The sequence below is a fragment of the Schistocerca serialis genome, chromosome 5 (assembly GCF_023864345.2).
Source record: "Schistocerca serialis cubense isolate TAMUIC-IGC-003099 chromosome 5, iqSchSeri2.2, whole genome shotgun sequence".
Classification (NCBI taxonomy): domain Eukaryota; kingdom Metazoa; phylum Arthropoda; class Insecta; order Orthoptera; family Acrididae; genus Schistocerca; species Schistocerca serialis.
Window position 1 is genome coordinate 716,161,027 of NC_064642.1, and position 288,358 is coordinate 716,449,384.

The window sequence follows — 288,358 nt, forward strand, 5'->3', positions numbered from 1 at the left end:
CGGCGTTCCAAAACATCCCAAAGGTGTTCTATAGGACTCAAGTTAAGACTTTGTGGTAGACAGTCCATTATATGACGTTATTGTCGTGTAACCATTCAGCCACTGGCCACGCATTATGAACAGGTGCTTGATCGTGTTGAAAGATGCAATCGCCATCCCCGAATTGCTATTCAACAGTGGGAAACATGAGGGTGCTTAAAACATCAATTTTGGCCTATGATGTGATAGTCTCACGCAAAACAACAAGGGATACAAGCACCCTTCATGTCCTTGAGTTCCACGGAGCGCCCCATTCTGCTCTCTCACGATGTCTAATGACTACTGAGGTCGCTGATATGGAGTACCTGGCAGTAGCTGGCAGCACAATGCACCTAATATGTAAAACGTATGTTCTTTGGGGTGTCCGAATACTATTGATCACATACTGTAATTGTACTGTATATCATAAATAAAGTTTGTATGAAGAAGGAAGACTACACATTGATCTCGTCAAAAGCTGAGAAGCGATTTTTTGGTGTTGTAGCTCCCTGGGGCACTCTGGGATGCTCTCAGTGTGGTACATACACTCGATAAAGAGGCATGAGGCGTGTATCTATTTCTAACGAGCGACCTTATCAATAGAAAGAGTTGGAAGCTCTTCAAGACTGTTTCCAGATGATGTGGTTCTCTGTAAAAAGGTATAAACGCCAGAAGACAGTATCGATTTGCAAAATAACAAACATAGGATTGGTGAATGGTGCAAGTACTGGCAGGTGATGCTGAACATTAATAACTGCAACATACTGCGCATAAGAAATGAAATTTGCTATAGTATAACTGCACTGTTGACATCAAATAGCTGGAAACAGCCTTTGGGGTAAAATATCTATATCCACAGGGACATTAAGTGGAATGACCACATAAAACAAATAGCAGGAAAAAACAGACGCCGGAATGAGATTCATAGGGAGAATCTTAAAGCAATGTATCTCATCCACAAACGAAGTGGCTTGCAAGGTACCTGTTCCATCGATTCTTGAGTATTTTTCATCAATCTGGGACTCTTACCAGGTAGGACCGATATAGGAGAGAGAGAGAGAAGATCCAGAATGGACCATTTAGTCACGGGATCGTTTATTTGTCTCGAGAGCATTACAAAGATTCTCAACAAGCTCCAGTGGCCGACATTACAGGAGAGGCGTTGTGCAACATGGAGAGGTTTACTACTGAAATTTCTAGAGAGCACTTTCCTCCTACATACATCTCGACAAAGACCACGACGAGAAAACTCGAGAAATTAGAGCTAATACAGAGGCTTACCGACAATCGTTATTCCCATACACAATTCCGAGTGGAACGGGGAGGAAGGGATCAACAAGATTACCTTCTTGCCACACACTGTTAGTTGACTTTAGAAGTATGATGTAGATGTAGATAGAACGTAAGTTCATACCCACTTCATCTAAGATCATTTCATCTGTCTGCACAAAAATGTGCACCTTTCATATTTGCGTAGAATGCTCATAGCTTGTAGGCAGGAGTTCTGCACAGATATGAGATACATCAAACAAGAATGTTGGAGCTTTGAGCAAAACTGGCACAAATGACATATATGTCATGAAATCATAGAGAGCGAGAAGGAGATCGCCGCAAATCTGACGTGTCTGAGTCAGCTGTTTGTTCAGTCTAGTGTATGTCGCCAGTGTAGGCAGTGAATCCTAAAATGACAAAGGCAGATCATTACTCTGTAGAGTTTATTGCTGAATTTATTGAAATATATTGAAGTCACTCACGTTTGTGAACAATGAAGAGCAAGGAAAACAGTAATCGAAATAAGAAGACCTTATAGACCTAATTCTTTAATAGGTAAAATACGAGCAGTTAACCACACAGAAAACAAGGAAATGGTAATAAAAAATCTTGTCGACTGGTTACCACAAAAGTACCACTAGTGAGATCTGTTCGATGTGGCACTGAGGACGAATATACTATACAGGATGATCATTTCAACTCAAGACATTGAAATATCTCGAAAACTAAACATCAAACAAAGGAAAAATTGTTTGTCTGAGAGTGGGACATCCAATGACACCACACTAGATCTGCCATCCCACCCATGGAACGACGGTTCAATCCCGCGTCCGGCCATCCTGATTTAGGTTTTCCCTGATTTCCCTAAATCACTCCAGGCAAATGCCGGGATGGTTCCTCTGAAAGGGAACGGCCGACTTCCTTCCCCATCCTTCCCTATTCCGATGAGACCGATGACCATGCTGTCTGTTCTCTTCCCCAAACCAACCAACCAACCAACCACCCATGGAGAGGGGAGGGGGGCAACTTTGAAGTCTTCAATGGGAACTCCTATTTTTCATTGCAGTTTACGATTGTAGGGCAATATTTACATACGTTTTGTCTGAAGCATTTTCTTTGTTTCTTCGCAGATGACGCTGTAATCAGAGGTACAGAAATGGGTACACTATCGTAATTTACGACTAGCTACTCATAGCCCTTGAATATTCAATGGAGCATGGTACCACACCTCCATCCTGCGAGGGTAGGACAGGCTAGAATTTCATAACTTCCAATTTGAAACCCCATTCGCAATGTTGTACACTCCTGGAAATGGAAAAAAGAACACATTGACACCGGTGTGTCAGACCCACCATACTTGCTCCGGACACTGCGAGAGGGCTGTACAAGCAATGATCACACGCACGGCACAGCGGACACACCAGGAACCGCGGTGTTGGCTGTCGAATGGCGCTAGCTGCGCAGCATTTGTGCACCGCCGCCGTCAGTGTCAGCCAGTTCGCCGTGGCATACGGAGCTCCATCGCAGTCTTTAACACTGGTAGCATGCCATGACAGCGTGGACGTGAACCATATGTGCAGTTGACGGACTTTGAGCGAGGGCGTATAGTGGTCATGCGGGAGGCCGGGTGGACGTACCGCCGAATTGCTCAACGCGTAGGGCGTGAGGTCTCCACAGTACATCGATGTTGTCGCCAGTGGTTGGCGGAAGGTGCACGTGCCCGTCAACCTGGGACCGGACCGCAGCGACGCACGGATGCACGCCAAGACCGTAGGATCCTACGCAGTGCCGTATGGGACCGCACCGCCATTTCCCAGCAAATTAGGGACACTGTTGCTCCTAGGGTATCGGCGAGGCCCATTCGCAACCGTCTCCATGAAGCTGGGCTACGGTCCCGCACACCGTTAGGCCGTCTTCCGCTCACGCCCCAACATCGTGCAGCCCGCCTCCAGTGGTGTCGCGACAGGCGTGTATGGAGGGACGAATGGAGACGTGTCGTCTTCAGCGATGAGAGTCGCTTCTGCCTTGGTGCCAATGATGGTCGTATGCATGTTTGGCGCCGTGCAGGTGAGCGCTACAATCAGGACTGCATACGACCGAGGCACACAGGGCCAACACCCGGCATCATGGTGTGGGGAGCGATCTCCTACACTGGCCGTACACCACTGGTGATCGTCGAGGGGACACTGAATAGTGCACGGTACATCCAAACCGTCATCGAACCCATCGTTCTACCATTCCTAGACCGGCAAGGGAACTTGCTGTTCCAACAGGACAATGCACGTCCGCATGTATCCCGTGCCACCCAACGTGCTCTAGAAGGTGTAAGTCAACTACCCTGGCCAGCAAGATCTCCGGATCTGTCCCCCATTGAGCATGTTTGGGACTGGATGAAGCGTCGTCTCACGCTGTCTGCACGTCCAGCACGAACGCTGGTCCAACTGAGGTGCCAGGTGGAAATGGCATGGCAAGCCGTTCCACAGGACTACATCCAGCATCTCTACGATCGTCTCCATGGGAGAATAGCAGCCTGCATTGCTGCGAAAGGTGGATATACACTGTACTAGTGCCGACATTGTGCATGCTCTGTTGCCTGTGTCTATGTGCCTGTGGTTCTGTCAGTGTGATCATGTGATGTATCTGACCCCAGGAATGTGTCAATAAAGTTTCCCCTTCCTGAGACAATGAATTCACGGTGTTCTTATTTCAATTTCCAGGAGTGTATTCCTCTGGCATATCGACCAGGGGACTACTCGACATGACACTATGGCCCTGTAGGAAACTATGACGTATCATAACAGGTAGTACACTGTGATCAGAGCTCAATTGTCATACAGGCGTAGAACAGATAATAGCTCTAAATATTACAATACTTGTACCGGGTTTTTTGTGTGCACACTAGCAGATCATTTGGAGAACAGATGTGCAAGTAGACGATGAATGTTACAACCACAAAAATAAATTGAAATGTTCCTGATTTACAGAGAATGTAGGAGAAAATTTCAGGCTACTGTTGCCTTGTATGCCTCTCTATAGAAATCACGCTCTCGTTCATACTTTTCCAAGATTGTGAACGGTTTTCATTCTGATGGCAGCATACAGACTGGCATCAGGAAATGAAACAAACGTGTTCTGATATGTCCATAGATAATATTGTCACAATGCTGCATTATCGTATCATCCATAACACGTGTCACTGCACCAAGAACTTCAAGGCCACAATTTTCATAACTGGGTATGTTTTGTGAATGGGCACATCAACAAATGAAAATGCCCCCCCCCCCCCCTTACACGCTATTTGCCAATGTACTTTTTTCTGATGTGCCAACAATCATAAACTGTGGTAACATTAACCAGCATAACATGTATTACCGGAGTTTAGACAATCGCCACTGGTTATGGCAAGTTGACCATCAAAGTCCTTGGTCAGTTAACATATGATGTGGCATCATGGGGAATAAACTCATTGGCACGTTGAATGGACGCAAATGGTGAAAATTTTTGAAACAGGAATTACTGGTACTACTGCAGGATGTTGCCCTGGACGTTTGACAACGTATGTGGTTTCAACATGATGGTTCCCCAGTGCGTAACACAAATGAAGCATGGGAGGTATCATATCATGCTTACGCTGGTCAGTGGATTGGCAGAGGTGGTCCTGTTAACTGGCCTACTAGGTCGCTGGATTTGACGTCCCTGATTTCTTTCTGTGGCGATATTTAGAAGATTAGGCATATCCGCAAGTGCCAACAGGCAATGAAGACAAGGTCGACTGTACCGGAAACCTGACATTCGCACAAATATGCTTCTGTCCAGTGTACGGTCATTTGAAAAATAGATCACTAAGGGTACTGATGTAGTGGAAATTAGTGAAGTTCAGTGGCAGGATGAAAAAGACTTCTGGTCAGGTGACTACAGGGTTATAAATACAAATTAAATAGAGTTAATGCAGGAGTTGGTCTAATAATGAATAAAAAAATAGCAATGCACATAAGCTTCTATGAACAGCATAGTGAACACATTATTGTAGCCAAGATAGACACGAATCCCACGCCCACCACAGTAGTACAAGTTTATATGCCAACTGGCTTCACAGATGATAAAAGGATGATGCAATAAAAGAAATTATTCAGATTATTAAGGTGCCTGTAATTCGATAGTAGGAAAAGGAAGAGAAGGGAAAGTAATAGGTAAAATACGGACTGGGAGTAAGGAATAAAAGAGGAAGCCGACTGGTAGAATTTTACACAGAGCGTAACCTAGTCATCGCTAACACTCGGTTCTAGAATCATGGAAGAAGGTTGTATACATGGAACAGGCCTGGAGACACTGGAAGGTTTCATATAGATTATATAATGGTAAGACAGACATTTAGGAACCAGGTTTTAAATTGTAAGACATTTCCAGGGTCAGATGTATGCTCTGACTGTGGTGTCACCGCCAGACACCACACTTGCTAGGTGGTAGCTTAAATCGGCCGCGGTCCATTTAGTACATGTCGCACCCACGTGTCGCCACTGTGTGATCGCAGACCAAGCGCCACCACAAGGCAGGTCTCGAGATACGGAATAGCACTCGCCCCAGTTGTACGACGACTTTGCTAGCGACTACACTGACGAAGCCTTTGTCTCATTTGCCGGGAGACAGTTGGAGTAGCCTTCAGCTGAGTCCATGGCTACGACCTAGCAAGCGCCATTAGCCTTACATAGTTTGATACTTACCGTATAAAGCATGTCTCTATAAGAACGTTGTAAACCAATGAAGATATAAAAGTTGAGTATAGCAGCTACGTACTTTTCTTATTAGAATTCACTACTTATCCTGTTCCAGAATTCACGCCCGTCTGCGTTAGATAGCGTGCATTTCGGCCGCCTCTATCTACAAGGTGTTGGCACATTTACTAACACATCACTGACCACAATTTATTGGTTACAAACTGTAGATTAAAACTAAAGAAACTACAAAAAGGCGGGAATTTAAGGAGATGGTACCCAGATAAATTGGAAGAACCAGAGGTTCTAGAGAGTTTCGGAGAAAGCATTAGGGAACGATTGACAAGAACAGGGGAACGAAATACAGTAGAAGAAGAATGGGTGCTTTGAGAGATGAAATAGTGAAGGCAGCAGAGGATCAAGTCTGTAACAGGCGAGAGCTAGTAGAAATCCTTGGGCAACACAATAGATAATGAATTTAATTGATAAAGGGAGACACCATAAAAATGCAATAAATGAAGCAGGCAGAAAGGAATACAAACTTCTCAAAAATGGGGTCGACAGGAAGTGCAAAATGGCTAAGCAGGGATGGCAAGAGGACAAATGTAAGGATGTAGAGGCTTGTCGCACTAGGGGTAAGATAGATACTGCCTACATGAAAATTAAAGAGACCTTTGGAGATATGAGAACCACTTGTACGGACATCAAGAGCTCAGATGGAAACCCAGTTCTAGGCAAAGAAGTGAAAGCAGAAAGGTGGAAGGAGTATATAGAGGGTCTATACAAGGGCGATGTAAGACAGAAATTTAGGAACCAGGTTTTAAATTGTAAGACATTTCCAGGGTCAGATGTATGCTCTGACCACAATTTATTGGTTACAAACTGTAGATTAAAACTAAAGAAACTACAAAAAGGCGGGAATTTAAGGAAATGGTACCCAGATAAATTGGAAGAACCAGAGGTTCTAGAGAGTTTCGGAGAAAGCATTAGGGAACGATTGAGAAGAACAGGGGAACGAAATACAGTAGAAGAAGAATGGGTGCTTTGAGAGATGAAATAGTGAAGACAGCAGAGGATCAAGTTTGTAACAGGCGAGAGCTAGTAGAAATCCTTGGGCAACACAATAGATAATGAATTTAATTGATAAAAGGAGACACCATAAAAATGCAATAAATGAAGCAGGCAGAAAGGAATACAAACTTCTCAAAAATGAGGTCGACAGGAAGTGCAAAATGGCTAAGCAGGGATGGCAAGAGGACAAATGTAAGGATGTAGAGGCTTGTCTCACTAGGGGTAAGATAGATACTGCCTACATGAAAATTAAAGAGACCTTTGGAGATAAGAGAACCACTTGTATGGACATCAAGAGCTCAGATGGAAACCCAGTTCTAAGCAAAGAAGTGAAAGCAGAAAGGTGGAAGGAGTATATAGAGGGTCTATACAAAGGCGATGTACTAGAGGACAATATTATGGAAATGGAAGAGGATGTAGATGAAGATGAAATGGGAGATACGATACTGCGTGAAGAGTTTGACAGAGCACTGAAAGACCTGAGTCGAAACAAGGCCCCGGGAGTAGACAACATTCCATTGGAACTACTGACAACCTTGGGAAAGCCAGTCCTGACAAAACTCTACCATCTGGGGAGCAAGATGTATGAAACAGGCGAAATACCCTCAGACTTTAAGAATGTAGAGGCATATTTCATTAAGGGTAAGATAGATACTGCCTACAGGGAAATTAAAGAGACCTTTGAAGAAAAGATAACCACCTGTGTGAATATCAAGATGTTATAAGGGAAACCAGTCATAAGCAAAGAATGAAAAGCAGGAAGGTGGAAGGAGTATATAGAGGGTCTGTACAAGGGTGATGTACTTGATGACAATATTATGGAAACTGAAGAGGACGTAGATGCAGATGAAATGGGAGATACAGGGAGCGAAAGGCTATTTACAATTTGTACAGAAACCAGATGGCAGTTATAAGAGTCGAGGGCCATCAAAGGGAAGCAGTGGTTGAGAAGGGAGTGAGACAGGGTTGTAGCCTATCCCCAATGTTATTCAATGTGTATATTGAGCAAGTAGTAATGGAAACAAAAGAAAGATTTGGGGTAAGAATTAAAATCCATGGAGAAGAAATTAAAACTTTGAGTTTTGCCGATGACATTGTAATTCTGTCAGAGACAGCATAGGACCTGGAATAGCAGTTGAATGGAATTTACAGTGTCTTGAAAGGAGGATAAAAGATGAACATCAACAGAAGCAAAACGAGGATAATGGAATGTTGTCAAGTTAAATCAGGGGATGCTGAGCAATTAGATTAGGAAATGAGACACTTAAAGTAGTAGATGAGTTTTGCTATTTGGGAAGCAAAACAACTGATGATGGTCGAAGTAGAGAGGATATAAAATGTAGACTGGCAATGGCATAGAAAGCGTTTCTGAAGAAGAGAAATTTGTTAACATTGAGTATAGATTTAATTGTCAGGAAGTCGTTTCTGAAAGTATTTGTATGGAGTGTAGCCATGTATGGAAGTGAAACATTGACGATAAACAGTTTGGACAAGAAGAGAATAGAAGCTTTTGAAATGTGGTGCTACAGAATAATGCTGAAGATTAGATGGGTAGATCATGTGACTTATGAGGAGGTCCTGAATAGAATTGGGGAGAAGAGGAATTTGTGGCACAACTTGACTAGAAGAAGGGATCGGTGGTAGGACACGTTCTGAGGCATCAAGGGGTCACAAATTTAGTACCAGAGGAAAGTGTGGAAGGTAAAAATCGTAGAGGGAGACCAAGAGATGAGTTCAATAAGCAGATTCAGAAGGATTTGGGTTGCAGTAGTTACTCTGAGATGAAGAAGCTTACCCAGGGTAGAGTAGCATGGAGAGCTGCATCCAACCAGTCTCTGGACTGAAGACACAACAAGTGTATTGAAGTTTGTGGTACTACACTTACTCTAATTGGAAAAGTAGAGTAGTATACGCCTTGAGCCATGGCCACAGTGGTGCATCGAATCGCCCCATGTATGTTATGTTAGAGGAATACAACGTTGCAAAAGGGGTTTCCATTTAGAAGTTATGAAATACTGGCCTGTCCTATTCTCGCAGCGTGGAGGTGGGGCTTCATGTGCAATTGGATATCCAAAGTAGAACGTCGTAAGTTACGATTATGTACTCATTTCTATTCCTCTGATTACAGCGTCATCTGTGGCGAAGCGAAGAAAATGCTTCAGACAAAACGTATGTAGGTATCGTAGTATGCAATAAAAAAACGGGTGTCCCCATTGAAGAATTCAAAGTTGCTCCCCACCCCCGGGTGGGTGGTGGTTCTATCGCGGTATCACTGGATGTTCCCCTCCGAGACAAACAAATTGGAAATATAGCTTTTTGATCTGATGTGTAGTTTTCGAGATATTTCATTGTCTTCAGCTAAAATGAACACCATTTAATAACAAAGTTTGTGGTATTTTTGTATTTTCTGCTCTCTGACTGATAAAGAAATACAGAGATCTGGAAGCAACATGACTGAAAAATATTTCAGAGTGGAAAGGTCAGAGGAAAAATTCTGTAACTGTGTGGGGACTTGTCTAATTTATTTCCCCTATATAAAATAATTGACCAGATTTCTAACAAATAACATTTATTGTACTCACATAAGACAAAACAGAAAACGAATAAACAGCTGTAACTATGCTGACTGTGGCAAAGATATTTCTGTATAGTCAGTGATGAGTTCACTCACTTGCTGTAGCAGAGTGGATTAGTGATGTCACCACATCAGCCAGCCCTCTTTCTTTTAAATGGGAACTCCAGTCCATGGGGAACTTGCTCTTGATTTGTCTGCTAGGTCTCGTCAAAACGGTTGTTGCAGGGAAGGATTGCTTCTGTGCTGTGGCTGTCACTCTGGTGTCTACTTCTGGTGCCAAGGGGCTGCAGAAATGTGATCTCAAGGGTTGAGTAAGGGTTGCATCCTCATCGGTGTACGACGGTTTAAGCCCTACAGTCCAGACTGTCTCGCGTTTACAGTCCTTTTCCTCTAGCATTTATCCTGTAGGGTCCAGAGCACAGCGAAATGGGTGGATACGTCATCCCTGAGCCACATGCAACACTTTTTTCAGGTCTCTGTGAACGAACACCTTCTAGTCTCCATGTCTGACAGGACTGATAGGCTGTATGTTCCTTGTCCTAATGCTGAGTTGTTGTGCAGACTGTGTACGTAGCTCAGGGACAACTGGCTGTACAGATGTTGGCATTATTAATTCTCCTATAAACTTCAGCTGTTCACCATAGACCAGCTGTGCAGAAGAACATTGTATGTCCTCTTTCACCATCGTTCTTAATCCATGAAAGACCAGGGGCAGTGCTTAGGACCACGTGGTGAGGTACACACTAGGGCAGATTTGAGCATGCAATGAAAAACCATTCCACTATTCTACTGATGGTTCGATGGTAACTTATAGTGCGAAATTGGTCTCAGCCATACAGAAGCAGAAGGTCATTGAAAAGATAGCTTTCAAATTGCCTGCCTTGATCTGTAGTAATGTCTTGCGGAACACCAAACCTGAAGAACTGAGTGTGTCTTAGCGCCCTCGGGACCGACAGATACGATTTGTCTTATGATGACTTCTGGCCACCTGGTAACACAGTGATCGTGAGCAAATAACGTTGCACCTCAGAGAATGTCAGCAAAACTACAGTTTCGACATGTATACGCGAAAATCTTGCCGACAGCGTGGGAAAGTGAACAGGGGTAGAAAGACATACCTGCTGATCTTATTACATTTGCACATCAGGCATACAAATTCCCAAGTGCGACGATCTTTTGGCACTTTGGGCCACACGACTTTGGCAGAGACTAACTTGGCTGTGGCTTGGACTCCTGAATGTTTTAGGTCAATCTGTGCATCGGAAACCTCAAGACGATATTGCTCTGGTATGTAGAGTCATTGCTTCCCTTTTGCTATGTCACACTAAATTCTGACCAGCATATTCGGGGTAGACACACATCTGAGCTGCAACGTTGTTCACTGATCCTCTGTTAGACAGTGCTACAAAGGATCCCCTTGTTGTTTCGAGGCTAACTCTGCCAAATGAACGGAGTTTAAACACTCACAGTTCCAACATAAGCAATCTGTGCTATGTTGTCAGTTGTCAACAGTGCGATGTACTCTACCTGCTTGCACTGACATGGTGAACTGAGATCTGTATCTTACTGAAAAATGGCTACTAATGGTTTGCGGCCTGTAAGAATTGGAAAGTGTTTTCCTTCAGTAGCCCACCATTTTTGCTGTTGTTGAGACTGGCTCTTAGAGAAAAGGGCGAGGGTCTGCCGCTTGCCATCATCTGTTTGCTGCAGTGCTGCTCCCACTGCTGCTTGGCTCACATCCACAATAAGTGCCAAGAGGGGTTCAATCTTGGATTTCCCAGCAGCCTTGCCTGTGATAGATGTTTCTTCAGGTCATGGAAAACTGATTCGGCATCTGAAGTCCATGGTATTTTACGATGTTCTGTAGTATTTCTGCCGGTGAGTAATGCTGTGGTTGGATCTTGGACAGCTGCTGGTTTAGGCAAGTGACACCAGTAATAGCTCAGAACGCCTAGCAATCTGCAAAGCCCCTTGTAAGTTGTGGGAAGGGGCATCTGTTGTACCGCTCAGGCAATGGTGACAGGCCTGCTGTGCAGACCAAGTATCCCAGGAATTTAAGCTTATGTTTTCCGAATACACTCTTTTCTTCGTTAATAATCACGCCGTAGTCTTCTAGGCGGCGGAGAAACTGCCACAGGTGACATTCTGTTCTAATGAAGCATGAAATACCAGAGTATTGTCCATACAGCAAAATACAGATGGTAACTCTAGAAGCACGTCGTGCAGACCCTCTGCTGAGGCCAAATGGCATAAAATTATTTTCACAGGAACCGAATGATGTGATAACTGCTGTTTTTATGTCAGATGGAGCCTTGGGAATTTGAGAAACGCCTTGGCACAGTCTGTCACAATGAATATTTTGACGATGGTGATGGCACTGTTAATATCTCGTATGTTGGGTGCAGGGCAATAGTCCCAAATCGTGTGGGCATTGATTGCTTTATATTCTGGACATAGTCTACAGGAATTATTTTTCTTCTGAACCATGTGAGTTGGGGAGGCCCACGGACTATCGGGGCCTGATCACAATAACAGGTTTCAGAAGTTAGTCAGACTCTGTTTGTGCTGTGAGTAGCCTCTCTGGAGCCAGTCACAATTTGCAGAATTCAACAGGTTGACCTTGTGTCACGTGGATGTGATGTTGAGAATTGTGAAAGCGTTTCCTGGTGGTACAGATAGGTTTGCTGAGTTATGGAAAGTCATTAAGAAGATTAAGAAAAACTGGCTCTTCAGATAACGCCATACTGACCACAGTAGACGAATTATTGTAACTCACAGGGCTCTTCTTGTGTGGTGACACCGTAAAGGCCATAGGCACATTGCACTGAGTTTGACTCAACTAGGAGATGCAGTTGGCAGTATCATTTCTGTAGGTACTGGCACCAATCGGCAGTTAATCAGATCAGACATAACTCGAGAGTTACATATAAAGGTCCACTCCAGTTGTGTGACTAGGGACAGCTACCACGACTATGCACATTCTGGAATCTCTGTCGTGGTTGTCGTTGATGCTTATACAAGCGGAAACTTCACAGAACCTGTTTGCAATGGGACCTGCCTTTTCATAAGATTTACAATGTCAAGTCTATTTGTGCCACAATGATGGCATGGAACTTTACAAAGTCATAATACGTATAAAGATTGTTCAAGGAAAAGTCCAGGGCCTGCTGATGTGTGTGGAACTATGAGTACACGTGAAGTCTTGTCACCCATATTTTCACCTGTGAAAATTTTTTGAAATCGCAGCTCCAATGACAGTGTGTAATACCCTGTGAGAGCTTCCTTTAGCACAGTGTAACTTTGTTGTGGCAAAGTTTCTTCTGTTTCTTCCATCACTTCTAAATCAAGACGTTAGAGCACAATATTAAATCTAACAGCGTTATTGAACACCCAACACTGTTGATAGATACATTCATCCTGCATGTGATGGAGCTGAGGTCACTTCGGGCAGAACTTGGGGAGCTTAGCATTTCCATGTAGCACTAATGTATTCCAACCTTGTGTTTTCATCCACCATTCCGTTTTACAGCGAGTTCATGGTTGTGGATAGTGATCCTAGGTCAAGTGATAAGTATTGTTCTCTCTTGATTCAATTTCCTAGTGCTTGTGCGAACAAATCTGTTATTCCTGATGATATGTTTACAGTATTATTCTTTGTTTTATTTTCTTGGGGCCACCTCTATGGCGACTTGTCTACTATACTTCATCCACATAAAGTAAATGCTGAGTTATAAAACAAATAACATTGATTGTACTCACATAACATAAAAGAGAAAACAAAAAACTATTAACAACCATAATCACGCCAATGACAGCAAAGATATTTTTGTACAGTCAGCAATGGTTTCACTCACTTATTGTGTGAAGTGGATTACTCACGTCGCCAAAGCTGGTTGATGGCAGACTTCAGAAATATAATTAAAAATCCCACAATATCCAGAAATAAACTAAACAATTAGCTCATTGAGTACCTACAATTTATTAGAACATATAGAAGTCCAAACATATCTAAGAATGTAAAAATGTTATTTGTAGTTTGTCACAAATGATATATTACAGATTTGATGAACTTTACTTCCCTTCATCAATTTCTCCACCAGGACAGCGAAAATAGCTTCATATGTGTTGGGTAAGATTTCAGCTAAAGCTTGTTTTGAAAATGCTGTTGTCAGGAAGCTTAACGCTGACATCAGCTCCTTATGTGGAGAGACTGCTGTTCTCATACATATATTTTGCCACATTATACAAGGACCTAAAAGTGTCAAATAATAATTACTTTCTGTTTTGTCAAAAACGGACATTACTATTCTGTCGAAAACCGATATTTTGAGACTGTAGCTATATACAAAACTCAGGTATATTCTCGCAGAGCCACTTTTAATGACGCTATTTATTCACGTAAATTATCTGTGTTCAAAACTATCTGCAAATAATTACGCCAGTTGTTTAGTTTGTTCTGCAACTCGGGAATTTAATTTATGTACGAGGGCGGTTCAGAAAGTAACCTCCGATTGGTCACAGTGCGGGTTGTGGGGGGAGTAGCGACGCCATCTGTGTGTTCACGCACTCAACAGGTCAGTCGGCATCAAGCCGTGGTCGAGTGAACGTCGTACCTGCGCTAGTTTAGTTTTTGTGGCAGTTTGAAATGTGTGCTGCAATAGAAAACCCCACCAAATGTGAAGTGCGTGCTGTCATAAGGTTTTTTACAGCCAAAGGATATTCTGCAGCAGCTATTCATCGTGAGCTTTGTGCCGTGTACGGACCAAGAGTTATGAGTGAAGGAGTTGTCCGTGAATGGGTACGTTTATTTAAAAGTGGACGAGAAAACGTTCATGATGAAGAGAGGAGTGGTAGACCATCATTGGTGACTGACGAACTCGTTCAGACAGTTGATGCAAAAGTTCGTGAAAATCGACGTTTCTCAATGTCGGAGTTGTCTACTGGTTTTCCACAGATTTCTAAGACTCTCTTGTACGAGATAGTGACAGCAAGATTGGGTTACCGTTAGTTCTGTGCACGATGGGTGCCCAAAATTCTTACCGACCACCACAAAACTCAAAGAATGGCCTCTGCATTAGACTTTCTGTCACGTTATGAGGACGAAGGAGAACCATTGTTAAACAGAATCGTGACCGGTGACGAAACCTGGATTGAGTACGTGAACCCTGAGACAAAAGAACAATCAAAGATGTGGGCACATACAAATTCGCCTACCAAACCAAGAAAAGCCTCGCAAGATTTTTCTGCCAGAAAACTGATGGCAACGGTGTTTTGGGATGCCAAAGGGGTGTTGTTGGTTGAATTTATGGAACGTGGTACGACCATTAATCAAGACGTGTACTGTGAAACAATAAAAAAGTTACGACGGGCTATACAGAACAAACGCCGTGGTATGCTGACTTCCGGTATCGTTTTTTTGCACGATAACGCCCGTCCTCACTCTGCTCGCAGAACAACGGCCCTTCTTGAGTCCTTCAAGCGGGACGTTATCAACCATCCACCTTACAGCCCAGACCTGGCGCCAAGTGATTATCACCTCTTCATGCATTTGAAGAAATGGCTCGGGTCACAGCGGTTTGATGACGACGAAGAGCTCAAAGATGCGGTCACAGGCTGGCTCCAGGCACAAGCGAGTGATTTTTATGCAGAAGGAATTTCAAAGCTTGTGAAGATATACGATAAGTGCCTCAATCGCTATGGAGACTATGTAGAAAAATAGTGCAAAGATGTAGTTGTAAGATGTATATATTAAAATATTTTTATTGAACTTGGTGTATTTTTTTAAATCAACCGGAGGTTACTTTCTGAACAGCCCTCGTATAAAAACTGCCTCCATTTAAGTAGCTAGCCTCATATCATTTGTATTGTTCTTGCTGTTTCTTACAACTTGTTCACATTTTTTTATTTTGCAATACAAGCTGTGAACATGTATCATAATTGTATTTCTTCCATTATGAGTTTGTGTACAAATTGAATAAGCTTTGAATTTTTAATATCACAGTTGCTTACTTGTCAAATTTATTTTCTACATTTGGAGATGGTGGCGACCAGTAGACTGAAATTGTATTGAGCGAACAGACCATATGCGAGGGGACTAACAGCGTACACACTTATTTACGTTGATATCTCCGCAGACTGATTGTTGTGTGTGGACCAGTCATTAGTCCAGTACCAAATAGTGAAAATTAGACTATGAGATATCCTCCATGGTTCAAAAAGTCTGAATATAATTTTAGGAACAAGTAATGACGAAGTTCATTAATAGTCAAAGCAAACTTCATAAAGGGAGTTTTTGATAAATTTTATTTGGTAAACTGCTGAGAAGCGGAACAACAGGAAAAGTATTGTCCAAATATTTCAAAATCACTACATTTATTTGTTAGCGAAACTGTATAAATATGAATGAATCAAATAATGCTTCCAAGGCGACAAATAGAACCAGTCTAACGTTTCCTTCGTGTTTTTTTCCTTTCTAAGTATCAAATAATATGAAGATAACTGTATTTTTTTCACCTTCAATAAAATGTGCTTCTGTCTGTTAGTAAAATAAAAACTGTCCACTGTTTATTAACAATGAAAACTTCTATATATTGGTAATTGGTTCTTTGTTGGGGTGCACTTTTGCGACACAACATGGACTTTTTTGCAGCTGCAAGCTTCCAATTGAACAAAACAGTACTTATTATTGTTTCACTTCCACTGAATGCCAAGGAAGTTCCAGAAATATGAATTGAATTTAGCCCTATGTTTTATCACAAAGAAACCGTACAATGGAAATCTAACCATTGAACTTCAGATCGAACAATTATGGATCGAACTTTTCTGAATTCTTCCTACCATCTTTCTCTTACTAGTACATGAGGTTAGTGACCACAGAGGTGGGATAGCGTGCTGGTATGCACACTGGGAAAAAGTTTAACACACTAAGTTGATTCATAATTTACAATTAATCACATAATGCAGCATACTCGTGAATCAGTAAACATTTATCACATATACCTTCATGGTTCTGTAAGCGTAAACTGTTTCTCATTATATTAATCATCATTTTTCAGCGAGGCTTAGATTGTCTAAGGAATACCACATGGATGCTCATGTGCTAATACACAAAGATTTAAACATTTACAGAGTAACAGAAAGTGAAACTCACCATTCTGTAGGAAAGCAGAACCGTTAAAACCGTCTTATGACTCACAGCAGAAAATCAAAACTTGGTCGAGATCACGATGCATGAACTGAATCATAGCCAGATAAAGAATAACTCCAGCCTCACCTGAGTGTAATTAAACGAAAGTGAAATCATTACTTGTGAGAACCCCATAACGTTACTAACAAGTGGGATTAGAAATTAAAGACCGTTCCTAACAAGACAATCTGAACTAACTCCTATCAAAAAATCGCTGTGTAACGGAAGTGGCATGCTGTACTCACCTGACCACAGAACTGTGACTGATTAGCGCAGTAAAAATTCCCCGATCTGCGTCGCCTCAGAGCACAGAGGCTGAAGAAAACTTGGAGGGGACGAACTGTCGAATCGACAAGACGAATTTTTCAGTTTTCTTCCAAACTGAAGACGGTAGGGACAACGCCTATTTCCCTCCCTCAAACTTTTCCGTCATGTCAACATCTAAAATTTGAACTAACATGTGCCTTGTGTGCGTGGCTGAAGGAACCAGTCGTGAAGCTGCATATTAGGAAAGCCCAGGGAGATAAGTCCTTCCAGACCAGAGCCTCAAGCCAGCTTCGAAAATTAAACTCACCGTCCATTTCCAGGCTTCTACTGCAACGCTGAACCAAGAGAGTCCACCTGACTTCACTAAAGTTTGTGCTTTTGCAATTGCACTCACATTCGTACATTGTAGCAATCATCCATGTTTAGGAAAGATGGTTACAGTTACATGGTGTGCTGAATAACAAACATAACAAAAATGAAAATGAAACACACTCAATTCGGTTTTGATCATTGTCTTTCCACTTAGTTCACAAGCCCACTAATCTGTGCTGTTGTTGCCATATAGCCTGCCACTGCTGCATTCACAGCACCACGACAGTGGTGGGTGTCTACGTGTGTGACCACGTTCACATGACCTCTGATATCAGCATCACTGGACAACTGACGCAGCACATCCAGCTTGTGTGGCAATTCTCCGAAAGGACCATCTCGCCACTCTGTTTTCGTTACATCAGTAAATATTTATTTACGACCTTTGAGAAAATGTTGGTAGCACTCAGCAGCCAAAAAATTGAAGTCTCTTTTTTGGGAGTGTGCACCGCATCACACTTAATGTATCGACGAAGTTGATTTGTATTTAAACTGAATGGATAGTCGTGACGACGAAGATCCGCTTGAGGGGTGGAAGAATAACCTACACTCATGCTCATAAATTAAGGATAATGCTGATACATTGTGAAACAACGCTCTGGTGGGCGGTTTGCGGGTTTACATCACCTCGGGGTATGACCATGCGGTGCATCTGACCTGCGGTCTTCGCACAGTGGCGCTGGCAGCAGTCCACATATGCAGAGGTGAGTTGGTGCATGTCAGAGTACGGTGCAGCGAATAAATGTGCAACGTTCTCAGACATGCTAATGGTGACTGTGTTGAAAATGGCTCAAAGAACACATATTGATGAGTTGTGAGGGGTAGAATACTAGGGCGACTGGAGGCTGGTCAAACACAGCAGGTCGTAGCAATGGCCCTCCGAGTGCCACAAAGTGTGATCTCAAGACCAAGATTATGGCAACGATTCCAGCAGACAGGAAACGTGTCCAGGCGCTACAGTATGGGACGTCCACAGTGTACAACACCACAAGAAGACCGACATCTCACCATCAGTGCCTGCAGATGGCGACGGAGTACTGCAGGTAGCCTTGCTCGGGACCTTACCGCAGCCACTGGAACAGTTGTCTCCAGACACACAGTCTACAGACGACTGAACAGACATGGTTTATTCGCCCGGAGACCTGCAAGGTGCATTCCACTGACCCCTGGTCGCAGGAGAACCCGTAAAGCCAGGTGTCAATTACAGAGTACATGGTCATTGGAAGAGTGGTCCCAGGTCATGTTCACAGACGAGTCCAGTTATAGTCTGAACAGTGATTCTAGCTGGGTTTATATCTGACGTGAACCAGGAACCACATACTAACCCCTTAATGTTGTGGAAAGAGACCTGTTTGGAGGTCGTGGTTTGATGGTGTAGGATGGGATTATGATTGGTGCATATACACCCCTACATGTCTAACACCCCTGCATGTCTTTGACAGAGGAACTGTAACAGGTCAGGTTTATCGGGACGTCATTTTACACCAGTATGTCCACCTTTTCAGGGGTGTAGTGGGTCCCACCTTCCTCTTGATGGATGATAATGCACGGCCCCACAAAGCTGCTTTCGTGAAGGAGTACCTAGAAACAGAACAAATCAGGCTAATGGAGTGGCCTGCCTGTCCTCCAGACCTAAACCACATCGAGCACGTTTGGGATGCTCTCAGTCGACGTATCGCTGCACATCTTCAAACCCCTACGACACTCAGGAGCTCCGACAGGCAATGGTGCAAGAATGGGAGGCTATACCCCAGCAGCTGCTCGACCACCTGATCCAGAGTATGCCAAACTGTTGTGCGACCTGTGTAAGTGTGCATGGTGATCATATCCCATATTGATGTTGGGGTACATGTGCAGGAAACAGTGGCGTTTTGTAGCACATGTGTTTCTGAACGGTTTTTTCAACTTATCACCAATACCGTGGACTTACAGATGTGTGTCATGTGCGTTCTGTGGCACCACATTCTGCAATTATCCTTAATTTTTGAGCATGAGTGTAGTCTCTGTCCCAAACTATCAAATTTAGCGAGAAGAATGTTTTGTGTTCCATCCTGAAACGTGAATGGCGGAAGAAATTCCTTTGCAGTTACGAACTTTATCTCGCACGGAGGAAGCGAACTTGATACGAAACGAACTGAATAATTTGGAGACAGTTTTGTTCTTGTTCGATTTCGTATTTGTTACGTGGTCAATTGAATTAATAAAGCAGGTGATGTTATAAAAGACAACAGTGTGATTTTTCATTGTGAGACAGACAAAAGTTAGTAATTACATTGTTTACCCGTGTAACTCCAAATCGTTTCCAAATTTTCGTTATTGTATAAAGCACTTTATTTTCTCCTGTGCAGCATGACAATGTCGCTGTTAGACACTCCCACACAGGAATATACGTCTACAGCATAACAGAGTAATGTGTGTGTAATTCCATCAGCTGGTGATAGTATGTTCGGGGAGACATCAGCCTGCACACACACGGACCTGCCAATCAAACACTCGCGACCGCAGCACGGCGAGTGCATCAGACTGGGCTGCCTCTGCCCTCCCCTCGCCACGGCGCCTGTTTCGACTACAGCGTGCCCGCTTCGAACGTTCGTACTTGGGAAAGCCGTGACCGAGCGCGGTGGGCTCGACCGAGTATGACCGCACAAAAAGCCCTATTTGCAGACCTCTAGCGATGCTAGGATAGAGAAAACATTCGGTGTCAGTGGTGAAAAACAATACATGTTGGGCACACAGCCTATAAGTTTAAATGAAAGAAAAATACAGATAGGTGACAGGGAATTTCAAAGTACACCAGGTCTACTGAAACTAATCTCCTACAAATCCCAAAAACAGTAAAATTTTCAGCCAAAGGTCTGGAGATGTGTTGTGAAATAATACAATTTTGCAGTGTACACAGGAGAGCAGGAAACTAACACAGTGCGAGATATAGAGACGTTATAAAATCATTTATTATTAGGGAGTCGTTATAGCAGTGGTGAAGGTATTGACATTCAGCATAAAAGAGTCAGTAATCAGCACCCTCAGTATACGGGGTAAGTCAGGCGGAAAGGTACATGCTTTGAGGGGTGATACTAGTGGTGAATCTGAACCAAAAACTCCTAATAAACATATACCCTTTTCTTAACCGTTTCCGGGTAAACCAGTGAAAACAACTAGGAACAGGAAACTTGTAGCGTCGTCCTTGCTAACCGTGTCAGTACGCAGTTCACTTGTGCATGGTTCAGTTGTTTACCTTAAGTCTCATTCTGACAGTGCTTATCGTAGTGCACGGTACTACAGCGTTGCTATGTGAACAACAAATACAGTTTTGTGCAGTAACAATGCCACGGATTTTCACACATGCAGAGTATGCTGACATGGTGTTTGTCTATGGTTTGTCGAATGGGAATTCCAGAGCTGCTGAGAGAGAATACCAACAACGATTTCCGAATCGCAGAGTGCCAGATAGCAGGGTGTTTAGCAGTGTGTTTCACGGATTGCGTGAGCGTGGCACGCTTCTCAGCGTAAATGTTGTCTTTGAACGTCCCATACAACAAACTCTTAATAGAGTCGAGAACATTCTTCAAGAAGTGGAACGCAACCCTACCACTAGCTCTATAACAATTACTGCCCAACTTGGTATTCCACAAACACGATTGATACACACAGTACACGAGCACAGTCTGTATCCCTTTCATTGGCAGAGTGTGCAACATCTACATGAAGGACATGCTGCCTCCCGGCAAGAATTCTTTCAATGGATAATTGCCAATGACCGATTAATTCCACGTATTCTGTTCACTGATGAGTCAACATTTACCCGCAACGGAATAAACAAAACGCGCAACTCTCATGTATGGGCAAATGAAAATGTGCACCCTACTGTGGAAACGAATTTTCAACGACGTTTACAGTCAGCGTGTGGTGCGGTAGTATTGGTGACCAACTCATCGCTCAAGTTGTTTTAGATAACCGTTTTACTTGGATATGGTATCTTGAGTTTCTTCAAAATGTGTTACCAGAATACGTGGATGATATCCCTCTGGCAAAATGAGCTCTTATATACTTTCAGCATGACGCCGCTCCTACACATTCTGTCCAGCCAGTGACACAGTATCTCACACAACGTATCCTGGTCGTTGGATCGGTCGCCTTGGAGTCATTGCTTGGCCACCGAGGTCACCCGATCTTACCCCATTGGATTACTGTTTGTAGGGGTGGCTGAAGAGCGACGTTTACAAGCGCAGAGTGGACATAAGAGAGGAACTTCTCGCTCGTATTTTATATGCTTGTGCCCAGGTAAAGGAATGTAAAACTGAGCTCCGATCGGCGACACAACACCTGTCTACAAGAGCAGCAACATGCATTGAAGTTGACAGTGGACTGTTTGAACATCTTCTGTGAGGAAACTTACACAATTAAACAAACTATAACATAACAGTATCTTAATTTACCATCACCTGCACCGTTCCCGTTCCTAGCTGTTTTCATTGGTTTACCCGGAGATGGTTAAGAAAAGGGCACATGTTTATTAGAAGGTTTTTGTTCAGAAGCACCAGTAGTATCACCTGTCAAAGCATGTACCTTTCCTCCTGACTCACCCTGTATATACTACAATGACACCAGTCAGATAAACGATCAGTTACGACTGCTCATGACATCAGTTGCTGCAGTCAATACCACTCATTCGAATGAGGTTGTCTCAGTAATTTCAGGGCTTAGAGAGAGAGGTATTGGGAGGTTACCTTCATCTGTGGCATCTAATAGTCAGGCCTACTAGATGAGTGGCCTGCCAAGCGAGTGCTTTTATTATTCATACATTAGAAATATTTTCATGATTTATCATAGCCACTGCAACTGTGCTTGAAATTAGAGCCCTAGCACCTAACAGTTAAGCTGTAATTTATTCACATCTTTACTTCTTAATGCAATGGAATGGATAATGCATCTGACCAATAGCTTGTGCACATTTCTGATAAACTCACTAAACCCTGGCAAGACCACATTTCCTTTCTGTAGCATGTATTTTAATCAAAGCTTGGGCATACTAGCAAAAAATGGAGCTTATGGTATAATACCTCAACAAAATGGCTACCTACAACTCGATAATCAAGACCACCATTTGTTTCATATATCTCCCCTTTCATTATAACAAATTCTTTCATGCTAATGTTGCAAAATTTCTTGCATTACACTTAAACACAATAGTTAAACAAGGGATTCTCCACCAAATGGGCATGACATTACATAAGCATTTTATTATTCTATCGTCTCATAATGTTTCTGTCTGTTGCTACTGTGCACTTTCTGGATTGGTAAGGAATCTTTCTCTAAGTTATCCTCTCCCACACTCTCATAAGCTCATTCATTAGCAACATAACGAATTTACTGACTATTGGGCTGTACTAAGGAAAATCATGTTTGACCCTCCATATCTGAAACTAATTCGCTACTGTCCCATGCAAATCACACAGATTAAATATACAAAATAAATCACACTGGCAGTATAAAACACATCACAAAAACAAAATGTTTGGTTATCTACTTGTTCTGCTTTTCCACATCAATCAATAGTCATCGCATATTCACACGTCACTGACCCACATAATAAATTTCCCTACCACAAACTCTGGAGGATTTATGCGCATCTCCCTGTACAATGTAGACCACATGGTGTTGCTGGGTAGATGGCTGACTCACCTTAATTCTCTCTCAGAGTATCAGAATATCAAGCTAACGCCACACAAATGTATCTCATAATGGAAATTTTGGTATCTTAATTATCTCACACACAGAACCTCAACTGAAAGCTTGGGCAAGCACTTCTGTTTTTTTGTTGTCTCATAGTTAGGTTGAGACCCACACTGTACTCACCACACAGAAGTGCTTGTCTTTAATTCAAGCTCTGCACACATAGTGCTGCAACTTAGATTTACACATGCAAGTATTTCATCTTATAATTACAACACGTGGTTCTGAAGAATCCTATGTTCCCCATGAATTTTACCTTCCTATCTTTTCCTGAACAATTCACATGAGCCTCCCATCAAAAGTTTCTGAAAAGAGAAATGCTTATTTTTATCTGCTCTTAAATATTCCACATGCATATCATTTTCATTTAAAATTGTTTTTATGGAGCACACAAAACGCATGTCTTCACACCTCAGGAACCAGTGACAAAGTGCTGAAACATGGCCGTTCATCAGGTCATCATGCGCTCCCACTGAAGTGGGGGAGGACCTTGCCACAGTATTGGTCCGCCACATCCCAGGCCCTATAGTGCTCCGGTATACTTCCTCTCTTTGGCTCGGCCAGAGGTGACCAGAGGACTGTCTCAAACATGATTATAGAATCTACCTTCACTATCTGTGGTCAGCAGACATCCAGCCATTCATTCAATTCACAAACATCACCAAACTGGATATAGGGATCTATTTTAAGAAAGTGCACATCTGAATAAATAAATAACTTGTCCTTCTTTCCTACATTGGTATCCAGCTTTGGTGTATTAACTAAAATGGTATTATTATACAAAAATGCTGTTCTCACAAGAACAACGAAGTATGTTGTTGCACATATTTTCTATGTCGGGCTGTACTGTACCCTATCAGTATAATCGAATAATGTAGAGACAGTAGTTCAAGAACTGCACAAACCAACATGCAAAACATACTCTCGTAGGAATGTTATGATTAAAAATTTGGATGACTTATGGCACGCTAATCTTGCAGACATGAGGAAATATTCACTTGAGAATAATGGATTCAAATCTGTTTTAATGGTTATTGATACATACCCCACATTTGCCTGGGCATTATCTGTTAAAACAAAAATCAGGAGAGGAGTCATGGAGATGTTTGAGCATTTGTTGCAGACAGGGATGAATCGATGCCTGGACAGTCTCCAAACTGATCACAGTGGGACGTTTTACTATAGATATTTCCAGACCATGATGCAGCAGTATGGAATACATCTCTATTTAACATTCACCAACCTGAAGGCGAGTATCGTGGAATGTCCGAACACAACAGTAAAAGGTCAAATGTGGATGCATTTTAATCTTCGTGGCTCATACAAATGGAAATATATCCTCACAGAAATAATTGCACAGTACAATCGAACGAAACGTAGCACAATATAAGTGAGAGCAATCGATGTTCATGACAATGAACTCATGGATATCGTGCACCATCATATTAAAATGCTGGATACACATAAACAGAAATTTAATGTGGATGATGTGGTATGTATCTAAAAACACAAGCCAGCATTTGACAAGTCATATTTCTCAAACTGATCGACTGAGGTATTCACGGTTTCTGAAGTGCAGAGAGCAAATCCCAGAACTTACAAGTTAATGGACAGCAATGACATTGAAATTTCTGGATGTTTTTACACAGAGGAAATGTAGAAGAGCTCAGAACCATTGGGTGCATAATAAGATGTCGAGAAAATGGAGCACTAGTTAAATGACTTGGTTATCTTACAACACAAAATAGCTGGACTGAAACTGATGATTCGCAATATAATGGAGTGTACAAAGCACAACCAGCACAGTAGCATAACATGCACAGTAGGAGACTAATTATAGGAAGTGGTTGTATTCTCGACAAACTTCCAGTCGAACTGCACATTCTGGGGTATAATTTCTGCAGACATGATACAAAGCTTCAAAAACGTTTGGTTCATGGTGAAAAGGGGATTAAACTGCTTGACAAGGAATGTTTGAAACAAGACATTGCATATTCAAAGCATGAAGATATTCCAGGACGTCAAGCTGCATGTCGAATTTTAGTTGATGAAGCCAAGGCAATACATGTGAGAAAGGATAATGGTAAAGGGCAGCGCATTGCAGCATTGGTAATTGATAGAACCATGCGTGGTAAAGCTATGTTGGGTTTGGGTGTGAATTCTAAAACCATGCACTGAAGGAGAAGAAGATAACAATTGAAGAAGAAGCCAGGGCAGGGGTGTTCAAATAACTGTCTCATGAGAGCGATGCATGCTGCGAAAAGTGGCCTGAAGCACAAAGGACCGGCTAAAGCACCCCGGGTTCTGCCGATACACAAGACATCAGGCAAAATGAACCCCTTCCCTCGCAGGTCCTTTGCTGATGGTTTCACTGGCTGGTGAATCTGGAGAATGTGGAATTGTGAATTTGTGTGTTGCTTGGGGACCAGGAACCCACTGGGTGGCATATGTTAAGAAAACTCATTTGGAGACCTGCAGACACCAGAAGATACTTCACTTACAGAAGACATGTGTTCTACAATTTACATTGCTAGCAAGATTTTAATACTTACGTATGTGGGCATCAGAACATCACATGCCTCCTAACGTTAACGAAGATGCATATGTAAAAAGAGGTGCATTAAGCAGACACCTGTCAATTGAGGTTCATATGCAATGTCATCTATGCTGACTTTAAAACAACGAAAATCAGTATTAAGAGCGAATTACTTCCCATTGATTGATTTAAGCAAGAGAGAGTGGAGTTTTGCACTGACAGGGCTTGAAACATCCAACAGTATTCCATATACCAAAGAGGCTAACAATAAACTTCATTTGGAAATTAATGGTGGAAAAGAAATTAAGAAATAGAACCTAGTGCATACGATATTGACGATTTAAATGAAGTTTTAAAGTGGTCTGGAAAAAGGATTGAGCTATGTACAAACATCAATACAATTAAATCTGAAATAAAGACGACGAGAGCAAAGATTGGCTTTAACTAGAGAGCAGAAGGGTGCAGTAGGACAGCTACTGGGTTTCCCAAAATGATAGGTTTTGTAGTAGGATCCTAATAAATTCTACAGATCTGACCAATCAGTGGATATACTTCCTGTCAGTACAGTCTGTGTCGAGTCTAAAGTTGCAGCAAACTCTTAACATAACAACAGACTGATTCATACAATTTACGGATTCTTCCCGTCAATATGATCAGAGTATATGACTGCTGAGACCTGTAGCAATGCTGTTTACCTCCTAGTAACAGTTCAGACACTAGCTTATCTGGAGCTGCGTATTGTGGACCAGGATTATCAATTTGTCGTCTTTCGCGGCGAGGAAATCATTGTATGGCTACATCTAAAGCGGAACCAGCAGCGACCTCGAACGCGCAGAGACCCGGAATCATTGACGGCGACCTTCAACCAGCCGGGACCTATTGGAGGCGGAAGAGACGATCTTTGTTTTTCCGGACCGGAAGCGAGCTACAGCCAGTCAAGGATCTCAGCAGCCCCCAGCGTCCCCGTATTGTCAACAAAGACAGGAAACGAGTAAGGTATAAAACCAACGTGCACAATACACAGCGTGGCACTTCACAAGAAAACACACACGCAAACTGCGAGTTTTTTAATCATTTGGTCTGAAACAGGGAAATAACGTCGTTCGCTACAACTAGCCTGTTGGAATATGACAAGTGTATCATCATTTTTTTAGTTGTGACAACAGAATAAAATTATCCTCAAGGCGCTATTTATTCCCTTAAAAATATTGCTAGATGTGTTTGTATGTGGGTATATATTTTCGGTAGCAAATGCCGATGTTTTGAAATGTTGTTTGACTCCTCACCACTTTGCCACACAAAACTGATCAAGAACATCCGTTATGAAGTTTGCTTTGGCCATTGATAAATTTTAACGTTGTTAGTTCCTCCGTTTCGTAACTATACCCTGGCTTTTCATATCACGGACGGTATGTTATGAGAACTTTGACGGTGCTGCTAAGCATCAGTCCTATCCTTCCTAAATATTGTCCAAACCGAGTTCAACATTTCACTACTATGTATGTATGGTTTCAACCAGCTTTCAGTACCTAAAACAATATTGGCACTTCTATTGTTTATTTCTGAGAGTAACTCGGGGATCTTGCTGCAGACACTTTGACAATTTTTTGACATGAGATTTGGCATATTTAAATCCTTTCAAATGATCTGTTTAGGCGAACTAACATTTTTTACAGTTGGCACACCCACATCAGTGTGACGGCCAATGTTCATCGGAGACAAGGGTGTCGACAGGAGCGCCCCATAGAAGTTTTTAGATTAGATTAGATTACATTTACTTTCATTCCAATTGCTAGGACTGCTATTGTTCTCTATATACATGAATGATTTGGCGGATGTGGTGGGTAGCAATCTGAAATCTGCGGTTGTTTGCTGATCATGCTGTGATGTACGGTGAGGTGTCAAAGTTGAGTGACTGTAAAAAGATACAAGACGACTTAGACAAAATTTCCCGTTGGTGTGATGAACGGCAGCTAGCTCTAAATGTAGAAAAATGTAATTTAATGCGGATGAGAAGGAGGAACAAACATGTAATGTTCAGATACATTATTAATAGTGTCCTGCTTGACACGGTGATGTCGTTTAAATATCTGGTTGCTAGATTGCAAAACGATATGAAATGGAACTAGCGTATGAGAATTGTGGTAGGGAAGGCGAACGGTCGACTTCGGTTAATGGGGAGAGTTTTAGGAAACGGTAGTTCACCTCCATATATCATGCTGATGCGACCTAACCTTGAGTGCTGCTCAAATGTCTGGGATGCGTACCAGGTCGGAATGACGGAAGAAATGAAGCAATTCAGCGGCGGCCTGCTAGATTTGGTAGCTGTAGGTTCGAACAGGAAGCACGGAGATACTCACATGAAAGTCTCTAGAGGGAAGGCGACGTTCTTTTCGGAAAACACTATTGAGAAAATTTAGAGAATCAGCATTTGAAGCTCAGTGCCAAATGATTCTGGTGTCGCCAACATACATTGCGCGTAAGGACCATGATGATAAGATACGAGAAATTAGGGCTCATACGGAGGGATATAGATAGTCGTTTTTCCCTCGCTCTATTTCCTAGTGGAACAGGAAGGGAAATGACTAGTTGTGATACAGGTACCCTCCGCCACGCACCATTCGGTAGCTTGCGGAGTATCTGTATAGATGTAGAAAGTAATTCACGCCCGCGGAAACCCGGCTTCAAATTTTTGAAATGCAATACAAGGCGTTAAAATATAAATTCGTTGTTACAATATTGTAGTTACATCTACATCTGCCGTCCTTCTCTTTCGAGCATGAACACAGGCTGTGATATGAGAATCTTCATCTGTCAGAAGAGAAATGTGTTTTTCTTTTCTCAATACTGATCTCTCTAATTCTGGTCTGATTAATGTCCTATTTCTTTCACTTTTACTTTTTGTGCCAGAGATAAATCATTATTATGACAACTTTTGACTTCTCATTCTGCTGAATATTGAGATATAGTTTTTCACATAATTTTCCATTTATGGTGTTTAATGAATTAGTAGGATTTTTTGTTACTACTCGGAGCTATAGATTCTTTTGGACAAATTGTGGTGATTCCGTATCGGTTTACACGGTCCGCCTACAGCAACTATGGCCCTTCTGCTTAAAATTTGTTTCGGTTCTATTTGTATCTTTCAGTTGTTGGTAAGACTGATTTTGGTCACGTGAACCACTTCACGCTCAGTTGTGTCAATGTTGCCGGGAGGTGTCTGCTGTTGTGTTTACAACCGTTTGTTTACGTGTGTGTATGTGCAATTCGTACTATGATACCTGTTAGGGTTAATTCATTTAACGAAAATGGATTGGGAGAGCCGGAGCAGGATGCAAATACAGCTCTTACAGAACTTGACAAAGGTAAGTTTCGTTAATTTTTACGCAAGATTTAAGTAATTCAGTGTTATTCCAGTAAACGTGCAACACCAGCTCCGTTTCTGTTAAAGACGCGATTGTAACAGTACACATGGGGAGCTATGCGCTATACTGCTTTGTCAAACTGTTTTAAAATAAATCTGTATATACACAGATTGGAATAAAATGAAAGTGTCAAAATTATTATAATTATAGTGTAGGTGTTTCATGACACCAATCTACCCGAATGTACATGCTGCTCCTGGTCTCTCCGCATTTACTATTTCTTTTACATTCACTTTTTGCCGATGGAGAATTTGAGTGTTTAACCCATGTATTGGACATTGAAATCAGCAAATATTTTCACTTTTACGCTCTGTTCTTCGAGGGCCTCACTTGCCCGCTGTTGTGTTATATGGAACAAGACAGGTACTACAGACTATGGGAAATTTCAATGGAAACGATACCAGGAACATAACTTAATATTTTACGTTAAAACGAAACTCTTTGGAGGTAGATGTGAGAAGATGCTGTAACGTATGTATCTGATGTAAGAAACAGTTGAAAATAGTAGTAGTATGAAGAGGAGAAAAACAAGTTTACATGGGGTAATCAGATTTCATCAGGTTGCACAGAATAGAGAGCAATTACATAGTTCTTTATGTGTTTATATTGTTAAAGAAATGGATCATACTGGTTAACGAAAATACATTCTAGAAGTACTCCCATATTCATTCATTCATATTAGATATATAAAACTGTTATAGGCTTGCAGAAACAATATGCAACGGGAGGCTTTAGTAATTCACCAGAAGTGATTGAAACCAAAACGACAAAAATTGTATGGAATGAACCAGAAAGATTGATTACAAAAAATATCTGTTTACGAGACAACATCCTCATCTAAAGCAGAAATAAGTGAAAAGGCAAGAGAAAAATGTATGAGATATTCAGTGAAATCACCAGAAAATGCACGCAATGAAATAACAACACTGAAGAAACAAGTTGGAGTCAGAAGTGGATATAGCATAATGGATCATTTATGAATCATATTTGAAATTATAAACTGTTCATTAAAAGTTTTACATCACTTACTTATGCCTATCTACACTGATCTGTGAACATACATGAACTTAGATTCAGGGGAACAAGGGAATATAAGAATAGCCAAAATCTTTTTCGTTTCTCTCAGCTTCAAGTCACCAAACAGCATTGTGACCAGCTTTAATTTAATAGTAAGTAACTCTCATATGATTTGAGTATGTTACATAGTAGTAACTGCCAACCGTTCAGTTGGCTTCTTAGTTATCATCATTGGATTTTAATACTTTACAATGTGCCAACTGCTTATTCAATCAGTTGTGATCGTCTGATGATTACTTAGTATGGAGTCAAAACTGTTCATGACTCCACAAATAGTAAAACCATTGTGTGTGTGTGTGCGTGTGTGTGTGTGTGTGTGTGTGTGTGTGTGTGTGTGAGAGAGAGAGAGAGAGATTACTGCTGAAACCTGTAGGGGACACCACTCTCGGATGGTGACCCTTCTGAAGTTGTTCAGTGTGTAGGGAGGGCTGCTTCAGTGATACACCTGAGAGTTTCAGTTGGCTTCATGCATGTGCAGTAAGTTTAATGGCAGTGACACCACAAGCCATTCTGTACAGTTAATGGAGTGTACAGTTCATGGAGTGGGTTAGGTGTGACCACATTTTATTGTGTGGAAAGAGTAACTGTAAAGCTGCATCAGATGTTGAATACCCTGTCTTCATTCTATACAGCCTTCATATAGTCCTTGATAGCGATGAAAGGCATCCGCACATGGTACTGACGCATAACAACACTGACCTATCTCACTGCTGAACCAGGTTAACACCTTGCCTGTGAATTAATTCCCAGGCACCTCCATTTCTTCTATGATGATCATCAGATGTCAGGCAAATCCTTCACTCATCTGTGAAGAGAACCTGATGCCACTGATCCTATTTCCATTCCAGATGTTCTCTAGCCCACCATCTTTGCTTACCATACTCCAGTTTGTACTGTTGTTTCTAGTGGGTAGCTAGAGGCCAAATTGATTGTGCGGAGATGTGTTGTGTACCACACGGGTTGAGTCATAATTTGTTGGTAGTGGTCATCAACCAGTAAGAGGTAGAGTTTCATTGTTTCATGTCTCATGTGTGGTCAACCATGTGAATGTCTTGCTGTGGCGTCTGTCTATTTTGCATGTAGCCTCCCATGCTGATAACCCTTCTTGATGTAAAGTGAAAGCATGGTACAACCTTGAAATAATCCTTTTAGGCATGTTGGCAGAATTAGTTATTTGGGCATTGTGGACTTGTTAGATTCCACCCATCTGCTTTGACTTATGACGGCATATGCAACCATAATGCTACTACATGCTCACGTGAATAAAAATAAAAACCATTTGAGAATGTTTCACTCCAGCAATAAAATGAAACTAATGGGACAACTGCAGAAAGTAGGGGGCTTAGGGTGGGGACAAGTTCGTATACAATACGAAAACATCGTCATCCCAAAACAAATATTACCGGTATCCACAAAATCAAACACACAAATACTCAACCTACAGCATAATGTTACAAATATGGAACGCACAGGAATTTCACTTGCGCTATATAGCTCAAACGAAACCCTCACAAGTCTGAAACTCGGTACTGCAAAATTTCACTTGACCTACATAAAAATGAAACTGTCGGTACCTAGAACCCAAACACAAGTAAAAATCTTGGTATTAAAGATATCACATAACCTACATAGCTCAAATGAAGCCAATAGTACCAACTGTCCCACCCCCTGTCCCCCTCCTCATACACAAATTAAAAGAACCCTAAATAAAGCATTGAAAGCCATATAAAACAAAAAAAAATTATATTCCAACCAAAGCCACCTACGAATACAAGTAGGTTGGCTAACCCTCCACACAAACTGTGACTAATTGATCTCCACTACCACTCAAGGCCCACACCCAGTTCCTCCTATACTTCACACACTCAGTAGACACTTCCCTACAAGGAGAAAACCTATCCAACAAACTTCAGAAACACACACACACACACACACACACACACTCCCGTCACACGCATGCAGGAATATGAAGATGCATGATAACAGAAATAACACGTAAGTAAAACAATCTTCCCGATGGTCATCCTAGATCTCTTGAACCAGGGCCCTCATCAAATAGAGCACCATAACTCAAAGTAACTCTTTTAGTAACTCACTAGTGACACAGCACATTCTTCCAATAATAACTTCACAGGATGGTTGCACGAAGTCAAATGACTGAGTACCATATGATACCCAAACATGAACATCTACCACAAGATCGTCCCTCCAAATGCTAAAGCAAACCAACCACAAAACATGACCCACCTAAAAAGACCCATTATTTTTGCTCAATAAACCATAATACCAACCTGTTACTGTGAAATGGACCAAGTGAGTTTTACTGACTTTATAGTGAATCTCACCAGGAAATGTGGCAACATGCTGACCATTCACAGATTTTCCAGCCCCCCCCCCCCCCCCCCCTCCTCCACACACATCCATGTAATGATTGAATCTTAACAGACACACACAAATCATATTACTAACACACTCAGAGCATCTCCTGTGTAGCAAGAGGAGTTTTCAAGCAGATGTGACTCTAGTTTGTGTAAAATACGTTATATTGCTGGATAGGCAGTAAAAGATTTGTAAGGCTGAATACCTCATGGGCGACGGCAGCAGCGGCGTGACTGCAGCCTCAACATCCATGGGCTCCAGCACTGCAGAGGAACGTGGCAGCAATGGCGGTGACCAGGGGTGGAGCCCTGGCGGCAGTGAGAGTTGCCTGCCCGGTGCAGGAGACTGGGCCGGCGGCGGCGGCAGGAGCGCCCGTCGCGGAGGCGCGAGTGCGGAGGTGCCATTGGGGAGTCATGGGCTGAGGCGGCTGAAGCTGTAAGGCATCCAATTGTGCTGGAAAGGAACCTGCGGCAGAGAACTGAAGACAGCACAAACGGATCTGGTTCCGGTGTTGCTTGACAGTGCCAGAAGAACCAGAAATTAAAAACGAGGTGCAGCCAAACTGGCAAAGGATGCGCCCCTGCTCCCAGCGCTGCATGCCAGAGAAAACACGGTAGAACACCAAAGCATGCGGCGCCAAGCCAGAATGAGGCAAAGCAGTGGGAGTGCACAGCGGCGTGTGTAATAGCTGCAGGAGCAACCGATGGGCACGGCCTTGTAGCAATTCTGTTGGGGAACAGGTGCCGCGCGACTGGGAGCGATAGGAAGTAAGGAAAGTCCATAGCATGCACTTGCGAGAGTGCGTGGCATGCAACTTGTTCATCTGCGACTTAAATATTCACACAAAGCATTCAGCCTCGCCATTCGACTGGGGTTGGAATGGGGCTGAGGCCAGATGGTGAATGCCGTTAGCAGCACAGAACACTTCAAACTCAGAGGACACAAATTGGGGGCCATTGTCGGAGACAATAACTTCAGGAAGGCCCTCAATGCAAAAAATAGACATCAAAGTCCAAATAGTACTGGCAGATGTAGTAGAAGACATAGGCACAACAAAAGGGATGTTTCTGTATCCATCAATAACTATCAACCAGTGGGTGTCCCAGAAAGGACCCACAAAATCAATATGAACGCACTGCCAAGGCACAGTAGGAGTCGGCCACGTAACAGAGCCCTGGTGGGGAACAGATTGATGCTCTGCGCAAGATGTTTATCAGTACCAACCCAAGTGCAGTGACGACGCGCTAATTGCTTCATCTGCACTATACCTCAATGACCAGCGTGCAGTATCAGAGGATTTCCAACTGCAACGAACGAGGTACAACCACACGAGACTGATCATTGTCAGTTCGTAACAAAATAACACCATGGTGTACATACATGTTGTGACATTGCGCAAAGTAACTTCGAACAAGGGGATCATGAATCTGCATAGCAAACGGAGGCCATTGAGTACGAATATACTGCAAAAGACCTGCAAAGAAGCATCGGTGGCTGTCGCGGAAGCAATGCGACAATAATCCACTGGAAAACCATTAGCTAATTCCTTATCCTGTGAATCAATAACCATGCATGACAAGTCTGAAGAATCAAACTCATTGTCAGGACCGGTAGGGAGGTGAGACAAAGCATCAGCATTGCCATTCTGGGCCGTAGGCTGAAGCAAAATTTCGTAATTCTAGTTAGAAAAAAACGAAGACCAATGTTGCAACTTTTGTGCAGTATGGGCTGGAACTGGCTTGGATGGGTGAAACAATGATGTCAAAGGCTTATGGTCAGTGACCAAATAGAACTTGCGACTGTACAAAAAGTTATGAAACTTTGTCACTTCATATACAATAGCTAAAGCTTCTTTCTCGATTTGAGAATAGTTTTGCTGGGCAGAATTGAGCAACTTAGATGCAAAAGTGATCAGGCGATCGTCAGAATTAATGCGGTGCGAGAGAACCACTCCGATGCCGTGAGAAGATGCGTCGACAGCCAAAACAACTGGTTTGGAGCGATCGAAAGGAATCAAACAGCAATCACTCAACACAGCATATTTGAGCTTGTTGAAAGCAGCATCAAATTCCGAAGACCAAACAAAAGGAATGTTGTTATGCCTAAAGCGACGCAAAGGCGCTGCAGTCTGTGCTGCATTTGATATAAACCGAACATGATGTGTAATTTCGCCCAACACAGACTGAAGTTCTTTCAAGTTCCTGGGTGCCGGCAAGTCTCTAATCACACAGAGATGTGACGGTTATGTCCGTTAATCATATGTCCTAAATACTGAATCTCAGTTTGAAAAAAATTACACTTATTTCTGTTACACTTGATTCCTGCCTGCAAAAGTACAGTAAATAAGGCACGCAAATTCTGCAAGTGTTCATCAGGGTGCAACCTGATATGACAATATCGTCCAGATAATTGGAACAACCAGGGACAGTGGCACACAACTGCTGCAAGTAAGACTGCAAAATAGCAGGAGCCGAAGCACAACGAAACGGAAGGCGGTGAAACTTGAACATTCCGAGGTGGGTCTTGATCACAAAATAGCACTGCAACTGTTTGTTGAGCAGAATTTGAAAGTATGCGTCCCGCAGAGTCAATTGTGGAAAAGAATTTTCCTGCACGAAGCTTATGAAAAAGTCTTCAGGACGCGGTAAGGGAAACGTAGCGACCACTGTCTGGGGATTTACCGTAGACTTAAAGTCGGCACAAATACGGGGACGACCATTTGGTTTCTACACATACAGTATAGGTGAAACCCATTGCAAAGCAGAAACAGGTTCAATGACACTACTGCCTTGCAAATTCTTAAGTTCAGCAGCTACGGTGTTGTCGCGAAGTGTGTGCGGTACTGGGCGTGCGCCCCGGAAAATAGGCATGGCATTGTCTTTAACTACAACATGTGCCGCAAAGTCTGTGGCACAAGTAATCATCGCATAGTGCGGCAACACTGCCTGCATGGTCACTAGCGTTGATGCAAAGTACATTGTCCTGAATTGTGAGGCCAAAAAGTTCAAATGTGTCCATGCCAAAAATGTTCGTAGCATCACTAGAGCGGAGCACATGAAAAGACAGTTTTGTCATTGCACCATACGTGGCTTGCAAACTACATACGCCAAGCACTGAGATTTCCTGTCCTGTAAATGCAGTCATTGTGGAATGTGAATGTGGGGGCAAACCAAGCATGTCATACATTGATCTATTCAGTAAAGAAACAGACTCACCAGTGTCCAGCTGCATGCGAACAGAATGGCCACAAATGTTCAAAGTCACAAAAAGTTTCCTTGCATTGTGCTGAATGTGAGAGGAAGTGTTTGGCAAAACCTGTTTATTCACACGACGAGCTGTAGAAGCACAGGAAGCAGAAGGCTGCGAATAAATGGCATTAATGTCCATAGGCTGATGATGTGAATCATGATCACGACGGTTTCCATTGTGGTGACACCCACGCGAGTCACACGAACAGGAGATAGGTTGTGAATTAGAGTTGCTCTTACTACACACACCTTGTACATGTCCTTTCTTATTACAAAAATAACACTGTGCTTGACAGGATGGGCAACTGTTCCGTGGCTGGGCGTGAAAGCAGTTTGGACATGATTTCAGTTTCTTAGTGTGTGCCTGGCTTGAAACTTGTTTACGTGCGTGTAAATGGCACGGTGTGGCTCGCAGTGCCTCGGCAGGGCGGGAGGGCACCTGCTGTAGCTCGTTAACAGTACACACACACCTGAGGTCACGTCAAATGCAGAAGTAGTCATATCTAATGTATCTTGTCTGTCTAGCAAGTCCACTACTACCTGCAAAGACGGGTTTTTAAAGCGTAATATTTGCTCATGGATGCGGTGGTCCACCACACTCTACACAATAGCGTCTCACATCATGATATCCACATATGAGCATCCTCAGGAGCAATTAAAGTCATAATCAGATGTTAGCCCATTAATGTCAGCCAACCATGATTTATTTCACTGAGTAGGACCATGCCAGAGACGAAAGAATTTGTAGCGTGCAGCTACCACATTTACACTGTCATGGAAGTGGGAGTTCAATGCATCAATCACTTCGTCGTAAGTTTTAGCTTCTGTGCGGGTGGTGGGAAACAATTTTACGAGCACACGGTATAACACAACACCCACGTTGGCAGTGAAAAAGGCAAGCTGCTCTGTACTTGGTATGTTGTATGCTGCAAAGTGTGCCTCGAGCTAGGCAATGTATTCTGGCCAGCGTTCAACATCAGGATTGAAGGCACGAAATGGCGGCGCCAGAGGTGGTGGTGCAGGCGGAGGCATTGGAGGCACCATAGTAGCTGCAGTCTGTAGTGTGACCAGTCCAATTACAGCAGCAAGCAGCTGTGTCATTTGCTGAGTCTGAAACCGTACAAGATCGGACAGCGAAGCCTGTTCCTGTGACAAAGCCATTGTTGATATAAACTTAGTCTTATAGCAAAATGTCAAAATGTGGAAGCACTCATACACTGATTCACACAGGGAAATTGACAAAGCTAAAGGAGTACCAAGCAAAAAGCACATAAGAGGAGAGGAAAAAAAAAGAATTGGGTCCCTTCTTGTCGCCAGTAATTTTGTATCCCACCTGGAAGGCGGCGCGTGGGTCTGCTTCTGAAATCTGACAAAGGGGCCGAATGAAGGAAGCGAGTAAGAGCAGGTTAGGTAAAGCACGTTGGTACTGCAAGTAAAGGGAAGATGTATGGAATATTCCAGAATTTCAAACACAAACAGCTGCTAGCATGAGTTTCTTAGAAGTAGATACCTTAGGGGTTGCGAAGCAACTCAAATCGCTTGATACGGGCAAGTCTTCAGGTCCAGATTGTATACCGATTAGGTTCCTTTCAGATTACACTGATACAATAGCTCCCTACTTAGCAATCATATACAACCGCTTGCTCACCGATAGATCTGTACCTACAGATTGGAAAATTGCGCAGGTCGCACCAGTGTTTAAGAAGGGTAGTAGGAGTAATCCATCGAACTACAGACCTATATCATTGACATCGATTTGCAGTAAGGTTTGGGAGCATATACTGTATTCAAACATTGTGAATCACCTCAAAGGGAACGATCTATTGATACGTAATCAGCATGGTTTCAGAAAACATCATTCTTGTGCAACGCAGCTAGCCCTTTATTCGCACGACGTAATGGCCGCTATCGACAGGGGATCTCAATTTGATTCCGTGTTTCTAGATTTCTGGAAAGCTTTTGATACCATTCCTCACAAGCGACTTCTAATCAAGCTGCGGGTCTATGGGGTATCATATCAGTTGTGCGACTGTATTTGTGATTTCCTGTCAGGAACGTCGCAGTTCGTAGTAATAGACGGCAAATCGAGTAAAACTGAAGCGATATCAGGTGTTCCCCAGGGAAGCATCCTGGGACCTCTGCTATTCCTGATCTATACAAATGACCTGGGTGACAATCTGAGCAGTTCTCTTAGGTTGTTTGCAGATGATGCTGTAATTTACCGTCTAGTAAGGTCATCCGAAGACCAGTATCAGTTGCAAAGCGATTTAGAAAAGATTGCTGTATGGTGTGGCAGGTGGCAGTTGATGCTAAATAACGAAAAGTGTGAGGCGGTCCGCATGAGTTCCAAAAGAAATCCGTTGGAATTCAATTACTCGATAAATAGTACAATTCTCAAGGCTGTCAATTCAACTAAGTACCTGGGTGTTAAAATTACGAACAACTTCAGTTGGAAAGACCACATAGATAATAATGTGGGGAAGGCGAGCCAAAGGTTGCGTTTCACTGGCAGGACACTTAGAAGATGCAACAAGTCCACTAAAGAGACAGCTTACACTACACTCGTTCGTCCTTTGTTAGAATATTGCTGCGCAGTGTGGGATCCTTATCAGGTGGGATTGATGGAGGACATCGAAAGGCTGCAAAAAAGGGCAGCTCATTTTGTATTATCACGTAACAGGGGAGAGAGTGTGGCAGATATGATACGCGAGTTGGGATGGAAGTCATTAAAGCAAAGGCGTTTTTCGTCGCGGCGAGATCTATTTACGAAATTTGAGTCATCAACTTTCTCTTCCGTATGCGAAAATATTTTGTTGAGCCCAACCTACATAGGTAGGAATGATCATCAAAATAAAATAAGAGAAATCAGAGCTCGAAGAGAAAGGTTTAGGTGTTCGTTTTTCCCGCGCGCTGTTCGGGAGTGGAATGGTAGAGAGGTAGTATGATTGTGGTTCGATGAACCCTCTACCAAGCACTTAAATGTGAATTGCAGAGTAGTCATGTAGATGTAGATGTAAAGTAAAAGAGGATTTTACTGGTGTCTGAACATATATAAATGAATATGTAACTTTGTACTAATGTGTGTGTAGGTACGAAGCCAAAGTCCAGATAAGAAAGTCTCAATAACAAACTACACTAAAGCAATGGTTCTCGGCCATCTGCTCTTCATGAACTGGGCGAAAACGGAGCAGCGGTCGTCTAGCTGCACAGTGTCAGCTAGAGGCCGCTGTGGTCGGCGAAGATCTTCCACGCTCATAGTGCCAATGTATGCTGTGGCATCGGAACTATCGATACCACACCCACCATATGAGCACTAACAGTTCCCCCACATTATTATTCACTTAGCTCCGACATAACACTACACAGAACACTGTTCGGACTACGACTGACAGTGTCAACATATTGAGCACATGGCACATGTGCGATTTGTGGTCAGGTACAATAGTCCATTTGTGGGTTAGGTTAGCATCTACATTGATCTTTATCCTCGCCCTTCTTACAGTGTTTTCATATTTTTGTGCAATCCCTGTAGCTAGAATTACAACCATCATCCAGTGGAATTTTGAGTACTTTTGTGATAAAGCAGACCTCAGATACCTGTTGGGCATCTATTGAACAGTGGCCATCTCAATCATTTTAGTGTGGCACATACAAAATCCTTGATCTTTAACTCCAAGAATATAAGATCCTGCAAACTCCTGTTTTCTCAACTTTCTTTGTTGTGTTCCAAAATAAAATGTAGTTAAAGTCAGTACTGCCAAGAAGGTACAGGTATTAGATATTGGTACAAGCATGTGTACATGTAAAAGTTCATAGAGTAGTGCCCATGCTATTAAGCCTGTACCTATTTACCTATTTATAAACCAATTCCAGCAGTGGTCACTACCAAACTGCAGAGACAATCTTTTATCATGAAGTTAGATATACAAAGCAGCTCATCTTTATCAAAACAGAATTTATCCCAACAACAAATATGAATTCCACACCCACAAACGGTTCAAATCCACAGGAACCTGACGTGAAACCTGCTGATGGGAGGGCATTGGTATTAACACTTTGCCATCCGCACGTCTCGTACAAATTTATTCGCTTGGCACCTGCAGCCCTAGTTCATATTACTTGGCTTGTCACCGGTAGCTTTTCACCGTTCCATTGATGACAAGCTTCAAACACATTGTCTTTTGTGTCCTTTAATTTTCCTGAAATCCTCTATTTTGCTGTATCATTCCACTAACTCAAATTTTCTGTTCAAGTAACTACTCTGCAAGTTCTACACTGTTATAATAATCATCCATGCAGAGGTGATGCCACTTTCCATCACAAGGTGTCAATAGTTCCATCACTGTTTTTGCTAAAGGCTGTCCTGTGCCGGAATATATCTTGAATGAGGAAATGTATCCCATACTCGAATCACACAGCATCCAAATGAGTATGCCATATTTCGTAATTTTCGACGGATAGTAAACTCTAAAATTTAAACGTCCGCACCACGGTATCATTCCTTCAATTTGAGATGTTTTGACTTAGATTAAATGTTTCTTTAAAATTTTTGGAAAAATAATCAGTTACAAATTGCACTTTGACAAGCTGGTCGGCATTATCTGGTTTGTTGTTGCTGTTAGAAAAATGTAAAATTGATAATATTTGTCTGAATCAGTTGCAGGACATCGTTTTGCAAAATATCAGTGTGTCTATCAATGGATTCGTTGACCAGAATCATTGATCCACGCTTTTTTTACAATTCCCATTAGGATAGCAAGCCCAAACCATTTTCTAAGTTCGGATCCCGTAACATCGACAAATTTGGCATTTCTTTAATCCAGTTTCCTTCTATTGCAATTTTGACTGTAGTACTTGTTGGTTTCGTTGCTAATATATTCAGTTAGATCATTCTCAATATATAATTCTACGATATACTCGACACTCTGTGTATCTTTGGGAAATATGTTTGGAGCCTGTGATCGTTCAAATTTATTATTAGCCCTCGGTAAATCAAAGTCTGACAACTGTGTACTGTCTTCTTCTTCTGATTCAGCCAAATCAGTTGGCAACTGTAGCATTCGCTGAATTCTTCTTGGGCATATTTCACTATCTTCCTACAATTCTGCTTCACTTTCATTTTTTTGATATGCAATGTCTTCTTCTCAATCGGCCAAGTCATTGGGAACGTCACAAATGGTTCAAATGGATCTAAGCACTATGGTACTTAACATCTGAGGTCATCAGTCCCCTAGACTTAGAACTACTTAAACCTAACTAACCTAAGGACATCACATACATCCATGCCTGAGGCAGGATTCGAACCTGCATCCGTAGCAGCAGCGCGGTTCCGGACTGAAGCGCCTAGAACCACTCGGCCACAGCGGCCGGCTCCGGAACATCAGACAAGACGTCCGCACATTTATCATAAATAATCCTATTGTCTCTTTTGTCCGCCATGATGAAAGGGCACAAGTACTTATAAAAACAAAAAACTTGTTGTCATGTGTGACTTATTGTTACCTAACCAAAACACCAACAGAATGCAAAAGATACTAAAGTGCTTTCACTGGCCACTGCGCGATACTATGCTCAAGACACCACTGTGGTGTTGCTGGCTGTTGACCACTATTTTGTGCACGACACCACTGTTGTATCGCTGAACGGCATAGTGTTAACTGATAAAGACAGCTCTGAGGGGAACGGGAGATGTGTGTTAAAAATTTGAGAGCTTGTCTTACTTCTCCACTAACTGTCTTACATATTACCAGAAAAGAATGACAGGGTGAAAGAAAACCCCCCCCTCTTGATTAATGGCTCTTATGCTGCATTGGAATGTGAGCAGTTTAGGAAAATGTGTAGAAGAGGTAAAGCTTTTTAACACAGCATAGGATTACAGCAGAGCATGCAATACCACCAGTCGGCTTTCACCAGTGATGTCAAATCAATCCCCAAGATGATTTCAAAATGGTGACCAATAACATTAGACATTCCCATGGCTCAAAAACATAAATGTCAAATACAGATTCATACAAATTCTTAATAAGAAATATTGAAGCTATCGGAACAGTCATGGAAAATTGGTAGTTTTGAGCAGGGACAAACCAAAATCGACAATAACAACCACAAACTTATGATAATAGTGACATTTACAAAATAGAACAGTCACAGAAAAAGGATACAACATTAGATAGGAAAAAAAGTGCAACCCAACTGTAACTGTTATCAAAAACATGACTTGATCTGTATAGCTCAACTTAAAAGATTGATACCAGTACAGAAAGCCAAAAGGTGGTGCTAATACTACAGTCATAAATCGTGAATACTAATGAAAGGTGGTATCAAAAAAGTCAGACGAGCTGTATGGCATAAAATGCTGATACAGATAGAGAAGCCCAGAAGGTGACAGCTGTCCACAAAGCCAAAAGGCTATACCAATGCACATGGCAACAAATTGTGAAAACTGATAAAAGGCAATATCTGCATCAATTGAGCTATACGGCTCGACTTAAAATGCAGATACCAGTAAAGCATACCAAAATGGGACATGAATATAGCAAGCCAAAAATTGCTGTAACTAATGATCTGTGGTTTCAGAAACATCGCTTGATGTGTATAGCTGAACTAAAAATGTGGATACTGTTCTAGAGAACCAAAATGTTTGAAATCTATCACACTTGATATCACTTTAACATCAATTTAACATAAAAGGTAAACAACCAAGATGGCACACACTATTAAAAGAAACTCAAATTTAAAAATTGTAACTTTACAACAAAAATGACTTTAACAAAACAAGAACATTCAACTTACCAGCCACATATTTTGTCATGAAGGGAGGACTGAGATTTGTGAACAGCAATAAAGCCAAATGATAAAGAAAATCCATCAAACATAATAAAATAACACAACTTAACAAATTTTAAACATGTCTGTGCTTCAGCAATTTTGCATGCAAGAGCTTCAGTGCATTGGACATAACAGCCAACCAGTTACAAAATACAGGTTTACTAAATCTTGACCATGGTTTTGACAGTTTTAAAATCGTCTTCTTCAGAAGGTAGAGAGATGGTATTGTTAAAATGAGCAAAATTACAGAAAATGTTTACAAATAATTTAGTGATGGATACCCATGTAGGGTCAAATATTATTTATATCTGATGTGGGAGTCATTGACTCTGTCTAGTACATGTGTGTGTCATTCACTTAATCACCATTTAAAAGACATGTTTTAAAAGTGATAGTTGTCTACTGTATGGCCTTGTCGTAAAACTTTTTAAAACATCACACATCTGAGAATAGATCCAACAATGTGTCATGTGCCACTTGCATATATATGACATTCAAATATAATACATGGCAGTATATCCTACAGAATGTATGAATGTCATGTACAGAGCTAGTGACATGTGCCGACTAGCTGAAGAGTAGAGGCACTAGCCTTACGTTGCCTCTGGTAGGTGGTGCTCCTGCACGTCCTGTTTGTCCGTAACTGGTCCTGTTTGTCCGTAACTGCTATAGGCAGCGTGTGTTATTTGACACATACATTTTCATTACTAGACTTAACATTTGAACTAAAAAGTGGAAAAGAGGAAGAAGGGAGGAGGGTAAAAAAAATGTTTTAAGACAGTAGAGATAAATTACTTTTAAATCATGTATTTTATATTTTAATTGAGCAGATGACACACACATGTACGAGACAGAGTCAGTGTATCCCACATTGGATGTAGATAATATATCATGAGTATGCTCACTAAAGTTATTTGTAAACATTTCCTGTGGTTTTACTTATTGTAGTGATACCATCCCTGTTCCACTCACGATGTCGTAATGTTTGTTAATAAGTGCAATACCTTCTGGAAAAGACAGTTTTGAATAAAACCTAAATAAAAAAGTCCCAAACAACTTACGGGTATTCAGCCAGGTAATATTTTCAGCGACCGCCGATATTTCGACGGGAGTACACCCCGCCATTTTCAAGGCAAACTGCAACTGACAGGTGATGTACAGGCAAATTTAAAACCTCAATTCTTAGACTGATGCAGGAAAGATAACACACACTGAACACTAGTGCCATCAAGATGACCAAAGTCAGAGATATCAATAGTGAGACTGTGAACTAGGAGGTGCGGTAACATTGACTCTATCCCTCTGTTTTTTGACAAGGGAGAGAGCAGGATTCCAAACAGAGTTTAAACAAAAACCTCCATCCTGGTTTACAAGGTTGCTTGCTAATTTAATCTCAACTTCCTCCTTAATAACACTGTCCCAATAGCTGGATATGCATGCCAATATCTCGGTGTTGTCATATAGCACGGGGTGACCAGTATCCAAGCAATGTTCAGCAATATCATATCTACTTGGCTGCTGTAATCATGTGTGCCATTTATGCTCAGTATATCGGTACTCCACGGCATGTGTTGACATCCACTTACTTTTTATTCAATGACCAGTATCAATGGGTAGTCCGTTGTCTCCTGTGATCGCAAATTTGTTTATGGAAGAATTTGAGGAATGAGCATTGGAGTTGGCACCTTTGAAACTCGCCTGTTTCTTCAGATATTTTGACGATACTTTTGTTTTTTGGGCTCATGGTAGGGAGAATTTGAATGCCTTTCTAGATCATCTGAACTCGATCCACCCTAACATTTGTTTTACAATGGAAGTTGAAGAGGATGGCTGGGTTCCCTTTCTTGACGTTTTGGTTAGGAAGAAGGATGATGGATCATTGGGACGTGCAGTTTACAGGAAACATACTCACACTGACTTGTATGTACAGGCTAATAGTTGTCACTATCCGGCTCAGCGTGAAGGGATACTTCATACCTTGGTACACAGGGCACATGTCGTTTCTAATGCTGAGAATTTGCCAGCTGAGCTGTCCCACCTTGAAGTTACATTTCGTTAAAATGGTTATAGTGATAGACCAATTGAACGTGTGTTGCACTATCGACAAACTGTGCATCGGGTGATTGATGATAATTCTGAGTCAACACCTAAGTCTACTGCCTTTTGCCTTACGTAGGAAACACTTCCAACAAGATTAGTTGTATTTCATGGAAATACGATGTGAAATGTGTTTTCCGACCTCCATCTAAAATTAAAGTGCTTTTGGGTTCTGTTAAGGATGATCTTGGTTTGTGTACAGTGGGTGTATATCACATTCCTTGTAGCTGTGGCATGGCATATATTGGTCAAACTATCAGGACCGTGGAGGAACGATGTCCTGAGCATAAACAGCACACATGATTACAGCAACCCAGTAGATCTGCTGTTGCCGAACATTGCTTAGATACTGGTCACCCCATGCTATATAACAACACCGAGATATTGGCATGCACGTCCAGCTGTTGGGACAGTGTCATTGAGGAGGCAGTTGAGATTAAATTAGCGAGCAACCTTGTAAACAGGGATGGAAGTTTTTGTTTAAACTCTGTTTGGAATCCTGCTCCCTCCATCGTCAAAAAACAGAGGTATAGAGTCAATGTCACCTCACCTCCTAGTTCGTAGTCCCATTATCGATATCTCTGACTATGGTCATCTTTGGTGGCACAAGTGTTTAGTGTATGTTATCTTTCCTGCATCAGTCTAAGAACTGAGGTTTTAAATTTGCCTGTACATCGCCTGTCAGTTGCAGTTTGCCTTGAAAATGGTGGGGTGTATTCCCGCTGAAATATTGGCGGTCTCTGAAAATATTACCTGGCTGAATACCCATAAGTTGTTTGAAAATTGTATACACCAGGAGAAACTCAGGTCTAAATAAAAAATGATCAGTGCTATATACGAAACAAACCCAACTGAAACCTCCCCCTCCCCATCCAAAAATATAAAAAATAAACACCCACTGCCATTTGATAGCCCCTACCCTTCCAGTATCCCTCAGTAACATTATTATAGGTGCATCTTTAAATTCCCATTTTTAGATCACAGCAATGTGGTTCTGACACTGCCTGCCCAAGCCCATGCAATAAGCTAACCCATCTGACAATGATAGAACATTCTGCAGCATATTTTTCTATAAATGAAGTCAAAACCTGTGTAGAATGTTACGTCACTATGACACACAAACAGGCACTTGATCTCTCAAAGGAATTAGCTTGCTGGGCAGAAATTTTATTTTTGAAAGAAACATTTACGTATATTCAGTGTTGTTATAATGAAACTTTCACTAATTGAGCCAGTGCAGAGTGAAAACTATTCGTCATATGGATATCCAATTTGATGGGAATGATGTTCAGACTTTGAGCTGCAGGGTTTGCATTGGTAGCAGTATTAGATCGATGACTTACCATTAGATGCCAGCACATTATGGCAACATTGTGTTGAAACACAAGTAACAATGGGCATTATGTCAACATCGGTCTGGACAAGGTGTGCAGAGTTTTACTCACAAAGCTCTCTATGAATATTGGTGCATTTTAGGAATACGGAAGTGTCCTCTTTCTGCACCGGGGTTGAAGAACGTGATTCAGAAGTTCAAATTAAATGACAATTTGGCCACCAAGATCACCAGATTTGAACCCATCTGATTCTGGCTGGGGGTTACCTGAAGGATAGGGTTTATCAATGGGACACACAACACATTGAGGTTGAAGATGAGAATACCGAGGGAGGAAGCCAACATCCTATCTGAGATGTTTCAGCCCACAGTAGAGCAATCTCTTATGTGGTTCCAGGCTTTTGTGGATGCAGATGGTCCTCAGATTGAGCGATGTTTGTAACCTGGAACATAAACATGGTGCACAATTAACAAATGTTACCTTACCATGCGGAAATTAAAATGTGTTTCTTTTAATGGTTTGGTCATTATTTTTCTTCTGCATGTCCTTAGAAATGTTTCCACAAAGTTTCATTGTCCTATGATCACTCATTTAGGTAATGTTTAATCTCTGAATGATTCAGTCCAGTAATCAGTGATATCATCTACTATGTTACAGTTCAGATCTTATGGATAGTATTGGAGGCTCAGGTTGACCTCTTGTACATATGTTTACAAGAGACACAATGCACACCTTCTGACAACCTTATGTTAGAAGGCTGCACCATCCACAGGAGTGAAAATACAGATGATGAGAGGACCAAGCATGGAGTGGCAGTATTTGTCCACAATACAAGCCATTTAGTACAATTAGCCTCCCTCACCACACACCCTCAAGCAGTAGACAGTCAGATTTACATACTACTAAGGATGACTGTGCTCTCTGTCTCCCTCTTCAAGAACATGTCAATAATGAGGCTCTTCGGAACTTCAACCCTGAACGCCCGTGACCTTTTCTAATTCTAGGAGATAATGGTGCGTATCACACACATTCAGGCTCCATATACTCTTGTCCCAGGGGCCAAGTATGTCAGAGGTTCCTCCTGTCAAATGTATCTGCCTCGCCTATACATGGAAAGCGACACTTTTAGCTCTGCACCAGAATCATCTACAGATTGTCACTTTGCTCCCCCACACTTTTTGATACTGTCCTTCAGGAAGTGCTATGGGCTTATAGCATAGTCACAATTTTTCCATTTGGATCCACCTGTCAGACACATCAGCTCCTGCCACCAAGCCACCTGAATAGATCTTCTACAAAGATCGCTAGAGAGTGTACAGCAATGTAGTCCAACATCAATTCAGCATCCCTGGGTGGTAGAACATGTCGCTACCATCATACACAGGGCTCCTGATGCATCTGTCCCGAAGTTGTCAGTTAAACCTAGCAGATAGCTAGCCCCATGGTGGAGCAAGGACTGCTATTTAGCCATCAGGGACATGGGGGTAGCACTAAAAACATTTCACTGTATGTATCTGCCGATAGTCTTGCAGCCTTTCACACCGCTGAGGCAAAAGCCTGTTGTATTGTCAGAGGCAACAAAAAGTAGTCATTGCAGTATTTTTACATTCTGTTAACCATTTCACATTATAATCATGTGAGTCAATGAGCAGGATCGATGAGAATAGTAATTGGTCAGAATTTGCAGCCCAGACAATAAAGAAATATTTCAAACAAATTACATCTAATGCCAGTTAAGAGCCCACATTCCAGTAACACTGATATGCAGAACTGCCCATTTTGTATGAAGGATTTAGACCAATACAACAGTAGGGCCAGACAAATAACACAACAACATTTCAATATTTAGTCAAAGAACCGCATAATTTAGTTTGAGAGATAATGTCCTAATTCTTAGAGGTAAGAAATCATGATTCCCCTTCAGAAACCTGGGAAGGTTGACAGCAAACCACGTAGTTTTTGCAGTTTAGCGCTTACCTGTTGCGTAGGGAAGCCACTGAAGTGAATGATCAAAAGTTGCTTATTACGGGTTCTGGAAATCTGGTGACTCCTCAGTCACCTTCAGTGTGGTTTCCATAAGTACTGCTCTACACTCAGCAGTCTAATCTGCCTCAAGGTGGTAATTCTTTTATATTTTAGAGGCCTACAACACTAAACCAAGATACAGTATTCTGCAGCAACTGTATGAATGGGGCTTCTGGGGTTGTCTTCCTGTTATAGTGTGAGCCTTTCATTCAGGATGGTATTTTAGTTTCAGAATTAGCAGTGCACTCTGTCTGACATATCCAGAAGAATGGTTTCTGTAAGGGGAGAATGTTAAATGTTACTCAATAACCGTCAACAGCATAGTGTCGAAAGCCAAGAGCCCTGTACAATGCTCTCTTTTTGTGGGAAATTTCTTGATCTTTTTCTTTTTCTTGTAGTCTTGGGATGACTGCTCAATAACTGCAATTAACATTAAGAAGACTAGAATTATGGGCTAAAATCCCAGGCATCAATTTTTCCCCAAATAGATATGTGTGTATGCAATGTTTTTACTCAACCTGAACTGTTATTGGAGGAGACCACTCTTAGTTTTAAGGAATCAGTAAAGTTGTTGGGCCTCATCCTAAATAAGAAACTTATTTGGTTTCCACATCTGATGTAACATGTTTTTATTGAAACACTGCTTGACTTACTCCTAAATATGTGCACCATCACTGCTAGGTAGTCAGAGCTATTCACTTGTGAAATTGAAACGGATAGGGGTCAGTAGTAAATAATGTAACTGAGGCATCTTAATATAACTCACTATTTTTTATTGTTTTCTTTGTGAGTATCATTATGGTGTGGAAAATATTCTCCATAACTACAAATATGTGTGCTTCACTCAGTGAGAGAGGAAAAAGTCCTGCATAGTTTTTATCATGTGTTTCATTAGAGAAAGCCATTGACAACAATTTCTGTGGATATAAATTACACAGGTGACAAACTGATTGAACCCAATTCTTAACAGTAATGAAATGAAGTCCACTAAAATGGCAACAATAGTAAAAATAATATCTATTTGATCTCTGTCACTGAGGGGGAGGTGTGTGAAGTATTACACTGAACCATCTCAATGCAAGAGCTCTAAAGGCTATGAACATTTTAAAGTGCCTTAGTTGCAGATAGAAATGTGTGTAAATCACAGAAGAAAAACAAACCATTTACGAGGTGTGTTTTTAAAGTAAGGTCTGTTTTGTTGTAGACACTAGTAGTTGGCACACTTACCGCATGCAATGAGCAAGTGCGTCGTGTACCCGCATGCTTCGGGAACAACTGTGCTCAGTTTAAGTTCTGTAGCTAACCTGTACGGTTCTGCTCTGTGCTTTCAAAATGTTTCAGACTATCAACCCGCTCACTGTGTGTGAGGTTTGCTCAGTGATATGGTTTTTGTCAGCAAGGAACCTTTCTGCTGCAGAAATTCATTGACAGATTTGCGAAGTGTACAGTGATAGTGTTATGAGTGAAAGCAAAATGCGTAAGTGGGTACAAGAATTCAAAGATGGCCATGACATTGTCCATGATGAGGACTGCTCCGGTCACCCTTCTTTGATTACAGACGATTTTTTGGCTTCAGTTGAAGTGAGGATTCGTGAAAACAGGTGCTTCACAATAACAGGCCTCTCAAATGAATTTCCTGACATGTCGAGCTCAATGCTTTACAACATTGTTTCTGAACACCTAAAGTTTTGGAAACTGTGCTCCCGTTGGGTCCCAAAACTCCTGACAGAGGACCACAAAAACCAAAGACTTGAGTGTGCAATGAAGTTCTTATTATGCTGTCGGTGTTTTGGGATAAGCATGGTGTTTTGTTGGTCGACTTCATGCAACGACCGTCTGGAGTGGCCGAGCGGTTCTAGGCGCTACCGTCTGGAACCGCGCGACCACTACAGTCACAGGTTCGAATCCTGCCTCGGGCATGGATGTATGTGATGTCCTTAGGTTAGTTAGGTTTAAGTTGTTCTAAGTTCTAGGGGACTGATGACCTCAGAAGTTAAGTCCCATAGTGCTCAGAGCCATTTTTTTTCATGCAGTAAGGAACCACTATGAATGCAGAAGCATACTGCCAAACCCTGAGAAAGCTGTGCAGAGCGATTCAAAACAAAAGACGTGGCATGCTGACAAAGGGAATTGTCCTTCTCCATGACAATGCAAAACCTCACACTGCAGGTCAGACCCACGATTTATTGGGCAGTTTTGGCTGGGAAGTTTTAGACCACTCACCCCAAAGTCCTGATCTTGCACCGAGTGATTACCATCTGTTCCTCCACCTCAAACATCACCTCAGTGGCAACCGTTACATTGATGACAATGACGTGAAAGTGGCAGTGAACTCTTGGTTATTGCAGCAGGTGACAAGTTTTTACGATGAGGGTATTTTAAAATTCGTTGAGAGGGATGATATGTGTTTCAACAAACTTGGCAACTATGTTGAAATACTTTTTTGAAATAACCTTTCATTGTGCACTTATGTTCAAATGGACCTTACTTAAAAAAACACGCTCATATGTTTAGAACAAAGAAGCAACTTACAGGACAGACCTGAAGAGAATGGAGCAGGTGAATCGCAATCAGTGGAATAACTTTCTCACCCACTCCCTAACTGTTCAATAGACCATTCATATAGTGTCTCAGAAGACAATGTGGGCCAAAAATGCAAAACACATTTCACTTACTACATCATCAAGTAAAGTAATTGTCATTCTTCTTGGTAGCATGCGAGGTGGTAATCCTGGGAAAGGAACAAGCTGACACGGCAGCAAGGGGCACGTGCTACGAAAGTAATGTACTGCTCTGAGTGGATGTGGTTGAGTGGTATTATGTTGTTGTTGAGGAGGAAAGTTATGTATCAGTGGAAGAATGTGTGGCTGGAAGTACAAAATAACAAGTTACAACTGATGAAGCAAAAAGTCTTGCTGTGTCAATGATTTCTCCAGTTACACAAAAAGAAGTGGCTTTAACACAACTGAGAAAAGGGTACTGTTTTCTAACACAAAGGCACCGCATTTGGTGAGAGCCCATTCAACATGGTGCTTGTAGTTACCTGTGTCAGTGCAGTACATTTGTACCTGATTTCTCTTCATATTGTGGCAAGAGGGCAGCTAAAGATCAAACTAGCTCTCCACCTTTTTCTTGTCGTGGAATCCATTAGTCTTTGATTTTTAAAGGAAGAAGGGAATGATGCGCTTGCTGCTTAGTTCCCTTTAACTGCACTAATGAATCAGTCTACAAACTGAGTTTAACAGGTATCACTGGACTGTGCATGACAAAGAGAAGAATGTTAGGATTGAATGTTTCATTGATGAACATTAGAAAGGATCTAACTCCAATTTGAGGAGAATGGGGAAGTAAATGTAGTCATGTGCTTTTCAGTGAATCCTCACTACTTTTTTCACTAATGATGTTAGATGAACGAATTATTTTAATTTTCAGATTACAGCCTACATGTATGAAACAGAAAATTGTAACAAGTGTCTGATAATTATTTTCTACCTTCAGCAATCTTCAGAGTTGTCGATTTCATATAGTGTACCTTTAAAAAAGTGTATTTTTGTGTGTAACAGATTTTGAAATTGTTTCCTTGCATAAATGCTGTCTGCCATTTGTGGGGCAAAATATCTGTTACCTTTCTGTCCACATAAATAATAATATATAAGTAATCAAATGCACACAATTATGTAAGAGAATGTTGCACACTGTGTTTACAAATTATATATGATCATTCATTTCAGGATTAAGATCTGGCAGAGTTGGAGAACAATGTGAGGCAATTGTCAGGTTCCCTAGGTTATTTGAGAAATATCCATTTCCAATACTGATAAATGCGTCTTTGCTGAAACTGGCAGATTTGTTTCGCATAGGGTAAGTGTTGCTGTCATCATATTTTGATCAGTTACATGTGTACTATTAAGATATGTTATGAACATATGATAACTGATTAGTGTGTTGTGTTTAAAAAATATATAAAGGAACCATACTCATTGCAAAGAATAAAATTCCCCCTGCCCCCACTGTGGGTCTGGGGGTTAGAATAGGCACGAGGTATTCCTGCCTGTCTTAAGAGGTGACTAAAAGGAGTCTCACACGTTTCGGCCTTAATGTGATGGTCCCCTGCGGGTTTGACCTCCACTTTTCAAAATTTTCCCGAAGAGCGAGCCAATTGGGGAAGGGCGCCTTACATGGTGCATAGTGTCCATCATGCACTGAGACCTCTCGAATCCTTTGTTGATGTGGATCTGCACTTCTGCTCATTCTCCAGCTGTTGTGTAAGGTCACTCTCCTAGGTGAGTTTCCCTCCATCTTCTGTGCAGTATCGCTTTCTGTGCTGTCGACGGTAGCCAGTCCATTGTGGTGGGGCCGCCTTGTACCCTGTTGGTTGTAGCCCCATGACCACACGGGGATTGCTCTGCTGATACCTGCGCCTTTAACTCCATGCATATGCCAAGGAGTTCATGCCCATCACCCTGGGGTATTGGGACTCCCAGTAAAGGCCATTCTGCCAGGTGGCCTGTGCAGCATTTGGGTGGCACCTGTGGGGAGGGCCCCTGGTCGGAGTGGGTAGCATCAGTGCAGATGACACTCCATGAAGCGTATGTCAACTCTTGCTGGTGGTCAAACATCGACAGTCTCTAAGCAGTCAAGGTCTAACTTCATTTCTTAGAAATACGACCCCAAATTGTCCCCCCCCCCCCCCCCTCCCCCCACACACACACCACCACCACCCCCTCCGTGGCCACGTGGCCACACTAAGGATGGCTGCGAAGCTTATTCACCCCAGTACCTCATGTGTATGAGAGTTGATGGGAACTCTTTCTTGTCAATGAAACCTCAGTTTTTTGTGGAGCATTTAGAGGACATGTTTCGGGAGGTGGAGGGCTTGTCCAAAATGAGGTCAGGGTCGGTCTTGATCAAAACAGCATCTTCTACCCAGTTGCGGTCACTACTTGCCTGTGACTAGCTGGGGGATGTTTCTGTATCCATCACGCCCCACAAGAGCTTAAATATGATCCAGGGTATCATATTTCACAGGGACCTTCTTTTGCAGTCTGACGATGAGATGCACACCAATCTAGAGTGGCGAGGTGTCCATTTCGTCCAGCGTTTCCACTGGGGCCCGAGGGACAATCAGGTTGCCACCAGTGCCTTCATCTTGGCCTTCGAGAGTGACACATTACCCGAGAAGGTCAAGGTGATGGTCTACTGCTGTGACGTATAGTCATATATCCCTCCACCGATGCAGTGCTTTAAGTGCTGGAAGTTCAGGCATATGTCTTCCCACTGTACTTCCAGTGTCACCTGTCGGCATTATGGGTGTCCTTCACATCCCAATACTCTCTGTGCCCCGCCTACCATCTGTGTCAACTGCAGAGAGCACCATTTGCCTTGCTCGCCAGACTGCAGGATTCTCCAGAAAGAAAGACCCCTAAGAACCAAGGCACTGCGGTGGCACCCACACCACCACTAACTACAAGCTCTGTGTCTTAAAATGAGGTGGAGATCCTGGCATCCGCTGAGGACCTAGATCTCACTGTGCTCTCAGACACTATGGATGTCGATCGCACAGGTACTCATCTGGTGGCAGCAGGTGACCCTGAGGTGTAAACTTCCTCATTGAGTGTTTCATGCCTTCCCAGTCTCACTATCACATAATCCTCCAGTGGAATTGCGGCAGTTTTTTCCGCCACCTGGCTAAGCTATGGTAACTATTAAGCTTTATGCCCGCTTTCTGTATTGTCCTCCAGGAAACCTGTTTCCCGCCAATGCGGACCCCTGCCCTCCGCGGCTATAAGGGATATTATTGGAAACATAGCGACTGTAATAGAGTGTCAGGTGGAGTTTGGTTGGTTGGTTTGGAGTCCCAGGTGGAGTTTGTATCTATATCCTGACTCAGTATGTAGTGAACCTGAGCTCCTTCAAACGCCTCTTGAAGCTGTGGCTGTTAGGATAAGGACAACACAGGAAATAACTGTCTGCAATGTATCTTCCTCCAGGTGGTGCAATACCCCTGAACGTATTGGCTGCACTGATTGATCAACCCCTAAACCTTTCCTACTTTTAGGAGACTTTAATGCACATAACCCCTTGTGGTGTGGCGCCATACTTTCTGGCCAAGGTAGGGAGGTCAAAAATTTGCTGTCACAACTCGACCTCTGCCTCTTAAGTACAGGTGCCCCCACATATTTCATAGTGGCACATTGCACATATTCAGCCATTGCTCTTCCGGTTTGCAGTCCTGGCCTTTTCCCATCTATCCACTGGAGAGCACATGACGATCTATGTGGTAGTGACCACTTCCCCATCTTCCTGTAACTCCCCAGCCTTATGTCCACAGACAGCTACCCAGATGGGCTTTAAACAAGACAGACTGGGAAGCCTTCACCTCTGCTGTCACCGCCGAGTCTCTCCTATATGGTGCCATCAATGTTGTCATTGAACAGGTCACTACAGTGATCATTGCCAGGGTGGAAAAAGCGATCCCATGTTCTTTAGGGTGCCCTCGGCGAAAGACACTCCCTTGGTGGATGCCGGAAGTCGCTGAGGCAATTAAGGAGTGTCGGTGAGCTCTACAGCAACATAAATGGCACCCTTCCTTACAGCCTTTAGCAGCTCCATGCCCGTGTACACCAGCTTATAAAACGACAGAAACAGGCGTGTTGGGAGAGCTATGTGTCGATCATTGGGTGCCATACGTCGCCTACCAAAGTCTGCATGAAGATCAGACGTCTTTCTGGGTACCAGACCCAAACAGATGTCCCTGGCATTAACATCAATGGCATGTTATCTACCGATGCAAATGGCATTGGCCGAGCACTTTGCTGAGCACTACACTCGAGCCTCTCTGTCTGAGAACTAACCCCCAGTCTTTCACACCATCAAACGGCGGATGGAAAGGAAAGTCCTCTTGTTCATTACATGCCACATTGAACACTATAACACCCCATTTACAGAGTGGGAGCTCCTCAGCCCCCTTAAACACATTGCTCCGACACAGCTCCTGGTCTGGATCGGATCCACAGTCAGATGATTAAACATCTCTCGTCCGACTACAAGCGACATCTTCTCATCATCTTCAACTGGAACTGGAGCAATGGCGTCTTTCCATCACAATGGCAGGAGAGCACCATCATACCGGTGCTCCAACCCAGTCAAAACCTGCTTGACGTGGATAGCTACCGGCCCATCAGCCTCACCAACTTTCTTTGTAAGCTGCTGGAACATATTGTGTCTCAGCAGGTGGGTTGGATCCTGGAGTCACATGGCCTACTGGCTCCATGTCAGGGCGGCTTCTGCCAGGGTCGCTCTACCGCTGATAATCTTGTGTCCGTCGAGTCTGCCATCCAAACAGCCTTTTCCAGACGCCAACATCTGGTTGCTGTTTTTTTGACTTCTGTAAAGCGTACGACATGACTTGGTGACATCATATCCTTGCCACATTGTATGAGTGGGGTCTCCGGGGCCCACTCCCGTTCTTTATCAAAAACTTCCTGTCGCTCCGTACTTTCTGTGTCCAAGTCTGTACCTCTCATAGTTCCCCCCATATTCAGGAGAATGGCATTCTGCAGGGCTCCGTATTGAGTGTCTCTCTATTTTTAGTGGCTATTAACAGTCTAGCAGCAACTGTAGGGCCATCGGTCTCACCTTCTCTCTATGCGGATGACTTCTGCATTTCGTACTTCTCCTCCAGTACTGGTGTTTCTGAGTGGCGTCTACAGGGAGCCATTCATAAGGAACAGTCATGGGCTCTAGCCCACGTCTTCCAGTTTTCAGCCACAATGTCGAGTGCCATTTATTTCTGTTGGCATCGCTCTGTTCATCCATAACTAGAACTTTACCTTAATGGCGATCCACTCACTGTAGTGGAGACATATCGATTCTTAGTACTGGTTTTTGATGCCCGATTGACTTGGCTAAATCACCTTCATCAGCTTAAGCAGAAGTGCTGGCAGCAGCTCAATGTCCTGCACTGCCTGAGCAGCACCAACTGGGGTGCAGATCACTCTACACTGGTACTGCTCTACAGAGCCCTTGTTCAATCCTGCCTTGACTATGTCAGTCTGGTTTATGGTACAGTGGCACCCTCATATTTGCGTTACCTCGACCCGGTGCACCACTGTGGGGTTCGATTTTCGACAGGAGCTTTTAGGACAAGTCTGGTGACCAGCGCACTGGTGTCCCTCCACCGCAGATCAGACGTGTGTAACTGCTCGCCAGTTATGCAGCACACATTCATAGTTCTCCTGAGCATCCAAATTACCATCTCCTTTTCTGGCCCGTGGCAGTCCATCTCCCGCACCGGTGGCCCAGATCGGAGCTAACAATTGCAGTTCGCATGTGGTCCCTTCTCTCCGAACTGGAGTCCTTCTCTTTACCACCTCTACTTGCAGTCTGTTCACGTACGCCATGGTGTATGCCTCGGCCGCAGCTTCATCTGGGCCTTTTGCATGGCCCTAAGGACTCCGTTAACCCCGCCGCTCTCCACTGTCACTTCCTCTCGATTTTTGACATGTTCCAGGGCTCTGAAGTGGTTTACACCAATCAGTCAATGGCTGATGGTCACGTAGGCTTTGCATATGTTCATGGAGGACATATTGAGCAGTACTCAGTGCCACAGAGCTCGTGCTCTTGAGTACATCTGCTCATGCCCTGGAGAGCATTTCTCCTGTGTACTGACTCATTGAGCAGCCTACGAGCTACAACCAGTGCTACCCTCGCCATCCTCTTTTAGCGTCCATTCAGGAGTCCATCTATGCCCTGGAACAGTCCCACCGTTCCGTGGTGTTTGTGTGGACCCCAGGACACATCGGAATCCCGGGCAACGAACTTGCCGACAGGCTGGCCAAACAGGTGATGCAGAAACCGCTTCTGGAGATAGGCATCTACGAAGCTGACCTGCATTCTTTCTTACACCGCAGGGTTTTCCGGCTTTGGGAGACAGAATGGCATAACAGCATGCACAACGAACTGCGTGCCATTAAGGAGACTATGAATGTGTGGAAGTCTTTCATGCAGGCCTCTCTCAGGGAATCAGTTGTCCTCTGCCAGCTCCTCTTTGGCCATACGTGCCTAAAGCATGGTTACCTACTCCATTGCAAGGACCCACCTCAGTGTTGCTGTGACTTCCAAATGACAGTCGTCCACCTCTTGCTGGACTATCCACTTTTAGCCGCTCTGCGGCAGACTTTTAACTTTCCTAGCACCCTGCCCTCGGTGTTGGGTGACAATGCCTCCACAGCAGCTTTAGTTTTACATTTTATCTGTGAGAGTGGCTTTTATTCTTCTATGTAGATTTTAGCGCGTGTCTTTTGTCCCTCTGTGTCCTCCACTCTAGTACTTTTAGGCTGGAGGTTTTAATGTTTTGCAGAGTGGATGGCTTTCCCTTTTTATACTCGTGATTGGCTAGCGACTGTAATCTGCTTTCATGTTTTACTCTCTTCTGTTTATAACGTCTCTCTGTTGTTTTCTTGTCCTGTTTTGTTCCTTTTAGTGTTCATTGCCTTCCCTTCATTTTTGCGGCTTTTCCTTTCTTTCTGTTTTGTGTTACATGTTTCGTCCATTTTATTCTCACACTTGTGGCATTGTTTTATTAGGATATAGTGACTGATGACCTTGTAGTTTGGTCCCTTCTCCCACCTTTAAACCAACCAACTAACCTAGGTGAAGACTACACAGGTACCCACATTTTGCCTCAGTTACATGGTTCACAAACGTTTAGAAAACTTTCGCATACTTCCACATAAATAATTCTACACACAGACAGTTGGGGTACGTACTTTCTGCCCCGATGCAGGGGGGGATACAGCATGGTGACAGGAAGGGAATATGGCCATTCCTTAAATTGACCGTGCTGACCTTTTGCAGATGCATGAGAAAGGCACAAAAAAGAAGAGAAAAGAAGTAGAGCTTGCTGATTCTTCTTCAGTTTCTTGGTATCTTATGCTGCATATATTAGCCCTTAACAACTCAAGCAATTAATGCCAACAAAGATATTTGTATTATGACAGCAAGCCATGGTGCAACTTGGCATTTTTATTGGTATCAAATATTGCCACAGCTGAAAGAAGTGACAAGTGACAGAGAAAAGACCTAGGACTGACTGCCCACGTCGCCATCTGTCACAAACCCAGTCTCTACTAAGACTGTTCTCAGCTTCTCCCTCAGTCACTACCTGATCCTGTCATTATTTTTAAACTTGTTATATGAGTAGAACATGGCTGACAACATCAATAGACAAGAAACAGTGGAAAAGTATGTATTTTGAAAGTGGAATTGTAGAAAATGAATGAATGTTCAACATGTGGTTGAGTTTGAGTCTTCATTGTGAAATCTATTCCTGTCTTAAAATTTCTGTCGTAGACCATGACGTCATCTACAGCTGTCAGGTGTAAGTTCTAGCTGAACCCCTTCGACCTACGTCCTATACTATACTACAGTATACTGTAGTATCAAAGGTCAATGTTGTAATTCATTTGTCATGTAACTTTTTTCAGGAACAACTTTCTCCGTGTGTGGGTGCTGCAAGTATGCCAGCAGAGTGAGAAGCATCTTGACAAGATACTAAATGTTGATGAATTTGTTCGGCGAATCTACAGTGTCATACACTCAAATGACCCAGTAAGTACTGTATGCTAGCTGTAGTGGATGTGAATTGCTTAATATGTCATATGGGGAAAAAATAAACAAGTAATTTGGAATGCAATGGACTGCTGTCTCATTTCATTGTTTTCTGTTTTCTTTTTTGTGATGTAGGATTGGATTTATAAAAGGTAGTGACAATTTCATTTGTTTCTTTTTAAAACCTTGTCACAGCTTGTATCACTGTTTATTTGTGTAAACATTTGTTGTAAAGCATACACCTCACCTGTGAAACAAGCAGACACGTGCGCGCGCACGCTCACGCTCTCTCTCTCTCTCTCTCTCTCTCTCTCTCTCTCTCTCTCTCTCTCTCAGCTGACATTAGGGTTGTGACGATACTTCAATAACATCATCTCTCACTTGTTCCAATGTGATCTATTGGCATCTAGCCTGCCTCCCAAACATACTGCTTGTGCCATTAAAGAGGTAGCAGTAAACTGAAGCTCTGGAAAACAGAAAAGTATAAATTTTATCTTACATCAAAGTGGTAAAAATGGCCAGCCAGTGAAGTTGTCATCCTACTGATCCAGCAGATTTCAAGTTTAATCTCTGGATAAGTTATTGAAACTGTCTGTGTTCACCTACTTACAGGTTGCACGAGCACTGACGTTGCGAACGCTTGGCAGTGTGGCAGGCATCATCCCAGAACGACAACAAGTTCACCACAGTATACGCCGCAGCCTTGATTCTCATGACACTGTGGAAGTGGAGGCAGCTATTTATGCTGCCATGCAGTTTGCTGCACAGTCAAAGTAAGTCGGGATACAGAAAGCAAGTGTGCTGTATATATTTGTTAAGCTCTCATAAAACCACCTTTTATGTAAAAATGGTTAGTAATAAAGGAGAAAACTTACTTTTATTCATTTTGAATGATGACACTGAAATACTGTAGCAGACTAATATAGATTTGAAAGAACAAAAGCCTCATATCAATCAATTTTTTGTGCAAGACATGCTGTGCTTTTATAATTAAATTGTTTTGTGTTGGTTGTGTACTGTCATGAGTAGTAAGTAGTTTATGTTGATATGGAGCAATAATTATTGGCAGGTTTACTGTTATAATCGACTGCATGTAATTGTTGGGTGTTGTCATGTGCTAAATGTGCACTCACAAGCTGCAGGGTGGAATCATTTTCTTATAGAGATTTCTGATGGTTTATGTAAGTAATCCCTTCTGGCTAGTGCAACCGTGGTGACTTCCTGGTTTCAGCCCGCCTTATAAACTGAACTTTTAACTCTGTAACCATTACATTTCTGTACAAATATCTAATGTGACTTTTGATATAAACACAATGTCCAAGCTTTTTATTTAAATACTTTAAAATATTCCAAAGTGGAAATTGGTCATATTGCTATCTTTGTCCCTCTCTTTGGTGCAAATCTTCTCAGTCCTCACCACCAGTTGTGTCGTGGTAATCAACAAATACATTTATAAAAAGAAGGCACACCATGTAAGAATTATTCGAATGGGATGAAATTCTGTAGATGCGATGTGTATGCACATACAAACAAATGATTACAGTTTCAAAAAAATTGTTTGATTTATTCAAGAGAAAGAGCTTTACATATTGAGCATGTCAGTAACCTACTGGTCCACCTCTGGCCTTTATGCAAGCTGTTATTCAACTTGGCATTGATTGGTAGACTTATTGTATGTCCTATTGAGGGATGTTATGCCAAATTCTATTCCATTGGCATGCTGGATTGTCAGTCCTGAGTTGGATGGAGAGTCCTGCCTGTAGTGCTCCAAACATTCTCTGTTGGAGACAGAGGGGGGAAGGAGGAAGATCCAGCAACCTTGCTGGCCAAGGTAGGGTGTAGAAAGTATGAAGACAAGCAGCAGAAATTCTTGTCATGTGCAAGTGGGCTTTACTTGCTGAAATGTAAGCCCAGGATGGCTTTCCATAAAGGGCAACAAGACAGGGCATAGAATATCATTGATGTACTGCTGCACTGTAAGAGTGTTGCATATGACAACTTCAGGAAATCTGCTGTGCAACAAATGACAGCCTAGACCATCACTCCTGGTTGTCAGGCCTTACAGCGGACAACAGTCAGGTTGGGCTCCCACTGCTGTCCAGGGTGACTCCAGACACATCTTTGCTGTTCATCATGGATCAATTTGAAGCAGGACTCATCACTAAAGAGAATTCTACTCCAGTGAATGAAATTCCAGGCCAAAGATGTGTCTGGAGATGACCCAGACAGCGATAAGATACCAAAGTGAATATCACCCATTGTGTGGCCCGACACCCAGGACTGATGGTCTGTGGTGACATTTTTTTTCATAGCTGGATCCCTTTACTTGTCATCCTTGGCACCCTTACAGCACAATATGCTATGACTCCTTTTGTTGTCCCACATGGCAAGCTCTCCTGGGCTTACATTTCAGCAAGATAATGCCTGCCCACACACAGTGAGAGTTTCTACTGCTTGTCTTCATGCTTGCCAGACCATACCTGGGCCAGCAAGGTCACCAGATTTCTCCTCAATTGAGAACATTTGGAGCATAAAGGGCAGGGACCTCCAACTGTCCCAGGATTTTGACAATCTAACACGCCAATTGTACAGAATTTGGGGCACGATATCCTTCAGGAGAACATGCAACAAATCTGTCAGTCAGTGCTAAGGTGAATAACTACTGGACCAATGCGTTATTGACATGCTCAATTTGTGAAGCTCTTTCTCTTGAATAAATCATCCAATTTTTCTGAAATTGTAATCATTTTGTTTGTCTGTACGTGTTCATTACTTGTATCGATTTCCATCCCATTTGGGTTACTCCTTTGCAGTGCATCATTTATTTTGTTTTAGAGTGTACTTCAAACTTCCTAATAGTTTTTTCGTGTCAATTCTTTGATACTGTTGCTGTGGGAAGGTATATAAACCACATCATCTTCCTTGTACTTACATTTCACTATGAGCAGGCGACTCGGCATCTCTGCTGTATGGTGAGTAGCAACTTTCCTTTTTGTAATATTGTTACATTCCATCCTGGATTTTCTATTGTTTCGTTATTTTATTTATTTACATTAAAAAGGTGTGCAAAGTTCTGTTGTCATGTGATATCTTGTATTGAGTAGATATGTTGTTCCAACCTGAACTACTTTTACCTCATGCACTAAATGTATACAGCAGAAAATCAATGAAAAAACAAAAAGAATTTTCTGTGACAGCAAAAAGAAAATCATTATCACTTTCAGCTTCTAAGGCAGTTTCTCTGCTGGCTAATTCAGTTGTACGAGGGTCACTCCAAAAGAAATGCACACTATTTTTTTTTTTAAATCTATCTTTTATTGTACATGTTTGAAAGTTTTACAGTGTGTAGATACATCCTTTATGAACAATATTTTAATTTCTCCACATAATTTCCATCCCTCTCAACTGCCTTATGCCATCTTGGAACTAGCGCCTGTATACCCTTACAATAAAATTCTGGACCAACCTGTTGGAGCCAATGTTTGGCAGCGTGCATAAGGGAGTCATCATCTTCAAACCTTGTTCCACGAAGAGAGTCTTTCAGGTTCCCAAAGAGATGATAGTCACATCGAGCCAGTGTTGTCCATCCGTGTTTTGTGATCACTTCCATGCTTTTTTGACTGACATGTGGCCCTGCATTGTCGTGCAACGGCAAGACATCCTGCTTTTGCCGATGTGGTCGAACATGACTCAGTCGAGCTTGAAGTTTCTTCAGTGTCATCACATATGCATCAGAATTTATGGTGGTTCCACTTGGCATGATGTCCACAAGCAAGAGTCCTTCGGAATCGAAAAACACTGTAGCCATAACTTTTCCAGCAGAAGGTGTGGTTTTGAATTTTTTTTCTCGGGTAAATTTTCATGATGCCACTCCATTGATTGCCTCTTCATCTCTGGTGAAAAATGATGGAGCCATGTTTCATCACCTGTCACAATTCTTCCAAGAAATTCATCTCCACCATTCTCATACTGCTCCAAAAGTTTTCTGCATACCGTTTTTCTTGTTTCTTTGTGAGCCACTGTCAACATCCTGGGAACCCACCTGGCACAAACCTTTTTTAACACCAACACTTTCAGTATTCTGCAAACACTTCCTTCCTCCCCTATCGCAACATAGCGTGACAATTCGTTCACTGTGATGCGTCTGTCAGCAGTCACCAATTCGTTAACACTCTGCACACTGTCTGGAGTGTGTCCACTGCGAGGACAATCCTCAATATTGCCGTGCCCACTTTCATCACGTAACCTGCTTGCCCCCGACTAACTGTACTGCGATTGACAGCAGCATCTCCATACACCTTTTTCAACCTCTTGTGGATGTTTCCCACTGTCTCGTTTCCACAGCACAGGAATTCTGTGACAGCACGTTGCTTCTGACGAATGTCAAGTGTAGCAGCCATTTTGAAGACGTGCTGTGATGGCGCTACTCACGGGAACAGGTTGAACCAAGTTTGAAAATAAGCGGGAAGGATGTATGTAACCACTGTAAAACTTTCACACATGCAGAATTAGAACTGTATTTTTACAAAAATAGTGTGCATTTCTTTTGGAGTGACCCTCGTACTTTGTTGAGTATATATGCTATGTATTCAGATCACTAATGATAACTTATAAAGAAGTCAGTTCTGATTATGATGCCATTTTTTGATCCCGGGCTGAAAAATTCAATAAAGGGATATCATTTATATAATTGTCATACAGTATATAGTCAGTGCATTTCTCCCAGAACTGGAAAATGAATTGAAATAGATCCAACACAGCTCCAAACATTGAATAACAGTTGTAATGGAAGTCAAAAAGAAATTGACACAAGTAATGTTTATTTTTGATTTGCAGAACTAAAAATAAGTATAGACAAGATAACCCAGATATCACTTTGCAAATAAATTGGCAAAACTGAGATAAATTAAGATAACTGATAGTGGAATTGAATGTCGTATAAGATTTACATGTTGTATGTTTTTTATTTCTACAGTTTGTAAGTTAATATCTTTGACTGTTTACTTGCTTATGTATGAGAATTTAATTCTTTTTTGCAGAACATTTGCACTGAGCATGTGCAACAAGATCTCTGACATGATCCGGGGCTTAGCTACACCAGCCAACATGAAGCTGCAGTTAATCCCCATTTTACAACACATGCACCACGACACTCACTCGGCCGCTCTTGTAAGTAATGTACTTGTAGATAATTGCTATTTATTTTCTGTAAATAAAACCTTTTGTTAAAATAGTCCACTAGTCTATAATTTAATCCTTAAAGCTGGCAGTTCCTGCAAAATCTCCTAGCCTACTAGGATATTTTACAGTGCTGGCTGGTAGAGGAATACAGCTCTAGTGCAAGAACTATTCGTTGAAAATTTATGGAATTTCTGTGAATTGTTAACATCAGACCTTTATTATGTCTCAGTCATATACGATTATTTAAAATGATTGTTCAGTGTAGGATACTTTGAAGATATCTTCAAAACAAAGGTCTGCACCACAATCTTTTTCCCACAGTCTGAAATTTGTATATGTATATTCTTTTGCTCTTGATAAATGATAAGTTCATCATGTACTGAAAGATTTATTAAGCTTCTAAATATTTTCATGTACCACTTAACTTTTTTGCCTTCCACAAGGACAGTTTGTCCTCCCATGGGTCCACAACTCTCTTGTGGATATGTGCGTAGCGAGCACGGGACCCCGAGCTAATGTGGCCCTCCTTCCTTCCCGGGCTGCATACCTTCCCTTTTCCGCATCCTTCCCTATCCCCCATCTTTGCCCCCCCCCCCCCCCCCCTGCCCCTCACCTCTGGCTCTTTCCTTCCCTTCCTCCCCCTCTGGGAGTATGTTTTGTGCCTACGTCCGGAGACGGACGCTCGAAAATGTAACACATTCTTCGCTTTCTCTGCTTGCACGTCTTCATCCTTCTCTTTTCCTTACCTCTTCTCTTTACCCTTTTCTCCGCTGCGGCCTTTGAGACCTCTCTTCTTTCCTTTCCCTTTCTTTGTTTTTCCCTTTCTCTTTTTTCCTCCCTGTGCGTGTCTGAAGGCCGACCCACACATTTTCATGCATAGCCGGGGACGGGGTAACGCGTAATTCCCTGCACCGGGTAGACGGGTAGGACACGTACGTACCCCCTGGTAACGGCCAGGCCCAGGGAGGGGTGATTACCTGAGGTGATACCTTCCGCATGTGCCGATTGGTCCCTCCATCCGTTTCTCGGGAGGTGTGAACAATCACCTAAGGCGGAAGTGCCCTCAGAGAGGGCCCCCACAAGGGAGGAGCGCGCCATCGGAGACGCTGGTAATCATGGGGGATACTTCCGCAATGGTTTCCTCATCATCTACTATGTCTGCTCACAAGCGTAAGTTCAATGAGTCTCAGCCACTGACAGTTCTTCCATTGTTGCCACAGTTCCTTGTTGTTTTGTTGTTTCTCGGTCTGACGAAGGTCATGACTTCTCCACGGTCAACCCTTTCATTATTCGGAAAGGTGTCGACGCAATTGTAGGTCCTGTAAAGTCTTGTTCCAGATTACGGAATGGCACCTTGTTGTTAGTAACAGTCAGTGCCCTGCAGGCACAAAAATTGCTGTGTACTTCGATGCTCCACACCTTCCCTGTCCGGGTGGAAGCGCACCGCACTTTAAATTCCTCACATGGAGTCGTTTATACACGCTCCCTCGATGGATTATCTGGCGAGGAAATTCAACACTACCTGCCTGACCAGGGCATAATGGCTGTTCATATAGTCATGAAAAGGGTTGACACGAACATCGTTCCAACCCATACTGTCTTCTTGACATTTGACAGAGTTCAATTCCCATCAAAAATAAAAGCAGGCTATGAGATAATTTCCGTTCGCCCCTACGTCCCAAACCCTACACGTTGCTATTGGTGTCAACGGTTCAATCATACGAGCCAGTCCTGTTCCAACCTGGCCAAATGTGTTACGTGTGGCAAGGATGCCCATGAGGGTGCTTGTCCACCTCCATCCCCTCGTTCCATCAACTGTATGGGTGACCAAGCTGCTTCCTCTCGAGAGTGCCCCATTTTTAAAGACGAAAAGCTCATTCAGGAAATCAGAGTGAAGGAAAAGGTGTCGACCTTTGCTGCTCGAAAATTATTCGCCAGTCGAAAGCCCACTGTGCCTCAGACAGGAAAATACAGCACTGTCCTTGCCTCTCCTCAGCCAACAAAGGAGGCGGCCACACAGACTTGTGATCTCGCCTTTAGTGACATGGTCATCAGATCGGCTAGTGCAAAGATCGCCCGTTCAACCTCCCCACTTTCGCCTGCTCACTCTATGGCTCACCCTTCATCGGGTTCTGCTAAATCTCGATCCCAATAGTCCGACACCCGGACTTCCAAAAAAGAGCATACTCATGAACATTTTTTACGCACCCCAACTTCACAACCATCGGTTCCTCCTTCATCTAAACATCATGTTTCCAAGAAGGCTAATAAGAAACCCAGCTCCTCTCCTTCTCCGCCACGGCGTGTCTCATCTACAGCACCACCTGGCGGTAGCCGCCCTCGGCCGTCTTCTCTGTCGCCGAGGCGCACTGCTGGCGACCTATCAACGGGCAGATCGCTGGTGGCAGGAGCTGCTGCTGAACAACCTATGGATCAGGATATTCTGTCTTCGGCTGAGTGCCGTTCCACGCTGTCGGTCGCAAGCGCTGAGCAGTCGTTGAGTTGACGGCAACCTTGGTCACATTCTTCCATTTTCAGTCCACCCTATGTCCATTATCTATTGGAATATCCATGGCATTCAAGCCAATCGGGATGAATTGACGATCCTCTTACGATCCTACTCGCTGGTCATCTTCTGTCTTCAGGAAACAAAGCTGCGTCCCCACGACCGCTTTGTTTTCCCCCATTTTCAGTCAGTCCGATTTGATCTTCCCTCTGTTGAAGGCAGTCCAGCACATGGAGGACTTCTTCTCCATAATACTCTCCATTATCACTCAATCCCCGTAAACACTTCTTTCCAAGCTGTCACTGTCCGTCTTTCCCATTCTGGATACACCTTCTCTCTTTGTACTATATACATTCCATCGTCCACATCAATGGCACAAGCTGATCTCCTTCATCTTCTTGGTCAGCTTCGACCCCCCTATTTGCTGGTTGGGGACTTCAATGCCCACCACCCGCTTTGGGGATCTCCACATCCTTGTCCGCGTGGCTCACTATTGATAGACGTCTTCCACCGAGCGGATCTTCTTTGCCTCAACACTGGGGACCCTACATTTTTGTCTGCCTTCACGACAAATTTCTCTCATTTGGACCTTTCGGTCAGTACTGTTCCGCTAGCTCGGTGCTTCGAATGGTTCGCCCTTGCTGATACACACTCGAGTGACCACTTTCCATGTGTCCTTCGATTGCAGCCACAACTGCCATATATGCGCCCGAGATGCTGGAAGTTTGCCCAAGCCGATTGGACACTTTTTTCCTCTCTAGCGACATTCGATGACCGTCACTTTCCTAGCATCGACGATGAGGTCACTCACATTACAGACGTTATTCTTACAGCTGCAGAACGTTCAATACCTCGCACCTCCGAATTGCACCCGGCGCCCCCCACTTCCTTGGTGGAATGAGGCATGCCGTGACGCAATACGTGAACGGTTACGTGCTCTTCGCGTTTTCATTCACCATTCTACTTTGGCCAACTGTATCCGCTATAAGCAGTTCTGTGCGCGGTGCCGTCGCGTCATCCACGATAGCAAGAAGGCAAGCTGGGACTTCTTTACTAGCTCATTTAACACCTTCACTCCCTCCTCGGAAATTTGGAGTCGGATTCGACGGTTATCAGGCGCGCCTAGTTTCTCCCCGGTCTCTGGGCTCACTGTCGCGCATATACATTTGTGGACCCCGTCGCAATTTCTAACTCATTGGCTCAACACTTTGCTGAGATTTCTAGCTCTTCAAATTACCCACCAGCGTTTCTCCTGAAGAAACGTGCAGCGGAAGTGTGGCCTCTTGCTTTCTCCTCTCAAAATCGCGAAAGCTACAATACTGTTTTCTCCATGCAGGAACTCCAACATGCACTCTCTTCTTCTCGCTCCTCTGCCCCAGGACCAGATGGTATCCACATCCAAATGTTGCTGCATTTATCATACCGTTGTCTGCGTTACCTCCTTCGCCTTTATAATCGAATTTGGACCGACGGTACTTTTCCCAGACTATGGCGGGAAGCTATCATTGTTCCTGTTCTGAAACCTGGAAAGGACAAACATCTCCCCTCTAGCTATCGCCCCATTTCTCTCACGAGTAGTGTATGTAAGGTTTTGGAGCGTATGGTGAATTGCCGTTTAGCTTGATGGCTGGAGTCCCACAGCCTTTTCACACCTGCCCAATGTGGTTTCCGAAAGCATCGTTCTGCAGTTGACCATCTTGTTGCTCTCTCTACTTATATCATGAACAATTTTCTCTGGAAACGCCAAACAGTAGCAATATTTTTTATCTGGAGAGAGCATACGATACCTGTTGGAGGACAGGCATCCTCTGCACACTGTTCTCTTGGGGCTTTCGCGGTCGGTTGCCCCTTTTTCTTCGCGAATTTATGGCAGAGCGCACATTTAGAGTGCGGGTGAACACAACTCTCTCCCGTACTTTCTCCCAAGAAAACTGGGTACCCCAGGGCTTTGTGCTAAGTGTTGTACTGTTTGCCATTGCCATAAATCCAATTATGAATTGTCTCCTTCCTGATGTCTCGCGCTCCCTCTTTGTGGACGATTTTGCGATCTACTACAGCTCTCAATGGACCAGCCTTCTTGAACGACGTCCTCAAGGCTGTCTCGATCGCCTCCACTCTTGGAGCATCGAAACCAGCTTCCGCTTTTCTCCCAGTAAGACCATTTGTGTTAATTTTTGGCGTCGTACGGAGTTTCTTCCACCTTCCTTACATCTAGGACCTGTCAACCTTCCATTTTCAGACGTTGCTAAATTCTTTGGTCTTATGTTTGATAGAAAACTGTGCTGGTCCTCTCACGTTTCCTATCTTTCGGCTCGCTGTCTGCGATCCCTCAACACCCTCCGTGTACTGAATGGTACCTCCTGGGGAGCGGACTGAGTGGTCCTTCTCCGCCTCTATCGCGCCTTAGTGTGCTCGAAATTGGACTATGGAAGCATAGTTTACTCCTCTGCTTGGCCATCTATTCTTCAGCATCTCAACTCTATCCACCACTGTGGATTGCGTTTAGTGTCTGGAGCTTTTTACACCAGCCCTGTGGAAAGCCATTATGCTGAGACTGCTGAACCTCCACTGTCCAATCGGCGAGCTGTCCTTCTAAGTCGTTATGCTAGCCATTTGTCTTCCATGCCTGCTAATCTGGCCCATGACATTTTTTCGACGCCTCCTTGGTTTTAGGGTATGCAGGCCGCCCTTCCTCCCTACTACCACCAGGAGTCCGCTTCCGTCAACTGCTCCATTCTCTTTCCTTCTGCTTTCCTAAAACTTTCTTGACAACTTGGGGTACAGCACCGCCTTGACTCTGTCCTTGGACCTGCCTGCTCCGTGATCTTTGTCTGTTTCCCAAGGATGGTACCCCTTCACTTGTTTATCGTCGGGCATTTGCTGCTCTATGTGCACAAGTGAAGGAAGCCACATTTATTTACACTGATGGCTCAAAAACATCGTTTGGTGTAGGGAGTGCCTATATTGTTGGCGACAGCCCAAATCGATTTCGGCTTCCCGACCAGTGTTCGGTTTATACTGCGGAGCTTTATGCTGTTCTCCAGGCTGTCCAATACATCCGTCACCATCAGCGGATACAGTAGATCTGTTCAGATTCTCTCAGCTCTCTCCTCAGTCTCCAAGCTCTCTACCCTGTCCACCCTCTGGTCCACCGGATTCAGGACTGCCTACACTCGCTCCATGTGGGGGGGGGGGGGGGGGGGGGGGGGGGCTTCTCGGTGGTGTTACTCTGGATCCCAGGACACGTTGGTATCTGTGGAAATGAGGCGGCTGATATAGCGGCCAAGGCTGCAGTCTCTCTTCTTCGGCCAGCTATTTGCATGATTCCCTTCGCTGATCTACGGAGTGTTTTATGTCGTCGTGTTGTTCTTTTATGGCATGCACATTGGTCGACACTTCCCCATAATAAATTGCAGGACGTGGTTGGACCTCTTCCTCCTGAACGCGTCGTCGGGAGGAGGTAATTTTAACTAGACTCCAGATAGGGCACTGTCTTTTTAGCCATCGACATCTTTTAAGCGGCGATCCTCCGCCACTCTGTCCCCACTGCTCTCAGCTGTGGACGGTAAGACACCTTTTACTTGAGTGCCCCTATTTTACTCCATTACGCGCCCGTCTACAGCTATCGTCTGAAATATCGTCCATTTTAAAAGATGACACGTGCTCAGCTGATCACGTTCTCGAGTTTATTAGTGCCAGTGAGATGACGTCAGTCATTTGAAGCTCTTTTTGGGGACAACCAACCCCTTTCTATAGTGGTTTTTTAAAGCTTTCCTTCTGTTTTTAGTTTCTCCAATTTTTTGAGTTTTGTTCCCATTGCTGCTGGTTTCCAGTTTCGTTATATTTTTGTTTGCAGTTTGTAGTTCCCGATTTCTTCCAACTCATTCACTTCATGATAAAGATCCTTCAGTGGAGTGTATGTTAGTTTGTGCTAGTGGTAGAGGTAAACTGTGAGATTGTAGTGATTTGGGCTTTTGCTGCAATCACTATTGTTCCAAAAGGCATTAAATCTATTGTTACATTGAATAAATAATCATACTGGGCTTGTAATAAGATACATGAAGTCTCTGACTTATCCTATAGAGGTGCTCTCATAAGGTGTCTCTTTTGCAAAACAAAATTCAATTACTCATTTCATTGTCGAGTTATCAGGAGTGTGATGTAGTACAAGAAACAAGAGTATTCTTTAAAATTGTTCACTTATTTATGTCAGGTTCTCTTTGAATCATTTTTTAAGATTTTGGCTTCATATTACGGAGTATGGGTTACATAATAATAGACTTTATTTGCTAAAATACTCCATTTAAGCCCTGAAAACACTGAAATAGATTTCTCTTTTTGTGGCAAAACAGCTGTTAACTTCTGTAAAAATTTTATCTGCTAAAGTTTCATAAAATTCAACTGTGTTTGCGTCTTTCATAGAATATGAATTCTTGTTTTATTAGAGACATTGTTATTTTATGAAGAATAGAGCAATCGCTTCTCAGGTCCCAGTAAACTCTGCATTTGGAGAAGGAAGAAAATTGGTGTCATTAATTAGAGAGAAAAGCAGTCATCATGGTGAAATGTGGAAAGAAAATTGTAATGTAGTGTTAATTAATTGCAGCCTGCTTCCATGGCTGAGTGGTCAGGACTGCCACACGGATGACCTGGGTTCAATTCCTGATACTGTCAGGGATTTCTCCTTTGTGGGAGGACTGGAATGGGCTGTACTCATCCTCTTGAGGCCATTTGGGCAGCTACTTGATTGAGTAGTGGTGGCTCCAGGTCATGAAAACTGACAACGGCTGGGAGAGCGATGTGTTCAGCCCATGCTCCTCCATACCACATCCAGTGACGCCATTGGCAAAGAATGACACAGTGGTCAGTTGTTACCATTTGGCCCCACAGGGCCTGTTGACAGAATTGACATTTACATTACTAATTAACTGCAGGAATGTTGTCCATAGAGAGCACCCAGAACTAATCTAATTTATAACCACTAGTAATGCTCACGTTTTACTAGGGACAGAAAATTAGTTGGAATCAGATGTTAATAGCAGTGAAATTTTAAATTCTGATTGGATTGAATATTACTAAGAAAGGCTAAATGCTGCTGGTGGAGTCACATTTTTAGCCTTGAATAATATAATAATATTTATTGATGTTATGACAGATTCCAGATGTGAAGTGATTTGAGCAGGGATAAGTTTTAAAGACAGATAAAACATGGTTCTTGGATACTTTTACAGATCTACTGCCTCAGAAGTAGTGCATTCCATTTGCATACATACTCCCCAAGTCACCGTATAGTGCGTGGCAGAGGTTTCTTTGTACCACTGCTAGTCATTCTCTTTTCTGTTCTACTCACAAATGGAATGCAGGGAAAATAAATGTCTACATGTTTCCTTATGAGCCCCATCTTCTCTTATCTTGTGTCTGCAGTTCTTAGGTGAAATGTACTTTGTTGGCAGTAGAATAATTTTATAGTGGGCCACAGATGCTGATTCTCTGACATTTCTCTATAGCGTTTTGTGAACAGAACATTGTCCTCTTTCCAGGGATTCCCATTTGAGTTCAAAGAGCATTTCTATAATACTGTAATGTTGATCAAATCTCCTGCTAATGAATTTAGCAGCATGCTTTGATTTCTTCCTTTAATGTGACCTGGTGGGGATACCGAGCACTTGAGCAGTACTCAGTAGTGGGACACAGTATTCTATCAACATATGCTTTATAAATGAGTTACAGTTTCCAATAATTCTCTCAACGTACAGAAATTGACTATTTGCCTTCCCTATCACAGACCTTTGGTGCTCATTCCATTTCATATCATTTTGCAACATTACGCCTAGATATTTAATCGGTGTGACTGTTTCAGACAGCGCACACAACTGCTGTATTCAAACATTACACAATTATTTTTCCTATTCATCTGCATTAACCTACATTTTCTAAATATCGGATAAGACATCTTCCCACTACATTTTCGTACATTTAGTGCAAGCCGCCATTCATCACACCAATTAGAAATTCTGTCAAGCCATCCTGTATCGTCCTAAAGTCACTCAGTGAAAACAATTGCTACAATGGCATGAGCAAACAGTTGCAGATTGCTCCTCACCCTATTTGCAGATCATTTATATATAACAATGAAAATAATTTTTGACAGTATAATGTAACTGGATATATAAAAAAAATCTACTCACCAAGTGATGGCAGGAGAACACACACACAGGTTTAACTTATGCAAGTTTTTGGAGCCAGTGGCTGCTTCTTACAGCAGAAGAGCTGAAGGATCAGTAAGTGGGTTGAAGGAAAAGGACTGGAGAGGTTTAGGAAAAGGGGTACAGTTTGAAAAAGTCACTTAGAATCCCTCATCAGGGGAGACTTACTGGATGGGATGGGAAGGAAAGACTGTCTTCCTACAAACCGAGCTTGACCAGTCTCCTTAACATCCCACACTCATCACCATTGTCTCCAGGCTAATAATAACTCATAATCACAAGTACCAGTCAAGACAGTACAGTGTTCTCAACGTCTCGTCTAAAGCACTCTACCGTCCTGTATTATATGTATTATCCAAGGATCCTACTTTCGGCCCTAAACGTGCATTTAATCAGGCTGCTTTGGTGAAAGACCTGCTTTCCTTCACAAGTAATGTCAACTGGAAGTATCTCTGTGCAACCCAATCTCAAAACCTTTCCAGCAGCAAACCTGACATTGAACCCTGGCAGCCGCCAGCAATGTCTTTCCTCCTCATCCCGTCCAGTAAGTCTCCCATGACTTTCCCAAACTGTACTCCTTTTCCTAAACCTCTCCAGTTATTTTCCTTCACTCCTTGTCCTTCCCCTTCAACTCTTCTGCCAGAAGAAGGAACCATTGGCTTCGAAAGCTTGCACAAATTAAACCTTTGTGTGTGTGTTTGTGTTTTCATGTTCTCCTGTCGCCACTTGGTGCGTAGACTTTTTTTTATGTATATCCAATTAGATCATTTACATATATAGAGCAGTAGCTTAGTGCCTGATGCTTCGCTCACAAAGACTGTATGGTCTGCACAGACTTTTCTTTTTTTCTTTAATTGAATTTTTCTACTGTTCACAAATTGCACCACTTTGTAAACTTTTTATGGTAAATAAGGTCATAGAAACAGGGTCTTTGCCGAATGTACTTCTGACCAAAAAGCAGTTCTGGTAGCTGAAGTTCAAGGCTTTTGTTATTCATGTCTTTAGTGTTCTTGCGCTAATATTTCCATAGGAACCTCATCCCCTAACACATATTTCTTTATATCTAACCGAGAAGTGAAATATCTATTTGTGTGGATTTACCTTTAAAATTTTTCTAATATAAAGAAATATTTTCTTAAAAATTTTCATCTCCTATTTTACCCACTTACTGGTTGAATCTCCAAAAGTGCTGAAACACTTATTTTTATATTTCTGATTGAGAAACCAAATATCATTTTTTTTTAATTCCAGCTTCAAAATTGCCTTAATAATGGTCAAGAAGCCTTTCCTCTCCAATTTCACCCTGTTAGGAGTGTAATTTCGAATGATCTCTTCTTAAATGACACTTACAGTAGAAGATCAACATCCTGTCCAAATTTCGAGCTTCTGTCCTTAGCAGTTTGGGCTGGGCGATGATAAGTCAGTGAATCAGTCTGGCCCTATTCCACCCCCTTAGGGGTTGAGTTTCCAGACACAGCGAAACACTTTTTTTATTCCTAACAGAGAACCCAATTATCAGTTGTCACAAATATAGCTTTAAAAATGCTTTCACAATGAAATGCTTTCATAAAACATTTCACCACCACCACCCCACCCCTATTTCACATCCCTAGGGGTTGAGTATCCAAAAACAAGTGAAATGCATTTTTTTTTATTGTTTTCCGTAACAGAGAGGTTAAATACAAATTTTCATAGATTTATCTTCAGATGCTTGCATAATATTTCCATAAATACTTTCATCCCCTATTTAATCCCCCAAAACACTGACTCACTCATTTTTTTATTTTTAACTAAGAAGTCAGATAACAATTTTCATAGATCTAACAATATTATGAAAAGGATAGGTACTACTCACCATAAAGCAGATATGCTGGGTTACAGATAGGCTCAACAAAAAGACTGCCACAAAATAAGCTTTTGACCAACAATGCCTTAGTCAAAAATAGAGGAGACACACACACACACACACACACACCCACACACACACACACACACACACACACAGAGTGTGGCTTCAGCTGCCAGAGACTGCAGTCATGTGTGTGTGATGTAGGTCTATCTTCAAAATTGCTTAACAGAGGTATGTTTTCGAAACACCTTTCATCCCCTGTTTCACTCTTTTAGGTGTGAAATTTTGAGAAGTACCTTCGCAAATGCTTAACAGAGGTATGTTTTCGAAACACCTTTCATCCCCTGTTTCACTCTTTTAGGTGTGAAATTTTGAGAAGTACCTTCGCAAATGATGCCTACAGTGTAAGATCAACATCCTCTGAAAATTTTATGTTTCTATGCTTAGTGGTTTGGACTGGATGATGATGAGTCAGTGAGTCGGGACATTGCCTTTTATATACAGAGACAAGAACGGTCCTATCACACTTCTCTGGAGCAATTATGATGGAATCTTCATGACCAGTGAGCACTCACTGTGCAGTAGAGTGTACTGGGTTCTATTACTAAAGAAATATTCAATCTACTTTCATATCTGAGAACCCATTTCGCACATTCAGACCTTCGTTAACAGTTTGCAATGGCACATTGTGTCAAACACTTCTTGGAAATATAGGGATGTGGAATCTGCCTGTTGCCCTTCATCAATGATTTGCCGGATATTGTGTTCCGCATGAATGAGCAGTGCTGATGGAACAATTCGAGGTGGTTACCTGTAAATTTCCTGGTCATGTTGTAATATTAGGGAAGATTTCTACTTTTCAGCTCTAGACTTGGAGATTCAAGTGATTAAGCCAGCTAATAGGGACAAGGAATCATGTGCAATTGTTCTAAATGCTGTATGAGAAAATAATCTTGAGCAAGTAATCAGAGAACCAATTTGTGAGGATAACATCTTAGATCTCCTGGTTAAAAAGAGGCCCAAACTTTTTGATTTGCTTGATACGGAACAGGGAATCACTGACCATAATGCCATTGTATGTCACTGACTGCATGTGTAAATAGGAATGGAAAAGTTGAAGAGCATTAGGCACTGTATATTAGTCATGTATGTGCCAAGCAAAATTGTGAGAGGTTTGAAAGACCACCATGATCTGGCAGCCATGTTAGAAAATTGCTCCATAAACAAGTTGAGATTCGTTGTAGATTTTAATGTAACCAAAGCCTTATGGACAAACAAAAACTGAACAAAGTGAAAATTCAATGAGAATATTCTGTCTACCAACGTAATATAAAACCCTAAGGAGTTGAAGCCAATGAGTAAGTGGACCAAAGCCATTTATACAGATGCTCAGTAACCATAATGGTATGGAACTAGGGTATGAGAAAGAGAAGGCCAAAACTCTTAAGTTCCTTTTTCCAAAATTGTTTCACTGAGGATTGTGCTACAGGTCCAACATTCAATTCTCACACGAACAATAAAATAAGAGATATTGAAGTATGTGACATTCAGAATAGAACATTAAATAAATGCACTCAACAGAAGAAATATGATTGAACCCGATGGGATGCTTATACTGATCTACATAGAATGTGCAAAACATCTTGCTCCTCTGTTAGCAACAGTCTACCAGAAATCACTAGTAAAATGAAATGTTCAAAGTGATTGAAAAGATGTGCAGGTGATTGCTATTTTTGCACCAAAGAGTTGTATACAGCTGTAGGGTATGTTGCTGAAATCAATCTTTTAAAATATAGGAACCTGTTTCATTCTCTTATATTATGACCTAGTTCGGCAAAAAATATTTGTTCTAATCAACATGGATTCAGCAAACAGTGATTGTATGAAACTCAGCTCACTCTGTAAGGCCAGTAGAGCCAGGAGACAGTAGATATTTGTGTCAGATTGATGCTGTATTCCTTGACTTAAGAAATACGTGTGATAAAGTTCCATACTGTTGCTTGATGAGAAACAATCATTGTGTGAAATCTAGCTCACTCTGTCCGTCAAATAGACCTGAAGGTTCATCAGGCCCAGATTACACAAACATATGGAATATCAGACCAGTTTTTTGGCTGGGTTGAGGAGTTCCTAGCAAATGGAACACAGCACAACATCCTTCATGGAGAGAAATCTTCAGATTTAAAAGTGATTTTGACATACCTCACAGGAGTGTTATAGGAGCATTTCTGTTCACAATATATACAGGGTGAGTCAGCTAAGTCATAACACTCCTTGTATCTCCCCAACCGTAATAGATACAAAGATGCCATTTGGATAGTGAATTGCAAGGAATACATCACATTTCGTGTTTGTGCTATTTTTTATTACAGAGATATGAAGCAATCTTTTTTTAATGGAACCCTATGTTAAATTTTAGCGTAACACGATGGGCTTAAAAAGACAGTTTCAGTTATGTGCATATCATAATATTTAGGTGAATAGTTTTTGAGACACAGATATGTTCCTGTATCATGTTCGTCCTTCGAAGCGACGTTGTCCGATGCAACCTTTCCTGTTGTGTAGAGTACATGGTAAATGTCGCGAGTCCGTCCTTACACAAACACACCCATTTACCCGACAATAGTAATACATACTGTGATATTTTGTACAAAAATTAACTGATGGTGTCGCGCAAATGTTATTCAGTTATTTGACAACTGTGATACCAAAATAGTAGACAACATACAGTATTAACCCTTTAACTGCTCTGGATGTGTTAACGTGTGTGCCTTTGTACCTGTCCCTGTGTGCTCTGAACGTGTTTACACACGCCACTAGTCCTTCTACCTGGTACTCTGAATGTGTCTACAAGGGACAGGTACAAAGACACGTGCATTAACATGCCCAGAGCAGTTAAAGGTTTAAAGTACTACAAGATGTTAATACATTTTAGGTAACAGAGATACAAATGTAAATGAGGAGGCCCTTAAAGGTCAGAATTATTTCGTACATATTTGTTTTTTGTTTGAAAATATTTACTATTGATCACAATATGAAGCAAATACACACAAAGATGCAAAATACATACTGTACATGATACAAAACTTCACTGAAGTATGTGCTCAAAATGCTTCCCCTCTGCTGCAATGCACATTTGTAGTCGCCGTTCGAATGATTGCTGCGAGGGTGTCACGTGAGATATCAACGCACGCTTCGATGATACGTTGCTTCATATCGTCTGGCGTAATTGGTATTTGAGCATACAGTTTTGTTTGATTGCTCCCCACAGAAAAAAATTTAGAGGGGTCAAATCAGGAGACCGGGCTGGCCACTTCACTTCAGCATGTCGTCCTATCCAACAATCCAGGAACTATTCATGTAACAGCTCTGTAGCCACACGGGAAGAGTGAGCAGGACCGCTGTGAAGTTGGAACCCTATGCACTGATGTGTAGTTAGTGGTACCTCTTCCAACAAAATGGGCAGAACGTTTCGCAGGAAATGTGCATAGTTATTGCCATTTAGTACACCCAGAAAGACCGTACTGCCTCACAATGACATTTCCGACAATGCCACATCACACGTTAACACTCCATGGTTGCTGATGCTATACCTGTCGAAGCCAATGAGGGTTCTCTATTGACCAGTAATGCATATTATGCAAATTCACATTACCATGGTTGGTGAAAGTCGCTTCACCAGTAGAAAGTACCCGTTGAAAAAATGTTGGATCATCTTATAGGCGCTGCAGAGCAAACCGGCAAAATTCCTTGCGCCGTTCAAAATCCACACCGGAGAATGCTTGATGTAATGAGAGGTAAAACAGGTGAAACATATGCCGGTGCAATATGCGTAGAACACTCCTCTGACTTACACCACATCCCGAGGCAATATGTTGTGATGAAACAGTAGGGTCGCTATGCGCCAACGCTAGATGCGTAGAACACTTCTCTGACTTATACCACATTCCGAGGCAATATGTTGTGATGAAACAGTAGGGTCGTTATGCGCCAACGCTAGAACGCCCTCTTCATGTACCTCGCCAGTTGCAGCTTTCTGCCTTGTCCACTGTATGGCGTTCCATGATCCTGATTCAAGTAGTTTCTTGCAAATACGTGCAAGAAGGTGGTGCGTAGGATGCTCACGATCAGGATACAGCTCTCCATAATGCTTTATTGCTCTAACAGCATTTCTTCTGCTTTCACCATACACTAGAAGCATATCCAACTTTTCTTCTTTGGTGTACATGTCTGCTCCAAGAAATTGTGACAGAAATGCGATGTCTCATTACCCCAGCAGCACAGTTATACCCTTCTCTCCAGCTACCTCATGCGTCACCTTGCGGTGTTATCGAGAAACAGGAAAACAACACCTTCCCTGATAAGTTCCTTAGTGGTCAATAGGAAAGGTCGCATTGTACAGTGTCGCTTCGAAGGACAAATACAATATGGGAGCATACCTTTGTCTCAAAAATTATTCACCTAAATATTATGATATACACATATTTGAAACCATCTTTTTAAGCCCATCATGTTAAGCTAAAATTTAACATAGGGTTCCATTTAAAAAAAAAACCAAAGATGGCCTCATATGTCTTTAATAAAAAATAGCACAAACATGAAATATGATGTATTCAAGTAGCCCCTGTCCCTGCAATTCACTGTCCAAATGGCATCTTTGTATCTATTACTGGGAGGGGGGGGGGGGTGGGGGGGGGAGAGATACAAGGGGTGTTATGACTTAGCTGCTACACCCTGTATAAACGATAGTGTGTATAAAATTGAAACCCGCATGAGGTTGATCATGGTGCTGCTTTTGTATATGGAGAAGTTGCAACGCTAGAAAATTGTAACATAATGCAGGAAGGTAACCACAGGATCCACGCTTGTTGTTGGGGTTGGCAGTTTACCCTCAACATAAACAAATACAAATTTTTGCACATAGGTTACTGGTAGTCTCTATTGTTGTACCATTACATAATTGTCAAACAATCACTGTAAGCAGTCACATCCATTAAATTTCTGAGTGTCTGCATCATCATCATCATCATTATTTAACAGTTCCAGTTTCCTGAGTACTGGTAATGAACCTCTTCCACTTAGTCCTGTCCAAATACACCTGTTCACGGAGACCATCATCTGCTGTCCATCCTCTGGTCACTAGATCAGCCTTAATCAAGTCCATCCATCGGATTTGAGGTCTTCCTTGAGGTCTTTTACCATTCACCTGTCTTTCCAAATTTATTTTGGCTGTTGTAGTTGGCTCCATTCTCATCACATGCCTGTACCATTGATGCCTAGATGTTACAATTTGATCTAATAGGGATGTCTTGATTCCAGCTTCTTTCCTCACCACCTCATTCCTTAACTTGTCCCTCTTGGTCTTTTGGATGGTGAATCTAAGAAATTTCATCTCTGATGCTTGCTGCCTTGATGATTCTCTTTTTGTGAGGGTACATGTTTCAATACCATAGGTCAATATTGGTATGAAATAGCTTTTAAACATCATCAGTCTGGCCAGTTTTGGAATCAAGTCATCCCATTAAAAGTGATCTTACTTGTTGGTAGAATTCAGATCCTTTTTGCACTCTGTTGGTGACACTTGCTGGTTCTCCATCTCTGTTGACTGCAATCACCACTGTCTTGGTTTTGCTGATGTTGAGGTTGTATTTCTGGAACTGAGATTTCCATTCATTCGATTTGATCTGTACTGCCTCTTCAGTTTCACCTCATATCATGATGTCATCAGCAAAGGCAAATGCTTTCAGTCCACCTGACTTCTCCTTGACATTCTTCATTATAGTATCCATAACAGTGATGAATAGTAGGGGGGACAGTGTACTTCCTTGCTGAACTCCACTCTTGGTCTCAAACCATGATGATACCAAGAGAGGAGTTCAGCAAGGAAGTACACTGTTTTGAGTGTCTGCATGTGGAAAAGTTTAAATTAGAGTGACCACATCCCAGACTGAGATTCATTGAAAGAATCCTCTGGAAGTATATTTCACCTTGAAAGAGGAACCTTAAAAAGCTCTCATTTAGCCATTATTTGAGGATTGTTTATCTGTCTGAGACATTTACCGAATAAGAGAAAGTAGAGAAGGTCCAAAAAAGAGCAATGCATTTCATCGCACATTCATTTAGTAAGTGCAGAAGAGTCATGGAGATGCTTATTCAATTACACAGACAGATGCAACAAGAAAGATATTGTGCATCGTCATGTGGTTTTCTGTTTAAATTCTGTCAACTTACGTTCCTTTGATGTATATCTTGTGAAAAGATCATTAAGGTAAAATTGGAGAGATTCAAGCTTGCATGGAGGTCTGTCAGAATTACTTCTTCCCATGCACAATTTGTGACTGGAATAGCAAGATGGGTAAGTCACAGCCAAAGTATCCTCTGTCACACACCATGAGGTGACCTGTGGAGTATAGATTTAGATGTAAATTAGAGAACACATTACATTAGCAAGAAAGTTCTACAAAAATAATTGAAATATATTCTTAGAGAATCCAAATTATAAGCTGGAAAATGACACTCTGACAGACTGCAAGTAATACCATTACATGTTTAAGACACCTATTAAAATATTTCCATCTAGCAGCACACTCTGCAAACCACTGTGAGGTTCATGATGGAGGGAACTTGGCATGGTATCACACTCTTGGATTTCTTGCTTTTCCAATTGTGAATGGATTCTAGAAGGAATAATTGCTTAATGCCTCTTTGATGATTCTCTCTGCCCTTCTTTATATCCTGTATTAGCCCTATCTTATGTAGGTTTGATATTCTAGCAGTCAACCTTGTTGCCTAATTAGTTTATTTGTTAGTTACTACCAAAGTTGTCACTTTCACAATATTAGAGTTTTCAGTCAAGACTACTTCTAGTTTATTGACATTTCCCAGGGGTCCCATAATGTTTGATGGAATATTGACATGCACTGCATTCTACTTTTTCTCTAGTCACTGAACAAGCTCCAAACAGAGAACTCTTGTAAGAAAGGATACTTGTTAGCCTCATTCATAGTACGAAGGCCCTACCTCTCGTACCCAGTTAAAACATTCGTTAGGTCAGTCCTACTCACTACCCTCCTATTAATCAGATCAAGCAGCCTCCCCTAAGCAGACTTGTTAATGTGTAAGCAGCACCTTATAAACCTATGTCTACCTGTTGTCAATCCAACATCAAGAGTACTAGCCTTTGTTTCAGCAGTGGATGAAAGAAAGAGCCCCTGCTGTAGGTTTTTGCCACACTGTGTTCATGAATTTGTCTGTTGCCACTAGGTAAGAAAGAATCTTTCCGCCTGACAAAAAAAAGTGAAGCCCCCAGAAGACATGGTCTGATGTCAATGTAACTTCATACATGTATACACCATCAGCAGATATGTAAATCATTAGAATTGCAATTCTTTGCGATAGCTAGAATGGCCACCAGAGTGCATTAGTGTTGTTCGAGTGTAGTGCTGTTACCAGATCGGGTAGGGTATACAACGAGCATGAACAGTATTGGATGTTGAGTGATCACTGTGAGGAACAGGGAGATGCTGCATATTCATATGAGACAGTGTTATCATCATGTCACAGAGTTTGAAAGGTGCTCCATAATCGGTCTCAGTTCGGCCAGTTGGTCGAATTGCCAGTATCCAGAGTTGTAGGGTATTCAGGTGTGACAGTGATCTGATTTTTGACTTCGTGGAAATGTGAGGGCAGCATACTGATTGTCAACCGTGACATCTGAGTGCTACAAGGGAAGATCGCCATATTGTGCGCTTAGCCTGTCATCTGAGAACAAGTAACAGACACCAAATTAGCTAATTACTGCCCTATGGGTAGACTGCCATTATCACCACAACAAATACAGCTGCATTTTGAATCATGCTGTGACTGGGAGGTGTGGACTGCTGATAAATGACATTACATTGTATTCGGCAATGAATTGTGATTCTGCGCCATAACACGTGACCATCCTTGGTAAGTATGGCAGCAATCTAGGGTGAGGTCCTATTCTTCCTACATTTTGGAGATGCAGCTGCATGCCCTCGGGAAAAGTTTCTACGGTCTTCCAAACTGATTATCCCCGAGGTCGGCTTCTACCAGTTTTTCCATTCATCTGTAAAGAATTCGCGTTAGTATTTTTCAGCTGTGACTTTTTAAACTGATAGTTCGGTAATTTTCACATCTGTCAAGGAAACGTAGTAGGTGAATATGGATTGGGGGTAAGAAATAAAAGAGGATGCCGTGTGGTAGAATTTTGTACTGAGCATAACTTAATCATAGCTAACACTTGGTTCAAGAATCACGAAAGAAGGTTGTATATGTGGAAGAATCTTGGAGATACTAGAAGGTATCAGATAGATTATATAATGGTAAGACAGAGATTTAGGAACCAGGTTTTAAATTGTAAGACATTTCCAGGGACAAATGTGGACTCTGACCACAATCTATTGTTTATGAACTGTAGATTAAAACTTAAGAAACTGCAAAAAGGTGGGAATTTAAGGAGATGGGACCTGGATAAACTGAAAGAACCAGAGGTTGTACAGAGTTTCAGGGAGAGCATAAGGGAACAATTGACAGGAATGGGGGAAAGAAATACAGTAGCAGAAGAATGGGTGGCTCTGAGGGATGAAGTAGTGAAGGCAGCAGAGGATCAAGTAGGTAAAAAGATGAGGGCTAGTAGAAATCCTTGGGTAACAGAAGAAATATTAAATTTAATTGCTGAAAGGAGAAAATATAAAGAACGCAGTAAATGAAGCAGGCAAAAAGGAATACAAACGTCTCAAAAATGAGATCGACAGAAAGTGCAAAATGGATAAGCAGGGATGGCTAGAGGACAAACGGACAAATGTAAGGATGTAGAGGCTTATCTCACTAGTGGTAACATAGATACTGCCTACAGGAAAATTAAAGAGACCTTTGGAGAAGAGAGAACCACTTGTATGAATATCAAGAGCTCAGATGGAAACCCAGTTCTAACCAAAGAAGGGAAAACGAAAGGTAGAAGGAGTATATAGAGGGTCTATACAAGGGCGATGTACTTGAGGACAATATTATGGAAATGGAAGAGGATGTAGATGAAGATGAAATGGGAGATATGATACTGCATGAAGAGTTTGACAGAGCACTGAAAGATCTGAGTCGAAACAAGGCCCCGGGAGTAGACAACATTCCATTAGAACTACTGACGGCCTTGGGAGAGCCAGTCCTGCCCATACTCTACCATCTGGTGAGCAAGATGTATGAGACAGGTGAAATACCCTCAGACTTCAAGAAGAATATAATAATTCCAATCCCAAAGAAAGCAGGTGTTGACAGATGTGAAAATTACCGAACTATCAGTTTAATAAGTCACAGCTGCAAAATACTAATGCAAATTCTTTACAGATGAATGGAAAAACTGATAGAAGCCGACCTCGGGGAAGATCAGTTTGGATTCCGTAGAAATATTGAAACACGTGAGGCAATACTGACCTTACGACTTATCTTAGAAGAAAGATGTGTGCTTGTGTCTGTGTATGTGCGGATGGATATGTGTGTGTGAGCGAGTGTATACCTGTCCTTTTTTCCCCCAAGGTAAGTCTTTCCGCTCCCGGGATTGGAATGACTCCTTACCCTCTCCCTTAAAACCCACATCCTTTCGTCTTTCCCTCTCCTTCCCTCTTTCCTGACGAAGCAATGGTTGCTTGCGAGAGCTTGAATTTTGTGTGTATGTTTGTGTTTGTTTGTGTGTCTATCAACCTGCCAGCACTTTCGTTTGGTAAGTCACATCATACTTGTTTTTAGATATATTTTTTCCACGTGGAATGTTTCCCTCTATTATATTCGTATCATTAATTTGAACCCAACAATTACGTTTGTTATTGTCACTGTTGCATTTTGAAATCTTTCCTGTCATCTTATTTTCTCTTTCTGTTTTTGCAAGTAGTTTTACTTTGTATTCACCTTCTCCTCATTACCGAATCTACTACACAATTTTATCCCGCCTATATATACTCAATAATACGTAACCCACTTCCAAACCATAACCAAAAAATTATATATATATATATATATATATATATATATATATATATATATATATATACATTCCACATGGGAAAAATATATCTAAAAACAAAGATGATGTGACTTACCAAACAAAAGCGCTGGCACGTCGATATATATATAAAAACTTTTTGTGTAACAGCAATCACTTCTCATCCCAGTCAAGCAAAATTGTGCATAATTTCTATGTTCTAGGTTCGACAGCTGTGTACTGAGCTACTCCCTAGTTACCCGGCACAGGAGTTTGTGTCAGTAACGTTGAAGACACTTACTCAACTTGCAGCAGCAACTCTGGTTGACATACCCAGTCAGGTGAGTCAGATTATTTGGTAGCACAAGAAACTAGAAGGTGCAGCTGTTATGAACAGGTTTCTTATCTTTCTTTTTCCATTGATATTAAGATAACCAAAAACAGAACTTGATTTGGATAGGGACATAGTAGGAAACTAACTGTGGCTTTGTTGAAGAAAGTGTCCATGCTTTTAATGTACATGATGGAAAGCAAATGGGGCTCCACATAAACCATTCATGCAGTCCTTAGTTCTTAGCTGTATTTTATAATACGGTTTATGTCCACAGCCGGCCAGTGTGGCCGAGCAGTTCTAGGTACTTCAGTCTGGAACCGCCCAACTGCTACAGTTGCAGGTTCAAATCCTGCTTCGGGCATGGATGTGTGTGATGTCCTTAGGTTAGTTAGGTTTAAGTAGCTCTAAGTTTTAGGGTACTGATGACCTCAGATGTTAAGTCCCATAGTCCTCAGAGCCATTTGAAGCCATTTGGTATGTCCACAAAGTAAGTTCCATTTGGTTATATAAAACAAACGTGTACAGATACAGAAAAAATATTTATTGTACAAAAATCTACAACTGTTAAACTACTTTTCTACATAGCTTCCGAAATTTTGTAGGTACTTGTCACAGTGTGGCACAAGTTTTTGTATGCTTTCTTCATAGGAGGTTGCGCCTATGCAGTCAACCATATGGTAATGCGTTCTTTCAGCTCGTGATCATCATTGAAGTGTTGACCATAAAGGACAGATTTTAGGTGTAAGAAGAGATGAAAGTCGTTATGTGCAAGGTCTGGGCTGTATGGAGGATGATCAATTGTGTCCCAGTGAAATTCCCATAAGAGTTGTTTGGTCACATTCACCGTGTGAGGTTGGGCATTATTGTGGGAAAAAAAAAACACCTTTTGACAGTAATACATGGCACTTGTTCTGTACTGCGCGGTGCAATTTCTTAATGGTCTTTCAGTAACCATGTGCGTTGATTGTTTGGCCTCATGGAAAGAAATCAATCGGCAAAATGCCTTTTCTGTCCCAAGAAACGGTGCACATGACTTTTTGAGGTGTCAAGATTTGCTTAGGCTTAACCTTTCTTAGGGATGAAGTGTGCCTCCATTACATTGATTGCCTTTTTGTTTCAGGGGTGTCGTACGATACCCAGCTTTCATCCCCCGTGACTATCCGAGAAAGAAAACCATCACCTTCTTCATTGTACCGTGTCAAAAACTGAAGTGCACTGACCATCTGTTGTTTTCTGTGTTGTTCAGTAAGAATTTTGGGTACACAATATGAGCAAAGTTTTCAAAATTTCAGTTTTTCAGTAACAATTTCATGAATTAGTGATTGTGAGATTTGCGGAACTTCCATAGCAAGGGCACTAAATGTAAACTTACAGTTGTGTTTAATCTTCTCTTCAGTTGTGTGAACCAATTCATCAATAACCACAAACGGGCATCCACTTCATTCTTCATCGTGCACTTGATCATGTCCTTCATTGAACAGTCTGACCCATCTTCTAACCATTGAATCACTCATAACATTTTGTCCGTAAACCTTGCAGATATGCCGATGAATTTCCTTTGGTTTAATTTTCTTTGCATTTAGAAAATGAATCACAGATCTGATTTCACACATAGCGGCATTTCCATTATAAAGAAGCACTACAAAGCACACATCGGCAGCAGCAATCTGAAAATATCGTACATGTCTTCTCCTTGAGTTAGAGTAACTGCCGCACAACCTCAGAACTGCAATTGTAGTGCTGCCGCCAATAGAAGTAGAAACAGAACTTACTTTGTGGATGACCCTCGTATTATGCATCTAGCAACTAACAACCAAATCCAAAAGCATCAACTAACATTAAGAGCTTCTTAAGAGTGTAATTTTCCTGCTCAGTAACAACAAAAATACTTACTTACAGAGATCATAATATTTTAAGATGTGCTTAATTTAATTGACAGTGGTGAATTCAGAACAAAAATACCTACAGAGATAGTAATATTTTAATATCTGCTTAATGTAATTGACATTGATGAATTCGGCTGTGAACTAAGTAAAGTTGGCCACTTACCTCATGAGCAGAGGGTTAAGTATTATAGTCACTGTGGTGTTGGAGGATATGAGAGGGGTAATGTTTTCTTATTTGTTTTCCAGTACACATAACTCATGGTCGTGTGTGACTGGAACCGATCAGCTGCTACAGTATAAATTTTGACATGGAAGTAACATGGATTTATAAATGCTCATTACAGTGACAGTCATCTTCAAATGTGATACTTACTTGTAACAATGCAGTGAGTGGAGAAACCTGACATTTAGATCAGTTATCAAACTTCTGCGATGGTGTCTCATGTTCAGTAGAGCATTGAAAAATAATTGTAAATAATGTTATTAATCAAAGTCATTTGTGTACATAGTAAAATGAACACTACTTCACCAGGCAACTATAGTGTCACAACTGTTAGATCGCTGATGATGGCAGAAATGTGAAACCCGACCACAGTCAACATGAAGTGTTCTACATGGTGCTTACATGCAGTGATCAGTACTTTGTGTCCACTAGCGAACTTTTTTTGTGTCTAACTGGCATTTGCACTTCAAGGTGTAGAAACAAAGACTTGTGAGGTCGAGGTTTTATTTCACATTTTCCCTGGGTATTTACTATCATGTAAATGGTTTAGCACATGTAGATGTTTATTGCTACTGTAGCCTGATTAAAATTAGATTATACTTGACAGTTAGTGCACATGTTGCCTGATATCTGACTGGACCAGTCATATCTTACAGTCTAGTGTACAAACTCTGCATGGTTGCCATCTGCCTGACATGCACTGTGTTGTTACAGTCAGTGCCCTGTGATATGTAGCAATGCAGGTCATCCCTTTCTTTGCAATCAGGTGCAAAGCAATTTTCATCGCACTGTAATGACAGTACTGTCTCATGTGATAGTCAGAGATTCTGCATGTAGAAGACGCAATGAGGATTGCATGCAGTTGAATAGAAGCAAATATGGATGATATGGCTAAGAAAGTACATCACAAAGCACATTAAGTAAAAAAATTATATTTAAATTTACTGTGCTGGTTTAGAAAATAAAGGTACAGGTTCAAGAACAAACCTGTAATTGCTTTTACGTAGTCATTCATATATGAAGGGTACAGGAAAAGAAGGGCTTCTCACCATTTTGTCATTTCCACTTGTAACTGTTTGAGCCATGTTGCCATGGTAAATAAGGCCATGTCATTATTTTCCATTGAGCTCTCTCCATTACTGATTGTGACCATACCACCAAATTTACATTCAGGCTTTTTCCTTCCACCTTTTTCTTTGTTTTCCTGCTTTTATTTAACTTAAAATTCATTAATCTGTTATGAAAAGCACTTTTGCAACTTTTTAAAATGATCTAAGACAATATTGAAATATACAGTGAAACCCTGCTTTTAAACTTTTCAAGGGACTGCAGAAGAATGGCGTAAAATGTGGGGAACAAATTTTTACCTTGTTGTGTGTGTGTGTGTGTGTGTGTGTGTGTGTGTGTGTGTGTGTGTGTGTGTGTGTGTGTGTCTGTTTACCTGAATTTTGTACTATATTTACCTACTGACAAAACAGGAACTGGTTAACTGTCTGGGAAGTAGAAACGTATGACTTAGTTTCGTTCACCATCATCCATGTTTTTGGAAAGCCTGAAATTGTGTCATTCATTATTTAAATAACAAAACACTGCATCAGTTACATATTTTTTCATGCTTAGTTAGACTCTTTCTGTGAATATACTCCTATTGTCAAATTTACATAAGTATTTTGTGTGATGTCTGCATATATGCTTTTCTGCATCTCTTGCAATGTGGTCTTTTTGAGGTTATAAGGTACTGTGCCCCCTCCATGTGCGAAACATCACAAGAAATACTTATCTAAATATTTGCACTTGACAACGAGAATAATTTTTTCAGCCGGCCGCGGTGGTCTAGCGGTTCTAGGCGCGCAGTCTGGAACCACGTGACTGCTACGGTCGCAGGTTCGAATCCTGCCTCGGGCATGGATGTGTGTGATGTCCTTAGGTTAGTTAGGTTTAAGTAGTTCTAAGTTCTAGCGGACTGATGACCACAGATGTTAAGTCCCATAGTGCTCAGATTGAACTAATAATTTTTTCAAGACATGTTTTGCTAAGCATGAAAAAGTACTTAACTGGTTTAGTGTTTCATTATTTAAACAAGAAACATTTGAGCAACGCAAAGATGTTCACTAACAGCACAAGTGGCCAGGCAAGAAAAAATGTGAAATGTGCTTTTGAGCTGTCAATACAAGCGCAACAGTCACAAAGTTGCTCATGTGCTGTAGAGACTGAAAACTGTTGTGATGATACATTATTCCCATAAACGTAGTCACTATGTTTACATGAGGCTCCCAACATTGTATTTTATAAACCAATTTCACAGTACTGTTTTTGGTTGCTGATGTAGAAGTGTCAAAATTTATTCTGGAAATCCATTGCAAGCTGCCAGTTTACCATTTCCACAACCGATTTTCACTCCCATGTAAATGGATAACCAGTTTTGAAATGTGCTTGGATTGTCAGGTTACATCTTGTTCTTAAAATATTCAGTTAATATGGATGGGGTGAGTTATTGTGCATTGAAGGAGAATCAGAAATATTGGACTGGACATCAAAATGTCTACCTCTAATATTTAAGTGAAGAGAAATATCGATTGCACTGGTGAATCGGTTTCTTTTGAGTAGCGCGTTCTTGTTTTAGGAAACTGCTTAACATTCATAAGCATTGCTTCAAGGCCAACGTCATGCCTGGATCATTTTATGCCAATTACATCAGTTTTTTCCTCCATGAACAGTGTTTCATAAAGCGTAAATAGCGGGAAAATTATAGGTATGTTAACACAAAATCAGGTGCGAATTAACATTGTGGAAAGAGGAAATTTGACAGGAGTGATAAAAAGTGTCACAAATGGCAGGAAACCGTTAATTCCAGGAAAGTAAAAGCAAGGTTATACTAAATGAGAGTTGGTCCGTCCTGTAATTTTTGCACTTTTGGTTTCTTTCATTACCTTTTCTAGCTTGAAGTTTCTAATCTTAATCTTGAAGTCCCAATACTAGCTTTATCCATTATATAATTATTACTCAGAAACAGCTATCATTTTTATGAAGAACTAAATGAAACTTCCTGGCAGATTAAAACTGTGTGCTGGTCCGAGACTCAAACTTGAGTCCTTTGCCTTTGGTGGGTAAGTGCTCTACCAGCTGAGCTACCCAAGCACGACTCACGACCTGTCCTCACAGATTCACTTCCACCAGTACCTCATCTCCTTCCTTTCAAACTTCATAGAAGCTCTCTGCGAAACTTGCAAGACTAGCACTCCTGAAAGAAAGGGTATTGCAGAGTCATAGCTTAGCCACAGCTTAGGGGTGTTTCCAGAATGAAATTGCTGGAGTGTGCACTGATAAGGAGTGCTAGTCTTGCAAGTTTCTGAGGAGAGCTTCTGTGAAATTTGGAAGGTAGGAGATGAGATACTGGCGGAAGTAAAGCTGTGAGGATGGGTCATGAGTCATGCATGAGTAGATCAGTTGGTAGAGCACTTCCCCATGAAAGGCAAAGGTCCCGAGTTTGAGTCTCAGTCCACACAGTTCTGATCAGTGAGGAAGTTCCATATCAGTGCACACACTGATGCAGAGTGAAAATGTCATTCAAGAACTAAATGATGTGCGAGGTATCTTTCCTGATTTGTTGTACAACAGCAGGGCTCTTAACATTAAAAGACTGCTCACACTGACAGGACCGGAGTCTGAATCCCTGTCACAAAAACTTGTTAACACTGCAGGTGTACATAGGAACAGTACATAAGGAGAGGTCCACAAGAAAAACACCAAGAACGTAAGCAGTGAATGGAGAGTAAGTACAGTATATTCCTAAATAACTAGGTCTGCACTTTTTTCTAAAATATTCAAACTGACACTCATTTCTGAAGTTTGTTTTGATTCAGTATTTAATTCAATGAAACCTGTCGTTAATTGATTTACAATTAAATCAGACTGTACAGATACGTCAAAATGTAACTCCCTTGTTACATTTACAATAGTCAACTCTACTTTGGATATTTGATTATTAATTCTGCTGCTCTTTCCAAGAATCAATAATATGTTGATCAATTTTCTGGATAGTTACTTGTAATTCTTTAAATTCCACTCCATGGACCTGAAAATTACATTGGTAATATCTAGCTTCTCTTTTAGTCCAATGAATCTAACTCTTTTCACATCTACATTCACGTTCGTAGTATCCAGTCTAGCCCTCAGTTCATCTCTTTGAGCATCTGCCTCTCTTTTAGGTCAGCAATAGCTTTCTACAACTCTTCCATTTTACTGCTTCTTGCTGGCATACATTTACAAAATACCCAGTTCAAAAGAAATCTCCTCTCACTAGCAGCAGTCAGTGTGCGTGTTGCTAAACAAATGGTTTTAACCCACATACATTTTTAACTACCTCACGGCACACACAACCATCATATAAAAAAAAAACTCGTATTTAACACAGTTCACCAAAAATGTGGTTGCATAGCTTGCTGTATCACAATACTGACTGAAAACCGATTTGCTGTACTCATTGAGCTGTGTTGTTGGTAGGTGTGCAGCTGACATTGCTGCTACCCAGTGTTGTGGTATAGCTTTGGAGTTGATGACACAGTCATAGCCCTTTGCAGTTTTGGCCACCAGTCTTCCAAGTTGTATACTTTATAAATTCTTGTATTTGTTGTCAATTAATTTGACTAATATTTGTTGACCAATTATTTCTTCTCATATGTCTTAATTTGTAGTGCTAGTTTTCCTGGCACTTCTTCGTAATATTCTGTTGTTGACAATATATCGATCCTGGATTTTCCATTATTCTGTTGTTGACTTGGTTGTCAACGATAGCAGCAATAATTTCCAGTAAATCTTTGGTTAAAATCATAAATTTCTTCAATAATCCATTTTCTGGATATTGCTGTTATACACAATTTAATTTACTTCCAGCAGAATTTGTTCTGGGTCCTTTCAGTAGGGCACCACAATGTGATTTTAATCATAATACTTTTTCCAATTAACAGCCTTCTCTTTTGAATATTTTAAATACATACTTTGAGCCCAGTATGTGTTTCCAACACTTGAACTCTTCTCAAAAGCAACTCTTGGTTCACTTAGGTTGGGTTATCAACTTTTAATGTTGAGGCCGTGTGGAATGTGACATCTCGCTGTCATGAATGGTGGACTGGTGCAGTATTTTGAGTAGATGGGGTAAATGTTAACGAAAGGAGGAAGCACAAACAGCAGTCAGAAGGTTCAAAGTAATGAAGTGTCCTGGAATAGTCTTCGTGAAGCTTTGACCAGTTTGTGGTAATTACTTAGTGACAGCACTCAGTGCAACGAACTAGGAATAATTCAGATGTAACACTGCTGCTGGTATGATAGACATATGATATACATGTAATTGCATGGAAAAGAAGGGGTAAGGGCATGCCGCCATCTTTTACCTCACAGATATCGACAACACTTCCATCCTATTGAGGACACTGTGTAAATATTGGTACTATATTTTTACTTTATTCCACAAAGTAACTATTACTGTGGATATCTCCATCTGCTCCAACTTCTGTCAAAGTGTCTTCTACGTTTTCAGCTTCTTGAACCAATCACCAAAAGTAAAAATGTTCATATGTGGTAAGACGGTAAAGGATGCTATGCAAAACTGGCTCCTTCATCAACCCAGGAGTTTTTCATTTACTTTGAAAGTATTGGGAATGGGATCTGTGATTGATATCAGTGGCAATTATGTATTGTTTTACTTACTTTGAAAGCATTGATAGTGGGGCAGTAATTAATATCAGTGGCAATTATGTGTTGTTTTAATGTTACATAATAACTATTGTTATATTCTGTAACTAAAGTAATATTTTGTGTGTGTGACTGTAGTCTCCTTTTCATGTTAGCTTATCTTACACCAACACTCATTCACAGGTGACTCTGCTTCTGGAGTACCTGCGCGAGGATCCACGCTGGGCAGTGAAGGCACAGGTAGTGCGCGATCTTCGTGCTCTGGCTCAGGTTGGCGCACACTTGTGGCCCGCAGGTGCCGTGGAAGCTCTGCTGGAGGTGGCAGATACGACACCTTACGAGCTACTGCTGTCTCGCATCCTTGACATTCTGCTGGTGCTTGCTCAGTCCGCTGCCACTTGCCAAGCACAGTTGGGATCAGGTTATTACTTCATGAAAAACTCCATAAACTGTGCTGTTCCTATGTTAAAAACTGATCAGTTTCAGCCACCTAATAATACCGTACAATTTTGTCTCCAGCAATTGGGAATGTTTTTTGTAGTAGGCCTACAGCCCCAAAGTAATCAATTTGTCAGGTCATCTTTCACTCAAGGGTAGTAATCTGCAATATGTTTGCTAACTTGGAACACTTTTTTCTGATTTTTATTGGTTCTGTCAGTTAGGGCATGTCTGTATGTGAATTGTTCTGGATGCTGCAATTACACTGAGAAACTTATGAAAACATTTAAATATATTACACTTAATTACTGCGTTGTCTCAATAGATTGTTAAAAGCTTACAATCAGTCAGAGTTGCTGTGCTGTCCCTATACACTGAGGTGACAAAAGTCATGGGATAGCGATATGCACATATACAGGTGGCACTGGTATCACATACACAAGGTATGAAAGGGCAGTGCATTGGTGGAGCTGTCATTTGTACATCCGGTGACTCATGTGAAATGGTTTCCGAAATGATTATGGCCGCATGATGGGAATTAATGGACTCTGAATGTGGGATGGTATTTGGGGCTGGACGCAATATTCTGTCAAGAGTGTGCCAAGAATACCAAATTTCATGCATTGCCTCTCACCATAGACAACGCAGAGGCCAGTGGCTTTCAGTTAATGACCGAGAGCAGCGGCATTTGTGTAGAATTATCAGTGCTCATCGACATGGAACACTGCATGAAATAACCACATAAATCAATGTGAGACAAACGATAAACATATCCATTAGGACAGTGTGGCGAAATTTGGCATTTATGGAGTGTAGCAGCCGATGACCAAAGCAGATACCTTTGCTAACAGCACGACATCATGTGCAACACCTCTCCAGGGCTTGTGACCGTACCTGCTGGGCCCTTGATGACAGGAAAATCATGGTGTGATCATATGAGTTTGGATTTCAGTTGATAATAGCTGATGGTAAGGTTTGAGTGTGGCATAGACCACACAAAGTGAGGGACCTCATTTGTCAACAAGGCACTTTGCAAGCTGGTGGTAGCTCCATAATGGTGTAAGCTGTATTTACATGGACTGGAGTATGTCCTCAGGTCCAGCTGAACTGTTCATTAACTGGAAATGGTTTATGTTTGGCTACTTGGACACCGTTTGCAGTCATTCATGGACTTCATGTTCCCAAACAATGATGGAACTTTTATGAGTGACAGTGCACCTTGTCACCAAGTCATTGTTGTTCGTGATTGGTTTGTGGAACATTCTGGACAATTTGACCAAATGATTTGGGTTCCCAGATTGCCTTACATGAATCCCATTGAACATTTATGAGACATAATCGAGAGGTCAGTTTGTGCACAAAATCCTGCACTGTCAACACTTTCATAATTATGGACAGCTATACAGGCATCATGGCTCAATGTTTCTGCAGGTGATGTCCTGTGACTTGTTGAGTCCATGCCACATCGAGTTGGTGCACTACGTCAGACAGTAGGAGGTCCGACACGGTATTAGGAGGTATCCCATGACTTTTGCAGCTCAGTGTATTTCTGAAGATTGTATGGTAAAGCAACAGTGCTTCAACATACAAAATTATTTTTCCTTTGTGTTTACCATTATCATGTTGTATTGGATTGAGTTTTACCCTTGGTTGATCTTTGGACTTATGTTCCCATACTCTGACTAATTATTATTTAAGTTAGTGGTTTGTGATTGTTCAGTTCTTAAGTACGTCTAAATCACTAACTTCAGTATGTGAATCTCTACCAATTTTCTACTTATTTTGGATGATTCATAATATTTCAAGTCTTTCTCACATTACAGTTTTCAATTAGTATGGATGTTATGAAATTTAAGGTAATTAAATTGATGAGCACATGCCATCAGTGCAATGCATGAAACTTTTCAATATATCTGGATCACAAAGGTTATCATAACTTTTCAAACAGTATACAAAGCCAATTTCACAACTATTGATAAAACACACAAAACAAAAATTGTACTGTTTCAGGCAATACAAAAATTATCATGCAGAGTCAGTGTATTACAGCATTATCCAGAAAGCTGTGTGAACAAGACAGCATACAATAGTTTTCACATCAAATCATCACAATTTTCTCATCATAAGTTAACATTCTGAATGCTGTACAAAATGTGCATATTGATATAGGTACCGTGTACTGCCTGTTGGTAGTGTACGTGTTTGAGCAGCTTACAATCCCAATTGCTAATTAATGCAACACATTCCAAAAGCAAAAACATCAGTCAAGGTAAAAGTTACATCAACCCGTAAGCAAAAGCCTTTAGAATTTGATAAAAATAACAACTTGTTGACATTTGCAACAAGACAGCAAAGTTACAGAACAATATATGGAGCGTGCAGAAATAAACAGTACTGGGTGTAATATAATGAGGTTCATCAAAATATGCTGAAGACATATAATGTAAAGACAGTTGGAACAAAAGCATATAAAAGTAATGGGCACAAAGTTGTAACTGTTATAACCTTTAATCAGCAATAATTGCGTGGATATTCAAACACACTCACTTAGAAACAATAGCTGGTTACATGATAACAACTCAGTATCTCTCATTCGACTGCCGTGCCGTGACATGCGGCCGGCGCCGTTCGTAGCTAGGTGGCACCTCTATCGTCGAGTTGCGGAGCGCCTCTATCGCCATTTGCGCTTACTGTCGTGGCGGCACTGTTAAATGTCGTGGCACTGTCACAACACTTTTCCCCCCTTGAAAAAAAAAAAAAACACTTGCTTCCTCGGAGACATGGACAGTGCGGAGACATCCATGGCCTCTTGTGAGGCCCCGAGAAGATCCCGCGGAGAGACACGAGAGTATGGTAGAAAATGTCCAGGACGGAAGCTTGTGCGTGGAACGCGCCTCCTGGACGAGATGATGGGTGAAAACTCTGGAGCATCATCCATAGGTGTCGTGGACCTGGGGGTGTGCTCCAGCGAGATGGGTCCCGGATAAGGCGGCGTCGCGACTGGGGCCGGTTCCGGCGTACTCGGAAGCGGTAGTGACGTCGGCTGCATCAACATGTACGGTAGATCGGCAGCAGCGACAGGACTGGCTTCTCGGGCTGGTGGAGGCGAAGGAAGGGGCGGTGGCACCGGCATGGCCACCACTCGTGGGCGCATCTGGTCGTAATGGCGAACAACCATGCAGTCGTCCGTACGTATTTCACAAAGCCGGCGGCCGCAAAGAGCCTTGACCACCCCTGGAATCCATTTAGGGCGAGATCCATACCCTCATGCCCACACGTCGGCACCCACCGAGCATTTTCCCGCACTAGGGGACACAGCACAAGGCCTGACAGGGTGAAGCAGGTGCAGTAGAGTGTGCGGTTGGCGGCCATGCAAGAGTTCAGCAGGGCTGCAATCACCCAGAGGCGTGAAGCGATAAGAACTCAGAAATTGCAGCAGAGCGTCATCTGTGGAAAAATCACTAAGGAATTTATTCATCTGGCTTTTGAAAGTGCGGACAAGGCGCTCGACCTCCCCATTCGATTGCGGATGGAAGGGCGGTGCTGTAACATGATGAATCCCTTGTCCAGTACAAAAATCACGGAAGGCCTGCAAAGAGAACTGAGGGACATTGTCCATGATGATCGTGGATGGAAGACCTTCTAGCGCAAAGATTTTGGACAAAGCCAGCGTCGTCACCGCAGTGGTCGGCGATGGACATTGAACAACAAACAGAAACTTCGAGAAGGTGTCAATCAACAGTAGCCAATAAGTACCAAGGAAGGGGCCGGCAAAGTCAGCGTGCACCCGTTCCCATGGCTGCGCCGGATCAGGCCACAGAGAGGGCATTGTACGAGGTGCAGCCAGTTGTTGAGCACACTGACCACACACAGCAACCATGTGGGCGATGTCCGAATCAAAACCGGGCCAATAAACGTGCCTGCGGGCCAGGGACTTAGTCCGAGAAATCCCCCAATGGCCTTCATGCAACAGTTTGAGAACATCTTTGTGAAGAGAGGCTGGCACCACGACCCGTGGAGATGCGCCATCCGTGGCCAGAAGAACAACACCATCACGAACAGACAGACGAAGGCGCAAGGCATGGTAGTTGCGAAGGGGATCCGATGCCTGGCCCTTGGTCCTGTCCGGCCAACCCCGTTGAACAAAACCGATCACTTGACACAGGATCGGGTCCCGTGCAGCAGCCGACGTGACCTGCAAACCTGTAAGTCGAAAACCCTCGACCGCACGACGTTCTTCCTCATCAATGTGGAAACAGATTAGTTCATCACAATCGAAAACCGGGTCGGGGCCCATCGGCAATCGCAACAATGCGTCAGCGTTGCCGTGCTGGGCCGTGGGGCGATAGTGAATCTCATAGTGAAAACGAGACAAGTATAAGGCCCAACGTTGCAGGCGGTGAGCTGCCTTATCCGGAAGTGACGCCGATGGGCTGAACAGAGAGACCAGTGGCTTGTGGTTGGTGATGAGGTGAAACTTAGAACCATACAAAAAAATGCTGAACTTTTTTAGAGCATAAATGATAGCGAGCGCCTCCTTTTCGATTTGAGAGTAACGCCGTTGCCCATCGTTGATGGTTTTGGAAGCATAGGTGATGGGTCGTTCCGACCCATCCTCATGAGTGAGAACAGCCCCTAGGCCATACTGTGACGCGCCAGTCACCAGAACCAAGTGCTGACCCGGACGGAATGTGGCAAGACAAGGCGCCGACTGCAAATGAGCCTTCAGGCGGACAAAAGACTGCTCACACTCGTCGGACCAACAGAAAGGGGTGTTTTTGCGTAACAGCTGATGCAGAGGATGAGCTACCGCCGCCACGGATGGAATGAATTTGTGATAATAAGCAATCTTGCCTAGAAACGCCTGAAGTTCTTTGACCGTAGACGGCCGGGGTAGAGCGTTAATGGCCGCAACGTGCTGACATAGAGGACGTATACCCTCACGGGACAAGTGGAAACCAAGATACACAATGGAGGGTTGGAAGAACTGTGACTTGTCTAGATTGCACTTCAACCCAGCTGAATGCAAAACCCGAAACAGTGAACGCAAATTGCGAAGGTGCTCCTCAGTGGAGGCCCCTGTGACAACAATGTCATCCAGATAGTTTATGCAGCCAGGAACGGAAGCCATGAGCTGTTCCAAAACCTGCTGAAAAATGGCCGGCGCGCTAGCGATGCCAAATGGTAACCGCTGGTACTGATACAACGCACAAGGAGTGTTGATGATGAGAAATTCCTTGGAAGAAGCATCCAACGGCAACTGATGGTATGCCTCCGATAAGTCAAGTTTAGAAAAGAACTGGCCCCCAGCGAGCTTGGTAAATAACTCTTCAGGACGGGGAAGAGGATAAGTGTCAATGAGGCGCTGAGTGTTGACGGTAGCTTTAAAATCACCACACAATTGCAGACTCCCGTTTGGTTTAGAAACCACCACGATTGGCGATGCCCATTCACTGGAGGTAACAGGAAGGAGAATCCCTGAAGCTGTTAACCTGTCTATCTCAGCCTTGACAGGTGCACGCAACGCCACCGGAATGGGGCGTGCCCGGAAAAACTTAGGGTGAGCTGTAGGTTAAGAGTAATGTGGGCTTCAAAATCCTTGGCACGACCCAGACCAGCAGAGAACACGGACGAAAATTCAGAACACAATCCATCCAGCTGTTGATACGGAATACCCTCAGATATGAGGTGCACATCATCATCAATGGAGAACCCGAACAACTGGAAAGCATCATAACTGAACAGGTTTTCAGTGCCCGCATGATCCACCACATAAAACGTGAGGGGCCCAACAACAGACTTGTAGGCAGTGGGAGCATCAAACTGGCCAATGATAGGAATTTTCTGTTTATTATAAGTTCTCAGATTTGGCATAACTGGAGACAAGGGAGGGGAGCCCAACTCCAAATATGTGCGAGAATTAATGAGAGTTACTGCAGAGCCAGTGTCCACTTGCATGCGAATGTCTTTATCCAGAACACGAACAGTAACAAACAACTTATTTGTTTGAGAAAGCACAGAGATCCATGTCCGATGCGTCGTCCTCGTCGACAGGAACTGTAGGGGACTAACACACAGAAGCAATGTGGCCTTTTTTCCTACATGAATTACACATGGCCCAACGTTTTGGACACGCGGCCCTGTCATGCAGTACGAAACAACGTGGACAAGAAGGAAGTGCGGAACAAACCTGCTTCTGTTTTCGCTGCGAGCTTTGAGTCCCAACGTGACGTTGTTTACGCGAGTGAACCGCCGCCACATCTTTGTTCTCCTGTGAAACAGGCTAATTGTCCGTGTCGAAAGTTGATTGTACAGCGCCTACATCACACCACACGTCTATTTGTGCGCCAGCAGCGTGAGACACTTCAAAGAATTGAGCGATGCTTAGAACTTCCGACAACGACGGGTTTGGCAGTTGTAGGGCACGTTGCCGAACTTCTTTATCAGGAACAAGTCGTAGAATAGCATCCCTAACCATTGAATCGGCATAAGACTCATGATGAGTGTCCATGACAAACTGACATTTCCTACTCAGACCATGTAGTTCCGCCGCCCAAGCCCGGTAAGATTGATGGGGCTGTTTACGACATCGGTAGAACGCCACGCGGGCGGCAATGACGTGGGTGTTTTTGCGGTAATAGTTAGACAATGAGTCACACATTTCTTGGAAGGACAGGGAGGCAGGTTCCCGCAGAGGGGCTAACTGAGATAGCAGCTGATAGATCCGAGGGGAAATCCAAGATAGAAATAACGACTTACACATAGGAGCGTCGACAACGCCGAAAGCCAAGAAGTGTTGCCGCAAATGCTTCTCATAATCCTCCCAGTCTTCAGCAGCCTCGTCATAAGGAGGGAATGAAGGCGGAGAAGAGGAAGACAGACGATGAGTAAGCGACATCGACAACGCCTGAATAGCAGCCGTCAGCTGTGTTTATTGTGCCTGAATAGCAACCGTCAGCTGTGTTTGTTGTGCCTGAATAGCAACCGTCAGCTGTGTTTGTTGTTCAATGAGCGCTTGCATAAGCTGTTCCATGTCTGCCCCATCACGAACACACAAATCCACAATGCAGTGAAAATATCCGACCTCGTCGCCAAAAAGTGTTATAATCTTTAATCACCAATAATTGCGTGGATATTCAAACACACTCACTTAGAAACAATAGCTGGTTACATGATAACAACTCAGTATCTCTCATTCGACTGCCGTGCCGTGACATGCGGCCGGCGCCGTTCGTAGCTAGGTGGCGCTCCCGCGCTTAGCCGAGTTGCGGAGCGCCTCTATCGCCGTTTGCGCGTACTGTCGTGGCAGCACTGTTAAATGTCGTGGCACTGTCACAACAGTAACAGTGGTAGAAGTTGGTTGCAACCACTCAATATCATCATCTTTGTTATCAGGCTATGGCAACTTGGCTCAGACTAGACCTACTAAATATCCAGATGTGCACATGAGTCAATCTTTAAGGAAACATCAAAGTTTTATGGCCACACATTTCTCTGCTGCATCAAGCTCTAGAGTGTGGCAGCTCAGTGGAGATTTCAGAAAGCAACAAGGCTTGATCCAGTCTGGCAAAGATTGTATTCAGTCATCCTCTTAATAATTATGTAGTGAGAATTATGAAAGCTACTGAAGTTTCACCATAAGTTTCTCAAGGATACTGAAAAATCAACATTGCTCTGTCAATATGTGCTGCTGAAGGTAAATCTGACATGTGTTCTAATTATAAAAATTTTTCAGTCTATATCTGCAACTTCCACACCATGATTAGGAAATTAATGCTGAGGCAAATGATTTGTAAAGGAATCCAGTTACTATGTTTTACTCACCATTTCACATTCAGAATCTCTGATAACCTCACTAGATGTACTTCAATTCTTTAAGACAATATATAAGCCACCACCATTAGCATCCAGTCTATCCATGTGATACACATTCCAATGGGAACTTATAATTTCACTTCTGGTTTCAGCCAGCTTTTAGTTCCTTGTATTGTGTGAACATTATTGTTCTTAATAAGTAAGACTACTTCCAGGATGTTACCATAAATGTTTCTGCACCTTAACTTAAACCATATTAACTCTTTCTCTTTGGGCCCTAAAAGGATGACAGTTTCCATTCTGTACATAATCCTGCTGATCTACTTACTTCTTGCGCTTTGGTCTGTAATTAGTAATTGGTCTTAGGGAAGAGTGCATCTAACCTGCAACACTCACATGAGCGCAACACCCATACGTTGTCACTTGAATAATTGTTCCTGTGTATAGTTCTTGCCTGACCTGTTAAGGAGAGTAACGTAATTCTCCAAATGATAGTTGAAATTGAGATTCTGAATTGTATCCAAGACTCTGGTTGAAGCACACCAGACCTTAGAGAAGATGCAATATGTAGCTGGCAGCACTTAATAGCCACCAACAGATGAAGCACACAGATGAGATCCCCTCACCTGGGAACTATGCGGAATACACACAAGCAATGCAAATACCACAAAGGACTAGGGCAGACACTGTGCGATAACCACTGTGGTTGGACGCTGTTGGAAATTTGAAGGATAGAATTAGCAGTGCTGGTGCCAGAGTTGTACTTTGAGCAAGACCACAGATGCCTTAATCCATCGTCCCTTCTGAACTGAGTTGCTATTCCTACTTTGCTAATTATGCTGTTGATCAGCGTATCAACATTTAACAAAACAAAAGCATTTGCTTTCAGCATTCATTTAACAGCTGTATCTGTAAGACATGTTAAACATTTGTGATATGAACCTAACTAGTTGCGCTAACTTCAAATTCATATAAAGTTGTCACAAAAATAGTTGACTGTATAAAACATTTTAATTGTTTCATTAGTTGTAATCCATATTAGGAGTTCACATGTTCTTTAGTTACTGCAAGACCAAGTTGTTTATTTGAATGTTTTTGATCAAATGAAAGGTCACTGAGTCAGAATCATTGATTTTTCAGATTCACCTCTGATGTCACTTTGCGAGCGTAGCAGCTATTCAGCAAATCCAACAGTAGCTGCCAAGGCTGTGCAGGTGATGACTGATGTCGTGTGTTACTGGTTCGTTTGCACCATAATTGCTTCCTTGAAAATCTACTCTTTTGTTACAGTGACATGAGGTACCATACTAGAATCTGCATATGACTTCGCCAATGTAAATGTAATAGTCTTCTCTGGCAAATTAAGTTTTGTATATAGGATATTTTGCTCACAAGAGCAAATAAAAAAATAGAATCCACATATGACTTCACCAATGTAAATGTAATAGTCTTCTCTGGCAAATTAAATTTTCTATATAGGATATTTTGCTCACAAGAGCAAATCAAAAAATCATACTGTATTTCCAGCCACATTGTTCATGCAGTACCTCAAGATTTTTAATGGCCCTGTAATAAATCACTTGCTGAAAATGTTTTCTTAAGATACAGTTCTTTTTTTTCATTTGCCTGCTTGGAAGGATGTAGTGGAAAATGAGATATTTGTTGCTTACCTCATACACTGTAGACTTTCATTGAAGTTGAAAGCCTTTGGCTGGGATAATAAGTGGCACAAAATGTATATGCTCTGCCATTTTCAGGATTCAGAATATATTAATGACAATTGTAATCTCGTCAGTCTGTTGCTTTTATGTGTTGTACAGTGCAGCATATTAAATAAGTTGAAAAATAAAGGTAAAAGAAGCAAAGGAATCACCAAATATTGTTTCGAACCATGCTTATCCACATAAAACTGTGTTGGAGTTCCTTGACAGATGCACTGAGCTGTTTACACATCACGTTAGGTTTGCTGTTTTGAGGCATTTATTACCATATTTTACGGGCTGCAAGAAGCTACGGACTATAAGAGGCACCTTAACTTTTAAGCAACTTTTTTAAAAGTGACATTTTTACTATTTTTGTTATTAACTGCAAAGCCAGACTAAAAATAAAAAAAAATAAATAAAAAAATATCTTGGCTTACAAAACCAAACTGACCTTTGAAGTTCCTGAAAATTGTCAACTTCCTTCTTCTTCCTTTTCTTCTTCTTCTTCTTCTTCCTCTTTGTCAACATTGTTGTCCTCTTCATATATAGTATCGTCTACATTGCCATCAAGAGTGTTACTTATGCTGCACTTCTTGAAAAATTTAACAATAATGTCTTCTCTCACTCAAGACCACTACTGTTTTATCCACTGACACACGTGTTTGATTGTAGGTCAGTTTAAACCTTCCTCTGGCGTGAATTCATGTTGGGTTTCATCCATCATCCTTTTTTCCCATTCGTCTCTCATGTACACTTTAAGTAGTTTAGGTATCAAGACATCAAGAGGTTGCAATTGTGAAGTAAGTCCTCCCAGAATAACAGCAAGTTCTGTATTTCCCTGTCTCAATTTCCCTTTCACAAAAATTTTCAAATGGCTACTAAACTGATCTAGCACAAGAAGAGAACTCTTCATGCCACACTCTGTTAATCCATAAATCATACCAGCCTCATCCATCCAAATGTTGTCATGCATATGAAAAACAATACCTGGTGGTATTTCAGAAGGTTTTTGCATTGTTTTGTGCTTGAAAATGATCATTGGATTAAGTTTAATTCTGTCAACACAACATGGAAGGATAAAGGTGTTGTACACTTTTTCACGTCCACTTGTTTTTATAGTTACAGTTTTAGCACCTTCCATGGCAACAGTTCCGTCACTCGACACATCAAATGTCACAGGAGTTCTGTCCACATTAGCTATTTGGTTTAGTTCCACAATGGTTTTCTTTCAGTGTTGAATAATAAAGTGATGGAAAGATAATATTTTCTCTTCATTCTCTTGTAGCATTTTCTGAGATACTTTGGGTTTGGTTCGCATGTTAAGCCCATGACATTTCATAAACCTGTAGCACCAGTCAACTCCACCTTTAAAGTCTGTTAAGTTCTACTGTAGCACTAGCTTACAGGCATGTATTTGAATAATTTTTGTATTAATTTCCATGCCATTTTGACGGTGTCCTTGAATCCATTTCAGTATGTTATCTTCTAGTTTTGACCGTTTTGCATTCAGTCCTCTATTTGGACATCTAGTCTTCCTCATTTTTTCCAGTTCTTCTTTACTATTCCGCCAATTGCAAATGTTTTTTTTTTTTTTTTTTTTTCCCTGTTGATGGAGGGCCTAAACACTGATGTTTTTTTTCCCCATGATCTTACGCATATGTATTAGTTTAAATTTATGGACCACATCATATGAATACCTTGTATTTATTTTCCATCACGGAACTAGCTTCTAACAAAAATATTGTACTGTTACCGATAACACAAATCACTTTCAGTTCATGTTCACTGCCATCATATACTTCAATGACACATCATAGGCTAGACAGTATTCTAGATTTGTGATGGCAGGATGCGAGGGAGACAGTGTTAGCAAGCTTGTGAATCCCCACAACTCATGTTCGTTGTATCAGTGCACTGCAGTTGCCAATTGAATCAAATGTTACCAGATAGAGATAGGTTTCCTGCGGCATGGAATATATGGCCATTTTTAAGACTGGCGGGAATTTTAAATAAAACACTGTACTTTTTACATTAATTTCAAGTATAAAATGCACATGAATTTTGGAGGCAGTTTGTTGAAGAAAAAAGTGAGTCTTATAGTCCATAAATTATGGTAGCCTTGTTCATACTCAACTACTCATTACTATGGTGAATGCCTTTGCAAGTGGTATAATACTAGCTATTACACAGAGCCGATTTACTTGTATTGTGTTAGTTTATTCTTGTTCTGAAATCCAAGAAGGTACATTTCATCCAATGATACTGACAATAACTAGTTTTCTTCATCGTTATTAAGGGTATCGAGCATGCTGTAGAATAAATGGCTCCCATGTAATTTGGCACCAACATTAAATTTCATTTTTGGCTATTTTTTGTACCGCCAAGTATTAATGTAGAAAATGAAAACTTATGCTCAGATACTGTCAAATGAAAGCAAAGACAGTTCTGATTTATAGCATGACTATGTTTTTAGTATTTTATTTTTGTGAGTAGTCTACGGCTCTTTAGGTCATTTCACCCAGCCTTGTATCCAAGCCTCTCGAACCGTGTATAAATCTTCCAAACTTCTTCATTGCATATCCTCCTCCATTCTGCAAAGGGTCTTAATCTTTTTCTCCTGTATGAAGTTTGCCACCACAGTATTTCTTTCAGCATTGCTCATCCCTTAATCGTTTCACATGCCTAGATCATTTTAAATGCCAATTTTCCATCTCTTCAGTGATGTACATGGGGGTTTTTATTCAGTTCCAGATTTATTTGTTTGGGAGTTTTTGTTGCCTTTAAACTCCACAGCATCACAAAAACTCTGTTTGCACTCCTTCAAGTCTCCTTCCATTTTGTTTTGACTATGTTAATGAATGACAATTACCTGAGCTAACACAAATAATGTGTTTACTTTTTTAAATGTCTGTGGTAAACAGCACCAGTTAATATGTCACATTTCTTAACTCAGTGTCTTAAAGTCATGGAAAATAATTAGTGTTATGTGTGAGTATTTTGAAATAAGTGTTGCCATACAGCGCACAATCACACCACTGACCAAAAAGGAAGTACGGCATTAACAGATTTTTAATGTTTCAGCTCACGAGAAGATGTTGCCCATGATGTGTATCGTACTGTGGACACTGTCGAGCTGTTGTTCCTAGTTGTCGCTCCCACTGAAGACTGCAGCAGGCAACTGTCCACGTGTCTTCGTTGCGCTGTCTCTCTTTGCCGGCACTGTTCAGATTTGGTTCCACGTTTTGTTCAGTTACTAGGTGCACAACTTGTTGCTCAAGGTAAGTAACACTTCAAATATGAATTTGAGATTAGGAATTGGTTATGGAACAGCTTGGACTGCAGTGTAGAATTAAGTTCAGTAGAATTTCTGCCAGATAATCTGTAGTTGCTGATGTAATTCTTTCTCCTTTCCTGCTACTCTCTAAATATGTGCTGTTGAATAGTCCACCTGAAAGATTTTGGAATTTCTGTGATCTAATCAGTTGTAGTGTTTCTGGAATAGATGTGCAAGTGGCTGCTTATTGTATAATCTGTCGCTGAAAAATACAATAATATGCAACTATTAGAAGTTGTGGAAGGAATTCTCTTTTTCACAAGCACCATATTGTTCAGACAACTATCAGCATTAGAGTTTAAGTGGCAACACTACCATAAAGATATTTTATGATTTCCGGTTGGATGTAAATACAAATTGTAGACTTGACAGATTGTTTGTGGCATTTGCACATTATTTCCTTTCTGAGGACATGGTTTTTTTTGAGTGTGAACATGGAAAAATAATCTCTCAGAATTAAAAGAAATTCATGTTCATTACGCCCAATTGACAGACACAGTGGGAGATAAATATCTATTAACTCTTCATTGGTGAGAATCCGAGTATGTATTACCTGGTGGAGAGTGTTTGCATGGCTGCAACCTGGCCACATACTTACTAGATGAATTCTTGCAAATAAAACTATATTGATCTCCCATCTGTTGGTAATGGGCAAAACTACTTTATCAGCTAAAAGTGGGAATATCTGTGCAAATGTACCATTAAGATCTTTGCTGGGAAGTGGTTAGTTGGAAGAAATCAGAAACTATGAACTGTCCTCTTAGTGGACATAAATAAATGTATAACAGAAAAAATGAAAATATTTAGAAGACTACTAAATATTTCAGTGCACAGTGTACTGATTGTTTATCACGCCACTGAAAAGTGAAAAGAAGATGCACATATAAATTCCAGACTGTGTCTTGTACAGAAGCGCATAGAAAGAAACTGCAGTGTAGAACTTTGTTTCGAAGACAGCTTCAAAGTATACTACACTGAAAGTTTGTTTTAAGTGATCATTTGTCTTTAATGTAATATGTTCTATTCCTATGCTAAAATTTCATTAATTATGTGCAAATAGTTCCTGCATTAAAGCAATTTAAATAAAATGATCTTTTCCTTTACTATCTGGTAATGGTATTGACTAGAATAATAATGGTATTGAATAGAATTGGGGAGAAGAGGAGTTTGTGGCACAACTTGACTGAAAGAAGGGACCGGTTGGTAGGACATGTTTTGAGGCATCAAGGGATCACAAATTTAGCATTGGAGGGCAGCGTGGAGGGTAAAAATCGTAGAGGGAGACCAAGAGATGAATACATTAAGCAGATTCAGAAGGATGTAGGTTGCAGTAAGTACTGGGAGATGAAAAAGCTTGCACAGGATAGAGTAACATGGAGAGCTGCATCAAACCAGTCTCAGGACTGAAGACCACAACAACAACAACAATGTAAACTACCACCAGGAGGCTAGATACACACTTGGAAACTGCTGGCTGGAAGGGTTAATAACAATTACGCAGTCCAGTCACATTAAAGTGACCACCTTTTGCAGCATGGACCACTGCAAACATGCACAAAGAGTGTCAGTGAGGTTCTGGAAGGTACAGATGCGGAGCCATGCTGGAGGCAGTGTCGTGGCAGGCTGTGCCACGTTTCTCGGTGGAGGATCATTGGCACATACAGCCCAATCGAGGCAGTCTCATAGATTCTTAATTGGTTTTAAATTTGGAGAGTTTGGTGGCCTGGGGAATAAGGTAAACTCATCCTGGTGCTCTTTGAACCACCCTCGTACACTGTGATCTTTGTGATACATTGCGTTGTTCTGCTGGTAGATGATTGTTGAAGGGTGTTTTCTTTCAGGCAGTTCATGCCATACACACCAACGGCCATCTGTCTGGTGGAGATAAAACACGATTACTCTGGAAAGGCCACTTGTCGCCATTCAGCAATGTCCAGTTGCAGTATTGGCATGCAAATTGCAGCCTTCATTGCCCGTGAAAGCAGTCAGCATTTGTGCATGAACCAGGAGCGTGCTGTGGAGGCCCATACACAACAACATTTGCTGAATGGCCATTGGAGGGAGACTGTTGGTAGCCCTTTGGTTCATCTTTGCAGCCATCATTCACTCCTGTCGTCTGTGACCCGTGGAGCATCTCGACTGCCTCTTTAACGGTTTTGGATAGCGCTATTTTGCCATGCACAGTATACTTTAACCACAATGGCACAAGAACAGTTTACAAACTTAGTCATTTCACTAATGCTTCTTCACTTAGCCTGAAAGCCAATGGCCATGCCCATTTGGGAATCAGATAAGTTGCTCTGTTTCTGCATTACAACAATGACTGTGCTATTTTCTGCATAACAGTTGACTTTGTAAAGCACAACTGTCACTGGAAACAATTGACAAGATAGTTTGGGAGATCCTACGTTATCCTTATTTCAGCCATGGCTTACCCCTTTACACTTTTATCTGTTTCATCCAGTGAAAGAAGCTTTGCGTGACATCAAGTTCATTGTCAACAAAACTGCAAAGAAAAAAGTACAAAACTTGCTTTGAGATTGAGGTACAAAATTTTTACTGAGAGACTCATAAGAAGATGGCAAAAGTGTATAGAAATTAGTTGGGATTACATGGAAAAACAGAGAAAAAGCAATGTTGACTTAATGAACCATTTTTATTGTACAACTGCTTGTTTAATTACTGAATGACTTCATCTTTTAAAAGAACATTTGAAATGATAGAACTGCTGGGTGATGAACTTACTGCTTTGCCTCTGTGTGCTTGGTAAATTATGCCATTCCATCTCTTCAGCAAAACTTTGAAAATAATAAAAGAAACATTCAAGAAACTTCATAATTTATGAAGTCATAACTCCTACCAGAATAGTGTACCAGCTCATAAGGTTCTGCACAGCAATTATTTGATTCTGTAATACGTTTGTTCTTTTACAAAGTGAGAATTAATAAACTGAGAAAGGGTAGGGATCCATGAGATCGAGATAGTGGTAGCCAATACTACATTTTGTGCCACAACAGCACGTTTCAGTTGCCATTGTTTTGGATTGCAGATCTCCACCGTGTGCTGCTGTGTGAAGCACTTGGTGCTATTGGGGGCTTCCAAGCAGGAGCACTTGTTCCCATCCTGCCAGATTTGTTGCAGCTGTTGCAGTCATGTCAAGGTTCTCGTGAAAAGGTATAGTAGCTTGTAGAAGATACAGGTCTTTTTATCTAAACTTGTGGTTGATTTTTCAGGTCAGGCTGAACATAAGGCCTTAATGTTCTTGTAAATGAGGGACCTAAGTAAGATACAGGCACATGAACCTAAATTTTGTAGAAACACAAGTGGGAGTAATATTAATGAACAAAATAAAAATTGAAGAGCTCAAGGAGAAGGCAAAGGAAGTTTCCTTATACGAGAGGACGGACTCGTGAAGTGTAAGTGGTACAGACATGTTATACGATACCAAGGAATGTGCATGGATTGAGGCTCCAAGGTGAAACCCCATGAGGAGTACCAAAGGATAGTTGGATAAAAGTAATGGAAGAGAGTATTTGGAGAAAAGGGATAGGACTGGAAGAGGATAGTGGCAGAGCAGTAGAGGGAGGGTAGAGGAAAATGGAGAGGCTTGTGTATGAAACAGATTTGACCAGTGTCTGGAAACTGTTTCTGCTTATTATTTTTATTGTTATTACTGTTACTATTATTATTATCTCTATTACTTTTACTATTGGTTTGACCCAATGAGAACCGTATGATATAACTTACGTCTTCTTTCTTTTCTCCTTTCATTCCAGTGTTTTTTTTTTTCTTTCTGATTTGTGTCCCCCCATGTGCCTGTCAATCTTTTTTCCCCATCCTGAAAGCCCTTGAAACATTTTACTTTGGCCCTGAACTTTTCTCCTATTTCTTTCACCATTATTCCCATTTCCCTCAAGTCTGCTTTAACTTCTTTGATTCACACCATTGATGTTTTTGCATTTCTGTCAAAAAAGTTAAAAATACTAACAAAGAGATAGAGGGGCTGGCCAGTACTTACCTCAGCTCAGTACAGCCGATAGATACACATAAAACACATAAAACGGAACCGAAAATTTACGTTCCTAGCTTTCGGAACAAATGTTCCTTCATCTGCACACTTCCCTCTGACAACCATGCCTCCATCCTTGCTACCCTCCGTATTTTCCTTTCCCTGTTGCTTCATAACCTGGGTTGTGAGTAACTGAATCTCCTTTCCCTTCTTCCCTTTCCTTCCCCTCCCCGATGAAGGAACATTTGTTCCGAAAGCTAGGAACGTAAATTTTCGGTTCTGTTTTATGTGTTTTATGTGTATCTATCGGCTGTACTGAGCTGAGGTAAGTACTGGCCAGCCCCTCTACCTCTTTGTTAAAAAAGTTAAAAACTGTTTTTGTTAATCATTTTTTATCTATCCTTTTTAGGTGTCCATAGAATACAACTCTTCTTTTCCTCATTGTGCCTAATATTGGTTCTATTCTTTCATAAGCTTAATTATTAGTTCAAACAATGGAAAGTCCATGTTGGAATAATTACGTTATAGGAAAAGGATAGATTGCTACTAACCCATATAGCGGAGATGTTGAGTTGCTGATAGGCACAACAAAAAGACTACTAAATACATAAGCTTTCGGCCAGAAGACCTCCTTCTTAAATAGACAACATGCATGCACACACATTCACGCAAACACAGTTCCCACACACATGACTGCTGTCTCTGGCTGCCCCAGAAATAAGAGACAGCAGTCATGTATGTGTAAACTGGGTTTACATGAATGTGTATGTTGTTTATTTCAGAAGAATGCCTTGTGACTTAAAGCTTACTTGTTCAGTAGTCTTTTTGATGTGCCTGTCCATGACTCAACATCTCCACTATATGGTGATTAGGAATCTGTACTTTTCATATTTATTAGTTCAACAGTATGAAAAGGATATATTGCTTTTCACCATAAAGATGACACGTTGAGCTGCAGACAGGCATGACGAAAAGGCTGTTACACATTTGAGCTTTCAGCCAAAGCCTTCTTCAGTTAGGAAAATACACACATGTTCACATAAGCATGCACACCTTGTGCACATTTGATCACTATCTCCATCCACTCTGGCTAGAATGCACCTGTTTCACATTGAACAGAAGCAGCAATCTGGAATGGGGTGGGGAAGGGGAGGGATGTGGGGCAAAAGTCAGTGCTGCCTGGCAGAGTGCACAGGGACTTGATGGTAGCTGGACAAGGCTGCCTGGTGTAGCGTTTGGAGGCTGTAGTAGGAAGTGGGGAAGGGGGGGGGGACAGAAATGGAGGAGAGCAGAGAAGGGGAAAAGACTATAGGTTGAGGCTGGGATGATTTTGGGAATGGATAATGTGTTATAAGGATAACTCGCATCTGCACACTTCTGAAAAGCCTGTGGTGGAAGGGAGGACCAAGATGACCTGTGCTGTGAAGCAGACACTGAAATCTAGGATGTTGTGTTCAGGGTGGTCCACTGTGCTCTTGACCACAGCTGCCATGACTTCCAAACCAAAAAATCCTTCCCATGCAGACTGGTCTCCTGGGGACAACGTTTCTGCACTGACGAGAATTTCCTCGCCCAGTAAACTGAAGGGAAATCTGTGTATGGACTAGCTCTGGAGAATAGTGCCAGTCTGTGAGGCCTTTGTGACACACAATGGCCTTCACAGACAGGCACTATTCCCCAGGGCTAGTCTGCACACAGATTTCTCATGCCATATCCCCAGTTTCACCCAATCATCCAACCACCACCAAGAATCAGCAAAGGATTGCCCCCTTTGTCACCCAGTATCATTTCTGATTGGAACAACTGGATTACATCCTTTGTCAGGGCTTTGATGATCTATCATTGTGTCCTGAAATGAGGGATATCCTACCAAAGATTCTTCCTGCCCCTCCTAACATTGCGTTCCATTGCCCACCCAATCTCTACAACATCCTAGTCCATCCCCATGCCATGCCTAATCCCAACCCTTTCCCACAGGCATCTTATCCCTGTGAAAGACCCAGGGGCAAGTCTTGCCTGATCCACCCATCTAGCACTTCCTGTTCCAACCCTGTCACAGGCTTATCCTGCTCTATCAGATGCCAGACCACTTGTGAAAGCAGCCATGTTATATACTAGCTCTGCTACAGTCATCATGCCACTTTTTATATTAGTATGACTACCAACCAACTGTCCACAAGGATGAATGATCACTGCCAAGCTATGGCCTAGAGCAAAATAAACCATTCTGTGGCACAATATGCAGCTGAGCATAACTTGCTTTATGTTGCTTCACAACCTGGGCCATCAGGACCCCTCCCAACCACCACCAGCTTTTCTGAACTGTGCAGATAGGAGTTATCCTTACAACACATTCTCCGCTCTTGAAACCATCCCAACCTCAATCTATGGTCCCCATACCCTCCACCCAATAGTTACTGCCCCCTCTGTCCAATCACCTCTTTTCAATTCAAGTCTCCTCACTGTCCTTGTGCACCACTCTCTGCCAATGCAACCATTGGCATTTTCCACTCCCTCCTCCCACCCCAACCCCCCATTCCCTCTCCCTCTTTCCATCAAAGCACAAAGCATCCCAACAATGTAGCTGGTACCTTCATCCTGCCACCATGCCACCGTCTAGCCCCTGCATGCTCCGCCAGGTAGCACTGATCCCCTGCCCTCCCCCTATGGCCACCACCCCATGCACTGCCATCCCTCCTCCTTCAAAGTTCCAGATTGCTGATGCCATTCGAAAATGTGTGCTTGAGGTATGCTTGCTTGGGTGAATGTGTGTGTGTTTTTCTTTCTGAAGACATCTTTGGCAGAAAGCTCAAATGTGTAACAGTTTTTTCATCGTGCCTGTCTGCAGCTCAATTTGTAATCTTTACTGTGAGCAGCAATATATCTTTTTTAGAGTACTGTTGATATTCCATCCCGAACTTTCCACAGTTTCATTATTACTTCTTAATTTCTATTTCCCATTGTCATATGTTTGTTCCAAGATTTTCCTGATTCTTTTCCTTTCTTTCTTTTCTACTTCACCCAATTGTTTGGCTGTATTTAACGAAAGGCATTCTACAGCATAAAGACATTCTGGTCTAAAGACAGTGTTGTAGTGCCAGAGGCTTACATTTAGGGAAACAGATTTCTTATTATACGGGTTTTCTGTTAATTGAAAAGCCACTTCTATTTTCTTGCACTTGCTAATTTGGTTTCCTTATCCAAAGCATTTGGTTTGATTATGTAGGTTTTTAAATTTTGTAGGCATTACTTTCACATGACATTATTTTTGTATTTCTGATCCCTTATATTTAAAAACAAAGATGATGTGACTTACCAAACGAAAGCGCTGGCAGGTCGGTATACACACAAACAAACGCAAACATACACACAAAATTCAAGCTTTCGCAACAAACTGTTGCCTCATCAGGAAAGAGGGAAGGAGAGGGAAAGACGAAAGGATGTGGGTTTTAAGGGAGAGGGTAAGGAGTCATTCCAATCCCGGGAGCGGAAAGACATACCTTAGGGGGAAAAAAGGACGGGTATACACTCGCGCGCACACACACACGTATCCATCCACACATATACAGACATATTTAAAATATGTGTCTGTATATGTGTGGATGGATATGTGTGTGTGTGTGTGTGTGTGTGTGTGTGTGTGTGTGTGTGTGTGTTCTATTCCACTGAAGAGTATTTTCAACAGAAAAGTCTACTTTTTTAGGTTTTTTTAAAATTAATGTTTGTGTGTATGTGTTTGTTTGTGTGTCTATCGACCTGCCAGCGCTTTCGTTTGGTAAGTCACATCATCTTTGTTTTTAGATATATTTTTCCCACATGGAATGTTTCCCTCTATTATATTGATCCCTTATATTTGTTGATTTTGAACCAGTTTTTGACTTTTTGGCTCATTGTTGGTAAATAATTTACTAGTGCCCACAAGTGACACTAGCACAGTCTAGTACAGTCATGACTCTTCTGTCCATTTTTGTAATATGCTATGACAGCAGTGCACCAAGTGGTCATTAAGCTACATGGTTAACTGTAATATCCAATGAAAGTGAATAGTCTCATTTTCGTTGATTTGTAACATGGTTTGTACGAGAGGGAGTGTATGTAGTGCAATAAATTGTAACAGTAACAAAAAGAAGACACAAATTTATCATTACACAAGTTTCCTAAGGACCACAGGAGATATGAAACAGCAAATACAGGAATGTTTAGCTACAGTTTTCTTGTGACATACAGACATTTACTGAAGGATAACATTTCTTTTTAATAACAAGAACTAGATAATAAATAGCAGAAGACATGATGAATTGCTGGAAGAGAACATATATCTACCCAATAACATGAAGTTTTGTGCATTACACTTCAAAACAAATCAGGTTATGGATGCATAAAATACGAAACTGCTATTGAATGCAGTACAAGATAAGCCACCACAACCCTCACTGAAGAGAATACTATCATACAGGTGTGGTAATAAAATGACAGAAGAGAAAATTTTGTCCTCTCTCAAAGGAAACCAATTCCGCAATTGTTGCTGCATCAGAGTCACAAATTTCAGAATTTTTACATATTCGTTGTCTTCCAAAGAAGTAATTATATCAAACAAATATTCATCAATTAGCAAGTCAAGTGTAGTGCAAATCTTCAGACTTCGTGCAAAATTGTTACATGTCAAAGAAAGTGCCAACTTTAAGAACACTCAGCCAACTTTAAGAACACTCAGCAACAGAAAGACATGCTTCTTACAAATTCTCTCATCTTCAGTGGGATAAATTGCAACCATATGCAATTTTGAGAGCATTTCCTCATGAAGAAATTGTAGTTTGTGTCATTTATTACATTCACTCAGATCTCTTGAGATTCTACAAACATTTGAGGTGCAAAAATACAATAAAGATTTAGTAAATTAAGTAGTAAAACAAAGAGACATTAATTTTATGACGTGTATGTTGATAAGTACTGAATGGCTTTCTTGCCGTTAGGGTCATTATTGTGTCTTCAACTGTCTGACAGAGACAACTTTCACAGCACTGAGTTTCGTGACTGTATGTGTTAGGCTGTGACACCAGTGTGTAGAAAAGCAAACATTATAAACAAAGATACTTTCAGCACACACAGAATCTTTGGTCATGGCATTAGGTATGAAATTTCAAATAGTGTGCTCATCACTCTTGTTATGCCTCAAGCATTTTAAATTACACACTGAATTACAATTTACAATATGGATTTTATTAAGTGTGGTACATAATCCTCCCATACCATACTAAAGATTGTGAGGAAAACAAAGTAATGTATAACACAGTTCTGTTGTGATCCAGATTTGTGGATAGGAATGTCATCATTGGGACTGGGGTCTGAGAATATGTAACTGAGTAACTGGAAGATTTTAAGCTTAAAAGTAGGGATGTGTTTAGATGTAACTGGCCTTTGAGAACCAGGTGGAGGTTTTGAGGTATATGCATATTTACTCCAAATGCTTGTGACGGACTAAGTTTTTTTTTATTTTTTGGCTATATGTAGTACTTCAGTGTGGGCACTGTATCTGTAACCTTCCTTCAGTACATACTCAGAAAATGTGGAATTTGACATACATAACCTCCAGCTGTGTTCTTGCTCATTCATTCAAGCTGCTGCAACCCTGCTAGTTTGATTAATATATGAGGGTCATGGTAGAGCAACAGTTCCTACTCCTTTCACAAGCTCCTTGCAGAACAGTCACGCATTTCTTCCACGTTGAACTGCAATCTTTACATAAGAGCACTATTCAAGTCGAGCAACATTCATCCTGAATGGCTGTTCACACTCTGGTCTCTCTTCACGTTTTGTTCTCCTGGAAAGGATAGCCATCCAGGTCGCGTCACGTTGCTGTAGATTCTTTGGGGAGACTCCTGATACCACGGAATGTGCATGGTGTGTAATTACCATTGTGCATTGTTGTTGTGGCATGGACTGGGCAGTTTTTTTAGGTTAGAAGGCCTCGGGAAAGTACAGGGTGGGCTGCAATCTCAAAGGGTGCATGGCAAATACAGGACGTGCTTGGATCAAGGAACGGTCAGAATTGTAGTTGTAAATTGTTGTAGTTGTGCTGGGAAAGTCCCTGAGATTCAAGCGCTAATAGAAAGCACAGAAGCTGAAATCGTTATAGGTACAGAAAGCTGGCTAAAGCCTGAAATAAGTTCTGCAGAAATTTTTACGAAGTCTCAGACGGTGTTCAGGAAAGATAGATTAGGCAGAATTGGTGGTGGAGTATTTGTGTCTGTCAGTAGTGGTTTATCTTGTAGTGAAGTCGAAGTAGATAGTCTGTGCGAATTGGTATGGGTGGAGGTTATACTTAACAGCCGAACTAAGTTAATAATTGGCTCCTTCTACTGACCCCCAAACTCCGATGATATAGTTGCTGAACAGTTCAGAGAAAATTTGAGTCTCGTAACAAATAAATACCCCACTCATATGGTTATAGTTGGTGGGGACTTCAACCTTCCCTCGATATGTTGGCAAAAATACTTGTTCAAAACGTGGTAGGCAGAAAACATCTTCCGAGATTGTCATAAATGATTTCTCCGAAAATTATTTCGAGCAGTTAGTCCATGAACCCACGCGAATTGTAAATGGTTGCGAAAACACACTTGACCTTTTAGCCACAAACAATCCAGAGCTAATAGAGATTATCATGACTGATGCAGGGATTAGTGATCACAAGGTCGTTGTAGCTAGGCTCAATACCGTTTCTTCCAAATCCACCAGAAACAAACGCAAAATAATTTTATTTAAAAAAGCGGATTAAGCGTCACTAGAAGCCTTCCTAAGAGACAATCTCCATTCCTTCCGAACTGACTATGCAAATGTAGACGAGACGTGGCTCAAATTCAAAGATATGGTAGCAACAGCAATTGAGAGATTCATACCTCATAAATTGGTAAGATATGGAACTGATCTCCCATGGTACACAAAACAGGTCCAAACACTGTTGCAGAGGCAACGGAAAAAGCATGCGAAGTTCAGAAGAACGCGAAATCCCGAAGATTGGCTAAAATTTACAGATGCGCGAAATTTGGCAAGGACTTCAATGTGAGACGCCTTTAATAGGTTCCACAATGAAGCATTGTCTCAAAATTTGGTAGAAAATCCGAAGAAATTCTGGTCGTATGTAAAGTACACTAGCGGCAAGGTGCAGTCAACACCTTCACTGCGCAGTGCCGATGGTACTGTTACCGATGACTGTGCCACTAAAGTGGAGTTATTGAATGCAGTTTTCCAAAATTCCTTCACCAGGGAAGACGAATGGAATATTCCAGAATTTGAAACACGAACAGCTGCTAGCATGAGTTTCTTAGAAGTAGATACCTTAGGGGTTGCGAAGCAACTCAAATCTCTTGATACGGGCTAGTCTTCAGGTCCAGATTGTATACCGATTAGGTTCCTTTCAGATTATGCTGATACAATAGCTCCCTACTTAGCAATCATATACAACTGCTCGCTCACCGATAGATCTGTACCTACAGATTGGAAAATTGTGCAGGTCGCATCAGTGTTTAAGAAGGGTAGTAGGAGTAATCCATCAAACTACAGACCTATATCATTGACGTCGGTTTGCAGTAGGGTTTTGGAGCATATACTGTATTCAAACATTATGAATCACCTCGAAGGGAACAATCTATTGATACATAATCAGCATGGTTTCAGAAAACATCATTCTTGTGCAACGCAGCTAGCTCTTTATTCGCACGAAGTAATGGCCGCTATCGACAGGGGATCTCAAGTTGATTCTGTATTTCTAGATTTCCGGAAAGCTTTAGACACCATTCCTCACAAGCGACTTCTAATCAATCTGCGGGCCTATGGGGTATCGTTTCAGTTGTGCGACTGGATTCATCATTTTCTGTCAGGAAGATCGTAGTTCATAGTAATAGACGGCAAATCATCGAGTAAAACTGAAGTGATATCAGGTGTTCCCCAGGGAAGCGTCCTGGGACTTCTGCTGTTCCTGATCTATATAAATGACCTGGGTGACAATCTGAGCAGTTCTCTTAGGTTGTTCGCAGATGATGCTGTAATTTACCGTCTAGTAAGGTCATCCGAAGACCAGTATCAGTTGCAAAGCAATTTAGAAAAGATTGCTGTATGGTGTGGCAGGTGGCAGTTGACGCTAAATAATGAAAAGTGTGAGGTGATCCACATGAGTTCCAAAAGAAAACCGTTGGAATTCGATTACTCAATAAATAGTACAATTCTCAAGGCTGTCAATTCAACTAAGTACCTGGGTGTTAAAATTACGAACAATATTGTGGGGAAGGTGAGCCAAAGGTTGCATTTCATTGGCAGGACACATAGAAGATGCAACAAGTCCACTAAAGAGACAGCTTACACTACACTCGTTCGTCCTCTGTTAGAATATTGCTGCGCGGTGTGGGATCCTTACCAGGTGGGATTGACGGAGGACATCAAAAGGGTGCAAAAAAGGGCAGCTCATTTTGTATTATAACGTAATAGGGGAGAGAGTTTGGCAGATATGATACGCGAGTTGGGAATGGAAGTCATTAAAGCAAAGACATTTTTATTCGCGGCGAGATCTATTTACGCAATTTCAGTCACCAACTTTCTCTTCCGAATGCGAAAATATTTTGTTGAGCCCAACCAACATAGGTAGGAATGATGATCAAAATAAAATAATAGAAATCAGAGCTCGAACAGAAAGGTTTAGGTGTTTGTTTTTCCCGCGCACTGTTCGGGAGTGGAATGGTAGAGAGATAGTATTATTGTGGTATGATGAACCCTCTGCCAAGCACTTAAATGTGAATTGCAGAGTAATCATGTAGATGTAGATGTAGAAAACACATTTGAAATGACAAAATTTGTTTCATCTTTTTTCTTGTGCCATATCTTTATGGCAGCATGTGTGTTCATCTGTCTCTCTGTATGTAATGTATACATATGAACTAACCTCCCATTTGCATATTTCAGAAATTTTTAATTTGTTACCATTTTTGAGACAAAAAATTTTTGCCACGACTTTTGCAATAACCCTTGTACAATTTGTTACAGTCGGTGCAGGTGATTGTTTGTAAACACCACTGTTACTTAATAAATCTTTATTATCCATGTTACTGACTAGGATTTGAACTGTGATACCTCTTAGATAAAATGAAGTTTTAATGTTGCAAGATTTGAGAGTTTTGGCTCATTTGTTGTATGGCTTTTCTAAATATGGGATAATACACCAGTTTATTTTAATTATGACTTTTGCTGCAGAAGGGGCATAAATGAAGGGCAAAATCTTTGTTTGTTTGTTTTGTGGAATGTTATCAACGACATCAGTGCTATAACAACCAATTTCACTCAAGTCGGAGTCTTCTATGTGGCAACGTCAGGCAGTTGTCAAATATGCAGCCAGTTTTCCAGAGTGGACACAAAAACAAATCACTTGTATTATTCTGATTTAAATAACTGTGAATGCAGTTTTAATAATTGTCATACATTGTAATACACGAAAACAGAACATGGTGCAGAAGTCAATTATATGGTAGGAGGAGTGGGAAGCACATTAATTATTGCAATTCTATGATTAACAGAACTGTGCATGAATAAATAACTATTACTCTTCCAATTTATATGTCCAAAAGTGGAATTTTAAGACAGAAAACTTATTACACATAAAAACAAAATATTGTGCAGCTGTATAGGATGGCATGATCAGTATGTACTTGCATGTTAAAAAATAAGTTTTCCACACCAATAAATGCAAAAGATGACAATAACTTGCTGTTATGTATTAAATTAAATAAGCATCAAGTGGATTTTAACTTCATTACCGAGTTGTTTTATTCATTATAATTTCAATGAAACCTTATTTAGTATTTACTGGAGAAAGCAGTAACATTTGTATTTTGATGATGAAAAAAAGCAGCATACCTTTGATGAGTTATTTTGACAGGTTTCCTGGTGTCTGTAAATGCAATTGCAGTTACTAAAAACATAGGCTCACAAATTAGGGAATAAAGGAAAAGGAGTCATATGAATTCAACTGTCCTTTAAGTAACTGCATTGAAAGCGTTGTGATAGGAAAAATTTCATATAGTGTGGTTTGAAATTAGTATAAACTTTATGCTTTTCTTGTACCACACTTTCAAATCAGAATCAGATACACAAAAGCAAACCATGAAATTACTTGGATACAGAGTTTCAGCACAAATAAAACCCAACTGTGTAACTGAATTTTTATTTTCTTTGGAATACATCAAGCTTCCTCGCGCTTTATTTGCTACTTTTCTTGACTGTACGTTATCATTCTTTTGTTTTGTATAATTATTAGAAACTGTATTGGTCATATCTTCATATATGTCAGTTAAAGCATCACCACACAAACACATATGAAGAAAGAAGTTTAAATTGATATCTGACAAAACAATACTTTTCAAAATGAACTGTAGAACCTGCTTTCAGTTACAAATTTTTAAAAAGTGTGATTCATAGGACTCTAATATCAATACACAAACAATACTCCAAGTCAGGTAGCATGATTGTTGAGGATGAAAGAGTAAAGTAACTCTTATTAAGAATATCTAAATGAAGGCTTCACTTGACTTAAGTACTGCAGCTGCACATGTTTCACAAAACCTTTTTCGTAAAGTCTTTTGTGTGACATTCCCTCAAATATAAACAAAAACAGGATTGTTTTTAGTTTATCATTTTTGTTCATTACTTGGACAAATGAAGCTTCAAATTCTGGGTCTACTAGAAAAATCAACACAATTCCAAAATCATCAACCAAACTGTGGTAGTTGAGAGAAATGCTTCCATAATGTGAAGATCATAAATCAAGTAAAATTTTAACATGAGTCATTATTATTATATCTTTCGGATTGTAAAATGTGAGTAATGAGATGTGATAATTTGCTCCAGATAGTTGTCTGTACAATCCAAATCTTGCTCCACAGGTTTCAGTCTGAAACTTTCGAGTCAGAAAATACCGAATTTTGTAATTATTATAAAATAATTGAGTAATACAAAGAAGAACTCCATTAGCATGGTACAAAGCTTTTTGTGTTTCTCATGAAAATGATGAACCCTTTACATTTAATGAGTGCAATCTGCTTAATCAACAATCAAAACTTTCCAAAAGCTGTAGACTAGAATCATTACAAGCGAACCCGTGAACTGGGATTCTCGCATTCATTGCCTCCCACCAATCTGTAATAATTTGTGCTAACTGTTCTATACCCTCATCCTGCACTTCAAAACAAATCAAAGCAGCAGCAGGTATGTTTTGAAAAACATTGTTTACCAACACAAAGGAATTACAGACATTGACTGCAAGCAGGCATTGATTGAATGCTTCAGAACGATCTGTTCATTTCTTGAGGGTAATTTTGTGTGTGTGAATATATTCTTGAAGAGATCGAAACATATTCAAGCAGGCATTGATTGAACACTTCAGAGTGATCTGTTCATTTCTTGAGGGTAATTTTGTGTGTGTGGGTATAATCTTGAAGAGATCGAAGCATATTCACAAACACAAAATTACCCTCAAGAAATTCTAAATGAAGAGACTGATTTGAAACACAAACATTCTATAGAAAATTTTATTGAAATTGTCTGCCCAAACATGAGATGAATAGAAAAAAAAATCTACAAACATCTGACAGATCATGTCAACCATGAAATTCAAAATAACCACTGAAGCACATACATTTGAGAATAAAATAAAATTGGGAAATTGTCATAAACCTCACTCACTACATCACTATCTGGCATAACCAGTTAACAAAAAACAGTTGGATTAAATTACATATGAGCATAGAACCAAATAAACACGAATCATATAAGCAATATAATACAGCTGGTAAGATATGGCCTACCGGATACTATGGAAACAAACAGCCTGTAACTGTATAACATTGCTGACTCAACTATCAGTATAGCTGTCAAGTAAAGTCGTTATAAAATAAGCTATCATAATTCAAAAGCTTCAGAAATAACTGCTCCAGCTAAAGTTTAACACTACTATAACTCTACTAAAACCAAAGGAGCAAACTTATCCAATAGTGACAGCAAATATGACAGCGATATTATACGAATATCAAGATCACCATATGTATGTCGCAAAGTGTAATTCTATTCCATAATACATTAAACTGTCTACTTCAAAATCTGAAATTTTGCATAGATAACCAGAAGATGGCAATCAAGCCGAAACAGGCCTTTGCAATACGATATAATTGACTACAGCAGTGTCTTGGTCTCATAATGTATAATGTCATTATAAATATTAGTAGAACACAGCTTGATTGTTTTTCAACCTTATGTGTGAAACTGTTCTATCAAGAAGTGACAGAAGAATCCAAATATATAAAATGAAGATGTCTTGGAGTACTTGTACAGTTTTCTCTCTGTTCTTAGTTACAATACTGTCTGGCCTCTTAACTGCTGAGATGTAATGTCTATCCAAAATAGATTTGTGATTTGTTTTCCTCATATGCATATTATTGTTACTATCTTGATTTCATTGTATCTTCTCACATCATTATATTACATTAATACTTGCTCCATAGATCATGAATACAACATTTTGTAATTATGTGGACTTTGTTAGTGTAACACAAGTTTTCTTTACACAGTATAATTAAGTAGGAGGAGTTGTCATTCAGAAATTCTTTTAATTTGTTTTTAAATGTTGGTTGGCTATCTGCCAGACTTTTAAAGCTATTTGACAAATGACCAATGATTTTTGTGGCTGCGTCTTTCATCCCTTTCTATGCCAAAGTCAGATTTAACCCAGAATAGTGAAGATCGCCCTTTCTTCTAGTGTTGTAGCTGTGCACTTCACTATTATTTTTGAATTGGGATGAGTTATTAATAATAAATTTCATAAGTGAATACATATATTGCAAAAGTACTGTGAATATCCTGAGTTCCTTAAATAAATGTCTGCAAGGTGATCTTGGGTGGGCTCCAGCTAGAATTCTGATTACACACTTTTGTGCAATGAGTACTTTTTCTCTTAATGATGGAGTACCCCAAAATATGATGCCATATGAAAGCAGTGAATGAAAGTAGGCATAGTAGGCTAATTTACTGATATGTTTATCACCAAAATTTGCAATAACCCTAGTAGCATAAGAAGTTGAATCTAACTGTTTTACCAGATCATCATTGTGTTTCATCCAATTCAATTTCTCATGAATGCATGCACCCTGAAATTTTGAATATTCTGCCTTAGCAACAGACTTATGTTCAAAGTCAATATTTATCAATGGTGTTATGCCATTTACTGTACAGAATTGTGTGTACTGTGTTTTCTCAAAATTTCGTGAGAGTCCACTTAATACTTTTCTGAGAGACAATATTCACAGTTTCCTCAGCTGATTCTTGTTTGTTGGGTATGATTACCATTCTTTTTTGTGCCAACTGCAGTTCAGTGTGCTGTTGGAAAATTCTTGTAATAAGCTGGTCTGTGCACAATAGGCTTATTCCCACCCTGAACACCAGGTGAAATGATGCGTCTGCTCCAAAGGGACATGTTGCACTGCCTGAAAATATTCATTCGAAACTCACCTCTCTCACCCCTATTACTTGTTCAGCTGTGCAACTACAGGGCAAGTTATATTTCAAACACAATACTTTACTCCTAACAAATCCCGAGGATTGTCTACTTACTCATCGTCATCATCATCATCATCATCATCTTCTCTAACTTGGTAACTGTCACTGTTCCATGCTAGCATCTCATACAGTCAACTCTGGATCTGTTTTTTCATTGTTTTTTCTCTGTCCTTGTCCTCATTTTTCCCCACAGTTAATGCACCCCTCCTCCCTTTGCCTCCAGGCTCACTGTGAGCTTCATGCAGCTACCCTGCCAACTGTGTGTGTGTGTGTGTGTGTGTGTGTGTGTTATTTGTGATCTATGAACAAGTATTAATGTAATGTAATTATGTGAGAAGATACAATGAAAACAAGGCAGGAGAAATACTATCCATATGAGAAGAACAAATCACAAAATCATTCTGTGGTTTTTCTGATGTTTCATCAGCAAGAGTGGCTAGCATTGATAAAGATTCACCCTTGGTTACTGGTTGTGGACCATACTCCACCACCAGCAAAGGATGTTGAGTCTTTGTCAGCGCTAGCTACTTGTGGTAGCAATATGTCAGAAAAACTACTAAAGGATCATCAACCAAAAACTTGAGATATGTGAGAACAAGCAACTTGTCAAGAAGTGCCTGTGAAGACTTCAACAGTTTTAAACTGTGATTAACTTGATATGTACAGTTTTTTACAGGCAGTTTTTGACACACTGAAAACAGCAGCAAAGATATTACTTCTACTGCTAGCATCACATTTAAATGACCACATTTCTGTATCAAAGAAATGTGTTCCATGGAACACCAACATCTATAATCACTTCTTTGTCAGTGAGAAATTAAATCTTCTTCCTTTCCTCCCTGTAGAAGAGATGCTTAAATACAGCTAACATTATCACTTGGGATTAATAAGGGATGTTTGTAATTATGTTTTGAAGGTACAGGAATTTCCAATTTGTTATTGAAAGTTTTAGGCCAGAAAGTAAACGCAAGGTAAGGAGGCAAAGTCTTTATGACTCCCCCCCTCCCCCCCCCCCCCTCTCTAACCCTCCCCTGTGTGTGTGTCAGTGCCTGTCAGAGTTTTATATTACCAACATGTACCATTGTGATATAAATTTCCTGATAAGTGAATGTAAGCATTCCAGTATATTTGAAGATAACTCTGCAAGATGTGCAACATTCTCTCTCTCTCTCTCTCTCTCTCTCTCTCTCTCTCTCTCTCTCTCTTCTCAGAAGAAGTGGACAGTGTTAAATTCTTGGGATTACAGCTTGATAATAAATTCAACTGGGAGGAGCACACCACAGAACTGCTGAAGCGTCTTAACAAATCTCTGTTTGCAATGCGAATTTTGTCAGACATAGGGGATATAAAAATGAAAAAGCTCGCGTACTATGCTTACTTTCATTCCATAATGTCATATGGAATTATTTTTTGGGGTAATTCACAAAGCCAAGCTAAAGTTTTCCGGGCATAAAAACGTGCAGTAAGAGTTATATGTGGTGTGAACTCAAGAACATTCTGCAGAAGCCTGTTTGGGGAACTAGGGATACTAACTACTGCTTCCCAGTATATTTATTCCTTAATGAAATCTGTCATTAAAAATATATCACTTTTTCAAACCAACAGCTCAGTTCATGGAATCAATACTAGAAATAAGAATAATCTTCACAAGGATTTAAAGTCACTTAGTCTTGTACAAAAAGGTGTGCATTATTCAGGAACACACATTTTCAATAACTTGCCAGCAGCCATAAAAAGCTTAACAACCAATGAAATTCAGTTTAAGAGAAGCCTAAAGGATTTATTGGTGGCCAACTCCTTCTACTCCATTGATGACTTTCTTAGTAAAACCAACTGATTTGTATATAAGTACAATGTAACTTCTGCACAATTTCAGTGCAGTAATGTGTTCATTGAAAATGTGTGGGTGTGTGTGTGTGTAAGTACAATCTAACTTCTGCACCATTTCAGTGCAGTAATGTGTTCATTGTAAATAAGTATTATAGTAGTTGTATTACATGTTTATTACCTTATAAATAAATAAAAAACTTTTTTATTTTAAATTCAGTGCATTAGTATTTGTAAGATGACTCTTTCATATAGTGTTCATTAAAAAATGACAATCATTCCACTTGAGACCTGTGGGATGGTACATTAGCTTATTTGTTTTAGTTGTAAATATTTGTCATGTATTGTTGTTCTTCTGACATGTTCCACATCCTGGAGGACCTCCTCACTACGGATCAATTGGGATGAAAGTAAATCTAATCTAATCAGGTAAATAATTTATTTACTGTGGCTGCATTGTCCAACAGAGTAATTTCATGAGCTAACAGTGAGGGTGAGAATGTTAAATGAACACGCACTCTTGCTTTTAAGTCACCATATTGAGACTTATTTCTAAATGTAAAACTTTGTGTACTGATTAATTTATGTTGCTTCCCTTCTAGTTTGGTGTCTACAACACTGTAAATTATTCTGTGCCCACACTTAAATAAAAAATTAAACAGATATCACAAATTGAAGAAATACCTGCAAGACAAAGTTTCCTTATTGAAATAAACTATGATAGAGATGCTGATGGAATGACAGCTGTACTACTAACAATGTAAAGTTTAGTATAAGATGCCGAGCTTTTAGAATAAAAAATATGTATTAAAATATTATAATATGAGATAAAGGTGTTTCTCTCTGTGGTGTGTGTTAGGTGTGTTTCTTGTTACAGGTAGCTTCCTTGGTGTTTATTCAGCTGTTTTTAGATGTTACTTAGGTATCCCTTTTGGTCCTAGGAACAGCGATTATTTGTGTAGTATGTTTAAAAAATATCATGCTGTTATGTCACTCTTAGTTAACTTTTATGATATTTCATTTTGCCTCTTTTTATCATAGCTTTTTATGTCTATCTACTATGGAAGGACAACATTATAACTTTTCCACTGTAACCAGGTTACTATATTGTTCACAGGTAATGCTTTGCACATTAATATTCCAGACAATGTTAACATATGAGTGGCCACTCGAGATACGAAAAGCAGTTGAGGCAGTTTCAGAGAAAGCTGATCTTTGGGCAAATTACAGGATAGCTCGATCTGCCGCCAGGTTAGTGATGCCTGCAAAGCTTTTGTTCCCACTTCCCCTGTGTTCAATTTGTGTTGTCCTTGACATTAATGTCTTTCGGATTTGTCCTTATATTTCATGTGTAAATTGTATGGGATGGTGATCACTAACTAAGGGCACACACTTTTCATCTGGGTAGTCAGTAAGAGTCAAGAGAGAGAGAGAGAGAGAGAGAGAGAGAGAGAGAGAGAGAATGTGTGTGTGTGTGTGTGTGTGTGTGTGTGTGTGTGTGTGTGTAGATGACTAGACCTGAAGAAAAAGGAAAATGCAGGTGAGACAGTAAAATAAATTAATAAACAAGCAAGACAAAACAAAACAAAATGACAGCAGGAGCCATAGTAAGAGTGGAAGGGAGCAGCATATACAGGAACCACCAACAAGCTTCAGATGCATAAAGAATCTTAGCAGTAATAGTAATAGTAGTAGAAGATGGAATTACAATCAAGCCTTCAAAATAAGTGAAAGGATCCAGGAGAGCTGCAAGTCTTATAGCTTCAGTCCACCTATCTCCAGTTGCTTCTGTGCATTGGAGGCTGTGAAAAAAAAAGCATACAGCCAATGCAAGAAGTTCAGGAACAGTCTAACAGTACGGGATTTAAGATGCAAGTGAAGTCTGTGGGAAGTGACTACCAAATAATGTGAATTATTAAGACAAGTGGAGGACTAAGTGATTGGTTTAGATTCTATGGGAAATGATATTGGGTAAAGCAGATCATTGGATAATGGTTGGAGATAGTTTTAATTATACAGTGGAGAGTATCAAGCACACTGCTGAGACTATTCCTTATACTAATGTGAAGATTGTGTCATACTTTGAGTGGTATGATAACCTTACAATTAACCCTATGTGTAACACGTTAATTAGAGCTTGAAAATTTATTCAGGGGAGAAGGATGTTTACATATGATTGTGACTGATGCACAGCTCCTCACTTGGTTGTAACATACACGGCATGTTTTGTATCCAAATACTTTAGGTAAGAGGTGGCTCCCACATTTCCAGAGGCATCCAATCCAGTGAAAGCAGTATGCATCACATACTAGTGATTTGTTGTTTATTCCCTGGGTCTTTTTATGATATATTCATCCAAAAGACAAGAGTTGAAGAATAAATATAGTTACAGTTGAAACAGCTATTAGTGAAAAAAAAATATAGCAGCTAGTACAAAGCCATGGATGTTAAAGAAAGTACATGTAGTGTCTTCCATCAGAACATCTAAAGTCTAGTTAATAAAAAGGATGGACTTCTCATATACATACAGGAAAATGAAAGGATGGATTGAATTTTAACTGATTTGTTGTGACAGTTAGGGAATCTTGTGGAAATCACGGAAGCTGCATGAATTCATCTTGATGGATCATACTTCTCTTGAACCAATAAGAAGAAAGGGGAACTGGCTACATATGCAAAAATTGAGTAAAATCCCAAGCCCTTCAGTTTAATGGTAATTGTGTTGAACAGCTCTTTGAATGAAGTGCCACAGTACTTGTAGTGGTTCAGGAAACACACAAGGTTGTGGTACAGATAGTTCAGAGGTCACCAGTAGAATATACCTGAGAATTCAAAAAGCATCTAGGGACAATTTTAATAAGATTAGTGTTTCTGGAGACATGTAGAGTTGTTGATGTTGATTTATTTATTATTTGCCACAGTAAAATTCCCTTAAAAGATTGAAAAGCACAGTGCAACAACCTGACAGTTTGTTTTTAGACCCAACGACCTTCACTGATGTAGACATAAAACCAGTAGTCAATGTTTTATATGACTATAATGATCAAATGTTAACAATAAAATATACTGACTAATTAGCTAAAGATCATAGGAGGAAAGTACTGTGTAACGGATCAAAGTATTGTTTCACAGAATCATAAATGGTGGCTTGACCTTGGTGTATAGAGTGAAACTAAGGGAAGAGTGTGGGGAATATATTACTGGACAGGTTTGAACATTATTATCCTCTGAAATAAACAAGGGATTAGTGTATCTTGTGCTACAAAGAGAAAGCATTTCTTAATCAAAGGACAAGCCATTGTCAAGAGTTGAAACTCCATAGCCACCAGCATTGTAAAATCCTCTGATTTGCTATCAAAAAAGTGGCATACGTGCACTACACTCAAAAAATTAAAAGTTCAAACGATAAGGCAAAAGCATCTTGGAACAGCATTAAATGAGAAACATACAAAAATTGTGATCCTAATTAAATTGAGCTTCCAGAAATGGTGTTATATTGAAATTGTTGGCCACTAAATTTTTCTACTTCCTCGGCGACAGCAAATATTCCACTGACTGATAAATGACAAAAATATAGATGCAGGCACTGCATGAACAAACAACAGACATTAGCATCATAAAATTATGAGACAGACTGATGAGGTGAAACTGGTAGTATGCAAAACACACATACAGAATTATCCTAGCCTTTGGAACTATTACTTCTTTCCTTAGAAGGAAAGAGGGACAGATTTGGGGAAGATAAAAAAAAAGAGCAGTTCACTCAGGCCTTCGGACGAGACTAAACTCACCAGTTTTCATGTAGAGTTTGCCTCCTTGTCAACACTCATGTTCTCTGGTGCAAACATATTCAACAAGCTCACATGTAACATAATGCAAGGAAGTGGATATTCCAACCAAGTAGAAGGAAAATTTAAAAAATTGCCAACATGGCAAGTAGCAGTGCTCATCATAAAGCTGTATCCCCCCCTCTTGCCTTATTCCATATCTTCATAGGATTGGTGTGTTAATCTGGATTTGGCAGTGTTAGTCCTGGAGGGAGTGGATTCAGATTCTGTCACCAACCTGGGAAATTGTGTGCCTCATCTGTTCATGTGTAGTGTTACCCATGTGAAAGTATGAGAATGTTATTTGAAATGTTTGTGAATCTTATAACTGAGGAGGGGCTTTGATACCAGCTTGATATTCATCTGAGTCAGATGTGGGAAACCACATAAAATCCACATCCAGGCTGGTTGTCAAACTAGCCCTTGTCATTAATGCCCCACATGGATTCAGTCTGGGCCCAGCATGCTCGCTGAATTCCAGATGCAGCTTGCTAGCGCATGTTGCCAACTAATGGGTCTTGTAAATTTGTATGAGAAGCTCTAATGTATTGCAAACATGACGATATATTTACAGATAACTATTTTCTTTGCAAAATACTAATGTAATCCAGTAAATATCAAGCTAAAACATCACATACTTAATTTAACTGAGGAACGTGTGACTTTTTAATAGTAAATGCCTTCTTTCCAATTGATTAAATTTAGCTTGCATAAGCATGAATAGTGTTAAATGATACAGCTACAGTTAATTGTTAATACATATACATAAAATTAAGTTTTCTTATGATTCGCTTGTGTTTTGATAACATTTACCTTGATTCATTCCACATCGCTGAAAGTCATCCTACTTGACAGGGTAATGGAACATGAAATTTGAATGAACAAATGTATGACTGAATGAGTAGCTAATATAGTATAAATTTATTCATCCAGAGATCATCTTTGCAATGGTTATTTTATATATTGGTATAGTAAAAAGAGAAAACACTTAAATATTAACTAATTCATGCACACTGGCATGTAGTTATGTAGATGTCTAATTTAACAAGAACATGTACATTGTGCACAATGTTTTTTTTTCTTATTTTTATATTTTATGCAAGTGGTGTCCCAAGCTCATAAATATTTGAAGAAAGTAATTTTATGTAATTCCAAGAGCTACTGATAAAACAAACCTCTTTTACCAGTTATGATGGAAAAAAACTTAAGGTGGTATTACATTGTTTTATGTGCCAATGTTGCATCACTGTTACTGTGGCTTCAGTAATAAGAACAAATTTATAGAAAGTCATAAAGGTAACTGATGTTACAAACTAGATGAATTATTGTAAAGGGAGCCTACAAGGATGGAGCTTTACATGCACTAAAACTCCGGGCAGATATACCAAATCATTCTTTCAAAGATTGTTAGTAGAGTTTGGGCTCACCCTGTATGTGCATGTGGCAATTTTATATTGTTATTTTCTGGTTTTACTCCAAGGGAAGACAGACATATTTAACTTTGATTACCATGGCAAAGCAGTATTTATATTTAAAGTTTTAACATTCATTTATAACAGGCAGTCTAATGTTACACAGATATGGTCACCATGCTGTAGCAGCCAACATCTTCGGTCGCCTCCAGGAAAATGTGGCATCAGAGCAACTGCACTTCTGGCTTGTATCTTTGGAGGCACTGTGCCGTGGTGAGACCGCTCTGCAGGGTGGGCAGTTGCCTGGGACTGTGCAGAGGATCGAGACAGCTGTCACTCACTGCTGTAAAGCTACTGCAGCTCTCAAAGTGAGTAATATCCACAAAATTTGTAACTGACAGCAACAAACAGTTTTACATTATACCAATATTTGTGAATTTAGTGACGATGGAAAAAAACGTCATTTCTTAAATATTGGCATTGTTCTGAATGTTGCTATTAGTGTGAATATTAATCAATTATCATACAAACCTAGAACTGATAAAAAGTCTTATTACAAAACTTGACAGATTTTGCTTCAGTTGTGTTCTCACTGTTCTGTTTTTCATCTTTTTTTTTTTATTTCTGCTGTTAACCACTTCTCTCCATATTGTGACTGTTGCTTATAATTTACAAAAAGGGCAAACTCAGTTTAAATAAACTGAACATTTAAATAAGAGAAACAAGAGAGATGTTTTGTTGTCCTTAGATTTATTCATTTCGTGTGAAAATTGCCATGTGGCCCTATAACCGTCCTACCCTCTGCTCGCAATGTTCTGTGCACATGGATTAAGGAAACTAGAAAATACTTGTATCGGTTCTTGATCTCATATTTTGTAGAGAAGAAAAGTATTCCTTTCACCATCACACCGAACACTTAAATTACATGACAATGTTATGAAAAGGATAGTTGCTACTCACCATATATTGGAGATGCTGTGTGTCATGGACAGGCATAACAAAAAGACTGCCAAACAAAGCTTTCGGCTTGTGGACTGAAAATATGGTAAGTTCGTGAACTGTGTAGCTCCAAAATATTATCCCATACGCAATCAAGGAATGAAATAATGTGAAGTAAATGAGTTTACGCATGTCATTGGTGCTAAGTGTGGACAGTTTCTAATTTTATAGGTGGCAGCATTTAGCTTTTGTTGGAGGCCATAAATGTCTGCATAGTAAATATCAGTGCAAAGAATTGTGTGTAAGAAATTGTATGCCACATGTTTTATTGCCCTTAAGTGTCAACATACTAGCTGTAAACCAAAAGTTATTTCTCTCCAGAGCATAATATATTCAGTTCCTGTTTCAAACAATCAACAGCTTGCTTGTATCATAAAAAAAAAATAAATAAATAAATAAATAAAATAAAATACATTGTGGAGTTGTATTTTACAATTGGAGGCAAGTCATTAATGTAAGTCAAAAAAAGAAACAGAAATAATATGGATCTTTGAGAAACTTTCCAATTGACAGTATTTTATTGCTTGCTATCTTGTTTCTTATTATGTGAAAATGTATAAATACCTTCTGCTTCCTGCTATTAAGATAAGGCTGAAACCACCTGACTACCTTACCTTCAGTTAATTTGTGTTTCAAATTTGAAAAGAGACATGCAAAGACTTAAGTTAAGAGTTTGTATTTTGTGTGTAAAACAGGCTGCAAGCACGCCTGCGCACTCACTGCAGTTTGCAACTGACTACACGCGGCTGCGTGGAGAGTTCCTGCAGTGCCTCGCACAACTAGCACACGCCTGCCACAGCCTGTGTACTGCACCACCACCCGCTGTAGCGTCTTCTGTAGCTGAGAGTAGCCGCGACCCACTGCAGCGGTTTGGCCATATCACAGCCCAGGTGACACTGTGAATTCAAACTTTGTGCACCCAGTTAGGTGTCATAATGTCACACCTCTAGAATGCTATTGGAAATTTCTGTACTACCTGCCGCTCCCACTTGCACACAGCATGTCCATGCCATTCCCCTCTGCACACGCACACACACGCGCGCGCACACACACACGCGCGCACACACACACACACACACACACACACACACACACACACACACACACACACACACACACACACACTCTAAACTAAATTATCCCAGCTGGACATATTGTCGTGAAACTGCAGCCTGACTGGTGTGAAGGATTTTGTCAGATATATTGATCAGTGGCACATTCACATCTCATTTCCTCCCAGTCACTACCTTATTTCCCTTCAACCCCTCCTTCCTCCTTGTTTCAACACTCACTCCTCCAATGTAAACTCTCACCCCTTGGGATGCATTGACAATGTGTGGGACAGTGTAGCCGTGTGCGTGCGTGTTTGTGTGCGTGTGATGGACATTCTTATTTCAGCTGTTAACTTCAAGGCACATTGTCTGAAAGCTTAGCAATAATTTCAATGCAATTTGTGTACTGGACCGTTGCTCAATGTTTCAGTTTATGGTGAATGGTTTCATTTAATCCTTCTATTTTTCTGAATGTGTATTACGTATATTTATTTGACATAGAAATGTATGACCTGAATTACATTTACTTAAGATTCTTCCAGAGAAACTGATTCTGGTACTTGCTATTTCTGTAACTTGTTTTGTGCGTTGTTCCTCATACTTAAACTTATTCTCTCTCTCTCTCTTTTTTGGGTGAATTTTTCTGGAGTTGATTGTTAGCAGTATCATTAAGTAGTAATAGAGCTTTGTACCTACTTACAAATACTTAACATTTGTTTACCTCAAGTGTCGGCTTGCAGTCCCTGCTCCAAGTATCGCTCCTCTGCTGGTCTTCCCACATTTTGTAACAATTTCCTGGTGTTTCAACATCCCTCTATATACAACCATGTTGTCTATGAACAGTCATGGCAAATTTGATGTTATCCACTATATCTTACCGACATCTAACATGAGCTGCCTTCAGACACTGGTCACCATATCATCAAGCAAATTTCAGCTACGGAGAGTTAAGTATCAGTGGTCACCATTCTGCTAATGGAAGTACTACTACTACCACCTGTACCATTAAACTTAAGTCTCAACCAACCTAAAGTGCCAGACAAATAGTGACAGTGAACTCTTCCCTGAAGACAGAATCACCCTTTGTACTTATGAAGAAACAAAGATCTTGCAGTATTTACTGATGTTCACAAAGATTTAATGAAACTACATAAATAGAGGCCTTCTGTTATTAAATGACAAGATTATAAATAGAATGGTTATTACTTGTTGAAATACAAAGTTGTCCAGTAATTATCTGACTTTTGACAGGGAAATATACAGGGTGTCCATAAAGTCCCTTTACAACTTCAAAATTTTATTACAATGGCAGTTTTGAAGTATTTTAACAATATGTCCTTTATTGTAATCAGTGTTTATAAAAGTTTTTTTGACAGTGTTTAGTAGACCTCTATATGGGCGTCTTTAGTTGCATGAAGCACATCAAGATGGTACTCGATTTCTTGCCATGTTCACTGTAGCATAGCGTCATCAATGGTGGCAATGGCATTACGAATCCTTTGCTTCAAGTCAGCAATGTCCCATATCTGTGTGTGATAAATGATATCTTTTACATACCCCCATAATAAAAGTCCAAGGGAGTGACATCTGGCAAAAACGGTGGCCAAGGAATTGGCCCATCCCTTCCAATCCATCTGCCTGGAAACGTTTCATTGAGGAACCGATGAACATGCAGTTCCCAATGTGGTAGTGCACCATCTTGCTGGAAAATGATAGATGGTTGTCAGTCAATCACTTGTGGTGTTACATATTCGGTCAGAAAGTTGAGGTAACCATCTGCAGTAATTGTTGACTCGTTGAAGAAAAATGGACCAATTATTCAGTTGCACATGATTCCACACCACACATTCACTTTTGCACTATCTCAGTGAAGCCCCTAGTCACATAGGGGTATTCAGATCCCCAGATTCTCACATTGTGTATGTTTAATGTTCCAGAATCATGAAAAGTTGCCTTATCACTGAAAGGCGTTCAAGCATGTTGAATGCAAACTCTGTCCATTTTGGGCTTGTCATTTGACTCGATTGTCTGTAGCAGTTGCACTTTGTAAGCATACAACCGTAAGTTATTGTGGAGGACCTTATGCACAGTTGAACGTGGTAGGTGCAACAGTCTGGCAGCAGTGCGGATGGACTTTGTAGGTGAATGAGTGAAGACATTTAAAACATGATTGCTGTTTTCCTTGGATATTCTTGATCGCCCTCTCCTCCCTTTGTCCAACACTGTCTCTGTCTCCATAAATTTTTTGTGCCACGCACGAATTGAAGAGTGCGATGGTGGATCTCTTCCATACTTCGTTCTGAAGTTTCGTCGAGTCTGAACATCCAATCTGATTTTGTCTCAATAAACCAGGTCACACATTGTGCCTTCTCTTGAGGAGTTGCCATTTTATAGAGTTTCAGTACCTTCCATCAACAGATTATCTGAAACACAAAATTTTAGTACATATAAAAACTTTAGTAAACAGTGATTACAATACAAGAAATTTTGTTAAAATATTTCAAAAACTGCCATTGTAATAAAATTTTGAAGCTGTAAAGGGACTTTTTGGACACCCTGTACATCCCATACATGAAACTGCTAAAACTGTAATCCCCTCCAAACTAAACTGCCGGTGCTTCAGACGTCCTTCAACTCAGGAGCACCTGCAGGGGGTAAGGAAGTGGGGTAGGAGGGGGGGGGGGAGGGTACAGATAGAGAGAGAGAGAGAGAGAGAGAGAGAGAGAGAGAGAGAGAGAGAGAGAGATATGCAATTGGGTCAGTTGCCTCTAGTGAGAATTTATTTAGTTTATGAATATGAGAAAATATTTGTAACTGCAATACCTGGTTTTTACGACTAGTGTAAAGTGAGTTATAAAATGAACTAGAGTAATGAAAAATGTTGTGATAGGTTGGCATTGAAATTAAAAAAGGATGATTAATTTTAAATTGCTATGTTTTTCTTTCAATTTTTTGATGTACAAAAATTGTATAACCATATTAGAGCTATTGCAGTGTTGTCACTCAGTATGAGGAAGTTCTGAGAGAGAGAGAATGTCAGTTGTTGAGCAACATGTGCTTTCAGCTAGAAAGTCTTTCAACATTTACTGAAACAATTGTAGCTGCAGTTTGATATATTTTTATTTTAGAAACAAATCTAAAAAATGGATACGTGACACACATTGATATTTGACAAATTGACATTACATTTGGTGAAATACAGATACAAAATGTCAATACTTTTGCAAGTAGCAAATGTAATTAATTTTTTTGAATCAAGCCTTCTGACTAGTTTGATGTGGTTTGCCATGAATTTCTCTCCTGTGGCAACCTCTTCATCTCAGAGTTGCATTTGCACCCTACATCTACAGTTATTTGCGGGATGTATTCCAGTCTATGTCTTCCTGTGCAGTTTTTACCCTCTACAGCTGCTTCTAGTACCCTGGAGGTTATTCTCCAGTGTCTTAACATGGCCTACCATCTAGTCCCTTCTTTATATCAGTGTTTTCCATGTTTGTTTCTTCACTGATTCTGTGGAGAACCTCCTCATTCCATATTGTATCAGTCCACCTAATTTTCAACATTCTTCAGTAGCACCATATCTCAAACACTTTGATTCACTTCTGTTCCAGTTTTTCCATTGTCTATGATTCACTATCATACAATGCTGTGCTCCAAACATACATTCTCAGATATTTGTTCCTCAAAGGAAGACCTTTGTTTGGTACCAGTAGACTTCTCTTGGCAAGGAATGTTCTCTTTTCCTGTGCTAACCTGCTTTTTATGTCCTCCTTGCTTTGTTTATCATGGGTTATTGTACTGCTAGTTGTAATAAGTATGGGACTAACTCCTTTGTCGGATGTACACAAAATACAGATAAGCATACAAACCTTTGTCAGATGTACGCAAAATACAAATAAGCATACAAAACACACACACACACACACACACACACACACACACACATACAAAGGTCACTGCCCTATGGTGTGGCTGGTAATATGTAGCAATCTTCTTTCTGTGTGCCCTGTCTGCCAATCGACACCTCCTCTTTGTGGTGAGTAGCAGTCTACTGTATTTCACTCTGTTGTTAAGCAAGTCACTATTATTTTTCTTTCTTTTCTACATATAGTAGCCACTTCCCCCAATTTTTTTAGAAATTCTGATGGAATGCCACCCATCGCTTCTGCTGTATTTGATCTCGAATTTTCCAGAGCTCTTCTAAATTATGGCTTTTACTGGATTTCATACGTCTTCCATATTAACTCTTAATTTCTTCTTCTATCAGACAAGTCCTCCCCCTTCATACAGACCTTCAGAGTACTCTTTCCTCCTATCCACTGTCTCCTCTGAGTTTAACAGTGGAATTCCCATTGAACCCTTAATGTCACCACCCTTGATTTTATTTTCACTGAAAGTTGTTTTGACTTTTCTATGTTCTGAATCTGTTCTTCTAACACCTATTTCTTTTTTTATTTCTTTTCATTTTTCTTGCAGCGACTTCACCTCAGCTGCCCTGCACTTCCTATTTATTTCATTCCTGATGCATTTGTACTGCTGCATTCCTGTCTTCCCCAGAACAGTTTTGTACTTTGTACTTTCTACTTTCATTGAACAATTGAAGTATTTCTTCTATTACCCAAGCTCTCTTCACAATTACTTTCCTTGTACCTATGTTTGTCTGTCCCAACATCTGTGATTGCCCTTTTTGGGGATATGCACTCCTCTTCATCTGAACTGCCTGCTTTGGTAAACCTTACAGCATTATCCATATTCTTAGCTAAATTCAAACGCATGTCATCATTCCTTAGTACTTCAGTATCACCCTTCCTTCCACACTTACTGTTCTGGGTGATTCTCTTAAACTCCAGTCCACTGTTTATCAGTACTATATTATGATCTGAGTCTATACCTGCTCCTGGGTATGCCTTACAATCCAGTATCTGGTTTTGGAATCTCTGCCTGATTATGATATAAGACAGCTGGAAGCTTCCCGTGCCTCTGGGTCTTTTCCAAGTATACCTCCCCCTCTCGTGATTCTTGGAACAAGAGTATTCGCTATTACCATCTGAAATTTGTTGTGGTACTCAATTAGTCTTTCTCCTCTCTTATTCCTAATGCCAAGCCCATATTCTCCTATAACCATTTCTTCTATTCCTTTCCCTACAACTGGGTTCCAGCCTCCCATGATTGATTTTCATCTTGTTGGTGTTGGTTCTCTGTTGGATTTTATAAGAACAACCCTATTGCTGAGCAATTCACAATAGCTCACTCTCTGTCTTTGTTTCATATTCATGATGAATCTTACTCCCATTGTACCATTTTCTGCTGTTGTTAATATTACTGTATATTCGTCTGACCTGATATCCTAATTTTTTTTTCATTTCACTTCACTGACCCCCTCCCCACTTAATATGGGTTGAGTCTTTGCATTTCCCTTTACAGATTTTTCTTGCTCTCCTACTACATTCAGACCTCTGACATTCCCCGCTTCGACTATTAGAATGTTATCCCTTTGTTGGTTATTCAAGCTCTTTCTCATAGTCACACCCCCCTTGGCAGAACCGAATGGGGGCTAATCCTTGCTAATGGAGAGATCATTGAGACACTTTTTCAGTTACAGGTGACATGTCCTGTGGATGTACCATAAGTGTCTTTAATACAGTGATTTACATTGCCCTCTATATCCTCATGCTGTTGATCATTGCTGATTCTTCCAGCCTGTAGGGGCTGCTTCCCACTCCAAAGGCAAGAGGGTACCCTGAACCTCTGTCCACTCCTCTGCTCTTTTATAAAAGGTCATGGGCAGAAGAATGATGACTTCTTATGCCAGGAGTCTTCAGCTGCCTTTTGCTGATGCTTTTTATTCAGAATTTAAGCAGTGGCTGGGTTTGAACCAGGGATCCTTCAAGTTTTGAATACTAATAAAAGAAGCTATCCCCAAACTATGGGTGCAATAGGAATTTTCATGGAGCAAGTCCTACCCATTCGTCCACCTCCAGCATTAAAAGACTGAATGACTGTTTCATAAATGAATGTTAAACACACACATAAAAACTAAAGTAAAGTCTTAAAAATGACTTCATCCCCAAAAAATTTAATTCTCATTTCTATACCTAGAATATTGGGGATTTCAGTTATTATGAATGACGAATAGCTCATAATGAATGAAAGATTACATGTCAGTAAATTACAGGCATTACTATTAAAGTATGACAAAATGACATGAAGCAGCCATTCAACTGAGCAACAACACTACTTACATATGTACATATACTGTCTCATTAAGGAGGACAGCAATGGTGAGAGTTCTGCCTTGGAATTCTACCTTCCTTGCGAACAAAAAATCACTCTCCCACTTCCCACATCGCTTGGTTGCAAATACTCACAAACCTCAAATGACTGTTGCCAGTTGGCATTTACTTCAATATAACATACCAGGGTATGGCATTAACAATCCAAACATTGATAGGTATGGCATGAAGGCAATGATAAGTGCCAGATGTTAGTGAGAGAATGACGACTTGGATGTGATGGGCTGAAATGGTAATGATGTGGATATGAGTGGTTCTCAGTCCCTTAGCAACCTCAAGAGCTGTCCATGTTTCCAAGCTTTGTTCCTGTCTCAGGTCCTGATGTTCCTGATTTGCTGGTTTCGAAACATATGACAGGAAAGATAAAAATGGATTGCCAATATATTGTGTTGCTGTAGGAAAGGTGGGTGCCAGTGTCATGAGCAACTCAGTAAATCTAATGAAGTATAAGGCTTGTAACACTTGCCGCAGGGATGTGTTCTGTAGCACTTCCAGATTCCTTACATTATATGAAGCAGTATAGGCCCACTCGGATACATGTGTACTTCAAAATAAGGTGATATCATTTGAAACAATCTTCTCAGTTAATACACAGTGTAATTGTGGGAGACTCTTGGTTAGTGTCTTCAACAAAGTTTTCAGTTTAATGAAAGTAAATTTGGCCAGCTTTACAGATTGCATACAATGACCTCCCATCCCTTCTCCCCCCCCCCCCCCCCTCCCATGCCCCCCCTCCCAATCAGACTGTGTGTGTGTGTGTGTGTGTGTGTGTGTGTGTGTGTGTGTGTGTGTGTGTCCTCTTACGCTATTCTTTAAATAGTGCATTTAAATTTGAAAACAAGAAGAAGACTGAAGGAGCCACATCTGGAGAGTAAGGAGCTGTGCAAAAACTTGGCTCTACACTTTTTTTGAATCAGAAGAGATGAATGAGGGTGAAGTGCAGTTGTGATGCAACTACCAGTCTCTTTACTTTGTATAGTTGCGGTCATTAGAGCTAAACTTGTTCGTACAGCTGGTGATGGAGTTGATAGTTCTCTTTTGTTATTGTTTCTCCTTCCAGTGCCCAGGTATTGAAGAAGATACTTATATAATTGAATAGTTAAAAATTAATTGAAAAAGCTACTCACCAAGTGGCACATCACTCAAAAACCCCCAGTTAGGGGAAAACTATTGGATGGGATGAGAAAGAAAGTGTTGCCTTGTCACATCATTTGATAGGTCTCTGGTCTGGGGCATTGGGTGACTTTGCGATAAGTAATGTCTTTCCTTCTTGTCTCATCCAAAAAGCCTCCCCTGATGCAAATAGCGTGACTTTTCCATAATACCATAACATCCACATCTTCTACACCTCACCAGTTTAACATAAAAGTAATATACCAGCATTCTTCTATATTATTGCATTAGGAAATAGCATATAAATTTGAACAGAGCAACACAAATATTTAGAAATTTAATAAACAGACTTTGAAAACAATATTATTAAAATGCCATACTTATGGGACAAATAACCCAGAATTTGAATAACTGCACAGGTTATTCTGTTTCTGTTTTGCTGACTGGTGTCTGGCGTAAAGAACTGGCAGATGTTAGAGATAGAGGAATTAGCGTTAATTTTTGCATTCTCTTTTGTAAACTCAGTATTAACATGTTCCCTTAAATGGGTACAATAATTTGTCTGCCACACTTGCCATTTCTATTTGTGCAACCACCTGTTTCAATGTTTTCTAAACTTATGTAAATAAAGTAACTGATTTCTTCCATGACTAATGCTCTTGTTTAGTAGTTGGATATCTGTATAAAATAGCCAAAACAATAGTGTGGCTCCTTGCGGCCTGTTTAAGAGGAAAAATTTAATCAAATAACTCACAATGCATCTTGCAGTGATTATGATCATTCTCTCTCTCTCTCTCTCTCTCTCTCTCTCTCTCTCTCTCTCTTCCTTCCTCTCTTCCCCCTTTTTTTTTTTTCTTTTTTCCCTTCGAAAAGAATCCCATTGTTGAATCAGGACTCATTTTTTCGGTGTGACTGATTGATGGAGTACTTCTGGAAGTTCAGCTGAGTTGTTGTTTCCATTTTATTCTCAATATTTCAGCAACGGAACTAGTCATCTTCTGGTTGGAGCCCATGCAGCAAGAGCACATAACAGCACAACTCACAGCACTTAAGAAGACTACTGTGTCGTTCATCAAAATATTGTGCGTAAAATGGAAACAGCTCAGCTGAACATCCAGAAGTACTCCATCAATCAGTCACACCGAAAACACATGAGAGAGCACTTATTGTAATGAATTTAATTGGAGTGATATTTAATGTTTCACACTTTGTCTATAATGTTAATCCCTCCTCACCTTGTGGTTTTCAATTGAAGTAAAACTTATTTGTAAATTTATTTACCAGTGCGTCAATGCAGCTGCTAATTCTGGATTTCTCTATTTTTTCATGGCAGCTGCGTAAGTGTGTGAAAGACTTTCGCTTATGTGGTGAAATGTACTGGAAGCTCTACCAGTCTGCTTTTGATGCTGATCCTGCATCTCTTGCAAATATTCAAATGTATCCTTCTGGAAGACTTCTCAATGGATTTGGCTGCATGAGAATTAGCATATGAAAAAGGGAAAAATAAATAGCCCAGCTGAACTTACTAATACCAGATGTTAATTGTGTCACATAACATAATGATGATGTGGCGTGTGGCTTTGTATGTGCACAAACAGAAAGAGAATGGACTACTGACAATATTTCTTGTGTGTCTGTATTAGTTTTTGGACTGTGGGTTGTGCTGACAGACTGACCTACAGCGTAGCCCTAGTCACAGTTAGGTTGAAATGTGACAGTTTCATTGTGAATTGATGTCAATAAATGTGAATACGAAGTTTTAGATGTAACTTACTGTTTTGAGGGATGCCCTGAGATATAGTTAGGGTGAAGGGTGGCAGCATGATTGTCAATTGGTGAAGTGATATTGAATTCAATTAATCCTAAAATGTTCACTTAGTGGATATCATATCTATAACTTCCCTTGTTTATGATTTTTTGACGCTCTGTTTTTATCACTATTTTAGGTGCTTATCTTTGTTATACACTTTGTATGATTGTATTGTAAGAAGTTCACCATTCAGGAAATCTTTTGGTTAAAAGGTGTAACTAATAACTATCTTCTTTGTGTTCTCTTTAGCAATGCTCCTATTTCTCCTTAATGAATTACAGCTTGCAGCAGATGTGTGTGTTGATGGCACACACTTTGGAAAGAGTGTCACAAGCAACCTATCAAGAAGACCCTGTGCTTGACTTCAGGTCAGTACTTACAATGTGACTGTTCTTGCAATGTTACTTCATGTCTAAGTTTGCACATACTGTCTTGTGGCAGCCTGTAATTGGTATCCAGTGTTCAGTGTGATTCGGACAGTTGCCGCACGCAGCTGCAAGATGGACGCTGTCATGTAGTGAGTGCAAAAGTAGCTGTGATCATGGCTGTGCCGACTGTGAATCCCAGAATCCCAGTGACTGTGAGGTGCAAGGTGCTGATTATTTTCTGCAGATGGAATATGTTAGACCCTGTGACGTTCACTGCAGACTTGTTACTATTTATGGGAAAGGTTTTATGCATGCAGCCAGCATCCAAAAGGGGTGCACGATGTCTAACAATGGCAGAACAGATGTTTATGATGAAAAGGGATCTTGGCAACCCTCCATCATCACTGATGCACTGAAACAAAAGATGCATTGGATCATTCAAGAGAATTCATGATTCTCAATTAGCGATGTACATGAGCAATATCAAGAAGTGTATTGTTGAATTGTGCATAAAATTGTCACTCAGCACTTAGGGTACCACATAATTTGTGCATGGTGGGTGCCATGTGTGCTCACGGATGACCAGAAAACTGCTTGAGTGGGTGCTGCACTAGCATTGCTGGAGCATTAAGAAAAGGTGAGCAACACATTCATCAACCAGATGGTTACAGGAAATTAAACATGTCGATTACTCATAATACTGCCCTCTCTCCCCCCCCCCCCCCCCCCCCCCCCCCCCCCCAATGAAGTGATGGTCTATGGATTGGCGTGTCATGCTAAGTTGCCACAGAGGCCATGAAAGATCAAAAACACTGCATCAACTCAAAAACTGATGGCCTCTGTATTACGTATTCTGGGGCGTACTCATCGATATCGTGCCCCATAACACAACAGTCAATAGTGATACATTCTGTGATAGCCTCAGACATCTTTATCTGACTGTACAGAACTGCCAAAGAGGCATGCTCTCACATGGAATTGTTCTGTTGCATGACAATGCACTTCTAGATACTGCCCAGCAGGCACAAGCCTGGCTGCGTTAGAAATTCTGGTGGGACGCCTTCAAGCATTCTCCCTACAGTCTAGACCTGGGTCTGTCAAACTTTTTCCTGTTTCCAAACATAAAGGATCATTTTCCTAGAAAATACTTTACAAATGATGAAGACCTGAAGGATGCTGTTGTGACCTGGTTAAGTAGCCAGTCAGCCACATGATATGAAGAGGGTGTACACAAACTTGTGCCAAGGTAAGACAAGTACCTTAATATAAAAGGTGGCTGTGTGGAAAAATAGGCAAAGTAAGTGATAAACAATGTATATTGAGCTTCTGCATTATTATTAAAGAATATCTTGATAATGGTAAAACATTCTTTACTTTCTGGATGGCTCTCTTAAAAATGAATATGCTCTTATTTGAGCAGTAGACTAGAATTTTTATGTTCTCTAATTTTTTCTTTGCAATTAGTACTTTTTTACTGTATAAATAATCTTTTGGCACATTGCATTTTGAAACTTCCTGGCAGATTAAAACTGTGTGCCCGACCGAGACTTGAACTCGGGACCTTTGCCTTTCGCGGGCAAGTGCTCTACCATCTGAGCTACCGAAGCACGACTCACGCCCGGTACTCACAGCTTTACTTCTGCCAGTATCTCGTCTCCTACCTTCCAAACTTTACAGAAGCTCTTCTGCGAACCTTGCAGAACTAGCACTCCTGAAAGAAAGGATACTGCGGAGACATGGCTTAGCCACAGCCTGGGGGATGTTTCCAGAATGAGATTTTCACTCTGCAGCGGAGTGTGCGCTGATATGAAACTTCCTGGCAGATTAAAACTGTGTGCCCGACCGAGACTTGAACTCGGGACCTTTGCCTTTCGCGGGCAAGTGCTCTACGATCTCAGCTACCGAAGCACGACTCATGCCCGGTACTCACAGCTTTACTTCTGCCAGTATCTCGTCTCCTACCTTCCAGGCTGTGGCTAAGCTATGTCTCCGCAGTATCCTTTCTTTCAGGAGTGCTGGTTCTGCAAGGTTCGCAGAAGAGCTTCTGTAAAGTTTGGAAGGTAGGAGACGAGATACTGGCAGAAGTAAAGCTGTGAGTACCGGGCGTGAGTCGTGCTTCAGTAGCTCAGATGGTAGAGCACTTGCCCGCGAAAGGCAAAGGTCCCGAGTTCGAGTCTCGGTCGGGCACACAGTTTTAATCTGCCAGGAAGTTTCATATCAGCGCACACTCCACTGCAGAGTGAAAATCTCATTCTGGAGACATTGCATTTTCTTTGATTTATGGATTGATAAGTATGTGCCTTCTTTCCTTCATTTACGCCCAGCAATCTGTCCCTGGAATTAGTTGGTTTTATTAATGTTAATGAAGTATAAGTATGCAGAATGAGATTTTCACTCTGCAGCGGAGTGTGCGCTGATATGAAACTTCCTGGCAGATCAAATACTAGTCTAGGTCGGGCTCACAGTTTTAATCTGCCAGGAAGTTTCAAGTATAAGTATGGTACAAATGTTACATTGCGTACACAAATTCTGTGATAAGTTGATATCTTAGACTAAAACTAGTTGCAAAAATAAATAATAACATTATTAAAACAGTAGCTTGTTTCTTATTTACAAATGGTTCATGAAAAATGGTATGTCATTTAGAATCAAGCAGCAAATGAGTGTTACAGCTGTAATACAAACTTTACTACAATTAATAACGTGCTAGATATACAGAAAAGTGATAATTCTTCCTGTTAATTGCAGGTAAACAGTGTTTAATCTTTGTGGCCAGTTGAGGCTGTGAGACAAAGTGAGACTAGAGCCAAGATATCTGCCTTTCAAAGACTGCATGCTAATGTTCCTGAAACCCAAGCACTTCTCATGAACCAAAGCTCCAATGTGCCACTTGCTTTCCCATGTGTTTTTATTTGTACTTTTCTGTTTAATTGATCAGAAACATAATAAAATGATTAGATACTCCGCAAAGAAGAAACTATGAGAATCAAGAGAGACCTATAGTTGTGATATATTTGTGAAACTTCAGTCACTTATTTGTATCACTGTTAGAAATATCTCACAAAAATCCTCCTCCCCCTCCCCTTTGTCTGTGTGGTTTGGCCTTCTATGATATCTCTAAATTTGTGATACTTAATTTAAATACTAAGTAAAGCATTGGAGGGTATGGTATAATGATAGTTTCAGGAATAAAAATGTTAAAATGCCTACAAGAGGAACACACGATATGACACACACACACACACACACACACACACACACACACACACACACTCACTCTCTGTCTCTCTCTCTCTCTCTCTCTCTCTCTCTCTCTCTCTCTCTTGTACAGCTACTATTTGCTGGCTGAATACACACTGTGGATTGTGTAAGCTACAGTGACATTCTAGATGGCACTAAATAGCAAGTATATTTGGACATTCATCTAGCAATGACTGAATTCACATTGGTGCAGTGAGGGTTTCCGAGCTAAGCATTGTCTCAGTGAACATTGTTAATCACTATAGGTGAGTATTACTCACTACAGAAAAGTGAGACAGGCAAGACAATAACCTCAGTTTACTTTGTAATGCTTTAAATGTTTTATTGCGTTCTGCTGTCCATTCAGAGGGTACACCTTTTTCTCACAACATCTTTAAGGTAGATGCTTGTAACCATATAGGCTCAATTATATATCATAATTATGTTTTGCAAAGCTTAGTTAGGAAGTGTGTGCAAATATCCATCAGTGAAAGTCTCATCCCCAGGTAGTTCAGCTAGTAGTGGAGATGGGTGAGAATCAGTGATGCATTGTGGACTTAAAATACTGACTCAAGTGAAGAATTAGATTTGGCTTTTGAATAAAAACTAGGGCATTGCCCTCGGGTTTGAAGATATGGATTCAGTGAACCCCAGCATCCGTAGTTTGTTGACTACTTCCTTGTCTGGTGACTTTAAAAGTGAATGGTATAGGATGAGCACAGCAAACTTTGGCTGCAGCCATTTGTTTTAAGGTTATAAGTGCTTTATCAACTGTTACATAATGTTATTCCAGCAATATGCACAGTTTACACATGTACAACAAAATGATGCACTACTGTACTTCTTTAATGAAGTCTGGGACTACCCCAAGGATAGATTACAAGGTCACTGGACAGATTAAGCTGGTCCTATCACATAGTCAACTCATTCCCTGAACGTGACAGCCTTTGATTTTTATTCGTGTGGATTTATCAAGGATACAGTTTTCTTACACCATCATGAACAAAAATTTATGTCACAGACAAAATAGTTAAATCTGATATGCTGCAACAACTTTGGGAGAATCTGTAACCCAAGGACTTTATGAATTTTGCAAGATGATGCAGTGTTAACAAATTCTTTGCACTGTCACATTAAATTTATGTAAAATTCCAAAGTCATGGAAGCACACTATTCTTTCTGCTATTGCACTGGCTCCTCTTGTGTCAGACGTATCACATTTAAGCTTTTGTGAATGACATGGCTGAATAGACTGTTATGGAGATGAACAGCATGCTGCCTGTCATTGGATCTCTTACATAAAAAATATGTTTCCAAATACGGTGTTACAGTTAACAGAAATATCTGTTTTTTTTTATATCTAGCAATATTTTCATCATGCATTTTCAACTGCTTTCAGTGACAGCATATACCAGCAGAGTAACCTGGAAACACAGCAACTGGTAAAGCGTTGTCAGCAGGCGAGTGCTTTAGCCCAGCAGTTACCACAAGCAGAAGGGCCTAAAGTAATCAGCCACCAGGCAAGTTTGGATTTGTTTTGCGTATCCACTTCACACTAACTACATGTTACTTACATTTTTGGTAAACTATTGATGTAGTGCTTAGATATTTGCTTCAGTCACTGTTGGATCAAGCCACTGTAGACTTCTCAGCATATAATTAGCACATTTTACATGGTAATGATAAGTCCTGATGCACGTAAACAAGCCTGAGAAATTCCTTGCATTGTATCAGCAAAATACACTGTGCTAGAACTGTATCTCAACTGATGTGGGGAGTTGTGTTGGGTAGAGTGGTGAGGGGAGAAAGAGGGTGGGGAGTGGGAGAGATGGTGGTGGTGGACAGGCAGCAGGTGCATGGGGTAGGAATGCAAAACAAGCACATGAACCTGAGAGTTGATGCAGTGCACGATCACAGTGATGTGAAGGAATGGATTCAGAGGGGAGGCAGAACAGAGGAAGAGAAGACAGTGGCAAAGAGGTTGTGCGTGTAGAGTAAGTGAAATCAAAGTCCTGGGGCAGGGGTAGAGGTGGACGTGGAGCATACAGCTAGCAGAGATTGAATCTAGGAGGATTACTCTGCAGAAATTGCAGCATAACTGGTATGCGACATGACTGTTTTCACATGTGATGCTGTCTCTGATAGGATAAGATAAGCCTCAGTTGGGAATGGAGTAGGATGTGCTGGGTGGGTGTGTCGAACAAGCCTTGCACATGAGTCTTTTACAGGAGTATGACCCATGTGGCACATAACACATTAACAAAGGCATGTACATGGACCGTAAAAGATGTTCCAAGAATGAAGAAATCAGTCGAAAAGAGAATCTGAAATAGAGAAAGGCAGTTATTCAAGACAAAGCTTGAGTTTCAAACTAACAGCAATTGGAATATGGTAAAATAAGCCGTATTAAACAGAACTATCGACATATATCTCTGAGTGTATGTCAGCATTTACAATGAAATTTTGTTAAGAGACATAATTGAAAACAGTAGTAGATTCAATAATAATTATTATAATTATAGTAACATTAACTGGATAGTCCTCACATTTCACCAGTTTCAGTGGCTGATGGCAGAGTAACCAGTAATGAAGAAAAAAGTATAGAAGCATTCAAAAATTTACTTAAATGTTTGTATAGTTCAAGAAGAGAATCCTGGATACAGGTACATGAAAGACATGACTTTCTGGAAGTCATTCCAGTTAAGGTGCGTAGAGCCATTTGAGCTATTAGGAAAGGAATGATGCCTATAGATGATGGCATTTCAATAGAAATTGTTAAAACTGGGTGAAAAGTAATACAACAGAAAGTAGAGGAAAACAATTCCCCAAAACTGGAACAATCCTGTAATTGCACTGTAACACAATAAACAATACATAAGAAAGTACTGATCTATTACCCTTCTCTCCATAATGTACAGGATATTCAGCAAAATTATTACCAATATATAGAAAAAGTATTTTGTTTAAACAGTGGAAAGTCCAGGATGGAATAACAATAATATTATGAAAAGGAGATATAGAGGAAATGCTGAGCCGCAGAGAGAGACAGTGAAAAGACGCTATATATTTAAGCTTTTGGCCAAAATATCTTCTTCTGAAGGAGGCAACACATTGAGCACCAAACCCTCCTTTTCAAAACTTTTAGTTTAATCAGTCAAAGCTAATAGCTGGCGTTAGAAATGGATACAGGTGCAACAGACCATTGCAAGTCATAAATGAAGTTATAAAGTAAAGCAATGGATATGAATACCACATTGTTGAGGTTACTTAGATTATGAAAAGTTTTGTCTCAGTTTCAACAATAACAGCAACAAGCCTTTAGAAGCAAGACTGAATGATATACACCTTAATGCTGCAGTATCCATTACACTTCATTAGGATATTGGGAAAATTAAAAGTAATAGAAGGAGTAGGCGTGCTTACAAAACTTTTCTCAGCAGTCCTACTGGGTGTTTGCTAGGCCTTCAACTGGGGAAATGGAGAAGTAATGTATGTAAATGAAACATATCAGAAAAACTTTCATCTTGCTGAAGACATTGTATCTTTGCTTTTAGCACAGATAAAGCTCAGTTGTGAGTGGAAGAATGTAATAGAGGAAGTTTGAGAGAAGGCATGAAATAAATTTCAATAAGATAAAAATAATGTATGATCAGCATATCAAGAAGAAAATAATAAAAATTAGCAATAAATTTGATCTGTATTAAATGCAGTTGAAAAGAGTAGAAATGAGACAGTGTTTTTATTAAACTCGGTATAGTTTTAAAAATCAAAATTCCACTGTCAAATTAAGATTCCTGTGACTGAAATGGTATTGTGTATAACCCATTTTTACTTATGGCAGTAAGACATGGACTTTCGATGTTAAAACCATTCAAAAATTTGTTACTGCTCAATGAGCAATGAAGAGGGATGAATTACTGATAGAAAGGAAAAAAAAAAAGATAAATGGACCAATGAAGAAATTAGAGAGAATAATGTAAGTATGACTGAAATGGAAGTGGGTTAGACTTGTCACTAGGTGAACAGTGGTAGTAATGACTGAAACGGGAATAAATAAGACATGCCACCTGGTGAACAGATGGTAGATGGATCAAGAAATATGTTTAAGGGACTCCAGGACATAAGAAAAGACAAAGACTACAACCTGATGTAAAGTGTCACAATCAAAACAGAAGGCAGAAAGATAATATTCAAGTAGACCTTGCCTCCATGTCTAAGGTTAAAGAGCAGAGTTATATACTCAGGTACCAAGTTCTTCAAGAAGCTACCATCTAAAAGGAGGTACCGCTCAATGTGTAGTCAAGGCTTTTAGCAGTCTGTAGGCATAGGAGCAAGATTGAAAACAGTGACGAGCTTTTCTTCAGCATTAACAAATACAAAACATAAATGCACATGGCACGCATTCTGCTGCACTGTGGGTACCTCCTTCTTTTCCTTGATCATTACCGACATAAGTATTAAGCTACCAACAGAAGATAAACTGCAGCTATTTTATGTAGCTGAGGTAGCAGCAGCTTTGTTTTTCCCCCAAATAGTAACTTTCTTGCTAATGTACTAGGCTACATATCAGTGGAAGAAGAAAAAAAACGATGCTAAGCAGTATGGTGACAGTTCATTATCAATACAAATTACAGATTAAGTTGTATCTTGGCTCTTACACATCCCAGAAGGTTTTCGTCCTTGGTGGGGCCAATAGAGCACAATGGATTAATTGCATTATTAATTAATCAATCAGTTAATCAAAAAGTCACTCAGTACGTGTGCTGTTTTCATGTCAGACCAAGAACTGTTCAACTTGCACTGTAAGATGTATTTCAGATCCAGTCTTCACTACTTACACGTAGTTATATGTGTCTTTTTATTTGCAGCATGTGGAGATTCTTTTGCGTCAGGTAGAAGTGCTGTCTCAGACACCACTTTATATTCCACGGTTTTTCTTCCAAGTGTTGCAGTCTACTAGTGTGAAGGTATGTGGATTAATTTGTCACTTGAATTATTAAGTATATTTCTTGTAGCATTTCAGACTGATTTTTTAACCTAATTACTATTACAAAATGTTGACACTGTTTAACACTACGCATATTTATGGTCATTAGTATATAAGTAAAAATTGTACTACATCTATGTGGATATGTTAGTGTTTTATAAATTCCTCCCTTTAATTTCTGGTATCTATGATTGTTACTTTAAAGTCAATATAATGTTTTCTATGACAATGTATGGGTTAATAAGGAATATGGTTATCCCTAACCGCCATATATGTTTGGCAGTAATATGACATACAAAAGCTCAGTTGGCAGTCTGTACAATTCTATGTTGTGTGTTTAGCTAATTGCTCTGTGCTGTTGATATACAGTTTGAGTGAGACTGCAACTCCTGAGGCAGCTGTAAACTCTGCAGGCATGAAATTCTTCAGAGTTGTAGACCATATCATGCTGTAAAATGATGTACCGAAGTTTGATATATCCTGATGAGAAGTACTTGTAGTAGTGGCTGAAACATTGGTGCATCATTTTACAATATGACTAAGTCTACAGCCCAGCAATTGTTATGTAAATTTATTCTAGCTATGAAAACCTAAGAACTTACATCACTACTTGCCATAAAGATGAAATGTAGAGTTGCAGGCAGGCACAAAGAAAATACCGTTACATGTTTAACTTCCAGGTGTTCAGAGCAGATGTAGCAATCACGTGTGCATGAACTGCTTATAGGTGTTGACTCTGAAATTATTGGTATATCGGAGCACCACTTAAAAAATTTGACAATTCAGTGGCTTCCTTTACCACCAGGATACAGATTAGCTGCCCCCCCCCCCTTTTTTTTTTAAAAAAGGATTTTCTTGCGGGGTGGGGGATCGGTCATGTATGTAAAAAGCAGTATTCCATTTGAGTCCATAGACATATCACGGCACAGCACTGAACAGATATTTGAATGTTGTGCTGGGGCAGTTGAATTTAGCGAAACTAAACTTCTAATTGTTGATATTTGTAGGTCCCCTAACTCTGACTTCAGAGCATTTATGCTCAGGCTAGAGAGGTTTCTTGATTTACTTTATAGGAAGCACGAGAAATTAGTTATATGTGGTGACTTCTATATTGATTTTGTATGTGATGGTTCAAGAAAAAGGATGTTGATCTCCTACATTCATATGACCTAATGCAGACTGTGTTTTTTCAACTAGGATGCAGGGGAACAGTAGCACAGCTATAGACAATACTTTTATTCATTCTTCAATACTAGATGGGCATTGTTAGTAAATGGGTGAATGCTCTTTCAGACCATGATGCACAAATTTTAACACTAAAAGGTTTTTGTACTCAAACAAATGTCACATATAATAACAAACTTTGTAGGAAAGTTAATCCAACAACAATACAGAGTTTTTTAAACCTCGTCAAGGAACAAGAGTGGCAGGATGTTATAGTGCCGATAACATAGATGACAAATACAATTCTTTCCTTAACCCATTTCTCATGCTCTTTGAGAGTTGCTTTCAATTAGAATGTTCTAAATGGGGTACTAGCAGGAAAAGGCAGCCCGGATGGTTGACTGGTGGGATAAAGATATCATGTAGTACAAAGCGGGAATTATATCAAAATGTTAGAAGTAGTCACAATTGAGCTATAGTAGCCCATTACAAACAGTACTGTAAGGTGCTTAAAATGTTATTAGGCAAAGAGTATGTGGTATGCAGATAGACTAGCTAATTCACAGGATAAAATTAAAAGCATATGGTCAGTTATGAAGAAGTGTCTGGTCAGCAGCACAAGGTCGATGATATAAAGTCAGTTCGTAGTAAAAATATTTCTGTTAGTGATGAATCAGATATATATGTACAGTATTTACAATCATTTTCTGAGTATTGCTGGTGAATTAAATAAAAATTTAGTTTCCAGAGGGAATCATTAAACTCTCTTGGCAAATGCCTTTCCAAGATTGATGACTGAAATACTCCTCTGTGATACAGACAAAGGAAAGATTGAGTCAATAATTAAATCTCTGAATACTAAGGACTCTCATAGATATGATGGCATGCCTAGCAGAATATTAAAGTACTGTGTTGCACATGTAAGCCCTGTACTTAGCCATATTTGTAATTTTTCCTTTAAGAAAGGTCAGTTTCCCAAATGATTAAAGTACACAGTATTAAAGCTGCTTTATGAAAAGGGAGAAAAGTTGTTGAAAAGGCTGTGTCTGTAAGGATAATCAAGCATTTTATATCACATAATTTGCTATCAAATGTACAGTTTGGCTTCAGAAGTGGTTTAACAACTATTCTATCTTTTCACTGTGAGGTACTGGATGGATTAAACAAAAGGTTCTGAACACTCGGCATATTTTTTGATTTAACTAAGGCGTTTGATTGTGTTGATCACAAAGTATTGCTCCAGAAGCTGGACCATCACGGAATACCGGGAGTAGCTCACAATTGGTTCACCTCTTACTTTAGCAACAGACAGCAAAATGTCATTGTTCATAGTGTCGAGAATGGCTGTGATGTGGGATCTGTGTAGGGCACAGTCATATGGGTGGTGCCTCACGGACCAGTGTTGGGGCCACCCATGTTCCTTATTTATATAAATGATGTGCCTTCTTGTATAACAGGTAATTCTAAAATATTTCTGTTTGCTGATGACAGTTGTGTGCAACATTGGCACTGTTTCAAATAGTGCAGTTCTTGGCAGAAGTCCATGACTTGTAGAAAATAAATTAACACTAAATCACATTAATACTCAGATTTAAAGTTTCTGACACACAATTCAACAAAATTGGACATTTTTATTTCATAGAATGGGCATACAGATAGTGAAACTAAACAGTTCAAATCTCTGGGTGTTCAGAAAGATAGTAAACTGTCATGGAAAGCCCACATTCAGGATCTTGTTCAAATACTTAATGCTGCCATGTTCACTATTCAAACAGCATCTGAAGTGAGTGATTGTTCGACATGAAAATTAGTCTAATTTGCTTATTTTCATTCGCTTGGTCATATGGTATTTGTTATAACGTCAAGTTTAACACATATATGTTCAGAACGACACAACACATATAAGTCACAGAATAAGTTGACAAGCAAGACGTGTACACGTTAGCCTCCGAATGAGCACTGAGTCCCAGTCTAGCGGCCGCTGCTCGGCTGGCCGCTTAGGTGGCACAGCTGCTGCATGGCTGGCAGACAGTGCCGCACGTAGAGGATGCGTGTAATTGCGCAGCGGCGCTTCGAATGATCGGTGAGTCACAACACTTTTCCCCCATTTGAAATTGTTGCACTGGTCCTGATGGAGGTGTCCTGGAGATGGCTAATGTCCATAGGCGTTGTTTGACTCGCCGTGAAGTCTCGAGGAGGAGGCTTCCCGTACGGACGGAAGTGTCCCCGATGATAATGGGTCGAGATGAGAGGAGACGTGGGGGTCGAATCTGCTGGAGCCCCATGGTCCAATCTGCCCGTTGCGGCAAGTCCAGTTGATATAACAGGAGACATGGGCGATATGTTGGCATCCGTTGGAGGAGGAGGTGAGTAGATTGGTTCTGACAGAGGATGGTTCCTGCATGGGCACGTCTCCTGGTGGCGTCCGTTCTTGTGCTGGCATTGCGATGACAGTGAGAGGGCTGCGTTGTGAGTATTGAGAGATGCCAAGGTCCTGAGCATCAGGTAGAGCCGAAGGTGGTGTAGCGGCATTCGGAACAGGCGTTGCCGGCACACGAGGCCGAAGCTGGTCCGAATGATGCACTGCAACACCCGTGTCCGTCTGGATTTCGTACAGGCGTCGGCCACAGTGTCGTAAGATGCGGCACGGACTCCATTTTGGCCGCCTGCCATATCCCCGTACCCAGACGAGGTCGTTGGCGGTGAACCATCCAAGTGAAGGCACCTGCAGCCGTGAGGTGGAAGGCCGCAGAAGATGAAGTAGCGTGCGGGGCTGTCGGCCATGTAAGAGCTCAGCCGGGCTGTGGTCGCCCATGGGGGTGAAACGGTAAGACGCCAGAAACTGGTGAAGCGCATCATCAGCAGCAGAAGAAGTCAGAAGTTTCCGAATCTGAGCCTTAAACGTGCGGACCAGTCGTTCAGCCTCACCGTTTGATTGTGGATGGAACGGATGGAACGGTGGGGCCGTGACATGCATAACGCCGTGACGAGCACAAAAAAATCCGCAAATTCGGTAGAGGCAAATTGCGGACCATTATCAGTAACAAGAGTAGAGGGGAGGACTTCCAAAGAAAAAATGCGGGCGAGAGCACTGGTGGAGCCACGGTGACAAAGATGACTTTGGAGCAGCGGCCTGTGATGCACAAGGGCCACAGGCAACGACCATGTGTTCAATTTCAGAGTCGATGCCAGGCCAGTACACATGATGGTGCGCCAGAGATTTTGTGCGAGACACACCACAGTGCCCTTGGTGAAGGAGGGGCAGGACCGAAGCACACAAAGACACAGGTACCACAACATGCAGCGAAGCATTGTCGGTGGAAAGGAGGATAACACCATCCCTAGCCGTGAGGCGGTAGCGCAAAGCGTAGTAGTTCCGCAATGGATCAAAAGTCTTAGCGGATGGGCGATCTGGCCAACCCTTCTGAATACAGCGTAAAACCCAGGAGAGGGTAGGGTCAGAACCCGTAGCAGCCCCCAACCTGTCCCCAGTGATGGGGAACCCGTCCACAACCCGCTGCTCGGCAACATCCAGGTGGAAACACAAAGTTCGTCCCTATCAAATGCCAAATCAGGAACCATGGGAAGGCGAGACAGAGCATCAGCATTTGCATGTTGAGCCGTCAGCCGGAAATGAATCTCATAATTGAAACGAGACAAGTAAAGAGCTCAACGCTGGAAGCGGTGTGCAGCCTTGTCGGGAAGTGACGTTGATGGATGAAACAAGGAAACAAGTGGTTTGTGATCCGTAACAAGATGAAATTTTGAGCCATAGAGAAAAACACCCAGCTTATGAAGAGCATAAATAATGGCCGAAGCTTCTTTTTCAATTTGAGAATACTTTTGTTGGGCATCCGTGAGCGTTTTGGAGGCATAAGCAATGGGTTGTTCCGAACCGTCAGAAAAACGGTGCGCAAGGACTGCACCGACCACGTATTGAGAGGCGTCTGTGGCAAGAACAAGATATTGGCCAGGTCGATAAGTAGCCAGGCACGGGGCCTGTTTCAGCATAGTCTTCAGTTTCTGGAAAGCCGCATCGCATGATGCGGGCCAGTGAAAAGGCACATTTTTATGCAACAGGCGATGCAACGGCTGAGCCACCGAAGCCGCAGACCGTAAAAACTTGTGATAGTATGCTATTTTCCCCAAGAAGGCCTGCAGTTCCTTAATAGATGTAGGGTGAGGAAGGGCATCGATTGCAGCGACAGTTTGCTGAAGCGGACGAATACCCTCCCGAGAGAGTTGAAACCCCAAGTACGTGATAGATGCCTGAAAAAATTGTGATTTCTGAAGATTACACTTAAGACCGGCAGTCTGTAAGACATGAAAAAGTGTGCGGAGATTTTGAAGATGTTCTTCAGTGGTGGAGCCAGTGACAACAATGTCGTCCATGTAATTGATACACCCAGGGACAGGGAGCAATAATTGTTCCAAGAATTGCTGAAAGAGAGAAGGGGTGCTAGCAACCCAGAATGGCAATCGTTGGTATTGATAGAGGCCGAAAGGCGTGTTAAGGACCAGAAACTGCCGGGAAGCAGTGTCGAGAGGAAGTTGATGATAAGCTTCTGACAGGTTAATTTTAGAAAAATACTGGCTCCAGCAAGTTTAGTGAACAGTTCTTCAGGACGGGGCATAGGGTAAGTGTCGATGAGCCATTGAGCGTTTACAGTGGCTTTGAAATCGCCACAGAGATGAATATCACCATTTGGCTCAGCAACGACAATGACAGGAGAGGACCACTCACTGGAAGTGACAGGAAGCAAGACCCCTGAAATAGTGAGACGATCCAGCTCCTGTTTTACCCGATCACGAAGGGCCACAGGAACGGGCCGAGTCCGAAAAAACTTAGGCCGAGCAGTGGGTTTGAGCATGATATGGGCTTCAAAGTCGTTTGCACGGCCTAACCCATGAGAAAAAAGGGACGAAAATGTCGTCGACAAGGAATCCAATTGGGCATAAGGAATAGCATTGGAGGCGATATTGACAGAGTCATCTATGGAGAACCCAAAAACACGAAAGGCATCAAAACCAAAAAGATTCTCTGCGTTACTCTGGTCGGCCACAAATATGAGAACAGTGCGAACGATGGATTTGTAAGATACCTCAGCATTAAACTGTCCCAAGAGAGAAATCTTCTGTTTATTGTACGTCCGTAATTGCCGAGTGACAGGTGACAGGAGTGGAAAACCCAACTGAAGACATGTCTGTGAATTAATTATAATGGCAGCAGAACCGGTATCCACCTGCATGCGAACATCTCGACCAAGGATTTGGACAGTGAGGAATAACTTCCCTGAAAGGGAAGAAGTGCAATTGACAGACAACACAGAATCAGAATCAGCGTCATGTTCATGAACATCATGTATACAGTCAGATTTGCAAACGGAAGACACATGACCTTTCTTTTTGCAATTGTGACACACAGCCCAACGTTGGGGACAATCGTCGCGTGAATGTTTCCTAAAACACCGCGGACATGAAGGAAGTTGCCGGGGGTTTTGCTGCAGTTTCTTAGCGGGTTGTTTACGGTTAGGCCGAGGCTGCGTGTGGGAGCGCATTGCGGCCACGTCGGCTGGTGGGGACGCGCCGCATGCGTCGTCAACAGCGCACAGAGGTTGTATTTCCCCAACATCACCCCTTGCCTCTATTTGCGCCCCAGCGGCGAGAGAAATTTCAAAAGACTGCGCAATAGAGAGAACTTCATCTAGAGTCAGATTTGCCAATTGAAGGGCACGTTGCTGAACTTCTTTGTCGGGCACCGACCAGATAATAGCATCCCGTACCATGGAATTGGCATAGGATTCTTTGTGAACGTCAGTAACAAATTGACACTTTCGACTGAGGCCGTGAAGTTCAGCAGCCCAAGCGCGATAGGATTGATGTGGCTGTTTTTGACAATGATAAAAGGCAACACGAGAGGCTACCACATGTGTTTGCTTTTGAAAATAGACAGACAGAAGTGAGCACATTTCAGCAAAGGACAAAGACGCAGGATCCTTCAAAGAAGCCAATTGCGACAACAACCGATACATTTGAGGTGAAATCCAGGAAAGGAACAGAGACTTACATGGTTGTTCGTCCGTGACATGAAATGCCAAGAAGTGCTGTCGAAGATGTTTTTCATAATCAGACCAGTCTTCCACCATCTCGTCGTAAGGAGGAAAAGGAGGTATAGCCAACGACGAGAAATGCCCTGCATTTGACGCCGCGACGAAATTGCGAATCGCCGCTGTTAGAAGTGTTTGCTGTTCAAGGAGATTTTGCAATAGTTCCTCGACAGTAGCCATGGAAACCTGTGGGTCAATGGTGAAAAGGAAAAATCCACTACCTCATCGCCAATTGTTATAACGTCAAGTTTAACACGTATATTTCAGAACGACACAACACATATAAGTCACAGAGTAACTTGACAAGCAAGACATGTGTACACGTTAGAATTCGAATGAGCACTGAGTCCCAGGCTAGCGGCCGCTGCTCGGCTGGCCGCTTAGGTGGCGCAGCTGCTGCATGGCTGGCAGACAGCGCCGCACGTAGAGGACGCGCGTAATTGCGCGGCGGCGCTTTGAATGATTGCTGAGTCACAACAGTATTATATTTTGGGGTAACTTGTCTCAATCTGAAAGGATATTTTTGGCTCGGAAACCGGTAGTTTGGGCTGTAAGTGGTGTAAGTTTGCGAACTTCTTGTTGAGCCCTGTTCAGCAGTTTGTGTATTCTGACATTGGCCTCTCAAAATATATAAAAATATTCTTTACTGTCATTTCTGATTATGTGACTTACCGAACGAAATTGCTGGCAGCTCGATAGACACACAAACAAACACAAACATACGCACAAAATTCTAGCTTTCGCAACAAACGGTTTCTTCGTCAGGAAAGAGGGAAGGAGAGGGAAAGACGAAAGGAAGTGGGTTTTAAGGGAGAGGGTAAGGAGTCATTCCAATCCCGGGAGCGGAAAGACTTACCTTAGGGGGAAAAAAGGACGGGTATACACTCGCGCACACACACACATATCCATCCACACATATACAGTCACAAGCAGACATATATATATATATAAACAAACACAAACATACACACAAAATTCAAGCTTTCGCAACAAACTGTTGCCTCATCAGGAAAGAGGGAAGGAGAGGGAAAGACGAAAGGATGTGGGTTTTAAGGGAGAGGGTAAGGAGTCATTCCAATCCCGGGAGTGGAAAGACTTACCTTAGGGGGGAAAAAAGGACAGGTATACACTCGCGCACACACACATATCCATCTGCACATATGTGTACCTGTCACCACTGCCCCATGCATTAACTACATTTTTCTCTTTGTGTGGGAATGAAATAAGTGTGCTAAAATGCTACTTTCGTCTGAAGTGCCTATATACTTTCAAGAATTAAGGACAGAAAATGGCCAAGTATGTGCCAATTATCATGTACCTTCTCAAGAATTAAATCTTCTTGAAAACAGTGTGTGTTGTAACACTGCATTCACTGATACATCAAACATTGCTCAACCACAGCAAATATGCACATTATTCCCAAACATATTGACAACATGTTTCCCATCCAATCCAGAATACATTGTGCAAAATACAAATACTACATGAGTAAAAATTTCCTAACTCAATTAAAGGTATTCACATTTGTGAATATGAACAACCAGCAGCTGTAAATGGAATGAAAACAATGAAAATTTGTGCCAGAGCAGGACTGGAACCCAGATTTCCTGCTTATCATGAGTTGTTGCCTTACAATTTTGTTATCCATGCACTACTCACTGAGACCAAAACTTCCACATGTCGTCAACCATGCATTTATATATAAAAATAGAGGGAAACATTCCACGTGGAAAAAATATATCTAAAAACACAGATGATGTGACTTAACCGAACGAAAGTGCTGGCAGGTCGATAGACACACAAACAAACACAAACATACACATGAAATTCAAGCTTTCGCAACAAACTGTTGCCTCATCAGGAAAGAGGGAAGGAGAGGGAAAGACGAAAGGATGTGGGTTTTAAGGGAGAGGGTAAGGAGTCATTCCAATCCCGGGAGCGGAAAGACTTACCTTAGGGGGAAAGAAGGGGTATACACTCGCGCGCGCACACACACGCACACACACACACACACACACACACACACACACACACACACACACACACACACACACATCCATCCGCACATACACAGACACAGAACTAAGTGAGTTTTTGGTGCACATAAACTGTTTCAATCCAAGGATACAATTCACCATGGAGAAAGAGAGTAATGGACAACTAAATTGTTTGGATGTATTGGTTATTAAACGGGCAGATGGGACTTTAGGGCACAAGGTATATAGGAAACACACACACACCGATCATTACCTACATAAGACTTCGAATCATCATCCTAGGCAGAAGAGAGGGGTCATAAAAACTTTAGTGGACAGAGCTAATAACATCTGTGAGCCAATTTACTTGCAAGATGAATTAAGCCATTTGCGAACAGCCTTCAAGAGAAATGGGTACACTGACAAGGAAATAGATCGAGCACTCCACCCTAGAAGAAAAGTGTCCGAAAATACACGACAACAACAACCGTCAGCTGGAAAAGTTTTTCTTCCATTTATTCACAACATCACAGACTGTATTGGTAAAGTTTTGGCCAAGTTTCAAGTGGAGACAATCTTTCGACCTACCAAGAAAATTAGTGAAAGTTTAAGATCGGTGAAAGATGCACGACACCCTTTAGCTACCCCAGGTGTGTATAAAATTCCGTGTAGCTGTGGCATGGTTTATATTGGAACAACTAAAAGGAGTGTTAATACCCGCCTAACGGAACACAAAAGGAACTGTAGATTGGGACAGAGTGAGAAATCAGCTGTAGCGGAACACATTTTCAAAGACGGTGATCACGAAATAAAATTTAGTGAGGCAAACGTGATAGCTAGGACCTCACATTATTATACTCGCATGTATAGAGAAGCTATAGAGATCTACAAGCACGGAAATAATTTTAATAGAAAAGGAGGAGGATTAAAACTAGACAAGATATGGCGTTCGACTTTGTACCAACAAAGTGACAATCGATTACCTGTAATCGAGAGAGATGGCACTAGTCAGAGATAGTTTTAAATTCGAAAGCACATGACGAGTGGTGGCGCCATCTAAGTGCTCTATATAAGTGGGACCACCAGTGCCTAGCAGCCAGTCGCCGACTCACCTCAGAAGATGTTGCCTGCAGCCGCCAACGAAATGTCAGGAAGGAGAAGTGGTTTTATATATGGACCACGGCAATTCAGCCCGGAAGTTTTAATTAATGACTAGAAAAACTTGTGTGGATTTGCCTTCAGCTTGCTGTGTAGGAGCACAAACTTCCCCTTTGTGGAGCTCTCACTTGATATTGGGCATGTCCGGTACTTTTTCTTATGTCATCATTGCCAACGCTTATGAACAACTATCATAACCACATAATGAAAGCACCACATTCTTATTTAATGAAATTCCACTTGTAATTGATACTAACTGCACACAGTAAATGTTGCTGCAACTAACAGCAACACACTTGTGATGGAATTTCTCTTGGTTTCACACTGCATGAGGAAAGCACTTGTGTAGTCAGCATCAACACTGCTGCATGTGTTCCATGAACATGGGGCCAATCACTGCATGAGAAACATGGTTGTGTGGCTGTAGTCTATGGTACAATTATACTACAGAGGACGAAACAGCATTGGAAGCACTTCATTGTATGTTTAGAGGCTTGAAAGGAAATCAACAGTTCTTCAGTGGCACACTTATTTTATTGTGTGGTGGTTGCCAACTAGACTTACCAGTTATACCATATTCAGCAGCTGCTGATGGACTTAATGCATTTCTCAAATCATCAGTTTTATGGCAACAGCTACCCAAAATTGACTTTGAAGATCAATACACATGTACAAGTACAATATGATGCATCTGCTGAACATTTCACAAAACATTTGTTGGATACTGGGCATGGGAAAATAGCACTCTATGGATCCACACTATATATCCCACGTCAACAAACTTCTGTGAAATCACAGCTACCACATATTAATCAATTTAAAAAGTTTTCCCAAATATTGCACAGAACTTCAAAAATCATCACTGACTCCATGCACAAGCTATATTATTAGCCAGACACAACGATGTCAGTGACATCAATTTCATTCAAAACAAAATACCAGGCAAAGCATCAATATACCAGTCCATAAATACTGTAGGGAACTGAGATGAATTTGTCAGTTATCCAACAGAATTCTTGAATTCACTTAATTTGCCAGGCATGTAGTCATAAATTTTAACACTGAGGTTTGGTGTGGCTATTATTCTTCCCTTGCAATGATACCATGCTGTTAATAAAAAAGATAATGAATGTCGTTGAAGCAGCAATTTTAAACGGTAAATTTACAAGGGAAGATGTACTGTTGCCATGCACCCCAATGATTTCAACCTGTCCCATGGACAGCTGTATGTGGCCTGCTCACATGTTGGAAAACCTTCCAATTTATTCATGTCTGCACCAGATGGAAAACAAAAAAAGTATTGTTTGTTCAAAAGTATTTCAATAAATAGAATTTAAATACACTCATTTTCTTTCTTTAGTGGGCATTTGCAGCACTTGCAGAGTACTTGCTAGTATAAAATAGAAATGAGACATCCAAGTAGTACAACAGTTCATTGATGGATTAAGCTATTCTCACTTTTTCAAGTTTCAGATGATGAGTTGTGTACAGGACAACTTTTTGAGTTTTCAGGCTGACATGTATTCAAGCACTCAACTTGTCAGTTACTAAAACTGGTAGTTTCATTTATAGACAGAGTCTGATTATCTATTAGTATACTAACTATTTACAACTATAATGTCATTGTGCTAAGTGAAGCTAATAGAACAGTAAGTTACTGGCATGTGACAATGCTAGTCGCTGGTACTATTGAAAGGCAATTGGAACTGAACTAACTTGTCATAAAACTCAAAAAGTTAACAATTAGTTAACGCTTAGGTTTATTAGTGTGTAAGCAACCCAAGGATAGTACAACATATAATATAGTGTACCATATATAGTACAGCTATCATTAAACATTAAGTGGAAACTAGGACCGCCTGTCTTGGTCCTTACATAATGACAGCTGTATGTTGCACAAGTGGCAGTCAAGCCTCGTGCTTACACAGGTACCCAGAGAAATCACATTGTGTGTGTGTGTGTGTGTGTGTGTGTGTGTGTGTGTGTGTACATTTCTTTAATAATTCTGACAAGGGAAACTCCCCATCAACCCCCACCCCCTACACAAACACACACGCACACAGAGTTTTAGTGGTAAAATGCCCCAGTGGCTAGTCCATTAAAAACTGAGCACAGGTCAGGCATGGAAACAGGAAGAAGATGTACTAAACTGTGAAAAAAGAAGCAAAATGCAAACAGTGAATAGTCCAAGCTCAAGATGTGCAACGTTGAGCAATTTGCAAGAATCGTGCCATCAAGGTTGTGTGGTCGTGGTCTTGGACTACAAAGGGGGAGATCCATGTTCAAATCTCCCTCGTGCCGCTTCATGAAATTATGAACTTTCCATCCAGTCATTGATGTGTCTGTTCTCCTACTGCAGTCATACTGTACATTGGTTAGAGAATATGAGTCATGTGGTAAGAATATATTATTGTTGCAAATAAATGTGATGAATAGTGGGAACAGGCAAGATGCCATATAGATCTCTCACAGAAGCAAAAACAACAAATAAACAATTGTGAAATAAGTTACAGCAATGGAATTCAAAAGTCAAAACTTCCAAAACGGAACATAGGAGTCATAACATGTGGTACTTGTGTGGAACAAATAGGAGGTATGTACGTCTGGAGGTCCCTTCCTTACACCTTACAATTGCAAAGGGACGTTACGCCACACCATAGACAAAAATTTGAATACAGTGAACAGACTCATTAATGAACTGATAGTGTGTTCATAATTTTGTGTGTGTGTGTGTGTGTGTGTGTGTGTGTGTGTGTGTGTGTGTAGGGGGGGGAATCAAAAAAAAGAAGAGAGAGGGCCACGAAGTAGGTTTGAACACAGATCTCTCACATTGCAATCCTACACCATGACCACAGAGCCACGACACCATGGTTAATCAAACGTGTCCTTTGGAGCATATCTTCAGCTTGTATCGTTCACTGTTTTGATTTTGTTTCTTTTTACACAGTTCAGTACACCTTCTTCCTGTTTTCATGCTTGATCTATGTTCAGTTTTTGATGTGCAATCCACTCAGCCATCTTACGACTAAACCTGAGGGAATGTGATGGGGAGTTACCTTGTCAGTGTAGAGAAGAAGACCACTGTAAACATGGTTATTAACTATGCATTCCAGCTGGCCATTTCCCCACAACCACGGGTACCTGGTGAACCAATTGCAGTGCAGAGTGGATCACAACTGGCTGTTAAAGTTGAAGGTGTGATTCTGCATGGACGCCGTTGGGCGGGGCGTTTCCGGCAGACGGCTGCGGTTACTGTTACTGTCTCTTGCCAGCTACAGCAGCCACGAACAGCACAGCTCCAACCAGATACCAAAGTAAGAAATATTTTTAAAGGTTTCTGTTTTTTAAATACTTAGATTCTGCCATACACTGTGATTCTTTGCCAAAATTTACATCTTAGCCTGAAAAAAGTTCATTCAAATTGTGAACATGTTTCTTGAAAATTTTCCTGCTGGTTATGTATATCATTTTTTTTACCCTGGAAATAATCTGTATGTTGTATGGTCGTGGTTGGATGATAGCAGGATGTGGACATCTGGGCTGTAAGCCTAATTTTGGCAGAAATTCAGACCCAAATGATTTGCAGATTCAAAGCCACCCATAGCTAGAATGAGGGGCATATTGTCCAAAGGAGGAGGAGCTGTCCCATCAGTAGGAGAGATGGCAGGCAAGAAGCTGTCCCAGTGGTACTGGGGCACTCTCACCAGCCCACTCCCTGTCCCCACGTGGCCATTTCAGGCCCCTTTATTAGCTGTTCCAGGGGCACTTCGTGCATCTCTCAGTCATTAATGCCTTTACCTGTCAGCAGTACCCTCTGTGGGAATACTGAGCGATGCTAGGTGTACATTGGATAATCTGGGTGAATCAGCATGGGCTTAGCCACTGTTTCATCATAAGGTCAAGTATAAAATAAAATTTTGTAAATTTATCTCTCAGTCCATCCATTAATCCCTCAGTCTGATTGCTCACCACACACAATTCTTCCCCCTTACATAGGAGCCCAGTGACGGGCGTTAATTTTAATTTAGCAAGTATTATAGACAGCAGAAGTGAAGGGCTCCCTTGTAGGGTTGGCCAACATTCACTAGAGGGGCTTAATCTAGAGGAGAGTATAACTGATTTGAAAGGACCTTTTAAACAAATAGCAAAAAGAACAAAGGTTATAATAATTTTCAGTTTAAGTAAATTTCATACAAATGTAGGATGGCCATGTAAACAAGACAAAAGAAGACAGAAAGTGGCTCTTCGTTTTTGGTTTGTTTTACTAACAGTTTAAGTAGGTTTCTTGCAAAAGTAAGTTTTGCCTTGTAAATAAGACAATAATAAAGAGAAAGCGGCTTTTTATTTTGGTTTGTTCTGCTGATGTTTTGCCATCAGAACAATGGCAGCATCAGGTTGGTGATGAAGAAAGAAGCAGAGTTGACAGTGTGACGGCAGGCAAAGGGTATCAGCTGGGCACTGGCTCTTCGTTGGATAGAATCAGTGGTGGGTTTTTACAGTGGATGTTGGCTAACTGATGGTACAGGAGTGCTGTATTTCCCAAGTAGGTGGTTTGTGCATTAATCCACTCACAGTCAGAAATTAAAATTGTCGCATCATAAGCGAAGTGAATTAGGAAACGCTGGGAGAGGGGGTATCGAAATCACTGACCATTACTGATGGCTTGCCAACTGGTTAGGAAGACCAGAAGCTAAAACAGGAGAATGTGATATTCCCATTGGAAACCTCTGAATTGTGTCCCTGAGTGTATGCATGTGATATGTATTTGTGTTGTGTATGGGTGGGGTAACTACATCTTATTTAAAGCAACGTAACATCCAGTGTACACGTGAACATGTGGGTCTCTGTTTAATAGCAAGACAACAGAGGGTAGGTGAAGCGTAGTATGAACCGAATCAGAAGGAAATACTATGACCGGCTTTGGGTCTTTGTGATCGCCCATAACACCATGCTGGGTGCACTCCCCTGGGAAGACAGAATACCAGTTGACAATCTCGTAGCTGCTTAATGTGGGTAGTACCAGTCATATTGACTAGCCCGTTGCACAGGTGTTGAAGTGTTTATCTGATTTGTGAAACATGTGAATGGAGTACCAACATTCATGTTGCACCTCTCTTTCTTTAACTGCTTGAGCTGTGATGAAAACAGTGCAAAACTAGATGACTTGGTGTGGGAAAATATGAAGGGGTTATCAGTATCCATTGTGTTCCATGATTGTTCGAATACTTACCGATTGATTATTGATACACCATTTTATTTCACATAAAAGTATCGGCATTGCTTACTGGTGTGAATAACCAGAGGGGTCTGTTCATTCCGTGCAATAAACTTCCAGCGAATGACTACTGGATACTGTAACACGGGAGAAATGATGCCTCAGTATTACTTTGCTGGAGAAGCAGGATAGAATCAGTACTGTTGGAGTGACTTAGTCCAGATTAACCTGAACAAGCATCTCCTCAGCCGAATGAAGAACAGAGCAGAACTGATGGCACGGTGGTAGGATATAACAAAGAAGGATTCAAAAAAGTACCAGCAGTATGGGTGGCCGTACGCTGCGTCTTGTCTGTCGGTAAAGAAATATGTCGTGCAATAGTAATATGCATTCACTTTGTTAACCGTGGGCATAAACAGGCACTCCTGCGCATGTTGATGAGAAAATCCCATGTTAATAGGGATTGACATAGTTCTCAGTTCCAGCCGCTTGCAGCTTGTTGTAAAATTATTCTATGAAGAATCAGCATGTCAAAATGCACCCTGTGCTGGTATTTGTGCCCCCTAGATATCCCTGTCTAGTGCTTCACACTCAATATATTATCAGTTGTTAGTGTGTCCCTTTATTACTGTCATGGTAAACTGAGTAGAGTTTTCACAGTTATATTCAACCTTCATTCATAAGGCAGCTCAACCAGATGTGGACAACAGTAACTACTGCTAGGTTTTGCAATAGGTCATATACCACTGAACTGATACCAATATTGTATGTGATGTGGCCATGGTTGGATGGTAGCAGGAAAAGAGCAACTGGGCTATCAAGATAATTTTGGCAAAAATTCAGAAGCAACAGTTTGCATTTTCAAAAGTGGAGTTTTATTGGCTCCAAACTTATTCTCAAAGGGGCACAGACATGTTTCACTCTTTGACGACAGAGGGCTGCCACAGCCAGACTGAGGGATATACTGCCCAGAAGGAGAAGGAACTGGGAATGCATCCAGTCAGGAGGAGAGTTGGCAGGCAAGAGGCTGTTGCAGTGGTACCAGGGAGCTCTTGTCAGTCCACTCCACACTCCTTCCACTGGCTGGTCATGGGGCACTTTGTGTGTCTCTCAGTCATCAATGCATTTGGAATAGCATGCCCTGTTATGGTGCTCATTGTGGGGAAGCTAGGAAAGCTACACATGTAAACTGAGTGTGGGAGTAGGTGCACATCAAGTAACATCCGGTACCACACCAGCCCAGGCCCAGCCACTGTTTCATCATAAAATGAAGTAAAAAAGTAAATTTCAAAAAAGTTATCCCTCAATCCTTCCATTAATGGAAGGACTGACTGCTCACCATGCACAAAGCCAGTGTCTCTGCCCATCATTAATTCTTCTATTTAGAAAACAGCACATCACATTTCTTTTTCCATTCATAACTTTGCCTGATGTAAGAACTGCCTTTTCTGAAATGACAGTACAGTGTGGAGTTCATATTTCTTCTAGAGAGTCCATCTCCAAGAAACTGCTTTTATATAAATAAATCTCTCATGCCTTTTGTAGGCACCTTAAGCAGACAAATTTATACTCTTCTGACAAAGGACACATATCAGGTAAACAAAACTCATATTTAATGCTTCAATAATATATTCCCCCCTTGAACCATGGGCCTTGCCGTTGGTGGGGAGGCTTGCGTGCCTCAGCGATACAGATATCCGTACCATAGGTGCAACCACAACGGAGGGGTATCTGTTGAGAGGCCAGACAAACGTGTGGTTCCTGAAGAGGGGCAGCAGCCTTTTCAGTAGTTGCAGGGGCAACAGTCTGGATGATTGACTGATCTGGCCTTGTAACACTAACCAAAACAGCCTTGCTGTGCTGGTACTGTGAACGGTTGAAAGCAAGGGGAAACTACAGCCGTAATTTTTCCCGAGGACATGCAGCTTTACTGTATGGTTAATGATGATGGCGTCCTCTTGGGTAAAATATTCCGGAGGTAAAATAGTCCCCCATTCGGATCTCCGGGTGGGGACTACTCAAGAGGGCGTCGTTTTCAGGAGAAAGAAAACTGGCATTCTACAGATCGGAGTGTGGAATGTCAGATCCCTTAATCGGGCAGGTAGGTTAGAAAATTTAAAAAGGGGAATGGATAGGTTGAAGTTAGATATAGTGGGAATTAGTGAAGTTCGGTGGCAGGAGGAACAAGACTTTTGGTCAGACGAATACAGGGTTATAAATACAAAGTCAAATAGGGGTAATGCAGGAGTAGTTTTAATAATGAATAAAAAAAATAGGAATGCAGGTAAGCTACTACAAACAGTATAGTGAACGCATTATTGTGGCCAAGATAGACACGAAGCCCACACCTACCACAGTAGTACAAGTTTATATGTTAACTAGCTCTGCAGATGACGAAGAAATTGAAGACATGTATGATGAAATAAAAGAAATTATTCAGATAGTGAAGGGAGATGAAAATTTAATAGTCATGGGTGATTGGAATTCGGTAGTAGGAAAAGGGAGAGAAGGAAACATAGTAGGTGAATATGGATTGGGGGTAAGAAATGAAAGAGGAAGCCGCCTCATAGAATTTTGCACAGAGCACAACTTAAGCATAGTTTACACTTGGTTCAAGAATCATAAAAGAAGGTTTTATACATGGAAGAAGCCTGGAGATACAAAAAGGTTTCAGATAGATTATATAATGGTAAGACAGAGATTTAGGAACCAGGTTTTAAATTGTAAGACATTTCCAGGGGCAGATGTGGACTCTGACCACAATCTATTGGTTATGAACTGTAAATTAAAACTGAAGAAACTGCAAAAAGGTGGGAATTTAAGGAGATGGGACCTGGATAAACTGACTAAACCAGAGGTTGTACAGAGTTTCAGGGAGAGCATAAGGGAATAATTGACAGGAATGGGGGAAAGAAATACAGTAGAAGAAGAATGGCTAGCTTTGAGGGATGAAGTAGTGAAGGCAGCAGAGGATCAAGTAGGTAAAAAGACGAGGGCTAGTAGAAATCCTTGGGTAACAGAAGAAATATTGAAATTGATTGATGAAAGGAGAAAATATAAAAATGCAGTAAATCAAGCAGGCAAAAAGGAATACAAACGTCTCAAAAATGAGATTGACAGGAAGTGCAAAATGGCTAAGCAGGGATGGCTAGAGGACAAATGTAAGGATGTAGAGGCTTGTCTCCCTAGGGGTAAGATAGATACTGCCTACATGAAAATTAAAGAGACCTTTGGAGGAAAGATACCCACTTGTATGAATATCAAGAGCTCAGATGGAAACCCAGTTCTAAGCAAAGAAGGGAAACAGAAAGGTGGAAGGAATTTATAGAGGGTCTACACAAGGGCGATGTACTTGAGGACAATATTATGGGAATGGAAGAGGATTTAGATGAAGATGAAATGGAAGATATGATACTGCGTGAAGAGTTTGACAGAGCACTGAAAGATCTGAGTCAAAACAAGGCCCCAGGAGTAGACAAGTTCTATTAGAACTACTGGCATCCTTGAGGGAGCCAGTCCTGACAAAACTCTACCATCTGGTGAGCAAGATGTATGAGACAGGCGAAATACCCTCAGACTTCAAGAAGAATATAATAATTCCAATCACAAAGAAAGCAGGTGTTGACAGATGTGAAAAATACCGAACTATCAATTTAATAAGTCACGGCTGCAAAATACTAATGCGAATTCTTTACAGACGAATGGAAAAACTAGTAGAAGCCGACCTCGGGGAAGATCAGTTTGGATTCTGTAGAAATATTGGAACACATGAGGCAATACTGCCCCTACGACTTATCTTGGAAGCTAGATTAAGGAAAGGCAAACCTACGTTTCTAGCATTGTGGCAGGGGTAAAATACAGAAAGCGAAAGGCTATTTACAATTTGTACAGAAACCAAATGGCAGTTACAAGAGTTGAGGGGCATGAAAGGAAAGCAGTGGTTGGGAAGGGAGTGAGACAGGGTTGTAGCCTCTCCCCGATGTTATTCAATCTGTATATTGAGCAAGCAGTGTAGGAAACAAAAGAAAAATTTGGAGTAGGTGTTAAAATCCATGGAGAAGAAATAAAAACCTTGAGGTTCGCTGATGACATTGTAATTCTGTCAGAGACAGCAAAGGACTTGGAAGAGCAGTTGAACGGAATGGACAGTGTCTTGAAAGGAGGATATAAGATGAACATCAACAAAAGCAAAACGAGGTTAATGGAATGTAGTCGAATTATGTTGGGTGATGCTGAGGGAATTAGATTAGGAAATGAGACACTTAAAATCGTAAAGGAGTTTTGCTATTTGGGGAGCAAAATAACTGATGATAGTTGAAGTAGAGAGGATATAAAATGTAGACTGGCAATAGCAAGGAAAGCGTTTCTGAAGAAGAGAAATTTGTTAACATTGAGTATAGATTTTAGTGTCAGGAAGTCATTTCTGAAAGTATTTGTGTGGAGTGTAGCCATGTATGGAAGTGAAACATGGACGATAAATAGTTTGGACAAGAAGAGAATAGAAGCTTTCGAATTGTGGTGCTATAGAAGAATGCTGAAGATTAGATGGGTAGGTCACATAACTAATTAGGAGGTATTGAATAGAATTGGGGAGAAGAGGAGCTTGTGGCACAACTTGACTAGAAGAAGGGATCGATTGGTAGGACATGTTCTGAGGCATCAAGGGATCACCAATTTAGCATTGGAGGACAGCGTGGGGGGGTAAAAATCATAGAGGGAGACCAAGAGATGAATACACCAAGCAGATTCAGAAGGATGTAGGTTGCAGGAGGTACTGGGAGATGAAGAAGCTTCCACAGGATAGAGTAGCATGGAGAGCTGCATCAAACCAGTCTCAGGACTGAAGACCACAACAACAACAACAACATTATTATTTTTGCTCTCCTTATAGGCTATTATTGCAACACTGAATCACAGATGTTCTGTGTAAAAATCTCCTCAGCCAATGACAGTGGCCACAATAGCATCATGACCACATAATTTCTGTATTTCTCATTCTTGTATATATTTGACCCCACACAAAGACAGAATATGTCCTGTATGAGAGAAATGCACCTAAAGTTTAATTTTCAGAATTATTAGTTTGTTCATCAACTTAATTCTAGGAACATATCTAAAAACAAAGATGATGTGACTTACTGAACGAAAGCGCTGACAGGTCGATAGACACACAAACAAACACAAACACTAACACACACACAAAATTCAAGCTTTCGCAACAAACTGTTGCCTTATCAGGAAAGAGGGAAGGAGAGGGAAAGACAAAAGGATGTGGGTTTTAAGGGAGAGGGTAAGGAGTCATTCCAATCCCGGGAGCGGAAAGACTTACCTTAGGGGGAAAAAAGGACGGGCATACACTCGCGCACACACACACACATATCCATCCACACATATACAGACACAAGCAGACATATTTAAAGACCTTTAAATTTGTCTGCTTGTGTCTGTATATGTGTGGATGGATATGTGTGTGTGTGTGCGAGTGTATACCCGTCTTTTTTTCCCCCTAAGGTAAGTCTTTCCGCTCCCGGGATTGGAATGACTCCTTACCCTCTCCCTTAAAATCCACATCCTTTTGTCTTTCCCTCTCCTTCCCTCTTTCCTGATGAGGCAACAGTTTGTTGCGAAAGCTTGAATTTTGTGTGTGTGTTTGTGTGTCTATTGACCTGCCAGCGCTTTCGTTCGGTAAGTCACATCATCTTTGTTTTTAGATATATTTTTCCCACATGGAATGTTTCTCTCTATTATATTGATATCAGTAATTTGAACCCAACAATTACGTTTGTTATTGTCACTGTTGCATTTCAAAATCTTTTCTGCCATCTTATTTTCTCTTTCTGTTTTTGCCAGTAGTTTCACTTTGTATTCACCTTCTCCTTTTTACCGTAATCTGCTATACAATTTTATCCTGCCTATATATACTCAATAATACGTAACCCACTTCCAAACCATAACCAAAAAAATTTTTTTGCCGCTTTCAACACTACCGCCGCTATAAAATCCAACATTTCTAGTTCACAAACAGTTCCTTTCACCTTTTAAACAACCATTTCGGCTAGTTCTAATAACTTTCGCTTTATTTCAATTTCCGTTTTTCCCCACATCACTGATAATTTTTATCCGTTTCCCACAGGTTTTAACGTCATTATTTCTCCGTCAGACAATTGTTAGCCTCATTTTCATAATCTGCCACCACAAAACCACTCCTTTTAATATATTACATGCAGTTTTTTCGAAATTTTCCCGAATTTTTCCGTCCTTTAACGTTTTTTGGCGGCAACTCTAATTGTATTTTTTTTTCTTAAAAAGGGTCTTTAAATATGTCTGCTTGTGTCTGTATATGTGTGGATGGATAGGTGTGTGTGTGCGAGTGTATACCCGTCCTTTTTTCCCCCTAAGGTAAGTCTTTCCGCTCCCGGGATTGGAATGACTCCTTACCCTCTCCCTTAAAACCCACATCCTTTTGCCTTTCCCTCTCCTTTCCTGATGAGGCAACAGTTTGTTGCGAAAGCTTGAATTTTGTGTGTGTGTTTGTGTTTGTTTGTGTGTCTATCGACCTGCCAGCGCTTTCGTTCGGTAAGTCACATTATCCTTGTTTTTAGATATAATTCTAGGAACAAGTTCATACAAAAGTATACTTTGTGCACATTGTGGTGCCCACAACTCATAAATTTTGGGAAGAAAGTAATATTTACGTATCACTAAGAACTATTAATAAACATATCTTTAGTTGCTGATAGTTTTAATTGAAATAATTATCAGCAGGCAACATAAAATTGTTGTAGCAGCTTATATGGTATCACTGTTACTATGGTGTCATTAATAAAAGTAAAATAATTAGAGGTCCTCCTGCATCACTGTCATTGTGGGTAAAAGATATTTCTACCACAGAGTAATCTTGTGCATGGCACATTTCAAGGCTTTCTGCTGATGTGTGAGGAGAGCAGAAATGAGTTGCACATTGATACTGCCTAGTGCTACATATGCGTACCATGAAGTTAAGTGGTAAGGATTCAAATATCAGACTTAAACTGTTAAAGTTCCTTAGTCTGATACAATCACACCCTCAGTCCTTGTGGAAAAATTCACTGCACCAAATTCACTAGCCACAAAGCCTGTGTTCACAGTTCTGTAATAGAGTTTGCTATTAGATATTGTCACAACATGGAAGAATTTGCTTGAGCTGACAGAGTTTTTAAGTTTGATTTATCTTCACCTTCTGCCTCTGCAGAAATGTTCTCTGCACTGTGGTGATGAGTGTTGCAGCATTAGTACCATCTTCAAGGCAGTGTGCATAGGGTTCATGTTCAAATTCAATGGAAGAGCAAGTTCCAGATCCTGCACATGATTGCGAAGTTTGTTGATCTTGCCAGTGATGTGGAATAGCCTGTTAACATTGTCCATTATCTCAGCATGTATTTAGCCATTTGTCAGAGATATTAGTTTGAGAAAAACACAAAAGTTCTTAATTGGGATAACCAGTTATGTGGTTAGGTAGACAATCCACATTAATGAAGGTATGTAACGTTTAAGCATATGGAATTAACTTTTTATTTTCATAAATATTTATTCTCGTAAATATGTACAAGAATGTGTGGTCAAGAAGATAACAAAAAAACTGAATTTACAAATTAAGGCCAAGATAAAAAAAAAGTGTATCACAGATGTCAGATGTACATACTGATATTCTCACGACACACAAGCACAAAGTGCACCAGTGCCACAACAGTGTGTCAGTTTTAGCTGAGTGTGTTTTAGATTCAGACAAATAAACAGATGCTAGTTCACCTGAAGAATTGCAGTCTATTTTAACAGAAAGTGTCGTGAACGTGGTACACATTTTACAATGCTGTGAGTTGTCCAAGCTAATACCAAAATATTAGGGAGGAGTTCTTATCATATTATGTGGGTTGGTGGTATCTTATTTTAGCCTTTCCTCCACCATTCTATTCAGTTTTTAAGGTTTCAGAACAATGACTACATTTTCAGTTTGAGTGACAGTACCAATAAATCGGTATTATTGAGTGAGAATGGGAAAGACTGCAGTTGTATGCCATTTTGTACATTATGCCTTTGTAACTTATATAAGCTTACCATTGAGTGCCCTAAACGATCTCTCTCTCTCTCTCTCTCTCTCTCTCTCTCTATCTATCTATCTACCTACCTACTTCTTCCCCCCACCCCCACCCTCCCTCCCTCCTTCCCCCTGCCTCCCCCTCCCTATCCTTCTCTCTAAAAACACACACACACACACACACACACACACACACACACACACACACACTACTGCACAATCATACTGAAAACCTTTTAGAAGTTGAAAAACATGGTGTGAACTTGGGTGCATTTATCTACTGCCTTACAGATCTTGTGGATGAAACTAACAATCGAAGTTTACATCATTGATGTTTGCAGGATCCAAATTGACATTTGCAACTTCCAAAAGTGTGGTACATGAGAATAAAATGTGTTGAATCATTCTACTACAGACTAACATCATTGATACAGTCCTAAATTTACATACATCTGTTGGAACATCGTCATCCTTGATAGAGGAAATGACCTTCACCATTTCTCAATACTGTGATACTACAGTTATCTACATAAACTGCTGTTAGCGGGGCAGCAAATAACTTTGTATAATGCATAGAAAATCAAACAGGTATCTCATCAAACCCTGTTACTGATTAATTGTATGATAAAAACTAATACATGTATGAAATATTTGTGAGCAAATGTGCATAATTGCAAGCTCATACAATCTCCATATCTAGTTCTGTAATCCATTTATCCAATGTGTGGTGAATGTCCTTTATATTTTTTGTATGTTCAAAAACCAACAGTGTGGTGGACTGACTTCAAGGATGCACCACAGTCACAATTTGCAAAACCAGTCCATCCTCACTTGTGCAGTAGATAACCAAATCTGCCACATCCAGTTCGAATCCAGTTCATAGTCATCCACTGATTGTGGGGAGATTGAATCCATGTATCTGCATGGAAAAGTTCTCAACTAGATGTTTGCCTCCAGTGTGCCCACATCCACAATTTGCAGAACCAGCCCATCCTCACTTGGGCAGTAGGTAACCACATGTGCCCTGTCCAGTTTGAATCCAGACGATGATCCTCCACTGATGTCTGGGGTGATCGAATCCTTTTATCTCAATGGAAAGGTTATCAACTACAAGTTTGTTGCATACTGATGGCTCTCGGTGGTGTTCCCTTGACTCATTGACACTGATAGAGGACCCAACAACGTTGACTGCTGTGCACCATGACAATTGTCTTGATTTCAAGCATTGGTGTTATACTGGAGCAATATATTGAAGAATGGGTGATGCTAAGAAAGCAATAGTGATAAGATGAGACTGAACACTCTGAAAAGTCAAAGACATACAAAATATTGGAAGGTCCTTTCCAGTTCATAGAATTAAACCCAGTCGTATTTTCTCTGATGAAAAATTTTAGTTAATTTTTCGTTTTCTTGACTAGTTTCAGAAGACACAATTCAGTATTTTATCCTGGTATTTGTCTTTCCTTTTGAGGCCATGTCATTAGTGATTAACTGGATGGACAACTTTATGCAAGACCAAGCTTTTTCTTTGCCATGGAAGGAGGACAAAAATTCAAAATATAGAAGTGATTATCTGCTCTGTGTGTGTGCACCTCTTCAAGACCCACAATTCACATCTTTGTGAGTGGTTACCTGTCCGAATCATTTGTAAAATATATCTACTAGTTTCTGGGGAAGAACATTTATCAGTTACTTCTAGTTCACGTAGTATTTTTATCTTTAATAACAAAATGGCTCTGAGCACAATGGGACTTAACATCTATGGTCATCAGTCATCTTTAATAACACATATTGCACCTATAAAAGTATAAACTACACTTTACATGCATCACAGTTGTCCCAGATAAATTTTGCAATACCTGTGGCTGGTTTCATTGTGTTTGCCATGTTAAATGTGCCCGCAATTTATCACATCACTTTACTACACTGTACTCTCTATTTCCTTTCTTCTGGTGTCCTTCCATAGGCTACACTTCTAAATCAATGGAAAAAAAAAAAAAAGAAAAAAACCGTGTTGTTAGCTTTTAATATTTGCACAACAGTTCCAAAAGTTAGATTGGTGTCCAAATTAAAGCAAAAAACAGAATTTTTACAAGGTTGTGTTTATTTTGCCACAAAACAGTATAAACAAGTGATAGTAAAGTAGAAATAATGTAAAGAATACAGAATGTAAACAACTGCAACAAGCATAATGTTAGATAAAAATGTTCCACATTTTTTCCAGCTTAACTGATTTGCACACACATACCGACAACTGGTTAAAATGTGCAGTATAGGGTGTGACCACCTCTGGCTGCAATACAGGCCTGACAGTGATGGGTCATGCGGTGAATGATATCATCAATCTCGTGTTGAGGCAATAACGCCCATTCTTTCTGCACAGCTGCTCACAAGTCTTGGAGAGTGGTTTGTTGATGGCGAAGTGGTGCAACGTGTCTCCCTTGTGCTTCCCAGATGTGCTCTATGAGGTTGAGCATTATGGTCCATCAACACAAAGTATGGGCCCACAACACCTCATGACAACCACACATGAGGTTCCAAGATCTCATCATGATATCTGACAGCAGTTAAACCTTGCCAATTCACCCGTAAAATTTCATGAAGAGGTATTTGAGTGATCAACATAATCCCTGCCCCCATCATTAGTGATCCTCCGTGATATCGGTCGCTTTCCACAATGTTTGGGTCTTGAAATCATGTTCACCATTCCCTCCAGATGTGAATCCATCGAGATCACTCTCCAGACCAAATCGGGACTCATCTGTGAAAAGAACATTGGCCCACTCTTCAACCATCCAGGTAGCATGTTGACGACTCCACTCTAGATGTACCTTTCTTGGAAGACACGTCAGAGGCACACATACAACAGGTCTCTGATGGTAAAGGGCACTCTGCCGAAGCCTTCTGTGCTCTGTTTGCCTCGATACAACATGTCCAGTGGATGCTGCAAACTCAGAAGCCAGCTGCTATGCAGTACTAAGGCAGTACCGTCGTGCCCTTACAGCTAAATAAAGGTCCTCTCTTTCTGATGTCACACATGCTCAGCCCTGCCCTGGTCTTCAGGATACAGTTTTAGTCCCAATAACTGTCGCCTCATCTGAGGAACAACAGAACGAGTCACATAAGCCAAAGGGCCACATCAGTTTGCAAATGTCCTGCTTCCATTTCTCGTATAGCTGTCCATCACACAGAGAGTCTGGTAGGTGTCTTCTCTGTGTCATACTGCACCACTTGTGACTGTGTACACAGTAATTGTGGATGTGGGACTACCTGGCAAACGCATCCTGTTTGATAGGTGCCCTGTCGTCGTCATTTGCGTTGTTGTCTGTTGACCAGAATGCCATCTTCCATGCAGAACATGATCGTTCAGACATCTGTTGACAGTTTGTACGATTATATCATGAATGAGACACAGGATGGGGAAATAACAGTTTGTTGCTGTAATTGTCGCACCAATGTACTTTCAGCACCACCATCATTTCACTCCTTTTCTCTTCCATTCTCAGATAGTGTGTGCAAAGACTAACTGTTAATAAGCTTTTACTTTCACTGATTTTTCACCCACCATGTTAGTGGGAGGAAGTAATATGCTGCTTGACTCTACTTGTATCATCCGTTCTCAGAACTTAAATAGTAAACTTCTTCATGATGCACATTGCCTCTTTTGTAACTCCTGCCACTAGAGTTTGATGAGCATCTCTGTAACATACACTTGCTAAACAAACCTGTGGTGAAACGTGGTACTCTTTTTTATATCACTCTGTACTGATGCCCTTAGATATTATACAGTTTTTACTGTTTCTAATGCACAAAAACAGTAATGGGTCTTTCTGTCTATTTACATGCAGTATGTGTTTCACTACAGTTTTCTGGCACTGCAGTTTTTCTATATTCAACAGCATAACCTGCAAACAGCCTCAAAGAGCTTCCTATGTTACCTGCCAGATTTTATACAATAACAGCACTGTAACACCTTCTTGGTACTCCACAGGTTACTGATATATTTGCCATACAGCTAGTTTGGATTGCTCAGCTGGTTATCTTGTGATGTCTATGTGCAGGTGGATAACATGCTATTTTGTTACTTCCAACTGACACACAACCTTTTATTTCTATGCGTACTTTTTTGTCTTGTTATCTTTGTTAATGGAATCTGTTCTGTGTCTTGTATTGAAAGTTCCTTCTCCTTTATTCAGGTAATAACTTGATTACAGTCTATGTAACATGCATTATTAAGAACAGCATGCAGAGTTCTGTCTCCAAGGAAGTTATGACCCAGTCACAAAAATGGTCTGGTATTCCATAAACTTGTATTTTGTTCACTAGGGGCTTTGCAGAGTTCATGGAAGAATAGAGTAAACTGAGTTTCACAAGATCTTTGTGGAATCTATGCTGATTCCTGTTGAGGTTTTTAGTCTCTAAAAAGGTAATAACATACAAGGATAAAATATGCTCCACAATTTTACACCAGATTGATACCAGTGATATAGGCATGTAATTTTCTGCACCTGTTTATCAACCGTTCTTGAAATGGGGTGACCTGCATCTTTTTCAAACCACTTGGAACTGTTCTTGCACAAGCAAACTACAGAAACTATTGCTAGAAGAGAAGCATTTTCCTTTGCATAAACTGTATAGAATCATATTTACTGTATAGAATCATATCTCATCATGCCCAGTTGTCGATCCTCTGTTGCCCGATTTCAGTTGATTTCCTCTTTAGCAATTACCTCAGTGTCTTATCAGTTTGATATATGTATGATGTTTGGAAGAAGGAATAGTGTTATGATTTTTTCAGTGTAACTATTTCAAAGTTCAAATGCAGTATTTCTGGAGTCATGCCTTGTTCTCTCTGTCGAGCAATTGCCTGTGCCAGGCAAAGGTTCTAGTTCTGATCCCAGTCCAGTATGCAGTTTTAATCTAATAGTAAGTTTCATTGCTTCATTGTCTAAGGTGCAGACTAGAGTTCTGTGTTCTGAAGTAAAATCTCCAGTAACTCCCTATTAGACATAAACCAACCATTCCATCCATTCACTTGTTCCATCCCAGCAGGATCCCTCCTAACTCTCTTTTGCCCCAGTTCATTCCTCCCTTACTCCAGGCCATGTTCTTCCTATACCTCACACGTCATGATTTCAATTTAAGCCTCAATGATAGGAAACAATAGTAACTGTAACTCTCTCTCTCTCTCCCCCTCCCTCCCTCCCTCCCTCTATCTCTCCCTCCCTCCCTCTCTCTCTGTGTGTGTGTGTGTGTGTGTGTGTGTGTGTGTGTGTGGGAGAGGGAGGGGAGCAGCTTGGGCTATGGTGAACAAGAAATGAGATGCTGCAGTAAGGAGTTTCTGGTTTTCTTTATTGTTGGTGTACTTAGTTTCTTTTTTATTCCTGCTTTGTGTTTCCCATGCCCATATTCTGTTTGGTCGCTTCTGGAAAAATCTGTTAAGAACGTGCATGTGTGTGGCAAATTCTGCTACTTCATCTTCATACAGACTCGGCAAGCCACCATATTGGACATGGTGGAGGGTACAACGTACCACTAGTAGCCATTTCCTTTCTTGTTCTGCATGCAAAGAGAGCAAGGGAAAAATGACTGTCATGATATCTGGCATCCAAATTACTGGTACCTAGGTGTGAGCACAGATATAACTCTGTGTGCCCTGTGTCCAGAAGTCAGTGTGTGATTTCTCCCAGCATACTGCGTCTTTCACCCACGCTGGAATATCAGTTATCAGGAACTTGTAAACATCAGTATAGCCTTCGGCAACCCTGCCCATGGTATACTAACCTCCCAAGCCCTTAAAGAGACTGACAATATGTATGAGCTGTGCTCACATAGTCTGAGTACAGATATGATGGCTTCTAAATCTGAGAGTCTGGGATCAACTTGTCTGAGCACAGATATGATGGCTTCTGAATCTGAGAGTCTGGGATCAACTTGTCCAGCAGGTGCTTCAAGTGTGTAGTCAGTACCATCACTTGGGAGCTAGTCTGTCTTTCACCCTAAATACATTTAGTGGAGATGGTTGCAGGTTTTTGACTCAGATTTAATGTTTTTTTCAGAATTCAGCATTTTCTTCCCAAATTAAATGGTTTCTCACTTTTTTTCTTTTTTTGCCAATTTCACTGTTATTTTTTTCAATTTTGGTGATACTTGTTTCCAGTTGTGGTACATTTTTTTGCGCAGTTCAGTCCTATGTTTGATGTCACCACACAGTTTGTTAAACAGCACATGAACAATAATTTTAAAATTATACTTGGACCTTAGTCTTGAAAAGAAAAGCAAAATGCAATTTCAACATTCAGTAATTATCAGTTATGAATACTGATATCCACAGATTTACAACATTTTCTGTATGGGAACATGACATTTTGTAAAAATCAGTGCTTCTGTGTTACTTGCTGAAACTGTGAAATTTACCTGTCTGTACTTATAGGTACTAACAGTATGTATGGAAAGGTCTCGAGATCTACTCTGATTTTGTTTCCTTAACCCTCACAAAAAGCTAGTTGAAGATTCATCCTCCATTCTGTATTATGTTTATTTTTAATACTTTTGGATTAAAAGAGACCACACTCCAAAAAGCAGAAGCATTGAGTTGAGTTGTTGAAGGGCACACACAAAAGAAAGAAAAATGCTAGCTTTTGAAGTTACCCATTGTCAAGCAAAAGTAAAACACACACACACACACACACACACACACACACACACACACACACACACACACACCTATGCCCATACATGGTGCCAATACTGTATTTCGGCAGGGGGACTGGTTGTTGTGGGCATAGTGTTGGGCCGAATGTGTGGAGGGAGAGGGAGGCAGGAGGTAGGGAGAGTGACTGGGGCTGGGTGGCTAGTGGCTTGAGGTAAGGCAGTTGGTAAGCCAGCTAGGTATGCAGGAGGGAGGGATGGTAGATACATCGGCTAGGCATGTAAGCACGATTGTAGGGGCCAGTGGAGAATGGCGCATACTGAAGGTGATGTGGGGATGTAAATTGGAAGGGGTGAAAGGCCGGAGGAATGGGAAACTGATGGTTGGAGAACACTAACTTTCAGTGGAAGAAAGGACAGCCATACACAATCTGAAAACGGATCCTGACCTAATCATCTTCCCTGCAGACAAAGGCTCCTCCAGTGTCATGTTGAGTCACAGTGACTGTTTGACAGAAGGCCTCTGCCAACTGTCCTCCACCTGCCAGAGTGATCCCATCCCAGAAGTCCAACATAACCTCCAATCCCTACTGAAATCCATAGGCCCTTCCCAGATCCTCTCTTCCGATCGATTTCCCTCCTCACCAAAACAACACCCCGCACACCCACTTTGTACATGCTCTCCGAAATCCACAAACCGAGCAATCCTGGATGGCCCACTGAAAGAATTTCCAGTCTTGTTGACCAAGACCTCCAGCCGATTGCCCGAAACCTAACCTCCCACTTCAACGATACTAACCAATTGCCCGCATCTCGTGGTCGTGCGGTAGCGTTCTAGCTTCCCACGCCCGGGTTCGATTCCCGGCGGGGTCAGGGATTTTCTCTGCCTCGTGATGGCTGGGTGTTGTGTGCTGTCCTTAGGTTAGTTAGGTTTAAGCAGTTCTAAGTTCTAGGGGACTGATGACCATAGATGTTAAGTCCCATAGTGCTCAGAGCCATACTAACCAATTCCTTTACCAACTTTCTACCATTCCCACTTATTTACCTCCTGGATCTCTACTCATCATTGTAGATGCCAGGTTCCTATACATGAACATCCCTTATGCCCATGGCCTTGCTGGTATTGAACTCTACATTCCCTAATGTCCTCAGATTCCAGACTCACCACCTCTTTCCTAATGTACCTTACCAACTGTATTCTGACCCACAACTACTTTTCCTTTGAAGGGAAGTTAGACAAACAAATCTGCAGCACAGCCATGTACGCCCACATGGCATATTCCCATGTGAACCTGTTTATGGCCACCTAGGGGAAACCTTCCTAGCCTACCAAAACTCCCAACCCCTAGTGTGGTTAAGGCTTGTTGGTGGTATCGCCATGAGCTGGACTGATGACCAAGGTAACCTATCCACATTCCTTCACAACGTTAGCATCTTTTCTCCCAGCCACCTCACCTGGTCCTCCTCTACTCAACGCACCACCTTCCTGGACATTAATCCACACCTCTGTCCATATTAAACCTACTAATCACCAACAGTACCTGCATTTTGAAAGGTGCTATCCTTTCCACAGCAAAAAGTCCTGCCATACAGTCTAGCCATCCATGGATGATGTATTTGTAATGATGAGGATTCGCTTGTCCAGTAAGTTGAAGATGTTACAAGGGCCTTCACACACAGGCAGTACCGCCCACGTGTTACTCCATATCTGCATCTACATCTGTAACTTGCCAGCCATCATGAATCGCATGGCAGACGGTATGTCCCATTATACCAGTTATTAGGATTTCTTCCTCATCCATTCACGTATGGAGTGTGGGAAGAATGATTGTTTGAATGTCTCTGTGTGTGCAGTAATTATTCTAATCCTGCCCTCAGGATCTCTATGTGAGTGCTACATAGCGGGCTGTAATATATTCCTAGAGACATTATTTAAAGCTGGTTCTTGAAACTTTGCTAGCAGACTTTCTCATGATAGTTTACGTCTATCTTCGAGACTCTGCCAGGTCCATTTCTCCAGTACCTCTGAAACACTCGCCCAGGGATCAAACAAACCTGTGACCATTCATGCTGTATATGTTCGATATTCCTTGTTAATTCTATTTGGTATGGGTCCCACACACTTGAGCAATATTCTACGGCTGTTTCATGAGTGATTACCAATAAACCAAAGTCTACCACCTGCTTCACCCACGACTGAGCCTATGTGATCATTCCACTTTGTATCACTACAAAGTGTTACACCCACATATTTGTATGAGGTGGCCGATTCCATCAGTGACCCATTGATATTTTAGTCATAGAATATTATGTTTCTTTTTAATTTTTTTTTTCATTTTGTGAAGTGCACAGTTTAACGTTTTTGAACATTTAAAGCAAGTTATCAATCGCTGCTTCACTTTGAAATCTTATCAAGATCTAATCGAATATTTATGCTCCTTTCAGTCAGTACTTTATTATAGATAACTGCATCATCTGCAAAAAGTCTGAGGTTACTTTTAATATTGTCTGCAAAGTCATTAATATACAACATGAACAGCAAGGGTCTCAACACACTTCTCTGGGGCCCACCTGAAGTTACTTTTACATCTGATGATGACTGTCCATCCAAGATAACGTGCTGTCCCCTGCTTACCAAAAAGTCCTCAGTCCAGTCACAAATTTCACTAAAGACCCCTTATAATCATGCTTTTGACAATAAGTGTAGGTGTGGTACTGAGTCAAAGGCTTTTCGGAAATCAAGAAATACTGCATCTACCTGACTGACTTTATCCAAAGCTTTCAGTATGTCGTGAGAAAAATGCAGATTGTGTTTCACATGATGGATGTTTTCAGAATCCATGCTGGTTAGCATGGAGAAGGACATTCTGATTCAGACACCTCATTATGTCTGAGCTCAGAATATGTTCTAAAAGATTCTATAACAATGTGAAGGATATTGGATGGTAGGTTTGTGGATCACTTCTGCTACCCTTCTTGTAATGGGTGTGGCCTGTGCTTTTTTCCAAGAACTGGGCACAGTTTTTTGTTCGAGGGGTCTACAATATAGTACAGTTAGGAGAGGAGCCAACTCAGCTGAAAATTTGGTATAGAATGAGGGTTGTCCTACCCAAGAGCCTTCCCACCCCTCCTAAAGTGGTTTTCCGTTGCTCATGGAACCTACAAAACATCCTAGTCCATCCCTATGCCACTCTCACACCCAGCCGCTTGCCTCAAGGATATGACCCTGTGTGACAGATCAAGGTGCAAGACCAGCCCATTCCATCCCTACCCCCCCCCCCCCCCCCCAAGCACCTCCTACCTGCAGTCCTCTCGTAGGCTTATCCTAATGAATCAGAGCATGGACCTCCTGTGAAAGCTGTCATGTCATATACCAACTCTGCTGCAAACATTGTACAGCTTTTTATGTTAGTATGATTACCAACTAGCTGCCCACCAGGATGAATGGCCACTGCCAGGCTGTTGCCAAGAAAAAAATTTACATTTCAGTGGCTGCTTCACAACTTGGGCCATCTGGATCCTACCCTCCACCTCCATTTCCCTGAACTACACAGATGAGAGTTATCCTTGCAACACATCCTCCACTCCTGTAACCAACTGTTCCTGCATCCTTCGACCAACAGCTCCCCCCTCCTCCGTCTAGTCACACCTTCCCAGTTCATGGGTATTAGATCGGTTACTGCTGCTACAATTGCAGGTTATCAAGATTTAAGTGAGTTTGAACGTGGTGTTATAGTCGGCGCATGAGCGATGGGACACAGGATCTCGGAGGTAACGATGAAGTGGGGATTTTCCTGTGCGACCATTTCATGAGTGTACCGCGAATATGAGAAATACAGTAGGGGGCGCCCTACATCACCTTCATTTGTGTGCTGCTCTTCACTGGCCCCTGCAGTCATGCTTCACATGCCTAGCACATATACCTGCCATGGCACCCTCCTGTATTCCTAAGTGGCAAACCGAGTGCTTTCATCTGAACCAGTAACCACCCACCCCCAGTCCCTCTCCCTGCCTTCCCACCTCCCCCTCCCTCTACCCACCCCAAATGACACTAACTGCACTGCAATGAAGGGTTTCTTTCTTTTGTGTGTGCACATCAACAACTCATGCTTCTGACTTTTGGTGAGTGGTCTCCTTTAATCCAAAAGTATTTACAGTCTGCAAGAACTTTCCTACAACATTTAGGTTTACATTTAGATATGTGTGGGAAAGCAATCATAGGAGACAGAAAAATTATACACATACCTAATAGTTTTCAACAGAGTTGCTGTTTTTATGATTGGAAGCAAAGGTACAGCATAAATAAAGACAAAACCCTAACTCAAGCAACAAAAATTAAATTTTTGAGAGGAATGCTAGGATATATTTTGCTGAACAAAAAAGAGAGAATTTCATATAAGCAAAGAACTACTTCTTAGTAAAAGAAAAGCAAACAAAAGATTATAAGATAATGTGAAGATTAGAAAAGTAATTTTGAGTGTTATAGGATACCAGCAGAACTGTTAATTATGTCTCAAAAGCCGAAATTACTGTAGGACGGCTGAGAAAGAAATTGATGCTGGAACATCCTTGATTATGAGTAGAAGATGTAATGGCTGGTTGTCTGAAACTGGGTTTTCATTTCACCTAAGACAGGCAACAGGGCTATCCAAGACACAGTATCAAAAGAGATCCCAACTCATATAGCAGGGAAGAGAATTTCGTCAAGTGTCACTCCCAAAGTTAGAGATGCCAAACCGATGGATAAATGATTCTAAGGAAACCGAAGCTATTAAAGGAAACTCCAGGATATGGGTAACGTAATGATCAGATTAAATTTAATATTTTCTCCCCTTTCTAGCTTAGGTCTGTCATTTTATTTACGAGAATTTCATCTGTGTCTTGTTGATATTTTCAGTTCCTCACTGTTAACATTTATATCCTCCCCCCCCCCTCCCTCCCCACTTTTTTTATGTACACTTATGCAGTTTTGGTTGATTTGCATTTACACTGTAGTAGTAACAATAATATGTGCATTCATTGTTATTTTGGTAAAATATAGACATATACATGTTTCAAAAAAAAATTTAAAAATTTGAATCGAACATCAATGCACTTCTGTTCCAGATGGGAGAGGCTGCAGGTGGGTCTGTACTGACACAGACCGTTTCACCACATCGTGATTATTTTACAGCACAGTTCCTCCTGGCGTTTCCTGTCGGGGGTCAGTACATGTTGCTTGTAGAGGCAGCAGTTCTTGATGAGCGAGGTGACATTTGGCGCACCGGTCCACGTGCGTCAATGGCAGTAAAAGCGCATGAAGGAACCGACACAAAGGCGGCTGCCACACCGTCAGGGAGCCGGTTTCATGCATCGGGAGCACAACGTTTCTGAGCTGTCTAACTAGTGAGATGGATGTATTGATCATCTGGCAAATAATTGACTGAGCAAGTGTCAGAAAAATGAATAATATATCTCATTTTAAAGTGAGTTGTGGAACTGCTGTTAAAATAAGGAAACGTCAAGACGTTGTAATGACGGCTAAGATTGCGAATAAATATTAAGTACACATTCGTATTCATTTGCGTACTCAATGTACAAACGAAACACGGATAAAATACTTCATAGTCGTTGCATTTTGTAGTTTTGTCTTCGACCACTTTGTGAGAATCACAAAATTCTGCATGTGCCGGCAGCTATTGTACAAGAGCACCGATTTTTCTGATGTAGGTGCCAGGACATTTGATAGAGAAGACAACATTTTTAGTTGCACCCAAAAACAAATATAACATAGAATTGGAGCCAGATAAACTATTTATTACAATTTATCATCTCCTTCTACGCTTTTGGTCCACAAGTCTACACTTTCCTGTACGGAAGCGATGAACTCCGTTTATGCAACCTGTTTTACACGACACATGAAGATATACGTGGAACAGGAACACTTTTAGTACACTGAGATGTGGTAGAGGGCAGGCAAATCGCGTCGCTCCGTTGTTCGTCGTAAAATATTTGATGAAATAATCGCGCGAGAAATCAAAATAACGTGTGTATTTGCACTGAATAACGGGAAAGTGAATGAAGGTCTGTTTCATTTTATTTGTATTGCCTTATTCAATTTGTGAAATCAGTTTAAGTCGGGAGAAAGCATCCGTATTTGCTATGTATACAATACGTTTTCTTGTAGATTGCTTTCATACCGTTATAAGTAAACAAACTGTATTTACTGTATTAAGATAGTTAATCAGCATAGAATGCAACAACAGTTCTTATTACATATAACACATGACAATATAAGTTATAATGAAGTACTCAGCATATAAGACTTTCTATAACCTCACTTATTGTATGTCACGTACCTAATCAGCAAAATTCGACAGAATCCAATTCTGTAACACAATACAGGCGTGGTATAAGCTCGATTTATTTATTCCAGTGTACCCGTTTCGAATAATTACCGTTAGATGATTAGGATCTTTACATCAGTGTTACGATAATCATTCGCAGGTCTCCGACCAGAAGTTATGTACGTGAGATGCCGTCAAGCACATCTCGTTCCAAAGTGTCTCAGGGTTCGCCGAGGCTGGCGGTGCCCATGTCTGAGAGGCAACAGATGGCTTTATTAATGCAAATGACATCTGATGGTCAAGGAGGTACGTCTGTAAAATATAGCTTTAAAACAGAAGTTGGGTTCACTAACCACACATTGTTCTCTTCTTATATCTCCACAAAACATCGATTAAGAGATGCACCACAAGAGAAGTCTGACCTTAATTGCTCCTAATTTATATTGAAAATTGAACAGTTGACTGGTGACATGCGTCAGTTGACACTGTTTAGCGGCGCATGTAAATGGCGCTTATGTACAGTGCTGACAATATCTTGCGCGTCGTTTGCAGTTGTCCAGGAAGTTAACAGAGAAAGGCAAATTGGAATAAACTAGCAATAAAACTTAAGCATATTGTTTAAGTTAGAATGCATTAAAACATAAGCAGATTGTTTAAGTTAGAATGTTATGTACTGTCAAACCATGATGCTCTTGGACATTATTCAGATAGTAAGCCGTACGTTGTGTTGTCACTGTTCTCGTTCCGCGCTACTTGTCGCTCGGGGACGGATTTTCACAAGATCAAGAACCGCTCGCGTACTGGCAGCCTTGTGGTGTTGGATACTAGTAATAATCCGTCATATATGCCGTTATGATCAACGGGGAGAAGGGGGCAGGCCAGGAGTCTTAAATCCCAATAAAGAGGAAAAAGCTGCGTTTACGGCTTCATTAAACCATAAATATGAATATTCTATTATTTAGTTGTATTTGAAGCGGTTCACAGAAAGGCATTATCTGAAACGCATCTGCGCACTTTGCAAAATAAAATTGCGGGGTTATATCGAACTAACTATATACAAGAAAGATTTTCGTGGTTAGTTACTGCTAGCTTTCTTTGCTTTGTAACTTCTTCCCAACATTATTTGCTGGTAATTACTGAGCTAATTCATTACTGGAAATCAGTTTCATGCCTGAGTTATTTTCGTCAACCAGTATTTAAACCGTTAATGTGGAATCTGCCCATCCCAAGCTTGTTACTATAAACTTCACACTAGTTTATGTTGATAGCAAGTGTTTGTTCATTTTTGAGCGATATGTTTGGTTTGCAGACTAAAATGTAACGGCTATAACCTCGCCCACAAAGTTTGTCATGATATGTGACAATTTATTTATGTTGTATTTTCCAGCTTGAGTAACTACTATATAATATAAACAGTGCAAAACATTATTAGCGAATTCAGTGGAAACAAGGAAGAAATATTTGAGGAACTGGAATCTGCTATAATAGGCCTAAACATCATCTTACTAAAGAAAAAAAATCCCTATCTTCTCCCTTTTACAGTCACCCATTTTATCTTTGGTAGAATATATGTAGAGGTAATTATGTACTTAAAGAATAACAGTTATGTTATTGATATGAAAGCACAATAGTGGCACCACATACTGCCATGCAAAATGAGGGAAACAGATAAGGAGTGAAAACAATATGCTTTAAAGAAGAGGGAAGCATCAGAGAATTGTAGAGAGAATTCATTGGTCAATGAATGATCTCATGCATAACAATTGAAACTGTTGTTTTTAAACATTCCAGTTTACATGAAAACATGTTGTGCATTTGGCTGCTGCAGAGTAAAAGCCTATATTATGGGGCTGGTCCAGAAGTTATGCAGTAATGACACAAGTTTAGGTAAACGAGAAGCTATCATTTCCAATCCATTCAACATCATGCAAGCATACAGAAGGTGTCCAGTTTGTTAGAACTTATTTTCATTTTTGTAAGGATACTGTAATATCCTGTCTCTGTAAAACCCATCCATCAACAACAAAAAATTTTATTCTTTTTACTACACACTTTATGCTGGCCATCAATTAGAGATTTCAGAAAGAGCAACTACATTTTGATAGATTGGAATATAAGGAATTCGGTGACATAACTAGTGGCGAAATTGTGGTGTTTGGCATACATGTAATGAAAGCAAATAATGCCACTTCAGTTAGCGATCTGCCCTAATTGCATTATAGTGACAGATGCTCAAGAATAATTCAAAGCTGACTAGCTTAGATAAAGACAGATAACAGTTATTCTTTGTTACGAGAGCTTGCTAGCCATATCCATAAAACAAGGGAACGGCAGCCACTCACAGCAGATTTATGTGTAGAGTGCTGAAACATGGAACAGAAAACAGCATTCACACTAACTTTTGAGCACTAGCTCTTTGTCTGGGAGACACTTGCTGTGGCACAGGAGTTTGTGTGTAGGCGTATGTGTGATTGTATGTGTGAATGCCTGTGCACTTGAGCTAGAAAAAAAGCTATTGCTCGAAAACTAGTGTGGATGCTGTTTTCTGTTACATGTTTCTGAGCTCCATGCATTGATCTGTTATAGGCGAGTGGCTGCCTTTCCCTTACTTTATGTATTGCTTCTTCCAGGTACTTCCATTACTGTTATCAAATTTAAATCCACATTCTTTAATTATTTAAAACAGAAGCAAGCTCAACTGCTCTATACCATCCAGTGAGGTGGTGTGGTTGGACTTCACATCTGATAATGACCTGTGTTGTGTTTGTGGTTGAATGTGTGTACAGGACTAATATCAGATAAAAAACCCAATATCCCAAAAGAAATAAATAGACTGGCAATAAATAGAGTACTTGTACATATAGTTTGTATTGTTCTTTGAAGCATTTTGCCCAGATCTACCGTTGTCTTTCCTTATCCTCTCTTGACACTGATCACTGTTCTGACACATCTGTTCTAGAAGAGATACTTTTAATTAATGTTATACAAACAGATAGTTTCAGAAATAATTAGAAGCAAAAGGTGCAAATTTTTGTTGCTTGTGTTTTCACTAAGAGGAATCTTTCATACAGACTCCAAGATCATTGTATCCCTTTATTTACTACTTTCTACACTCTAAACAGTAATGTAACATTTCTAATCTACAAAAAAAAGGACACATTATTCTGTAATTTTTAGTCTTCTGTAATTGGAATTTAAGGCGGTGCAAAAAAATCTGAGATTATTTTATCCCCAACACATATTTAGTATTTAAAGATTAGTATGTACACAATGATAATGATGAAGGGCAACTTCTGTACAATGAATTTCTGCCTCTTTTCATCTTGTCACATCTGTTTTGAGCTTGAAAACTTCATCAAGAACAGAATTTAATGGTGAATCACAGAATACATGTATGTTTATGGAATTAGAGTATCCCAGATGTTTGCAGTATGTGGTATCTTGTGTTTAATCATGTGAAAGCCATTACTTATTGAGTTTAACATGATTTATAAGAAGTTTCCATCAGTGATTTAGATACTGGTTGCTAGATTTGACTAGAATGCTACATTTTTGATCTGGTTTAGATGTATGATATGCAATTTATTAACTTTTCTATCAGAGAAACAAACATCTTGAAAATTAATTTTTGTTGGAAAACAATTGTTGACAAAATGCCTTTTGATCTAGATCAAACAAGTTAACTTCACAGTGAGTACTGGTTTGATTAATACTAGGTGAAAATTTAATATTTACATTTTTTGAATCATCAGTGAAACACTAGTCAGTTTTTTAAGTAAAAATCTTAACCATGATTGTATTGCATTTATTTTGCCTTGTCATCTTGAGCCCTCTGATGATATTCATGTTTCTAGTAATGTCATAATTTTATAGACAGGAATATTGTGTGGATAAGGTGACATTGTGGAAAAATAGTTCTATTAAATTTACTGGTAGATTATAACTTTCTGCCGACTGAGACTCAAATGCAAGACATTTGCCTTTTTTGGCCAAGTGCACTACCAACTGATACACCCAAGCATCCAGGCATGACTCATGGCGCGCAGTCCAGGGCGCCTTGCCACGGTTCACGCGGCTCACCCCGTCGGAGGTTCGAGTCCTCCCTCAGACATTGGTTGTGATGTTCTTAGTGTAAGTTAGTTTAAGTTACATTGAGTAGTGTGTAAGCCTAGGGACCGATGACCTCAGTAGTTGAGCCCCATAGGAACTTATCACCACATGACTCACGACCCATCCTCATCTTTACTTCCACCAATACCTCATATCCTACCTTCCAAACTTCACAGCAGCTCTCCTCACTCCTGAAAGAAAGGATATTGTGGAGACATGGCTTAGACACAGCCTGAAGAATGTTTGCAGAATGAGATTTTCTTGCTGCAGGAAGTTTTATATTAACACACGTTCCACTGCAGAGTGAATATCTTCTTCCGGTAAGTCTATTATTGTTTACAGTACATGTTGAAAGGCTGACTCATAGGATATTGGAAAGTTCTAGGTGGAATAAAACAGTGGAAGGAACAAAGACAACCAGTCACTACATAGTTAAGACATTAAGTGGTAAACATTCACATGAACAACATTAAACTCAGTTAAGCTCCCTCTCTCTCTCCTCCTCCCTCCCTCCCTCCCTCCCTCCCTCCCTCCCGCCACCCTCCCTTCCCTCTTCCCCAACTCCCCCCTTCCCTCTTCCCACCCTCCCCAACTCCCCCCTTCCCTCTTCCTACCCTCCCCAACTTCCCCCTTCCCTCTTCCCACCCTCCTCCAATCTCCCTCTCTCTACCTGTCTGTCTGTCTAGTGTACGGACATTAACAGCACAACATTCTAATGTGCAGCAACAGTGGGTGTGGAACACTAATGTGAGGGCACAATAAATGAAACCATATTTTGTTTTCTGATTTACTCTTAAGCCTAACGGTTGGGGAGAATGTGGAGTGTAAAGTTTGTGAATGAGACAACCCAATATCTTGGCAATGAAATAGATATTAAAGGGAATAAGCATCAGCAAATTAATTGATAGGTGAAGCATCAGCAAATTAATTGATAGGTGAAATTTTTCCAAGATCAGAGTCAAAATTGAAGTGATAGGTATTTGCTTTTCAATAAGTCTCTTCTAGTTTTTGGATTTTTGAAAACCACAATGATGTAATATACATCAAAATTGGAACAAGAGGAGAGGCACAGTGGTTAGCACACTGGGCCCACATTCAGGAGGGGGTGGGGGGACTAAGATTTAAATCTGCATCTGGCCATCCTGATTTAGGTTTTCTGGAACATAGAGATGCTTCCTTTGAAAGAGCACGGCAAATTTCCTTTCCCCATCCTTGAAACAATACGAGCTTGTGCTCTGCCTCTAATGCCCTAGACGCCAATGGGACATTAAACCCTAGTCTTCCTTCCCTTTTCCCCCCAAAAATTGGACTTCTTTTGTAATTCATTTCTCTGATTGCTGCAGCTTCACTCTTCAACATTGTCAGTTCTATAATTCTCCTTTAATCCTAATGAATATTAGTATTTTCATATCTTTTGACTTCTAATAAATAAAATTATTCTTCTGTTTCCAAATCTCATTGAATGTTTAATGGAATACATAAGTACATATATCTGGTTTGAGCAGTTGTCATACTTGTGCTAACCTAACAAACAACTTTATATAAAAATTTCTTTGTTCTTAATTTATGTTGTTAACTTGCTCATCTATGGTTTTATGTGGTTATAAGAGTACTCTGAGGTCCTCCTTGGCACTCCATACAGCATTGAAGGCTCCGTGCAGTAGCTGCTATGACTGAGAGATTTCTGCAGTCTTACTCCTGTCCCATGGCACGCAAGGAGTACCTCAAACAAAATACCAAACTAATATTTAAACACACAGAGAATATCATTTACAAATAAATAACAAGTTTTATTATTATAACAGTTAACAGTAAAATGAGTTTTAACAAGTGTGCTGATATGTAGGTGACAGAGATACAGAAGATTTCACACCTCTAATGTTTATGAGAAAACTCCTGGATTAGATTCACATGAGTTCTGTACCCTCACAGTATGCACACATTCTCATCCAAACTGGTATTTTGTCTTTTGTGAGGTGTATGAAAGAGTTCATTTGAGCTGCTCCAGAGACATATGGCAGTTAAATCATTACTTCTCTCAGGTTTTACAGAGCTGGAGGTTCCCATTGTTGATGATGAATGGCAAAATGTCCCTCAACAATTTATCAGTAAGTGCATTGAATATGTGACACACAAGTGAGCAGTGTTTATCATTTGCAATGTCCAAAATAAACAAATGATACTAGGAGATCCAGAAACATACACAAGTGGATCAGAGAACAGAGGAAGCAGAGTACTTAATTATGACTGCAGTGATAATTAAATGAAAGTGGCAAGATGTGCAACCGAATGAATGGAAGGTGAGTAGATGACACTAAAACATGTTGGAGCAAATTGGATATGTATAGCTGTAGACCATATTACATGAAAAAGTCTTCAGATGGCTTTTATCTGGCTGTAGATATTATGTGCCTTGTTGAGAACAGATCTGTTATAATTTTTGTATTAATTATATATTGAAGCATGACTCTGTTCTTCGTATTCTGTTTGCAAAACCTAATATTTAGTGTATAACTACAAGCCAGTTTCAACTTTGGAGAAGATTTTCAAGTGAAATCCATGAGACATACACCGCGTAACAGGTCCACAAAATTTAAAACTAAATGACAAAATATTGTTTTCAGAAACTAGTTTAAGTACTTAATACACAAGACACCTATTTACTTTCATGTGCACAAACTGCATATGAGTGTCAGTAACATAAAGAAATAGCTGAAATCTTTAAAATTTAACAAAGCTACAAGGCACAATGGAACACAGAATTTGTGTGTTAGTCCCTCTTTTAATCATAATATACTGTGCCAAGTGGTTGTAAGAAAGTACTGGTCACACCTAGCTACAAGAAGGGCAGTGGAAGTGATTCACAGAACTACCATTGAAAATCCTTGACTTTCATTTGTTGTAGAATCTTATAACATATTCTAAGCTCAAATGTAATAAGGCATCTTAAATAGAATGATGATCTCTATACCAACCAGCACGGATTCTGGAAAAGCAGTAAATGCGCAACACAAATAGCACTTTTCTCATATGACATCCTGAAAACAATGGATCAAGACAGTCAGGTTCACACACTGTTTTCCAACTTCCAAAAAGGCACACATATACTTCTTATTGAACATACTATGAAATGGGTATGAAGTGAAATTTGTGTGGGTGAATGATTTTCTGATGGGAAGGATGTAGCATGTTTTATGGAATTGGGAGTCATCGATAGATTTAGAAGTAACTACCATTGTTACCCAGGAAAATGTGCTGGGACCATGCTGTTCATTATGTATGTTAGTGACAAGGGACCGGAAATTTATGGATTATAAGTTAAAATAGGTTGGCAAAAAGGCATTATAAACAGCTCAAATAGGCAGTGTAGGAAAAACTTCCATATTTATTTACAAGATTGCACAATTCAGATAATCACACAATCAAGCATATTGATGTCAACATTGTGTTGTATTATATTTTTAGGCTAACTTTAAAGTTTTACACAAAATTTTAATTGCACTTGACAAAAAAATGAAAATGCTGCTTGAAAGCCTATGCATTACAGTGCCCAATTGGCTTATTATTTGTGATTGATAATCATATGCTTTTTAAAAAATTTCTGGAATTTCCTCTGTCTGGGAGAATGGCCTTCGAAAATCTGTGGAGGTAACTGGAGCAAACATAAAACTTAAGGTACTGTAGGGTCCATTTCTACTGGTAGAATTTTTGAAATGTTTCTAAGTTTGTCAAGATCAAGATTTTTTGGAAACTACATTTTACGCTTTCCCCTGACTAATGAACCCCATTTTCCTGGCATGCTCTCCAATCTTCACATCATTCACCAATTTCTTTGACTTTGGCAAAGGCTGCCCTGCTTCTTGAAGCTGGGAGATCACATGTGGCAAGAAACTGATCTAGACTTCAATTAAAGTTAAGTCATTTCTTCTTCCAAAGATTTGAGATGTTTCTTTGATGCTATAATTGATGATATTCATCCTCCAGAACAATGACCACCGTAGTTATAGTAGAGACAGTTAAAGTGTACCAAACTGGTGTTGAAACCAGTCTTTCCCCTCTTGTTATGATAGATTGAAGGGGTATACTTATATCTGGCACAGTGTCTTTAAATCAGTTCTTTATGGGGCTTTCACAAAGATCTTTGTAATATTGAAAATCAGATTGTCAGCATCCAGAAACAAGTTCTGTATCTCTTCTGACATCCTGTGAAAACTGTGTGCTACGCATGCCATGTGAAGACTGTTTGGAAATAGCACTTCTAAAGTTATCCCGATCATTAATGTATGGTACAACGTCTGTGATGAAAAATAATATATTGTTGTATTGAATTTCTACAGGCTGCATTGCTGTATTGAACTGATAAATAACTGTACAAGAGTTGTATTGTTAATTCTTTCCAGACACTGTTGTAAGCAGGAATGCTTTTATTGATGCACCTTCTGAAGATTATAATGATCAAACAATGACATTGGCAATAAAAATAACCATAGAACCAGTTGACTCATTGATTGGAAACCAGATAATATACCCCCGCCCCGCCCATTCTCATCGTGACATTCACTTCAGTAACATTTTCACAAACTTGACTCATTGGGCACAGATTTGTCCGTATACTTATCCAAAAACTGTCTTAATATAGGATTCCATAGTCTCCACAGAAGGATTCCAGCATCAATAAAAGCTTTACGTAAGCTGAATGAGAACTGCGATTTTCAAATCGATGCTGCTATAGCTGTTGAAAACAACGATGTCATCTTCCCGGTAATCTTGGAAAGTGCATTTTTGTGTTTGGTTGGATTGATAGGAAAATATTCCTTTTCATAGTTCACTCACTGCTCAAGTAATGTAACTTTGCAATTTATTGTATAAAGGAACACTGAAATTTGGCATGCTACTAACTAATTCGCACAAGTGTCGCAATGAAACTTGAAAGAACAAGAAATTTAGGACAATAGCAAAACAGTATTTTAGATCCGGCACTGAATGTTGCTTTTGAAGGAAGTATAATCTGATATGAAGCCAAGTAAACACAAGCAGTAATTAAAACCCATTCCGTGTGTTATCTCCTTTTACAGAGACAACAAAGGCATTTATTTCAACAATTAGGCATATCTTTCAACTAATAGTCATTTTTTTAACAATTAGGCATTTGTATTACAAAACAGCAGCAAAAGGCAACATAAAACTGTGATGTTTCAATCAGAAAGATGTAAATCACATAGATTCACTCTCAAAGCTTTCAGCCGTTAAGGCCTTTGTCAGCAACGACTCTGTGGGGGTAAGGAGGGGGAGGAATAGTATGGTGAGGGTGGCAGATAGTCAACTGCTGTAAATTAGACAGAGGGCAGGGGAGAGGTGGGGGGGGGGGGGGGGAGTAGTGGAAAAGGAGAGAAATACCACCGTTCCCCAATTCCCTCAACATACAAACTAACCTTACATCTGCAGAAAGAACCACTGTCCACCATCTAAAAACTGATCATGACCTTATAATCCTACCTGCAGACAAAGGCTCCAGCACTTCCTAAAAACCCAGAATCGTAAACCTCTCACCTGGTCCAGATTCATTAATGACATCTTTGCTATTTGGATCAAAGGTGAGGACACCCTACCCACATTCCTCCAGACCTCAACAACGTCTCCCCCATTTGCTTCACCTTGTCCTACTCAACCCATCAAACCACCTTCCTAGATGTTGACCTCACCTCAAAGATGGCTACATCAGTACCTCTGTCCATATCAAAGCTACTAACCACCAGCAGTATCTCCACTTTGACAGCTGCCACCCGTTCCATATCAACAAGTCCCTTCCATACAGCCTAGCCACCCGTGGTTGTTTCATCTGCAGCGATGAGCAGTCCCTCTTGAAATATGCTGAGGGTCTCACTGAAGCCTTCACTGACCGTAATTATCCTCCCAACCCTGTACAAAAACAAATCTCCCGTGCCTTATCCTTCCAGCCTCTCACCACCTCCCAAACTCCACTGTCCAGCCACAGAGGAGCATTCCCCTCATAACTCAGTACCACCCAGGACTGGAGCAACTGAATTACATTCTCCGCCAGGGTTATGTTTACCTCTTGTCGTGCCCCGAAATGAGAAATATCCCACTATCCTTCCCACCCCTCCCACGGGGGTATTCTGCTGTCCACCGAACCTACACAGTACACCTGCCCATCCTTACAGAACCCCTGCTTCCAGCCCCTTACCTCATGGCTCATACCCCTGTAATAGACTTAGATGCAAGACCTGTCCCATACATCCTCCCACCTCCACCTACTCCAGTCTGGTCACTAACATTACTTATCCCATCAAAGGCAGGGCTACCTTCTTGTAATCTACAAGCTAAGCTACAACCACTGTGCTGCTTTCTGTGTAGGCACGACAACCAACAAGCTGTCTGTCCGCATGAATGGCCGCTGACAAATTGTTGCCAAGAAACAAGTGGGCCACACTGTCGCTGAACATGCTGCCAAAAATGATATCCTTCATTTCAGTGGCTGCTTCACAGCCTGTGCCATATGGATCCTTCCTACCAATACCAGGTTTTTTGAGCTGCGCAGGTGGGAACTTTCCTTGCAATACACCCTGTGTTCCCTAACCGTCCTGGCCTCAGCCTTCGTTAGTTACTGTCCTCACCCATCCAGCCTCTTCCCTGTTCCCATTCCAGCACTACACAGCCATCAGTCTGTTATTTCTCTCCTTTTCCACTACTTCTCCCCCCCCCCCTCCCTCCCCACCTCTCCCCTGCCCTCTTTCTAAACTGCAGCACTTCACTGTCTGGCACCCCCACCATACTATCCCTACCCCTCCCCGCCCCAACCTCCTCCTTCACCTCACCCAGTTGCCGTTCACATAATGCACTGGTGGTGCTGCTTGCAGTGTGGTTTCAATTGCCTGAGACTGCGGTCGTGTGTGTGTGTGTGTGTGTGTGTGTGTGTGTGTGTGTGTGTGTGTGTGTGTGTGTGTGTTTATTTTTTGTCTGTTGTTGATGAAGGCCTTAACGACGGAAAACTTTAATTGTTAGAGTCTTTTTGTTGTGCCTATCTGTGGCTCAGCATCTCTGCTATATGGTGAATAGCAGCTTTCCTTTTCATAATATTGTTACATTCCATCATGAACTTTCCATTGTTAGATTCACACTCAAATTAAAGATGGTATTTAGTTAAAGTTCCTGCGTCGTTAATGACCTGACAGACATTATTAATATTAACCTCAGGCTTTTTGCAGATGATGTGGTTATCTACAATGCACTGTCTGATAAAAAGCTGCACAATACACTGCCTGACAAAAAGAAAAGTGAAGCACCTGAAAACAGAGGAGGTACTGAAATGAAACTTCACAGCTTGAGAGTATACGTGATGAGATGTCAGTGATTACAAAATTAAGTCAAATTTACAAAGAACTTGGCATATGAGCCTACTTATCAGTACGACATTGCATTCTCTCTGGTCTGGATTCATGCACTGATTCAGTTGAGAGGGGTGTCATAAAATTGATGTATCCTCTCTTGAGGTAAGCTGGCCCACAACTGTTGTAACTGGCCTTGATATCTTGGACACTCTCTGTGGAATGGAGTTGAGGCAGATCTGATTCCACATCACAGAGGCAGTTCATAGAGACAAGTGCCATGTGTGGACAAATATTGTCCTGTTGAAAAGCAGTAGCACAGTATTGTCACATGAGATGTAACACATGAGACCACAGGGTATCCGTGAGAGACCATTGTGCTGTCTGAGTTCCCTCAGCCACCACCAACTGTGACCGGAAGTCAGGCCTGATGGCTCCCCACACCATGATGCCAGGAGTAATGCTGCTGGCCTCTCCAGAACATTGGAATAACAGGGCTTCTCCGCAGGTCACCACCATACTCACTGACGATGGTCGTCCGGGATAGTGCAGAACTGTGATTCAATACTGAACGCAGTTCGACACCATTCATCAGTAGTCTATCTTTCCTGGTTACGGCTCCACTCCAAACACAGCTGTTCATGTTGGCATATTGATAGCAGCCTATGAATGGGGTCAGGAATTTCCCTATCCCACTGCTGCTGATCCCCCCTACCAAGGGTGCAGAAGGGCACAGAATGTTGCATAGAGCCCATTACTTGTTTTCAAATGGTAGGTGCGAAAATGAAGTTTTACTGCATGTTTAGTGCGCAATACTAATATCTTCCCTTGTGCTGGTCAGATGTGTTCCACTGGCTACTTGACGATGAGTATGGCTGTCTTCACATTCCCGTGCAGACCAACCTCAGGCTACTGTCACATTTGAATGCCCAACAAATATGTGTAATGCATGTTTCGATCAACTGGCCCAAGGGCAACCCGCAATGAGGCCCCTTTCAAAATATGTCTAGTATCGGCAACACTATCTGTCAAGATTATGCGGCATGTACATGTCCTTCACAGTGATCATTCAACATCTGAAACTGTCCACACCTCTTATATACTCTAACAAGTCCATTAACAATGCTAAACATGAACAACATTAATACACTCTGATGGCCGTTCTACCAGCCACAGAGAAATTCAGTTCTAAATCATTTACATACCTGCTGATTGTTTGTACATGTACAAAGTTCCATTGACAATCAACCATGCCTTTGGTGATTTCCTTTGTTCGATGGGCACTAAATTCAATCAGATTTTGTTAAGTCTTAAAATAGTGCAAAGATTGCAACTTTCTTTAAATGTTCAGCAATGTAACATTTTCTCTTCGCAAAATGTAAAAAATGTAGAACCAACCAGTGGAAAGAACTGGTTGGTACACTACAATGTTATGAAAAGGGTAGGTGACACATTGAGTTGCAGACAGTCACGGCAAAAAAACTTTTACCTATTGAGCCATCAGAAAAACTTTCTTCAGAAAAGAAAACATAAACAGATTCACACAGGCAAGCACACCTCATGCACACATGGCTGCCATCTCCAGCCAGTATGGCTTTCAGTCTGACCATTGCGGCTTGAGATAGCAATCATGTATGCATGATATGTGCTTGCTTTTGTGTATATGTGTGTATTTTCTTTTCTGAAGAAAGCATTGACCAAAAGTTCAATGGCAAAAGTCTTTACATTGTGCCTGTCTGCAAATCAATGTGTCATCTTTACGATGAATAGTAATCTGTGCTTTTCATAAAAATGTAGAATCCTATGACTATAATATCAATGTGTCACATTAGAATTGGTCAGCTCGTACAAATACCTGAGTGTAACAGTTTGTAGGCATATGACACAGCACCATCACGTAGGCTCAGGTATAGTTAAAGAAGGTGGCAGACTTTGCTTCATTGGTAGAATACTAGGGATGCTACAAAGGAGCTACTGTACAAAACACTTGTGTGACCAATGCTAGAATTTTGATGAAGTGTATGGGACACTGCCAAATAGGATGGTGGTGGTGGTTGTTGGGATGTTTAAGGGGGACTAAACAGCTAAGGTCATCAGTCCCCCAGCCAAATAGGACAAACAAAGGATATTGAATGTGTTACAGAGAAGGGCAGCACGAGTGATTTGACCCACGAGATAGTATCAAGGAGATGTTGAAGAAAGCGATCTGGCAAAAGCTTGAAATTAGATGCAAACTATGCCACAAAAGTCTACTTAGTAAGTTTCAAGATCCAGCTTAAGTGGTGAATTTAGGAATATGCTACAACGGGCTGTGTATTGTTCCTGTAGGGATTGCGAAGACAAGATTTGACTAATTACGGTGCATATGTAGGTGTTTTTAAAATCATTCTTCCTAAGCTCCATACATGAATGGAACAGGAAAAGGCCCCAATAACTGGTCCAGAGAGAGGTACCATTTGGCATGGTGTATATGTAAGCAAGTGACATGATCATTTCAAGTATGAGAACACTTCTATGTGGAGTCAAAGAACATCTGTCGGTTATTATTAGTATACTATTGCTTGACAGGTAAGGTGATTCCTTTTACTTTGTAGATAATATAAATGGATAGATAAAAACTCTACTCACCAAACTGTGGCAGGAAAACACAAACACAAAAGGATTTAAATTTTACAAGCTCCCAGAGCCAGTGGCTCCATCTTCTGGCAGAAGAGTTGAAGGCGAAAGAAGAGGGGTGAAGGAAACGGAATGGAAAGGCTTAGGAAAAGGGGTGCAGTTCAGAAAAGTCACCCAGAACCTCGGTGAAGGGGAGACTTACTGGACAGGATGAGAAAGAAAGACTGATTGATGGGGACTGCACCAGACAAAATTTGAAAACCAGAAAGCCAAAACGTGGGAGACAGAGTAATATCCAAGACAGAGATTACTACTAAAACATCGTGCATGTGTTAATAAGAGTGAAAAGCTAAGTGCATTGTACGTAACAGAGGTGGAAGGGGAGATGGCAAAAAATAGACAAATCAGAAAATGAAATATGTAGGAAACTAAAATGGAGTGAAGAAAGAAGTAGTTATTGTGAACAACTATTGAGACAAAAGGAATTATCATAAATTAAAAATGAAGACCAGGTACATGATGAGAACCGAGGACATGTTGTAGTGCTAGTTCCCACCTGTAGAGATCTGAGGGAAGAATTCAGATGCTGCATGTGGTGAAACAGGCACCGAGGTCATGACTGTCATGTACAGCATGCTCTGCAACGGGCTATTGTGTTTTGCGTGTATGCACCCTCTGCCTATGCTTATTCATCCTCACTGATAATTGGGTGGTAGTCATGCTGATGTAAAAGGCCGAACAGTGTTTACATAACAGCTGGTATATGACGTGTCATTTTCACAGTTGTCTCTTCCTTTGAGAGTATATGTTTTGCCAGTTACAGACCTGGAATAGGTGGTAGAAGGAGAGTGCACCATTTTGCAGTGGGTGCAGTCACAGTGGTAGGAGCCATATGCTAGGGAAATGGGTGCAGAAGGAGCATAGTGTCTGACAAGGATGTTGCAGAGATTGGGAGGGCGACGAAAAGCTATTCTCGGTGTGGTGGGCAAAATCTCAGACACAATGGATCTCATTTCAGGGCATGATTTTAGGAGTAGCTGATTGATACATTCAAGACGAGGATAATACTGGGTGACAAGTGGTGCATTCTGAAGTTGTCTTTTGGAGGGATCAGCAGTACCAGGATTGGATGTGATGGCCCGGGAAATCTGCTTTTGTACTAGGCTGTTGGGACAATTATGTCCACTGAAGGCTGAATTGAGAGTGGTGGTGTATTGCTATAAAGAGTCAGCATCCAAACTAATATGTTTGCCTCAAGTGCCAAGGCTGTATGGGAGGGAACGTTTGACGTGGAAAGGATGGCAACTGTGAAAATGTAAGTACTGTTTTTTGTTATTAGGTTTGATGTGAATGGAAGTGTGCAACTGGCCTTCGGTGCGGTTGAGAACAGCATCAAGGAAAGTGGCATGGGATTCGAAATAGGATCTTGTGAAATTTAATTTGGAGAAGGTATTTAGAGATTCCAGGAATTTTAACAGGTCAGCCTCACCATGAGTCCATACGGCAAAGATGTCATCAATGTATCTAAACCAAATGTGGGACTGAAGGCTTGTGGATCCCAGGAAAGCCCCTCCAAGCAACTCATGAAAATACTGGTGTAGGAAGGAGTCAGCCTGGTTCCCATGGACATACCCCTGATCTGTTTGTATGTCTGCCCCTCAAAGATAAAGTAATTGTTAATAAGTACAAAGTGGATTAAGTTGAGCAAGGAGGATGTGAAAGGCTTGGAATCAGGTGAGTGTTGACTGAGGAAATGTTCATTAGCAGACAGATCATGTATGTGGGGGATGTTGGTATAGAGGGAGGTTGCATCAATAGAGACAAGCAAGGTGTGTGGCGGAAGTGGGACAGGCACGGATTTTAGACAATCCAGGAAATGGTTGGTATCTTTAATATAAGAGGGAAATCTTTGTACTATGGGTTGCAGGTGTTGATATGTATACTTTCTGTGGGCGCTTTGAAGCCAGCAAAGTGTAGGATGGCCAGTATGATTGGGTTTGTGGATCTTAGGAAGAAGGTAAAAGGTGAGGGTGTGTAGTTTGGGTGGGTTAAGAAGTTCTATGGATTGGGGTGTGAGTCCTTGTGAGGGGCATGAGGTTTTCAGGAGGGACTGCAGGTCAGTTTGAATCATAGGGATGAAATCTTGATGGCAGATGATGTATTTACAGACTGCTGGCATAGAGAGTACTCCCGTCAGTCAAGTTCCACAATGTTAAGTCCCATAGTGCTAAGAGCCATTTGAACCTTTTTTTTTAGAGTGAAGCTTCAGCAGCACTTGGAGAATATGTTTTCTCCAAGTAACAAAGAATTACTTACGTTTGATTGATCATTTCCAGAAGTTTTTCTTTCATGGTGTAATTTGTCTTATCTCACAAGTGGAACTGTGATGAAATTTGGGCATTCATGTGTTGTTCACAGTGTGAACCTTATAATGCACATGAAGATTCAGGAAGCACATTGCTAAAGTATGGATGATATGTTTTCTAAAATTTCATAGAGTTGTGGGTGTATTGTCTTGGAGTGAATAATGTGTTGCCCTTGTTCACTGCAATCATTAACCTGTTGAAATCAACACACATTTGGCTATAATTTTTTTCACAGTTATTTTGGTGGTTTATTTTCAGCTGAAATGTGTATGGTCAGCACATTATTATTATTATTATTATTATTATTATTATTATTATTATTCCCAAACCACTTTGAAGCTCTCATAGTGTTTGTTGAGCTAAATTTCTGGTACTGTACCTTCTTCAAGTTGTTTCATATTTTTCCTGCTCACATCAACAACACCTGTAGCATTTGGTGTTCTTCCATGCACATACTGGATTTATGGACTAATTGTCAACATTTAATTATATTGAGCTTGTGGAGCATGGTCCCTGGGATTTGGAAAAAAGATGATGTAGTGATGTAGATTTTATTGAAGTAATCAATATAATAGAGGGAAACATTCCACGCGGGAAAAATATATGATAGACACACAAACAGACACATACACACAAACATTAATTTTAAAAAAACCTAAAAAAGTAGACTTTTCTGTTGAAAATACTCTTCAGTGGAATAGAAGAAGTTGACCAACAGGAAGTTTTTTTAGTTTAGTCTTATCATATAGTGTGTCTTCTTCCAAAAATGTTCTACATCTTAATATACATGTACTACACAAGCCACTGTACAGTGTGTGGCATTGTGTACTTCATACAAATATTTATTTTCTGTCCTGTTCCTCTCGCATATTGAGTAATGGAACAATTAATCTGTATGGCTCTGTACCACCTAATCTCTCGTATCATTTTCAAATATTTCCTAAGCAATATCTACATTGGTAGCAGCAAAATTGTCACACAGTCTTCCTTTAATGCTTACTCCAGTTTTATACAACAGGATTGTGCTAGAACAACTTTGCATTCCATTCCAAGATAGCTGTTCAGGTTTCTCAACCAACTGTGTTAGCTTTGGACTCTGTCGATCTACTACAGTCGTATGTGTCAACCTCTGAATTTGTTTTGTATATGCTGTTATTCATCTTTGATAAGGACTCCGAACATCAGAGCAGTACCGTAAAAATGGTAGCACTACCATTTTGTATGTGATTGCCTTTACAGGTGACCTGACCAAAACCACTTCCAACAAATTAACAAACCCTAACATTGGTTTAATTTACTCATCTCCTCTGTCCTAGCTTCTTACTATTAGCCCCTAATATTTAAATTATTTGGCACACTTCATCTGTTCACCAAAAAACTTCTCCCAGTGTTCTGTCACTATACAGCACATCTTCCTCAAATAATCTACCACAATTACTATATCACTTTGTGTCAGTATAAATAAATGAAATCTCATATAAACCTAGTTTTTCGATCTCTCAGACTAAATATTTGTATGGCAAATAATTTTAGAGAGAATAATCAATTTGAAAGAACAAAAGGAAATTTTTATTAGTACAGGGTTTTAGAACGAGAGCTGTCCTAAACTTTCCTCAAAGATACAAAAATGACCTTACTCTTGTACTTTTCGTCATCTTCAGTTGAAATGCTGTTATTGTAAAAATATTGCATCAGGAATGACAATAACACATAATACAATGCATTATTTCATCAGGCATTATTTCCTCTAAAAGAAGTTTTGAGGAGGTAATCCTTTTTATCAATATCCAGAATTAACCAATCTTTAATTCTTGTCACAAAAGATTATGGAAAGTAATTCAAAATGGATGTAATGATTACAAATCGCTAAAGCTCGGTAATGCGTAGTTATACATATCAGTAAGATTTTCAGAGAATGTTCATAACTCTTCGTCACAATTACAACATCTAAGCAATAATCCGTTTTGCTTCTTATATTCTGTAGGATATGCGGGAATCATCAATGTGAGCATATTAGAAACGAGTATTTGGAGTTCTGGATTTTGGGCAAAGGAGGTACTTATACAAGGTTTTCCTCCTGGTATTAGTAGATTTGTGCTTGCTGTAGCAATCACTTCAACCTCATCAATGGTTGAAGTGATTACTATAGCAAGCAGAAATCTGCTAATACCAGTATCCGAAGGCTAGCGACTGTTTTGACCTGAACCGAGGTGGAATCTTCCAATATGTCGGTCAGGGGCCTGAAGATGGTGTAGTAAATCTCCAAAACTGGTATCCAAATAAAATAAGTTTGGAAACTAGATGGCTGAAAGTTGTTTGATTTGGCATCTTATAGAAAACTGTACCATCCACATTTTCATCATTAGAGCATTCATGTATCTGGTTGCTGCTACTTGTTGCTTCATTGTTCTGTATAGGTTTGATGGAGTAAGTATGAAGTGTGCGCTTACTATTGTGCTACTCGACGGAGTGGCAGTAAGGTACTAATTAAATTCGAAAGAAAGAGAGAGACGATGGTGTGAACTTTCGCCAAATGGTGTGGTGGTACAACCAACTCCACTAAATGAAAACGTAGGCTGCTGCAAACTGCATGTTCATGTGAAGTCGCCTTCTAGCAATTCAGTCGTGGATGATGAAGATGGCTCTTCCGTTGTGTATTCGCCATTTGGTGTTGTTGGATTTTGAATTTGAGTTGTACAGTATTCACTAATCACACAGTTTTTATAACATAATGTATTTACCTCCACTCTACAAAAGGAACTACTGCAAAATCATAAATAATTTTTTATGTTCTTACAAGGCTTAATGTATTGTCATCATGAATATAAACTGTTCGTATGATTCGATAAATTCAGACGGCACAACAGTTAAACATTGAATGACACCGTTGTTTCGTTGTATCATGTGAAATTCACAAGTCTCTTGTAAATAAACAGCTCTCTATTTGGACTCTGCTGCTCTTCATTAAAAATCCAGTTTTACAACTGTGTCCTGCCTCCACCTCACCCTTTAAAAAAAGATTATATCACAGCCAGTTGTTTTCTTTCTTTTCAAGTTGTACCTTTGCATACTGACAGAAAAATACTGACATGTTTTCATGGCACCGGAAAACCAGCTGCCTCGTAGCAACTTTCGGTACGTGACCACTAAAGAATACAATCGTGGTCACGAATACAGTTTCCCAATAAGGTTTTACTATACTTCGGAACAGTGTCACGACACACGAATGTACAAACGTGGCGTTGGTGTCTCGTTATCAACCTGTTAACAGCAGTTATGGGACAACCGACTTGTTTAACCAAGGTTTTTACGACTCTTTGGCCAGTCAATTGTTTTTTTCGTTCAGTCATTTTTTCAGTCGAATGAAACTAGTCTCTGTGATCATATCAGTTGTATGAAACTGTCGACACACTCTCCAGATTTGAATGGTTTCACTTGATATGAGACAAGAGACTGACACAATTCTCTGACTTTTACGACAGTTACATGAATGTTTGCACTCAGTTTCTGGGTTTGAGTGATTTTGTCTACATACTTTTTCACCGCCTTCGGTTATTCATGAACAATGGCAAGGGTTGCCAACATGTTGGGGAAACAAATAACGTACCTCATTTCAAGGAGAGGCGAATAAAAAGTAATTTTGAAAAAGAAGTAACACCTCAACAAAGGTATGGCATATAGTAGACCCATTGTGGTTTGTTCAATACCTTTTGTTGATAACATAATTCCTTCTGAAAACAAGAACTATTTTTGTTACAAAAAATCATTATAAAACAAAGCAGGCTCTCTCCTAAGTGTACATATTGAAAACAAAAATAGTGACGATCTTAATCTCATCATGATGATTATCAGTCTTTAGTGGTGAGTACTGTCCTCTCCCCACACGGATGAGTTCTTCCACACTGCGAGGCATGCTCTGGATGATAGCATCTAGTTTATCTTACGGTATGCGGTCCCATTCCTCAGTGGTATCTGCAGGGAAATCCTGAAGATTGTTTGTGGATTCGGATGCTGTGCAGTGACCACCTTCAACAGGTCCCATGCATGCTCAGTTGCATTCATGTTTGGGGACTATGCTGGCCAGTACATTCGGTTACTGTTGCATCTTTGAAGATACCGAGATACTGTCAGAGTACGGTGCGGTCATGAGTTGTTGTAGGCTAGGATGTAGTTGTCACCGACTTCACATCTGTACGCCCTTAATCGTTTGTAGGTTTTCTTGGAGGCGTCAGGGAGCAGTCAGATTGCGGTAGATCAGAATTAGAGGGGTCCACCATCCATGATTATTGCCGCCCAGAACGTTACATCCTGCAAACGGATGAACTTCCTGGACGTATCGGCGTCCCTTGTGTCATCTAGCACTTCTCCAAACCCTAACATGTCTAGTGTCTGGTCGCAAACCAATTCTAGTCTTGTTAGCAAACATGACATTTCTCCAGTCTGCAATGATCCAATGTTGGTGTGCAAGAGCCCAGTTCCTTCGATTGCGTTGGTTCCGTTGGTCAGTTCAAAACTTGTCATTGGTCTTCTGGAAGGAAGACCACTCCGACGCAATCTTCTACGCAGGTGTTTGGTCTGAGATACAAATCTCTGTTGCCTGGGAGAAGTCATTGCCAAGTTTTCTGGAAGTTGATGTTGGGTGCCTACGAGCCGACTGTTGCAGGAAACTATCCTGTATTGGTGGTGTTATACGAGGACGACCACTGCAAGGTCTATCGTTCATATTTCCCGTTCCTCTGTAGTTTCTCCGCACCTTAGACACACCACTTTGGGTAACATGTAACCGAGCAGCAACATCTTGTTGTGTATGACATGCTGAAAGTTAAGCCGCTATCCTGACTCTACCAAAGTGTTGTATGTGTCTATGTGGGGCATGTTACTGCAGTGATGAACACAGACTGAGTGAAGCAGTTGTTGATGGTGCACTGCTAGCGGTTTGTCACTGCTGCAGCGGTATGTTTGCGTTACTGGGAAACATTCACAAAGCATACCCGGAGTGAACACCGTCCAGTTTTTTTTTTAATGTGTGGGTTCTAAATGGATAATGCATGAATTGCTTAGACCAATAAGTATTGTCGACTACATTGTACCATAGTATTCCAAAATTTTGTTGAGCCTTAAATTTTAAAAATTATGTATTTATTTACTTAAATAAGAATTTTACATTCATTTTTGAATGGTTTTAAGAGGTTACTAACTGGTGCTACGTTATCACTCAGTGTACAATAATACACGGTACCAATATGTTCCAAGAAGCCACATGCGAAAATACAATTTCTCAGTGGGTCATACCTCGGATTCTGTCGATCACAGAGAAAAGGGGACAGGTGCTCTGGATAACACTTGGGCTAGCAACCATTTGTATACCTATCGGAAGAGCGGGCATGCTAACATAATTGTCTCGAATTCCGCGGCCAGAGCCTGTTGACATAAAAGTTTTCTGAATGTGGTACCGCGCCGTAATGTAAAAAAAAACAAAAAGCATTTACTGAAGAAACTGACATTTCGACCACTTCTGCAGTGGCCCCCTCCTAGGTCTACTGGTTGTGAATACCCCGAAGGAGGCCATTGTAACCGTGGCCGAATTGTTGATTTCTCCAGTATAGTTTTCCTTTATATTATGACGCGGTACCATACTCAGAAACTTTTATGTCATCTGGCATGCTGTAGCTATAATATAGCACTGGATCGAAACTGAAACCTTTCGCACTTCCCCCAGCCCAAGCAAACTGAGCAAATCGTAGCAGAATGAACACTTTTAAAATAAGTCCAGCGACAAACGCACGATGCTCACTGGACCACTGCTCCATGGCAACTGAAACTGCCTCGAATAACGTCGAGGACACCGCGCTCCGCACGACTGCCATACTGTGCACGAATGAAAACCGTCAGGTATTTCTGCCGCTCCCTGTAAAAGTACCATTTGTTCTTAGGCGGTTCTTGAGCAAACCCCGATAAAACCATCGTTTTTGGGTACCGGTACCTAAAGTACTAATTGTGGGGGATGGCCTCTAGAGGTTCAGAGTCACCGCACGTACGCAGAAAACAACGAAAACTGGTTTTTAACCATTTTTCCACCGTCGGCCGCAATTATCTAAGTAACTATCCATAGCAAACGGCTCAAACTTTAACTGTACATTCTTTAGACTTTTATCTAGAAACACTGTTTTCCCGTTTTCGAAAATCTTTTACCATCATCAAGATACACTCGAAAAAAAACATAATTTTTGGGTCCAAAAAGTATCAATTATGGTACTGGCAGCTTTTATAATTGCTATTCATGGCATCATCATCAACACTTCGTCTTTCATACTTGAAAGTTAGTGACCCATCACACCATCATGTTAATAGTCTGTCTCCATCTTTCTCAGTCTTCTGTATCTCGGTGTAGCAGACCCCATGTTCGGTGTGTCTTCCCTTTCAACTGGTCCATCCGTTGCCTCGATGGAGTTCCCTGCAATCTTTGCCCGTCGATTTTGGCTAGGATGATCATCATTTCCAAGTTACCCTCTTGTCGCCGAACTATGTGACAGAACAATTGCAGGATTCTCTGAAACGAATACTGAACAAATTATTCATCACCCTGAGTTATTGAAGGATTGATTTGTTGGTCCGTTTGTCCATCCATAATGTTGCCAGCAACCTCCTATATATGTCCACATTTCAAACGCACCAATTCTTTCGCTGCTCCCTTCAGTTATTGTCCACGTTGCAGCAACTTAAAAGAAAACTGGAAACACCAGGGATTTGAGCACTTTCAATTTAGTATGTCGAGTTGGGGCGCAGTCTTTCCAAATCACTGTCAGCTTCGGTGCAGCATCTCTATCCAGAACAATAATTTGTATTTCGTATTTCCTCTTTCTGAACCACTTAGCCCAGGTAGGAAAAGTGATCAACTTCGTATTCTGATAGAGGTGAGTCACTACCAGCTACTGAAATACTGTCAGTTTAATGATTGTGGTCTTTTTCTTGTTAACTGACTGTCCAGAATTCTCATTTTCTCTATTAACTTTATCCAGTAGTTCCTTCATTTCCACTTGTGATTCTGCGTGCAGTGTTGTGTCATCAGCAAGTCTTAAATTACTGATTCTTCGGGTTCTAATTCGGTCTCATCCGTCAAGCCATAACATATTCTCCATAGATGTTAAATGGAACCGGTGACAGAATGCACCCCCTGTCTAATTCCTTTACATACATGGTTAAAGAGGGCTTGAAATGGTTTAGTCTGGTCTGATTATTGCCTGGCTATCAGAGTTGATATATCTGATGAGGGGAAGAGACTGCTCAGGAACGCCCATCTCTGTTAGTGCGCTCCACAGTTCTTTCCATCAAACACAGTCGAAAGCCTTGCTATAGTCCAAGAAACAAAGAACTAATGGGGTATTGAATTATGTACGCTTTTCAATTAGCTGTCTGACATTGACGTATTCCTTTATTACCCATAAACCCAGCTTGCTATGATGGTATTTCTTTATCCGAGTAGGTCCTCAGACGTTCATGGATGACATTTAGAAGAATCTTGCTGGCATATGAAATAATGAAGTGGTTCTGTAGTTCTCACAACACTGTACGTTTCAATTCTTAATGAAAAGGACATCATCAGGACCCAGCCGTCTATCCATGTTCGTTATTCCATGTGCTGTTACGTATTTCATGCGTGATTTGCAAACCCATATCTCCAGATGCTTTCGTCACTTCAGCAGTAGTAAGGTGCTTTTTTATTTTTGAACTTAGCTATAGCGTATCGGACTATTTATTTAAGATGTTAGGTTCCTTCTTTACTAGAATGTTTGCATAACCAAGTTTTCCATGTTTATCCCTGTACAACTCGTTGCAGTATGTTTTCTTCTGATCAGCAGCTAGTTCTATATTGGTTAGACATGTGCCATCTTCTGTAACCGTGTTCTTGGTTTGAAATATCTTGTTTGATTCTCTATTTTTTTGAGTATGCAGCAAATCTCATTGAAATGCCCTAATTTCTCAGTTCTCTTACGTTTCATTCATAAAATTATTCGTCTCTCTTTGGCAGCTTCTTTGCATTGACGCCCATAACTTGGGGTACTGCACAGTTTCCAGTACTCCTCTCATCTTCCATACTTTTCTGTCCTTTATGATTGATAGTTTCATTAGTAGGCCATTTATTTTCATTATTCACTTTTTTTGCTATCCTTAACTACGTCTTCATCAATTTTAACTAATGCATGTTTCAAGAAATTACAGTTCTCCGCAGCTGTATTATCTGACTGATCGGTCGAAAGTACTGTGTTTCACTCGACTACTAAAAATTTCAATTTCAGCCTTTTGCTCTTGTCTTCTTGTTTTGGAGGTATCCCTTTACCTTTCTACAGTTCCATTCATAGTTCTAAACATAGATACTGATGGTCAAAACTACAGTCGGCATGAGAAAGAGTCTTAAATGTTTTTAGCGAACAGTGTCCATCGTAACCAATCAAAGAATACTTAAGGGGCTCCGGAACACCCTATACTTGCACTGTTAAAATAACACTTATAAATTACATCTTTCCTCACAAAGTATTTGAGGTAGAAAGTTGAACTTTTTACAGATTATTTATTGGAATATGGGCTACAACTTAACACAGGGATTTTACAAAATTTTAGTTCAGTTATTAAAGATGATTTTTTTTCAATTGTAATGAAAATTCACAATATTTTTTTGCAATTTTTAATTTATATATTCAAAAATATACAGTTTTTTGGAAAAAGGCTGTGTTAAATTACGAAGAAGGTACTGTGTAACATTTACTGAAAGTTTGAAACAAATATGTTTGGAAGATCCTTAGAAAACATGTAATTAGTATGAGAAAATAAAAGTTTTGGGAATCGAGCGACAAAGATTGGATTAACTTTTTAGTGCATTCCAGGTCCATAGGATGGATTATCTTCATCCTCTGCAAACTCCTCCTCCTGTTTACTCTTGCTTGTATTTCTAGACTCTTTACAGCCCTGTCTGCAGCCCGAAGGCGTTCCTTGTCTAAAGCAAGCATCGCTCGTTGTTGTGTTCGTAGATTTAGCTACCATTTTCTTCAGTTGCAGTTACTGCAACACTGTTCCAAAAGGTGGTCATGTATGAACACTTATCACATTTCAGTTGTATTTCACTAGCAAGTCCTACGTGCTTTATTATGGAGAGTTCCAGACCAACTTCACTACAGTGAATACATCTTACACAGTTTGAAAAAATTCCTTTGAGAACCGACGTATCAAATATTTCATTCACATCCGATTCGCCCATAAAACATTCATAGTTTTCACTCATTGAACCAAGCTTCTTCTGTGAAGTATTTTCTTTCCCACTTTGACTGCTATGGGCAGGTGTACTTGAGAGGTTAGGTTCACTCACTTGGTTATCGTCTTTATTGTTTACAGTAATAACACATACCTTTGGCTTTCCAACATTTCTCCTTTTCTTAAAAGCCTTCAGAGGATTTCTAATAACTTTACTTTTACTCATTATTATACTTCAACAAAACAGAGACTCAAGAAACAGAATTAATTACGAATGTTTTCGAGATAACGACAGAGTAAATAAACATGAAACAATCGACAATCACACAAGCGATATATATTGAACCATCACAGGTTAGCCACAACACATACTTTATCTCACATCACTAAAATGTACCTGATGAACACGGACGTTAATAATAACACCATTTGACAGCAGTTGAACAGAGCCACAGTGGGTCACGCCCACGTAGAACACATTTTAAAAATTTTTTAAAATAGTTGTAGTCTTCGGAATTGAATAAATTATATATCTATTAAAAGGTAATAGTCTGCAGATTCAGAAAACGCAAAAAAGTAAAAATTGAACTTTTCATGATTTTTGAGCCTTTCCGGAGCCCCTTAACCTCATTAATTGTAAGTTCTACCTGGTGAGGTACAGGTGCAAAGTCTTCGTGGATGGTGTTAGAAACAGGTGCTGGTAATAACAAACTTATTTTCATGACATCTGAATCAGTCGATCTCCGCGATCATTTCTTTTGCCCAAACCCTGACAGCCAAGTACTTCGTTTTTTAAGAGTCTCATTTCCCTACCGTAGCATTAAAATCCCCTTGCACGATGGTAACTTTCTTTTTGGGTATTGGCGCAAGGAAGTTGGAAAGAGACTCATAAAATGCTTCTAAATCTTCGTCATCAGCTGCTGAAGTTGATGCATATGCCTGTACGCATTTAACTTTCTAGGTCTAGTGCTAAATTTCGCTAGTATTACTCCGTCGCTGACAGGCATGTTTTCAGTCACTGCGGCGTTCCGTCACTTGCGTACTAACAAAGCAACGCCGTTCGTGGAATGTATGATGTGCCAGGAAAATATAATCTATTGCCATTAGCTTTTACGAAGTGCCCGCTGCATTTCCAGTGAATCTCTGCTAATCTTACAATACCGGTTTTAGATCGCTGGTGTTGCCTTTCCACATACTTTAATTGTTCAGCCTGGTGTAATCATTGTACATTTCAAGTCGAAATGGAACATGTGGGTGGTTTCCCGTTGTCTTCCCCTGTCTGTTGGAAATGTAAAGGAATAATCATGGTAAACCATCGAAATCCTTCAATATGTGTAATATTAATTGTAATATACACCTGAATTTTCTCCCTCCTCAGTTCCTACGCAGTGAAACAAATGCCCCATTTTTTAATTCTATGCAGATTACCTGTCATAACGGCTTCCATGGTAACAAAAATTAGATTTTCATCATTTCATGTAATTAATGACCGCATTTAAAAATTTAAACTGCTGTTATAATCTACTCATGAAGAAGTATAATCTGCTCATGGAGAGGTACACTATGTGATAAAGTATCCGGACATCTGGCTGAAAAGACTTACATGTTCGTGGCGCCCTCCTTCAGTTATCCTGGAATTCAATACGGTGTTGGCCCAACCTTAGCGTTGAGGACAGCTTCCACTCCCGCAGGCATAGGTTCAATCAGGTGCTGGAAGGTTTCTTGGGGAATGGCAGCCCATTCTTCACGGAATGCTGCACTGAGGAGAGGTATTGATGTCGGTCGGTGAGGCCTGGCACGAAGTCGGCGTTCCAAAAAATCCTAAAGTTGTTCTATAAGATGCAGGTCAGGACTCTGTGCAGGCCAGACCATTACAGGAATGTTATTGTCGTGTAACTACTCCGCTGCAGGCCGTGCATTATGAACAGGTGCTCGATCGTGTTGAAAGATGCAATCGCCATTCCCAAATTGCTCTTCAACAGTGGGAACCAAGAAGGTGCTTAAAACATCAATGTAGGCCTGTCTGTGTTAGTGCCACGCAAAACAGCAAGGGTTGCAGGCCCCGACCATGAAAAACACGACCACAATACACCACCACCGCCTCCGAATTTAACTGTTGGCACTACACACGCTGACAGATTACGTTCACCGGGAATTCGCCATATCCACACCCGACCATCGAATCGCCACATTGTGTACCGTGATTCGTCACTCCACACAACGTTTTTCCACTTACACGAAGCGAGGCGTCGTTTGGCATTTACCGGCGTGATGTGTGGCTTATGGAGCAGCCGCTCGACCATGAAATCCAAGTTTCCTCACCTCCCGCCTAACTGTCATGGTACGTGCAGTGGATCCTGATGCAGTTTGGAATACGTAAGTGATGGTCTGGATAGCTGTCTGTCTATTACACATTACGACCCTCTTCAACTGGCGGCGGTCTCTTGTCAGTCAACAGACGAGGTTGGGCTGTACACTTTTGTGCTGTACGTGTCCCTTCAGGTTTCCACTTCACTATCACATCGAAAACAGTGGACCTAGGGACATTTAGGAGTGTGGAAATCTCGCGTACAGGCGTACGACACAAGTGACACCCAATCACCTGACCACGTTCGAAGTCCGTGAGTTCCGTGGAGCGCCCCATTCTGCTCTCTCACGACGTCTTAATGACTACTGAGGTCGCTGATATGGAGTACCTGGCAGTAGGTGGCAGCACAATGCACCTAATATGAAAAACGTATGTTTTTGGGGTGTCCGGATGCTTTTGATCACATAGTGTGTAGTCTTGCGTTACAAGAATAGCACATACGGGAGTATTAAGCTTAGAAATTGTGTATATGTCTTGAGGCAGCGCAGCTCAAGGCCTGTGTATAATCCGGACTATATTCATCCAGTACTTGAGAATGAGACTACTTAGCGACTTTCAACAAAACTTAGAAATAAATTTCGAACATCTGAAGCTGTTTTATACATGGGAGATCGATTCTTTAAAGAATCAGCGGCAGGTCTAACTGGTCCTTACTATAGCCCTTTGATTTCAACTGATCCCTCATTTAACTGCGACAGTCTGTCTTAAAATAACGTAGTACAGCTGATTAGTTATGCAGTCACAGGTACTAAAGCGCTACTCGCTCCCAAAAGCAAGGACATAGGCTTCCTGCAAGCAGTCAAGCGTCTATCGTATTGCGTTCGTTTTCGCCGAGCATGTACATTGGACGCATGTACATTGGGCCATTTTCATCGTCGGAGAAGTGCTACAGTAGATATATTTTGCTGATCGGAGATCCTCCCTGTGTCCTGCAGTGCTGCAGAAACAACTACCAGCTGAAGAATTACGCAGAGGAACGATTTGCGACTCTCGTAGTGAAGTTTCAGAGTTCTACAATGGCTTAGAAACAAATAATTCATTCTTAATATTTTCTTGAGGTGAAAGTTAAGTTTACAGTGTAACAAACGCCTACTTTATCGTGTTTTCATCCACTTGATCTGCATCGAAGAGAAATTATACGTATTTCAAATCCTTCACAATTGTAATATTAGAATTTTCCAAGATATTGTGTAACGGCTCACGTAAGATCGTGATTGCGGGCACTAGTATCGAATCCACATTTGCATTCGTTTACGTGCTTTTTGAGGAAATACAAACAAAAATATTTCAAAAAAAACTTTAATGCTTAGTCCTCCTCAGTTTGTAAATATTTGTCAAAGGACATCTTATAGACAGCATGAAATGGATTTAAAATGATTGCCAGCCAAAGCGGTATTCGAATGTAAAACCATGCCAGTGGCATCTTATACAGAGGACAATAAAAAGTTCAATGCATATCGATATTTACATCATAACAATTGTGTATGTAACAATAGAAACGTGAGTTTACTTACAGATTCTGTATTTCTGTAACAGTGACTTGCTTGTTAATTATACATTCTTTGTGATGTTCAAATCTGTATTCATCTAGAAAGCATGGAACCAAGTGGATATTTAAATTAGAATTTAAATAGGTATGTGGCTGTATACTTTCTAGATGAACATCGATTTGAACATCACGAATAGTTTATAATTAACACAAACATCATTGATATATAGAGTGTAACGGGTATAAGTGCAGATATTTCTGTTGGTGACTGACAAGGAGACGGCACGACCATGGGGTCGGGGATTTGTCCGAAATTTTGTGTGGTGAAAGAGGACCCCTAACACCTCAAGTGGTTAAAATATTAAGACGCACTACTCGGAAAATCCCGGGAAAAATCAATCCAAAGTTTATTAGGTGCCTTATGAGTATAAAATGTTAGTCCAGTGCTGACCCGCCGTCTGGGCTACATGGTTAGCGCTCGGATCCTTACGCCAGAGGTCTCGTGTTCGATTCCTCCTCCGGCACTTTTTTTTCTTCTGTTGCTTACAAAATTTCAGTGCATTGTTACAGAAGAATCGTGAAATTAATTCCCGGGAAGATTGTATAAAAATTCGTTCTATAATTCACCGTCAATTATCGTCACCAATATTCCGAGACATGATTCAATATGCCTGGTTTGCCTCAAAATTATCAGAAACTCAAAACATTTTCGTAAATGTTAATGGGGCATGTTTTTGTACAGTTTAATTGCAAACGCCCTGTGACTGAAAAAAAAAAAATCCGCCTTTATATGTTGCGCAAGATGTTGCAAAAATTATTGCTTTGTTTGTTTTTACGATAATTACCACTGTGGTTCTTGTTTATAATTATTATATCTATAAAAACTAAATGTTTCCCAATCGACTTTGTTATTCTGATTAAAAGCCCAATGTTTCCCCTCATATAATTTACAATTAAAAATGGAAAACCCTCCGCCATGAGTTGTGTTGTTGGACAAAAAGAAAATAATTTTTATTCAATAATGCAACTAATTTGTTAAATATAATGTAGGTTTGGGAAACTTTCTGAATAATTGGTGGAATAACAAAAGAAAATGAAACAGATGAAAAAAAAGTGCCGGTGAAGGAATCGAACCCGAGACCTCTGGCGTAAGATTCCGAGGTCCAAACATCTAGGCCAGACGGCGGCTCGGCAGTGGACTAACATTTAATACTCATAAGGTACCTAAGAAACTTTGGATCGATTTTTCCCGGGATTTTCCGAGTAGTGCGTCCTAATATTTTAACCACGTGAGGTGTTAAGAGGTTCTCTTTCACCACACAAAATTTCGGACAAATCCCCGACCCCACGGTCGTGCCGTCTCCTTGTGAGAGCGATGTACTGAACAACATTATACCAAACTTTGCGCCATTTGCACACTAAAATTGTGCCTATTACAAGTCGTATGTTTTTAGATTGCTTGTACCTCCAAGTATGTGTGGCAAGAACAAGCCATTAATGATTATTTTACTCTAAGCAGGAGGTCAGGTGTTGTATGGACGTGTGCACCCAAATGATTAGTCTGTACTGACAGGCGTAGTAGTGCAGTTATGACCATGCAAAAAACATCAGGTCGTAAAGGTTGTGACATGTTTGTAGGAAGACTCTTCGACACAGCGGAAAAAACAATCAACTCACTGATGATGTGTGTACTTATTAAGGTACCACATATGAAAGTATTTGCACTTGTATCTGTAACACCATGTCTACATAACATGTAAGTAAACTTATGTTTCTGCTGTTATGTATACATCTGCTATGTCGTAGATATCGATGTGGATAAAATTGTTTGTTGTCTTCTGTATAACATGCCACTAACAGTGGGTTGTACACTCGAATACCTGTATGGCTAGTAAACATTTAAATACAGCTCGTGGTGTTTACAAGATAGCCTTTAACAAAGATATTTCAGTATTTCTCCCAGTAGAATTATTTTGGTCCAAAAATTCATACCCAGGTGTTTCGCTTAACATTGCTTGATGATTGTGCAGTTGTATCTATGAATTTCGAAGTTTCGGTACCGATTACATTGTGTCATTTTAGGTAGAGGCCCCCGTTCGTCTTTTTTTCCGTCCTAGCTAACAAGGGGAGGCCGCCAATTGTGAAATTCAGATTGGATTCATACTGCGCATAATAAAAGCTCATGGCCAGAGGTGTAATGTGGCAAAGCACCAAGAAGCTCTTCTCAGCCGTTGTCGAGAAAATCGACAGTTAAAAGAAACGGTTGCGGTGAAATACTCTCTACGATTAATAGATTTCTACAGCGTCGTGGCGCAGCGGTAGGCGCTCGGGTTCGTAATCCGAAGGTCGCCGGATCGAATCTCGCCCCATGCAATTTTTTTTATTATTAGTTTTTTGTAATTCAATTATATATAAACTATTAATGAATTGCTTATGCATACTGGTGAAGGCGGATCGCTCTCCAATTGTACCGCCTCCATTTTTCCGTTTTTTTTAACAGGGTGTACCAAAGCTCTCCTGTCCCCACTGATTTTCGACGATGTTATAAGTTGCTCTAGGGACCGCATCTACCTTCTTTCGAAGTTAGCAGGCAACTACGCTGTTATGCGGCGGCTCGTTTCGGCCCATTCAACATCTGTCCTTCAAGTGTAACGAGCGAGTAACGGAGTTTGTATTTCATACCTGCCACAGCGAATTTGTGTTCGTGGGGTCTCTATTCTAATTCGAACGTTTGACTTACGCTATACGTATTCGTTTCGGAATATCGTTTCTACGTCTTCCGTTAACTATACGTGGTTAACATTATGAAGACAATTAATAACATTTGTGAAATACAACTTTGTTTGCGGAAAAAATAATGATGTTCGAAGTCGCCAGTTTTTCCACGACAAACGACTTTCAACAACTTCTTATATGCATAACTGTTGCAACTGATTCCCGGGAAATATATATATACATTTGAATTACAAAAAACAAATACTAAAAAAAATAATTGCATGGTGCGAGATTCGATCCGGCGACCTTCGGATTACAAACCCGAGCGCTTACCGCTGCGCCACCACGCTGTGGAAAATTATAAATCGTAGAAAGTATTTCACCGCAACGGTTTCTTTTAACTGTCGATTTTCTCGACAACGGCTGAGAAGTGCATCTTGGTGCTTTGCCACATTACACCTCTGGCCACGAACTTTTATTATGCGCAGTATGAATCGAATCTGAATTTCACAATTGGCGGCCTCCCCTTGTAAGATGCAAATGCTCCAGCAAATATTACCTGCTTCAACCGTGATATGATGCAAGCTACAGGACTTTCATGTTTGTGTAGATATAGTGTGATTAAATTTTCTCAAATGGTGCCAGAAGATTTTTATTGATACAAACAGGTGAAAAGTGGATTGAGGTAAATACTCTCTTCTTATGTCGAGAAAGCGCGAAATACGATGATAGAGACGCATCCAGGTTAGCGAAAAGAGAGTAACCAATCCCAAACAGGCAATTTTAATTTCCAGCGGAACAATCAGGGCACCCAAGCGCATAAACTGTAGAAGTCGACCCTATCTCATCCAAGTTTCCGCAACGAAACTCGTCTCGAAACCTGGCAGAAAATAACAAAGAGATTCTGATCATATGTAAAGTATGCTAGCGTCAAAGACACAGTCAGTGTCTTCTCAGCGCGATATAACAAGGGAAATATTATCGATATCAGTGCTGCTAAAGCAGAGTTGCTAAACACAGCCTTCCGAAATTCCTCCACCAAAGAAGACGAAGTAAATGTTCCAGAATCAGAATCAAGAACAGCTGCCAACATGAGTAACTTAAAAGTAACCATCCTCGGAGTAGTGAACACAAGCGGCTTGCATTCAAATTGCGTGCTTACGGAATATTGTCTCAGTTATGTGACTGGATTCGTGATTTCCTGTTAGAGAGGTCACAGTCGGCAGTAATTGAAGGAAGGTCATCGAGTAAAACAGAAGTGATTTCTGGCGTTCCCCAAGGTAGTGTTATAGGCCCTTCGCTGTTCCTTACGTATATAAACGATTTAAGAGACAATCTGAGCGGCATCTTAGGTTGTTTGCAGATGATGCTGTCGTTTATCATCCAGTAAAGTCATCAGAAGATCAAAACAAATTGCAAAACGATTTAGAAAAGATATCTATATTGTGCGGAAATTGGCAATTGTGACCCTAAATAATGAAAAGTGTGAGGTCGTTCACTTGAGTGCTAAAAGAAATCCCTTAAATTTCGGTTACACGATACATCAGTCAAATCTAAAGGCTGTAAATTCAACTAAATACCTAGGAATTTCAATTATGAATATTTTTTATTGGAAAGAACACACACAAAATGTTGTGGGGGCGAACCAAATACAGGGTTTTATTAGAACACTTAGAAGATACAACATATCTACTAAAGAGACTGCCTAACAACGCCTGTCCGTCCTCTTTTGGAGCACTGCTACTTGTTGTGTTATCCTTACCAGATAGGATTAACGGAGTTCATCGAGAAAATTCTGTGATGGGGAGCACTTTTTGTATTATCGAGAAATAGGGGAGAGAGTGTCACTGACACGATACATGATTTGGGGTGGACATCACTAAAACAAAGGCGTTTTTCATTGCGGCGTGATTTTCTCACGAAATTTCGGTCACGAACATTGTCCTCCGTAAGCGAAAACATTTTGTTGACGCCGACCTACATAGGGAGAAACGATCATCATAATAAAATAAGGGGAATCAGAACTCTCACGGAAAGATATAGGTGTCCGTTTTTTTCCGCACGCTGTTCGAGATTGGATTAATAAAGAATTATTGCGAAGGTGGTTCGATGAAATCTCTGCCAGGCAGTTAAGTGTAATGTGCAGAGTATCGATGTAGATGAAGGTACCGTAGCGCAACCAATGACTGGAGAACTGTCGTCGATGTCCCTGACGTTACGGTACGTATTGCATCACGTGACTGTGACGTCCAAGCAGGGGCACGCGTGTTGGCACGTGGCTCGAGTGCCGTCTCTCAATGCTGTTCGTGAGAAGCGTAAAAAAAATCTGGCACTCGAGTTCTCAGTGAGACCGCAAAGCCAAGCAGTACTTCTCCCGTGTTCATCACACCTCCGTGAAGGGAATGAGTAGGACAAAGCAGTGTCTCCCTGTAGGGACCGTACATCACTACATATGACTAAATACAAAGACATTTAAGCAGTAATTCTTCCCTCGCTCCGTAAGCTAATAAAACAGGAAAAACCCCAAATGGGAATACCCTCTCTCATGCAGTTTACAGTGGTTTAACAGGATAGTGAGGAAAATATTTATATTGCCATATTTTTCACTCGAAGGAGCGTAGAGGGCTGAGATACGGCCTATTAAAGAGTAGTGGCTCTATTAAGCTAATTATCAGACAGGCTGATAGTGAGGCAGATGGAGGATCCCAACTGGGAATAAATTAGAGGGGCTTGCTAGGTCTGGCATTCGCCTTACAACCAACGGAAACCTCCCGAAAACCTTGGTAGGAACCGGCCGATTGGGACCATATTAATTTGTTCCTGGGACATCGTCATTCGTTGAGGACGTTGACCCGGCCAAAAATTAAAATGTTGTGTAAGTGAATATACTGTATGTTGTATGTGCATGTATGCGTTTTTGAACAGAGTGAAGTGTTGTGCGTGACGATATCCTTGTTGCGTTTATTCCTATTTATGGAGCATTGGGCAGCGAGGAGACAAATGTGTGACTGATCACACAAGTGACATCGAGAATATGTGCAACTGTCCAGCACATCCAGTTGTCGATAATCAGCTGAAGGGAAGTACATGGGAGTAATCCAAAATGCTATGTAACAGCTAGCGTATGTAAAAAGTGTCAGGTTACTGAAATGATTTCGTGACTAAACGAAATGAAAGATGACACTGGTTGCATTAAAATAACCAGAGTGGTTGAAATTTTTGGCCAGCAGCTTCAAATGCCACCGTCATAGAAGTAAAGAACTTGATGTCCCCTTCTTTGGGAGTTTTTGTCCGGAGCCACTTCGAACTGCTGTGCCTGGAAGTCACATTACATCGCTCTCTGGTGAATATTAAAGAAGTACTTTATATACACTGCGACCTCATGCATGAATGCGATTTGGATTGTCATATTTACATACCAGCTACTGGAAACGATAGCATCAGCGTGTGATATGAGGGGCTGAAACTGTTTGAAACATACACAAATGCACGCTGTGTTGAATTCCATTACTAGACTTATCTTGGTGCTACACTTTTCGATGGTAACCTTGTAGTCAACTGACCAGTCAGGATACTTTAATACTGATATTCTGTGGGCTGCTTGTTACTAACGTTTCGATCCTGGCGTTCTAAGAGTATTTATTTCATAATGGAAGTTTATGTGGCAGTTAAAGAGTTTCGTCTGGTGTATATTTCCCCTTCTGATTTACCTGTTGCTAGTGGATCCAAAAGTTCTTCCTGTTGAGGTGCACGTTTTCTCACACCGTAAACAGGAAAGTTTAATTCCAAAACTTTACAGATTCTCGTCATATTGCACATAGCCACCACGTTCAAGTCAGATAACTACAAAACGTCGCACAGACTGATTTGGCTTTAGAGATATGCCACTCTCAAATGTAGATATGTAGTTTCCTTTTACATTCGTCGCTGAACATTATTTCTACTTGTTAAAGATGTTGTTGTTGTTGTGGTCTTCAGTCCTGAGACTGGTTTGATGCAGCTCTCCATGCTACTCTATCCTGTGCAAGCTTCTTCATCTCCCAGTACCTACTGCAACCTACATCCTTCTGAATCTGCTTAGTGTATTCATCTCTTGGTCTCCCTCTACGATTTTTACCCTCCACGCTGCCCTCCAATGCTAAATCTGTCATCCCTTGATGCCTCAAAACATGTCCTACCAACCGATCCCTTCTTCTAGTCAAGTTGTGCCACAAACTTCTCTTCTCCCCAATCCTATTCAATACCTCCTCGTTAGTTACGTGATCTACCCACCTTATCTTCAGCATTCTTCTGTAGCACCACATTTCAAACGCTTCTATTCTCTTCTTGTCCATACTAGTTATCGTCCATGTTTCACTTCCATACATGGCTACACTCCATACAAATACTTTCAGAAACGACTTCCTGACACTTAAATTTATACTCGATGTTAACAAATTTCTCTTCTTCAGAAACGATTTCCTTGCCATTGCCAGTCTACATTTTATATCCTCTCTACTACGACCATCATCAGTTATTTTACTCCCTAAATAGCAAAACTCCTTTACTACTTTAAGTGTCTCATTTCCTAATCTAATTCCCTCAGCATCACCCGATTTAATTTGACTACATTCCATTATCCTCGTTTTGCTTTTGTTGATGTTCATCTTATATCCTCCTTTCAAGACACTGTCCATTCCGTTCAACTGCTCTTCCAAGTCCTTTGCTGTCTCTGACAGAATTACAATGTCATCGGCGAACCTCAAAGTTTTTATTTCTTCTCCATGAATTTTAATACCTACTCCGAATTTTTCTTTTGTTTCCTTTACTGCTTGCTCAATATACAGATTGAATAACATCGGGGAGAGGCTACAACCCTGTCTCACTCCTTTCCCAACCACTGCTTCCCTTTCATGCCCCTCGACTCTTATAACTGCCATCTGGTTTCTGTAAAAATTGTAAATAGCCTTTCGCTCCCTGTATTTTACCCCTACCACCTTCAGAATTTGAAAGAGAGTATTCCAGTTAACGTTGTCAAGAGCTTTCTCTAAGTCTACAAATGCTAGAAACGTAGGTTTGCCTTTTCTTAATCTTTCTTCTAAGATAAGTCGTAAGGTTAGTATTGCCTCACGTGTTCCAACATTTCTACGGAATCCAAACTGATCTTCCCCGAGGTCCGCTTCTACCAGTTTTTCCATTCGTCTGTAAAGAATTTGCGTTAGTATTTTGCAGCTGTGACTTATTAAACTGATAGTTCGGTAATTTTCACATCTGTCAACACCTTCTTTCTTTGGGATTGGAATTATTATATTCTTCTTGAAGTCTGAGGGTATTTCACCTGACTTATACATCTTGCTCACCAGATGGTAGAGTTTTGTCAGGACTGGCTCTCCCAAGGCCGTCAGTAGTTCTAATGGAATGTTGTCTACGCCCGGGGCCTTGTTTCGACTCAGGTCTTTCAGTGCTCTGTCAAACTCTTCACGCAGTATCGTATCTCCCATTTCATCTTCATCTACATCCTCTTCCATTTCCATAATATTGTCCTCAAGTACATCGCCCTTGTATAAACCCTCTATATACTCCTTCCACCTTTCTGCCTTCCCTTCTTTGCTTAGAACTGGGTTGCCATCTGAGCTCTTGATATTCGTACAAGTGGTTCTCTTCTCTCCAAAGGTCTCTTTAATTTTCCTGTAGGCAGTATCTATTTTACCCCTAGTGAGACAAGCCTCTACATCCTTACATTTGCCCTCTAGCCATCTCTGCTTAGCCATTTTGCACTTCCTGTCGATCTCATTTTTGAGACGTTTGTATTCCTTTTTGCCTGCTTCATTTACTGCATTTTTATATTTTCTCCTTTCATCAATTAAATTCATACAGGGTAATTCAAAATTCATGGCACATTGGTGATTCAGTAGTCTTGGCTCAAAGGACAAAGTCTTATTCAGGGATAGGACAGGAACGATCATTTCTTCTAATGCAGGCTCTTTGCTTTCCTTATTTTGAGAAGCTATAGTATGGACCAAAACAAGGAAAAAAAATTCGACTAAACTTAGTCTCTAAAGTGCATGCCTTAAGAGCTATGAGCATTTGTTCATCTTTGCTATTGTGAAACATCTCTTCTACTGAACAAGCGCTCATAGTTCTTAGATATGCATTTTAGAGCCCATGTTCGCTAGACAATTTTTTATTGTTTGGTCCGTAATACTCCTTCCAAATTATGGATAGCAAAAATCTTCAGTGTCAAAGATGAAAAAGTGCTAATATTTCCTAAGGTAGCATTTTAGATTCCATGTTTACTAGACTTCTTTGCTTCAAATGATCATCCCTATCGTATCTGTGAATACAACTAAGACTATTGAATCTCCAATAGGGACCTTGTACTTTGGGGCATGACTTTTGAATCACCCTGTGTAATTGGTAGCAATAATAAAATTAAAACTATACCCACACTGAGATTGATTGGCTGTATGACTTGGCATCAGAAGGTGAGGGACGTATTAAGAAGCATATTCGGAAAGTAAGGTCCGATTACGCGCGAAATGGAAACCACTGTGAAAATCCGATGGAATTTTGCACATATGTGTTCGGCAGTGTCTTTTGTGCGCCTGTCTATCGCTTCACGTCGCTCTTTTCAGTTCAGAGCGCAAAGTGGTCACGTAGAAATACCTAAAACAACAGTGTCTCCCGCCAAGTATGTGGATCTGGTGAGAAATTTTGCCTGAAACTATTCAGCCCGCATAACATGAATGTTATGCATTTCTTCCTTCAAGACAATTTTCAGCCGCATACTGCAGGGGCAGTGAAGACCCTCTTGCAGCGTTTTGGATGGGAAGTGTTTGATCACCCGCAATACAGCCCTTAATTGGCTCCCTCCGTTGTTTATCTCTGCTCACTTGAACCGCTGGCTAGGAAGACAACATTTTGGCACAAACTACGAAAGGCAGATCAGCGTTGAGAACTGGTGGAAAACACAGGTGGATTCTTTCGTTGACGAGGGCACTGGAAAGTTTGTACAACGCCACGACAGATGTCTAAGTCGGAGCGGCGACTATTTAGAGAGGTAGGTGGAAGGTGTGGCTAACTGCAGCGAATAAAAAAATTTTTGTTTTCCACTGCGGTTTTCATTTCACGACCGATCGGACCTTACTTTCCGAACAGCCCTCGTAAATTCCACTTCACTGAAATAGCCTGAACCTCTTTGTCTAAAATACAGCTTTTAATTAACTTGGATGTCTCAGACATCTTACAAATCATGAGATGTGATACAATTTAATCTCAGTTCCTATGCAACACATTTCAAATGGAGAACTGAATTAACGATAGTAAATATGCGGACACAACAATATTTTTTTTACGAACTCCTCAGTTTTTTAATTCTTTTAATTTACAATTGTAATTAGTGTAATAATGCCTTGCAGAGTATTTTACGCGTGCGGTTCTAGGCGCTTCAGTTTGGAACCGCGTGACCGCTATGGTCGCAGGTTCGAATCCTGCCTCGGGCATGGATGTGTGTGATGTCCTTAGGTTAGTTAGGTTTAAGTAGTTCTAAGTTCTAGGAGACTGATGACCAAAGATGTTAAGTCCCACAGTGCTCTCAGCAGTTAAGTCGTATAGTGCTCAGGGCCATTTTAGAGTATTTTACGTTTTCAGCAAAATGGCAAACCAAGTAGTGGGAAACACTTATTCACTTTGTCAATAGTGAATCATAAGTGAAAGTTATATCCTCCGTAGCCGAGGTCGCTAACACACTCCTGTACGGTGGCGCTCGACTCGGAGGTAAGCCGGTTCGAAGCCTGGTGGTCGATCAAATTTTCACTACCAGTATTTGGCCGGCAACAGGAGGAGAGTTTCTGATCACCGGACTCTGCGCCAATGCCCTAGGTTAAATTCCAAACCTACCCACAGTGTCTAGTGAAGTGACACTGTCGATGGTGACACGTCCGTTAAACTCGGCTGCCGCCTTGGCGCTTTTCCAGAGGAGTAGGCTGTGATCCCGCACTGGGTTTCACCCTCTCGCTTCCCTCATCATCTCCAACGAGATCATGACACTACACAACACTACACTTACATATACACACCACTACAGTCACCTACACTTAATAGCGCTCATATTTCGCGAAGGAAAGGTATTTGCAGGTGCGAAGGATAGAGGAAGCCTTTCCAATTAGGCGGCTGAACCTGTCATTCGGGGTCTCTCAGCCATTCATGCCACACGACTTTAACTTTGACTTTAATCCCTTATCATTTGTCTTCCAGTTCTTTATTGCTGTGATAGAAGAAATTCACCGAATCTTCGATATTCCAGACGGAACACAGCAACCCTGATCGACATTCCCCGACCTCACACCCTTCAAGGACACTTCCCCCTCCCCTCTCACCGGTGACATCTTGAACTTTCATATGAGTGCAATACACTAATATTGTTGTATATTGAGCAAGCAGTAAAGGAAACAAAAGAAAAGTTCGGAGTAGGTATTAAAATCCATGGAGAAGAAATAAAAACTTTGAGGTTCGCCGATGACATTGTAATTCTGTCAGAGGCAGCAAAGGACTTGGAAGAGTAGTTGAACGGAATTGACAGTGTCTTAAAAGGAGGGTATAAGATGAACATCAACAAAAGCAAAACGAGGATAATGGAATGTAGTCGAATGAAATCGGGTGATGCTGAGGGAATTAGATTAGGAAATGAGGCACTTAAAGTAGTAAAGGAGTTTTGCTATTTGAGGAGCAAAATAACTGATGATGGTCGAAGTAGAGAGGATATAAAATGTAGACTGGCAATGGCAAGGAAAGCATTTCTGAAGAAGAGAAATTTGTTAACATGGAGTATAGATTTAAGTGTCAGGAAGTCGTTTCTGAAAGTATTTGTATGGAGTGTAGCCATGTATGGAAGTGAAACATGGACGATAAATAGTTTAGACAAGAAGAGAATAGAAGCTTTCGAAATGTGGTGCTACAGAAGAATGCTGAAGATTAGATGGGTAGATCACATAACTAATGAGGAGGTATTGACCAGAATTGGGGAGAAGAGGAGTTTGTGGCACAACTTGACTACAAGAAGGGATCGGTTGGTAGGACATGTTCTGAGGCATCAAGGGATCATCAATTTAGTACTGGAGGGCAGCGTGGAGGGTAAAAGTTGTAGAGGGAGACCAAGAGATGAACACACTAAGCAGATTCAGAAGGATGTAGGTTGCAGTAAGTACTGGGAGATGAAGAAGCTTGCACAGGATAGAGTAGCATGGAGAGCTGCATCAAACCAGTCTCAGGACTGAAGACCACCACAACAACAACAACAACACTGATATTGTAGTATTTGTGTCCCTACATCAGTGTTGCATGATAGACGCTATTGTGATGTTTAGAAACTGAAGTTACTGAACTTAATTTATTTCTGTGCTTCGGCGAAGGGATGTCAGAACTCCATATATTCCAGTGTTTATTGTCGTTGTGCCTTTTTCCTTCTTGTATTTAATAAGTACGCTTTTTTGTGCATTAAACTCTGTTATTCATGGACTAATTGAAGAAGATTCTTCACTAACAAGGAGGCATTGTTTAGGTTGTGTCACCGGATGTCATTACATGTCCGAAAAAACATCTAATGAACAGCCCGTAACACCGGGTATCTGACCAAATCTGGCCTACCAGCCTCCCTCACCGCCCTTTATGCTTCTATGTCTACGCGATGAATGTCGGAGGTTACTTCTAGCACCACTATAATTTCTCCTTGCCTGTTGCATTCGTAAATTATAACGTAGGAAGAACAACTCTAATTAACCCCATTGTGAGCGGAATTTTTGCTGATATTCTCGTAGTAGTCATTTCGCGGGACATAATGTGGGAAGACGTAATATGGTGTCGTATATTCTCTGAATTTCAACTGTAAACCTCTTCGCGATGCACAACAGCCCTCTTTCAGTGCCTATCACTGGAGTTTCAATGAGGATCTCCGTATCGTTGCCGCGCTTACTAAACGATCCTTCGACGATACACTCCGTGGTTTGTCGGATCTTCTCTGTCTCTTCTATTAACCCAACTTGGTAAGTATTCCATACTGATTATTAACACTTAAGAATCGATCATACAAATGTTTTGTAAGCCACAGCTTTGATGAATGAAGGGGGTGACCAGACAATAACGGATCCTTTCGCCTATTAATATGCAATAAATTACATTTATTTACATTCACGGTCAACTGTCACACCAACCACAGATCCTCTGCAAAGCCACCGCGCGGTCTAGGGCGTCTTGTCACGGTTCGCACGGCCCCCCGTCTGAGGTTCGAGCCCGTCCTCCCGCAGGGCTGTGTGTGTTGTCCTTAGCGTAAGTTAGTTTAACTTAGATTAATTAGTGTGTAAGCCTAGGGACCAATGACCATAGCAGTTTGGTCCCATAGAACCTTACCACAAATTTCAAATTTTTTCCTCTGCAGATCTTCCTGCCTTTAGCTTCAGACTTCTTACGGTGCAGCCTTCCCGTGGACAGCAGCATAGTTTGCGAACAAACTCGTGGAGGTTCCAACGTTAGCCATGAGGTCCGTTGTATATAATTCTCTTCTGAGTGAATACCATAGCATCGATAAATTTGAATTCCACTTTATTCAGCGCTACTAGTTTCGGACGTGACCCATTTAAAAGTGTCTCTATAGCAACAATTTGAAAAACGCGTGTCGTGGGTATTTGTGGGTAGCACGTCGAGATGCACAAATACGCATAGCACGCGATTTTTTTTTTTTTTTTTTTACGGGACATATTATAAAAACACTGGAATAAAAGAAATGCAGAGTAGAGTATTTTGAAATATCCCCTTTAAACAGTAACGGCCTTATAACAATCCCCTGGGGTACTCTCGAAACTACCTTTGAACATGTTGAGTTCTGGCTGCTACGAAGTCCAGAATTCAGTCACAAATCTGGATCGATACGTGGTAAGCTCGTACTTTCAGCACCAAACGACAGTGCGGAACAATATGGACTGCCGTCCTAAAGTCAAGGAACACTGGCAACGTTGGCGCTGTTGTCTTCGACGTTGTGAACGAACGGTGCATGGTAATCTCCGTTGCAGAACGCATGTTAATTTTCTCAAGGAAATTTTCCTTCTACATACAGATGATATTGCGTGAATAATAAACATGTTCCATAATTATACCGACCGTACTTGAAAACGGGAATGAGCGCGGGGTTTTTCCCCCCTCTGACCAATTGGTACCCGTCGTTGCTTCAGCTATGTTCGATATTCTGCTGCTAGAAGGGGTACTATTTCTTCAGCACAATCTCCGTAGAAAGTCATATGTATCTCTTACGGTCTAGCTGCCTTTCCACAGTTCAGTGAATTTAATTGATTTTCAATGCCGCAGTCACTTGTCTCAATATCTGCCATTTTGGCTTATTGAAAGAAGGAACCGTATTACGGAATTCGCAAAACCTTCTGTCTGTCACCTTCGTGCCAATGGCACCATTGTCACTAAGCGAATGAATTGAGATGTTGATGCCGCTAACTGGTTTCATGTACGGCCAAAACTTCTTATAATATTTTGAGTCAGATCGATTGGCAAAATTTGTTTTTCTAATTCTCTGAAGGGTTCTCGCATTGCTCTCCTGACAGGAGTTTTGTTTTCGTTCGAAATTCTTTTGTGAACTGGGTTTTGATTTCGCTTAATTATGTGATGAATCCCTCTTTGATTTCGTAGTAATTTTCTAGCACGACTATTGAAGCGCGGTTGGGCTTTCCAATCCTCAAACTTGCCCGGATGTACTACTCTAAGGTGTTTTGTAAGTGCATTTGAATTTGTCGACTTGTGCTCCACATCTTTATCTGAACATTTGATGCAGACTACTCAGATACGCAGCATTTTTTTTTTGTGTACCTTAACGTTCCCTGTAACAGCTTTACTCGTGGTTAGTGATGCCCCTCTCTGCGTTAACTGACTGGAAAAGTTCTTATGGTGATTAGTTAGATTGAGGTCTGAAACGTTCCCGTTCGACTCGGTACTGTATCTGCTTGTCCTTGGCACCAGTTTCACTTGCATGACTCTCCTATTCTATAGCTGGCACTTGAGGTCTCCCCCTATTACAGCAGCGTGGTCAGGAACGTTACTCAGGATTTTCTTCAATTTTCCTCTGATGCGCCCTGCCACAGCAGCTCCTGAAGCAGGTGGTCTATAATAGCATCCGACTGCCATATTTGACCCGTCTTCGTGCTTACGATCATCAAGTGTATTTCACATTCGGAACGCTTTCACTAAATTTTTCAATACATTTTCCCTTCCCAACGTTTTCACTTGCCTCTTCCAGGCATTTCGCTCCAAACAGATGTGTTTCACTCACGTGAAACAGTCAACCAGCCTGTATACGTTGATTATTGCGGTTTGAGTAAGCGCGAAGATAAAAACTCGGAAAAATGACATCACCGCGACGGAATGCGGGTGTGCTGGAAGCAAGCGGGTACCACGATTATGAAACATGACCACTCAAGACATCGCTCGACAGCTGTGCAACAGCCTGTGTTACGTTGAGCGAGCGAGAGAGAGAGAGAGAGAGAGAGAGAGGGAGGCAACTTGGTGCTTTCATTGTAGCGCCATGGCGCGACCCGACCCGTATATCAGTAACTGGTTCACAGCACCTGACCTGTTTTTTTTCTCTTATCAGTTGTTGGACCAAGAGTTCTTGCATTTGTGTAAGTGGTTATCGGGAAGACACCCACTTCTGTAACTTTAAAACTGCGTTTGCGTTACTGCCTCGTGCCCATCATGGATAAGATAACCGCCGTGTCTCTAGTGACTGCGTAGCGGCGTGGCTTTTCCGTCTCCCAGAGTACAATAAGACTGCTGGTTTGCATTTGCATCCAGTGTAAATGATGAAGACTATTATTACTCGATGTTATTGTTCTGGTACCTACCTCTTTGAGTACATTTAACGCACTGACTTCGAAACAAAGATGTGAACGAAATACCGAAAGAATCCACACGCCGAATTAGTCTGTCGGCCACTGGTCCAGCGTTCCAGTTAGCCTGAGTCTGAGACAGGTCCAAAATTAATGGTGTCACAGAGAAACAGTAGTAAGTGAAGCTATCATCATCCCGAAGGTTGTTTTGAACACCACATACTTTTTGTAGGCATGGTTCCAATGGAAGCTATATGCCGTTGCCTGCCTCCTCCCTTTAAACTGGGGCACGTACAGTTTAGTGGACATTGAACCACTGTCGGACCGGATATTTTACACATTGAAACAATCGTTGCCGCAGTCACAGAATGTGAGCTGCCTGGCAACGAACTAATATGCACCAATCTCATACAAGCCATAGTGTCTCAGTTAAGAACATTGCGATTTTTCAGCACACTTTTTCAGTAAGTTTGAGTTTTAATTTATAAGACTGTGTATTTACAACCATCACAATAATAATTGACATAATGACTGAAATGATCGTAGAGAAAATTCAAATGGTTCAAATGGCTCTGAGCACTATTGGACTTAACATCTGAGGTCATCAGTCCCCTAGAAGTTAGAACTACTTCAACCTAACTAACCTGGGGACTGGAATTAAAATCCATGGAGAAGAAATAAAAACTTTGAGGTTCTCCGATGACATTGTAATTCCGTCAGAGACAGCAAAGGACCTGGAAGAGCAGCTGAACGGAAAGGACAGTGTCTTGAAAGGAAGATATAAGATGAACATCAACAAAAACCAAAACTAGGATAATGGAATGTAGTCGAATTAAATCGGGTGATGCTGAAGGGATTAGATTAGGAAATGAAACACTTAAAGTAGTGAAGGAGTTTTGCTATTTTGGGAGCAAAATAACTGATGATGGTCGAAGTAGAGAGGATATAAAGTGTAGATTGGCAATAGCAAGGAAAGCGTTTCTGAAGAAGAGAAATTTGTTAACATCGAGTATAGATTTAAGTCAGGAAGTCGTTTCTGAAAGTGTTTGTATGGAATGTAGCCCTGTATGGAAGTGAAACGTGGACGATAAATAGTTTGGACAAGAAGAGAATAGAAGCTTTCGAAATGTGGTGCTACAGAAGAATGCTGAAGATTAGATGGGTAGATATAGAATAGAATTGGGGAGAAAAGGAGTTTGTTGCACAACTTGACTACAAGAAGGGATCGGTTGGTAGGGCATATTCTGAGGCATCAAGGGATCACCAATTTAGTATTGGAGGGCAGCGTGGAGGGTAAACATCGTAGAGGGAGACCAAGAAATGAATACACTAAACAGATTCAGAAGGATGTAGATTGCAGTTGGTACTGGGAGATGAAGAACCTTGCACAGGGTAGAGTAGCATGGAGAGCTCCATCAAACCAGTCTCTGGAATGAAGACCACAACAACAACAACAACCTAAGGACATCACACACATCCATGCCCGAGGCATCATTCGAACCACCGCCGTAGCGGTCGCGCGGTTCCAGACTGAAGCGCCTGGAACCGCTCGGTCACAACGGTCGGCTCGTAGAGAAAAAAACCCTGTCTCTCTCTCTCTCTCTCTCTCTCTCTCTCTCTCTCTCTCTCTCTCTGTGTGTGTGTGTGTGTGTGTGTGTGTGTGTGTGTGTGTGTCTTCCGTGCTATTGATGTACTAGAAATAAGCTTTGTAATTGATACGTTAAATTTGTTCAAATATTTTAAATATTGTCATTAATACGCACAGATAAAGTCTACCTTGTAAATAAGAGACATTTTGCATCCGTTTTCCTCTACGCGCCGCAAAACTGATTCTGATTCTGATTTACGTGTTTGTTCGCCCCGATAGAGCAGTTCTGTGTGTGTCTCATTCCTGTGGTGACACGGTTTTTCTTGTGACAGACTTGACTGTACTTTAGAAGTCAGTCATCATAGAAATCCTTCAGGACGGTGTATGAACTAAGTGCCATTGCTGCCAGCAATATCCATCAGACAGTTTCTTCATTCTCCTGCCATGACAGTTGAATTTTTCCAATCGAGTGATCATATTTACTCTACGTCTTCCTTCCAGAGGTTTATAAAATCAAGTATTAATATTTCATTGTTTCGTGGCCACCTTGTCTGCCTTTTCGTTAACATGTGCTTTTGTCCGAATGTTGATACTCTGTGGGTAAAAAAAAAAAAAAAAACCCAAATAACATTGCCGTGGACGGGGCGGAGCTTTATGTAATAAGCATTTCGGCGTGTATTGCGCAACCCATTGCCAGTTCAGCGCCGCCTGTGTTGTCGACTGCCGTGATTGTTTTTCATAGTGGTGTTTTGCTCTTGTTTCGTTTTTTAGGATGGCAAGTTTGAGTGAACAACGTGCAGTCGTGAAATTTTGTTTTCTACTCGGTGAAAATGCTGCTGAAACTGTTTTAATGTTGATAACAGCTTACCAAGAGGACGTTATGGGAAAAACTCAAGTGTACGGGTGGTTTGCTCGATTTAAAAATGGCGATACGTCGACTAATGACAAACTTCGTTCTGGACGTCCATCAACTGACCGAATTGACGAAATTATTGCAGAAAATTCGAGAGCTCGCCACCACAGACTGTCGACAGACAGTTGACCAACTGTCAGAGATTAGTGCGATATCTTGGAGCTCAGTTCAGGCAATCGGTGTTCACGAAATCGCACTCGTGCACACACAGCCACCTTTGTTGGACAATTTTTGACTAAAAATGGTATGGTTCCGCTGCACCACACACCTCATTGCCTGACCTGGCTCCATACAACTTTTTCTTGTTTCCACACGTGAAAAAGGGCATGGAAGGACACAAATTTGACAACATTTAAGAAAGCAAGAAATAAACGATGGAGGAGCTGTTAGCCGTTTCTAAAGACGATTACAAAAAATTTTTCGAACAGTGGAAGCAGTGGTGGGACAAATGTATTAGTTGTAATGGAGAGTATTTTGAATGGGATAATGCTATTTTGTAAACAATTTGAAACTATATAGCTTTCAAAAAATAATTCCGTTGTTTTAGGTAGGTTGGTCTTCCTCTGGATAAGTCGTCAGAGAACGTGCACAATAATACGTAGAATTAAACGCTACACTGTAGTGGAATCGTCATGTATTCAAAGCTGAAGGATACTGGCGAGAAGTACGAGGGGCTTTCAGTAAGTAATGGAATACATTTTGTTCTCGGCCAATACTGGTTGAAAAAATGTGAAATTAGTTGGGAGGACATTGTGAAGTATTCCCTCTTCAGCTCATATGGCGGCGCTATACGTAGTCATCAAAATGGCGTCTGTAATGGAGGTGCATTGTAAGTGGAGAGTTGTGATTGAGTTTCTTTAGAGTTGTTATCGAGTTTCTTTCGACGAAAAACGAGTTTCTTTCGACGGAAAACCAGATCATTGCGCTTACGGTCTGTCTATAAAGACCTAGCAGTGAACAAAAGCACAGTGCGTTGTTGGGCGAGGCGTTTTGTCGTCATCGCAATAAGTGGCGCGGCGCAAACCTGTCCGATCTCCCGTGTACCGGGCGGTCGCACACAAGTGTGACACGTGCAGTGTGGGAACGTGCGGACACACTCATTCGAGGTGATCAGCGGGTCACAATCAAACACCTCGCTGCTCAATTGGACTTCTCTGTTGGTAGTGCTGACACACTCGTCCACCAGACGGGGTACTCAAATGTGTGTGACCACAGAGTTCCTCGCCGCCTAATAGAAAACCGTAAAGAGAAACGAAGGACCATCTTTACGAAATTGATTGCGTGTTACAAGTCTGGTCGTGACAATGTTTTATCGGACATTGTTACAAGTGATGAATTATGGGCTCGTTACTTTGAACTGGAAACAAAAGACCTATCGATGGAGTGGTGTCATACTATCTGTCCTCCAAAGAAAAAGTTCAGAGCAGCACCCATCAGCAGTAAAGTCATGGCGATGGTCTTCTGAGACTCTGAAGGAGTTATTCTGTTTGATGTCCTCCCTCATGATGCAACAATCAACTCTGAAGTGCATTATTCTGCCCTCAGGAAATTGAAGAGACGGCTTCAGCATGTTCGTCGTCACAAAAATGCAAATGGACTTTTCTATCTCCATGAAAATGCAAGGCCTCACAAGTCTGCACACCTGAAAGGAGCTCACAAAACTTCAGTGGACTATTCTTCCTCATCCACCCTACGTCCCGTATCTCGCAGCTTCCGAATTCCATCTGTTTGGCCCCATGAAGGATGCACTCCACGGAAGTTAGTAAGTGAATGTTATTGATGCAGCATGACTCTGTCGTCGACCAGCAGAGTGGTACCATGTGAGCTTACAGGCCCTTCCAGTTGGATGGCGTTAAGGCTGTCGCATTGAATGGAGATTATATGTAAAAATAGGCTTTTGTAGCCAGGGGAGTGGGGAATAACATAGCGCATTGGAATCCTGAATAAAATCAATCTCCTTTCAGAAACTAAAGTGTGGCATTACTACTTGAACGCCCCTTATACCTACTTCTAGCAGAAGAATTTCTGCACCAGTATGACTATTGTCAATATACGCTTAATTTCGATGTTTTTGGTGCTAATTTCTGATTACTAGACATAGTATTTTCAGTTTGTTTAATGCATTGATGGGATTATCTTCGGAGAGGTGCATACGCTTGAATATGAATTTGGCAGTGGTTATCTCTGCCATAAATATAATTTAGTTCCCAATATTTCTACAAGCAACTTACTAACTGGTTTTTGGTTTTGAAGTTGATTTAGACACACCGCATGAGCGGTCTAATGATTTCAAAAACACTTTTAGCTGCTGAAACAATTGCTGTTCGCATCATTACCTGTGGTAAATTAATCTCTCTTATACAACTGGCGGTTGTAATAGTTGTTGTTGTTGTTGTTGTTGTTGTTGTTGTGGTCTTCAGTCCTGAGACTGGTTTGATACAGCTCTCCATGCTACTCTATGCTGTGCAAGCTTCTTCATCTCCCAGTAAATACTGCAGCCTACGTCCTTCTGAATCTGCTTAGTGTATTCATCTCTTGCTCTCCCTCTACGATTTTTACCCTGCACGCTGCCCTCCAGTACTAAATTGGTGATCCCTTGATGCCTCGGAACATGTCCTACCAACCCACCCCTTCTTCTAGTCAAGTTGTGTCACAAGCTCCTCTTCTCCCCAATTCTATTCAATACCTCCTCATTAGTTATGTGATCTACCCATCTAATCTTCAGCATTCTTCTGTAGCACCACATTTCGAAAGCTTCTATTCTTTTCTTGTCTAAACTATTTATCGTCCATGTTTCACTTCCATACATCGCTACACTTCCTGACACTTAAATGTATACTCGATGTTAACAATTTTCTCTTATTCAGAAACGCTTTCCTTGCTATTGCCAGTCTACATTTTATATCCTCTCTACTTCGACCATCATCAGTCATGTTGCTCCCCAAATAGCAAAACTCCTTTACTACTTTAAGTGTCTCATTTCCTAATCTAATTCCCTCAGCATCACCCGATTTAATTCCACTACATTCCATTATCCTCATTTTGTTTTTGTTGATGTTCATCTTTTACTCTCCTTTCAAGACACTGTCCATTCCGTTCAACTGCTCTTCCAAGTCATTTGCTGTCTCTGGATTTTAATACCTACTCCGAACTTTTCTTTTGTTTCCTTTGCTGCTTGCTCAATATACAGTTTGAATAGCATCGCGGAGAGGCGACAACCCTGTCTCTCTCCCTTCCCAACCACTGCTTCCCTTTCATGTCCCTCGACTCTTATAACTGCCACCTGGTTTCTGTACAAATAGTAAATAGCCTTTTCCTTCCTGTATTTTACCCCTGCCACCTTCAGAATTTGGAAGAGAGTATTCCAGTCAACATTGCCAAAACTTTCTCTAAGTCTACAAATGCTAGAAACGCAGGTTTGCCTTTCCTTAATCTTGCTTCTAAGATAAGTCGTAGGGTCAGTATTGCCTCACGTGTTCCAACATTTCTACGGAATCCAGACTGATCTTCCCCGAGGTCGGCTTCTACCAGTTTTTCCATTCGTCTGTAAGGAATTCGCGTTAGTATTTTGCAGCTGTGACTTATTAAACTCATAGCTGGGTAATTTTCACATCTGTCAACACCTGCTTTCTTTGGGATTGGAATTATTATATTCTTCTTGAAGTCTGAGGGAATTTCGCCTGTCTCATACATCTTACTCACCAGATGGTAGAGTTTTGTCAGGACTGGCTCTCCCAAGGCTGTCAGTAATTCTAATGGAATGTTGTCTACTCTCGGGGCCTTGTTTCGACTTAGGTCTTTCAGTGATCTGTCAAACTCTTCACGCAGTATCATATCTCCCATTTCATCTTCATCTACCTCCTCTTCCATTTCCATAATATTGTCCGCAAGAACATCGCCCCTGTATAGACCCTCTATATACTCCTTCCACCTTTCTTTTTCCGTTCTTTGCTTAGAACTGGGTTTCAATCTGAGCTCGTGATATTCATGCAAGTGGTTCTCTTCTCTCCAAAGGTCTCTTTAATTTTTCTGTAGGCAGTATATATCTTACCCCTAGTGAGATAAGCCTCTACATCCTTACATTTGTCCTCTAACCATCCCTGCTTAGCCGTTTTGCACTTCCTGTCGATCTCATTTTTGAGATGGATTTTTACTAGCCCTCGTCTTTTTACCTACTTGATCCTCTGCTGCCTTCACTATTTCATTCTTCATAGCTACCCATTCTTCTTCTACTGTACTTCTTTCCCCCATTGCTGTCAATTGTTCCGTTATTCTCTCCGTAAAACTCTGTACAACCTCTGGTTTAGTCAGTTTATTCAGGTCCCATCTTCGTAAATTCCCACCTTTTTGCAGTTTCTTCAGTTTTAATCTGCAGTTCATAACCAATAGATTGTTTCCAGAATGAGATTTTCACTCTGCAGCGGAGTGTGCGCTGATATGAAACTTCCTGGCAGATTAAAACTGTGTGCCCAACCGAGACTCGAACTCGGGACCTTTGCCTTTCGCGGGCAAGTGCTCTACCATCTGAGCTACCGAAGCACGACTCACGCCCGGTACTCACAGCTTTACTTCTGCCAGTATCTCGTCTCCTACCTTCCAAACTTTACAGAAGCTCTCCTACCGAAGCACGACTCACGCCCGGTACTCACAGCTTTACTTCTGCCAGTATCTCGTCTCCTACCTTCCAAACTTTACAGAAGCTCTCCTGGTTCGCAGGAGAGCTTCTGTAAAGTTTGGAAGGTAGGAGACGAGATACTGGCAGAAGTAAAGCTGTGAGTACCGGGCGTGGGTCGTGCTTCGGTAGCTCAGATGGTAGAGCACTTGCCCGCGAAAGGCAAAGGTCCCGAGTTCGAGTCTCGGTTGGGCACACAGTTTTAATCTGCCAGGAAGTTTCAATAGATTGTTGTCAGAGTCCACATCTGCCCCCTGGAAATGTCTTACATTTTAAAATCCGGTTCCTTAATCTCTGTCTTACCGTTATATAATCTATCTGAAACCTTCTAGTAACTCCAGGGTTCTTCCATGTATACAACCTTCTTTCATGATTCTTGAACCAAGTGTTAGCTATGATTAAGTTATGCTGTGGGCAAAATTCTACCAGGCGGCTTCCTCTTTCATTTCTTAGCCCCAATCCATATTCACCTACTATGTTTCCTTCTCTTCCTTTTCCTACTGTCGAATTCCAGTCACCCATGACTATTAAATTTTCGTCTCCCTTATCTCATAGTACATTTCATCAATTTCTTCATTTGCAGAGCTAGTTGGCATATGAACTTGTACTACTGTAGTACGCCTGGGCTTCGTGTTTATCGTTGCTTGTTTGTAGTAGCTTACCCGCACTCCTATTTTTTATTCATTATTAAACGTACTCCTGCATTACCCCTATTTGATTTTGTATTTATAGCCATGTATTCACCTGACCAAAAGTCTTGTTCCTCCTGCCACCGAACTTCACTAATTCCCACCATATCTAACTTTAACCTATCCTTTTCCTTTTTTAAATTTTCTAACCTACCTGCCCGATTAAGGGATCTGACATTCCACACTCCGGTCCGTAGAACGCCAGTTTTCTTTCTCCTGATAACGACTGGCTGTAACATCAGTGAAAGATCAGGTAAAGGGTTGCACGAAATATGAAACTAGGTTTCAGTATGTGGGAACCATGCAGCTCCAAGTGAAGTTCATCAGATATAAGGAAGAATGGCATTGCGGCATAGGTACTTCCGGTAGCTGTCAGGCAGTAACACCCGTGCACACACATTAATTCTGAAATGCACGTGAATGAAGCGAAGAGGAATTGCCGCCCGCCTGCTTTGTGTGAACAAAACGATTATGGTTTGAACAATGAAAAATTACGCTTTGTACACGTTTCGTTCGACACTGCTGCCGCGCAGTTTTTATTCTTTTAATGTGCAGTCATTTATGCAGCGACCTTCGCTAACGAAGCATAGAACTGGAAAAGATCGAATTGCGCAACTTTCCTCGCAAACTGGGTATTCAACACAGATGTTGCTAGTTCTCCCATCAGGTGAAGGAATATCTTGAAAATGCTGAAGTGTTATGTACTGAAGTAAATACGTTAGAAAATAAATTGTACGAATATTTTTCCCAGGCATTTCTTTTTCCCATTAGTATGTAAAAGCTGTTAATTTTTAATTGGCGTACGTTAACATCATTTTACCGATAATGGATTATTGAATACTCTGACGGTAACTTTTGTTTCTGTAGAAGCATCCAGTCAATATTTAGGTTTTGAAAAGTAATATTCTCCAGCTTACAATGTTATAACACCACCTTCTCACGGTGTGTGTGGTTTAACACAGCAAATAAAAGATTTGTCCCTTGTTCTCATTTCCTGGAAAGATTAACACAATACAGTTAACAATCTGCAACAACAAACAGGAACCGGAGACAATAATAGAATTTTACGTAATCTACTTGTATCGCGTTTATCCAGTTTTTAACTTAATTTTTATGCTCTTTGAATCACAGTAACCTCCATTATTGTTACTTCTATGTGCCCTGTACTACAGATTTAATTTACGTAAGTAATATGAAATATGCGTTTCGTTTTAAAGAGTCCAGACAATGTATACATAATTATCATGTGGAATTTCTTACACAAACTCCGTACATGTGTGTAAACACAGGAGCTATTTTAATTACGTAAGCCACTGTACATACTAGTCATTAAAAAATACAGTGAAATTTTGTTCTATGGTGTTTACAAGTTATTATTATACAGTGTATCTCATTTATCGTGATCACCACAAGGTAAAAAGAAAAAAAATCGTCTAGCAAATGTTGTTTGGCTTGCAGGGGATATTAACCAGGATGATTGCTTTTCTTGTAACTTTGTTCGTTACGAAGATATGAACAGCAGTAGGCCTTTCTTAAATAGCATCCTTTTTTTGTGATCCACTTCCTCTGCTCAAGACCCATTCAAAAATGTATCACACTGTACCATACACATAAACATGCCTTTATTAAAACATAACACAAATACAAGGTCCAGTCACATTCATGTGATCTTCGTCATCAACGTGCCAATAATCATTAATAGACGGCAGGTGGCGGCACTAGCAGCGGAGTGTATATAAAGCCCGGGAGGGGGAGGGGGGGCAGTAAACAGTGCATCGACGTTAATCAGCAAACAGGGCGATTTATCTGACGTCCGAAAGGGCATGATCATTGTCTTTCGAGGCAAGGGTAGAAGCATTTCTGAAACAGCAAAGTTCGTTCGCGTACTGCGTGGTTAACCCTCTAATGGCTTCACTGTCGTAAAAAGGACGACAGTATCGGTTCTTCTGCCTTAACCTTGAGGTGTTGCAGCAGGCTTGCTTTTACTTAAAAATGCCCATGTTGTAAATTTTACAACGCGCACCTGCTCGTACGACAACTTCAGTTCAAAAATGGCTCTGAGCACTATGGGACTTAACATCTAGGGGTAGAACTTAGAACTACTTAAACCTAACTAACCTAAGGACATCACACAACACCCAGTCATCACGAGGCAGAGAAAATCCCTGACCCCGCCGGGAATCGAACCCGGGCGCGGGAAGCAAGAACGCTACCGCACGACCACGAGCTGCGGACTGACAACTTCAGTTACGCCTGCCTGAAGGTTAAAGTGTACCTTGCACGGCAAAATGGCGCTATTCAAACCTGCCCCGGGGCAATCGTAGTGCAGGACGGTTCGTAAATGACAGGCGTGAACGATGGCTGCGGAGATGTGTAGGGGCGAATTCACGAGCAACTGACCGCCCAGATATACCAAGGGGCTACCAACAGTGTCCCCACAACGACCGTTCAGCGATGCGTATGGACCTCCTCAGCAGGCGCCTGGTTCACGCACCCATACTGACTGCTATTGACCTGTGATATGCAAAAAATAACATGAAAAGAGAAAATAAATCGCGGCCACTTTCATAATACTCGGTCGCCTTGATATGATAAGAATAACTAATAACATTTCACAGTAAGAAACGTGTTTCTCAACAGTTTGTTTGGTATCCATTCCTTATTATGCTTTCAGAAACCATCGGTTTGTAATATCTTTGTCTAAATAGTGGGTCATCCTTCCTTCGAATTGCTTTATAACTCTCATAACGTATTGTTTTGCCTTATGCTCCAACCCCTTCCCCCACAGGATTGTGAGCTAGAAATGTTGTAGTTGTTTCCGTAACTTTAGGGTAGTTTTCATGCAGCGAGAAGCGCATAAAGTGACATTAACCTGCTACAGTCGGAATACATGAGTGATGTCCAGTATTTTTGTGTGAACACTCTTGAATTAGACAAGGAACTGTTGTTAGTCATAGGTCAAAAAAATGTATGCCCAACGATTGTTCGAGGAGTAGACTGCGCCAATCGGTCTGCTCACTTTCCTGTCGCGAAGTACTTCATTTTTCACTACAGTTCGTTAGACTTGCGACAGTCTAGGGGACTGATGACCACAGCAGTTAAGTCCCATAGTGCTCAGAACCATTTGAATCATTTTTTAACACTTTCCTAAACCAGTTCGCCCCAGTTTCAGCAGGGAGTAAGGATTCGTTGTCCCAAGCCCTCAGGAGATCCTCATCACTTTAAAACTGCACTCCTTTCAGCTTCATTTTCAAGTGCGGGAACAGTGCAAAGTCACAAGGAGCAAGGTCTGGACCGTAAGGAGGGTGCTCAAGAAGTTTCAGTCCTGTACTCCGCAAATGTTCGGTGCATGCTTTGGCGCGGTGAGCTGGAGCGTTGTCGTGATGGAGGAACTAAGTGCCCATTCTTGACTTGGGTCACCGGTTCTTCAAAGATTGGATGATTTTGGGCAGGCACTGCTCATTGTACCACTTAGCTGTGACTTTCTTCTGTGTGTCCAAAACAACACGCTCCACAATTCCGCTCGATTTGGAGGGGGGGAAAAAAAGCTATCATTTTCGTCTTTAGTGATCGGGATTTCCTGACAGATACGAGTGTGTCGTCATCTTCAGAGACGCAAACTTTGTTTTGAGTCTTAGTCGGCACCTCATAGTAGTACAGCCAAGCCTCGACACCTATCACGATGTTATTCACATACTGAGATTGTCCCTTAGAAAACTTCTTTAACATCTCCCAGCACAAAGTCACACGTCGTGTAATCTGCTCTTCCGTCAGTCTATGCGGTATCCGGAGACCACAAGTTTCCTTACTTGCAAATGATCATGCAGAATAGAACGAATTGCTGGCGCATTTAGCACTACAGGTATCCTCGTATCTGGTTATAGATCAGTCGCCTGTCTTCGTCCAGCATTTTCCTAACAGCACCAATGTTTTCCTACATTACTGATGCTCGTGACCTTCCCGTTCTCTCAACGTCCTCCAGAGTGAAATTTTCTCTTTGGAATTTCCTGTGCTCCCTGAATATAGTTGTACTATGTGGACCCACATTACCGACTGCTAGAGTCATTTCTTCAAAGCACTGGTCTTTGTTTAAACCAAGCACGAAGTTGTACTGCAAAACTGAGCGAATCTCACTTCGTGACCACGATCACACTTTGAACTAACCCTGCTTGTGAACGACTGCGCCCACAGACTTGGCACAGCGGCTACAATGCAGATATGAAGCATTCTCACAAGGGAACCTCCCCATCGCACCCCCCTCAGATTTAGCTATAAGTTGGCACAGTGGATAGGCCTTGAAAAACTGAACACAGATCAATCGAGAAAACAGGAAGAAGTTGTGTGGAACGATGAAAAAAATAAGCAAAATATAAAAACTGAGTAGTCCATGCGCAAGATAGGCAACATCAAGGATACTGTGAGCTCAGAAGCGCCGTGGTCCCGTGGTTAGCGTGAGCAACTGCGGAACGAGAGGTCCTTGGTTCAAGTCTTCCCTCGAGTGAGAAGTTTACTTTTTTTATTTTAGCAAAGTTATGATCTGTCCGTTCGTTCATTGACGTCTCTGTTCAAGGTAATAAGTTTAGTGTCTGTGTTTTGTGACCGCACCGCAAAACCGTGCGATTAGTAGACGAAAGGACGTGCCTCTCCAATGGGAACCGAAAACATTTGATCGCAAGGTCATAGGTCAACCGGTTCCTCCACAGGAAAACACGTCTGATATATTTTATACGACACTGGTGACGGCATTTGCGTCACATGACAGGAATATGTTGTCGACCCACCTAACTTGTACACTTGGCGAATGGGTAAAAAGGTTCTTCTACCTTGCCCGATTTAGGTTTTCTTGTGGATGTGATAATCACTCCCAAAAAAAAGTGATGAAAACATAAGACTTTGTCACATAAACTGCAACAAATGAATGCAACAGTTTCACACTCACGCAGTTTTCCCTGTGCTCTGTCAAAACATCTGTTTTTAACGTTTTCAAGTTTTTTCGAGTGTAGACCGTGAAATCCTGCATACGTCCAAGCAAATCTGAACATGTCCTGGAATTTTGGAGAGCGAAGATGATTATGTGTGAGTGCCTGAACTTTGATAATTGTCTGAAAATAAAAAATTAAACTTTTCACTCGAGGGAAGAATTGAACCAAGGACCTCTCGTTCTGCAGCTAATCACGCTAACCACGGGACCACGGCGTTCCTGAACGCACACTGTCCTGAATGTTGCATATCGTTCGCATGGACTACTTACTTTGTATATTTTGCTTTTTTTTCATAGTTCCACATAACTTCTTCCTATTTTCTCGATTGATCTGTGTTCAGTTTTTCAAGGCCTATCCACTGTGCCAACTTATAACTAAATCTGAGGGGAGTGCGATGGGGAGGTTCCCTTGTCAGAACACAGCAGCAATCAGCCTCCGGTGACTTATTGTTGCGTCGTATTGCAGAACTTTCCTAGTACACTTTGTACCTTGTTACTATTTACCTTTACTTGTAGGACGTCACAGATAGTGACCATCACTTCGTATTTGTTAGGCATGTTAGTTACCAGAATGAAGTTAACCCTGCGGCGGAGTGTGCGCTGATATGAAACTTCCTGGCACATTAAAACTGTGCGCCCGACAGGGACTCTTCTTGGGGTATGATTCCTGCTCTGGGTGCAGGAGATCCCGGGTTCAAATCCCAGCTGAGCCCTTGAATTTTTAAACATAACATGGGACAATGCTTTACGCGGCCAAGTGCTCTAGGAAGGTAGGAGGTGAGGTACTGTTAGAAGTAAGGCTATGAGTTATAGAGTGGCATCTGCTCTGTTGGACATGTCCAGAAAAGCAGACACAAAGTTTCAACTCTCACTGTTGGACTGTAGCAGTGCTCTGTGCTGCTGGAAGTTATTATTTCCGTCTTATCTCTTTCCCCTTCCATTTCCTTTCCATTCCTTTTACCTAACTTTTTCATGTAAACCTGTGAGAGCGGGTGGTGAGTCGTGCATGGATACCTTGGTCGGTAAATCAAAGGCAAAGGTCCCAGGGTTCAATCCCAGTCCGTCATACATTCTAATCTGCCAGGAAGTTAAATGACGGTTACCGTTTATAGTTTCCAAACATTTTGCAATTGCGAACATTCGTCATTTTTAAGCAAATATCACAAACGAAAATGATATTTAATCGAAATTGCACTCGCACATCACATTACCTTCCTGGAATGCTAAAACAGTTGCTCTTCTTGCAACAATCGTAGACAAACAAACTTCCAAAAATCGTCACAAAATTTTCTCAGGTTTCTAAACAGTGACCGTATACGCTTCTCAGGGAAGGTTTGCCGTCTTCGAGATACCTGGAATTTAACACATGTTCTTTAGTAAATCAGTAAAAATAATTCAGTTTTCTTTAGCAAGCATTCCACAACTTGCACAATGCGCCGCAAAAGTAACTATTCTTACACTTTGGAACCTACTTCCAGTAATATTCAGATACATCACCGAAATACGAAACGGAATTGAAGGATCATCCTTATGTGATTCCTCAGATCTTGTATTGTCTTCTTTGTCTCAATCAGTACCTGTTGTAAAACCAGTCATTTGTCTACTAAATGGTTTCTTAGCAATTTCAGTAATAAACACAGTACAGACAATCCATACTGCCCCTTCACGATCTACAGGGGTTGAAAAACACTTTCCATTTGTAGGTTGCCCAAGCTACTTCCTTACATCTAAATTGTTTGCTCTCATGTCGTAACAAAAGGTACATAGCATAGTCCAGCTCCATCTAGTTCTTCTTGTTATCCTTCCTAAGAGATCACTAGTCATCGTAACGTCGACGCCGTAAAACATTGGCTGGCAACCCCGTGCCAAATAAGTTTACGGTCATCATCAGCGAAGTATTTCATCAGCAGATGTAACTTAACCGTCTATGAATATTCTTTTCATCTAAGTTAAGAACAGAAACGTCATCGAACATTTGAAACAGATGTGCTCCAGTTCTAATTAACATTGTTTTGTTTTTTACTATACTCAAGTCGCTTCGTTCTTCGTTGGAGCCTCGAAAATGGCTGGGTGTATGATACTTTTGCCTACTCAGCTAAATGTGTGCTTTGGGAGAAACCGCTTTTAATGTAAGTACCTAAGTCGCCTACTTTGTGTTTCGACAGAAGCATTTTTCCGCTGGTTACCTTCTTTTCCCTGCCGCGGCGTGATGTGCTGCTTATATATAAAACGAATTCTGTAGATGAGTAGCGTTTTGACAGGTTATTTATATTCTTCGACACGTTTACATACGTTGACACATTTAACAAATATTTGCGAATAATATAAGCTTAACACAAAATAGTTTGCTTTACATTTTTTTTCTGGATACTTTGTTATTCGATCGCAATTCATCGTAAATGCCCGGCTGAATGATTTGTATTTGAAATGTTGTTAGAAATATTTTACTGAATTTGCACTCTTTTCAGATTTACATAATTTTTGCAGTCATTTTAAGTTCTTTTCAAGCGTGTTAAAACCATTTTAGCAACTGCCCACTATAGAGAGACAGCGCGCCATAAAATTTTATTGATGAAATATGCTGACAAAAAAACAGGGTTTGGTGACCCTGGAACCCTTGCGGTGACCATAGAATCCTTGCCATGTGTTCACTACGACAGTTAAAACTAACTGATTCTACGTAACTAAGTGCGGTGACTTTGTACCTCTGGATCTCGGTAACAGGTAATGATATCGAAAAAAGTTTCAAGAGTGCCCGAGAGCATCAGCTCAAGAACACGTGGTTAAGCTTACGACGATTTGCACTCAGTTGGTACCTTTGGGATCGGGACCCAAATATTATGGTCTTTCAGGGTTTCCTCAGGAACCGACCATGAACAAATGGTGCTTTTATAAGCTGCCTAAGGCTCACCGTAGGCTACACTTAATGCAAAAGAACCAACGTATTTGCTGAGTTTGTGTGGGCTAGAGGAAGTGTGTAATGTTTAAATTTGACCCTGTACTGTGGGATAGCTACAGTATGCCGTTTCTTCCGATAGGTATACAAATGGTCGTTAGGCTAGGGGCTATCCAAAACAGATACCCTTATCTCTGTGTTCAACAGAGCCCGAGATATGACCACCAGAAAAAAACATATTTTCGCGTGCGGCTTTTTGGAAATATCGGTACCGTGCATTGCCTAGCATGGAACGATGTAGTGTTGTGAACTTGCTGATTACACCAGTATTTGTTTTAAAATGCACCGTAGCTAAAAAGTATGATTGTTATCGATACGAAAAGTAACGCAGAAAGAACATCACGATAACTGCTTAGCGCAACAGAGAACTGAAGCTGGCGGTACTGCTATGTCCCGGAGCCCGGGCTGTGTCACCAGTGACATCCGGAGGCGCTGACTACTGCTAGCCTACTAGCCGTGCGTGGCCTCCCTAACAAAGCTCTTCCTATAGTTAACCTAGCTAAAGAGCTCTTTGTGAGAATTTTTCTTCGCCTCACACAAGCAGGCACTTTGTCTGAAAATACGCTGTCATAATTTCCTTCGAACTGCCCTGTAATTACCAATTAAGGTACAAGGTATCTACTGCAGCAAGAAATTAAAAGATTTCAGACTCGGGAATTACTAAGTAACGCCGCAGTTGAAACACATACAGAGGCATAGAGAAGTACTCAAATATAAGGATCTGCAGTTTTAATGTTGAATTAATGGGCGTACATCTACATCTGCTTGGATACTCTGCAAATCACGTTTAAGTGCCTGGCAGACATAAAAAGCGGAATTATATATTATTCAATAGTTGCGAGATCGTGTGTTTCAAACACATACACAGACCACGAATGATAAAAGTACGTGTGTATTATTCGACGTGTGGTTACCTTTAACAACGTTACGTTACCGTGCCACGCAAGTATTCATATATGCTGTATGATTCAGCAGTAAACACAGTGTACATCGGAAATGTTGACGTTCGTATCTTCAGAGATCCTAATTCGTGTCTGCTGTCGTACAGCACACAAGCAAGTTCAGCTACGAGTGCCCACAAGCCACATGGGGCGGAAAGTAAAAGAGGCTACCGTAGATGAGAGATCTATCATCTTACCTATGCATGAGCAAAACAAGAAATCATGTCATACGTAAAAAAACTGCGGAAGTTGTACACAGAAATCGGGCCACTATGTGGCGTGCCATCCAATGCCGTAAAGGGCGGAATAACTAGAAATAATTCTTATTTCCAGCAAGACAACGATCCTAAGTATACCTCTGAAGTTTGTAGGTTACACATCATCTGCAACACACCACATACACTCAAAACACCACAACAATCACCCGACTCTAACCCAGTCGAGAACATCTGGCAAGAACTTGAAAACAGGACCAGGAAACAACACTTCGCAAGTAAAACCAGGCTGAAAGACATTATTCTGAAAGAATGGAATAATATTGATACAGACGTAACCGGCAGGCACGAACATTCAATACCGAGTCGTTTGCCAGCATATGTTTGTTTGAAAACTTATGTCGAGCTTTTGGGAGAACATGTTTCAGTTTTCATTACGAAAATTTGTTTATGTTTACTGTAAGTAAATGTAAGTGACATTAAAAATGAAATAAAGGTGTGTTCATAACGTAGAAGTATTTATTTATTTTACTGCGTACGTTTAGTAGTTAAACGTTTTCTTTTAGGAGCAGACAGTTGACATTTGAATTCTTTTGTGCGCCAATGTATCTCTAAACGATATCGAAATTTGTACAGAGGTATTTAAACACAAATCCCAAGATGATGATTTTTGCACAATACTTCGAGCCAAATTAAACGCAAGTCGCCAATTTTTACTTTCCAATAACACCGCCATGTTTGTAGCGAAGGGTATCGCTATAGAAGAAGATTTTGGAGAGACATATCCAAACCTGTTCTTCGTTAATGCGAAGAGTGTAAAGCAGTCAATAGAAATTCCAAAATGGAATAATGAAATTAACTGATATTTAACAGACGTTAGGCATCATACGGTGGAAAATAATTTTAGAGGAATAACATCATACGTTTTGTGGAATAGAGTTTAACGAATTTTCGAGCAGCTGGCAAAAAGATCCTTCGACTGAACGAATTACCAGACATCTTATCACATGCATTAGATTCAAACCCGATAGTTCTCCGTAACGTCAGAGTCTGTATTGTGAACATCACTTGAGTCTACTTCGTTGTTAATGGTATGTTGCGTAACCAGTTGTTTGCAAGGCGTTATAAAATCAAATAAAAAAAATGTTAATGCTAGTACTTGGCTTTTAGTTCTTTTATGCCAACGGTGCAAGGTGTGTTCAACAAATGGCCAATTTTTTCACGACGAATCACCCTGTCTCTGCCATTAGGTGACCAAACGCTGCTGATCGGAGGTGTCAAATTCCTTTCAGCGTATCATTTTGCATCTAGCCCTCCTGAGGTACGAAAAAATAGCTATCGAAGTAAGTGAGGTGCACGTGTGAGATTTATTGCTGCTGGAGCGAAGGATTATATACTCACATTATCGATGCCCAGACGTTGAAATCAGGTCACTTAGCGCCACGTAGAAATGACAGGAGGGGTTATTAACTATAGTCGTTCAGCGAAGGATTTTCAAACAGTGAATACGAATTTGTAGATATACTATTTTAAAGCTTCAAGTTCTTTCTGTGTTGTTTGTTTAGTTAAATATTATAGGTCGAGGGCGTAGTGCGGTCGAATAGTATGGTCGGAATATGAGGCGGTGTGAGGTCGGGCACGTGCTGTCTGCCCCGTGGCGCCGCTCGATAAGACGGATCACGGGGAGATCCGGCAACGCTGCGCCCGCGGCAGCCGCCCGTCGGGCTTGTGCTGTGCTTTCCTCTCCTCTGGCTCTACACAAGTTCCCAGCTGGAACTGGGATTGCCAGACACTCAGACAGGAAAGTACCGCCATAGGCACGGCCCGAAGCCACCTCACTGACACTCACGTCCCCCCTCACATAAAACGAGAAACGAAGGGCACGTCAGCGAGGACCGGAAAGGTCTACATCTACAATTATGTATTCTAGTGTGCGTGTATGTGTAAGGGGTGGGGGGGGGGGGGCGAGCATGTACTAGGGATTCTTCCCGTTCCATTCACGAATGTAGCGTGGGAACTATGCTTGCCTGCACTCGTCTGTGCCAGCTGTTATTACGTTTATTTCACCTTCAGGGATAAAGAAAACATCCCAACGTTTGGTAAAGGAAGTATAACATATTTATGAACACAGTAAATGGGCATCAAATGTTACTGAAACTGCACTGCAGAACCTAAAGTGATGACGTCAATGGAAGTGGACAAAGTTGCAATAGATAATTGACCGTGTCCTTACCAAAGAAACCGTTCGCCTGGTATAATTCAGATAAACAACGGATCTGGATGAACGGAGGGGAATTCGAATGCCACTAATTCAGTGTAAAAGTTCAGTGCAGTTTACATCGCATCACCACCCTTTACGGTGTACGGTAGTATTTAATACTGGGTATGCTCTGCTGACACGATAATCAGTGCCTAATGAGCAGAGGAAGCAGGATTACAACGAAAGGTAGCCAAAAATAACGCACAAATCACAGAACATTCAGAATGGAAGGTTCCGCCCAGACTTGAGCTACGCTCTTCACGTCCATGCAAAGCTCCGTCAGTGCGACTGTATTACTGGGAGAGAAAAATTTGAAAAAAAGAGAGAGACGACGAGAATGTCGTAGGAAAATACTTGTTATATTTCTTTGCACAGTTCTCTTGGCAGCTCGCCGCTTCCCAAGCACGCATTGGAGTGAGGAAGTACAGTGGAGGACCGGAGTTTAAATCCTCGTGCGGTGGGAAAGTTGCTTTGAGAAGAACACGGCCGATTTCGTTCCCCATCCTTGTACTGCCGATATTTGCTCAGTCTCCAATGGCCTTGTTTTCAGTTTTTTTAAGTATATTTTTCACCAAAAGCCACCAGTTTGACTGCATAATGCGAACTTCGCTCTTCCTGATTGTTCACTCAGTATCACTCTGTGCACTGAGAGGTAGAGTAACGCATCAATGCTGAACTGGTGTCTGAAGCAGTCACTATTTACGGTATATGTAGTCCGAGCACTGCGCAAGTGCGAAGCTGCACTCTCATTTCTGTTTCAGAGAGAGAACAGCAAACGTGTGAGTATATGTAGTTTTGTAAAAATTCCGGGTAAATAGGTTGACAGATCGGTGGAAGAGAGGATCTACCACCTCCAAAAAGCTCTGTTCCTGGTAGCATTGTGCTGTAAAAAAAGGTTCGGGTTGGTTACCGCTATCCTTCCTTGTAGGTATCAAACCTTGCCCTAATATTTGCCATTTATCTAACATAATTTTTATTTTATGCTTTGATGCTAATTTCCCAACCGACAGAACCACAATGAAATTATGTCAGTTGAGAACGCCAAATTTTCCAACCACCGAGGAAGCGCACTGTAAATGAACGTGGATTGGTTATTTGGACCACATTACACTGAGGTGACAAGAGTCATAGGATACCTCCTAATATGGTGTCGGACCTCCTTTTGCCCGGCGTTGTGCAGCAACTCGACATGGCATGGACTCAACAAGTCGTTGGAAATCTCATCAGAAGTACTGAGCCATGTGGCCTCTAAAGCAGTCCTTAATTGAGAAAGTGTTGCCGGTGCAGCACTTTGTGCACGAACTAATGTCTCGATTATGCCCTATAGATGTTCGATGGGATTCATGTCAGGCAGTCTGGGTGGCCAAACCATTCGTTCGATTTGTTCAGAATGGTTCTTCAAACCAGTCACGAACAACTGTGGCCCGATGATATGGAAAATTGTCATCCACAAAAATTCCATCATTGGTTGGGAACCTGAAGTCCATGAATGGCTGCAAATGGCCTCCAAGTATAGGGACATAATCTTTTCCAGCCGATGATCGGTTCAGTTGAACCAGAGAACCCAGTCCATGTCATTTAAGCACAGCCCATACCATAATGGAGCAACGACCAGCTTCCACAGTGCCTTGATGATAACTTGGCTCCATGGCTTCGTGGAATCTGCTGCGGACTCGAACCCTACCATTCGCTCTTACCAACTAAAATCGGAACTCATCTGACCAGGCCACAGTTTTCCAGTCGTCTAGGGTCCAACCGATACTGTCAGGGCGTAGGAGAGGCGCCGCAGACAACGGCGTGCTGTTAGCAAATCACTCGCGTCGGTCGTTGCTGCCATTGCCCATTAACGCCAAATTTCACCGCACTGCCCCAACAGAGTTTGTTCGTCGCATGCCCCACATTGATTTCTGGTATGATTTCTTGCAGTGTTTCTTATCTTTCAGCACTGACAAATCTTTGCACATGCCGCTATATTGGTCGTTAGCCACCGCATTGTCCACGGTTAGAGGTAATGCCTGAAATTTGGTATTCTCGGTACACTCGTGACACTGTTGATCGCAGAATATTTGAATTCCCAAATAGTTTCCGAACTGGAATGTCCCATGCGTCTAACTCCAACTGCCATTCCGGGTTCAAATTACGTTAATTTCGTCGTCAGGCCATTATCACGTCTGAAACCGTTCCACATGATTCACTCGAGTACAAATGACAGCTCCGCCAAAGCACTGCCCTTGTACACCTTGTGTACGCGATGCTACCGCTGCCTGTATATGTGTATATTGCCATCCCACGGCTTTTTACACCTAAGTGTACAAGCCTTTTGAACAACTTGTTGGCTCAATACGGCATCATGTCCCAACACAGATAAAGACAATGGTCTTCGTCCACCGTATGCGACCAATTCGGCTAGCTGATGGGGATTGCAGCCATTGAAATGGGACTGGTCTAGTGTAGTCGTGTGCTTATCTGAATGAGTTTCATATTTAACTTAGGAATAACTACAAGCTTTCTGAACGAGACTAAGCCACTGTGAAATAATGGGAAAAACACCATTGTTGCTCTCTTACCCGTATGCCCCGACGCAAATGACTAGAAATTTATTTTCTGTGCGTTTTTTTTTTTAAAAAAAAGTACTTACAACTTGTAAACATAACATTCGAATGGTTTGGATTTTCTATCCTAATATTCTTGTGATCAATGCGCCCCACACAATTTGAAAACTGCCTTTTCTTCCAAAAGTCTTCTAGTATTGGCTTCACGTCAAGTTCTTTCAGGAAATATATATGTAAGTGTTCAAATTATCCCAAGCTGCGTAGCTGTGTCCCGTTACTTTTCTTCAATCTGTAACGTCCCATATTCAAAATGAATTGAGCAGTGCCGTGAATGAAGAATGAACAACAAACATACGTTCCATCTGCTGTTTCAGTGGTAATATTAATGTGGAGGTTCTCGGGAGTTTTGTCGCTTGTTGTCAATGAAAGTTGCAACATGTCTTTGTATATTGTTCTCAACTGTTTAGCAATGTGCGGGGAAAGCTGCTCCTGACGCGTCGAACCCCGTTGTTAGAAAAACACAAGGAAGGGTCAGATACATACAGGGTGTTTCAGAAATACTGTTGTAAACTTTAGGGACAGGTTTCGTACGCCAAAACAAGAAAAATATATCTAGGCTCTAAATGCATCCCTTAAGAGCTAAGAACACTTGTTCATCTTCGATACTACGAAACATATTTCTTTTTACTGCAAGCTCTTAGCTTTCCATATTTTAGGAGGAGGCAGTATGGGCCAAAAAAGAAAAACGTTTCGACTAAACATAAGCTATAAAGTGCATACCCAAAGAGCTATGAACACTTGTTCATATTCGGTACTGTGATACACATATCTTCTACTGAAGTAGTCCTCATACCTCATTTGGTGTGGCCTTTAGAGCCCATGTCTACTGGATATTTTTTTCTTGTTGTGGTCCATAGTACCGCCTCCCAAAATACGTATAGCCAAGAGCGTGCAGCAGAAGAGATGTGTTTTATAGTATCGAAGATGAACAATTACTCATATCTCTTAATGTATGCATTTTTAGATCCCATGGTTACTAGATATGTTTTTCATGTTTTGGAGTAAGGAACATGTACCCAACGTTTGTAAAAGAATTTTTGAAACACCGTGTATAACTACTGTTACGTTACAATAGACAAAGATAAGTGGAAATTATTCGCTAACAACTGTGTTATGAAGGAAGTCATTGATTGCCGGTTCTTATTGAGCGTCCCGCCATATTCAGTGATCAGCCCTATCCACAGTAAAATCGTAGCGAGCAATAAACTGTATCAAGTTCTTAACGATGAAACATAAAGAGACATGTCCACCACAATGCACTATCTTTCGCGCCGTCTGGGAGAGCTTTGTTTGGTCAAAAAAAGCAGTCTTGTTGTGATGCGCACAGCTTTCGTATCTGACCTGCGATCAAAATGCAAGAAACGTCCACTTCCATGGTCAAAGTGAAACCAGAGTTACGTGCACCACGCTACAGACAACAACAGTAAAACCTCTTAAAACAAATCTCCAAGTTCCATTTGTGTGCCACAACGAGCTCTGATTTTTTAAGCTATTTTGCACCAATGGTTTCGAAGTATTATTTAACAGCTCATACAGCTTTTCATTCGTGCTCATTAAATATTTTGTGGCAAACTATGCGTGCAGATCACACCAGTGATGAAGTCAGGTGATCCGCAGGAGGTACTGTGTCTCTGAAATTCGACCATTTCGTCACTGAGTCTGAAGAGCTATAAGAATTTATGGTAATATCTCCATAGCCTACAACTATTAGTCGGAAAATGAATCCCCGTCCAACTTAAGTTGGGTATGACATTGTGCTAGCTTGCTGACTCAGTACCACCATTGATGTCGCTCGAATCCTTAAATTTCTGTGAAAGAATGTTGTATACGTGATAGAGACTTCACAGGAAATACAAAATGGCAAAGCAGAAATGGCTCGACGAGAAATGCAAGCCTGTAGAAGCATGATTGACTATACAGGTGCGGATAGGTGTGAATGTCGCAAATACAATAGTTTAGTAAGTTGTGGTTGCAAAATCTTCTTCTTGTGGCTTCACAACCATGCTTGGGTCTTTGCCTTCTTAACAATTTCGTTCCAATTTGCCCTCTCGTTTACTTTACTTCTCCATCCTTCTTCATTCCTAGGGCTCTGACGATTTCTTCCACGTCGTTTAGCCATCGCTTACGTGGTCTTCCTTTTAATCTTCTTCATATTGGTTTCCATTGAGTGACCTTCTTTGTAGTTCTTCTGTCCTCCATCGTTAGGACATGCCCCAGTCAGGCTATTCTTTTACTTTTAATTAGCCTTACAATAACAGCTTCTCGTATGAGACGATCCAATTCATAATTGATCCTTGCTCCCCAGGTACCCACATTATTTCGTAGCCGTCCATAAATTTTCCATAGTGATCTTCTTTCAAATATTCTGAGTTTTGTTCGTCAGTGCTTGTTTGCGTCAATGTTTCACATCCACGTGTAACCACTGGTTTAATCGTAACTGTAATCGAATTATTCACAGAAGACTGAAAAACTGCTAGAAACCAACCTCGGGGAAGATCAGTTTGGATTCAGAAGAAACGTACGAACACGCGAGGCAATACTGATCCTATGACTCATGTGAGAAGATAGACTAAAGAAATGCAAATATACGTTTTTAACATTTGTAGATTGGAGAAAACTTTCGACAGTGTTGACTCGGATACACTCTTTGAAATTTTGAAGGTAACAAGAATAAAATACAGAGAAGGAAAGGCTACCTACAACTTTTACAGAAACCAGACTGCAGTTGTGAGTCGAAGGACATTAGAGTGAACCATTAATTGAGAAGGTAGTAAGACTGGATACTTCCTATAGCCTCTCTCCAGTATTATTTAATCTGTACTTAAGCAGACAGTTAAGGAAACAAGGAAGGAATTTGATAACGGAATTAAAGTTCAGGGAAAAGAATGAAAACATTGAAGTTCGCCAATAACATCGTGATTAAGTGTTAGGAAGTCTTCTGTGAAGGTGCTTAATCGGACTGTAGCCCTGTGCGGAAGTAAAACCTCTACGACAAACACTTACTGAAGCGGACAATCTTTTGAAGTGTGGGGCGACAGAAGAGTACTGAAGTTAGCTGAGCAGATCGAATACCTAATGAGGAGGGACTGAATCAAATTTGGGAAAACATATTTATGCCACAATCTGACTAAAAGGAGGGATCAGTTGACAGAATACATTATGATATACGAAGGATTCGTCAATTTGGTCATAAAGGGAAGTGAGGGGGGAAGGTTAAAATTGTAGAGGTAGACCAGCGCTTGAATACATTTAACAGAATCTAGTTGATACGCGAGAGGATGCTGAAAAATCCTTGGCATTATTGAAAAAAATGCTGTTATGGGTTTGAAAAAATTTACGCAACATGTTTCCCCTTGAGCCCTGCACATATATGACTTCTTTGGGCCAACTTCTTTAACCCACACAAAAAAAAGACTTCGATTTTGCTGCAAATCACTCCTTCGAGTAGCCTTTCTGGCATCATTACTGTTCAAAAAGAGTCATATTTCTTGAGGTTTGGGTACAAATAATTATCTGAGGGGGCCAAATCAGGTGACTACAGTGGACGCTTGAGAATTTCCAAGTGAAATTTTCGCTGCGTGATGGCCGCCTTGTGAGAAGGGGCATGGTCTTGCAGAAACAAGATTTGTTTTTCAGCTGTCCCCGACTTTTGAAGACCAGTTGTCCCTTCATTTTGTCAAGAAGTTCAGCATAGTACTATGCCGCAATGGCTTTAGCATTTTGTAAGTAGCTGATAAGCAGGATTCGATCTTTATCCGCAAAGTCGGATGTGAGCAACTTGTCTGCTGATCTTTCTGTTTTGTGATGATTTGGATGTGGAGAATCACTGTGTCTCCATTCTTTGGATTGTTCTTTGATCTCTAGACCAGAAGTTTATGTCCATGTTTCATCCGCTGTGACGAGACGATCCAAAAGCCCCCAGGATCCCGGCAGAACTGGACCAGAATAGACTGTGAAGCAACCACTCGTTCACACTTTTGACCTGCATTGAGTCATTTGGGAACCCATTTGGCTGAGAGCCTATTCATGTCGAGAAACTTATGAATAATGTTTTTAGCAGCTATACTCCGATCAAGGAATGAACAGCATCCACGGGTTCCGGAACTGTGACTTGAGTTGGCTTTCCAGGACGCTCTACATCTTGAGTGCTGAAATGCCCTAAATGCAGATATCAAATTTTTGGTAGTACCGTAGGAAGGGCAGTTGCCTCCCAATGTACCAGACATATCAGCATAAACTTGTTTGGCCATGTTCCCTTTTTGGCCTTTTTTTTAAGGTGCTCAATCAAAGTACGGTTCTCTTTCACAGTGAATTCCCTGTCGTCTTGCGCCATGTTCTCTTCAAACCTGCACAGAAAAATAAAAACCAATGTTACTGCTACGGAATTACTATCACATGTAATTTAATGAACAACGTTTAATATCAAAGCGTCGTAATGAATCGACATCAGTTTTAACTGGGAAAAGCCAGGAACTTATCGGCATTCCATCGTAAGCTGCAGCAGTCATGCTGAGATGCAGCTACTCGCACAGGATAGACAAGCGAGGAGACATGCACCAAACTGCCGGCCGGGGTGGCTGAGCCGTTATAGGCGCTACAGTCTGAAACCGCGCGACCACTACGGTCGCAGGTTCGAATCCTGCCTCGGGTATGGATGTGTGTGTTATATCCTTAGGTTAAAGTAGTTCTAAGTTCTAGGGGACTGATGACCTCAGAAGTTAAGTCCCATAGTGCTCAGAGCCATTTGAACCATGCACCAAGCCAGCCGTAATACTCAGGACCACAATAATAACAACTAAGAGAGCGTGCTGAAAAGTAATGCCTTCGATTTTTTACGTGAAAACTTGTAAAGCTTTTTAAACAAAACTAATGTTATTAACATTATACAGCTTTATTCTTCCCGCCTACGTAATTATTCCTCAATATGGTCCCCGTGGCGACGAACACATTTCTCCCACCGAGAGTCCAGTTTGTTGATACCGTCACTGCAGAATCTTTGACTTCGTTACGGAGTCACAACTTCTGCGTGAACCTCTGCGTGAACAGCTTCATCACTGTGAAAGTGAAATCCTCGAAAGCTTTCTTCATGTTTTGGAATCATGAAAACCGGATGGGACCGCGTCAGGATTGTGTGGCGGATGATGACGGCAGTGAACCAAAGGCGTCGGACTGTTTCAGATGTCGCCGCGCTCGTGTCGATCTGGCATTGCCATCCTGAAGGAGAAGTTGCTCCATGTGTGGACGAAGTCTTCGAATTCGTACTGTCAGTTTTCTGTCAGTTCCCGCGGTATCCTAGCAGAGTTTTTGGTGGTGCCTTTAGGCATTTATTCCAGATGCACCATACCTTGAAAATCCTAGAACACTGTGAGCATGAGTTTACCTGTTGATGGGTAGCATGGTCCTTAAATGTTTTGGCGTTGGTGATCTTTTGTGGCGGAACACCATGTATGCTGTCGTTTTCGGGGTCAAAATGGTGAACCCAGCTTTCATCTTGTCTGACTATTGTTAAGGAACCCATCACCCTGAAGCTCGAAACACAGAAGAAATTGTTGACAGATGTCCAATCTCCTCTGTTTCATGTCAGGAGTGAGCATTAGAGGTACCCACTGTGCACACAGTTTTCTGTACTGCAGTTCTGCAATGATGGCCATCGTCATATGCCACACGTACATGAGAGCTGTGTCTGTGTTGTCTGACGATTTTCTCCGATGGGTTCGTCAACCCGCCTCCGACGAGTTTCCGTACGCAATCGTCCACTCCGAGCTCTGTCACACACGTTGAGGTTAGCATCACCATTTCCGTCGTTACGAGCACGAACAACCCTGTGTTGCACATTACTGATGTAGGTACAATCATTACTGTTCGCAGGTTTCACTCTTGCAAGGATTTAAATTCGAGGAAGTTTTCTGCGGCTAGAAACTCGATTACAGCATGTTTCTCGTGTACCTACACATGAGGTTCGTAACAACACTTTTTCTCTGAAAGCAAATTGGTTTTGTTCAGGGTTCCAAAACACCTTATCATTCCCAACTCTTTTGGCTACAACCCCATTTTTCAAGATAATCTCCCTTCAATGCGACGGCCTTACGTCACCTTGCTGGAAGGGCCTTGGTACTATTCTACTTGTCGACATCGGAGCCAAGCTCTGGTTGTATCAGTAACCGCCTCATCATCGACATACTGCTTCCCACGGAGTGCATTCTGTTTTGGGCCAAACGGAAGGTGCGAGATCCGGGCTGTACGGTGGATGAGGAAGAACAGTGCAATGACGTTCTGTGAGCTCCTCTCGGATGCCGGGCTTTTGTGAGACCTTGCGTTTGAAGGAGAAGTTCGTTTGCATTTTTGTGAGACGAACATACTGAATTAGTTACTTCAATTTGACGGTAGGCCTGTGCACTTCAGAGTTTGTCGGTCCACCACGAGGGAGAATATCAAACAGAATAACACTTTTTTCTTTGGAGGACAGGTGGTGTGACGCCGCTCCATTGATTGCCGTTTTCTTTCCGGTTCGAAGTGATGAACCCATGTTTCATCGCCCGTGATGATATCCAACAACAATCGTCATGCTCAGCCTCGTGACGCGCAAGCAGTTACTCACAGATGGTCCTTTGGTGCTATTTATGGTCTTGTATTAGGCGATGAGGAAGCCAGCGGGCACACACTTTTGAATAACCCAATTGGCGGACGAGTGTGTCAGCACTACCAACAAAGACGTCCATGTGAGCCACGAAGTGTTTGATAATTGTGGTGTCACCGCCAGACACCACACTTGCTATGTGGTAGCCTTTAAATCGGCCGCGGTCCGTTAGTATACGTCGGACCCGCGTGTCGCCACTATCAGTGATTGCAGACCGAGCGCCGCCACACGGCAGGTCTAGTCTAGAGAGACTCCCTAGCACTCGCCCCCAGTTGTACCGCCGACTTTGCTAGCGATGGTTCACTGTCTACATATGCTCTCATTTGCAGAGACGACAGTTTAGCATAGCCTTCAACTACGTCAATTGCTACGACCTAGCAAGGCGCCATATTCAGTTACTTCAAGAATGTATTCTGCATTGATAATATTGTGAATCATGTACCGTCAAGAGCGACGTTAAGTATAAAACTAATTACGTCCGCTTTCTGAATTCTAATTCCTTGTCATGTTCCAGACCTCACGTCAGTATAGTTCTTCCCTCCTCACGCCAGCCTGCGTGAGCTAAAACGCGTGCATTTCGGCCTCCACTAGTAACACGGTGTTGGCTCTTCTGCCAACACAAAAATAATGATCCGCTGATCTGCTTGAATGAGTGTCCGCACGTTCTAACATTGCAGGAATCACAGCTGCTGTGTCGGCCGTGCGACACGCGAGTGATCGGATAGCGTTGCGGTACCGTGTTGCGATGGTAACAAGGCGCCTCGCCCAACGACTCACCCGTGTTTTTGTTCAATGCCAGGTCTCCGCAGAGATTCTGCAATCGCCTATGAATATCTGCGATGCTCCGGAACCCCATCAAAAGAAACTCAGTGACAGTTCTCTGCTTGGAATACACCACCGTTCCAGACGTCGTTTTGAAGGTTTCGTACAGCGGCGCCACCAATCTGACCTTAATGAAACTAGAGGGGTCGAAAGGGGCGTGTTCCACGATGTCCTACAACAAATTCCACATTTTTTCAACCGAAATTGGCCAATAAAAAATGTTTTGAATAAGACATATTATCACAGCCTACAGTGGTGGTAATATGCAAGACAAGTAATACCTCAACCGGAACTGATAACAGAATTATAAATCCGGAGTCATTACCTTTCAGCACGCCCTCGTATTTAAATTGCCGTGGTTGGCGTTCACTATCATGTATAATTTTTTAAAGAATATCAAGTTCACCGTGGACTGTGGAGATTATGTATTTCACAACTGCAACTTCGGGCTTAAGGTCATTATCTAGCGATACAGCAAAACGGCTCACTTCTGAGGATGACATTTACACGTCTCGGAAGATTTTAAACTCTGACATTTTTTGAAGCAAAACCTTTTGTAGTACCCCTTAATAATGGCCTTAAGCCGGACATTGCAAGTATGACAGCGGCGAATACGATATCCTAAACTATGAAGCACTGGCCACTGTCTCATTGTCCAGTATAGTGACGACAGGCTGGCGGCCGGCGATGTGCCCCTTGTAAAGGCTCCGCAGGTAACTGTATGTCTGACAAGGATGCATGATCAACCTTTTTGTGCAAGTGTGCTTGAGCCCATGTGGGGCAAATTTGCTCAAGCATCAGGACTGTACAAGCTGCTTGATGGAATTTCAATTATGGAAGCTGGTTCGATCAGTCTTACCGTCTGCATGCTTCAAATGTTCAAATGTGTGTGAAATCTTAACTGCTAAGGTCATCAGTCCCTAAGCTTACACACTACTTAACCTAAATTATCCTAAGGACAAACACACACCCCCATGCCGACAAACACACACACCCATGCCCGAGGGAGGACTCGAACCTCCGCCGGGACCAGCCGCACAGTCCATGACTGCAGCGCCCTAGACCGCTCGGCTAATCCCGCGCGGCTTCATGCTTCAACGTGTGTACCAAGATTATGAACTCTTGTACAAGACGTGATGTGAGACGGTTCCCGAATCGATCATATCGAGCAATCTGAAAAATATCGATCAGGATTGCTAGAAAACTATACGCACTTACGAATGTCAATGGAATGTGTAATCGAAAGAGTACCACGACAAAGCAAAGAGGAGCACTACGTACGTTCTTGCTAAATGTAAAGTTCTGCAGCAAAGATGTAGTAATCAAAAAGATAAATTCTCTAAGAACAAACTACCGAAGGGAAAAGAAAAAAATGGGGAGTAGTATAAATCAGGAGCTGCAACAGATCAAATATACAAACCAGTGTTGTCTTCTTCTCATATTGTAAGTTATCTGAATGAGCAGGAGACACCCAGACTCTCTGCAAATAATTTAGAATAGACAGAGGTGAGCGAGATAGATCAATGGCTCTGAGCACTATGGGACTTAACAGCTAAGGTCATCAGTCCCCTAGAACTTAGAACTACTTAAACCTAACCAACCTAAGGACAGCACACAACACCCAGCCATCACGAGGCAGAGAAAATCCCTGACCCCGCCGGGAATCGAACCCGGGAACCCGGAGATAGATCAAGTGGAATATTTCCAGCGATAGGCATTTGTAATGGTAACATACTGAAATTCACCGATTTTGTGCCATCATGAATTATGCCTTGTTCCATGTCCTCTCAGTCGAGAGAAGCACGTGACTCCAGTGGACATTATGTGAAGCAACCTTGCTGCCGTACCTTATGAATACGGTTTACATCCTAATTTGCAGCAGTGGGAAAATTCTTAAAGCGTACTGTCAAAATTCCAAAATCATTCTCAGTAATGCATCGAACAATTCATAATCGGTAGTTGTAGATTTTTTCCTATGTAGTTCAAGTCAGTCTGAATGGTTTTAGCATATCACTCTCTGAAGAATAACATTTGCTAATTTTCGAGAGCTGTTCACGATTTTCGTCTCTCTTGAAATGTTCAATGACTTGCTTTGTAGTCTCTTAAAAAAAAATGTTGCATTCTGAAGAATGCTTTCATACGATACTCTGTCCTTTATGCCGAAACCGAAGAGAATAAATCTATAAACGCATCAGCTATGGTAAGTAGGATGATACTGTAAGTTTATAATTAAAATAAAATGAATCGCTGCCAGCTGGAGGAATTATGTCTACATGATTTGCATCAATGCAACCAAGATAATGCAGAAAATTCCACCTCTTTTCAGTATCACCCATCTGGACTAATGAATGTCTGTATAAGAATATGAAAAGAGAAAAATCCTAACGTTCAAAATATTATCTAAAAATTGCATATGAACTTCATATTAACAAGTATGTTATTCTTACTGTACTGTTGTTAAATCATATTTGCTGAATGGAACTACAAATACAAGCCCGTAGAAGTTTATGCAACTGCTAGTACTGAGGAGTCTACTGGGCCAACTACAAATAGGTCTAAAGATGACGGCTTTTTATTCTTATTATTTCCTGTAATAGACGTAGAAATCGAACAGAAGGCTGAAAATATTTGACTCACTTAGTTTGGAGACACACACAATCAAAATATTAAATAGGCAAATAAATGAACACTTCGTCCACCATTCGCTGCTTTTCTCGAAAAGTGGTAAGTGGTTTTTGAAACTCTGCTCAAAAATCATGTTGTAATCGGGGATCATGCCATTATTTGGTCATTACGGATAGTCACTGCTAAAGGATGGGAACTAAGTTTGAAGAACTCTATTTTTCGTGTTAATTTGTCCGTTTTCAAGAGCTACAAACAGATTAAGGCATATTATATAGACACAGGCACCAGATCAGCTACTTTCTGTTTTCATTGTATACCATGAATGAATAATTGTCATTAAGTATTTAATTCATTACTCTTATGCCGGCCGGTGTGGCAGAGCGGTCCTTGGCGCTTCAGTCTGGAACCGCGCGACCGCTACGGTCGCAGGTTCGAATCCTGCCTCGGGCACATATGTATGTGATGTCCTTAGTTAGGTTTAAATAGTTCTAAGTTATAGGGGACTGATGACCTTAGATGTTAAGTCCCATAGTGTTCAGATCCATTTGAACCATTACTGTTACGATAATTCCCTTCTTCTTATTTCATAGAAATGGCTGACATATCTTTAATCTTTTAAAGCAAATGAAGCATTGCACTTGTATTGCTACGTCACTTCGTAAAAAAAAATTTCCAGATTAGGTATTCTGCAATACAACGGATGTCTGGTGACGACAGCGAGAAACTACCGAGCAGACAAAGGTGGGGCACGTCTTTCGCACTGCACGTACACACAGCAACAGGGACGTTATTGTCCCAGCAGTGGCGTACCAATTCTTATGCTACGTGTGTGTTGCTCGTTTCTGTCGGCATTGTTATTAAAATAGCACTGATCACTTTTTCCATTCTCTTTAATAACACAAAACTTCAAACCAATTCATATTTTACGAATAAAAATTACTACTTTTATTTAAAAAAAGGTTTATTTAAAAACAAAAAAAATTAGCACTGCTGCTATGGCTAATTGGTATTTCGGTTTTTTCGGTTATTAGTAAAAAATAAAAAACTCCTGTTATAACCGAGATCGAATACCGAAAAATACTGGTTATTCAGAACTGATATACCGGTAGCGGTTTTAATCGGTCGGTCATTCCCATCCCTAGTGCAGTGGATGTGCGTTCTGTATTGTTCCAGAAGGGCGAAAAGGGGATTTTTTTTATTGTGTTTTGTCGTACATCATTCACGATTGGGGATGAGAAAAACGATTTGCTTGTTCGCCCCTGTCCGGTTTGTTAATAATCCGGTCTTTCCTACCCTGTACATAGGAGGCTGAAAGGTTGCTTAGCTTGGACCCTGAAAGCGTTTCTTGGAATTTTCTAAACACGTTTTCCGATATTTATGAACATTTCTGTTTTACTCTCCTTATACTCAAAGCAAGCTTGAGAACATTCGCGCCGACTTTCTGTGCATACACTTTATCTCCTGTGTTAAACCGATCTAATAAGGCTCCCTAACGATTATATTTCAGTATGGACCGTGTACAGTTTTTGTTATTAATTTTATTTGTAGTTTCACGATTTCCGATAATAAATCGAAACCTGCCTTTTGATTTATCTGCAGCTAAGCCCATGTGGTCGCTCCCTCTCATATATCTACACTTCGTTATTCCAGATATTTGTGACATGAGTGACCAGTATAATCATTTAGTCAAAAGGCTACTACATTTTCACGCTTCGTGAAGTGCATAACTAGATAATCTTTGTAAGAGAGTGATATTTTCTCACACTGAATACTGCGGCAATTTTTATCAGATAGTCCTCGTAGGTAGTCGCTTATCTAGGATTACAGTCAACAGTGTCTTCTAGACTATTAATACATAACGTGATTGATAATGGTCTAATAACGCTTCCGATGGTGACGCGAGCTTGTGCTTTGGTGTATGTGGTGGTTGACTCTCAAACAAGGATAACGAGATAATTCTAATATTCTGGAAACCTTGGTAGATTATCGTTCTAACGTAAACTACTCGAAAGAGTTTTGTACCCTCTTCAATCTGCCAACGTGTCTAGGTTTAGAATCCAACGAAAAAGCGAATGACAGACTCATATGAAACTAAAGGAATAACTTTCCTATGAAACAAAAACGAAACACTAACGAAAATAGAATGGTTTGTTCCAAAGTACACATCTTTGTGATCAATCACTGATGCTGGGTAAAAATCAATAATGCTCTGCATCACCGCTTCTTGGGTTTCCAAGGCGTGTTGTCGACAAGGTGGTCAAAACTTCGCTGCTCTTGGCTGTCCACGCTTCTATGGCAGCCTTCCTGTGGGTAATACAGAATGCGACGATACGTGTCAAGTTTCAGTTGGTCCCAATCATACTGAGCCGGGCTCATATCAAGAGATCTAGATCTACATACAAACATACATACTTCGCAAACCACAGTACGCTGCGTGGCGGATGATACCCTGTACCACAACTAATCGTTTCCTTTCCTGTTCTACTCGCAAACAGAGCGAGAGAGAAACGACTGTCTATGTGTCCCCGTATGCACCAAATTTTTCGTATCTTATTTTTGTGGTCTTTACGCGAAGTGTATGTTGGTGGCTGTAGAATCGTTCGGCAGTCAGCTTCAGGTGCCGCTTCTCTAAATTTTCTCAATAGTGTTCCTCGAAAACAACGTATCCTTCCTTCCAGGGATTCCCGTTTGAGTTCCCGAATCTACTCTGTAACACTTGCGTGTTGTCAGATCTTACTAGTAACAAATCCAGCAGCACGCCTCTGAACTGCTTCGATATATACCATTAATCGGACATGGACCAGATCCCAAACACTCGAGCGGTACTCAAGAATAGGTCGTGCTAATGTCCTATGTGCGGTCTCCTTTACAAATGATCCACACGTTCCTAAACTTCTCCCAACAAACTGAAGACAACCATTCGCCTTCCCTACCGCAATCCTCACGTGCTCGTTACATTTCATGTTGCTTTGCGGCGTTACACCCAGACATTTAAACGACGTGACTGTGTCAAGTAGGATTCTACTAATGCTGTAACCGTACGTTATGGGCTTTTTTGGTAATCATTTGCATTAACTTAGATTTTTACGTATTTAAAGCTAGCTGCGATTTGTCTAAGTCATCTTGTATTATCCTACAGTCACTCACCTTACCGTGCACCACAGCATCATCAGCAAACAACCGCAGATTGCTGTCCACCCTGACCGCCATATCATTTATGGTGTCGTGGTTGCAAAGATGGACCTCGCCGTGGACGTCGTGGCCTGCCAGGGTGGCCGAGAGGTTCTAGGCGCTACAGTCTGGAACCGCTCGACCGATACGGTCACAAGTTCGAATCCTGCCTCGCGCATGGATTTGTGTGATGTCCTTAGGTTAGTTAGGTTTAAGTAGTTCTAAGTTCTAGGGGACTGATGACCTCAGCAGTTAAGTCCCATAGTGCTCAGAGCCATTTGAACCATGGACGTCGGGAGTGAAGTTGCGCATCATGCAGCACACAGTTTGAATCGTAACACGACGTCCTGTGGCTGCACGAATAGCATTACTCAATACGGTAGCGTTGCTGTCAGGGTTCCTCCGAGCCATAATCCGTAGGTAGTGGTCATCCACTGCAGTAGAAGCCCTTGGGCGGCCTGAGCGAGGCATGTCATCGTTAAGTTCCTGTCTCTCTGTATCACATCCATGTCCGAACAACATCACTTTGGTTCACTCAGACCCCTGGACACTTCCCTTGTTTAAAGCCTTTCCTGGCACAGAGTAACAATGCGGACGCAATCGAACCGCGGTATTGACCGCCTAGGCATTGTTGAACTGCGGACAACACGAGCCGTGTACCTCCTTCCTGGTGGAATGACTGCAACTGATCGGCTGTGGGGACCCCCTCTGTCTAATAGACGCTGCTCAAGCATGGTTGTTTACATCTTTGGGAGGGTTTAGTGACATCTCTGAACAGTCAGAGAGACTGTGTCTGTGATACAGTATCGACAGTCAACGTCTATCTTCAGGAGTTCTGGGAACTGGGGTGATGCAAAACTTTTTTTGATGTGTGTATGTAGAAAATGGCAGCAGGGATATCGTACTCCCCAGGGGCACTCCTGACGACCATTTGCTGTGATGAACAGTCGCCGTCGAGGACAATATATTGAGTTCTATTACTTAAGATGCCTCAGGTCATTCCACTGGGCAGAGTACTGCCGCTTGGAGGAACGTGTGTTCATAAATTGTCATCCAGAAAGACGAGCCCATCACCGAAATTACGATTGGAGAGCTGGACACAAGGTTGTTGGATGCTGTCCTGATGCTGCACAATCCTCAAATTACCCTCGATAGCTCTTAGAGGCGTCGGCAGTCCGTACTCGATACCGGCCAATAGCGTAACTGTCCCGTCTAGTTGTTGAACTCTTCGAACTACATATTTGATACATGTGTGGATACTTTACTAATAATACAGTCTTCCATGACGACCATCAGGCGTCAGTCAAATCCAGCATTCCGACGCCGTTGATCGCTTTCTCGCCTTCTTAGCCCACTACACTACTTGTAGGAGTGTACTTTCGTTTGTAAGGACGCACAGAGGACAAATTGATCCCATGGAGATGTCTACGTTCTATTTGGATCGACACAGGCCTCCCAGTTGCCACCAAAAAGGTCTGTTGCCACCAAAAGGTCTGTTACATTCTCCTTCGTGTATTTTCGGACTATAATTTGTAGGTAGCGGTCTTGAGCAGGTGTTGTTGACCGCAGGCGAACAGTCAGAGGCAAATCTTCAACATTTTGTGTCTCACGATAGCGTTTGAATGTTCGGAGGACATCGCTGTGGTGTACGCCAACACGTGTGCACCTATTCGTCAAGCAACTTCCCGTGTTATCCGGCTGCATATCGTGCTTTCTTTCACTTGGTGAATATTGCTATCCTTTTGAATGACTATGTTATACCATTGTGACGATAAGAAACGTAAACAAACTTCAGCCTTTCAGTATCGCCGGCAGTAGATATAAATATTACAGTGCAATAAAAGTTATTTCACAAGAGTCTAAGCTGAAGGATAGTGGATTTGCAAAAGTACATACTTCCAATTTGCCCGTTCGGGCGGCAGCCGCTACAGGACTTGCTGACGGGCGACAGTTGCTGTGGACACTGTGTGTGTGTGTGTGTGTGTGTGTGTGGTGCGGGGCGGGAGGGGGCGGGGCGATCGCGTGACGGTATCCCATTCTTTTTGTGTGGCCGCAATCACCTGCGTACCGGTCGCTGCGTACAAGCTCCTTACGATTACAGCTCTAGCGACGTCAAACGATCTAGAACAGCGTATCCGTAACGCTGCTGGTCAAGTGTGTTATGAGCTCGAGGCACACTTCCGCACGGACAGCTATTAAAGAACACCACAACAGGAAAACAACAGGTATCGTGTGAAACATGGTACATTACTCAAGCCGTGAACACAGCGATATTCCGTTTGTTTATGGATGTTGAAAGTGAAGTAGCACACGCCTCACGTGAAGGAAGGAATGAACGAAGGTTAGCGTTAACGTCCCATCAGCCAGGACGTCATGAGACACGGAGCAGAACCTAGGATTATGGAAGGATGGAGAACGGAAACGGGCGTACAATTTCAAAGGATTCGTCGCGGCATTCACCTTAAGCGATTTAGGGGAATCACAGAAATGTTAAATCTGGATGCCAGGGTGGGGGTTTGTGCCATTGTCCTGTCGCATACCACTGCGCTGCCTGTCACGAGAAAAAAAAAGAACTGAAACTCGCTCTGGATATTTGCTGCAGCGTACCGTCTCGTGTGCGAAAGAAGCTCAACACTGCCTGTTCGTGTAGAAGATGGTACAACCCGTCGTCGCGCGCACCTGTCCTAGAAGAACGTGTGTTACTGCGAATGGACAATGAAACGCACTAGTACACACGAAGCGGGCCGTGAAGTGTGAGCAGATCATGTGGCTGTTTTGCATTCTTTACAACAGTAATGTCCTGTTACCATACTACCTGCAAACGTGTGCAATGACTAAGCGAGTCTGACTTCCATACGCGAGGAACATTCCTCCAGTGTGCCTTCTTATAGCCACTGCCACACTGATATTGGTGGTGTTCGTTGTCACCGAAGAGGTGACATCTGGATGAGACGGCACCAAGTAGCTCATATGATTCACTCCTGGGAAACAGTTAGTCGTCATGGAACAGTCGTAGATAAACATTAACTCTGATTTGTGTTTAGTGTGAGGTGTCCCAAATTCCGTGGTTTCCTGATCGGTCGGTGCGTTATAGAAAATGTAGCAGTAGAAAACCGTGTTTAATGCGAGATGGGGCCTCAGCGGCATTTTGGACAACAACCACCAGTCATACAGAGCAGTAGCCTCCTGACCTCTGAACCTTAAAATCACTGGACTTTCGGTTGCGGGGACACATGAAAAATGTGGTGCGCGTTAATACTGTGAACGACCTGAAACGGCGTAACCGTAATGCCTGAACAGCTGTTCTACAAGAACCACGCCTGTTCGAGAAGAACCACGCCAGGTGTTACCGAGCAACTGCGGCGGTCCACTTTGACGCGTTGTCAGCAGGCATCCATTACTGTTCCTGGTGGACATTTTGAGCATCGCGTATTGCGTAGCCATATGTTCATACGAACATTATGCCATGTTTTGATCCTTAAGGATCATTCCCCTCCCCCATCGACGATTGCTATAAATGTTTAGTAGCGCCTGGTATAACAGGCTACACTCCGTTGACTGCTGGAGCAGTGATGGAAACGTTGCTGATATTACAGTAAGACGCAGTTACGTAGTCAAAAGAATTTTATGTGAACAATAAATCCAGTTTCCATACGCACTGATGTCAGCTTTCTTACAGCAGCAGTTCTACTGTTAAAGCAGGAGACTTCGTGTTTATCTGAGGACTGAGGGAAAATGGAACGCTCTTCTCGTAAAATAATCGTGCCTTTAACTGCTCTGCTAGCTAATTGTTGCGGTTATCTGAAATTCACGTCTGCCTTTTCACCTTAATAAAACACTGAGTTTTGCCAGCTTAAAGTACTTTCCATACTTGTGGCACACTTTCTCTCGACAGTCACCTAAGATGGAACGCCCTCCTCGTAAAATAATCTTACTTTTAACTGCTGTGCTAACTAATTGTTGCGGTTATCTGAAATTCTAGTCTGCCTTTTCACCTTGATAAAACACAGGAATATAAATTTGGATTTTACTGTTTAGCTTTAATCATTAGTATTCCACTTACAGGGAACACAAAGCGAGCCTACTGATAAAACACTGCATCCTCACATCCAAACGCGTGAGGAACGGGATTCTCCCCCTCCCTCTTACAATCCAGACTTAGGTTTTACGTGGTTTTTCATAAATCGATTAACGCGGTTGCCGAATGGATTCCTAAAAAATACATAAATTTCTTTTATTTCTGCCAGTGTTCACAATACTCTTGGTCCTTAGACTACCGGTTTCGGTCAGCAGTGAGCGTCTTTAGATCTGCAACAAAACATGGGAAGGGAAATACAACTTGTGGACAGATTATATCGTAATAAAATATGTTATAACGAAAAATTATTACATTCATGAATGTAGAAACTTGCGTTTAAAACATGACGTGGCGTAGTAAAGCCATATTGGCATCGTCACAAAATGTACACAATATCAGCTTATCATCGTGGCACATTATTAAAATAAGGTGTCATCAAGGTCACAGTGCAGGCGGAATCATGCTGCCAATAGCGCTTCTGCAGTGCAGTAGCCACAACATATATCGAGCAGCCAGAACATTACAACCACCGACCTACTACCGATATAAACCCGTCCAGGCGAGAGCAGCGTCACCTGTCGAGGAATAACTGCTAGTCAGACACATGAACGGTGCAGTGAGTGTGTTGTCCGTTTGTAGAATGTGGAAGGCGTGCGATCTGTCTTGAGTTTGACGGAGGGCAAACTGTGATGGCCTGGAGGCTCGGCACGAGCATTTCGGAAACTGCACGACTTGTCGGGTGTTTGAGGAGTGCTATGGTGAGTGAAACCAATGTGAAACCACGTCCAGACGTCGTGGAGCCCAGCCACCCCTCAGTATAGATGTCAGACGTCGTAGGCTGGTTAGATTGGTAAAATAGGACAGGCGGCGAACTCTGGCGGAACTAACATTAGACTTTAATGCTGGGTGTGGTGTCACCGCCAGACACCACACTTGCTATGTGGTAGCCTTTAAATCGGCCGCGGTCCGTTAGTATACGTCGGACCCACGTGTCGCCACTATCAGTGATTGCAGACCGAGCGCCGCCACACGGCAGGTCTAGTCTAGAGAGACTCCCTAGCACTCGCCCCCTGTTGTACACCCGACTTTGCTAGCGATGGTTCACTACATACGCTCTCATTTGCAGAGACGACAGTTTAGCATAGCCCTCAGCTACGTCGTTTGCTATATTCAGTTACTTCAAGAATGTATTCTGAACAGATAATATTGTGACTCGTGTACCGTCAAGAGCGACGTTCATCATTAATGGATTAAAGTTAAGTATCAAACTAATTACGTCCGCTTTCTGAATTCTAATTCCTTGTCATGTTCCAGACCTCATGTCAGTATAATCCTTCAGTCCTCACGCCAGCCTGCGTGAGCTAAAACGCGTCCATTTCGGCCTCCTCTAATAACACGGTGTTGGCTCTTCTGCCAACACAACACTGGGCAAAGTACAAGTGTGTGTGAACACACAGTGCACCGAACACTCCGAACAATGGGCCGTGCGGCAGACGACCCATGCATGGGCCAATGTTAACACCAAGACAGCGGCAACTACTACTGAAATGGACACGTCACCATCGGCACTGAATGTTGGTGCTGTGGCAGGAGCGTTGCATAGTCTGATGAATCCTGATACCTTCTTCATAATGCCGATGGAGGGCGCGAATCCGTTGTCTTCCAGGGGAACAGATCTTTGACACCTTCACTGCAGGACGGAGACAAGTGGCTGCTTTGGGTAATAGACACGTGGGCACCTATTGGTCCGATGGTGCTAGCGAACGGCACAATAACGGCCAATGAGTATACTGATTGCGACCACGTACTCCCCTTCATGACGATGGTGCTTTTCAACAAGATAATGCGCCATATTACACAGCCACGACACGTCGCCGCTGTTATCCGTGTCAAAGATAGACCTAGCGGCTACTGGTAGACGGTCATAATGTTCTGGATGATCAATGTTTGTTAGTGCCGTAAGCTCCTTAGGTGTCGCTACTGTAAGTCTTCACATATTTGTCAGTTATAGAATTGTATAGTATGCAATACATGAAGAGTATAGTAGGTAAAGTGGATTCGCCATATGTACAACTTGTTACAGTGTAAAAAAATAAAAACACGAATGTAGTCTTCATTTATTGCATACTGTTCAAAAAGAAAAAAAAATTGACGAAAATGTATTGACTTACACTAGCAACATATAAGGAACTTAACGGCACAAACACATGGTGTGCCTATTGTACCGTTTGTTATGAACAGTAGCGCAATCGGCAGTATGATTCCGCCTTCACTGTGGCTTAGTTTACACCATATTTTAAATATGTGCAATAATGCTAAGTTGATTTTGTGACGATGCCAGTATGGCTTTATTATATTAGGACATGTTATAAAATTCACACATCAAAAAAGGTTTTCCATCACCTCGCTTCCGAGAGTTCCAAAACCTGCGCAGAAAATTGGAATAGAGATCAATATAAAAATCATTTCCGCCCTTTTTATTGCTCATGAAAACCACACATTGCGTGTTGTACCACCATACAGCGAGACCTTCAGAGGTGGTCGTCCAGATTGCTGTACACACCGGTACCTCTAATACCCAGTAGCACTTCCTCTTGCATTGATGGATGCCAGTATTTGTCGTGGCATACTAGCCACAAGTTCATCAAGGCACTGTTGGTCCATATTGTTCCATTCCACAACGGCGATACGGCGTAGATCCCTCAGAGTAGTTGGTGGGTCACGTCGTCCATAAACAGCCCTTTTCAATCTATCCCAGGCATGTTCGACAGTGTTCATGTCTAGAGAACATGCTGGCCACTCTAGTCGAACGATGACGTTAGCCTGAAGGAAGTCATTCATAAGATGTGCACGATGGGGGCGCGAATGCCTCGCCAATATGCTGTCGATATGGTTGCACTGTCGGTCGGAGGATGACATTCACGTGTCGTTGTGTCGTTACGGCGCCTTCCATGACCACCAGCGGCGTACGTCGGCCCCACATAATGCCACCCCAAACATTATTGAACCTCCACCTTGCTGCACTCGCTGCACAGTGTGTGTAAGGCGTTAAGCCTGACCGGGTTGCCTCCAAACACATCTCCAACGATTGTCTGGTTGAAGGCATATACGACACTCATGCCAATCCTGAGCGGTCCATTCAGCACGTTGTTGGGCCCATCTGTACCGCGCTGCATGGTGTCGTGGTTACAAAGATGGACCTCGCCATGGACGTCGGGGCTGAAGTTGCGCATCATGCAGCCTATTGCGCACAGTTTGAGTCTTAACACGACGTCCTGTGACTGCTCGAAAAGCATTATTCTACATGGTGACGTTGCTGTCAGGGTTCCTCCGAGCCATAATCCGTAGGTAGCGGTCATCCACTGCAGTAGAAGCCCTTGGGCGGCCTGAGCGAGGCATGTCATCGTTAAGTTCCTGTCTCTCTGTATCACATCCATGTCCGAACAACATCGCTTTGTTTCACTCAGACGCCTGGACACTTTCCTTGTTGGAAGCCCTTCCTGGCGCAAAGTAACAATGCGGACGCGATCGAACCGCGGTATTGACCGCCTAGGCGTGGTTGAACTACAAACAACAGGAGCCGTGTACCTCCTTCCTGGTGAAATGACGAACTGATCAGCCTATGGGACCCCCTCCGTCTAATAGGTGCTGCTCATGCATGGTTGTTTACATCTTTGGGCTGGTTTAGCGACATCTCTGAACAGTCAAAGGGACTGTGTCTGTGATACAACATCCACAGTCAGTCTATCTTCAGGAGTTCTGGGAACGGGGGTGATGTAGGTATGCAACGTCATATTTTAAGCGCACGTTTCCACACCAATGAAAGTAATAATTTTTCGTTATGGCATGTTTTATTGTTTTGAGACGTAATGTGCCCACTAGTTACACTTCGTTTTACATGTTTTGGTGCAGATCTGAAGATGGTCATTGCTGACCGGAACCGGTAACCTAAGGACCAGGAGTTTTGTGATTATTGGCAGAAATAAAAGACATTTATGCTACCATTCTTGATTCAGTGTTTTAATCCGCAGCCATGTCGCAGCTTGCATAAGATATATGTGTAATTTCTTTCCTCGTCATTATCTTACTCGAAGGCTGAACGCCTTAGACACACTGTTCCGTCTATAATGACCTCATCGTCTTCCTTCCTTTATAAAAGCAGAAGTTTACTATCTGGTATCAACGTGGAATTTTCCATATGGTATCAACGTGGAATTTTCCGACTGAATTCCCCTACTTATGTGTACGCAATGCCTCTTCCTCTAGACTCCACTTTCACCTCTTCCCTCCACCCCCCACCCCCAACCTCTCTGTCCATCTGCTCTCCCCCCTTTCCCTGTGCCTTCCCCCCTCTGTCCTTTCCGTCCATTTTCTTCTCTCCCTCTCTCCATCTCCTTCTCCCTCCTCTCTATGTCCACCTCCTCCTCCTCCCCCATTTCCCTCCACGCGGTCACCGCTGTCTTTGCAGCTTAAGGTCTATTCTTATTTGCGACGTGATTTATCTTACTTAATACATCGTTAACAGGGATATTGCAACCTACTGACTCGAGAGGTATACTAAAAAGTGGTTATAATTAAACTTCGTCCGCAGCTCGTGGTCGTGCGGTAGCGTCATGCTTCCCACGCCCGGGTTCCCGGTTTCGATTCCCGGCGGGGTCAGGGATTTTCTCTGCCTCGTGATGACTGGTTGTTGTGTGATGTCCTTAGGTTAGTTAGGTTTAAGTAGTTCTAAGTTCTAGGGGACTGATGACCATAGATGTTAAGTCCCATAGTGCTCAGAGCCATTTGAACCATTTTGAATTAAACTTCACGTCTCGAGGCAGTCTAGACGGGAAGACTGTGCTCCTTGCGTTGTTAGGAGTGGTGCTGTCATTACTTGCCATTGGTCACTGGTAGTAATAAGACATAGGGTTGAAACACAAGCATCAGTATGCATTACCGATACAGACAGACTACATGGGTCTGGGCAGGGCGTTTAATCACAAAACTGTTTTTATCAAAACAATAGCAATAGTCCTGCTGCTCTTCGCGAGTATCGACGCAATAAAGGAATATGGAGAGGCCCTCTTTCCGCACCTGGGTTGAAGAACGCGATTCGGAAATTTAGGGAATTGATCCTGGGATTGGCCGACGGCCAACTGCGCCACAAATTGGCGAAGGTACTGTTGCTATGGCCGAGGAATGCTGGACGCAATGTGCGATCTTCCAGCAGTGCTTGCACGACCTGTGGCACGACAGCTGAACATTCAATGGTTTGCCGTTCGAAAAGTGCTACGAACAGTTGTGAAATAGTATCCCTAAAAATTTCCAGGCTGTCGTGGATGCAGATGGTCGTCTTATTGAGCAACGTATGTCACCTGGAACGTTGGCATGGGCATGTGGAAATTAAAACGTGTTTCTTCAACTTTTATTCGTCATTCCTCTTTCGCATACCGTTACAAAGCTTTCAACAAAGTTTCATTGTCCCGCGATCACTCGCCTTTTCACGAGGGCCCTCTCAGGTAACGAAAGTTTTAAGTCCTCTACTGCGGAACGTGGGAAGCCAAGATTTATGTCAAGGTGGCTTTATGACAGCCTGGAAGAGACATTCCCATGACGTCCTCCAGAAGCTGACTGCTGCTATACAGTCAGAATGTTTGATCACAATCGGCACAAAGGACACACCGACATTCTTTGTTTCACTTATTTTCTTTTTTATTTCGTTATGTGGCCTTCAGCTTAGACGCACTATTTACCCATCAACAATTACAAAGATACAGTTTCTAACAAATAAATGTACAAATTACTTAAGATCTATATCATATGAAATAATGTTTTGGGGGAACTCAGTTCAAGCACAAAATATGTATTAGTGTAAAAGTGAGTCGTCTTGGTCAAACACGGTCAGAATATCCTTAGGCCTATACTTGTCAACCCAGGGACGCTATAGTGACATCAGATAACGATTAGACATTTGAATGAAATTTGTCGTATGAACTCATTTATCACTGTATCCATTAACTGATCATAAAACATAAGAGCGATCTTCGTTGCGTGAACATCTTCATGGGCTGTTTAGATAGATGTTTAGCTTTGTAACAAGCACTTTCAGTAGCCACCCACAAGAATCTATTACTGTTAGTGACAAACTAGAAATTGAGAGATTTTTGCCCATGCAGACTACTGCCAATAACTGTAGGAATAAATGGTTCAAATGGCTCTGAGCACTATGGGACTTAACATCTGAGGTCATCAGTCCCCTAGAACTTAGAACTACTTAAACCGAAGTAACCTAAGGACATCACACACATCCATGCCTGAGGCAGGATTCGAACCTGCGACCGTAGCGGTCGCGCGGTTCCAGAATGAATCGCCTACAGCCGCTCAGCCACACCGGCCGGCACTGTAGGAATACGTGAGGTCCAGTCAATAAGTTATGAGGCTAATTAAACGAATAGTAAGAAAGCACTTCAGGGTCGTATGACTGATTATATTAAAAGTAAAAGGGGCTAAAATGAATTGATCACGTTAAACTTCTCACATAAACAGGGTCCAGGATAGTTTACCTGATTCAGTCATCGTGAACAAGGTTTTATATTCTTTTCCCGAACGATTCCAAGTGAGTGGTCGCTATTACAACGTAGTAAACTGAAATAAATTATAATTCTGTATTTTAGTTTCCTTTCTTAGTCTTCAAAGAAGTTTTGGTTTGTTATGGTTTATTGTAGGATGCAACCAGGGAAAAGAACGAACTGACTTTTTCAAGTGGGTATAGCACAGTGGACCATCTGCAGACTGTTTACAAAACAACAGAAACAAACAACGATTATCAGCTGCCACATAAAGTGTAGTTGATAGGGAAAGCGTTTGACTTTACCACAATAAAATGTGTTGTCGACATAGTGTACAACTTGCCTACATCCATTTTTAAGACTATATACAACATGGCTGAAGTTCCCATTAGATTACAGCATGAGAGTGAAAACGTTAGAAAGAAAAGAAGTAGGTGAGAGAACTCAGTTTCGCCAGAACTATTCTGCAGTCGGAAAGTAATTAAACGTCGATGAAGAAGTACGCAAAGCGTATCTTAACTAAGCCACCTACCATTTGAAGATGGCATTTTTTTCATGTTTGCATCGGATACAGAAGAACTTCAGCAAAGGAGGGAGGAACTGTACAGGTAGTTATGAGAGTACACATGAAGGTTAATTACAGTAAGACGAAATTACAATGCAGAGTGTTGACACGAAAGTAGTAAGGACGAGTGATGAAGTTAAGTGAACAGTTGACGAATGTATGTCCTTAGGACAACTGAAAATAGTAGTCAGATGGACAATTAAAGAGATAAACAGTGTCTAAAAAGTAGTCTGAGTTCATATGGGAAACTGAATGCTATGTTCAGAAGGTAATTCCCAATGCGCCTTAAATAGGTCTACAACCAGTATACACTGACAGTGCGAACTTACGAAAGTGAAACATGGACGTCAAATGCTCAAATAGTTGAAACACTCAGGCTTGTCTAGCGAATAATGAAAAGGAGCATGTTGGCTATAGTAAAAAAATCGCAAAGAAAAGACGGAAGTTTACTGATAGGAATTGTTACGAAGCTGAAACGGAGATGGGCTTATAACGAGATTAAATACCGCGGGGGGGGGGGGGGGGGGGGGGGGGAAGGTACAAAAGAGAAGATTCTATATTTGATTTCTCTTGATAAGGAAGGGCCTAGAGCAGTGGTTCCCGATCTGTCGGCAATTATCCCCAGAGGTGTAACATGAAATTTTTGAGGGGTAAAAACTGAAAACAATTCGATTCTGTTTCAGTCACGAAATTAAATTACTTTCAAATATCATTCACATTACCACAATTTTATAAGACTAATATTGATTATATAAGTTATCAATAATTACTGTTTCTCAGTTAGTAACATTAATGCTGTGGAGATTACAAGTTCCTCACATAGTCCATCCACTACAAACATATATTGTGCTTTGTCCCGTACATCGCTGATGATAAAAGTGAGGCATATACGTAAGAAATGCTAAATATCTCAAGAAAAGGTCTTCTCCATGTTGTAGATAGTACCCAAAGCAGCCCAGAAATTGCTTCATTATTCGCTTCGAAGCTGATTAATTAATAGACAGCACGACATAGCTGTAACTACATTAGGGCTACGCAGTTTTATTGTTATTAGAATTGTTAGACACAAAGCATTAACAGCCTGAAGTCGTCCAGTTTCTGCCAGTTGAGAAGTAAGAAGTGTGGGGAGTGCAGCAACAGTAAGTATAGTGCACACGTCTGAACTTGTTTGACTAAGAAAGAATGGGTACCACTGACCTAGAGTATGGCCTAATGGAAGGTGAACTGATGACATAAAGAACCAAGGAAGACAAACTTGTGTGTGAACTGTTCAAGATTGTACTGTGTGGAGAGGTGTGGAACAGACCTGTATCTAGAAGTGGATGATAATGAGTGGTGGTGATGTGTCATGACACAAATGAAACTGGAATAAAAATAAACAAATAATATAGTAAAGTGTACGATTAGCAGCAGATCGAATAACGCCAGTCGCTACCTATGGCAGGAGTTGTAGCCCTGGGAACGCGTCATAAACAGTTCTGCCCATAGGCGTGGCGTCCGCTGCAATCAGCCAAGTAGTCGGACAAGCACGCCCGCAAATCGCTGGCTGACAGCGCCTGAGTACTGCGCATGCGCCAAGACTCAACGGTGACCTTGCCGCTTGTGGCGGTGCGTGGCGCAATTTCCACTGCATTCCGTAGCGGCAAAGCCTGCCCTGTCACCAAGTTAACTTACGAAAGACAACTGGTAACATATTTAAAAGGAGCGAAGCCTTCATTCAAATCTATAAAGCGAATAAAAAGATAACTACCATAGGGCATCCAAAGTACAAACACTTCTCCGCGAAAGTCTGTTTGGCAACCGACATGTATTAAGACATTCAGTACGACATGAATGTCATTAAATTAGAAGCAGTGCGTGTGTTTCGAGCAAACCGAGTCGTATCTTTCAGGTTGTACTCAAGGCGATAATAATTGCCAGATACAAATATTAATCGGTTCTATTCTCAGCACATTGTGACAGACGAGATTGTGTGCGATTGAAAATACGGATAGTGTCTATTTATGCCCAATATCCCCACCACATTGAGCCATACACATTAGTGATTACTGTCGTCGAGGTTTACTATTGAGGAGTGAACCTTGTAACAGTGGGAAATACAGTAAAGTGTCAAAAGTCATGGAATAGCGATATGCATATATACAGATGACGGTAGTTTCTTGTGCACGCGATATGAAACTGCAATACATTGGATGAGCAGTCACTAAAGTGAAAAGGTTTCCGATGTGACTATGGCTGCACGACGGGAATTAATAGACTTTGAATGCGGAATAGTAATTAGAGCTAAACGTGTAGGACATTACGTTTCGGAAGTCGTCAGGGAATTCAATATCCCGAGATCAACAGTGTCAAGACTGTGCGAAGAACAAGTATTAGCTCTCAACACGGACAACGCAGTAGCCGGCGGCCGTCATTTAACGACCGAGAGCAGCGGCGTTTGCGCAGAGTTGTTAGTGCTAACAGTAAAGCGTTACTGCTTGAAATAACCGTAGAAATCAATGTGGAACACGACAAACGTGTCCGTCAGGACAATACGGCGAAATTTGGCATTAATGGGCTATGGCAGCAGACGGCCCTCGCTAACAGCATGACGTCGCCTGCAGCGCCTCTCCTGGGCTCGTAACCATAGCGATTGGTCTCTTAGACGACTGTAAAACCGAGGCCAGATCAGACGCGTCCCGATTTCCGTTGGTAAGAGCCAATGGTAGTGTTCGAGTGTAGCTCAGATTCCACGAAACCATGGACCCAACATGTCAACAAGGCAACATGGTAGCTGGTAGTGGCTCCATAATGATGTGGGCTGTGTTTACATGGAACGTGCTGAGTTATCTTGTTCAACTGAACCGATTATTGATTGAAAATGGTTATGTTCGGCTACTTTGGGACCATTTGAAGCCATTCGTGGACTTCATGTTTCCAAACAACAATGTCATGTCACCGGGCCACAGTTGTTCGCGGTTGGTTCGAAGAACATTCTGAACAGTTCGATAGCGAATGATTTGGCCACCCAGATCGCCCGTCGTGCATACCCTCGAACATTTATGGGTCGTAATCGAGGGGTCAGTTCGTGCAAAAAATCCTGCACCACAACACTTTTGCAAGAGGCAGCATGGCTCAATATTTCTGTAGGGGACTTTCAGCGACTTGTTGAGTCCGTGCCGCGTCGAGTTGCTGCGCTACGCCGGGCATAGGAGATGCGACACGATATTGGGAGGTATGTCATAACTTCTGTTACCCCAGTGTGTTACAGCGTGCTCATAATAGTCTGGACTAATGTGCGATATAATAGTGAGCACTTGCAAGGGGAATGCTGAATGAACGACGTGACCAAAGAACCCAACCTGATACATACTTTCTTGGGGGGAAGGAAGGCCAACTTCCATATCTGTGTTATCAATAGAAGGATGATTCCCAGACTCTATGCTGGATTATAGTGTGCTATTTAACGTCCAATAACCGTAATGAAAGTTGGGGAGCAGACGGAACAAACTCCTGTCGCTGAGGATTGGTTCAAATGGCTCTGAGCACTATGGGACTTAACTTCTGAGGTCATCAGTCCCCTAGAACTTAGAACTACTTAAGGACATCACACACATCCATGCCCGAGGCAGGATTCGAACCTGCGACCGTAGCGGTCGCGCAGTTCCAGACTGAAGCGCCTAGAACCGCTCGGCCACTCCGGCCGGCGCTGAGAATTGGAAATCCGCTGTTTCTGCCAGTGCTTACACTCCTACACTTTGAAAGCTCCACTACTGTATAAGCTCCTCCCCGATGCACACTGCATAGACGAGTTACATCTCAGAAGATTTCCAAGTGGATTGTACATCACCTGCAAGCACGTCTACCCTACGTGGCGAGAAGATAGTTACGCGATGACGAGACGTAAAGCACAAGAAGGTCGTTCATCCGGGCGGTATTCGCCCCCACAGTATTGCACCAAATAATACCACATAATACCCTTTCTCACGGAAATATTCGATAGCTCCGAGATTGATAAGGATACCAGAGTCCTGCAAAACAACAAGCGTGTTTGTGATTGAAAAGACCGAAGGCCGGACCGGGTGTATAAATCTTACAGGCGTGAACGTCTGTTGTGTGACCGTTTGCGTCAGTATACAGCGTGTATCGTAGGCCTAATTAAGAGCGAAAACTGACACGGGTGATAGCAGAAGCATAAACGTTACAGTAAACATGGGTCCGATAAGGAACCACTTGTGTGATAACTGCGAACGAGTGTATGAGCCGCCACGGACGTCAGTACGAAATATTGGATTTGAAATGCAAACTATTAGATTATTTCCCCATCTAACTGGGCTCATACTTCACCCAGATCCCTGAGGCACAGGCACATTTTGCTATTGATGTAAGAAAGCATTTAAGGCGTCAATATGCTCCAAGATACATAGGGCGCACCGCACCCGAGCGCCGGCTCCAACAAGGCAGCGAAGGCTGCCTGCACGAACCACCATTCAGCAAATTATTTATTTGTACTCAAACGTAATGTACTACTAATTCCATTTTGTGTACCTCTAATTACGAAGGGCGTTTCAACAACTAATGCAACACATCTTTTTTCCTCGGGCAATTTTGGTTGTAAATACGGAATTATTGTGCGCCATCTGGGAATATTCTCGCTTCAGCTCCTATAGTTTCATGAAGATTCGATAGGTGGCGGCGCTATATGCAAACTTAAAAAGGCATCTGCAACGGAGGTGCGTTCGAAGCAGAGAGGTTTCATTGAGTTTCTTTTGGCGGAATACCAGAGCGTCGCAGATATTCGTAGGGGCTTGCAAAATGTCTACGAAGACCTGGTAGTAACAAAAGCACGGTGAGTCGTTGGGCGATGGGTCTGTAATCGTCGGAACAGCGTCGCACAAACTTGTCCGATCCCCCGCGTACCGGCCGGGCCCACACAGTTGTGATTCTTGCAACGTTAGAACATGCGGACACTGATTCGAGGTGATCTACGAATCAGAATCAAATAACTCGCTGCACAAGGGGACTGGGACTCTGAAGGGTTTATTCTGTTTGACGTCCTCCCTCACGGTGCAACACTCTGAAGTGTATTGTGCTACCCTCAGGAAATTGAAGAAACGACTTCAGCGTGTTCGTCGCCACAAAAATGCAAACAAACTTCTCCTTCTCCAAGACAAAAAAACGTCATATCAGTTGCACACACGAGATAACCTCACCAAACTTCATTAGACTGTTTTCCTGATCTACCCGTATCTCGCACTTTCCATCTGTCTCAATGAAGGATGCACCCCGCGGGCTGCAGTACGTGTATGAGGTGGATGTTATTGATGCAGCAAGACTTTGGCCCTGAAGTCGACCAATAGAGTGTCACCGTGCAGTCATATAGGCCCGTCCTGTAACGTGGCGTAAGTCCGTCGTATTGAACGGAGATTATGTTGAAAAATGGGGTTTTATAGCCAAAAGAGTGAGGAGTATAATGGTGTATTGAAATCCCTGAATAAAACAACCAATCTGCTTTCAGAAAAAAAATATATTGCATTACTTATTGAGCGCCCCTCCTAATTCTGATGCCGGAAGTACCTGTATTATTTATTGGATATAACTTCCAGCTGTGTGCGGCTGATGTAGTAAACGACGTATGAAGCGGGTCAGCGGCGCCGGCATTTCAGTATCTCCAAATTTATCGACGGGACCAGAATTCTACCTAACATAACCAATCACAATAGCACGCAGTGGAAGATCTGTTTCTAAATTAAGAATTGTAAAATATTACCTCAGGTCCATGTTGTCGCAAACTAGTCTAACCAATTTATCTTTGGCAAGTACTGAACACGACAGCCGTATCAAAATCAGTGATATTTTCAAGGATTTTGCGTATACTATAGCTCGGAAAATAGATTTTCTATAAATATTTTTATAAATGGAATAGCTAGTGTTATGTTTTAGTGTTGTATCTGTGATAATAAATGATTTTACGAAAAGTGTTTTTCTTTTTTTTTAAATTCTGGAGCAACTTTAATATCACAATAGATTTTTGAATACCAGGATTGGATTAGGGAATCAACCTAACTTCAATATCAGAATGGTGCGCAAGGAATCGTCGCAGCCCGCTAGACGAGGGTCCGCAGTTGTTAGGGCCTTCAAGGTCATCGGACTAACTTTCTTTGTGTGGTCATCTCAGACGTGAAGAGTACAGCACTCCCACTGAAGAACTGGAGCAGCAAGTTGTAAATTCTTGTCAACATATACGAGACGATCCGTAGTTGTCTGAAAGAATCCGTAACTCACTGCAGAGACAAGAGTATTATTTATCCAAATAAGAGGCCGATACGTGGAACGCACTGTAAACAGGTGCATGTCTACGGTAAATTGTAACACACAACATTCTAAAGTAGTATTCTGTCTATTGATTTAGATAATAATGTTGCAGGCTTTCGAAAACCATCGATTGCGATGCGTGAAATCAAATTGTATTCCTTGTTGAATGTAGGTAATGGGTGTGGCTTGAGCACAGTTAGATTGGACCTTTATTGAAAAGTTTACGTGTCAGAAACATCTGAACTAACTACGACAGAATGTCATACTGAAGTCAATGATGACTCGTAACAACGCATTCGCTGTTATCTCGCAATCGGCTCATTTTCGGACCCATGCTTACTAGAGCGTTTATGCATCATCTATGGTATACTTAAACCCGTGTAGATTTTTGCTGTTGATTGAGTCGTCTATTTCAGAAATCAGTCAAGCGTCAAAACAAGAAAAAATGAGTTACTGGTGGCAGATTTTTTTTTATTAGAGTAAATGCTCGTTTTAACGCTGAAAGCAGACAAACAATGGCATTGTTTAATTTTGTGTTTAGATCAGAAACAAGTCACAGGACTCTGCTTGGTTTCTTTCTGCGGTAAGCTGCAGGGGTATTTTGTGTTTTAATGTTGCATCTTGTCAGTTGGTATTGTTGCTCCGAATCCAGAATAGTCAGTTATGTTCATAGTTTTGTAATAACTGATTGAAGATTATTTTGTGATTAGTGCAGTGTTTTCATAATAATAACAGACAGTAAGTCTGTATCATAGTGAATAATGGCTCTGAGCACTATGGCACTTAACAGCTGGGGTCATCAGTCCCCTAGAACTTAGATCTACTTAAACCTAACTAACCTAAGGACATCACACACATCCATGCCCGAGGCAGAATTCGAACCTGCGACCGTAGCGATCGCGCGGTCCCAGACTGACGCGCCTAGAACCGCTTGGCCTCTCCGGCCGGCGGTATAATAGTGAGATGCCTGTAAGATCGATAGACAAATCTCAGTCTGAAAGGAAGTTAGGAGTACCAAACGAAAAAACTTAAACATTATAGTACTCGTTATCAAAGAGGAAAAGTAGGAGGTTAAGTCTCGTACTCTGGCACGGAAGTATCTCAGAAAACCAAGCCCAACGTTCTCATTTGTAAGTGCAATGCAAAATGCTATTTAAATATTAACGAGGACATCAAAAATGAAACAAGGAGTTATTTTCATTTTTTTGTCAAAACTCTCGAGATACTTATTTTCCGATTTCGGTTGCAGTTACTGAAGTTAAGTATAGACAGGCAAAACAAGGAGATTTTTACTCAGAAATAAAGTTTTTTGACAACTGCTGTGAATATGCCACAAACAAAAGTTACCCCAATCAGTTAAAATTTATTTTGCCTGTTGCCATCAATGCAACACGCACTTGAGGAGATCTGAGAATCTTGGTCCATCCAAGGCGATTTGGGATAATTTGTTACCGCGTGATCTTCCTGGTAAAAACCAGATGACATTTACTTCAGCGCAACATTCCCTATGTGAAAATGATCAAACTTCCTGGCAGATTTGGGCAGTATGGTTTCAGAGGACATGCATCATTATTTTCTCTCGATGTCTTTAAAGTCAGCGAAAAGATCGATGATATGCTTGCTTGATCGAACACAGACATTGGAATTATTGTGATGTAAGAATTCAGTGGCGACTCTGGACCAAATTTGCTAGTATACGAACTTGAAAAGTGCAAGCGTTAGTGTGGGTTGCCTACACGTGGGAACAGTTTTATCAGTGACAGCATCATTCTTATCAGTGTCAAATTACGCCCCAATCTCCTCCCCTCCTCCTGTCTCGAACCAATCACAGCAAAGTATTAAAAAGGTACGGAAAAATGGTACCAAGGTATATTATTTCTATTAGTTCATCTCTTTCTGCCCGTCTTCTCGTCTCCCCTGTCTGTACATATCCTCCTGCTCCTCTCTCTGTCCATTTGCTCCCTCTCCCTCTGATGGTCCATCTCATTTTCTTTCCTTTCTCTGTCCATCTCCTCTTCCCCCCTGCCTCTGTCCATTTCCCACTCTTCCCTTTCTCTCTCAATTTCCTACTCTTCCTTCCTGTGTCCATTTCCCACTCTTTCCTTCCTCTGCCCATTTCCCACTCTTTCCTTCCTCTGTCCATTTCCCACTCTTTCCTTCCTCTGTCCATTTCCCACTCTTTCCTTCCTCTGTCCATTTCCCACTCTTTCCTTCCTCTGTCCATCTCCTCTTCGCTCCACCCCCACCCCCAACCTCTCTGTCCATCTGCTCTCCCCCCTTTCCCTGTGCCTTCCCCCCTCTGTCCTTTCCGTCCATTTTCTTCTCTCCCTCTCTCCATCTCCTTCTCCCTCCTCTCTATGTCCACCTCCTCCTCCTCCCCCATTTCCCTCCACGCGGTCACCGCTGTCTTTGCAGCTTAAGGGGCTCCGGAAAGGCTCAAAATCATGAAAGGTTCAATTTTTACTTTTTTGCGTTTTCTGAATCTGCAGACTATTACCTTTTAATAGATATATAATTTTTTCAATTCCGAAGACTACAACTATTTTTAAATTTTTTTTGAAATGTGTTCTACATGGGCGTGACCCACTGTGGCGCTGTTAAACTGCTGTCAAATGGTGTTATTATTAACGTCCGTGTTCATCAGGTACATTTTAGTGATGTGAGATAAAGTATGTGTTGTGGCTAACCTGTGATGGTTCAATATATATCGCTGGGGTGATTGTCGATTGTTTCATGTTTATTTACTCTGTCGTTATCTCGAAAATATTAGTAATTAATTCTGTTTCTTGAGTCTCTGTTTTGTTGAAGTATAATAATGAGTAAAAGTAAAGTTATTAGAAATCCTCTGAAGGCTTTTAAGAAAAGGAGAAATGTTGGAAAGCCAAAGGTATGTGTTATTACTGTAAACAATAAAGACGATAACCAAGTGAGTGAACCTAACCTCTCAAGTTCACCTGCCCATAGCAGTCAAAGTGGGAAAGAAAATACTTCACAGAAGAAGCTTGGTTCAATGAGTGAAAACTATGAATGTTTTATGGGCGAATCGGATGTGCATGAAATATTTGATACGTCGGTTCTCAAAGGAATTTTTTCAAACTGTGTAAGATGTATTCACTGTAGTGAAGTTGGTCTGGAACTCTCCATAATAAAGCACGTAGGACTTGCTAGTGAAATACAACTGAAATGTGATAAGTGTTCATACATGACCACCTTTTGGAACAGTGTTGCAGTAACTGCAACTGAAGAAAATGGTAGCAAAATCCACGAACACAACATTAGATTTGTTTATTCCTTGCGTTCAGTTGGTAAGGGTGCTACTGCAGGTGCAATTTTCTGTGGCATCATGAATCTTCCAAATCCCCCAACCAAGTTTACGACCTATAATAAATTAATAGGGTCTAAAGTAGAAGATGTCTGTATAGAATCTATGAAGAACGCTGTGGAAGAGGCAGTAATGGAAAATAATGGTAACAGAGATTTGACTGCAGCGTTCGATGGTACCTGGCATAAACGGGGACACACATCTCTTCGTGGTGTAGTATCTGCCACCA

The 288,358-nt window shown here is 41.4% G+C and overlaps 1 protein-coding gene and 1 long non-coding RNA gene across 7 annotated transcripts; one reads left to right on the forward strand and one right to left on the reverse strand.

Moving 5' to 3' along the window:
- The first annotated feature begins 28,940 nt into the window (after positions 1–28,940).
- Positions 28,941–186,575, forward strand: LOC126482318 (integrator complex subunit 7). Its single transcript, XM_050106360.1, is given in 20 exon segments — positions 28,941–29,104; positions 51,884–52,013; positions 58,640–58,763; positions 59,376–59,536; positions 63,803–63,932; positions 84,724–84,840; positions 92,817–93,054; positions 102,027–102,126; positions 105,671–105,867; positions 108,973–109,097; positions 126,467–126,600; positions 130,755–130,956; positions 132,283–132,477; positions 141,379–141,482; positions 142,137–142,223; positions 146,863–146,983; positions 150,332–150,430; positions 163,969–164,169; positions 185,902–186,096; positions 186,098–186,575. Coding segments are annotated over 20 exon segments (2,835 nt in total). The 5' UTR covers positions 28,941–29,013; the 3' UTR covers positions 186,182–186,575.
- On the reverse strand, positions 133,550–187,797 carry LOC126482320 (uncharacterized). 6 transcript variants are annotated; one of them, XR_007587629.1, is made up of 5 exons: positions 187,475–187,792; positions 187,134–187,373; positions 176,004–176,119; positions 173,287–173,457; positions 133,550–135,062 (listed from the first exon to the last, which is right to left on the reverse strand). It is a non-coding gene; the product is annotated as an uncharacterized LOC126482320 (long non-coding RNA). The 6 variants fall into 6 exon arrangements; XR_007587630.1 differs by lacking the exon at positions 133,550–135,062 and adding an exon at positions 172,857–173,199 and having other exon boundaries at positions 187,475–187,794; XR_007587627.1 differs by lacking the exon at positions 133,550–135,062 and having other exon boundaries at positions 172,857–173,457; positions 187,134–187,391; positions 187,475–187,797.
- Between the last annotated feature and the right edge of the window lie 100,561 nt (positions 187,798–288,358).